At 37.3% G+C, this 288358-nt stretch overlaps 11 protein-coding genes across 38 annotated transcripts in view; 7 read left to right on the forward strand and 4 right to left on the reverse strand.

Annotated features, from left to right (window-relative positions):
• LOC141394955 (uncharacterized) overlaps nt 1-3226 on the forward strand; it is a 135962-nt gene extending 132736 nt beyond the window's left edge. For all 15 annotated transcript variants that reach the window (XM_073970151.1, XM_073970137.1, XM_073970140.1 and 12 more), the window contains one exon: nt 2641-3226. The gene's annotated coding sequence lies outside the window, so the exon portion shown is untranslated. The remainder of the gene's footprint in view (nt 1-2640) is intronic.
• Nucleotides 3227-15995: 12769 nt separating this feature from the next.
• On the reverse strand, nt 15996-20455 carry LOC141394958 (ciliary microtubule associated protein 1A-like). Its single transcript, XM_073970155.1, has 4 exons — nt 20381-20455; nt 19824-20325; nt 19512-19768; nt 15996-16240 (listed from the first exon to the last, which is right to left on the reverse strand). The coding sequence occupies exons 1-4, from the start codon at nt 20381-20383 to the stop codon at nt 16112-16114; spliced, it is 891 nt and encodes a 296-aa protein (XP_073826256.1). The 5' UTR covers nt 20384-20455; the 3' UTR covers nt 15996-16111.
• Nucleotides 20456-35833: 15378 nt separating this feature from the next.
• LeuRS (Leucyl-tRNA synthetase) lies at nt 35834-40406 on the forward strand. The gene is made up of 5 exons (XM_073970154.1): nt 35834-36369; nt 36541-37131; nt 37200-37441; nt 37501-40007; nt 40066-40406. The coding sequence occupies exons 1-5, from the start codon at nt 36367-36369 to the stop codon at nt 40275-40277; spliced, it is 3555 nt and encodes a 1184-aa protein (XP_073826255.1). The 5' UTR covers nt 35834-36366; the 3' UTR covers nt 40278-40406.
• A 559-nt stretch (nt 40407-40965) lies between these two features.
• On the forward strand, nt 40966-42702 carry LOC141392458 (trypsin-1-like). Its single transcript, XM_073965397.1, has 3 exons — nt 40966-41119; nt 41905-42070; nt 42132-42702. The coding sequence occupies exons 1-3, from the start codon at nt 40966-40968 to the stop codon at nt 42685-42687; spliced, it is 876 nt and encodes a 291-aa protein (XP_073821498.1). The 3' UTR covers nt 42688-42702.
• Nucleotides 42703-48354: 5652 nt separating this feature from the next.
• LOC141392459 (trypsin-1-like) lies at nt 48355-49218 on the reverse strand. Its single transcript, XM_073965398.1, has 2 exons — nt 48983-49218; nt 48355-48916 (listed from the first exon to the last, which is right to left on the reverse strand). Exons 1-2 carry the CDS (start codon nt 49216-49218, stop codon nt 48355-48357), a joined length of 798 nt encoding a protein of 265 aa, XP_073821499.1.
• Nucleotides 49219-55650: 6432 nt separating this feature from the next.
• Nucleotides 55651-56464, forward strand: LOC141392460 (trypsin-1-like). Its single transcript, XM_073965399.1, has 2 exons — nt 55651-55844; nt 55909-56464. The coding sequence occupies exons 1-2, from the start codon at nt 55651-55653 to the stop codon at nt 56462-56464; spliced, it is 750 nt and encodes a 249-aa protein (XP_073821500.1).
• Nucleotides 56465-58940: 2476 nt separating this feature from the next.
• On the reverse strand, nt 58941-59790 carry LOC141392461 (trypsin-1-like). Its single transcript, XM_073965400.1, has 2 exons — nt 59558-59790; nt 58941-59496 (listed from the first exon to the last, which is right to left on the reverse strand). The coding sequence occupies exons 1-2, from the start codon at nt 59788-59790 to the stop codon at nt 58941-58943; spliced, it is 789 nt and encodes a 262-aa protein (XP_073821501.1).
• A 5445-nt stretch (nt 59791-65235) lies between these two features.
• LOC141393228 (trypsin-1-like) lies at nt 65236-66179 on the reverse strand. The gene is made up of 2 exons (XM_073966194.1): nt 65867-66179; nt 65236-65802 (listed from the first exon to the last, which is right to left on the reverse strand). Exons 1-2 carry the CDS (start codon nt 66157-66159, stop codon nt 65247-65249), a joined length of 849 nt encoding a protein of 282 aa, XP_073822295.1. The 5' UTR covers nt 66160-66179; the 3' UTR covers nt 65236-65246.
• Nucleotides 66180-77866: 11687 nt separating this feature from the next.
• LOC141393229 (trypsin-1-like) lies at nt 77867-78816 on the forward strand. The gene is made up of 2 exons (XM_073966196.1): nt 77867-78201; nt 78261-78816. Exons 1-2 carry the CDS (start codon nt 77939-77941, stop codon nt 78814-78816), a joined length of 819 nt encoding a protein of 272 aa, XP_073822297.1. The 5' UTR covers nt 77867-77938.
• An 18039-nt stretch (nt 78817-96855) lies between these two features.
• On the forward strand, nt 96856-213976 carry tim (timeless). Of its 14 annotated transcripts, none has more exons than XM_073970156.1 (17): nt 96856-97079; nt 97734-97952; nt 144405-144609; nt 144686-145465; nt 145529-146369; nt 150285-150426; nt 150508-151016; nt 151080-151278; nt 151346-151473; nt 157928-158081; nt 158245-158400; nt 158464-158632; nt 165357-165557; nt 165901-166165; nt 166229-166375; nt 203927-204694; nt 213232-213976. In XM_073970156.1, the coding sequence occupies exons 3-17, from the start codon at nt 144513-144515 to the stop codon at nt 213299-213301; spliced, it is 4626 nt and encodes a 1541-aa protein (XP_073826257.1). In that variant the 5' UTR covers nt 96856-97079; nt 97734-97952; nt 144405-144512; the 3' UTR covers nt 213302-213976. The 14 variants fall into 14 exon arrangements, with proteins under 14 accessions (XP_073826257.1, XP_073826267.1, XP_073826258.1 ...); XM_073970166.1 differs by lacking the exon at nt 213232-213976 and adding an exon at nt 208290-208460; XM_073970157.1 differs by having other exon boundaries at nt 97029-97104.
• A 69991-nt stretch (nt 213977-283967) lies between these two features.
• Nucleotides 283968-288358, forward strand: part of LOC141393230 (uncharacterized) — a 15858-nt gene continuing 11467 nt past the window's right edge. Inside the window, exons 1-2 of the mRNA XM_073966197.1 lie at nt 283968-284224; nt 284298-284592. Coding sequence (XP_073822298.1) covers nt 284001-284224; nt 284298-284592 — 519 coding nt within the window. The 5' untranslated portion in view covers nt 283968-284000. The remainder of the gene's footprint in view (nt 284225-284297; nt 284593-288358) is intronic.

A 288358-nucleotide genomic window follows, 5' to 3' on the forward strand; every position in this document is an offset into this window, starting at 1 on the left:
ATGTCACCCGTCTTAGGGAACTCCCTGTTGCACTCTATGGGTCTTGGACTTCTTATTTCTGAACCCCACAAAACGACTGGCGCGCACACATATAGTAACTGTCCTCTAACAGCTTGGCCTTCTAAAGGTCAAAGAGGCCGCCATAATTCTTCGGTCGTCCAGCCTGTTCTGGTTCAGTCCTCAACTGATATGTGTGGATATGGAGTATTATGCTGTTGTGGTACTGTGCATATTCCGCAATCCATGCTTATGTTTGGCAACTGGGAAACTGCTGCCCATCATGGGGAGTAGTAATGTCTAGAATCTTCGCTACTGGCGACAAGAGGGAGATCGGCCTCTATGACTCGCCTCTTCTGACATCTTAGTCTGGCTTCAGTAGAGGGATAACCCTGTCAACTGTGCAGACTTCTGGTTCATCCCATCGCTAAAGCATTACCATTAACATACCGGGTGGGCCGAACGCTTTGGATGATTTCGCGGGTGATCTGTTGACGGAAACATGATCGGAAGATGTTCTAAGCCAAGGGAAATAAAGGGTTGCCTGGACTCGTTATTTGTTACAACAGGTCCTACAATGGTGATATCTGGTGAGCTGTGGCAATCTCCTATTATCCTCGCAGCAGCTGCTTCGTGCAAAATGTGGAGCTGTTAATTTTCTCGGCCAGCGCTGTCATTGCCTTGAACTGAATGCCAAAGTTGCAAACTACAGGTGACTCTGAGCTTTGTTTTCCTCCGAGTCATAAAGTGCATAACTTCGCTGACTTTCTTGCGGAGATCTTTGCAATTGAATTGCAGGAAAGATGCATTTTCGGGGCGTTGAACAACAAAATTCTGCGTTTCTTGTTTTTTGGATAACTGCGGAGTGTCATGTAATACGACGAAATTGGAGACACGCTGATCTGGCGCACCAAGCAGCAACATAATTCCTATCGCAGTAGTCCTGGAAGCGACTAAGACCAAAGCAGCTCGAAAGTGCGTTCATTCTTTACAACCATTATATCTTACCGCAGCGGGTTCTATCGTACCGGATTGACCCGAAAACATAGTGTTTTGGCCTGTGGCTGCCAACCCAGCATCTAACGTATGCTTCTTCGTAGGATTCTGTGCTGATACAACAACAACCGATGTGGTGGATGTGGACCTGACAAACAGAACCGATCCAGGAGTTCGTCTCTATCCAGACCTCTGACCAAAAAAGTGCGGAGAAGACATTCCGGGATATATTGCCGCTCCCATGGTGAAAAAATATACGAACACAAACATATAATCGTTGAGGTGACAGCACCAGGTCGAAGATTCCTCCGAGTCAATCCGGTGCATAGAATTGACCGCCGTGGGAGTTATAAGTTATTTTACTTGATGTCGGAAGGGATTTTTTGTACCGTCGACCTCGACTACAACCTGCCGCAAAATAACGTTTACGAAAATGTTTTAACATTTGTGTGGGAGATACCTGAAGTAGTGGATCGGTATTGTACATATTCGAACTTTTTATATATATCTGTACGAAATATTGCAATGTGCAAAATTAAGACCAAATCTGTTTTCTCCTTCATTAGTTATCGTGCGTGCCATTTTAGCGAAAAAAATGTTTCAGGGAAGCACTTGAAGGAGCGGATTAATATGACGACCTTAAACTAATTTTGAAGATCCAAAAGTTTTGATCGATTAAACTAAACTAAAATTACGCACCAACAAGCCAGACGAACGGACAAGTGCTAAATCCACCCGAAATTATCTAAAACGGATTTCGTTCAAACATACTTGGGATCTGTTAAGTTTATTTAACCTTCATAGAGAATATCCTGCATTTTTATCTTTACTGGATCTCTCGTAGTTTGATATTTTAGAAGTCTATGTCGAATCAGAAGATCAGACGCATTTTGCACCGTCTGGATGTGAAACATATCTCAGTTGGCTTGACAACCGGTCTCCAGTGAATGTCCGTTAACTGCAGGAAGGAGCTCTTTTTTTCTGCGACTCAGTGTAGGCGCAGTAAATTTCGGTGGTTAAATGGAAAATCTTTGATGACGAATATTTTTGACTCCTCCGGTTAGGCCGCACTGTTAGATCCTTAAAATAGTTAATGTCATGGCTTGTTTGGAGGAGAAACGGTGAAAACATTTGATCTTGTAGTGTACTGATATAAAAAGCTTCCCGGTCATTGTTTTCTCATTAGCTAGCAATAGAAAACATGAGTCAGCAATCCTGATCTCAGATTTCCTAGGAGAGGAAAAAAAGTTCGGCGTATTGAGATTGCCGAAAGATTGATTCACTTTTCTTCCTTGTAGGTATCTGACAGTAGAATTTCTTGGGTTTAACGATTACATTTTAATGCTGTGACTTTAGAAATCCTCCATCATCAGAAGACAGGCAACTTGATTCTTTTTTTCAATACAAGGAATTAAAAGAACTGATTAGGTCTAGTGGCGAAGACCGAACGTAAATAAATTTTAACTTCATCCCACTTAAACAAATGTTGTTTTTAAATTTGAAAACAACAAAATTGAGATTTTGCTGGCTTACTTCACACGTAATAAGTAAAACACATCTCAACAAAACTGCCAAAGTGAATCTAAAACGTTAATTTATTCCTTACTAGTTATTAATATTTTTTCTTGTCCTTCTCTCTATTTCCAGATAAATCTTTCCAATGTTCCAGCCTATAGTTTTGGCATAAAACATTCACCCTATTTGGGTTATATACGTGAACATCATGATTATGGTTTTTCCGGTATTTGTTAAACATTCCCTACCCTAGTTATTTCCATCTGATTTCTTCGCTTCATTACCATTATTTGCTTTTTTTGCTGATGCCTTGTATTGTATGTCGTCCTAAGTTATTTTATATTTTTTGATATTAAAAACGTGATTTTATTTTTGTTACTTTTCTTAAAACAGAAAAAAAACTTTCTCGAATACTAAACTCTAATTATTAAACTAATTAATGTTATTATTTTTTTATGCAACGACTTTTGTTTAAATGCATTAAATTTTTTAATTTTTATATTAACACTTTTAATTTTAAAAAATGTAAATTTTGTATTATACTAATATACAGTTTGTGTCTTCTATAACCGAATAATACTAAAGCGAAAAGAAAAAATCTTGTGGCTATTTTTAAATTTAAGAAAAAAAAAACACTTTCAAATAATAACGAATAAAAAACTCAATTACTGTAATAAAAGTTAACATTTTCAATAAAAAAATAAAAAAACCCTAAAAATATTGATGTTTTAATTTTGGAGAAAAAAAATCAAATGAAACCAGATATAATATCGTTCAAATTGTTTACCTCTGATTGATGGATACAAGGTAACTTGTCCTATATTGGGATTAATTAAACATCATTGATCCCCGAATTGAACACGTAAATAGCATGGCATTATTAGGTAAACGAAGAAAAACACATAAGAAAAACTCCATCTAGGGCATCAAAATCTGTAAAATATAGAAAATTTTACATAATTGCTGAAATTCTGGTTAGTATCGGCTAAACTATTGGGAGTTGAACCAAGTAACCTTTTGCAAAAATATTCCAAATAAAGTTCTCAACAATTCTTTAGAACATTCTGAAAATCTCAAATGCTTACTTCATGTTGTTTCAGCGGTATTTTGCATCATATCTTTTACAAGACGTATTTCAAACACAGTTCACACCAACAGTTTATTCTCGCATTTCGGATTTCACTACATTATTGACATTTTTATTAAATCGTCGTTGAAAAATGTACTGAAAACGACATTTTACAACAATGGCATGTTCTGAACAGTTGTGTATTACATTTCAGGGAATATTTTTCCAAAAGAAAATATTCAGAAAAAATTAACGGTTTTGGAGATACGGAGCGAAATGTATAAAAATTGTGGAATTTTTGCATATATTTTGAAATTTGAGGCCATAAATGTAGTTTTTTGAGTCCATTATTTCTCCAAATATTTTATTTTTGTCCTTATCTACAAATTTGCTTCAGAGATCAGAAGAAGATTCGCATTGGTTTCAGAGATATAGCCCCGAATTTTTTTTAAAAAACTCAATATTTAACCATGTTTAGATGGGGCCATAAAATCCGAGCTGGATCTGACACAACAAAACCCAACTAGGGTTTCTTGTCGTTGGGGTCTGTACTTTCAAAAAATCCTCAGTTCGAATTGTTTGCACAAGATCACCTTAAAAATGTTGCACAGTGTTTATACGCCTTTTTAGCGGGTTCATCTTCGCCCATTCTTATGATATGACCTAGCCAACGCAATCGCTGCATCTGATACGTTTAACTATATTGATGTCGTTGTATAGCAGATACAGCTCGTGGTTCATGCGACGTCGATATTCACCATCAACGCAGATTGGTCCGTAGATCTTTCGAGGAAATTTTCTCTCAAACACACCTAGCACTGCCTTGTCTGCTTGCGCAAGTAGCCAGGCTTCGGAGCCATACATCAGCACGGGTAGTATCAGCGTTTTGTAGAGCGTTATTTTTGTTTGACAAGATGTGGCTTTGTTTTTAAACTGCTTACTTAAACCAAAGTAGCATCTGTTGGCCAATACAATTCTTCTTTTTATTTCACAACTGATGTCGTTTCTTGTGTTTACGGAGGTGCCGAGGTAGACGAAGTCTTTTACTACCTCAAAATTATAGGAACCAACTTCCACAGTTGGTCCGAGCTCAATGGACGCATTGCACGTCGACACAATTAACTTTGTCTGCTCACCGTTTACCGCCAGACCCCCCTTAGCAGATTTTCCTTCGACCTTCATAAAGGTATCAGTTACTTCTTTTACTGATCGTCCCTTGATGTCTATATCATCAGCATAAGCAAGTAGCATGTGGCTACGAGAGCGGTTCTTCTTAGCCTATCAATGAAAGAGAATAGTTAGTTTTTGAAAAATATTTTTATTTTTCAATATAATCTCCTGAAACTTCAATACACTCAGTCCAACGCTTTTCTAGCAATTCGATCCCTTGATTAAAATAGTTTTCCCCAAGGTCTTCAAAATAGTGGTTTACAACTGTAATTGCATTTGAGGTAAAACGCTTGCCAGCAAGGATTTTTTTAGATTTGGGAACAAGTAAAAGTCACTGGGAGCTAAATCAGGAGAAAAAGGTGGGTGGTCAAGCAACTCGTACTTTAATTCGTTGATTTTAGCCATTGTTAAAACACTCTTGTGTGCTGGTGCGTTGTCTTGATGAAAACTTATTTTTTTGTGTTGTAAGCCAGGACGTTTTTCTCGAATTTGTACATTTAATTGATCCAAAAGGTTGCAATAGTACTCTGAATTTATTGTTTTACCCTTTTGCAGATAGTCAGTCAATAAAATACCTTTAAAGTCCCAAAAACCGTTGCCATAACCTTACCAGCCGATTGAATTGTTTTTGCCTTCTTTGGGGCACTTCCTCCAGCTTCAGTCCATTGTTTGGATTGTTCTTTTGTCTCTGGAGTATAGTGGTGGATCCGTGTCTCATCAACAGTTATGCAGCGACGCTTAAAATCCATTTTATTTCGCTTAAAACGATCCAAACAAGCTAGAGAAATGTTCATTCTTATGCGTTTTTGATCGACTGTTAACAAATGCGGCACCCATCTTGCAGAAAGCTTTTTCATCTGTAGTTCTTCATGCAAAATTAAATGGACTCGATCATTTGAGATGCCCATGATATTAGCAATTTCACGCACTTTTATTCGTCGATTATTTAATACCATATCGCACTTTGGCTACAATTTCTGTTGTTGTTGTTGTCATCTTCAATGCTTGTACGACCACGTTTAAATTCAGCAACCCAATTTTTTACTGTTGCATATGAAGGAGCACTTTCACCTAACACATTCACCATATCATTATGAATTTCTTGTCACGATAAACCTTTTTTATGTAAATATTTAATGACAGCACGCATTTCTAATTTTTCCATTGTAAAACCAGTAAGGAAAGGATCAAATTCGGGCGGGTCCGACTATATGATACCCTACACCACTGTGAATATGTAAAATATAAATCGGAGCTATATCCAGATCTTAACCGATTTCGATATAATTTGGCACATTTATTTCCAGACCGAATTCAGTCACACATTCCAAATATCATTGAAATCGGACTTATATAGCGTGTTTGGTGCAGCAAATACGCGAAATCGGCCGAAAATATATATGGCAGCTATATCCAAATCTGAACCGATTTCGATATAATTTGGCACATTTATTTCTAGACCGAATTCAGTCACACATTCCAAATATCATTGAAATCGGACTTATATAGCGTGTTTGGTGCAGCAAATACGCGAAATCGGCCGAAAATATATATGGGAGCTATATCCAAATCTGAACCGATTTCGATATAATTTGGCACATTTATTTCTAGACCGAATTCAGTCACACATTCCAAATTTCATCGAAATCGGAAATATATAGCGTGTTTGGTACAGAAAATACGTGAAATCGGCCGAAAATATATATGGGAGCTATATCCAAATCTAAACCGATTTCGATATAATTTGGCACACTTATTTGTAGACCGAATTCAGTCACACACTCAACATTTCATCAAAATTGGACGTATATAGCGTGTTTGGTGCAGCAAAAACGTGAAATCGAGCGAAAATATATATGGGAGCTATATCCAAATCTGAACCGATTTTCACCAAAAGCAATAGCGTTCTTTACGTTGCGAACAAAAATGCATGGACAGACGGACGGACATGCATGAATCGACTCAGAAAGTGAATATATCTATATCCCCAAAAGGAACTATGGGTCTATTTTGTTTCCTTTTGTATGTTACATACAAATGCACAAAGACATAAAACCCCCTACCACAGTATTGGTGTAGGGTATAAAAATTGCGGATGCGTCTTTTTTGAACACCTGTTTCTATATGAAGGAGTTGCCAGATCGAGATGGAAGTTTCCAAAACACTTAACTTTTTTCTGCTTATACCGTGCTTTTTGTGCTAGGCTAAGAAGTTTCCGAACTGCCCTCGTATTGGTGTAAATTGTGCCATTTCTTTTGACATTTGCATCTCGTATTACCTTTTCCAGCAAAATGTTGAATAGGTCACACGAAAGGCTGTCTCCTTGTTTGAAACCTCTTTTGGTACAAAATTCTTCGGAGAGGTTCTTTCCAATTTTAACTGAGGACCTAGTATCAGCTAAAGTCATCTTACAAAGCCGGATGAGCTTTGTGGGGATACCAAATTCAGACATTGCATGGAACACCTTTGATCGGAGGGGACTTTCAAATGCTGCTTTATAATCGACAAAAAGGTGATATGTGTCGATCTGCATCTCTTGGGTCTTCTCTAGGATTTGCCGCAGGGTAAATATCTGGTCAATGGTGGACTTGCCAGGTCTAAAGCCACATTGGTATGGTCCAATTATTTTGTTGACCATTGGCTTTAGTCATTCGCACAGTATCCCTGACACTATCTTATAGGCAATAGGGAGCAGACTTATGCCCCTATAGTTAGAGCATACAGTCAGTATATCCTTTCTTGTGGACGGGGCAAAGGATACTCAGGTTCCAATCGTCGGGAACTCGTTCTTCCTGCCAGATGGTGCTAACTAGCTGAGGAATACACCTTATCAGCCTGTCGCCTTCGGTTTCGAACAGCTCGGCTGGTAAGCCATCGGCTCCTGCTGCCTTATTATTCTTCAGCCGATTTATTGCTGTCTTTACCTCACCTTGGCTGGGCGGTATACATTCAATACCATCTTCTGGGATTGGGTCTATGGTGTCTTCGTCGTCTTCGCTGCTATATTAACAGTTTTGAAAAATGTTCTTTCCATATCCTGAGTACACTATCTGTGTCAGTTACAAAATTACCTTGCTGGTCTCTACAAAGCCATCAGTTTGATGCTTAATTCTTTGGTAGAATTTTCGGACTTCATTCTGGCTCCTGTACATCTCGATTTTTTCACACTCCCGCTTTTCCATTTCTCTCTTTTTCTTGCGGAAAAGACGTTTCTCTTCTCTCCTTTTCTCCCGATATCTCTCTCGCGCGCTACGCGTTGCTACTGATTGCAAAGCAGCTCTATATGCCGCATTTTTCTCTTCGGTAGCAGCGCGACACTCCTGGTCATACCATGAATTCCTTTGTGGAGGTCTCTGGAATCCAAGCATGGATTTTGCGGCTGTTTGCATGGAGTGGGCAATATGTTGCCATTGTGTTGTTATGTTATCAGGACAAGGAGTGCTCGCGTTAAGCAATTGGGCTAGTTGAGTGGAATATGCTGTGGCTATCTGTTGTGTATGCAGCCTATCGATGTCCAACTTCCGCGTTGTGTCTGTTCGTGCTTTATTTGCAACGTTTAGACGGGTACGTACCTTTGCTGCAACAAGGTAGTGGTCCGAATCAATGTTTGCGCCTCGGAAAGATCGTACATCCAACAAACTGGATGAATGTCTTCCATCTATTACAACATGATCAATTTGATTACTTGTTCTTTGATCTGGAGACAACTAGGTGCCCTTATGAATATCGAGATGATTAAATCTGGTACTGCTAACTACAATTTTGTTTGCAGCTGCAAAGTCTATCAGCCTCATACCATTGTCAGATGTTTCACTGTGGAGACTGAATTTCCCGACTGTTGGGCCAAAGATATTCTCCTTGCCAATTTTGGCATTAAAATCGCCTAGAATGATTTTAATGTCATGGTCAGGGCAACGGTCATATGTTTCTTCTAAGCGCTCGTAAAATATATCTTTGGTCTGTTCGTCCTTTTCTTCAGTGGGAGCATGAGTGCAAATAAAGCTGATGTTGAAGAATTTAGCTTTTATTCGAATTGCAGCAAGTCTTTCATTCACTGGGGTGAAGCTGGATACCAGATGTTTTAGTCTCCGACTAACTACGAATCCGCAACCAAACTCATGCTTTACGTCATGGCAGCTATAATACAGTGCGTCGCCTTTAGGTGTTGTTGTGACGCCTTTCCCAATCCATCGTATTTCCTGTATGGCAGTAATATCGGCCTTGTACTTTTCAAGTACGTCTGCCAATGCGAAGACTGCACCTTCTCTATAAAGAGTGCGAACATTCCAGGTGCAGATTCGCAGATCATGGTCCTTAAAACGTTTGCGGGGTTCGTCAACTTTAGAGGGGTTTGTTTTTCTTTTCTTTCGTTTTTTCATAGTAGGCTGTTTTTTTCTAGGGGAGGGTTACTAACCCGACGCCCAAACCCAAGTTTTTAACGTTCTTATGGGTGAACGCGCGGCACATGTTAGCTCACTACCTTTAACGGGTGTTCAAGGCAGTTCCCCAGGTGACACCACGGGGAGGTCAGTGTCCACTTGAGATGAAAGAGGGACCAAGATAAATCCTGGGCTTTGCCATGTTAAAGCCGGTCAAGACCGTTGCTTGGTATCATTCATCCCCTACGTCAGATACCTTTAAACTTGAAAATATTTTGTGTAAAATGGCACAACTCCAATATAGTTCAATTGAACGATCTATGAAAAAACTGCGTATACGTAATATCACACGGTTGTTTGAATGACGTTATTCAAACGTTTTTGAATTATTACAGTAAACTAAGAACTTGTCTAATTTAAGGTTGTAAAGGGTAACGATAACAAAGTACATTTTGATTCCGGCACGATAATTTGAGGTTCTCAACGCAAGAAGGAGAATCCAGACTTGATAAAATGTAAATTTAATTTCTTTGGTACACAATCGTATATTTGTGAGGGCTTTTACTATTCTTAGAGCACACTTTCTGACTTATGTTTGCTGTCTCCACTTTAAGGTTGAATGTTAAATAACAAGGATATTATCATATAATTATATAATAACGAATTAGTTATACTTAATTTACCCCTTGCTGCACATTTTTAATCAAATATTTATCAATTATGAGCAATTTTGTACCTGTTTTACAAAACCGGTTTAAACCGGTTTTGAAATTTTTTGAAAACCGAAAACCGGTTTTTGAAAAAACTGAAAATTTCGGTTAACCGAAAACCGTTTTGTTTGGAAAAACCGGTTTTTTGGAGACCCTACATATGACATATGCAAAATTATGCAAAATGCATAAATTTTTGCATATGCAAAAGTCAATAGAGAAATGTATAATCACAGCCTCAACCTTCAAAATACCGAAAAAGTTTTATACCCCCAAGGAAGACTTAATACCAAATATCAGCCATTTCGGAGGGATATTAAGGCCACAACCTTTAAAATACCGGAAATCGGAAGGAACCGTATATGAAGACGTGGAACTATACCGACAAATTTTAGGTGGAAAGTTTTATACCCCCAACGAAGACTTAATACAAAATTTCAGCGATTTCGGAGGAATATTGAGGCCACAACCTTCAAAATACCGGAAATCGGGAGGTACCGTACTATGGGGGATATATGAAGACGTGGACCTATACCGACAAATTTCAGGTGGGAAGTTGTATACCCCCAAGGAAGACTTAATACAAAATTTCAACTATTTCCGAGGGATATTGAGGCCACAACCTTCAAAATATCAGAAATCCGAAGGTACCGTTGTATGGGGGCTATATGAAGACGTGGACCCATATCGAGAAATTTCATGTGGAAAGTTTTCAACCCCCAAGGAAGACTTAATACCAAATTTCTGCCGTTTTGGAGGGATATTGAGGCCACAACCTTCAAAATACCGGAAATCGGAAGGAACCGTACTACGGGGGCTATATGAAGACGTGCACCTATACCGACAAATTTTAGGTGGAAAGTTTTATACCTCCAAAGAAGACTTAATACATAATTTCAGCCATTTCGGACGGATATTGAGGCCACAACCATCAAAATAGCGGTAATATGAAGGAACCGTACTACGGGGGCTATATGAAGACGTGGACCTATACCGACAAATTTTAGGTATAAAGTTTTATACCCTCAACGAAGACTTAATACCAAATTTCAGCCATTTCGGAGGGATATTGAGGCCACAACCTTCAAAATACCGGAAATCGGAAGGAACCGTACTACGGGGGCTATATGAAGACGTGGACCTTTACCGACAAATTTTAGTTGGAAAGTTTTATACCCCCAACGAAGACTTAATACAAAATTTCAGCCATTTCGGAGGGATATTCAGGCCACAACCTTCAAAATACCGGAAATCGGGAGGTACCGTACTATGCGGGCTATATGAAGACGTGGACCTATACCGACAAATTTATGGTGGGAAGTTTTATACCCCCAAGGAAGACTTAATACCAAATTTCAACCATTTCGGAGGGATATTGAGGCCACAACTTTCAAAATACCAGAAATCCGGAGGTACCCAAGGAAGACTTAATACCAAATTTCAGCCATTTTGGAGGGATATTGAGGCCACAACCTTCAAAATACCGGAAATCGGACGGAACCGTACTACGGGGGCTATATGAAGACGGGGACCTATACCGACAAATTTTAGGTGGAAAGTTTTATACCCCCAACGAAGACATAATACAAAATTTCAGCCATTTCGGAGGGATATTGAGGCCACAACCTTCAAAATACCGGAAATCGGGAGGTACCGTACTATGGGGGCTATATGAAGACGTGGACTTATACCGACAAATTTCAGGTGGGAAGTTTTATACCCCCAAGGTAGACTTAATACCAAATTTCAGCCATTTCGGAGGGATATTGAGGGCACTACCTTCAAAATACCAGAGAATCGGAGGTACCGTTATATGGGTGCTATATGAAGACGTGGACCTATGCCGACAAATTTCAGGTGGAAAGTTGTATACCCCCAACGAAGGCTTAATACCAAATTTCAACCATTTCGGAGGGATATTGATGCCACAACTTTCAAAATACCAGAAATCGGGAGGTACCGTACTATGGGGGCTATATGAAGACGTGGACCTATACCGAGAAATTTCAGGTGGGAAGTTTTATAGCCCAAGGAAGACTTAATACCAAATTTCAACCATTTCGGAGGGATATTGAGACCACAACCTTCAAAATACCAGAAATTCGGAGGTACCGTTCTATGGAAGCTATATGAAGACGTGGACCTATACCGACAAATTTCAGGTGGGAAGTTTTATACCTCCAAGGAAGACTTAATACCAAATTTCAACCATTTCGGAGAGATATTGAGGCAACAACTTTTAAAATATCAGAAATCCGGAGGTACCCTTCTATGGGGGTTATATGAAGACGTGGGCCCATGCGGACAAATTTGAGGTGTAAAGTTTCATACCCCTAAAGAAGACTTAATACCACATTTCAGCCATTTCGGAGGGATATTGAGGGTACAACTTTCAAAATATCGAAAATCGGGAGGTACCGTTCTATGGGAGCTATATGAAGACGTGGACCTATACCGACAAATTTCAGGTGGGAAGTTTTATACCCCCAACGAAGGCTTAATACCAAAATTCAGCCATTTCGGACGGATATTGAGGGCACTACCTTCAAAATACCAGAGAATCGGAGGTACCGTTATATGGGTGCTATATGAAGACGTGGACCTATGCCGACAAATTTCAGGTGGAAAGTTGTATACCCCCAACGAAGTCTTAATACCAAATTTCAACCATTTCGGAGGGATATTGAGGCCACAACTTTCAAAATACCAGTAATCGGGAGGTACCGTACTATGGGGGCTATATGAAGACGTGGACCTATACCGAGAAATTTCAGGTGGGAAGTTTTATAGCCCAAGGAAGACTTAATACCAAATTTCAACCATTTCGGAGGGATATTGAGACCACAACCTTCAAAATACCAGAAATCCGGAGGTACCGTTCTATGGGGGCTATATGAAGATGTGAACCTAAACCTAGAAATTTCAGGTGGAAAGTTTTATACCCCCAACGAAGATTAAATACCAAATTTCAGTCATTTCGGTGAGATATTGAGGCTACAATTTTCAAAATATCGAAAATCGGGAGGTACCGTTCTATGGGTGCTATATGAAGACGTGGACCTATACCGACAAATTTTAGGTGGAAAGTTTTATACCCCCAACAAAGACTTAATACAAAATTTCAGCCATTTCGGAGGGATATTAAGGCCACAACCTTCAAAATACCAGCAATCCGGAGGTACCGTTCTATGGGAACTACAGTCTGTCGCAAATGTTAGTATACACCGTTGAAACCAAAATGTATTAGGGATAAATATCACTATAACTTATTGAAAACAACAAACCATTAGTTTTATTTGATAGACAAGAAGGTTGTCGTGAGTAATAACAATTAAAAGTGCGCAATATTTGCATACATTAGCAAATGTACGGTTCGAATCCCAAAAAGACCAAAATTTATGTCGAAAATGTTAGTATACAACGGAGAATCCTCGTGGAACTGTGTAAACAATTCTTGATATTTTTAAACAAAGTGAAACTAAATCTGTACTTATGATCATAAAGTGTATATTAATTGGTTTTAATGGCAGTTATAGTACTTATAGTGACAAGTCCAACGTACACTGGAGCGTAAAATCCACAAAAATTGGTCATCTACAAATACAACAACTGTAGCGACAAAATTCCGGGTGTTATGTCCTGTTTATGAATTCTAAAGCCATGAAAATGCTAAAAGGCCGGTAGGACAGTATAACTGTAGAGCTTACAACGGACCTTAAGGTTCTCCTACTATTTATTTTTGGTGGGAATGTGAAAAGGGACATCATTTGTGAGAAAATTAACTGAAAACGAAAGTCCTTATGTGTAAGGATTAATGATTATTACATGTTTCAAAAGGACAACGGCCTCAATAGTATGGGTTTCCTTTAAGAAATTCCCGTTTCTTCAAAAAGGACAAGTCGAAACTCGATCAAGATCACCCCATATTGAAACTTTAGAGCTTTTCTGAGCATTTCATGGCTTTAGAATTCATAAACTGGAATTTTGTCGCTACAGTTGTTATATTTGTAGATGACCAATTTTTGTGGATTTTACGATCCAGTGTACGTTAGACTTGTCACTATAAGTACTATAACTGCCATTAAAACCAATTAATATACTCTTTATGATCTTAAGTACAGATTTAGTTTCACACTGTTCAAAAATATCAAGAATTTTTTACACAGTTCCACGAGGATTCTTCGTTGTATACTAACTTTTGCGACATAAATGTTGGTCTTTTTGGGATTCGAACCGTACATTTGCTAATGTATGAAAATATTGCGGACTTTTAATTGTTATTACGGAAGACAACCCTCTTGTCTATCAAATAAAGCTAATGGCAAATTTCAGGTGGAAAGTTTTATACTCCCAACGAAGATTTAATACAAAATGTCAGTCATTTACGTGTGATTTTGAGGCCACGACCTTCAAAGTCTTGGAAATCGGGAGGTACCGTTCTATGGGGGCTATATGAAGACGTGGACCCATGCGGACAAATTGCAGGTGTAAAGTTTCATACCCCTAATGAAGACTTAATACCACATTTCAGCCATTTCGATGGGATTTTTAGACCTTAAATCCTTGTATATATTTTTGCATATGGTTTTGCATATGCTCATTTTATTCAAATATGTCAAAATATGCACGATATGCAAAATATGCAAAAATTTCTGGGCCTCATTCGTTTTATTTTGTGATTAAACGAGTTTCTGTCTAATCAGATTTTCTCTACGACCATCCTAACCATATATGCATTTGCATAGGATTCCGCTGTCTAATATTGACCTTCGTCATAATAAAACAACAATAAATAATAAAAAATATTTAAAAAATTAAGTTGCAGTGTTTTATTTATAAATGCACTTAAAACTAGAAATTATAATTTTCCATTATGGAATCTCTCAAATAAAAAGTTTGCCGTTTAATATTGTCACAAATTTTAATTCAAATGCAAGCATTTTATTTGAGAGATTCCATCCTGAAAAATTATTTTCTAGTTTTAAGTGCATTTATAAATAAAACACTGTAAATTAATTTTAATTTTTTTTTATTTTTATCTTTTCAGTAATTAATTTTTTTTTTTTTTTTTGAAATTTTGCCTGTTAGGGCGAAGATCATTTTTAATGATTTTTAGTAATTTTCTCGTTTAGAGTTAAGCTTGATGATCGGAAATTTTTTTGCAAGTGAAAAAGTAAAGCCAAGGTCTCGAATCCACACAGTCACCAAATTACGTTACCTGTAGTGCGATTCTCTAACACATTTTTTGAGTTACCGACAAAAATCGGTAAAAATAAAATTCTTATAATTTCGGTAAATAACTATAATATTCGGTAAGTTAGCGACCAATAAAAAGTAGTCGTACAATTCTACCGACAGTAACAATGTTGTCAAAAATAATTTATACTTTTCATTCATAATTTTGAGTTTTGATTTTACCGACATTTGTCGTTAACTCAAAAAATGAGTTAGAGAATCGCACTACTGGTTTCGCTGTTGGTTAAGCAGCCCTTCAGATGAATCGACTGTCGAATGGCTTCTCTGTCCTAGAACTTTTCGTTTTTCAAATGCAAATGTGTTTTTTTACCACTGAGATCCTCATAACAAAATTATACCCAATTTAGGCCGAAAATATAGATAAAAACTTTAAAGTGCCTGAAATCGTGTGGAACCGTTATATAAGGGATATACCAAAACCTGGATTTATGTCCATAATTTTTGGTGGGGAAGTTGTTGTACCATTGAGAACTCCAAATGCCAAGTTTCAGCCAATTCGGATGTAAAATTAAGATAAAATCCTTAAAATACCCGAAATTGATTGGGTGGTACCGCTATATGGAGGCTATACCAAAACCTTGACCTATGTCCAACATTTTCGGTGAGGATGTTTCTGTACCATTGGGAACCCCAAATGCCAAATTGCAGCTAATTCGGCCAGGAAACGAAGATAGAATCCTTTAAAATACTTCAAATCGGGTAGTACCGCTATATAGAGGCTATAGGAAAAAATGAACCAATGTTGGTTTTGGTTTCATATTCATGTATTGTCATCCAAATCTGAAAAGTGTGCAAAGTTTCAGTTCGATTGGTCATCTGCAACTGTGTTAAAAATGAGTTACTAGATTTGAAGTAAATGGACACCAAAGCAAGTTAAATAAAACACTGTAAAAATGACAATGATTTTCTTTTAATAAATTTTAAATTTTATTTTAAAAATCTAATTTCAAAAAATATATTATTTCGGATCAAGATTTTGCTTGAGATTTTGAATAGAAAGTATTATATTTTGAGCCATTTCATAGAACCCATTCAGGTTTTGAAGGTAACGTATTCTTTTCAGGTATCAAATAGATTTTCTTCTCGCCCAAATGTGGTGTGTGACGTATGGAAAATGAAGGAGCCGGTACGGATTTATGTTTATTATACTGCAATAAAATTTAATTCCCGTTAAATAGTTGTTGGGTTACTTTTAAATGAAAGTTAAAAATAAGAAAAACTAAAAAAACGAAAATATATATATAAACAATAGGTCGATGGAATGGACCAACATCGACCATTTTGAAAGTTGATCTCATTCTGTAGTGCGATTCTCTAACACATTTTTTGAGTTACCGACAAAAATCGGTCAAATAAAAACGCCAAATTGTGAATGAAAAGTTCAAGAAAAGTTGACAACACTCTTGCTATCGGTAGAACTTTACGTCTACTTTTTGTTTGTCGTTAACTTACCGAAAAATATCGGTAATTACCGAAATTATAAGCATTCTGATTTTACCGACAATTGTCGGTAACTCAAAAAATGAGTTAGAGAATCGCACTACTGGTAGTCATTGCTTTCTATTGATATAGCTCCCAACAGTCATTTCATTTGGTGACCTAATAATTTAGAGCTTTTGGACCATTATGTCTGGAAACATGGACCTGCCCACGAAAAAAACATAATATCGCTGTAAATTTCCGAAGGATCCTCGAACTGCTCTTAAACAAAAATGGTGAACTTTTGTGAGCGAGGAGTGGGCCGATATGGCCCATTTTCGCACGAATAAGTGGACCGATAAACGCCATCTTCGAACTTTATCCAAGATTCGTGTAAATATTACGATATGCAAAGTTTGGACCAATGCAGTATCCTGGTCATAAGTTGTCGTGCGCAACAGCCGCTAAACATTGTTGTCGTGCCACTTTCTCAGAAATTATGGACCTGCCACTAAAAAAAACTTGTACCGTCATAAAGGGCAACCCGAGAACAACGTATTGCAAAAATACAAAACCCATCCACTGCAGGTCTTACACCGAAATTTTGTGTGGGATGTACCCGAAGCGACATGGACCGATAAGCACTATCTTAGAACTTTATCTAAGATTCGCAGAAATATTACGATATGCAAAGTTTGGACCAACTCAATATCCTGTTCGTAAGTTATCGTGAGCACCAATCACTACTCATGGTGTCCATAGTTGTTGTTGTTGTAACAGTGTTTGTTATTATGTTTGTATGTTCGTTCTTCTGTTCCATCTGGCTCTGGGTCTATCTCCAGTTCCAGGAAAGTGGCTACTTCGATGGGTTGTAACCACAGATCCACTGGGGTTAGATGAGTAGGTTTGACTGGGCAGTTGAAAAGGTGTTTCGTGTCGTGTTAATGCTATTCAAAACTGCTTGATATGCTTGTTGATCTAGGGGTTCTCTCCTGTATCGTTGGACCTCTCCCTCTAGAGCATGGATATCCTTCCTGATCTGCCTGAATGTGTCGGGCCTACCCACAAGATGGTGATTGGGATGGCTCACACGGTAACATCCAAGCAGGTACTGCAACGAAAGCATCTCATTGTTTTACTTAACTGGAAGAATGTAGATGCTCCACTGAAGATTTGAGGAGGCACCCTGTTGCTGTTCTCAGGGCGGTATTCTGGCAAGTTTGAATCTTTTTCCAATTTGTATCACATAATCTCGGGGACCAGACTGGCGCCGCATAGCTTACCACAGACCGACCTATCGCGTTATATGTGGTCAACAAGGGTTCTTTATCTGCACCCCAAGTGCTCCCGGCTAGTGACTTGAGGACCTTGTTCCTACTTTTCAGTTTGTCGCACATAGCTGTGGCGCAGATAGCACGACGTGAAAGTAGTGTCGAATGTGACCCCTAAGATTTTGGGGCAGTTTGTGGTCGGAATTCTGCTACCGTCGACCACGACATTCAATTCTCTTCCAAACTGCGCTGTCCATGTGGTGAACAGAGTGGCTGTTGATTTTGTGGCGGAATTCTGCATATTCCTCGAATGGAAAAAGGTGGTAAGATCGGTTAAATAGTTGTTCAGTCTCTCCCAGATGTCATCAGGATAGGTACCCGACGCCAGGATCGTGCAATAATCCGCATAGGTTACGATCTCGATGCCGTCTGGAGGGGCGGAATACAGGAGAGGTAGAGGTTAAACAGTTCGGGGATATTACCCCACCTTGGGGAACTCCCTGTTTCACTCTACGGGGTTTGGACTTCTTGTTTTTGAATTCCACGTACGACTAGCGTCCACACATATAGTTGACTATCCAACGTTTCAAGCTTGGTCGGAGGGTTGTCTGCTCAATGTCCTCAAACAGCGCGGAGTGTCTGACTGTATCAAAGGCTTTTGATAAGTCAAGCGCCACCATCACTGTTCTAACGCAAGGCCGTCTCTGGTTAAGTCCTTGACAAATATGCGTGGTAATGGCGTGCAGCGCTCGGATAGCGGAAAGCACTGGAGGAAAGGAGTGGATTGAAAAATATTACTATGTACAATGTTTGGACCAAATCAATTAATCCAATTTAGAGTTATCGTGTGACCTAATCCGCCAGACGGACATGTTTAGATTGAGTCCAAATTGTCTGAAACATATGTGTGGTCTAAAACCATTGTTTCAATCCACTACATATCTGATCGTGACAAAGTGAATATACATTCTGTAGCCATAAGGCTTAGAATATGAAAAAGATATGTTTAAAATAATATTTGAAATTAAGAGCACTTTCTTTATCCTCTCAGGAATTTCATGGTAAAAAGGTTTTTTTTTTTTTTTGCTTGGACTTTGGCTATTTTGATACATAGTGGAAATGTAATTCGCGCCCCTATCAAATGTTGTTCAAATTTAATTTAACAGAGTTCACATAGGGCAAAGGTAGGAATGTTTAACTTGCAACATATGATGCTGTCATCACCTTATTGATAAACAACACTGCCCAGTTTGGAGATCCTTAATTAGCGTCATCTAGTATAAGTTATTGCATATCTTGTAGAATTACGTTCTACAGGGGGTCTCCATATGTATAGTGTGGACTATATGTAACAGGAAGCATGGTTGCTGTCAGTGTAGCATCATAAAGTATTTATCTTTCGGAAGCTAAAGTTAAAAAACCGTCATCCCAACCACCGAACACTATACAGTTGTAGCACGTATCGTACATGGCAAAAATTGAAATGTTGCAGTTTATCCTGTACCCATATACAACTCCATGCTCACAAATAATTAAAATTTGTTCAATTTCCTTTTTTCATTTACGAAACAGCTTTCTTAAACGATATTTCAGTCGCTATATCTGATTTATATGATTTTTACCTCTGTCATATCTCAAACATTATATTCAGAAACATGTGTCCCATAACAATGTTAAACTATGGCACAACTTAAAGTATTCATTGAAATAAAATGAAATGTTGACTTACCTTTTCCGGACAATAAGCACCAGGACCTGGTTTCAAGTGTTCATCACTGATGACTTTGTGTTTTATGTGCATGCTGAATTTCGGTGGATTTTTTCGGAAATGTTTACTATTATCTTCATATTGGCCAGGACCGGGTAAAATAAAGGCGGGAATCTGGCGTGGCTTTTCTCGGCCTAATAAAGAGAAAGCTGGGGCTGCCTTTATTTGGCTTTCTTTCGCCGTACCCAAAGTGGTGGGTAAATTGTAGACATTGGGTGCTGAATAAAAATACTTTATTTAATATTATTTAAAAGAAATTTTGTCTGTACTTACCCGGTGTTGGCAAAGTTTTAATAATAACTGGTCTCTTGCCAAACGAATAAGATGGTGTAGTTTTAGAGGTGACCGCCTCGGCTGATTGAATATTATAACGCCCCGGTTCTGGTGGTGACCATTTCTTTAGATCATTGAGACGAAATTTCAATGAAAATGCCGGTGGCTTATGAACACCTTTATTATAAACACCAGCTACATTATATTTTGCTGGACCATCTTCTATGTGTAAATGTCGTCTGGTTATTTTACGACTAATGGAATAAGCTGGTGCCGATTTCTTTTTCGAATCTACAATGTGTGGACCCAATAAAGGTGGTACCAATTTATAAGCCGGTTTTCCGACTAATTGCTGGTTAGTACTCTTTCCTTTGCGCAACGTTGGCTTCCAAGGTTTTTGTTCGATATTTGTTCCAGCATTGAGAAGACGTTTCTTTTCTTGGCGTTCTTTTTGACAAGGACTTTTAAAACGCGTTTGAAGACGTTTTGATGGTTTATAAACCTGGGGAAATAATAAAACAGTGGAAAATAAATAAAAATTAAATAAAATTACACACCATTTTCAAGTTTATTTTTCAATAATATTTTCCAAAAATGAAATGAAAATGCAAAGCTACTATAACGGAAATAATATACCTGAGTAATTACTATAACGTAAATATGACGTAAAGTTCAAATCAGAGATGCCAACGCAAAATGTCACCAAAAGCGCCAACATTTAAAAATATTGCGAAAAACTTCAGTAGCAACATGGTACCATGGTATAATAAGAAAGGTATGACAGAGCTCACAGCTGATTATAATTTTTTTCTTTTGGTGACCAACTTGTGTCAACGTCATTTTGTTACGTTTTGTTTTGAATATTCCAATTTTGACAAATTCCAAAAAATACATACACACATTACTGAATATTAATTAAAAAAAAAGAATTGTAGTCGTACTAAACACAGAAACAATAACAGTGAGAAGATGCGACGTATCAAAAACTGATTTGGAGCTCAAATGGTCATTTTTTTAAATTCCTGGGGACTATAACCGTAGCTCTGAGGGGTCTGCTGGATGTGATATTAAATTTAAATTCAATGGCTCCAAATGTGAAGTCCAGTGTTGACAAGGACACACAATAAAGCGAAATAAAGTAACAATCAGATTGAACATTGCAGATACTATGGAACATGAACAAAGTAAACAAAGTTATGTCACGATATTAACTTCTATTTAACAATGTAACTTCTTATTGAATATAAAATAAAGAAAAAAGGTGAATCTTTCGCTAAATTCCCAATATATTTTTGATCGGATTTATTATTACAATGTGATCTTAACCTCCAATAAGAAGAATTTCACTTTCTCCATTTTCTGGCGCACGTTTGAGAATTTAAGTAGTCCTTGCAGCCGTAAAATGGTAAGCACGCCTGCAGGCTACACTTCTGGGGGTCGCTAGACAGCCATTAAGACTCGTCGTAAAAAACATGCGAGAGAAGTCTCCTTGTCACTTCCGGAGTTTCTGTGGTAAATATACATACATACATGTGCGCATGTGTAGGTTGTGGAAATATGAAAGCTGCTTTTCTTGACATTTTTCTTGCTAATGTTCTGTATTCTTACAAGGACTCGAATTTACAGATTGATAATTAACAGAATCCAATCTTTCACTTCATAAAACGAAGACTTCTCCTGACTTTATTGATACTTTTTCTTTTCTTCGTATTAGCCAACAGTTACGATCTTTAGCAGCGACATTTCTAGTAGATCCACATAAAAGTTATTGTCTTGTCCTGTAAATAAACCTTTATGAAATTTTAAAGGCAATTTCGAAGACTGAATATATCGTATTATTCATTTTTTAACACATTTCATTAATTTTAAAAATTTAATAAAATATGAAACAAAACAAACATTAACAAAAACAAAACTTGACGTTTGTCACCATAGACAATTTTGAAAGGAAGCGGGCATACGTGTAGGGTTGATTTTCCATAGTTTTTTCGAACCTGTTCTACCTTCCTTATTGTACCATGCATGGTACAATAATAATTGGTCTGTTCCTTTACTTTTGAAAGTGGTAAAACCGGCAAAAGTATGAAGTAAAGGAACGCTTTTCGAGTAAAAAGTGGTAAAACTTGAAGATTCTTGTACGTAAAGGAACAGAGCTAATATTATCAAGCCAGCTGATGGTAACATAATAGCTCATTTAGACTAGCCATAAATCCTCGACTGGATTTAATAAATCCTGTACAAATCTCATTGCATTTAGATATACATTTTGGAGGATTTAAATGACACTCAGCTGATTTTTGTTCATAGCACAATTACCAAGGTAGATGCATCAGCCCATCTGAACGAATGTGAAACGTCAAAATATTTTTTTGTAAATTGAATTCCTCTCAAAAAACATACGTCAAATTACAAATGCATTGTTTAATACTGAAAATGTTAGCACATTTTGCTACTAATGCTAACTAAAGAGCAAATAAAGAATTATTTTATCGCAGATTGCCCATCTAAAATAAATAAACGAATTATTTTATCGTTTAGGCATCATAAATATTAGTCTTGGTTGATTAAAATCCACTTTGTACATCAAAACAAATTTAATTTTTCCGCCCTGTTTACAAATTTTTACATTTTAAATTATTTTTAGTGTAGCAATTCACCGATGCATCTACCTTGTTTCTTGTGCCAACTTGCAACTTTTTGTATTTTCTAGCAACATGTTGCAAAAAACAGAGTTGTATAGGAGGATTTATGCCAGATTTAAAACAAATCTACTCAATAGGAGGATTTATTTTTGTATGGGAAATCTGGTAGATTTTGGCTGGATTTAGCAAATAAAACCTGATAATGCGCTAAATCCGGCTAATGGTGTCATATCTAAATGGCATATAATGTGTCAATTGCATTGTATTGATGTCAAATTTTGTCATCTTATGTTACCAACAATTGCCGATGCGGCTACCTGTATATTTGTACCATGAGTAGCATGGTACAATAATACAGGTAGCATTATCATGCCAGCTGATGGTAACATAATGTGTCAATTGCATTCAATTGATGTCAAATTTTGACATCTTATGTTACCAACAATTGCCGATGCGGCTACCTGTGTATTTGTACCATGATGAGTAGCAAGGCACAATTACCCTGCGTTTACAAATGCCAGTATTGACAAAACAATAGCAAAAATACAAACCCTTTTCACAAATACATTTATAAATTTTTAAATATGTATAGAGAAAAGTGGGAATGTATTGGTGAAAATGGTTTGTAGCTTTGTTATTGTCTTGCCAATAATGTCTGTGTGCAAACGCCTAGTAAGTTCGGATCGGCATGAAATTTTTTCACTGGTAGATCTCGTCACCGTGAACACAAATATATAAAGCCCTCGACACATAAGAAGCATGGCATTCTTGCTGAAGTCATATCTGATAAAATACTAAAGGCTATGTTCGACCTAATAAAAATATTTCAGAATCACATTTGAATTAAGGCCTCGACACATAATGCCATGTTCCTATCAGCATTTGAATCGAGTTGCTCGCTCTCATAATTATGTACACGAATTAACCTGTTCATACGACATGGTACACAATTCATTTCAACATGATTCATACTTTCATACTTTTTATTTTCTCAGTTTAAAGAAAGTTTCAGCCAAATTGAACAATGTACAAAAATCGTTGTTCGTTCTCAAAATTTTGTATGGGAAATGAAGTAATTATGTCGTAATTTGGGGTCGAACAACGAACAGAGAGCGAATTACCGTCAGTCTGAACAAGGCATAAGAAGCATGGCAATCGTGCTGAAGTCAGATCTGAAAAAAAGACTAAAGGGCTGTTTACACAATCTATCAATGTCATATGAGCTGTCATTTCTTTCACCCATTCGACATTATCTATGTTTATCAAAATTGACGTCATCCATACAACTTTCAATTTGTGCGTTCATACCTACAAGTGTTATTTTCGTATGACATAACCTATAAATATAAAAACAGCTGTTTTTGTCATTATTTACTTTTATTGTTGAGTTACAAATATGCGCAAATTTTTAATTTTGGTTGAAGGAAAATGAATATCTAGCATGTTTGCTGTGGTAGAATAGGTTTTTAGGGCTATAGAGGCATTCATGTTTTGCCACAAAGCAATAATTTCCAACACTGCTCCTTTCGACCAATCGATCTGAAAATAACATTATAAACACCCTTTATTTACTTTTCGAAATACTTAAATATACATAACTTTCCATTTTCTTTTTTAAAAGATTTTGTTTTTCAGTTTTTTTTTTTTTTTTGAGAATGCCAGAAACCAGCTGATAAATTTATGTTTACATACGAGAATGCCGTATCAAATAGAGCGCTCCCTAAATGAAAAATTTACATATGAGTTGCCAAATCATTTTGGTAGATGAAAATTTTCATAGTGGTCACACTGTGTGTACAACATTCGCAGGTAGAAAATTTGACATCTCATACGACATTGATAGATGGTGTAAACAACCCTTAATGGGTACTTTACACGATATGTTTTTTACATATGAGTTGTCACTTCTCCCATACAAAATGTATATGCAAAGTGACAACTCATATTAAAAAACATATCGTGTAAAGTACCCATAAAGACCAAGTTGGACCTAATAAAAGGATTTCAGAAACACATTTGAATTAGGTCGAACTTGGTCTTCAGTCATTTAGTCCCGGTCCACACTAGAGTGATTTCATTGCATGAAATTATGTGTCTCTAGATCGACTTCCATAGTAGAGTAAAATCATAAAATTGCTGTAGTGGGGAATTCGATTTAAGAACGCCTAGTTTCATGAAATTTTAGCTTTGTTCCTTTACTTTTTTAATGGTAAGAGTGGTAAAAGAGAAAAGTGTCAAAATTGTTCAAAATTGCTCTCTCATGAACATTTTTACCAGAAAAGTAAAGGAACGGTAAAATGGTAGATCCGGCAGCAATGTCAGAAAAAAACATAAAAAAATCAATTTTCGTCTTTTATTTCACAGTTTTTAATTTAGTGTTGTCAGTGTTCGACTTTTTCTCCGTTTTTTCGTCCATTTTGTGAAATAATCGTCAAAGAAAAGTCGAAAAATCAGTTCTGCCATTTTATACCTGCAGAAATTTTGCTGGTAGCCTGTGGTAGAAGAGAAAGCCATTTTAGCACTCTCTCCCCTCTCACTCTCTTAAAAATTGCTTCCAGTTTTGCTACTTTTCGGGGTTAAGAAACGCATTGCAGGCTAAAAATGGTAACAAATGGTTAAAATGGTAACCTCAGGTAAGTAAAGGAACACATTTTTTTCATGAAATTCCCGCTAGTGTGGAGTGGGACTTACCAGTAGTGCGATTCTGTAACTCCTTAACGACAGAATTAACGACGAATGTCGGTAGTTAACTATAATTTTCGGTAAGTGCTATTCTGTAACAAATTTTAACGATTTTTGTCGGTAAATTTTGTCGTTAATTACCGAAAATTATTGTTAAGTTAACAACCAAAAAAAGTAGTCGTTAAGTCTTAACGACAGTACATGATTGCAATATTTAGCCGATTTCTCCTAAAAAGGCGTTTTTATTTGAACATATGTTATGTTAATAAGAAGGGTATAAAAGATAAATTCCGCCTTATTGAGAAAAAATCTTCTTAAGTCATTAGCATAACGGTTAACTATAGCTCTGTTCCTTTACGTGCAAGAATCTTCAAGTTTTGCCACTTTTTACTCGAAAAGCGTTCCTCTACTTCGGACACCATACTATTCATATGGGAGCAGTTTACAACTTCTACTACTTTTGCCGGTTTTACCATTTTCAAAAATAAAGGAACAGACCATATGTAGGATACATGGGGCAGCTCCGCCACTGTTGCTCTTTCGCCAGCGCCGATTTTATTAAAGATACATAAAGATCGTCAAAGGGAATTTTTTAGATCTTCGATAAACTCCTAACTTTCCCTTGGACGGTCTTTATGTAGAATCAATCAAATCGGTACTGCCGAAGCCCATTTTACAATACATATCAAGGCTACGCTAATATTTGCCTTTATTTTTAAAGTGGGGAAACGATAAAGTTTTAAAGGAACTCAAGTGCGGCACTTTTAACACAATCTTTTTAGGAGGCTTTCGTTGGCTTCAATGCCGTATTGAGGCCAAAACGTGTATAGTGTTCCTATAACATACTTTGTTCTGTGGTAATCTGATAGATTTAAACTCAGCATCACTAGCAATAAGAATGCTAAAATGGCGTATAATTTTATATAATTTATAATTCTGTTTAATGTGGGCGTGAGATGAAGATGTGAATATATAAACTCAAATGACGGTAATTTCGATCCACGAACATCATTGAAGGCGCAGGCTTAAGTCATGTCATATTTCAGAATTTCCATTCAAAGTGCCACAATCTAAAATATGACCCTACCTTTGTAATTAGAAAAAAATAAAAGAGCGCTTTAAAATTTAAAGTTTAAATACATATAGGATTCTACATTTATATTTTTATATCACACACACATGACCTTTTGACCATCGATTCTGATTACATACATCTATTAAACATATACATATAATGCATCTTCTTTCACTACAACACAGACGGTGTATACTTCCTGAGACTGCAGGCAAATTTGTTGGTTCACAAGACAAGTTCCTGTCCACATAAAACACATAAATCGGAGATATTCTGTATTTTGCATTGTGGTCCCTTTACGTGGAGATTAATGAAAAATATTCTGGAAAAAACACCAAAATCTATGAGATGTATGTATTGTTCATTTATTTCCTAGAAGTACTTACATACAAAATTGACGTTGAAGTTACCCTTGGGAAACGCATTGTTGGGATACTTGCAAACACTCATTGTAGGCACAAACCTTCAAAAAAATGATATGTTTTGTTCTTTACGCGTTTTGTCTTCTGTAGTTGCGAAGAAATAGCATTTTCAACTTAAAAATACAATAATAAATATTAAAATATAATTTTGACAATTTGTCTTTTTATCGATATTCGTCGGTATGTGGTACCAATTTATACAATCGGTAACATAAAGTTTCAGAATAGCACATTCGTTAACTCAATCGAATATTTTCGTTAACTACCGATGTCGGTTCGTTATTAAAAAAAGTTACAGAATCGCACTACAGATATGACTTAAGCTGAAAACAGATACAACGTTTGATTAAAGTTTTGTGTCGTTTTGGCCGTTTTTACACTGTTGGGCATGATGCCGAAAAATTCAAATTCATTTGAAATATATGCCGACAAACAGATAAACGCTGGACTTTGGTATCGTCGTCGCCCTGTTGTTGTTTTTTTTTCTCGACGCCCAACGCAAAACTTTAATCAAACGTTGTATCTGTTTTCAGCTTTAATCAAGAATGACATGCTGCTTATGTCCCAATTTACATTAGGCGAGTTTACTTGCGGCAATTGTCAGTTTGTTGGAAAGAGAGGTGAGGTATATGGTAACCCTTTGCCTCTCAACACCCTCTCTCACCCACAAACTGACAATTGCCGCAAGTAAACTCGCCTAATGTAAATTGGGACTTTGTTTCGAGCATGGTACAAATACACAGGTAGCCGCATCGGCAATTGTTGGCAACATAAGATGTCAAAATTTGACATCAATTCAATGCAATTGACACATTATGTTACCATCAGCTGGCATGATAATGCTACCTGTATTATGCCAAGTTTACACTTGCGCTCCAAAATCCACTGGATTTCACGAAATCCTGAAATACACCCCGATGTTTACATTTATTTTTTGTTGATTTCAAACATATCACAATGATCAAGGTAGATGCATATGCGCAGCTTATCGCACACGAAATTTCAAAACAAGATGTTGTAAATTGAATTAATCACCAAAAATATACGACAATATAGAACTTTACAACTTTATTTGGAAACTTAAGCTGTAAACAGATACAACGTTTGGGTAAAGTTTTGTGTCGTTTTGGCCGTTTTTACACTGTTGGGCATGATGCCGAAAAATTCAAATTCATTTGAAATATATGCCGGCAAACAGATAAACGCTGGACTTTGGTATCGTCGTCGCCCTGTTGTTGTTTTTTTCTCGACGACCAACGCAAAACTTTAATCAAACGTTGTATCTGTTTTCAGCTTTATCGTAAAATTATCTATATATCGTATTAATTGTGTATAGTACTAACAAATGAAAAAAAAAAAAATGATTTTATTGTTGAGACATCGTTATAATAAATTTTGATAGGTAAAAGTTGTGATCAGAACCTGCACAATATTAGTACTTGCAGTAGTTTTCCCGTTTAGTCCCAATTTACATTAGGCGAGTTTACTTGCGGCAATTGTCAGTTTGATGGAGAGAGAGGTGAGGTATATGGTAACCCTTTGCCTCTCAACACCCTCTCTCACCCACAAACTGACAATTGCCGCAAGTAAACTCTAATGACGAAGTACTAAGAAGGATGAATGTAAGCCGGCAGTTAATAACAACAATAAAAAGTCACAAAATAGCATATCTTGGACACGTATTAAGGAACAACAAATACAACATTTTACAAGCAATTTTAAAAGGAAAAATTGATGGAAGGCGTGCTAGAGGAAGAAAAGAAACATCTTGGCTCAAAAACATCATGGACTGGACAGGTTATACCGACGAAACTGATCTGCTGAATGCTGCAAGACACAGAGAGCTGACAACCACTATACTATAACATAAATATAATGCGATAAATATTAAAAAACAAAATGAATTGTACGATCACTTATATCCGGATAACGGATGAGTAAATAAAGAAGAAGAAACTCGCCTAATGTAAATTGGGACTTAGTGCTAAAAAATGCGTTCCCGTACTCCGAAATCTAGCAAGACTTGCACTTATCTTTAAACAAAAATAGCGCCGAATAACACCCTCTTCTCCTGTTTTCGCCATACAATTTTGGCCTAGTAGAAACTAGCAGCAAGCATGTTCATTGGCATCTAATATGATAGCTGATACGTTGATTTTGACGTTTATGATGGAGTTTTTGCAATTTCCGTCATTTTTTCGTTCCCGTATTTTTTAAGAAATTTGTATTGGGAAGCAATTTTTGACAATTCGCTCTTTTTCTAACATTACCATTAAAAAAGAACGGGAACACAATGAAAAATAGCATTGTAACAAAGTAATTTAATATTTTTTTCACATTGTTTGCAAATTTTGACACTAAAATTTTTTGTTGCAGCAATTGACCATCTACCTTGTTTATTGTGATACGTGAAAAGTGTTGCAACTTTTGGTACTTTTTTAGGCAAAAGCAGGGTTGTATATCATGTGTACTGTGATTTCGATGTTGATTTCGCTGAAATCACGAAAGGAGATGATTTAATTTTTGTATGGGAAATCATGAAAAATTTTGCTTGATTCCGCGCGAAATCACGAAACGCCTTCGAAATCACGAAACGACGCCAAATGTAAACTAAGCATTATTGTACCATGGTGTCGAGGCCTTTAGGTCGAACTTGGTCTTTACCCTGCGTTTACAAATGACAGGACAGTTGATTTAATGTATTGATTGTCAAAATCCCACAACTGGCCTGTGTGACGTAGGCGTACCGACAACTGCAGAAATAGTTGTAAAATTTTGAATGAAAATCGTCGATTTCTTTTTGTTTTCCGTTCACATATTTTGTTTGTTTTCAACACATTTCAATTATTAAGTGTGTCTGCGTACTCGATAATTTGTAATAATTATTACAAATTATTACTGAATGTTGTTTTTTACACAAATGTTCAGTAAATGAGAATGAATTGAGAGACTTGTTTTGACATTTTTATTACTGAGAACTTATAATTTTTACTGAAGCAATTTGGTACAGTAACATTTTGTAGCTTTAGCAGTTGTCAAAAGTTTAAAATTTTCAAATATCATAATCGTCAATATTAATCAAATTAAAAATTTGTACTGAATGTTGTCTTTTTACTTTTTTAATTTTTTCCTTTGAAAGAGTATAAAATGCTTCACTCTCTACAAAGAAGTTACTGAGTAATATTTACTAAGAAAGTACAAGGGCAAACCTATTATCTCACTTACTTTTACAAAAAAGCCAAAAATTTCTCATAATAATAATAAGTCCCGGTCCACACTAGAATGATTTTATTGAACAAATTGCATGAAATTATGCGTGTTTTTGTAAAAATGCTTGCCTGTCACACGAACCGTTTGTACTAAAACGTATACGTTCAAAATTGGGTTCTTGTAAAATTTTACGAACCATTCGTTTTTATCTAAAAGCTTTCGTCTATTTCAGAAAAGCTTTTATATTTCAGGGTTTCCATGATACTTATTTTGTGAATTTTGCATAAGCATCTGTACGTAATATGTGTTACAACCCCGATAAACAGATGACAAAGAAAAAAATAAGAAAAAAATGTAAACAAATTTGTCCAAAAATAATTGTGATAATATGAAGAAACGGATGTACATATACGCGTGTGCTTCTATTGAAATAAATAAAATTGCATTCCCTTACAGTTTTCGTGTGTTTTGTGCCATTTATTACTCAAATTATTTAATTTTCATTCAAAACGATGGGTCATTTCCATTCGTTTATTTTTGACGTATTCGTTCGTCTGATTTTGTTACGAAAACCAAAAAAAAAATACGAAAATAAAAAGCTTTCATTTGTTTGTCACACGAATACAAACGTCAATCGCTATGAAAACCAAATTGTGTCTTCGTTCATGAAATTGACGAACGAATGGGCAAACACTTTTTACAAAAACACGCTGTTAGACCGACTTCCATAGCCCTGCTACTACGTTAGAAAAAAATCACATACGCTATGTTATGCTATGTTTACATTTACGAAATCCACTCGATTTCATCTGTCAAATCCATAGGTTAAACGTCAAATGAAATCCAATGGATTTCAGATGAGATTTCATTTGACGTTTAAGATATGGAATTGACAGATGAAATCGAGTGGATTTCGTAAATGTAAACTTAGCATTAGGGTCATTTGATGACCCATTTATTGAAAAAATTATATAGTATACATTTTTAAAAGGTTTTTAAGGCTTGGGATAATAGCTTGAAGTGTTTATTAGAGAAATTTTTTGCCTGATCACTAATTAATTCAGTAAAGAACTAAAAATTTACATAAATTCGATGTCAATATTATCGGCAAAAAATCTGTCACTGAACTAAAAGCATTATGCTAAGTTTACATTTACGAAATCCACTCGATTTCAACTGTCAATTCCATATCTCAAACGTCAAATGAAATCTCATCTGGATTTCATTTGACGTTTAACCTATGGATTTGACAGTTGAAATCGAGTGGATTTCGTAAATGTAAATCAAGCATTAGGATTCGTTGTTATTGAATGTAAAAATTACAACAATAAATTCCATTTTTTTTGTATTCTTTATTTATTTTTTGTTTTGTTGTCATCTAAAACAAGAAAAATGTGTAAGGAAAATGCAAAAAAAATAAAAACAAATTTTAACATGCCACATTATATCGACACCTCCAAATAATAGTATGCTAAGTCTAAAAAGTAAGTTTTGCAGGAGAAGCTCTCAAAGTGTGGAAATTTTTTTGAACTTCAGTACTATGCTAAGTCAATATTTGGTAATAACTTCTGTTCGGATTGACCGATCATTACCAAAATTTGACAGAATTTCAGTTAAAGGACGTTCGACACCTCCAGATAATAGTTTGCTAAATCTGAACAGTGAGTTTTGCAGGGCAAGCTCTAAAAGTTTGGAAATTTCCTTGACCTTCAGTACTATGCTAAGTAAATATTTGTTTATAACTTCTGTACGGATTGTCCGATTATTACCAAAATTTGACAGAATCTAAGTTAAAGGACGTTAAATATAAAAATGTAAAGAACATGAAAACATTTGGGTCATCAAATGACCCCAACGTAATAGCGGGATAGTAGAGTAAAATCATAAAATTGCTGTAGTGGGGAATTCGATTTAAGAACGCCTAATATCATGAAATTTTTTAATGAAATTCAGGCTAGTGTGGACCGGGACTAATAATACAATATTGTTACGAATGTAACTGATAGGTTTATGTTAGTTTGGTTTTATTTCCGTTAATTTAAAAATTTGAATTATAACGTAAAGTTTGTATTACGCAGTTACTTTATTTAAGCAACAACAACTACCATGTAGAACTCTCTTCATCATTCTAGTCGTTACATTACCTTTTGTTAATGTTCTTTTGTTTGTTTTGCCATAATAATGTAATTATCGTTTAGTTTCTACTTCTTGTATTTCGTGTAGTTGTTTGTTGTTGTAATTACGTCATTACTGTGCTTGTCTACTTGTATGTATGTGAGTATGGTTGTTCGCTTAGTGCGAATGTGCGTCTGTGTGTTCGCTGCACAGATTCGAGAGGTTGCCATATGTTCTAGATATTTCTAGACCAAGGAGATTTTGGGTATAAATAGAGTTACGAATGGCAACATTGAGTAGTTGTGTTTTAAGCGTTGAACTGAACAGGTTAAAGAATAGCTGCGTGCTAACTAGAGACTTGCTGTGTGCTTAGTAATTAAAGTCGGTTCTGAATAAGTGTAATAAAGTAAATAAAGCATTGTAGAAACGTAATCTAAAACGAACCCTGTTTTATTTGGTACAAATCGTATCGGGGAATAAAACAACGTCTACACGGACATTAGTTAAATCTAATTCCGTAACAATTGGTGTCAGAAGTGGGATTACGATCATCCTACAATGAAGTTTAAGGATCTACGAGTGGAAGACTTGAAGAAGGAGCTAAGTAAGTTGGAGTTGTGTTCTACTGGCAACAAGGCCGAACTACAAAAACGCTTGTTGGAAGAGTTCGAGCGCCGTGGAATGAACATCGATGAATATGAGTTCGACGGTAAGGAGGAAGTCGAGTTATCGGCAAAGGGCGAATCCAGCGTTGAGGAAGTTTCGTCGGTAGCTGCCAGGGGTGACGATTTGAATTCAATGCTGGCTATGATGATGCTGGAAATTAAGAAAATAGAAGGTAGCTCCATGGAAATGAATAGGAAAAATGAAGAAACTTCCAGACTTATGGCGGAAATGAAATCTGACAACTGTAAGATGTTGGAAGAGATGTCCAGAAAGAGTGAAGAAAATTCCAGGAAATTAGAGGAAAAATTAGAAGAGAACTCTAGAAAAATCACTAAGGGCATGGAAGAGAAATTAGAGGCAAATTCTAGAACTATTAACGAGAAACTCGAGAACATCACGATGGTGATTGAAAAGAGAGTAGAAAACGTGGAGGTACAAATTAAAGAGTTGGATAAAAAGATTTTGTCTGTTGACGAGAAATTTTTGGCCCATGATGAGAAATTTGTGAACCTTGAGAAGAAAATGTCGGAACTGGAAATCAAAGGCGGCCCAGTGAGAGCTATCCATAACACGTTAAAAATTAAGCCTCCAGTGTTCGACGGCTCTACCTCTTTCAATGTGTTCAAATTACAGTTCGAGACAGTGGCTGCTAGAGATTCTTGGAACGACAACGACAAGGCGGTATCACTCCTGATGGCATTGAAAGGTGATGCTGCTGACGTATTACAGAGTATTCCCGCCGCTTCTAGGAACAACTATGGAGATATAATGGCTGCTCTTGAACGTAAGTACGGTAGTGAACACAAGCAAGAGATCTACCGAATGGAACTGAGGGGAAGAGTCCAGAAGCCAAATGAGACCTTACAAGACTTTGCGGCTGATATAGAGCGGTTGGCGCAGTTGGCATATCCAGGAGAGACACATCCATTGGTGGACCGCATAAAGATTGAGACATTTGCAAGTGGTATTCGTGATCCAGAGATAAAATTTGCGGTGTATGCGGCACCGATAGGAACATTTGCAGAAACCGTGTCATTTGCCCTGGCCCAAGAAACCGCGAGGATGCTGGTGAAACCTAAAGCTTACAACGTGAGGAGGCTGCAAGTTGAGGACAACAATTCTCAGACCGTTGTCGATCCGCTAAAGGATGCACTAATGCGTGTGAAACGAGGGGCTGGTAAAACGAGAAAGACTTGCTACAACTGTCGTAAAGCTGGACACATTGCACGAGAATGCATATTGGAACGACCAAGGCCCAGATCCACCTCACCGCCTTCAAAAAGCGACGACCAACCGGTGGCCAAGAATCTGGAAAGAGAGACATCAGGTGAATCAAATAAAATTAATTCCGTCAATCACGAGGCGCCGCTGGCAGGGGATGAAAACGATGGTCCCACAATTTCTATAGCCATAGTCCAGCAGGAGAATCACAACCTAACGGTTAAAGGCTTCGTCAATGGTGTATTGCGTACCTTGACATTGGACACCGGTGCAACAAAGTCCATTATTAGACCGGATTTGGTAAAAGGGAAGGTATTGCCGTTAAATGGAGTCAAATTGCGGACGGCCACAGGCGAGACTACAACGGTGCATGGAAAGGCCTACCAAAGGCTGAGCATGGGTAGAAAATCGGTAAATTTCGATTTTGTAGTGGCCGATATTATGGACGAAGTTATACTTGGTGTAGACTTCATGATTGCCTTCGATATAAACCTGGACATAAAGCACCGTGTGATGACTTGGTCCAATGTGGAAATACCGATTAATGTGGGCTACAAAGAGAAGAAAAGCATGTGTCGCCCTAGCGCAGAATCTGACGAAATCGCTGTAGATGTCCGTACGATGAAGGTGGAAGCCGTCGAAAAGCGGCCGTACAACAAGGAGGGATAAGTCCGATGAAGACCAGGTGGCACTTATAGTACGGTTACACTACAGTTTTTTGCAGGGTTAACCCACTTCATGAGGATTTATTGCTTAATCTGGTCAAATCTGACCAGATTTGCCATACAAAAATTAAATCCTCTCACGACTGAGTTTATTTTAAATCCGGCACAAATCCACCAAAAATACATTGTTGTATTCGGTATTTGTGCAAAAAAATCCAACTCTACTCAAAAAGTACCAAAAGTTGCAACTGTTTTTGCAACAGAGTTTGTCGTGTTTTACACGTTTACTATTGGTCGCATGGGATTTTATGGATTTAATAAAACTAAAGTTTTTTGAAAATCATAAAATTATTTATTTTTTTACATTAGACACTTTTTTAACAAAAAGTACGCTTGATACCACGATACAAAAATGCATCCCTGTGTGTAAAATATACTAATATGAGCAAAGAGGGGACGATATCTCATACGAGAAATTGTAAAAGTGTAAAACACGACTTTTTTAGTTATTTTGTATGTATACGTAAACAAACATCAGCTGACAGTTTATATCCTCGAAAAGCTAAGTGTAACCAGCAAAGATTAACCCACTGGATCTATTAAACCCAGTGGGTTAACCTTCAATAGTGTAACCGGGGTATTAGGAAGGTGACCACAAAGAAAGAAGGTATAACGTCAAGATTCCTGGAGAGAAAGCAACGTCCAGAAGAGCAGAAGTCCAAAGCTGACGCAGTAGAGGGTACATCTAAATCGGTTGCCACCACTACGGATCGAGAACTGCGTCTAGTCAAGAGGAACAGGCTTAAGCGGGAGGCAGTGTTACCAATGCCCATACCACCGAGAGGGAACTGTGCCTATTCGGGACGAACAGGCTTAAGCGGGAGGCAATGTTACGAATGTAACTGATAGGTTTATGTTAGTTTAGTTTTATTTCCGTTAATTTAAAAATTTGAATTATAACGTAAAGTTTGTATTACGCAGTTACTTTATTTAAGCAACAACAACTACCATGTAGAACTCTCTTCATCATTCTAGTCGTTACATTACCTTTTGTTAATGTTCTTTTGTTTGTTTTGCCATAATAATGTAATTATCGTTTAGTTTCTACTTCTTGTATTTCGTGTAGTTGTTTGTTGTTGTAATTACGTCATTACTGTGCTTGTCTTCTTGTATGTATGTGAGTATGGTTGTTCGCTTAGTGCGAATGTGCGTCTGTGTGTTCGCTGCACAGATTCGAGAAGTTGCCATATGTTCTAGATATTTCTAGACCAAGGAGATTTTGGGTATAAATAGAGTTACGAATGGCAACATTGAGTAGTTGTGTTTTAAGCGTTGAACTGAACAGATCGGTTAAAGAATAGCTGCGTGCTAACTAGAGACTTGCTGTGTGCTTAGTAATTAAAGTCGGTTCTGAATAAGTGTAATAAAGTAAATAAAGCATTGTAGAAACGTAATCTAAAACGAACCCTGTTTTATTTGGTACAAATCGTATCGGGGAATAAAACAACGTCTACACGGACATTAGTTAAATCTAATTCCGTAACAATATTTAAAATAATACGTTTGCCATTAAAAAAGTCCATTGAAATTCAACTTTTAATTCTAAATGATTGGTGTAAATGCAGCATAACAGCAGTTTTCGCTGTTGTTGTGTTCATTGTTGCTGTTGAGATTTGTAAAACTTGACGCCGCCAACAAGAGTTTGCACGGCTTTATACTCCGCCTGTCAATCATCTGTTGTTACTCGACAACACGTTGCACTTTTTATTTCGGCAGCGTTTTTGATTTTGTTAAATATAAATTAAAGTAGGCAACAAATATTTGTTTATAACATCAATCACAAAAATGGTGAGTACGTACAATGTCAGGGATAATGTGGACAGAAATTGAATCATATATAACGTGAGTTGATCGTACTGGAATGTGACCCGGCAATCGCATCGGATGTTCTTATTTCCATTGAAACTGACGCAATAAAGTCTAGAATTATGAATAATAATTGTGGCTTTTTCTATTCAGGCTGCTGTCGAACGTAAAGGTACCTTTAAGGTAGAATATTTACAAAAAATCGAAGAAGAAGTGCAACAGCGATGGGAGAAAGAACATTTGCACGAAACAGATGCGCCCACAGAACCCAGAAAGTCATTGGATGAAAAGTTTATGGTCACCTTTCCATTCCCTTATATGAATGGACGTCTTCATTTGGGTCACACCTTTTCGTTGTCGAAAGCTGAATATGCCATACGTTATCACCGCTTGAAGGGAAAACGTGTACTATGGCCATTTGGTTTCCATTGTACCGGTATGCCAATTAAGGCGTGCGCCGATAAATTGAAACGTGAAATGGAAGATTATGGATATCCACCACAATTCCCTGCGGTCAAGGAAGAGGCTGTAGTGGAGGTTGCCCAGGCTGAAGTACCCAAGGATAAATCAAAGGGCAAAAAGAGTAAGGCTGTGGCCAAAACAGGTTCGGCTAAATACCAATGGCAAATTATGCAAAGTTTGGGTTTAAAAGATGAGGAAATCAAGGAATTTGCTCATGCTGAACATTGGCTGAATTATTTCCCACCATTGGCTGTGAAGGATCTGAAGAGAATTGGTGTGCATGTAAGTGAAGAATGTGTACTACTTTTATGTAAAGATGTTTTCAAATGTTTTTGTTTTTTTTTCTACAGATTGATTGGCGCCGTACCTTCATTACCACGGACGTAAATCCCTTCTTTGACTCCTTTGTACGTTGGCAATTTGTCCACTTGAAAAACCGTGGCAAGGTTATGTACGGCAAACGTTATACAATCTACTCACCCAAGGATGGTCAACCCTGCATGGACCATGATCGTTCAACCGGTGAAGGTGTGGGTCCCCAGGAATATACCTTAATCAAAATGAAGGTATTGGAAAACAAAGGAAAATTGAGGTAGGTGTTATTTGTATCTTTTTTTGAAACACATATAACAATAATGTTATTCTATGTAGCTCCATTAAGGCTCCCGTTTATATGGTCGCTGCCACCTTGAGGCCTGAAACAATGTATGGCCAAACTAATTGTTGGCTGCACCCCGATATTAAATATATTGCCTGGAAGACTACACGTAATGATGAAGTTTGGATAAGCACCAGACGTGCTGCCCGTAACATGTCCTACCAAGGCTTTACTGCCGTTGAGGGCCAAGTGGAAGAAGTCCTTGAATTGACAGGCCAAGATCTATTGGGCACACCTTTGTCTTCCCCCCTCACAAGTCACAAAGTTATTTATACTTTACCCATGTTATCAATTAAAGAAGACAAAGGAACTGGTGTTGTCACCTCTGTGCCCTCTGACTCTCCTGATGATTATGCTGCCTTGTTGGATTTGCAAAAGAAAGAAGCTTTCCGTCAAAAATATGGTCTTACCGATGAAATGGTGCTTCCCTATGAACCCACGCCCATTATTGAGGTGCCAACCCTGGGTAATTTGTGTGCCAAATTTGCCTATGAGAAATTTAAGATTCAATCACAAAACGATAAGGACAAATTGTTGGAGGCCAAGGAATTGTGTTACCTTAAGGGATTCTATGATGGTATAATGCTGGTCGGCGAGTTCAAGGGTAAAAAAGTACAAGATGTGAAAAAGGACTTGCAAAAACAATTGGTCAATTCCAAAGAGGCTGATATCTATTATGAACCGGAGAAAACAATCATTTCACGTTCGGGAGATCAATGTGTTGTGGCCTTGTGTAACCAATGGTATTTGAATTATGGTGAAACTGAATGGCAAGAACAAGCCAAGAAGATTTTATCGCAAATGGAAACATTCCACGAAGAGGCTAGAAATAATTTCGAACATTGTCTGGGATGGTTGCATGAATATGCCTGCTCCCGCACCTACGGTCTTGGCACTAAATTGCCTTGGGATGAGCAGTGGTTGATTGAATCTTTGTCTGACTCAACCATTTACATGGCCTTCTATACTGTGGTCCATTTACTGCAAGGTGGATCTTTCCGTGGTGAAAAACCCAGTCCTTTGGGTATTAAGGCCGAGGAAATGACTTCCGCAGTGTGGGATTACATTTTCTTCAAGGAGACTCCCTATCCTCAAAACTGTGGCATTCGAAAGGAAAAGTTGGATATTTTGAGACGTGAATTTGAATATTGGTACCCCATGGATTTAAGAGTATCTGGCAAGGATTTGATCCAAAACCATTTAACTTTCATGCTCTACAATCATGCAGCCATGTGGCCCACGGATGAGACCAAATGGCCTAAGGGCGTACGTGTTAATGGTCATTTACTTTTGAATTCGGCTAAGATGTCCAAATCTGATGGTAACTTCTTGACGCTACATGAGGCTGTGGACAAGTTCTCGGCCGATGGCATGCGTCTGTGTTTGGCTGATGCCGGTGACAGTGTTGAAGATGCCAACTTTGTGGAAGCTACAGCCGATGCTGGTATTTTGCGTCTTTACACATTTATCGAATGGGTCAAGGAAATGATTGCAGCCCGTCCTGCCATGCGTAAGGATGCGCATCACACCTTCAACGATAAGGTGTTCATTAGTGAAATGAACTTGAAGACCCAACAAACGGATGAGTTCTACAAGAAAATGTTATTCAAGGAAGCGCTGCGTTCAGGTTTCTATGAATTGCAATTGACCCGTGACAAGTATCGTGAATTGTGTGGTGCCCAGGGTATGCATGCTGATTTGGTCTTTGAATTTATACGCCGTCAAGCTTTACTTATGGCCCCTATTTGTCCCCATGTGGCTGAACATGTTTGGGGTCTGTTGGGCAACAAACAATCCATTTTGTTGGCCACCTGGCCCGAAGTTGGTCCCATCAATGAAACTGACATTATGTGCTCCGAATATCTCATGGAAGCTGCCCATGCATTCCGTTTGAATTTGAAAAATCTCTTACAAGTCAAAGGCAAGGGTGGCAAGGAAAAAGCTGTTGATCCAACATCAGCCAAGCCCAACCGTGCTGTAGCCTGGGTTGCCAAAACCTATCCACCATGGCAATCGTGTGTTTTGAACACCATGAGTGAGCTTTACACAGCCAACAATAACTGTTTACCCGACAATAAGGTTATTTCCACTGCTCTGGGCCAGAAGGAGATCTTGAAAAAATACATGAAACGTGTTATGCCATTTGCCCAAATGATACGCGAAAAGGTGGAAAGTGGTAAGGGCTTAGCCGCCATGGCGGTGTCCCTGGAATTCGATGAAAGACAGGTGCTTCTTGACAATTTGGATTATTTGAAAAACACCTTAGATATTGAGGCTCTTGAGATTAAATATACCGATGATCCTGCCGCTCCCGAAAAGACACGCGAGGAAGTAAGGCCGGGTAATCCATTCATTACATTTACCGTAGCACCCCATGTGCCGGTGGTGTTTACCAATCCCGTTGAACGATCAGGACTTTTCCAAGTGAACGCCGTTGTCAGTGAGGGTGAAACGACAAGGAGTCTAAAAGAAAAGCTGGCCAAAATCTTAGGCTTTAAGGGTAAGTAGTGATTTTTAGGTTTTTTATATTAAAGCTAACTTGTTCTCCTATCTTTTAGCTGATCTATCAACATTGAAAATATGGCGTTATGATGATCCCGTCCTGGGTCCCCGTCAAATGCCCGAATTCCAAGATTATAAAAAGGGTAAATCCCTATTGACTGAGGGCTCCTTGGTGGTGGATGTTGAGAAGCAAAGTATTACTTTGATTGAAGATGGTAGTGGTGCCTCCACTTCTGTGGGTCGCCACTTTATCTATGTTGTAGACTAAAATATCGACTTAATTTTCTAATTTATATAACAAATTCATTACACACGTTCTTTTGTATTTATGAAGAATAAAATCAGGAACTTATGCAAAGCATAATTGGTGAAATAAGAAAACGAATTAAACCGTGAATGATGGTCATGTGTTTTTTGTCAATTTCAAGATATGTTTTAGGACCTATGTACCAGGGTTATGGATTAGGGGTGCTGTGTTGTGATATACGATTGTGTTACTGATTATGGAAGTGTTGACATGATTGACATATCTACCTTAATGTTGGGTAAAAATCACGCGAAACGAATTTCAAGACTACCATTGAACTGGAAATTTCTAATAAAACCAATTATAGGCTTTTGGGTTTACGGCATTTGATTGGCGATTTTCCATTGAATTAAATAACTGTTTTTTATAATTGTGTCAGGTTCGTGAAGGGCTTATATTGCAACGCTTCGCCTGCTATACAAACTGAAAGTGTGTAAATGCAGGTGGTTAACCGGAACTAGTTGTGGCAATGAAAGTTGATGGTTTTTATTATCTACATACGCACATATGTATGTATGTATGGTGTACAGCGAGAATAATTAAATATGTATTCGAAGTCTTTTGTATAAAGTTCTATAGCAATTTGATTAGTGACAATAGTTCCAATTAACATTACGTGGAGAAAAGACGTGCCAAATAGTACAGCAACATGCATTTGAGTTTAATACCACTTGCCACCTTATTGTTAATGGTTGCCCAGGCTAGATTTCTGGAGGAGCAAGATACCGATATAATACCACGTTTGGATGGTCGTATTGTGGGTGGCCATAAAATCAATCCCCCTTATTACGGTTGGCGTAGTCGTATGCGTTCAAATGTCGTAGGCGTAGTCGTAGTTTGCATTTTTTATATGATGAAAAATTATATACTACGAACATTTTTTTTTATTTTATAGTATCATAGATCCATAAAATATCGAAAGAAATACATTCATCATTCCCTAGACGGATTTCTTGGGTTTTAAATAACATTTATTTTTTTGATACGACATATCGGTATCCCGTATGGCGTTGAAATACGAGGAAAGAGTCGTGACCAATTTTTTTAACGACTGCATATAAAAATAAAAACAAATCAATTTTAAAAGAATTTTTTGGCAATGATCAGTGAAATATATTGCAAAATGACTAAAATAAATAAAAAGTTTACTAAATTTTTTCATTTTCGTATGACAAATTTCGTGTTTTTATCAGATGACAACATTTCTATTGAAAATCTTTTAGCGTCCTACTATAACGATTCAAGCAACGCAAATTTCTTAGTTCTTGCTCAAAAGGTGATTTCCAGGGAATTATTTTACAATTAAAAACATATATATTTTTTTAATTTTGTATTAGAAAAAATTGTCGTTGTCGTAAATTTTTCGTGATACCATAAAATAACCCTACGACAACGACACGCCAATGACTACAAAAACGTCTACGGCAAACAATTATTCTGATTGTAAGAACTGTAGGGTTGGTTTTTCTTCTGGATTAAAAGCTTAAACATGATCTACTAACAATTCTATTAAATTTTTTACCAAAAGAACTCTTTAAAATTTGATATTTTAGCTTTTAAGGACGAATATATTCATAATACCAATCAGTCGTTTCGACACGTCAACTTGCAATTTTGGATACGACTACGCCAACCGTAATAAGGCTGAATATTTCCGATGCACCACATCAAATATCTTTGCAAACATCATCACACATTTGTGGAGGTTCCATAATTTCCAAACAATGGATTTTAACGGCGGCCCACTGTACCTAGTAAGATTGAACTAAAGCTATTTCGAAAAATTTAAATAATCTATTTAATTTCTCTTTCCAGTGGCCAAACGGCTGATCGCCTAAGGGTTCGTTTGGGTACCTCGGTATATTTATGGGGTGGCGAGCTAATAAATGTGGCTGAAATTGTCCAGCACAAACAATTCAATATCTCCAATGTCGATTATGATTTTTCTCTGCTAAAATTGGCTCGAGAAATTGAATTTGATGAAAGAAAACAACCTGCCAAATTACCGGAAAGCACAGACGAAGTTAAGGATGGTGATAAATGTTATGTTACCGGTTGGGGTAGAACTCAGAGTGCAATGGAATCACGTGTGTGGTTGCGTCAAGTTGAAGTGCCCATATTCAATCACCAAGAATGTTCGGAAAAATATAAGCGATTTGGTGGGGTAACAGAGCGTATGATTTGTGCTGGATACATTGAAGGCGGTAAGGATGCTTGTCAAGGTGATTCAGGAGGACCATTGGTCAACGGAGATGGTGTATTGGTTGGTGTTGTTTCATGGGGTTATGGCTGTGCTCGTCCTGAGTATCCTGGTATTTATTCAAGAGTGGCTTATGTTCGTGATTGGATTCGCGAGAATAGTGGAGTGTAAATGGAACAAATTGTTTGGGCGTAAATGTAAATATTAAAACAATTAAGAAGAAAATTTGGAATTTGATTTTTTTTCAACAAAGTATGGTTTGGGTTAAAAACGATCATGAATACCATAGAAGACGTGATGGTCTTCCTATAGAAAGCCAGATAACCTTCCCATAGAGGATCTGTTGGTGTTCATATAGAAGACCAGGTGGTCTTCCTATAGGAAGCCAGATGACCTTCCTATAGAGGATCTGTTGGTGTTCATATAGAAGACCAGGTGGTCTTCTTATAGAAGAACTGATGCCATCTCATGAAAGACGTGATGGTGTTTTTATGGAAGACACAACATAGATTGTCCTATAGAAGACGTAATGGTCCTCCTAAAGGTCTTTCTATATAGGACCTGATGGTCAGCTTATAGAAGATCTTATTCATAGCAATCATGAATACTCACGTAGGGAGCTTCTCACGAGTGAGTTGCAGCTCACTTCTCACGTCTCGACCTATCACAAATGACAAGGGAGGAGCGAAAAAAGTGAAGAGGGGTTCACAAGTTTGAAAATTGAAAATAGTGCCGCATTTTGTGAACCCTTGAAAATATAATTTGCGTTGCCATATCGTTTTTTTATTTACAAATAATTTTGCAATAACTAAATTCGTAATTTTTTTTATAAAACATTACTTTATTTTAAATTAAATTAATATTTCTAAAACGAAAAATAATTTTTATCAACAATCCACTTTAAAAATACTTGGTAATTGATAAAAATATTAAATGTTTGATATGTGGCAACATCTGTAACAGCTGTTTTTGTTTTGTTTTGACAGATACATACATATGTAAAAATTTTTTATTTACGCCCGAAGAATTTCTGCAATTTGCAAAAAAGTGAACAAAAACCGTTTAAAGGTCATTAAATGGCAAAAAGAAAAGAAAATGTTTAATATTGCATTTTGAATGATGTGCGAAACGACAAACGCTGAGGAATACAAAGAAAACCAAGCAAAATTTTGTGGAAGTCGTTCCATGCGATGCCAATATCTCACTGGATCTTTTGTATTAGTTCAAATGAAGTTGTGAAATATCCCATTTTCAGCATTTGGAAGGAATTTCAAGAATTGTAAATAAATACAATACGTGAAACATCCGATCTCTTCTCCAGCAATAGGACCAATCATATGAATGCTAAGTACAATTCGTGAAATTCGGATCCTATGCTTGGTTTACATTTACGAAATCCACTCGATTTCAACTGTCAAATCCATAGGTTAAACGTCAAATGAAATCCAGATGAGATTTCATTTGACGTTTGAGCTATGGAATTGACAGTTGAAATCGAGTGGATTTCGTAAATGTAAACTTAGCACTATTCAACATTTGAACCAATTTCATGGATTTTAAATACAATTTCTCAATTTTCAAGGAGGTTAACCCTACAAAAGGCTATATAATATAAACATGCCCTTTTTTATGAATTTAATCCTTCCTATTGTGGCTTGTTCGTGGAATATGCCATGCCAAGGTGGTTGTTAAGATACCATTCCACTGGGTTATTGAAGATGCCATCCAAAATGATTTGGATCTTTTAGGGGTCACAGTCTTGTAAAAAGAATGGGCGAAGGTGGTAAAAAGGTGACATATAACTTGCACTCATGCTTGAATAGAATCTTTGGCATCGAATATTTTTCTGGGAACCTTAGCGAACAAAGAACAATACAAAGGCACTTAAGATATGTCACTTATCATCTTGAGTGGCCGCAAAGTTTGGAAGTACCTACAAAAAAAATTTTAGAAAGGTGTTGCTCCTGATAGGATCCTCTTCCATTCCTGTTTTCATCATATCGAAGGTGGTAAAAAGGTGACATATAACTTGCACTCATGCTTGAATAGAATCTTTGGCATCGAATATTTTTCTGGGAACCTTAGCGAACAAAGAACAATACAAAGGCACTTAAGATATGTCACTTATCATCTTGAGTGGCCGCAAAGTTTGGAAGTACCTACAAAAAAAATTTTAGAAAGGTGTTGCTCCTGATAGGATCCTCTTCCATTCCTGTTTTCATCATATGATTCTGAACCGCTTCCCAATCTGAAAAATTTTGGCCAACTTCAACTCCACCTCCAAATTACGCCAAACTCGATTGAGGTCTTCCTTGCTTCATTGATACACGGATGAACATGTATAGTTGCCAAAAGAATTTCTAATTGTTTTTTATTTGTCACCTTTAACGCAAAATACAAATAAATACAATTGATTATCATTGCAAAAGATTCGTTTCTTGTCGATTTTTTCTATAAAAAATGTCCATAGTTACATTTTTTTGTTCAACTCACCTTGATTTCTGTGGTGAGAGAAAATTGCCTCACATTCTCACTTTTTTGACATTTATGATAGCTACTTCTCTCACGAACGTGAGTTTTGTTCTCCCTTATGATGTTTATAATAAGGGAGGAGGCGAGAGTGAGAAAACTCACGGTGAGATGATGTTCATGATTGGGCTGATTGTCATCTTATAGAAGACCGAAGGATCATCTCGTAGAAGATGTTAAAATCTTCTTATTTAAGACGTGATGACCTTTCTATAGATGATCTGTTGGTTGTCATATAGAAGTCCTCTAGGTATTCTTATAGAAGACAGTTTGGTCTTCTTATAGAAGACCTGTTGGTATTCTTATATAAGACCTGATTTTAATCTCACAAAATATATAATGGTCTTCTTATAGAAGAACTGATGACCATCTCATAGAAGGCCCTGAGGATCTTCTTGTAAAATGACCTAATGGTCATCTCATAGAAGACCTAATGGTCTTCCTATATAGGACCTGATGGTCAGCTTAAACAAGATCTGATTGTCATCTTATAGAAGACCGAAGGATCATCTCATAGAAGACGTGATAGTCTTCTTATTTAAGACCTGACGCCCTTGCTATAAAGGGCCTGTTGGTGTTCATATAGAAGTCCTCTAGGTATTCTCATAGAAGACATGTTGGTCTTCTTATAGAAGACCTGTTGGTATTATTTTTGAAGACCTGATTGTCATCTCATAAAAGACCTCTCATATAGGGTCATATCATATAATACCTGACGGTCTTCCTGCAGAAGACTTAGAGGTCGATTATGGATGGCAACCCAACTTCAGTTGCGTTGCCGACAGCAAATTTAATAATAGAAAATTCTATTTCCGCATTGAAATTCATACCTTTCTACAATGAAATTAATAGCTACAGGTTCAAAACACTGATATTGAATGAATTTGATACAAATTTCTGTCGTTTCACTTATTTTAATTGTATGATTTTCTCTTCTGGCAACGCAACTACAGTTGAGTTGCTATCCATAATCGACCCCTTAATGGCGTTCCTGTAGAAGCCCTGTTAGAAGTTCACTAGGTCTCTTGTAAAATATATATTGGTCGTCTTATAGAAGACCAGTTGGTCTTCTTATAGGGATGATGGTATTTCTATAGAACATCTGATTGACTTCCTATAGAGGACCTTAGGATACTCTTGTAGAAGACCTGTTGATCATTCTACAGAAGAACTGCTGGTCCTCCTATTGAAGACCTGATAGTCTTTCTATAAAGGAACTCTTGGTGATCATATAGAAGTCCTCTAGGCCCGCTGGTCTTTCTATAGAATACCTAAAGGTCTTTCTATAGAAAACCTGATGGTTTTCTTATAGATGACCTGATGCTCTTCTTATAGAAGAACCGATAATCTTCTTACAGAAGACTTGCTGGTGGTTGTCTCCTCAACAAAGATCTGATGGTCATCTCATTCAAAAGATCCGAGGCTCTTCTTATGGAAAAACCAATGGACTTCTTATAGAAGTGGGGATGCTATTCTCAATGTAGACCAACAGAAGTTATCATTTAACACCAGGATATTTTCTGAAAGAACGTTGGAAATCATTCTCAAAGCAAACCAAAAGAACTTCTCGCATATGACCTGAGGGCAGCGTTGCCGACAGTTTTTGATCGTAAATCGTCAAAAAAATCGTCAAATCGTCAACAAAATTTGGAAAATCGTCAAAAAATCGTCAGCATGGTCCAAAACTCGGTTTGGCTACCGTTTAATGCTGATATTTTTGTGAATGAGACAGACAACATAAAATATACAACACTCAGCAATAAATCTTACCCAATATCACTTAAATACCGCTAAAAGAACAGCTCTCAGAAGATGATGGTGTTCCTATGGTTATCGAGTTTGCAGTAATGCAGCATGGTAAAGCTGGGTACACATGGTCATTTTGAATGACAGCTTAGCTTAAATATCGCTTTATTGTGGCCGTCAATGTTTGTCGGTACATATACATTTTAGTTGTTTCGCAGTCGTAAATCGATAAAAAAATTCATTCAAAACTGGCTGACAGCTTAGAGAGGGCATTAGTAGGAAGTTAATAAAGCTGGATTCATATTTTTTACAACAAAATATATAATAAATATTTTATCTCGAAAACTTTTTAAGGAAGATTTTCATCCATTAACCAGACTAAACGAAAATCTTTAGCTGATGGAATTTGAATGTGGGGCAAAAACTATGAAAATACCTGTATTCCAGCCTACAGCTCAAAAATCGACTTTGGAACATGGTTTTCCTTAAAGTCTTTCGTAAAATTTGTGTCAAAATGTAGCTATCGTCTTTTAGTTCATGCATTTCTGGCTTACTGAAAAATCGTCATTTTGGACCATAAAATCGTCAAATCGTCATTTTTCAATTTTGGTCCAAAAAATCGTCAAAATGACGATAAATCGTCAAATTCGGCAACACTGCCTGAGGGTCATCTGAGCGAAAACTACAATAACCTACTGTAGAAGACCTGAGAATCTTCTCATATAGGACTAGAAGGTATTCTCGTAGAATATCAGAAGGTCTTCACCTAGAAACCAGAGAGCTTTTCGCATAAATGACCGGAAGAACTTCCCATAGAATAACGAGAACACTTTCGAATTGAAATTCTTCATATTGAAGTTCAAAATGCCATCGGCCTTCTATTAACAGACCAAATGAATTACTTGCAAAATACCAGAAGTCGTCGTGTAGCAGACCGGAAGAGAAGAAGTTTCTCATGGACGACTAGCAGGTTTTCTCGTCAAATATCAGCAGATTTGCTCGTAAGAGATGGCAAGGTATTCTCAAAGAATACCATAAGGCTTTCTTAAGGCAGACCCCATAGTCGGAGACCTACAGCAGACCAGAAGAACTTCTCATAAGAGGAAGGAGTATGACTTTTCATGTGAGATCAGGAGGTTATATCTTCTAATAGAAGACCTTTGGAAACGAAAGGTGTGTCTTTGAAGTTCAGTGAGTAAACTTGTAGGAGTCCAAATGGTCTTCTGGTGAAAGACTAGGACGCCTTCTCATCAAAAGGTTACCTCTTGCTTAATAGACGACCAGAGGGGTTTCTCACTTATAAAAGCTCTGGAAGGCCTTTTCATAAAAAATTAGCGGATGTGGCCTCAAAGTCTTTCCATAGGAAAACAAAATTTCTTTTTTAATAGAGGTCCGACAATTTTTTCACAGAAGACCTTAAACTCTTCTCATGGAAATGAATTTTCGAGTGCTTCATATCGGTCCAACGACATTGTATGATGACAACATCTTTAAACATCCTATTCAAATTTTAATTTTCTTTATTCAAATTTTCTATTTTATAACAACAAAAATGTCTCTTTTTTAAACACCACTATTCTCACGAATCCAATCACGAACATAAGAAACTTTAGAATAAATACCGGGATACTCAGGGCGGGCACAGCCATAACCCCAAGAAACGACACCAACCAATACACCATCTCCATTGACCATTGGTCCACCTGAATCACCTTGACAAGCATCTTTACCACCTTGAATATATCCCGCACAAATCATACGCTCCGTTACCCCACCAAAACGTTTATATTTTTCCGAACATTCCTCATGATTGAAAATGGGAACTTCAACTTGACGCAGCCAAGTACGGCGTTCAAATATATTTTGTGTTCTTCCCCAACCGGTAACATAACAACTATCACCATCTTTGATGGTATCATCATCCTTAGTTTCTGGTAGGTTGGCAGGTTGTTTGGTTTCATCAAATTCAATTTCTCGCGACAATTTCAACAGAGAATAATCATAATCCACATTGGAGGTATTGAATTGTGAATGTTGAACAATTTCAGCAACATCTATGAGCTCACCACCCCTGGAGTATTCAGAGCTGCCCAAACGTACCTTGAGGCGATCAGGAGTTTTGCCACTAGAACGAAAGTAAAAGAGAATTTTAATATGTCGAGGGTTTGAAATTAAAAAAAAGTAGTCTTACTGTGTACAGTGGGCCGCCGTTAAAATCCATTGCTTGGAAATTATGGAACCTCCGCAAATGTGTGATGATGTTTGCAAAGATATTTGATGTGGTGCATCGGATATCTTGATTTTATGGCCACCTACTATGCGCCCATCCAAACGTGGTGTTGTTTCCGTAACTTGTTCTTCCACAAGAAATCTAGCCTGGACACTTATAAGGCACAAAGCTGCTAGGGTAATAAAACGTAACTTCATTGTATCCAAGTATTTGGTTTCCTCTCTTCAGTTGTTGTTAATTGGATCTGTTGAAGCAAATGAAATTTGAGGAGGATTTTATATAAAAGTTGAATGGTTGTTTTTCACTGCGTATCACCGTGGCTGCACAGTAGAGTTGTGCCAAAGGAACTATATGGAACTATCTCGTTCACTTCGCAGTTCCAATGGCCCACCTTTTTTCTTTGAACAAACTGCGTATACTTACTATCACACGTTATATTTAATAATGTTACTCATACGTTTTGGAACTAGTACCAGGAACTAGGAACTAGATGACCCAACTCTACTGCACAGCATAAAGATAACAAAAAAACCACAGTATTTCATTGTCACAATAAGTTCCGGTAACCGCCTGCATCTACTTTCGATTTCATATCACGTGTTGCCGTTGCAGTTTTAAAGGCTGTAAAGCATAAAATTGTTATATCGCTGCTTCACAGGGGGTGATAAAACAATTAATTACTGTATGGGACCATTGCAGAGCGGTTAGTTCCAAAATCTATAATTATCAATTTCAGTAGCCGATAGCTTTAGTTGCTAGTGCTATTTTTACATAATTTTATTGTAATTTTTATTATAATAAATATTTGAAATAAATGAAAAGAAGTAAGAAAGTATCAGTCAGTGACGTAAGAAAGTATCATGTGCAGACGGAGATATACCCTCAGCCACTGACCAAACCAAACACAATAATTATGCCGTATACAAAATATATTGATTTAGTATCACGAGTTTGCTTTAAAATCTGTAGGTACCGTAATGTGGGGCTCTACCAAATCATTGACATTTTTAGTAACCAAACTTCTTCATAAAGGACTCGAAATATTAAATTACGTTAAACTACGTTTGAGGGTGACGTAGGGCATGTAAGATATCAAGGAACGGTCCTGACCGGTTTTAACATGGCAAAGCCCAGGATTTATCTTGGTCCCTCTTTCATCTCAAGTGGACACTGACCTCACGGTGGTGTCACCTGGGGAACTGCATTTAACACCCGTTAAAGGTAGTGAGCTAACATGTGCCGCGCGTTCACCCATAAGAACGTGGGTTTGGGCGTCGGGTTAGTAACCCTCCCCTAGAAAAAACAGCCTACTATGAAAAAACGAAAGAAAAGAAAAACAAACCCCTCTAAAGTTGAGGAACCCCGCAAACGTTTTAAGGACTATGATCTCCGAATCTGCACCCGGAATGTTCGCACTCTTTATAGAGAAGGTGCAGTCTTCGCATTGGCAGACGTACTTGAAAAGTGCAAGGCCGATATTACTGCCATACAGGAAATACGATGGATTGGGAAAGGCGTCACAACAACACCTAAAGGTGACGCACTGTATTATAGCTGCCATGACGTAAACCATGAGTTTGGTTGAGTCGGAGACTAAAACATCTGGTATCCAGCTTCACCCCAGTGAATGAAAGACTGGCTGCAATTCGAATAAAAGCTAAATTCTTCAACATCAGCTTTATTTGCGCTCATGCTCCCACTGAAGAGAAGGACGAACAGACCAATGATATATTTTACGAGCGCTTAGAAGAAACATATGACCGTTGCCCTGTCTCACAGTGAAACATCTGACAATGGTATGAGGCTGATAGACTTTGCAGCTGCAAAAAACATGGTAGTTAGCAGTACCAGATTTAATCATCTCCATACTCATAAGGGCACTTGGCTGTCTCCAGATCAAAGAACAAGTAATCAAATTGATCATGTTGTGATAGATGGAAGACATTGATCGAGCGTGTTGGATGTACAATCGTTCCGAGGCGCAAACATTGATTCGGACCACTACCTTGTTGCAGCAAAGGTACGTACCCGTCTAAACGTTGCAAATAAAGCACGAACAGAACAGACGCGGAAGTTGGACATCGATAGGCTGCAAACACAACATATAGCCACAGCATATTCCACTCAACTAGCCCAATTGCTTAACGCGAGCACTCCTCATCCCGATAGCATATCAGCGCAATGGCAAAGTATTGCCCACTCCATGTAAACAGCCACAAAATCCATATTTGGATACCAGAGACGTCCACCAATGAATCCAAGGTATGACTAGGAGTGTTGTGCAGCCATCGAAGAGAAAAATGCGGCATACAGGGCTACTTTACAATCAGTAGCAACGCGTAGCGCACGAGAGAGATATCGGGAGAAAAGGAGAGAAGAGAAACGCCTTTTCCGCAAGAAAAAGAGAGAAATGGAAAAGCGGGAGTGCGAAAAAATCGAGATGTTCAGGAGCCAGAATGAAGTCCGAAAATTCTACCAGAGAGTCAAGCATCAAACTGATGGCTTTGGTGCAGGCACATCCTCCTGTGGAGACCAATAAGGTAATTTGGTAACTGATACAGATAGTGTGCTCAGGATATGGAAGGAACATTTCTCCAATCTGCTGTTATCCAATAGTAGCGAAGACGATGATACCACAGACCCAATCCCAGAAGATGGTATTGAATGTATACCGCCCAGCCAAGGTGAGCTGAAAACAGCAATCAACTGGCTAAAGAATAATATAGCAGCAGGAGCCGATGTCTTACCAGCCGAGCTGTTCAAAACCGGAGGCGACACGCTGATAAGGTGTATTCATCAGCTAGTTAGCACCATATGGCAGGAAGAACGCGTACCCGACGATTGGAACCTGAGCATCCTATGTCCCGTCCACAAGAAAGGAGATAAGACTTTATGCTCCAACTATAGGGACATAAGTCTTCTCCCTATTGCCAATAAAATAGTGTCAGGGATATTGTGCGAACGACTAAAGCCAATGGTCAACAAAATAATTGGACCATACCAATGTGGCTTTAGACCTGGCAAGTCCGCCATTGACCAGATATTTACCCTGCGGCAAATCCTAGGGAAGACCCAAGAGATGCAGATCGACACATATCACCTTTTTATCGATAATAAAGCAGCATTCGACAGTCCCCTCCGATCAAAGGTATTCCATGCAATGTCTGAATTTGGTATCCCCGCAAAGCTCATCCGGCTTTGTAAGATGCCTTTAACTGATACTAGGTCCTCAGTTAAAATTGGAAAGAACCTCTCCGAAGAATTCTGTACCAAAAGAGGTTTCAGACAAGGAGACAGCCTTTTGTGTGACCTATTCAACATTTTGCTGGAAAAGGTAATACGAGATGCAAATGTCAAAAGAAATGGCACAATTTACACCAATAGCCACATCATGGGACGATCAGTAAAGGAAGTAACTGATACCTTTAGGAAGGTCGAAGCAGAATCTGCGAAAGTGGGTTCTGGCGGTAAACGGCGAAAAGACCAAATTGATGGTGTCGACGCACAAAGCGTCCATAGAGCTCGGACCAACTGTGGAAGCTGGTACCTACAATTTTGAGGTAGTTTAAGACTTCGTCTAACTCGGCACCGCCGTAAACACAACAAACGACATCAATTGTGAAATAAAAAGAAGAATTGTATTGGCAAACAGATGCTACTTTGGCTTAAGTAAGCACTTTAAAAACAAAGCCACAACTCGTCAAACAAAAATAACGCTTTACAAAACACTGATACTACCCGTGCTGATGTATGGTTCCGAAGCCTGGGTACTTGCGCAAGCAGATAAGGCAGTGCTTGACGTGTTTGAGAGAAAAATTCTCCGAAAGATCTACGGACCGATCTGCGTTGACGGTGAATATCGACGTCGTATGAACCACGAGCTGTATCTGTTATACAACGACATCAATATAGTTAAACGTATCGAGATGCAACGATTGCGTTGGCTAGGCCATATCAAAAGAATGAGCGATGATGAACCCGCTAAAAATGGCGTATGAATATATGCCACATGGCGGTGCACGCAGAATCGGCAGGCCTAAGCTTCGATGGAGCATACAAGTGGATGAAGAAATGAAAAGGCGCGGTATTCCAAAAAAGCGAAGCGAAAAAGAGAGTGGAATGGAGATATTTTCTTAGTTCGGTCTATAGAACAAATGTTCTGTAATTGGTCAGCTAAGTAAGTAAGTAAACTAAGTTTGAAAGAAAGTTTTGAAAAAGTCCTAGAGTTATCTTGCTCAACAGCCATTTTGGTAGGTGCCTGGAGGGTTTTGGAGCTTGGACCATTATCTCAGGAAGTATTGACTTACTCCGGGAAAAGATTGTACCGTTGTAAATGAGGCCGCTAGAACAACCTACTGGAAAAAGAATCAAAACGATGCGAGAGGAGCTCTTAAACTTCACTTTTTTCGAATTTTGTGTGGGAGGTACCCGAAGAAGTGGACCGATATAACGCATATTCCAACTTCATACATGACTGGATGAAATAATATGATGTGCAAAGTCTGCATCAATCAGAAACTCCCTGTGAGAATTATCTTGTGGATTTGCAATTTTGGTTGGTGCCGTCAGGGGTTTTTTTGGAACATTTAGGCCAATATCTCAGGAAGTATGGACTTACGCAAGAAAAAAATTGTACCGTCGTAAAGGGAGCGGCAAGGACAAACTGCTGAAAAAAAATCAAGACGATCCGAGAGGACCTCTTTAACTTCACTTTGTCCGAATATTGTGTGGGACGTACCCGAAGTAGTGGACCTACATATATAGTCCATATTCTAAGTTGTTACATGACTGGATGAAATAATATGATGTGCAAAGTCTGCATCAATCAGAAACTCCCTGCGAGAATTATCATGCCGATTTGCCATTTTGGTTGATGCCCTCAGGGTTTCTTGGAGCTTTTAGGCCAATGTCTTAAGAAGTATGGACGTGCGCAAGAAAAAGATTGCAACTTCGTGAAGAAGAAAATTTCAAAACGATCCTAGAGGCCGCTCTTAAACTTCACTTTTTCCGAATTTTGTGTGGGTGGTACCCGAAGAAGTGGACCGATATAGTCCATATTCGAACCCGATCTATATCTAGAAGGAATAATACGATGTGCAAAGTTTGGACCAAATCGATTGCTCCCTTCGAGAGTTATCGTTCACACCAGTTTACAGAAAAAATTTGAACTTTTGTGGGAGAGGTACCCGAAAGAGTAGACCGATATGGTCCATCTTCGAACTTAAACTAAGTTTTGACAAAATATTACGATACCCAAATTTTGATTCGAATCGGTTGATCGAGAGTTATCGTGCGCACCAGCCAGCCAGAGAGACAGATACACAGACAGACAGACGGACGGACATGGCTAATTCGACTCCAAATTGTCTGAAACGAATTTCATCCAAACGTACTTGGGGTCTAAAACCGTTATTTCTATGAGGCACATTTTTGGTCGTATCAAGGTGTATACACTCTTACTAACCTAAAGTCTGAGGGTATAATGATATCAGTGGTCACCATAACAATGGCTAAACATCCTAGACAAGTCCCCTAAATTAAAAGGTACAAAGGTACAAGTGTTTTTCTACGGTAGTGATTCGGGGAGAATATTACAAATTATAACAGAGTTTAGGCATTTCAAATTTGATAATAACCCACAGAATTAATTTCGGATAACTGGATTAAGTTCAAAAAATGTAACGTTGAGGTTTGTTCCATGAAAAACTGAAAGTATGTTAATGCGACCAGATGGTCTTCTTTTAGAAGAATATTCGAAGACCTGATCATATCCGACCAGAAGCTCTTCTCATAGAGGACCACCTATTGGTCGTATGGCCAGAACACGTACAAAAGGCCAGAAAATATTTTTAAAACATGAGAATGTCTTCTTATTAAAGGCCTTCATTTCTCCAATGTAAACATTTGATGGTTGCACTACTATCACAGCAGGAGCAGTTATAGATGATGAATAAGTTTCAGAATATACAGCTTAATAATCAATTTTTGCCATCATGTTTAATACTCTTACTAAGGGAAATACCAAGACATCAACGTCAATAGATATTCTCGAATTTAACTTTAGGAGAGTGTGATCCCATAATTGCAATGTTCGGTGCATTACGAGTAACATTTAAGACCAAGGAATATTAAAACCTACCAAACCAATGTCTAAACATCCAGCATAATCCCTCTAAATTAAAATAATTGCAACGTAAAAGTGTCGTTTTCCTCAAGGTTGATTCGAATCAAATTTTTAAAATAGTTGCAGATTTCAGTTCTCGGCAACTTTGATAATAACCCACTGAACTGATTTCGTATAATTGGGTTAAGTTCTAAAACTGTAACGTTAAGGTTCGTTCCGTGTAAAACTGAAAGTATGTTAATGCGGGTAGCTACAGGAACTAAGCAATTGTGACTATGAAAATTGCGGCCTTTTAGTCTTATCTTTAGGTTGGGCGCCACAGGCGACAGATAAGCTCTCTTGCATATATTTAAGCATTAATATATGTTCAAAATATCTTCTTCTATAAATTCCAATTGTATTCGAGGTAGTATCATCAGTTCCAATTCACACCAACTCAAGACAAGAAGACAAAACACGTTTCAGCATGAAGTTATTTATTATTACGCTAGTAGTCTGCTCACTTATGGGTGTGCAAGGTAGATTTCTGGAAGAGCAGGATGTTGAAGTGACACCTCGTTTGGATGGCCGCATTGTGGGTGGTCATAAAATCAATATTACCGATGCACCACATCAAATTTCTCTGCAAACTTCGGCTCACATTTGTGGAGGTTCCATCATCTCCAAACAATGGATTTTAACGGCGGCCCATTGTACTTAGTAAGTTTTAAGATCTTCTCTTATAACTGAAAAATAATTATTTCAAATTTATTTCTCGTTTTAGTGGCAAAACTGCTGACCGCTTAAAGGTTCGCTTGGGTACCTCAGAATCCTCCAAGGGCGGCGAACTGCTCGATGTCATTGAAATTGTTCAACACAAACAATTCAATTACTCGAATGTGGACTATGATTATTCGCTGTTGAAATTGTCACGAGAAATTGAATTCGATGAAACCAAACAACCTGTGAAATTACCGGAAACCAAAGAAGATACCAAGGATGGTGATAGCTGCTTTGTAACCGGTTGGGGTAATACACAAAATATTTTAGAACCACGTACATGGTTGCGTCAAGCTGAAGTTCCCATTTTCAATCAAGAGGAGTGCTCACATAAATATAAGAAATTTGGTGGTGTTACCGAACGTATGATCTGTGCTGGCTACATTCAAGGTGGTAAGGATGCTTGCCAAGGTGATTCAGGCGGCCCATTGGTAACCGAAGATGGTGTATTAGTTGGTGTTGTTTCCTGGGGTTATGGCTGTGCACGTCCCGATTATCCTGGTATTTATTCTAGAGTTTCTTATGTTCGTGATTGGATTCGCGAGAATAGTGGTGTTTAAATGGCGGAGGAGTATTCGGAGTGGATTTGGAAATAAAATTGGGAATAAATTAAATGTTTGTCTGTGTTTAATTTTATGTGATGTAAAGGGTTGCTTAATTTAAGAAGAACTTATTCTTAACTCTTAATTTGCGGAGGAAGAAAAGCTTAGGTTCACCCTCTGTGCTACATTGTGCTCACAATGGAGGTCTGAAGACCTTCTAATAAAAAAATATTTTTTATCAGAAGGTATTTTTATAGAAGATTAGAAGGTATCCTCATAAGAGACTTGGATGTCTCCACATAAACGATCTGGATGTCTTCAGAAAGTCTTTTCATAGAAGACCGAAATGTATTCTCATAGAAGACCAGAAAGTCTTCTTATAAAAGACCAAAAAGCCTTATCGTAGAAGACCAGAAGGTCTTCTCATAGAAGACCAGAAGGTCTTCTCATAAAAGACCAGAAGGTCTTCTCATAGCAGACCAGAAGGTATTCTCATAGCTGACCAGAATGTATTCTTATAGAAGACCAGAAGGTATTCTCATAGCAGACCAGAAGGTCTTCTTATAGAAGACCAGAATGTATTCGTATAGAAGACCAGAAGGTCTTCTCATAGAAAACCAGAAGGTCCTCTCATGAAAGACCAGAAGGTCTTCTCTTAGCTGATCAGAAGGTCTTCTCATAGAAGACCAGAATGTATTCTTATAGAAGACCAGAAGGTCTTCTCATAGAAGACCAGAAGGTCCTCTCATAGAAGACCAGAAGGTCTTCTCATAGAAGACCAAAATGTATTCTTATAGAAGACCAGAAGGTCTTCTCATAGCAGACCAGAAGTTCTTCTCATAGAAGACCAGAATGTATTTTTATAGAAGACCAGAAGGTCTTTTCATAGAAGACCAGAATATCCTCTCATAAAAGACCAGAAGGTCTTCTCATAGCTGATCAGAAGGTCTTCTCATAGAAGACCAGAATGTATTCTTATAGAAGACCAGAAAATCTTCTCATAAAATACCCAAAGGTCTTCTCATAGCAGACCAGAAGGTCTTCTCATAGCAGACCAGAAGGTCTTCTCATAGAAGACAACAATATATTCTTATAGAAGACGAGTAGGTCTTCTCATAGAAGAACAGAAGGTCCTCTCATAGAAGTCTAGAAGGCCTTCTCATAGAAGACCTGAAGGTCTTTACCTAAAGATCTCTTCATAGAAGACCAGAGGCCCGTTAGAGAAGACCAGAAGGTCTTTTCATAGAAAAGTTGAAGGTCTTCTCATAGAAGAGCTAAAATTCTTCTCATAGAAGAGCTGAAGATCTTCTCGTAGAAGAGCTGAAGGTCTTCTACTAGAAGATATTGAGGCCTTCTTTAGAAGATCAGAAGGTCTTTTCGTTGAAGACCAGAATGTCTTACCATAAAAGATCAGAAGGTCTTCTCATACCTGGATCCTCCACATAAAAGACCGAGAAATCGTTTGTACAAAAGTTAGGAAGTCTTCTCGTAAAAGACCTGAAGGTCTTTTTATAGCGGACCTGGAGGTCTTTTCATCGGTATTCTTATAGAAGATCAGAAAGTTTTCTCAAAGAAGACCGTAAAGTCTTCTTATAGAAGACCGTAAAGTCTTCTTATAGGAGACCAGTAGGTCTTCTCATAAAAACCAGAAGGTATCTTCATAAAAGACCAGAAGGTCTCTCCACATAAATGACCAAAAGTAATCGCATAGAAAACCCGAAGGTCTTTACCTAAACGTCTCCATACAGATGTATCCACATAAAAGACCAGAAGGTCTCCTTTTAGAAGACCAGAGGACCGTTAGGGAAGACCAGAAGCACTTCTCTTAGAAGACCAGATGAACTTCTTATAAAAGAGAAGATCTTCTCATAGAAGATTCGAAGATTAGATGGTCTTCTTATAAAAGACCAGAAAGTATCCTCAAAGAAGACCGGGGAGCACCTAATAGAAGATCTGAACCAGAACATATTCTTTAAATAATATAAGACATAAAGACCAGAAGGTCTTCTTATAGAAGACTAGGAGACCAGAAGGATTGAACTAGGGGTTTTCTTATAGAAGACTGATAGGCCTTTTTATAGAAGGCCTTCTTATAGAAAGTTGGAGGTCTTCTTGAAGAAGATTTGCAGATCTACTTATCGAAGGCTAGGAGGTTTCCTCATAGAAGACCTTATCTTATCTTAACATAAATGACCAGAAAGTCTTATCATTGAAGACTTGGAAGTCGCCTCATAAGAGGCGTGGAGGTCATCTCATAAAGTCTAGAAGGCCAACTCATAGAAGACTAGGAGGTCTCCGCATAGAACACTTGGATGTCTCCACATAAAAGATCAGAAAGTCTTGACAACAACATTTAAAAAGCTTTTTAGATCTTCTAATAGACAACTAGGAGGTTTTATAATAGAAGACCTGAATTATTCCTTCTTAAATTAAAACACAGATAAACTTTTTTTCCAAATTTTATTTTCACATGTACTTCGAATTATGCTTCCCCTTAGACACCACTATTGGTACGAATCCAATCACGAACATAAGAAACTCTAGAATAAATACCAGGATAATCGGGACGAGCACAACCATAACCCCAAGATACAACACCAACCAAAACACCGTCCTCCGTTACCAATGGACCGCCTGAATCACCTTGACAAGCATCCTTACCGCCTTCAATGTATCCAGCACAGATCATGCGTTCGGTAACACCACCAAATCGCTTATATTTCTCCGAACATTCCTCTTGATTGAAAATTGGAACTTCCGCTAGACGCAACCATGTACGTGATTCTGTGGCATTTTGTGTATTACCCCAACCGGTAACAAAACACTGATCCCCATCCTTGGCATCTTCTTTAGTTTCAGGCAACTTCACAGGTTGTTTAGTCTCATCGAATTCAATTTCTCGTGACAATTTCAGCAGCGAATAATCATAGTCCACATTGGAATAATTGAATTGTTTGTGTTGAACAATTTCAATGACATCGAGCAGTTCGCCGCCCTTAGCGGATTCTGAGGTCCCCAAGCGAACCTTTAGGCGATCAGCAGTTTTGCCACTGGTACAAGAAATTAATTTGAAATTAATATTCACTTCTGAGAGAAGAGTTTAAAACTTACTAAGTACAATGGGCCGCCGTTAAAATCCATTGCTTGGAGATGATGGAACCTCCACAAATGTGTGCTGATGTTTGCAGGGAAATTTGATGCGGTGCATCGGTAATATTGATTTTATGACCACCCACAATACGGCCATCCAAACGAGGTGTCACTTCAACATCCTGCTCTTCCAGAAATCTACCTTGCACAGCCACAAGAGAGAATGCTGTTAGTGTTATAATAAACAACTTCATTGTAAAAATTATTTGCGCTTCTTTTCCTGAGTTGGTGTTAATAGGAACTGATGATACTACCTCAATTTAACTTGGAATTTATACAAGAAGGTATTTTGAATAAATATTTATGCCTTTATGTTGACAAGATAACTTATCCGTCACCCGTGGCGCCCAACATAAAGATAAGGCGAAAAAATCACCAACTTTCATTGCCACAGTTGCTTAGTTCCGGTAGGTGCCCGCATTAACATACTTTCTGTTTACATGAAACAAACCATAACCTTACAGGGTCAGAACTTAACAAAATTGTCGAAAATTGGTTCAGTGGGTTAATAACAAAGGTCGTGAGAAACAATTATTTTTTAAAAGATTAGGTTCGAATCAACCCTAACGGTAAGACACTTCTACATTGTAATTATTTTAATTTAGAGGGTTCATGTTGGATGTTTTAGCATTCCTTTGTTGTTGATGTAGCAACGCAAATGTTTCAGTCATCAGGGATACATAAAAAAATATTCTTAAAAAATCCACGCCTTTTGGGGAAACATAAAAAAAATTCTTAAAAAATCCACGCCTTTTGGGGAAACATAAAAAATATTCTTAAAAAATCCACGCCTTTTGGGGAAACATAAAAAATATTCTTAAAAAATCCACGCCTTTTGGGGAAACATAAAAAATATTCTTAAAAAATCCACGCCTTTTGGGGAAACATAAAAAAAATATTCTTAAAAAAATCCACGCCTTTTGGGGAAACATAAAAAAATATTCTTAAAAAAATCCACGCCTTTTGGGGAAACATAAAAAAATATTCTTAAAAAAATCCACGCCTTTTGGGGAAACATAAAAAATATTCTTAAAAAAAAATTCACGCCTTTTGGGGAAACATCAAAAAATATTCTTAAAAAAATCCACGCCTTTTGGGGAAACATAAAAAAAATATTCTTAAAAAAATCCACGACTTTTGGGGAAACATAAAAATATTCTTAAAAAATCCACGCCTCTTGAGGAAACAAAAAAACATTATTCTTAAAAATATCCACGCTTCTAGGGGAAACATAAAAAATATTCTTAAAAAAATTCTCCTCCTCTTGGGGAAACATACAAAATATTCTTAAAAAAATCCACGCCTCTTGGGGAAACATAGAAAAATATTCTTAAAAAAATCCAAGCCTCTTGGGGAAACATAAAAAATATTCTTAAAAAATCCAAGCCTCTTGGGGAAACATACAAAAATATTCTTAAAAAATCCACGCCTCTTGGGGATATATGAAAAAATATTCTTAAAAAATCCACGCCTCTTGGGGATATATGAAAAAATATTCTTTAAAAATACACACCTCTTGGGGATACATGAAAAGCTATTATTAAAAATCCACGCCTCTTGGTCTCTCATGAGACAGTTGAAAATGAAACAAATGCTGGTCCCAATACACATGTGTGGGGTATCGTGGTATTAAGACGAATTAAGACGGCTGCATCTTCGAGATCTAAATTGGGTTAAAACCGTGTCATGCTGGCCTTTGCAGCTGGTGTCCTTCTGCTGCGATAGATGGGAGGTGGCCCCCGAGTCCGCCATTCACACTGTATCTCTGTACTGCCTGTGCGACTGCATCATGAAGACGTTCCACTGGTGTCATGAGGAGGCACATTGTTTTAGTCCTTAAGGTGGCATTCTGGCAGGTTTAAATATTCTTTCACTGTGTCGCGATAACATTTGCATATCACGCTGGTGCTGCATAGCTTACCACAGGCCGGGGTATTGCTTTGTAAGAGTTCAACAAGGTTTTTTGTCAGCACCCCAAGTGCTGCCGGCAAGTGACTTAAGGACCTTGTTCCTACTTCCGATTTTATCGTAAATAGCTGTGACTTGCGCGGACGATTTGAACATGCTGTCGAACGTTGCACCCAGTATCTTGGGCTAGTTTGTCGTCGGAATCAGGACACCATCGATCAATATGTTCAGTGGAAGCCTTATTTCAGCCGCCCAAGTGGTGAACGGTGTGGCAGTGGATTTAGCGATGGATATTTTAATATACCTCAGATGGAAGAACTGTCAGCTATGTAGACATTTAGCCTATTTAGCCCATATGTTACCGACGATAGTACCCGACGCCAAGATCGTACAATCATCCGCATACGTTATGATCGCTATGCAGTCTGGAGGATGTGGAATTTCAGAGGGGTAGAGGTTAAACAGTTCCGAAGATATCACCCCTCCTTGGGGAACTTCCTGTTTCACTCTACGGGTTTTGCACTTCTTTTTTTCTGAATTCCACAAACGACTGGCGTCCGCACATATAGTTAATTATCCAACGCTTTAAACACAGCTGGAGAGTGGTATTCTCTATATCCTCGAACAGCTTGACATGGTTGACGCTATGACTGTTTGGTGGCACGGCCTGTTCTGGTTCAATCCTATACTGATATGTGTGTGGATATGGCGTGTAATTCTAGTGTAGTACCATGCATTTTCCGAAATCCATGTTGATGTTGGGCAACTGGAAAACTGTTTCTCATCGTGGAGAGGAGTAGTGCCTCTAGAATCTATGTTACTGGCGACAGAAGGGGAATCGGCTAGTTCGATTCACCTCTGCTGACATCCTCGCCAGGTTTCGGTGGCGTTTCCAACCTGACAAGTGAAGGTTGAGGACACTTGTTAAATACTCTTTTCCGGGTTCATCCAGTTGCTTAAGCATTACCATTGATATTCCGTGTGGCCCTAACGCTTTGGATGATTTCGCTTTTCGGATAACGTCTGCAACATCGCCCATCGTACATTGTGGTGGTACTTCCTCGGCTGGAAGGGCTCTTCTTATACGGCTTAGCACACTCCCCTTTGCCCTATCACTCTCGGGGTGCTCTATAAATTGCCGGTACAAATAACTTCATTGGGTCAGTTGCTGTCACGCCGTTAAAAGTAACAACCATTCTATCTTCCTTCTTTCTCAGATTCCTGGTTGGTTTACCCTTTGTTCACAGTTTACCTAATAATTTACCAATGTTGCATTGCTTCAAGTGGTCTATCCACTTTTCCCGCTTATGTTCTCCTACTATCCTGTTGACTTTAAGAGTAAGCTCTCTAACTCTTGGGTCTTCAGGGTTCGTACGACGAAGCTCATTTGCTAGCCCCGTCGCCTCTGCTGCAAAATTTGGTCTGATTTCGGGTATTCGACCAGCAGATTTGTAGCAAGCGGTTGCTGCAGTGATGATGTCCCGGAAAATTCTCTCAGTTAACCGAGGATCTAAGGGAAGGGGTAGCTCTTTGAAGCGATGATTAGTAAATTCTCTGAACCCTTGTCAGTTAGGTTCCCCATGGTTCAGAAAAGTACGGCATTCAAAGGTTATGAAGTCGGGAAATTACGGATTGCCAGTATACGTTAGTTACCAGACCTGGTGCCACAATGATGATACCTGGCGAGCTATGCAATCGTAGAAGCATCTCATTCACCGTGCAAAACGTGGGGCTACCAATTTACTCAGTCAGCGCTATACCCCTCTGATCATTACCTAGGAGGGAATACCAAAACTCATGATGGGTATTGAAGTCCCCTAGCACCAGATGGTAATTGCTCCCTAAAACCGAACTAATAAAGGACATATAACGCAGGGCACTGCTATTCATCGGCTGTATATATACATTAAGCAGCTCTACCTCGGCAGTACCACACTTTACTTCTACCCCCATACATTCCACGTATGGGTCACTTGAGTCAAGCTCAAGGGGGATTGGTCTGTACTGGAAATACCGGTGTATTAGGACGGCAAATAGGTATTTATGTTCGCATTGCGTTCTTGTGGTCTTCTATGAAAAGATCTTCTGGTGGTCACCTATGAGAAGGCCATTTGGTAATCTTCTAATAAAAGATCGTCTGGTCTACTATGAGAAGACCTTCTGGTGGTCTTCTATGAGAGGACTTTCTGGCGGGCTCCCATAAGAACATCTGGTGGCCTTCTTGAGAAGAACTTCTGGTTGTTTTCCATAAAAAGACCTGCTGGTTGTCTTCTATGAGGAAATCTTCAGCTGGGCTTCTATGAGAGGACTTTCTGGTGGCCTACTATGAGAAGATCTTCTTTTGCCTTCTATAGGAAGACCTCCGGGTTTACTATGAGAGGACCTTCTGGTGGTCTTCTAGGAGAAAACCTTATGGTGATATTCTATGAGAAGACCTTCTGGTCTACTCTGAGAAGACCTTCTAGTCTACTATGAGAAGGATTTCTGGTGGTCTACAATGGAAAGAACTTCTGGTGGTCTGCTATGAAAAGACCTTCTGGTGGTCTTCTAGGAGAAAGCCTTATGGTGGTCTTCTAGTAGAAGACCTTCTGATCTACTATGAGAAGGATTTCTGGTGGTCTTCTATGCGAAGACCTTCTGGTGGCTTACTATGAGAAGAACTTATCGTGGTTTCCTATGAAAAGACCTTCTAGTGGTCTACTATGAGAAGATCTTCTGGTGGTCTTCTATGGGAAGACCCTTTGGTGGTCTCCCAGGAGAAAACCTTATGGTGATCTTCTATGAAAAGGCATTCTGGTCTACTATGAGAAGAACTTCTGGTGGGCTTCTATGAGAGGACTTTCTGGTGGGCTTCTATGAGAGGACTTTCTGGTGATCTACCGTGAGAAGACCTTCTGGGAGAAGACCTTATGGTGGTCTTCTAGGAAAATACCGTCTGATGGTCTTCTATGAGAAGAACGTTTGGTAGTCTACTATGAAAAGACCTTTTGGTGGTCTTCTATGATGTTGATCTTCTACGAGAAGACCTTCTGGTGGTATTCTATGAGAAGACCTTCTGGTGGTCTTTTATGAGAAGACCATCTGGTCTTGTAAAGGAGGGTCTTCCCGTCTTTTGTGAGAAGACTTTCTGGTCTTCTATAAGAGGACCGTTTGGTATTTTATAAGAAAACCTTCTGGTCCTCTATAAGAAGACCTTCTGGTCTTCTAAAAGAATACCTTTTTATCTTCTATAAGAAGACTTTCCTGTCTTCTAAAATAAAAGGTTCTCTTCTTTTATAAGGAGACAGTCTTTTTTTTTGAATTAGAAAACCGCCTTGTCGTCAATAAGTTGAACTTCTGGTCTTCTGCTTTTCTAAAAGAAGACATTCCGTCTAATACCTCTTACCTTCTATGGAACGATTATCTGGTTTCCTACTGTAAAAAGTACTTGCTATAAGTCTTCAAGCAGAAGAGCTTATCTTCTGTCATGGGAAGACTTTCTGGTCATCTATGAGGAAACGTTCTGCGATTAAACCTGCATTTCTTCTGTATCAGAAGTGTACATATATTCTTCCAGGAGAAATTGCCAGAAAAATCTGAAATTCTTTGAGAGGGTATGTTGGGAAAACCCCTTGACCACTAGGTTCATTTATAAGAACTCCTTGTGGTCTTCTCTAAATGGGCTATAATTATAAAAAAACAACAAATATTTGTATGTATTTTATTTTATTCCCAGATCAAAAACACTCCGTTCAAAATTCCACTAAACCCCAGTATTGGTACGAATCCAATCACGAACATATGAAACTCTAGAATAGATACCAGGAAAATCGGGACGTGCACAGCCATAACCCCATGAAACGACACCAACCAGAACACCATCTTCGGTAACCAAAGGACCGCCGGAATCACCCTGACAGGCATCTTTACCACCTTCAATGTAGCCGGCACAAATCATGCGATCGGTAACACCACCAAATTTCTTATATTTATCCGAACATTGTTCCTGATTGAAAATGGGTACTTCAGCTAGGCGTAACCAATCCCGTGATTCTGTGGCATTTTGTGTATTACCCCAACCGGTGACAAAACACATAGTTCCATCCATAACAACTTCCTTCAATTCGGGTAATTTAATGGCCTGTTTGGTGTCATCGAATTCAATTTCTTTAGCCAACTTCAGTAGCGAATAGTCATAATCGACATTGGAGTAATTGAATTTTTCATGTTGGACAATTTCGGCAACTTGTATCAGTTCACCACCTTTGGAATATTCCGAACTGCCAATGCGTACTTTGAAGCGATCAGCGGTACGGCCACTGAAAGTGTAAAAAATAAGGTTTAAAATTACTTGGCTTATAAGGGTATCTTGTGTTCTCTTACTCTGTGCAATGGGCAGCTGTTAAAATCCATTGTTTGGAAATTATGGAACCACCACAAATGTGTGAAGATGTCTGCAAGGAAATTTGATGTGGGGCATCGGTAATGTTGACTTTGTGACCGCCAACAATGCGACCATCCAGGCGTGGTGTTGGGGTTATATCTTCATTCTCCAACTCTTGAATTGAGCGTTCATTTCTCGTTGTTTTGGGTATTAAACAACCCCTGCCCTGTGATTCCCTAATCAATGCACCAAACAGGCAAAGTGTCAAAGTCACCACAAATATTTTGACCATTTTGTTTTACTCTTCTGCCTTTGTCGTTGTCTTTGCTGTAGAATAAATTGAATGGAACTGTTGTTGCAACTCTAATTTCATTTAGTTTTTATAGTTAAACGTATTAGAAAAACTTATCCACTTGCCACACTTATCTTCAACCGCCTATTGCGACGTTGTAACACTACCTCGCTCCAAAGACGAACACCCGTGGTGTCTGCTAAGGTTTCTTTGCTGATTATCACCAACTTTTTCCGTCTTCTATTGACTTTAAACTTTAATTGGAACACAATTATTTTATGGGCCAAACATACTGGGCCCTGAGGTACTTGACACACATACCGCAAATATTTCTGATCCGGCAACATTAAAAACTCGTGTAAGGCAGATAAATACTTCTTTGATATTTAATTGAATTGTTAAGACCAAAGACAATAACTAAATAAATATTGACAATAGTTATTATTATTATGATCGCATGCCAATGAGTGGGCATATAATAACAATTGTCGTCAGAGTTGGAGTGCCTTCCAAAGATCACTTCTGTCTTTACATTTGAAGATTTGCTAATCCTGTATGAGGAATAGAGAAGCATTTGAAAACTCGTACATAGATACAACCCAGCAAAATAAATTGGAATTACTCCAATGGAGACCAGTTCATTCACGGCATGTTTTGATGCAGTTCAAACGGAGTCTTGAACAAGGTACTCCATTCCCTACATTTTAACGGTATGCGGATGCGATTCAAGGAATGACATCCTTTTGTCACAGCATCTGGATGAAGTTCAATCGGAGTCGTGAAAAGGCACTTCATTTCTCACATTTTTATTGCATCAGGATGCAGTTCAATGAAGTCGTGGAAAAGGCACTCCGTTTGATACATTTTTCAAGCAGTTTCTTAGAGATCCATACAAGCAGCGACATCATTCCTTCAAAGACAAAAAAGAGTGCATCAATTTCTAAAATTTTGATATAAAATAAACAAGTGAGCAACGGCTATACGCCTGCGCAGAAGCTCTTCTCTCGTAAACATTTCTTTAAGGGAGATACTAAAGTTTTCACCTACCTGGCTTTTATACCAAAGGACTTATGGCGAACTGAATCAAAATAATTCATATTTAATTGTATATTTAACTACTGTCGACATCTACTTGGTACTGATTGAAAGCTTCCTGATTAGCATTTATCATGTATTTAATACACCAAATAGAATCAGAAGCATAAAATTCCATAAATTATAAATTCGGATATCCCAGCATCTTTTTCAACATCACAAGCATTTCACCAATTTTGGTAACGCAATTGGGAACATTTTAAAGGTGAGAAACGCATCTAACCAAAGCTGAGATACTCGTCAGTGCAATGCAAAAAAAAAAAAAAAAAACAAGTAAAAAGTGTCAGTCGGCTTTGCCGACAGCCAATGTGAAGCGAAACTTTCACCTCCGGACAGATCGAATGTATTTAAGGTCTCTTCAGAATTGTGTGGCCCTTTTTGGACATTTGAATTTGCCGACAAAAATGTGGATTAGGAATTAACTGCACTAAGACAAAAATATTGAACTTTTGTAGGGCAGGTACCCTTAGGGAGGACCGATATGGGCCATTTTAGAAGTAAAACTAAATTTTGATAAAATATTAGAAGATCCAAAGTTTGGACCAAATTGGTTGCCCCATTCAAGTGATATCGTCCTACCATTTTAGTGACATTTTTTAAATATTGGGAGATGTACCGAAAGTTGTGGACCTGTGGACCTGTATTGCCCATGAAACTAAGTTTGGATATAAAATGACGAAGACCAAATGTTGGACCAAATCGGTTGAACAGTTCGAGAGTTATCGCACTCTCCGACCGCCACATATGGTGACATAGGGGTATTTTACACCTGTCGGGCTTTTTTCCCAAGAAATATGGACTTGCCCCTGAAAAAACTTTTACCGCCGTAATGGAGGTAGCGAATGCAAATTGCTTCAACAAAAATCAAACTGATTCGAGAGCAGGTCTTTAAGTGAACTTATCAGAAATTTTGTGTGAGAGGTACCAGAAGGAGTAGACAAATATAGTCCATATTCGAACGTGATCTATATCTGGTAGATATATTAGGAGTATAGATTACATCGGTCACTCCCTTCAAGAGTTAACGTGCGCAAAATTTTTCCGAACATTTTTAAAGTTTTGTGGGGGAAGTACCTGAAGGAGAGGACGGATATAGTCCGTCTTCGAATTTAAACTATGTTTTGATAAAATATTACGAAGGCCAAATTTTGGAGAGAATCGACAGATCCGTTCGAGAGTTATCTTGCGCTCCAACCACTACACAAGGTGTGATAAGGGCTTTTTGCACCTTTACGGTCATTTTCTCAGGAAGTATGGACTTGCCCCTGATGAAACTTGTACCGTCGTATAGGGGACAGTGAATACAAGATGTTACAATAAAAACCAAGGCGATTCGAGAGCAGGTCCTAAACTGAACTTTTCCGAAATTTTGTGTGGGAGGTACTCGAAGGAGTTTACCGATTGAGTCCATATTGGAACCTCATCTAAGTCTGGTAGAAATTTCATAATGTGCAAAGTATGGACCAAATCGGTTACTCCCTTCAAGATTTATCTTACGCACAAATTTTCCGAACATTTTTGAACTTTTGTGGGGGACGTACCGGAAGGAGTGGACCGATATAATCCATCTTTGAACTTGAACTAAGTTTGGACATAATATTACGAAAGCCAAATTTTGGAACGAATCGGCAGATCCGTTCTAGAGTTATCTTGCGCTCCAACCACTACATACGGTGTCATAGGTTTTTTTTTTGTAACTTTCAGGCTATTTTCTCAGGAAGTGTGGACTTGCCCCTAATGAAACTTACAGCGTCGTAAAGAGGACAGCGAATACAACTTGCGTAAACAAAAATCAAAGCGATTCGAGACCAGGTCCTAAACTGAACTTTTCCGTAATTTTGTGTGGGAGGTACCCGAAGGTGTGGACCGATTGAGTCCATATTGGAACCTCATCTAAGTTTGGTATAAATTACACGATGAGTTTGGTAGAAATTACATGAGAGTATGGACCAAATCGGTTATTTCCTACAAGAGTTATTGAGCGCACAAGTTTTGCGAAAATTTTTGAACATTTGTGGGGGAGGTACCTGAAGGAGTGGACCTATATGTCCCATCTTCGAACTTAAATCGAATCTGGACAAAATATTTCGATACCCAAAATTTGAACCGAATCGATTGATCCGTTCGAGAGTTATCGTGCGCACCAGCCAGCCAGATAGACGGACAGACAGACGGACGGACATTGCTAGATCTACTCAAAATTGTCTGAAACGAATATCGTACAAACATACTTGGGGTCTAAAACCATTATTTCGATGAGGCACATTTTTGGTCGTATCAAAGCGTAAATACCCTCTTTAGCCTAAAGGCTGAGGGTATAAAAATGGGTAAAAATGGGTTGAAGCCAAAGTGACATTTTTTGCTTTCTCTCGATTTGTGATTAAACCACATTTTTCCCGATTTTCCTGTCAAAGTGAAAGTAGAAGGCAACTTAATAAGGATTATCCCACCAATGTATAACTTTTCAAAATTTGATCTGTGTCTACGATTAAATGATGCTGACATTTTGAAGCCAGATTTTAAGTGTTTTTTGAAATTTTCTTATAATTTCGTTCCGCAAACAGGTTTTTCAGAAAATCATATGTAGGAATGAAGAACTCACGATTCTGAGAAATCTGTATCCAAATACGAAAATTTTGTGCGAACAAATTTCTAAAAATCATATATTTCGGGTCTAATTTGTACAATTGACATTCGATTTACTCGTGCATGATTGCAAATTTTGGATTTCTACGTTGCGGATTTAATAAATCATTACTCGTTAAAATCCATCTACTAAAACGCGAAATAGGGAAAATTCCAAGGTAGGAAAATCACCTAATATTGTTTTTGAAAATATCGCGCATTTTATCGCGTATTCTGTCGGCCGCTTGCACTGCTATGAAAAAACTAGTGCAGCATCTTCCTTTTTGCGGAAACAGAGATTTAAAAACTTTATGATAGGGAAACTACATTAATTTTATCCCAAAAATAGTGTGTGATGCTACATCCACGGTTCTTGACTGATTGCCTTGAAATAGGTATATATCGATGCAGATTTTCATGGTGACACTAAAACCGGTTGCGGAACGAAATTGTATGAACTTTGCGCAAATTAGCGATGTTTTATAGGTTTTTAATGCTAAGATGCAGCCGATGCTACATCTTAGCGTCCAAATTATATTTCGAACAAGTAAAAAAGCATTAAGTTCGGCCGGGCCGAACTTTTCATACCCTTACTTACTTACTTAGCTGGCCCATTACAGAACATTTGTTCTATAGGCCGAACTAAGAAGAGATCTCCATTCCTCTCTATTTGTTGCTTTGCACACTGGAATACCGCGCCTTGTCATCTCATCATCCACTTGTTTGCGCCATCTATTCCTTGGCCTGCCAATTCTGCGTGCACCGCCATGTGGCATGTATTCATACGCCTTTTTAGCGGGTTCATCATCGCTCATTCTTAAGATATGTTTAACAATATTGATGTCGTTGTATAGCAGATACAGCTCGTGGTTCATGCGACGTCGATATTCACCGTCAACGCAGATTGGTCCGTAGATCTTTCGAAGAATTTTTCTCTCAAACACACCAAGCACTGCCATGTCTGCTTGCGCAAGTACCCAGGCTTCGGAGCCATACATCAGCACGGGTAGTATCAGTGTTTTGTAGAGCGTTATTTTTGTTTGACGAGATGTGGCTTTGTTTTTAAACTGCTTACTTAATCCAAAGTAGCATCTGTTGGCCAATACAATTCTTCTTTTTATTTCACAACTGATGTCGTTTGTTGTGTTGACGGAGGTGCCGAGGTAGACGAAGTCTTTTACTACCTCAATATTATAGGAACCAACTTCCACAGTCGGTCCGAGCTCAATGGACGCATTGCGCGTCGACACCATTAACTTGGTCTTCTCACCGTTCAGCGCCAGACCCACTTCAGCAGATTCTCCTTCGACCTTTATAAAGGTATCAGTTACTTCTTTTACTGATCGACCCATGATGTCTATATCATCAGCATAAGCAAGTAACATGTGACTGTTGGTGTAGATTGTGCCACTTCTTTTGACGTTTGCCTCTCGTATAACCTTTTCTAGCAGGATGTTGAAGAGGTCACACGAAAGGCTGTCTCCTTGTCTGAAACCTCTTTTGGTACCAAACTCTTCGGAGAGGTTCTTTCCTATTTTAACTGAGGACCTCGTGTCAGTTAAAGTCATTTTACAAAGCCGGATGAGCTTTGCGGGAATACCAAATTCAGACATGGCTTGGAATACTTTTGAGCGCAGCGGACTGTCGAAGGCTGCTTTATAATCGACAAAAAGGTGGTAGGTGTCGATCTGCATCTCTTGGGTCTTCTCCAGGATTTGCCGCAGGGTAAATATCTGGTCAATGGTGGACTTGCCAGGTCTAAAGCCGCATTGGTATGGTCCAATAATCTCGTTGACCATTGGCTTTAGTCGTTCGCACAATATCCCTGACACGATCTTGTAGGCAATAGGGAGTAGACTTATGCCCCTATAGTTAGAGCATACAGTCTTATCTCCCTTCTTGTGGACGGGGCACAGGATACTCAGGTTCCAATCGTCGGGTACTCGTTCTTCCTGCCAGATGGTGCTAACTAGCTGATGAATACACCTTATCAGCGTGTCGCCTCCGGTTTTGAACAGCTCGGCTGGTAAGCCATCGGCCCCTGCTGCCTTATTATTCTTCAGCCGATTTATTGCTGTCTTTACCTCATCTTGGCTGGGCGGTATACATTCAATACCATCTTCTGGGATTGGGACTGTGGTATCTTCGTCGTCTTCGCTGCTATTGGATACCAACAGATTTGAAAAATGTTCTTTCCATATCCTGAGTACACTATCTGTATCAGTTACCAAATTACCTTGCTGGTCTCTACAGGAGGATGTGCCTGTACCAAAGCCATCAGTTTGATGCTTGACTCTTTGGTAGAATTTTCGGACTTCATTCTGGCTCCTGTACATCTCGATTTTTTCACACTCCCGCTTTTCCATCTCTCTCTTTTTCCTGCGGAAAAGACGTTTCTCCTCTCTCCTTTTCTCCCTGTATCTCTCTCGTGCGCTACGCGTTGCTACGGATTGTAAAGTAGCCTTATATGCCGCATTTTTCTCTTCGGTGGCAGCACGACACTCCTCATCATACCATGGATTCCTTGGTGGAGGTCTCTGGTATCCAAGTATGGATTTTGCGGCTGTTTGCATGGAGTGGGCAATGCTTTGCCATTGCGCTGATATGTTATCGGGATGAGGAGGGCTTTGATTAAGCAATTGGGCTAGTTGAGTGGAATATGCTGTGGCTATCTGTTGTGATTGCAGCTTACCGATGTCTAACTTTCGTGTTGTGTCTGTTCGTACTTTGTTTGCTACGTTTAAGCGGGTGCGTACCTTTGCTGCAACAAGGTAGTGGTCCGAATCAATGTTTGCGCCTCGGAACGATCGTACATCCAACACGCTCGATGAATGTCTTCCATCTATCACAACATGATCAATTTGGTTTCTTGTTTTCTGATCTGGAGACAGCCAGGTGCCCTTATGAATATCGAGATGATTAAATCTGGTACTGCTAACTACCATGTTTTTTGCAGCTGCAAAGTCTATCAGTCTCATACCATTGTCAGATGTTTCACTGTGGAGACTGAATTTCCCGACTGTTGGGCCAAAGATATTCTCCTTTCCAATTTTGGCATTAAAATCGCCTAGAATGATTTTAATGTCATGGGCAGGGCAACGGTCATATGTTTCTTCTAAGCGCTCGTAAAATATATCTTTGGTCTGTTGATCCTTTTCTTCAGTGGGAGCATGAGCACAGATAAAGCTGATGTTGAAGAATTTAGCTTTTATTCGAATTGCAGCAAGTCTTTCATTCACTGGAGTGAAGCTGGATACAAGATGTTTTAGTCTCCGACTAACTACGAATCCACAACCAAACTCATGCTTTACGTCATGGCAGCTATAATACAGTGCGTCACCTTTAGGTGTTGTTGTGACGCCTTTCCCAATCCATCGTATTTCCTGTATGGCAGTAATATCGGTCTTGTACTTTTCAAGTACGTCTGCCAATGCGAAGACTGCACCTTCTCTATAAAGAGTGCGAACATTCCAGGTGCAGATTCGCAGATCATGGTCCTTAAAACGTTTGCGGGATTCGTCAACTTTAGAGGGGTTTGTTTTTCTTTTCTTTCGTTTTTTCATAGTAGGCTGTTTTTTCTAGGGGAGGGTTACTAACCCGACGCCCAAACCCAAGTTTTTAACGTTCTTATGGGTGAACGCGCGGCACATGTTAGCTCACTACCTTTAACGGGCGTTAAAGGCAGTTCCCCAGGTGACACCACGGGGAGGTCAGTGTCCACTTGGGATGAAAGAGGGACCAAGATAAATCCTGGGCTTTGCCATGTTAAAACCGGTCAGGACCGTTCCTTGGTATCTTCCATCCCCTACGTCACCCTTTTCATACCCTACACCATAAAATATTCTGAACTAAAATGGAATAATTACTTTTCATTCCTATCCCCAACTTTAAGTGGGTACGTTAAAATGTCAGATAATGTTTATGTACATTTATGCTTCATTCTGGAGGCCCTTTTTTATGGTGCCTATATCTAACTATGTATGTTGACAATTTTTGGTGGGCGAGAAATTGGGAGGTACCGTTATATAGGGGTTATAATAAAACATGGACCTATGTTGACAGTTTTTGATGGGAGCCTTTAATGTCAAATAACTCCTAATTCGGTTAAAAAATTTAGCTAGAATCTTCAAAATATCGAAAATCGGTACATAACGTGGGAACTTCAAATGTCATTAACAGCTAGTTCGGGCTATACGAAAATATGAACTTAAATGAACCGTTATATGGGGGCTATACCAAAACGTGGACCTATGTCCACAAGTTTTGTCATATAAGTTTATTGACATTTAAGAACTTTAAATGTCAAATTATAGCTACATCGGTCTGAAAATGTAGCTAAAACTGTCAAAATACCATAAATCGGGGGGTACCGTTATATGGGGGCTATACCGAAACGTGGACCTATGTCCACAACTTTTGTTATATAAGTTTATTGACATTTAAGAACCCCAAAATGTAAAATTATAGCTACATCGGTCTGAAAATGTAGCTAAAAATGTCAAAATACCGCAAATCGGAGGGTACTGTTATATGGGGGCTATACCAAAACGTGGACCTATGTCCAGAACTTTTGTTATATAAGTTTATTGACACTTAATAACCCTAAGTGTCAAAATATAGCTAAATCGGTCTGAAAATGTAGCCGAAAACGTCAAAATACCGTAAATCGGGGGGTTCCGTTATATGGGGGCTATACCAAAACGTGGACCGATATATCCCATCTTCGAACTTGATCTTCCGACGGCTAAAAAAATGGTATTCCCCAATTTTCAGCGAAATCGGTCAACAGATGCGACCTGTATGTTGCGAACGGACGGACGGACGGACGGACATGAATAAATCGACTCAGAAAGTGATTCTATGTATATCCCTAGAAGAAACTATGGGTCTATCTCGCTTCCTTTTGTATGTTACATACAAATGCACTAACACATAATACCCCTTACCACATAGTGGTGTAGGGTATAAAAATATATACAAATTAAAAGATATGGTCTTGCTGTACATGGAAAACACATGCGGACAAAACGATTTGACAATTACGCGATTTACACATACATATTTTAATAATGCATATAAGTTAAAGCGGTTTATTTGAACTCTATTTCCGTTTAAGAAGTCAAATGATTTATTTCAACAACCCGATAACTTTCCTCAATGGGAAACCTTCTATGTGAATGTAGATAAAGCAAAATCCGCCCATTTTCTTGGGAGTTTCAAGAAAAATAAAAGAAGTACTCCTATGGAATTTTTCCAATATTTTCAACTATAGAATACATGTGAAAACTATTATTCCAAACCAACATTTGTTTTTTGTACTGTTATTTTTTTTGTAATTTTTGATGGGTAAACGGACCTATATTTTCAAAAAATTCGGATTACATTTAAAATTTTTCCAATTTTTTGTAAATTCCTCGAATGCTGAGTAACATTTTACAAATATTATGCAATCTACTTAATGACGCCACTTCGTGATAACTCTTTAGTGACAATTGTGCTGAATAAAATAATTAGCGTTTTTATAATAATTTTTTCTTAAAAGCAGAAGTAAAACCGCGATAACATTTGTCCGCAACTACCAAAGCATCCACAACAATGGAGATAGGACGCTGATTTTTTTTTTTTGGGAAGATGCGTATTTTTTTGCAGGTAGGTCAAGTCCGATTTCATGTATTTTGATCACATTTTCAAACCGAATTAGCTATAATTTGACATTTAGGGTTCTTAGTGATCAACAAACTTATATTCCAAAAATTATGGACATAGCTCTATGGGTTGGTATAGCCCCCATATAACGGTACCTCCCGATTTTCGGTATTTTGACGCTTTTAGCTACATTTTCAGACCGATGTAGCTATAATTTGACATTTAGGGTTCTTATGTGTCAATAAACGTATATAACAAAAGTTATGGACATAGGTCCACGTTTTGGTATAGCTCCCATATAACGGTACCCCCGATTTACGGTATTTTGACGTTTTTAGCTACCATTTTCAGACCGATTTAGCTATAAATTGACACTTAGGGCTCTTAAGCATCACTTAACTTATATAACAAAAGTTGTGGACATAGGTCCACGTTTTGGTATAGCCCCCATATAACGGTGCCACCCCCCCCCCCCCCCCCCCCCCCCGATTTACGGTATTTTTACGTTTTTAACTACATTTTCAGGTCGATTAAGCTATAATTTGACATTTAGGGTTCTTAAGTGTAAATAAACTTATATAACAAAAGTTGTGGACATAGGTCCACGTTTTGGTATAGCCCCCATATAACGGTACCCCCGATTTACGGTATTTTGACGTTTATAGCTACATTTTCAGACCGATGTAGCTATAATTTGACAGGGTTCTTAAATGTCAAAAAAATTATATAACTAGTGGACGTAGGTCCATGTTTTGGAATAGCCCCCATCCCATTTAAGTCACATTTCTAGACCGAATTAGCTATAATTTGATATTTAGGGTTCTTAGTGACCAAAAAACTTATTTTCGAAATAATTATGAACGTAGGTCCATGTTTTGGTATAGCCCCATATAACGGTACCTCGGTATAACGGATTTCGGTATCCCCATATAACGGATTTTCGGTATTTTGAGAACTTTACCTACAAGTTTTAACCGAATTATCTGTAATTTGAACATTTGACATTTGAAATTCTGAGTGGTCACCACACCTCTCCACCAAATATTGTCAAGAAAGGTCGATGTATTGATAAAACTCCCATATAAAAGTACCTCCCGATTTTCAGTAATTTGATGATTTTAACTACAATATTAAACCGAACTAGCAGTAATTTGACATTTGAAGTTCTTAGTGGTCACAACACCTCTCCATATAAAATTGTCAACATAGGTCCAGGTTCGGATATAGCTCCCATATAACGGTACCTCCCAATTTTCAGTAATTGGCAATTTTGACAAATTTGACATTTGAAGGTTGTAGTGGTCACCACACATCTGCATCAACAATTTCCAACATAGCCCCAATATAACGATACATTCCGATTTTCGGTACTTTGAGGATTTTGCTTAAAATGTTTAAACGAAGGTAGGTCCATGTTTTGGTATAGCCCCAAAACAAACCTCCCGATTTTCCGTACCTTAGCTTTATTTTTTGGACGAACTTTCTGTAATTTGAAATTTAAAAGCCAACAAAAATTGTTCATTTAAGTTCATATTTTCGTATAGCTCACATACCTCCGAACTAGCTGTTAATGACATTTGAAGTTCCAACGTTATGTACCGATTTTCGGTATTTTGAGGATTCTAGTTACAATTTTTAACCGAATTAGGAGTTATTGGATATTCAAGGCTCCCATCAAAAACTGTCAACATAGGTCCATGTTTTATTATAACCCCCATATTACGGTACCTCCCAATTTCTAGCCCACCAAAAATTGTCAACATATGTACATAGTTAGATATAGGCACCATAAAAAAGGGCCTACCGAATCAAACATTTTATGTACATTATCTGACATTTTAACGTACGCACTTAAAGTTGTCTTGATATATTTTTTTCGATGCATTTTTACATACTTGCGAATACTCTCAATATTTCTTCTGGGCCTCTTCATCGATTCGAATATATATTATGGTCGCCAATATATGTAATATTTCATACATCGTAGACCTCAATATCATTCTTCTGAATTTCAAAATCTGAGTTCCACATAGCGCATCTTAGGTACTTCGGTAAAATAACGAACTTTATTTAGTTGAATTTCTTTGCGTTTCTACATCTATCCAAACTCCATAAAGCTGTCCACCAATGTTTCTTCCAATCATTATTATTCCACACATTCCGAGTTGCCAACAACAAGTGAGACCGGCATAAAAGGTCCGTATAAATGATTGTGATTATAATTTGCAATAATAGCATATTATTGTAGGCATAGATCACACTTATTCACATTGCAGTGGCCTAATTTTTCGATTTCAATTGAAGTAAAACATTTTCCGATCTATGTCATGATCAAACATTGACTATAAAAACTGTAGACAAGTGGCTTTTAAAACACACTTCGATCGATAGTTGTTCGTGGAAAGGCTACAAAATGTTTAGGGTATTGAGCGCTATACTGTTGCTGACTGCACTGGTGGTGGATGCTAGATCGCTTGATTCATCCGGAGAACTAATTACCTTAAAGGATGGAGAATTTCCCATGAAACCCAGACCAGATGGACGCATTGTTGGTGGTCAACGAATAAATATTACCGAGGCGCCATATCAGATATCACTGCAGACGAGGTCAATGCATATTTGTGGTGGTTCCATTATATCCAAGGAGTGGATATTAACTGCGGCACATTGCACATAGTAAGTGGAAGAATTTTGGCATTAAAACTAATTTTAGTTATATGCAACCATTATTTTAGCGGCAGAGAGGCCTCGGAGCTTAAAGTTCGTTTGGGTAGCACGGATACTGATAAAGACGGTGATTTGATTGATGTTGCCAAACTGGTGCAACATGAAAAATTCAATATACGCAATGTTGACTATGATTATTCTCTCATCAAGTTATCTAAGGAAATTGAGCTGGACGAAACGAAGAAAATTGTGGATTTGCCCAAGCTTAAAGAAGACTATATGGATGGTACTGTGTGTCTAGTTACCGGTTGGGGTAACACCAAAAATCGTACAGATTGGGAACAGCTGTTGCGTCAAACTAAAGTTCCAATATTCAATCAAAAAGAATGTTCTCGAAGATATGGCCTCTTTGGTGGTGTTACGGAGCGTATGCTGTGTGCCGGCTATGCTGAGGGTGGTAAGGATGCATGTCAGGGAGATTCGGGAGGACCCTTGGTTACCGAAGATGGTGTTCTTGTTGGTGTTGTTTCATGGGGTTATGGGTGTGCTAGACCGAATTATCCTGGTATCTATTCTAGAGTTGCTTATGTGCGAGATTGGATTATGGAACATGCTGGAGTGTAGTGGTGTGGGGGAGAGGGTAGCAAAGGATTTTTATGTTTGGTAACAAATAAATAATTGTCAAAATAAATTGCAATAGTTGTCATGGAATTTTTGATATTTATGGGGATCTAAACGTTTTTCTCTTACAAAATTGTAAAATTTGTCCACATGTGCACTGACTGGTGTTTGCGCGCCTTCATTGCAAAACCTTGTGTATCTTATCCGGTTTCCTAACCCTAATCACATGTTTTATTATAAACGTGCAATTTATGTTATATAAATTATAAACAAACACATTTCTTTCGATTGGTCATGTGACTTGCTGGAATTGTAGTTGGGTGGTGAGAGGCTCAGTGAAAAAAAACCATATCAATGTGAAACGCCAACATAAATACATATGTTTAAAATATCAGGTGTAATAAACTAAAACTAAGTTACAGCAGGTACCAATATTCAGCACCATGTGGGATCTATAGAGTAGGACTTCCCTAGGAATTGACATGACAAACTTTATATTAAAATCAATAGACCGTCTAATATGAAAGTCGATGCCGATTGGAGCATAGCGTTTGTGGAAAACTTAAAAGAGAAAACACACTCGTTCAAACGACACCGTTGTTACATCAACTCCACACAATGTGACCCGGAAAAAAGGGGGAAACACATTTATCATCTTCAAAGGATTCCTTAACATACCTAGAGGTGTCAACTAATGACGTCGATATGAATTTCTGTTCTGACAATTACATACACAAAGGCATAATGAAATGTTGCAATTTTGAACTTTTGTTTCGTATTGTTCTTTGGAAATTGCGCACAATTTGCAAGGACACATTGCAATGGTCAAAGTCAAGAGCAAAGTTTTATGAGAAAACTTTTTTCTTTTGAAAAAGAAAAAGTGATAAAATAATGATATATGTATGTACATATGTATATATATAGTTTGGATTTACCGAACAGATTTATAGCGTTCCGGTTAACTTAAATTTAAAAGTGATGATTGAATTTCAAGGAGGAACTTCTTGGCGTTAACTTTCAATGTAAAAATGTATATTTTTAATGTCTCTAAATTGGTTTATTTTGCGTTTCATCAGATAGTAAAATAACACATATAATAATGGCCCTAAGATCGCTAGAAGACCTTCTAACAAAAAAGATCATGAGAAGAAAGGAAAATCTGCACATAGACTACCATCGGAAAGTCTTCTTACATAAAATACCATCAGAAGATTTTCTTACATTGAAGACCATCAGAAGGACTTCTAACATAGAAGACAATCAGAAACAATCCCACGGCGCACAGTGGTTCCGCTCGTGGACAAAAATCGAAAAATTTATGGCGACAAAAATTCGATTGAACATATCAAATTTTTAACATCCAGCATTATTTTTGTAAATTTACAGCGCTTATATGCCAAGTTAAGTCGAAGATGTTGTGATTTGTATGTGAGGCCTTAAAAACGAAAAATACATCCGCAAAGTATTCGTAGGTTATGAGTAAAATTATAAAAAATTGGAGAGGTAAATGTGCAATTTTCAAAATGAAACTTATAGGTGATGGCATTGACAATGTTTTAACGAAAAAAACAAATTCAAAAAACAAATTCGGTTGGAAAATTTCGCTAAAATTGTCAAAATACGAAAAATCTGAGGGTACATTTATATGGGGGATATACCTCAACGTGGAGCTATATATAACATCCAAATCGGTTGGTAAATTTGGCCTAAATCGTCAAAATACCAAAAATCGGGAGGTACCTTTCTATGGGAGCTATTCCCAAATATGGACCTAGATCCTCTAAAAATGGTTTTCTATCATTTTGGATTGTTATAAACCTACGTTTATAATTTGGAGGCGGTAGCTTAGATTAGATTTTTAGCACTCTTTTCCAAACAAATGGTACCACTGTGCGGCGGAGCGTTCTTCGATACCGGATTGACCCGGAACTACACAACACCCGTGTTCCCGTCAGCGGCTGTCACCATAGAGCTGGCAAGCTATCGATATTCCCAACATTAGATATTTTCAATATATCATTTTAAAAAATCGATTGTTATCGATATTGTCTTTAATTTGGAAATGAAAATAGCGGAAATGTCTATGCTTTTGGTGACATTTTGCACAAGTAGTTCACAATTATATAAGGTAAAGTATAGCTGCATTTTTACTTTTTTGCAAATTTGGTTTTCAAAATGTAATAACGTCTACTCATGAAATTTGAAACTTCGAAATTTGCTACCAAAAATACTTCTTTTCATCCAAAACGTGTAATAAAAATGACGAAAGTTCTAAATGCTTTTACATTTACATTTTGATTAAAATTTGTTCTATTTTAGGGGATTTTAAAAATGTGTTTTTCCTGAGAAAAATTTCAGAACGACCTTATCTATATAAATAAAAATCAAATGTCGTTCGTTGGTAATGGCATCAGTTGAAAATGGTTGAACCTATTTCGACAATTAATTTTTTGAAATATTCGTCATAACCCGACTTAGGTTTTCATGCAAAGAAAATTTGACCACGCCTAATTTTCGCCCACTTCTTTTCAATTTTTATCTTTTCTACAAAAACTACTGAACTGATTTTCCTGAAATTGTCAGGGAATGTACAGGGATGGCGCCCGGTTAAATTGTGCTACAAATTTTGTTGAATTCCGGAGGGGGTGGGGTACTTCCCCTAAAACCTATTTCTTTAAAAATGCTTATAAATAAAAATCAAATGTCGTTCGTTGGAAATGGCATCAGTTGAAAACGGCTGGACCGATTTGGAAATTTTTTAAAAATATTCGTCATAACCCGACTTAGATTTCTATGCAAAGAAAATTTGACCACGCCCAATTTTCGCTCACTTTTACGCCCACTTTTTTCAATTTTCAATTTTAATATTTTCTACAAAAACTACTGAACTGATTTTTCTGAAATTGCCATTGTACAGGGATGGCCCCAGGTGAAAATAGGCTACATAATTGAAAAATGTGGTCTGGAAATTAATTTGCGAGACAATTTTGGTTGTGTCTCCGACTTAACCTACTTATTTGGGACCCAAAAACTTGACCACACCCACTTTTCAAAATATGTTACATCTGCTAAACTACTGAACCGATTTTCTTGAAATTGTCAGGTAAAGTACAGGGGTGGACCCCGAAACAGACTACATATTTCAATGAATTTCAGAGGCGGCGAGATGCTTCTCCTATGCGATATTAAAAAAATTTTATATTTGCATATATTACGAATGTATCGGTTTTTAAAATATACGAATTAATCTAAAATCCTGGTACTTCTTTGTGGCCAAAGACCCGACCACGCCTGCTTCTACTTCTAATATTGAAGACCATAAGAAGGCCTTCTGAACAACTCAATGTTTTTGGGCATAGAGGGCCAACAGAATGTCCTTTGACATCGAAGGCCACAGAATGTCTTTTGGAAAGAAGGTCATCAGAAGGTCTTCTAACATACCATAAGAAGGTCTTCTGATATAGCAGACAATCAGAACATATTCATAGAAAATCTGAAGGTTCTCCGACATAGAAGGCCATAAAAAGGTCTTTTATACCCTCAGCATTTATGTTAACGAGGATATATACACTTTCATGCGGGCAAAATGTACCTCATAGAAATAATGGTTTTAGACCCCGAGTATGTTTGGACGAAACGTGTTTCAGACAATTTGGAGTTTATTTAGCCATGTCCGTCCATTTGTCTGGCTGGCTGGAGCGCACAATAACTCTCGAACGGGTCAACCGTTTCGCTCCAAAATCTGGCTTTCATAATATTTTGTCCAAAATTTAGTTTAAGCTCGAAGATGGGTTATATCGGTCCACTCCTTCCCGTAACTCCCCCACAAAAGTTCGAAAATGTTTGGGAAATTTGTGCGCACCATAACTCTTGAAGGGAGTAACCAATGTGGCCCATACTTTGTACATCGTGAAATGTCTACCAGACTTAAATGACCATCTAATATGGACTCAATCGGTAAACTCCTTCGGGTACCTACCATACAAAATTTCGGAAAAGTTTAGTTTAGGACCTGCTCTCGAATCGCTTTGATGTTTGTGGTAACAACTTCTATTCATTGCCCCCATACAACAGTACAAGTTTCGTTTGGGGCAAGTCCATAATTCCTGAGAAAATAGTCTGAAAGGCGCAAAAATACCCTATGACATAGTGTGTAGTGCTTGGAACGCAATATAACTCTCGAACGGATCTGCTGATTCGGTCCAAAATTTGACTTTCGTAATATTTTGTCCAAACAGAATTTAAGTTCGAAGATAAGCCATATCGGTCCTATCCTTCAGGTACTTCCCCCACAAAAGTTAAAAAATGTTCGGAAAAAATGTTCCAAAATGTTGCCTTCGTAATATTTTGTCCAAAATTTGTTTCAGTTCAAAGATGGACAATACCGGTCCATAACTTCCGGTCTCTCCTAATATCTCTCCTAATATTTTGTCCAAATTTAGTTTAACTTCTAAAATGGTTCATAACGGTCCTCATTTTAGGGTACCTCCCACACAAAAGTTCAACATTTGTGTCCAAGTGCTGTTTAGGGTTTGTTCGACGATCCTTTGGAAATGTATACCGATGCTGTTCGTTGTGGTCCTGTTTATAGCAACATTATTTTTTCCATGGACAAGACCATACCTCCTGGCAAACTGGTCTAAAAATTATACGATGACCAACTGAAAAGACTAGTGGGTGCGATATCTGTCGAAAATGTGTCGGTGCATTAATTTAAGTACCTCCTCCGCAACACTTTTGAACTTTAATTCTAATCCTCATTTTTGTGTGGAAGTTCAAATGTGCACAAAATTCAGAAAAGACCCTATACACATTCGATCTGTTCGTAGATGAAAGTTTTGATTCACATAGGGTGAGGGCATATCTCTGTCGGCAAAGCCGACTGATACTTTTTACACCCTCCACCATAATATGGAGGGTATAATCAAATTTTTTTATTCCCTTTTTAACACATCGAAATATTCATCGGAGACCCTATAAAGTATACATTCTTGAAGGGGGTAAAATTCTAGGTCGATATAATCATGTACATCTGTCTGTCCATCCGTCTGTTGAAATCAAGATACAGCTCACAATTTTCAAGATAGAGCTTTGTAATTTGGTACAGAAGTATCTATATATATCGGTCCACGTTTTTATATAGCCCCCATAGAACGGTACCACCCGATTTTCTGCATTTTGAAGGTTTTAGCCTCACCATTACACCGAAATGACTGAAATTTGGTACTTAGTCATCGTTGGGGGTATACAACTTTCCCCCAGAAATTTGTCGGTATAGATCCCCGTCTTCATATAGCCCCCATAGAACAGCACCTCTCCATATTCGGAATTTTGAAGGTTGTGGCCTCAATATTCCACCGAAATGGATGAAATTTGGTATTTGGTCTTTATTTGGGGTACTAAACTTTCCATATATATATAATTTGTTGTTATAGGTCCAAGCCTTCATATAGGTCCCATAGAATAGTACCACCCGATTTACGGTATTTTGAAGGTTTTAGCCTCATTATCACACCGAAAAGGCTGAAATTTGGTACATAGTCTCCGTTGGGGTAAAAAACTCGCAGAAATTTGTCGGTATAGGTCTGTAGAACGGTACCTCCCGAAGGTTTTGAAGGTTAGCCACATTGTTTTACCGAACTTGCTGAAATTGGGTATTTAGTCTTCTTCATAAACGAAAGGAAACTACATAATTGTTCCATTTTAATTCAATACAACTCGTGGTGGAGGGTATAACAAGTTCGGCCTGGCCGAACTTAACGATGTTCTTATTGTTAATTGTTTTGACATAGAAGGAAGGCCAACAGAAGATCCTCATACATTGAATACCATCAGAAGGTCTTCCACACAAAAGAGAATCAAAAGGTATTTTTACACGGAATACCATCACAATGCCTTCCTAATCAAGTCTGGAGAAATTCTGGGCATTTCATATTCGTTTTGTTCCTTTCTCCAATGGAAATGTGAATTCTAATAACCCAAAATAAAAAACAATTGGAATAAAAAAATTTAATTTTCATTCAGACTTGCAGCGGTTTGTCTATGAATAAATCCGTTTATTGGATCGAACAATGAATGCACTCAAAATTGACATTGTTTCGTTTTTGAGTAATACACAAAAATGTCATTTGCATGCTCGTGTGTATCGATGTGCAGCGTTTAAGTGCATTCAATGCACTGCACCGAGCTGGAAAATTTGCCATGTTGTATGGATTGCTGACGTGAACAGTAGAAAGATAGAATAAAATAACAAAATAAGTAGATAAAATGAATAACATCAATGACGTAGTACTTGTTGGGGTAAAACGCAAAATAATTGGAAAATGTTTTTGTTGTCGATTAACCATTCATTTATGGTGGGAGACAACATTCGACAAATCAAGCCTAATTTTCCCTTAAAAACTAATAAAACAGTATAGTAATATTGCAACCTACAAGTGTTTATCGTAAAACGAGACCACAACTTGTTTTTCCTAACTTATTATGCGACCTGATAAACAAACTTAATTATACAACATCACCACCGCAGGCAAGAGAACAAATACCAACCGTGAAAAGTGAAATGACAATAGCACTCACGAAAAGCTAGAACAAGAAAAAAACAAATCAAAAATATTTTGCTTTGATTCATTCAGTCTCTCTCAAAACACAACAAACTTGTCTGAAGAGAGTCTGATGCACGTTACTGTGCCACGTGAGTCAAGTACGGTAAAATAGCTTAGCCAAAAGCTTTTAAACCACTTGAGGAATGCGAAACATTAACTGGCAATTGTGACATTTTGGTTGCCCTATATGTGTTAACCGAGATTCGCTTTTATAGTATCCGATTGGGAGTTACTACGAAAGGTGAAGGGCAGGAAATCCGGAGTGTTTTCAGTAGAGCGCACAGTGCGAAATATGGGAACTTTAGTGGAACTTTATTCAAAAATTAAAGTACATAGAACTAATAATATTCTTAATTAATTCTCTTTCCAGTTGAGCTGTTAGACCTACGAGATACATTGACAAACTAGGAGTGGTTAAGTCGGGTGGTTAAGTCGATCTTCAGGCGTATTAACATGTTTTTGTGGCAGACGAAGGCAAAGCTTGGTAACTAGTATATATATCGCACTAACAGCTCAACTCGAAAGAGAATTTATTAAATATCACTATAAATGACCTTAGCCTTAATAAGGCAAAAATTAAAAATAATAATATTCTTGTTGAATTCCATTGCTAAGTATCCCATGGCAAATGCCGCATATTTAGTTTTGCGATTTACCCCGCGATACAACTAGAAATGCACTGAAAAGTTGCACTTTTGTTTTACCATATTTATTTTCCTTAAAAATTGATTCTAGCTTTGCTTAAGTAATAGAGTGATACAAACAAATTGTACGTTAGTTGACTACAGTTTTTTGTCGCTGTTATAATTCTTGACAATTTTTTGATTATTTGGCGTTTATAGATTTGTAATATCTAATTTAGTTTGGTTGCTATTCATTCCCCAAAAAATTACTTTTTTAAAAGTCTACTAAATATTATTTTTATATAATCTTTGAAGGTTTGTTTAAAAGATTTTTGGTGATTTTCAGAAAAAAATCGCACATTTTCTGAGAGGTGGGATATTTTTCTTAGGGATAACCCAACAAAATAGCTGCAGGTTCGCGCAGGATTGAGAGATATGCGACTTTTTCAGAAAGTCATTGGAATATTCATTTATCTATATTTTTGAAAATTTGATAGAAGAACCGGCATTAGACGTCATTGTTGGTTTCGTTTATGCCAAAATGTGTTCACCAATACTAAGAAATGTAGCTTTTTATAGATTGAAGACTATTCTTGCTAATTTCATTCATTTTATATAGAAAAAGTGGTCAAATTGGAGTAGTTTTCGCAGGACATCGTAGTTACACCAGATGCTTTTAGGCGATAGACAGCACAAACAGCTTGCAAAATTTACTGATCGCTACCAATATCAGTACGTTTTGTACACATTACTCTCTGTAAAGAAAGTAATGATGAAGTTAAGCCAATGGGGAAATACTCCACACTTAAGCAATCATATGTTTGAATCTTCAACAAAAACAAAACAAACTGAAAACAGCGAAGGCACGCGCAAAGGGGAATTTTTGAATAAATTCCAACAACATACTCACAGTTAACAGTGTTGATGTTATTTTCAACTTACAGAAATCGATGATTTCTTAGTTGAATCTTGCTGTCAGCTTGCAAATATTTTGTACTGGTGTTTTTTTTTTTTTTGAGAAAGCCGAAAAGTGAGCATCATTCTCATTAACATGAGAATACTCGATGCTTAAAGAGTTCGGGGTTTCACTAGAAAAAATCATCATTTGAAAAACCGGAAAGCCAATTGATAATTCCCTTCGCCGGGATGAAATCATCACTAAATTTTTCAAGCTGTCAAAGGGGAATACTCCAGACTTAAGCAATCTTCAGCAAAAACAAAACAAACAAAAAAAATCTCAAAAATATTTTTTTATTGTTTTGCCTTATTAAGGCGAAGGTCATTTTTAGAGTGATATTTGAATTAATTCTCTTTCGAGTTGAGCTATTTAGACCTAATAGGTACATTGAAAAATTAGGAATCCACCGAAGTCCCACACATTCAACCACTATGCTACGTTTCACGGGTGGTTAGACCGATCATCAGGCATATTGAATGGTGTTTTTTTTTTTTAGTGGGTGGACGAAGGCTAAGCTTGGAGACTAGCATTTATATCACAAATCATTCGAAATTTGTATATTCGAATTATTTATTTTTTAATGTTAGTCATTTAATTCCAAACCTTTCCTATAGTCCGACTTGGCTGGTAACCCTATTTTTCAATGCTTTATTACAAATACTAAGGCAGCTTTTTTCCACCTTTATTTTATTTGTTCTTCTTATCAGAAGATTTTGATCATCAATATTTGTCATCGGAATCTTTGACAAGTTGATGGTGGCTTAGAACGCTAAGACGCCTGCAACCGTGTCACTTGGTTGTTGGGGTCCCAGGTTCGAATCCCAGCCTGGCTCATGCTGAAATCATTTTTTTGTTTTGCCTTATTAAGGCGAAGGTCATTTTTAGAGTGATATTTGAATTAATTCTCTTTCGAGTTGAGCTATTTAGACCTAATAGGTACATTGAAAAATTAGGAATCCACCGAAGTCCCACACATTCAACCACTATGCTACGTTTCACGGGTGGTTAGACCGATCATCAGGCATATTGAATGGTGTTTTTTTTTTTTTAGTGGGTGGACGAAGGCTAAGCTTGGAGACTAGCATTTATATCACAAATCATTCGAAATTTGTATATTCGAATTATTTATTTTTTAATGTTAGTCATTTAATTCCAAACCTTTCCTATAGTCCGACTTGGCTGGTAACCCTATTTTTCAATGCTTTATTACAAATACTAAGGCAGCTTTTTTCCACCTTTATTTTATTTGTTCTTCTTATCAGAAGATTTTGATCATCAATATTTGTCATCGGAATCTTTGACAAGTTGATGGTGGCTTAGAACGCTAAGACGCCTGCAACCGTGTCACTTGGTTGTTTGGGTCCCAGGTTCGAATACATTTGTTTTTTCATTTGTTAATGTTTGGGGGGAAGGGCGGTTAGGGTCAAAGCAAAGATCTATGTTGAAAATTGTTTGTAATTCCCTAACACCTTCAAAATATATCAAATGGGGGACCCCTCATATTGGAGCTACAGGAAAACGATAACCAACGCACACTGGTCCCAACCTGCGACAAAAATCGAAAAATCGATTTCAGCAAATCTCTGCGACATTTCAGCAAATTGTCTCTAAACATATCATATTTTAATATACCAGCACTATTTTTGTAATTTATAACGGTATTTAACAAAACAAAAGAGAAGAAGTTGACATTTAAAAACTTTAAAAACATCAGTAAGGGTGTGACTCCTTACAAGGCAAATAACTCAAAATCAAAAGGATAAAATTATTTTTTTTTCGAAATGGAAGTTTTAGTACAAGGTTTTCTTATTACTTTTACATAAAAATGTGTACACAATATTCGTAAAAATGTGCTGGAAATCACATTTTTTTATAATACTTTTTTTGTGGATTTTTTTCCAAGTCCTAAAAATTGAAGTTGAGTTTTACTAACTTCGCCATCCTTCGCCACTCTCCAAATTTTTTGAAGAATGTTCGAAATAGTGTCAAGTTTTTAAGAAATTTGGTTCCAGCTGCATATATTTGCATTTCAGTTTGTGACATTAAAAGTACTGACGATGCCTCTGGTCGTTTCAGTAAATATGTCGTATTACTGTATTCTCAGTTTCTTCTTTGTTTTGTGTTTTAATTGTTTGTTGTGGTTTTTTCTTTAAAAATTTAGACATTTTTGTTTTGGGATCTACTTATGAGTGTATTTTTACATTTGTATATTTCTGATATATGTATAATGCTACATAAAATATGAAAAACAAGTAAAAATGTAAAGTTTGGTAGCACTGAACTTTATTATATGCCCTACCATGAAATATTCTGACCTCAAATGGAATAAGTTGTTTCCTTTCCTGTGCACGATACCAGTCGGAGACCTTTTTTGACCACTAGGAACTCCAAATAGCAAATTACAACCAAGTTGAACCGAAAATGTATATAAAAACCTCAGAATAACTGAAATAGGGAAGTACCGTAATATGAGGGCTATACCGAAACCTGGAGCTAAGACCACAATTTTCGGCGGAGAAGGTTTTTGATCATTGAGAACTCCATATGGCAAATTACAACCAATTCGGGCCGAAAATGTTGATAAAATCTTGAAAATACCTGAAATCGGGAGGTACCGTAATATGAGGGCTATACCGAAACCTGGAGTTAAGACCACAATTTTCGGTGCAGAAGGTTTTTGATCATTGAGAACTCCAAATGGCAAATTACAACCAATTCGGGCCGAAAATGTAGATAAGAGCTTCAAAATAACTGAAATCGGGTGTTACCGCTACATGGGGCCTATAGGAAAAACTGGACCCAATTTGATGATTTTTTGGCTAAAGTATTTTTTACATATTTTTAGCATATACTGAAAAAATCAGATTGATCCGACAATTATAAATATTTTTGTCGCACCTTCTCATACAAGTGGGACCACTGTGCAGCGTTGGTAATATTTCGCAAAGCGGTTTTCTACCTATGAAGAACAAAAAAAATTCAAAATACCAATAAATAGGTGGGTAACTGTGCCTGGAACCTTTAAAACATGTCATATCGGCCGGTATCGCTCAATGGGGACTATACCTAAACCCGAACAGATATAGTTAAAATTTTGTACAGATGTTCTCCATCCACTGAAACCACAATATCCCAATTTGAAGCAAAATCGGTTGAAAAGTGAACCTAATACGTAGAAACGATCGCCACCGATACGTGGGGACTATAGGAAACCGCGGGTCTTTGTGGCCCATATTTATCCACATACGACCCACAAATATAAGAAACATTTTTGGAAAATTTTAGTAAACTACGTCCTTTACATTAAAAGTCAAGTCGCACTGTGGAGCGACGACAAAATCTGGGCAAAATTTCAGTTTTCGCCCACTAAATATTTTTTCGTGAGTGGATGAGAAGCTTCAAACAGAACAGATAGCACAAGCCTACTTAGCTTCGATAGAGATTAGAGATTAGACCGACCCCAAAAAAAAACAACCATTTTTTTGATTGGAACTCCTACCCTCTAAATTTGTTCCATTTGACTCAAAAACCTTATATATGAAATTTTATGACGATCGTGCCCGTGCCAACCGGGCGACAGGGACGTACGCAAGGGGGGGGCACAGGGGGCCCGGGCCCCCCCCGAAATGGTTTGGTCGAACAAAATTTGTTAAGCTACTGTAAAAAATTATTACATATTTTCTTACACTCAATTAAAGTGCATGAAAAAATGTCTATGGGACAAAATGTATGAAGGGTTTTCCGTGGACAATATCTTAAAAGCCAAATAGAAATTTGTCTCATAGGCTTGACCAAAATTTTGTTATGCTATTTTTGACAAATTGTTTGCCAGAAGTAAGGGACGTAAAATTAATTTGTTTGTGTCAAAAGCAGCTAAAATCTGCTATATTTAGCAAATCCACTTGAATTTTTTCCCGATCCTCAAATAACTCTGTCCAACATTTTTAAGGTAGCCGTGTGCAAACAACTTCTACCGAGGATTTTATGAAAGTACAGACCCAAACGACAAAAACACTATTTGGGTATTGTTTTGTCAGATCTAGCTAAGATTTTATGTTTTCATCTTAAAATGGCTAAATATTGAATTTCTCAAACAAATCGGGGCTATATCTCCGAAACCAATTCGAAATTTGTTTCGACCTTTTTAGCAAACTTATAGATAAGGGAACAAAGAAAATATTTTTACAAAAAATCGACTCGAAAAACTGCATTAGCGTTATAAGATGTATGCAATATCTAAATGTACCACAGTTTTGATATAGTTTGCACCATATCTCCCAAACTTTCAAATTTGTCGTAATGATATCTTTGAAAAAAATATTCACTTCAATGTGATACACAATTCATCTAAACATGCCTTTGTTGTCTAATGTCTTTATCACGGTGTATCTTGAATATTTTTCCACGATCATGTAATAAATATATTAATAATTTACCACGAATTGCCAAATATGAGAATAATCTATGCGTGTCAACGGTGTTTGATATACATGACGTAAAAAGAGTGACATAAAATACTGCTGAAACAACATGAAGGAAGCATTTTACATCTTCAGAATGTTCCAAGGAATTGTTAAGCGCACTTTTTGGAAGATTTTCTGTAAAGGTTCAACTCCCAATGGTTTAGCAGCTATTGACTAGAATTTCAGAAATTATGTAAAATTTTCTATATTTAATCGATTTTTATTACAGTGTTTTTTACAGTGTTTTATTTAACTTTCTTTGGTGTGTGTTTAGTTCAAATCTGGTAACTCATTTTTAACACGTTTGCAGTTGACCAATCGAATTAAAACTTTGCACACTTTTCAGATTTGGATGACAATACACGAATATGAATAATCTCAAGTATATACAAATAAAATTTAAAATCTCAAAAATGTATTTACAAAAAAATTAAAAATAATTATAAAATTAATAAGTTTCCGCGTTCTATTTTTAAATGCACTAAAAACTAGAAAATAAGTTTATAATTAAAAAAATTATATAACAGTGTTTTATTTATAAATGCACTTAAAAGTAGAAAATAATTTTTCATGATGTAATCTCTCAAATAAAACGCTTGCATTTGAATTAAATATTGTGACAATATTGAACGGCAAGTGTTTTATATGAGAGATTCCATCATGAAAAATTATTTTCTACTTTTAAGTGCATTTATAAATAAAACACTGTTACTTAATTTTTTTTTTAATTATAAACGTATTTGTATGACATATAAGTTCTGCTGTCTGAGGGCGGGCTACGATATTGCTAAAGACTGGAAAACAAATAATGCAAAAAGGGTCGTTTTAAAGGTTCAACATAAATGCAGTTTAAAAACTATTCGAGGATACTTTGGACATTTTTCTTGTTGACTCTTGTAGTCTTGTTTACTGCGATATCCTACTTTTCGTGGGCAAGTCCAAGCTTCCTGACAAAGCTCAAAATACTATTGAAAGGATAAGATCAATTTCCAAAATTGACTATGTCGCTCTATTTCTACAGGTACTTTCTCCGCAAAATTTTAACACTTCTGCGCTTTGATCTAAATTACTTTTTTTTAGCAAAACGTATGCATGTATTCCGAACGTCCACAATCGTTAAGATAAATATCCCAAAAGTTTCGATATTTTTATTAGCAATTTTTTTCGTCCATATAGGCCATAACATTGTAAAAGCTCCTGAATAAATATTTGTTGAGGAAAAATATTTGAAATTGTGTATTCACACAGGATGAGATTACAAGTTATGATAAATATAAAACACTTTTGGACAAGAGTGATCCTTCTTCATTAATTGCTTAACATTAGCGAATAATTATGTGGGGTTCTTTAAGGATCGATTGTTATTTGTCAAAACTATATAACATTTGAAACAATACATTTAATTTAAGAAATATTTTAATTCTAGGTCCAATAAGTTGCAAGAACTGAGTCCAGCAAAGTGTTTAATGTCATCGAGTCCAAAAAGTCCTCTCGTAAAATTAAAAAATAGTGCTTCTTCTGTAACAGCGGGAACAACAATCATGGAATTGTTGTCACTTAAAGTGTTTTGCCACGATTTAGCTAAGAGTTTGCCCAATGATTTGACATAGACCAAACATGACTTTTGTAGTCTCAAACAGTACTGCGAGAAGGATTCGGAGTCTATGAGTCGTAGTCGGTATCGTCCGATTTTAAATTTCTGAAGTTTTTAATTGTCTTATACAGACTCTGTCACTTCTAGTAAAGAAGCAAATTTGGCGTTTTTATGACAAAAATAATATTTTATTCTTAGGTTATCGACACAATACCTAGATATAGAAGTCCAAGCTGCATTTGCGGATTCGAGTTATTCTTCTTTTTCGAGATATACCTTCCAACACAGTTAACCCGTGTATAAATTAATTTCTACTACTCGCAAATAGAGTTATATAGGGTTCGGATTAAAAGAATTCCCAAAACCTAATCTAAGATCTTCGAAATACTGAAAATCTAGCGATATCAAAAACAATTGAAATTCTCTGCGGTTGTGGTTTCTTTCAATTCTATATATCCTAGAACTTATATTTTATACTCTGTAAAAAAATAAAACACTGTAATAAAATTGTACCCTAAATACTACTGAATTTATGCACTATGTGTCAATATATCGTATAAAATCAACTTACAAACCCTTTAAAATAGCTTTACGTAACGTTACATAACATTTCAAATTTTCATGATTTTTGGTCAAGTTGGGCCCCCCCCGAAATGAAATCCTGCGTACGTCCCTGCCGGGCGATATTTGTTTCTATAGAAATTTGTTGACTACAACACTATATCCTTATCTACACCCCAAGTGCTGCCAGGACTTGAGGACTTTCTTCCTACATTTCAGATTGGCGCAGATGGCAGTTGAATGCGCGGACGACGAACATTCTGTCGAATGTAACCTTTAGAATTTTGGGATTCTGCTACCAACGACCATGACATTCAACTCAGTACTCACTTCTCCAGTCCATGTGGTGAACAGAGGGGTCGTAGATATAGTGACGGATATTTGCAAATACCTCGCATGGAAAATGGTAGTATGATCAGTCAAATAGGTGGTCTCACTCCGGGTATCCGACCAGCAGGTATGTTGTGAGTGATCAGTGAGCTCTCTGAAACTAGGCCAATTAGCTTTCCCACAGTTGATGATTGAATGAAAGTGAGACGTTCAGAGGTGAGTAAATCGGGGCTGTCAGCTGATTTAGGCAATTATAGGGAGATAGTCGACCCAAGAGGAACGACGATGACGTCATCTATCTGACCTGGTGACACCATGGTAGAGGTGTCCTCATTGACCGTGCAGAACATAGATCTATCAATCTGCTCAGCCCGCACTATATTTATCTGGTCATTTCCGAGGACCGAATGCCACAACTCATTAAAGTCTCCCAAGACCAGGCGGTTATGACCTTCGAAAAGCGGGCTAATATTGGGCCTATAATCGGGAGTACCACTATTTATCGGCGGGATGCATACCTTCAGCAACTATACCTCGGCTGTTCCACACCTGAGTGCTACCCCCATACATTCAATGTATGGGTCATTAGAGCCAGGCTCAAGCGAGATAGTTCAGTATTGAAGAGACTGGTGCAATAGGAAAGCTAATCCCTCACCACCACTTCTGGTGCGATCCTTCCTCAGTACCTTGTAACAATCAGAACGCTGTAATCTGCAGTTGTTGTTGTCGTAGCCCATACACGTTTGGTATGTAACATACAGTGGGAGAGAAAAGAGCAAGAAAAGGAAATAGAAGAGAGAAAACAATAAGTTAAAGGACATTTAAGCTTCCTCATTCAGTCCAAAGAAGCGTACTGCCTCGCGAAGAAGCATACATCTGAAATGTCAGGGTTTAAGAGTGATAGATAGCTGTTTAGGTACCTGGAGATCATCGGACCAATAAACGTGGATTTTTTAAAGAATATTTTTTCTTCCATCATCGCACCAATTATAGGGAGATCATCTGACCTAAGAGAACCGACGGATTATCAGGTGATGTCATTTGTCAGACCTGGTGACACCATGGTTATATCTGTCGAAGAAGCGTACTGCCTCGCGAAGTAGTGTCTCGTGATATGTGCTGTCTGTCCACATTTAGGGCATACATCTGAAATGTCCGGATTTAAGAGTGATAGAGAGAACGGAGTTGTGATAGTACCGATCTGGTGTCTCCGGGTAATGTCTTTCTATCAAAGCTAATTGGTGGGGGCAACTACAATGCTGCTCGCATATGTTGATCTCTGACCTCTTTCATTGCCTGTCATATTGCCTTAGGTGCAGTGTCAGGGGGTATGTGGGGGATATTGAAATCTAGCTTTAGGGGCGTGATTCTTTCGCTTGATGTTTTTTTTGCAATTCAGGTGGTTTGGGTGGTTTGTTTGCTGACACTTTATCCCATGCTGCCTCGTGAGTAAAGTGAAGTGTTCCTTAACAGGTGGTGGAGATGTTCCTGTGGTACCTTTGAGTTGCAACCAGTGACTACTCTCATGGCATTATTTTCAATAGTTTGAAGATTCCTCCATTGTGCGTCGCTAATATCAGGGGTCCGCATGTTCCATTAGCGGAGCCCAATGGCTTTATAAGTAGTGAGGAACAAAAGCTGCAGTTGTTATTGAGTTTGGTTTCCTGCACCTCAGCGACCATCATATTCCTCCGTCTCATAAAATACACTATTTTTTCGATCTTACCTCGGAGTCCATTCCTATTAAATTGCAAAAAGGATGCATTTTCAGGGCTGGTGCGGTTGCGGCTGATGACAACGACTCACTCAACATAGTGCCTGTGGTAGTCCCTCACATGGACATGTCCAGAGAAACCCCTGAGATGAACCCACTGCCGGCATATATTGCATCTCATCGAAGTTTGAGTGTGGTGGATGCAGATGTCACACGGACCAAAAGATTCCGGAGCAGGCATTTTAGGATACGCTCCTCCCAACACAGACAAATGATACAAATACAAACATATATATGTACACATGGGTGTTGTGTGATTCCGGGTCGATTCCGTATCGAAGAACGAGGGATTGCTTTTACTCCACAGAGATTACTCCACATTTTGGTCGTCAAGTTCAAACGTCCAAAAAGGGCCACAAAATTCTAAAAAGACCCTAATAAATACATTCGATCTATCCGTAGATGAAAGATTCAATTCACATAGGCTGAGAGTATATCTCTGTCGGCAAAGCCGACTGATACATATTTACTTGTTTTTTCCTTCTTCCATCTTTGCTTTTTTGTCCGCTGGAAACATGAGGTTTCCAAAGGTTGGGAATGTTCCCTCGTTAAGGACAGAGTAGTATGGCCATACACCTCCCTCTTTTCACAGGTGGGGATGCGGCCGGTAGGAGAAATGACAAACACCCTAGGGCAAATGAGACTAATATTAATACGAAATTGTTTAAAGTGGCGCGTCGTGTTAAATGGTGGCTATAAAAACACTTTTGGTAGAAAGGTGGACCTATAAAAACCATTTTTGGTAGAAAGGTTTTTAGCCTCTGGAAACACAGAATCCCTAAGTACAACCAATTCGGAAGGCAAATAGGACTACACCTTAAAAATTCAGAATTCTTTGTAGCGATTTTGCCAACAACCTGGCAAAACATATGGAGACATTTCCAGTGTTTGCTGGATTGGCCCTTATAGGCATCTTATGTACTCACTTAATACCACATTTCGCATCTTAGCCCATGAATCTAATCGCCTATGTTTGAATATTGTAGGGTATTGAACTATGAAAACGTTTGCCATAACGTGTCTTTCGTCATCATTTTCCAACCGTAGAACACACATTCAATGAGAAGAAAAGCTTTTTCGTGCCTTATACAAAACAGAGCAAAGCTTACCATTGAATTCCATAAGAAATATTCTGAGCCGGTATGTCTCGTGTTGAAGGATTGATGGCTACAATGGGGGACTTGAGGGAGGTTGGTTTGCATGAAATTAAACATGTAATTGAGATATAACTATGGTTACCCCATGGAGGGGTGGTTGAGTGAGGGGGTAAAAGAAACTCTTGTCTCGTTGCAACGAGACTAATGCTCACAGCAATATATTGAGATTGTGAGCGCTAATATCATTTACAGTTGATACGCGTAAGTAAACGGATGCACCTTCTAGGTAGTCTCTGTCGGTTATTGTGTAAATCTAATGGAATATTCCTATAAAAAAAGAATTGAAATAAATAAGAATCAAATAAAATATTGTGATGAAATTCATTCATTAAAAAAATCAAATATTTTGTGAACATATTTTTTATATTTGTGGATAAAATAATAATAATAAAAAATGGAAAATAACAAATAAATTTAATAAAATATGGAAATTATATAAAAAAACGTTTTCAAAAACGTGACTTGTTGAATAACTCAAAACAATAATTGTATAGAAAGAACCATAAAATTACAGTACAAATTTTATATTCACTGAGTGATAAGAGTATTATGAAGACAAAAGGGAAAGATAATGAAATAAAAATTTAAAAGAAATTTCCCAAGCAAACCAAGAAAATCAAATTACAATAAAAGTACAATTGAAATATTGATTTTCATTTTACGTTTGTTGTTATTGTGTGTTTTCTTTTATAACAAAAAAAAAAAAAAATGAACAGCAATTAACATATTAAAATGCAAAAAAAACAAAAATAACAACTTGTATTTGTTCTGCAACTGAAACCCCAATCTCATTCATATTGAATATCCCGTTCAATTGTTGAGCTTTATTTTAATTTTCTTTATTCATTTGCGCAGCCTACAATTGTTTGATTTTTTAAAAAGAAGAAAGCTTTTATCGATATTTACCTTCAATACTTCCGGTTGGAATAAATTTGAATTATTTCTACAATAAATCAAAACAGTTAAAATAAAACACTTACAACATAAATTTGTTCAAAGTTTCGAAGACAAATAAACCAACAAAACACTTCAAATACCTACCTGGAGATTTTGCAACATAATCTCTTATAGTTGGTAAGTAATGAAATTTCATAAATTCAAATATATTTTATTTCTTCTTTAAAACCCTACATTACTACAGTGGGCCACGAAACAACAAATATTTAACGTTTGTTAGATTTTTTGTTTAATTTCTAAAGAGATAATACAAGGGCTATTCGAAAAGTTTTTTTTGCCTAGGAAACACTACGTGACATTTCCCTTGGATAGTTTTATATATTTCAGCATAAACGTATTCAGTAAAGTTTGACGTACGACTATGTGCTGCGTTGTTTACAGTGACTACAAAAAATTAATTTGCCAAAAAAATGCAATTTACTTGGGGGTATTTTCGTCCGATAAGATTTCACAACTTTCGACGTGGATTACCAGCACAAGAGTGCATCAGTGAAATAAAATTGTTGTACTCGTATGGAGACGAAGCAGCATCCTATAGCACTGTGAAAAACTGGTTTAATTAATTCAATCGTAGCCGACGCACGGTGGTCGAAAGCACTGATCTAGCGGCGCGAAATTAATAACTTTCAAACGAATACGTCACTGAAATTTTGCACAAACTCAGCTTGTACCTGTGTGTAACTGAGTGAATATTTACAAAAACAAAAATGAAAAAACAAAATCTTTGTCTGCAAAGTGTCTGTATCGATACAATGGAAAATATTTCGTAATTTTATAGTTCGATTTTTTGACTTTCGCGCGGATAGATCAGTGGTTTCGACCAGTGGGCGACGTTCGCTCAAAAACGAAGGTCGTCCAAAAATGGCCGTTGTGCCAGAAAACATGGATGCCATTCGTGACATACCGTGAGATACAGGCATCCATGGACATTTCGTATGTATACGATATTGCATGAAAACCTGTCCGTAACAAGTAAAAAAAGTATCAGTCGGCTTTGTCGTCGGAGATATACCCTCAGCCTATGTGAATTGAAAATTTAATTTACGGACAGATCGAATGTATTTAGGGCTTTTTCAGAATTTTGTGACCCTTTTTGGACATTTTTTGGACTTGTGACAAAACTGTGGATTAGGATTAAATATTAAAAGTGTCCATTATGTAAGTGGATCTTATTTTGAGAGTGATATCTTTTCGATATATATTGAGCTCACTAGTCATTTCAGTGGGTCATCCTATAACACGGTGCGTCTTAACTAAATTTAAATGAAAGGTGCTTATACCTGGAAAGTTTTTGCGGTTTCTGAAACTACAATGTTCATAGATGAGAAAAATGAAAAAAAAAAATGTCCGGAGGGATTTTCAAATAAATCGGGATTTTGCTTGGAAACCGCAAGCCATATCGAAATGGGATTAAAGAAAGTGTTGTAGTCCAGGAAGCATGGACTTGTCCACGGGAAACATTTATCGATGTAAATAGGAACACAACGAACAGCATCGGTATACATTTCCAAAGGATCTTCGAACAGACCTTAAACTGCACTTAGGCACAAATGTTGAACTTTTGCGGGGGAGGTACCCTAAGGAGAACATCAATATCGGCCATTTTAGAAATTAAACTAAATTTAGAGAAAATATTAGGAGATACAGAGTATGGACCAAATTCCCCGTTCAAGAGATATCGTGCACACCATTTTAGTATAATTTTTTAAATATTGGGGGGAAGTAACGAAAGATGTTGCCCATCTTCGAACGGAAAATAAGTTTGGACAAAATATGACGAAGACAAATCTTGGACCAAATCGATTGATAATTTCCAGATTTTTCGTGCTCTCCAGCGACTCTATATGGTGCCATAGGGGTTTTTACACCTTTTGGTCTGTTTTCTCAAGAAATATGGACTTGCCGCTGAAAAAAAAAAACGTTTACCGTCGTAATGGCGGCAGCGAATGCAAGTTGCTTCAACAGAAATCAAAGTGATTCGAGAGCAGGTCTTAAAGTGAACTTATCTGAAATTTTGTGTGGGAGGTAATCGAAGGAGTGGACAAATATATCCCATATTCAAACCTGATCTATGTATATCTGTGTAGATATATTAGGATGTGTAAAGTTTGGACCAAAACGGTCACTCTCTTCAAGAGTTATCGTGCTCACATTTTCCCAACATTTTTGAATATTTGGGGGGGAGGTACCTGTAGGAGTGGATTATGTTCGAAATTAAACTAAGCTTGGACAAAATATAACGAAGGTCAAATTTTGAACCGAATCGGCCGATCCGTTCGAGAGTTATCATTTTTGTTTTTTTTACACCTTTCAGGCTTTTTTCTCAGGAAATATGGATGGACCTGCCCATGATGAAACTTACACCGTTGTATAAGGGACAGTGGATACAAGTTGCTACAGCAAAAATCGAAGCGATTCGAGAGCAGGTCCTAAACCGAACTTTTCCGAAATTTTGTGTGGGAGGTACGCGAAAGAGTGGACCGATTGAGTCCATATTAGAACCTAATCTAAGTCTGGTAGAAGTTTTACGATATGCAAAGTATGGACCAAATTGGTTACTTCCTCCATGAGTTATCGCGCTCCCAAATTTTCTGAACATTTTCGAACTATTGTGGAGTGGACCGATATAACCCATCTTCGAACTTAATCTAAGTTTGGACAAAATATTGTGAAAGTCAAATTTTGGACCAAATCGGTTCATCCGTTCGAGAGTTATCATGCGCACCAGCCAGCCAGACAGACGGACGGACGGGCATGGATAAACCAACTCCAAATTGTCTGAAAGGGATTTCGTCCAAACATACTTGGGGTCTAAAACCATTATTTCGATAAGGCACATTTTGCTCGTATGAAAGTGTATATACCGTCGTTAGCATAAATGCTGAGGGCATAAAAAGGGTTTGTTCTTGTTGGATCCAGCACAATTTGGCAATCCCTCAAAATAAGGATCTTGTCGATTGCAATCGACCATTTGGGTCTTCGAAGGCAAGCCAAATTCAACGAAAGTTGCTGAAGTAACTAGGCGTTTACACACCGACAGTATTGGCAAGACAATGGCAAAGTTACAAACCATTTTCACCAATACATTCATACTTTTCTCAATACATATTTAAAAATTTATAAATATATTTGTGAAAACGCATGGTAAGAAAAACTTCGAAGCAAATGGTCGCCTCTTTCTTCGGCAAAACTACAGGAGGAGACGAATCATTGTGCACCATGAAAATGCGAGCTATCACACATCGATTTAAACCAGCCGCTACAGCGGCTTTTTGACCGGACAAAACGTGGAACTGATGGGTCATTCGCCGTACAGCCGTGACGGCACCCAGTCACTTAATTTTGTTCCCACACATCAAAAATTTTCGACTCCAGAAGATGCTGTTCAAAAACCATGTTGTGGAGGTGTCTCAATCGGATTGGAAAAAGTGCTTCGACAATGGGTTTGGACGCATGTAAAGGTGTATAAGTCATGCTGGAGAATACTTTAAATTACAATAAAACTATTTTTATACCCTACACCACTATGTGGGGAGGGTATTATAAGTTGGTTTTGGCCAAAAAGTTTGTAACGCATCGAAATAATGGTCGTAGACCCATACTTATATATACTAAAACAAGTAAAAAAGTATCAGTCGGCTTTCCCGACAGAGATATACTCTCAGCCTTTGTATATTAAAACATACGTATTTTGGGGGGTTTAAAAATTTTGGGCGTTTGAACCGACAAAAATTTTGGTTTGGATTAAATATCGAAAGTTTTGCGGAGGAGATACTAAAAGGAATGGATCGACATTGACCGTTATGGAAGTGGATCTCCAGCCACAACATATTGTGCCATAGGGAGTTTTTACACTCTTCGGGCTGTTTTTTCAAGAAGTATGTACTTGCCCCTAAAAAACTTTTACCATCGTAATTGAGGCAGCGAATGCAAGTTGCTTCAACAAAAATCAAAGTGATTCGATATCAGGTCTTAAAGTGAACTTATCCGAAATTGTGTGTGGGAGGCATCGGATGGAGCGGACAAATATAGTCCGTATTTGAACCCGATCTATATGTGGTAGATATATTAGGATGTGTAAAGTATAGACCTATCATAGGCGGTATCATAGGGGTTTTTTGCAACTTTCAGGTTATTCTCTCAGGAAGTATGGACTTGCCCCTGATAAAACTTGTAGCGTCGTATGAAGGGCAGTGAATGCAAGTTGTTACAACAAAAATCAAAGTGATTCGAGAGATGGCCCTAAACTGAACTTTTCCGAAATTTTGTGTTGGAGGTATCCGAAGTAGTGGACCGATTGAGTCCATATTAAAACCTTATCTAAGCCTGGTACACATTTAACGATGGGAAAAGTATGGACTAATTCGGTTACTCCCTTCAAAAGTTATCCTGCGCACAAATTTTCCGAACATTTTCGACACTTCGAAGCAAATGGTCGCCTGTTTCTTCGGCAAAACCACAGGAGGAGACGAATCATTGTACACCATGAAAATGCGGGCTCTAGCACATCGATTTAAACCAGCCGATGCAGCGGCTTTTTGACCGGAACGGGTCCAGCTCTTGGTTCATTCTACGCCGATATTCACCATCACCTCATCTGCTGTCTCAAGTACCCTCATATTCCTGCAACATGTTTTGTTGAGTTTTTATCTAAGATTCGCTAAAATCTTACATTTAACCACAGACAAAAAGATTTTAATTATTTTTCGCAATTTTAGTGGTATCTGCGTATCGGCTGCAGTCAGGCCTCGTGGATGCGTCCAACTACAAAAATCAAAAAATTCTTGTCATCATTTTAAGAATTAATGCCCGTAATGTCTAGCCCTAGGTAACCGGGTAGGTAGCTACCTATTAGTTATCTTTACCTACGCGTTTGGTAATTTCTACGTACCATTTACCGAGGCGTGTAAATTTTGAAAACATGTGGTAACATTGGTGATTTTCATTCATGATTTCGTAAAAACATTGCCACATATAAGTGTTTTACAATTTTTAACACATTGGCAACGATCAACCAGGCAAAATCCTTGGTGTAAGTAACACGGCCGTTTTCGACCCGGTAACGTTACCTATGGATTGAAATTATTAAATTTTGCTTACATGGGGGATATCTATGAACTCATAGATAACTACGCGTAGAAATTACGGGCATCGTTTTTAATCATTCCAAATTTTTCGAAACCCCACATTTTTTTTGCCATTTTTTGCTGCTCTTAACGAGAAAAAGCCTTAGAGATATGACCAATATTGAAGAGAACAATTTGTGATCTAAGACCACAGTTTTGGAAAGTTAGGCGGAGAAAGCTTCTAGTAAATGATATGACTTTGTTTGGGGTTTCGACAGTTTTGCCGACCATTTTCTATATAGATCTACCTTTTTGATATAGTCTGTGAAACACTGAACCGACCGCCACATTATCCAATCGAAATGACTGAAATGGTGGTTTTTAGAGTTGGGTAATATAATTCTTAGTTCACTATACTAGTTCCAAAACGTATGAGTAACGTCATAAAAGCTAACGGGTGATATTACGTATACACAGTTGTTCATACAAATGATGTGGGCCACTGTAGTCCATTTGGCACATCTCTAATGGTTATACCTATCCTAAAATTTGGCTTTGCAATTCGTACATATTTTCCCATTTTTTGCATCTAAACGAGTATACGATGCATTGTTTTGGTTTTAAGATTTAACAACAACAAAAACAATGTATTTCTATACACATGATATTATGAAACATTTACAGTGGTAAAGTATCCCACGGTGTCCAAGGGTGGGTTCTTTAAAACGACTTGAAACGTTGCCTAACAACGTGTTTAAATGGTGGAAATCTGTCAAAAACAGAAATTGATTATATAAGTACATATGTACTACATATACATATAAGTCCATTTGTATGCAGACATGAATGAAGAGGCATAAGTACCTACAAATAAGAAATATGTATGAGTCATTACTTCAAGTTACCTTACGATTTTCAATGCCAAATTAAAAAATTAAAGAAATAAATTTAATAATCACTCTCGACTTTAAGATAACACTGTGCAACATGGGTTTTGGTGGGTGGATAATTCATTTTGCGGATGGAAGTCCTTAGTGTGTAACCTTACATTTTATAGACCTATGCCCAAAGAAAACCTCAAAGGATACTCCATGGGCAACCTGATACTAATAAATGATTTTTCGATATATCCACCTAAAATTGATGCTAACGGAATTTCGGGGTTTTTTGAATTTTTTAATAACTCATAATAGGATAACAAAACTCATAATAGGATTATAGAACTCGTTATTTTAATATACTCGTGATTTTTTAATGTATATCTCATGCATCCTAGTAACTGGACTCTAAGCGCGTACCATTTTAGTGACATTTTTTAAACTTTTGTGGGGTAGGTACTCGAAGGAGTGGACCGATATGGCTCACATTATTACATAAACTAAGTTTGGACAAAATAAAAATAAAGAGGCGAACTTTGGACCGAATCGGCTGATCCGTTCAAAAGTGACCATGCGCTCCAGCCACTACACATTGTGCAGTACATGTTTTAGATCGGGCCATTTCCTTAGGAACTGTGGACTTGCCCCTGAAAAACTTGTACCGTCGTAACGGGGGCAGCGAATACAAACTGCTACAACAAAAATCAAAGGGATTCGAGAGCAGCTCTTAAACTGCACTTTTCAGTAATTTTGTGTGGGAGGTACTTAAAGGAGTTAACATATATAGTCCATATTCGAACCTAATCTATGTCTCGTAGAAATATTACTATGTTCACAGTATGGGTTACTGCCTCCGAAAGTTATCGTGCACACCATTTTTGCGTAAAGTTTGGAACTTTTGTGAGGGGGTACCAGAAGGAGTGGATCGATATGGCTCATCTTCGAACTTAAACTAAGTATGGATGATATATTACGAATGCCAAATTTTGGACCGAATCGGTCGTTGCAAAATATACATACTTCCTGAGAAAAAAGCCTGAAAGGTGCAAAACAACCTCTATGACACCATGTGTAGTGGTTGGCGAGCAAGATATCTCTCGAATGGATCTGCCGATTCGATCCAAAATTTGGCCTTCGTAATATTTTGTCCAAACTTAGTTTAGTTTATTTCGAACATAAGGCATATCGGTCGACTCCTTCAGGTACCTCCCCCACAGAAGTTCAAAAATGTTCGGAAAAATTATGCGCAAAATAACTATTGAAGGGATTGACCGATTTTGTTCATGCTTTACATATCCTAATTTATCTACCAGATATAGATCAGGTTCGAATATGGACTATATTTTCCCACTCCTTGTGTGTATCTCCCACACAAAATTTCGGATAATTTCACTTTAAGACCTCCTCTCGAATCACTTTGATGTTTTGTTGAAGCAGCTTGTATGCGCTGACTCAATTACGACGGTAATTTTTTTTTCAGGGGCAAGTCCATACTTTTCGAGTAAACAGCCCAAAGGAGTAGAAACTCCCTATGGCACCATATGTCGTCGCTGGAGAGCACGATAACTCTCGAACTTTTCAAACGATTTGGTTCAAAATTTGGCCTTCTTCATATTTTGTCCTAAAAAATTATCAGTTCGAAGATGGGCAATACCGGTCCACAACTACCGGTACTACACCCCCCCCCCCCAATATTTAAAACATGTCACTAAAATGCTATGCACGATTGAACGGGACAACCAATTTGGTCCAAAGTTTGGATCTCCTAATATCTTGTTCACATTAAGTTGTACTTCTAAAATGGTCTCCTTAGGATACCTCCCCCACACAAGTTCAACATTTGTGTCTAAGTGCAGTTTAGGGTCTGTTCGTAGACCCTTTGGAAATGTATACCGATGCACAGTGGACAATTTTATGAAAAACCTGACTAAAACTCTAAAAATGTATGAATTTAGACCTTACCTTGAGTTCTTATGTTTTCCGGGTTGCTGGTTTCATTTTTCATATTTTTTAATCCTCAGACGGTCATTAAAGGGGTCTTTTTGGTCCCTTATCCTATAAAATGTGATCGTATCAGATCAAAATATTCTACAAATTTGTTCGCCTACAATTTTTACTATAAGTCCTACAATACACCAAAACTCTATATCTTACCTAAACTCCAGAAATATGCAATATTATAAGCCCATTTTAGGGTTAAGGGCGTACTTCATGTGGGTTTTGGCAAAATTGTCATACAAAGCATCATTTTAGAAGAACGGCGTCAAAGACAAAAATGTTCTAAATTTCACTTTAAGTCACCAAAGCAATGAAATCTCTATTTGCGTTACATACCAAGGAAATATCGATATCAGTTTTGCCAGAAAACCAAGAAATTAAAATAGGATTGCAAGCTTCCACCATTTCTACAGTTTTTGAAATATTTGAGTTAAGATCACTTGGAATCCTCGCACTTTAGGTGTATAATGTCTTTGGCAACTTTACTGATAAGAATTCGCGGAGTATGTTTCTTAAAAAAATAACCCTAGTGCGAGTCATAAAAGGGGTCTGTTTGGTCCCTTATTATAATATTTTAATAAAGAACTTATATATAGAGAAAAAACATTTTTTCTAAACAGGGTCACTTGACCTGCTTTTATACCAACTTTGCATGTTTATAACTACACGCATAGACAATATTTGACGCTATTTGGCCAGGTTTTTCGGAGATTTGGCCACTGTGCGATGCTCTTCTTTGTGGTCTTGTTTACAGCGATATTATGTTTTCCGTGGACAAGTCCATGCTTCCTGGCATACTGGTCCAATAGTTAGACTATGACCCATTAACATTACTAGTGGGCGCGATATCCCGAAATAAGATCCACTTCTTTCAAGTACCTCCTTCGCAACACTTTTGAAATTTTATCCTAACCCATATTTTTGTCGGCAGGTTCAAAAGTCCATTCATTTCTGTCGGCAAAGCCGACTGATACTTTTTTAATTGTTTTGTAAAATATTTCGTCCTTCTAACTCAATGCCTTCGATGCCAGATTCATCCTTTCTTTTCTTGAACCGTAGTTGATTATGAGATATTTTTTATCATCCAAATATTCTACAAAATATTGCTCAGAAGATTTTAGATACGGGTTTCAAACACAATGTATCGATACTGTCACGTGTGCATCCTTTTATCGTTATACATATATTGGCAGTATTCCCCCATAATGCGAATTGCAACTTCTTCAATTTTCCGTTTTAACTTTTCGTCTAATTTCCAAACTTTATATAAAATATATTTTTGTTTCCTAATAGCTGTGTCTTTTTAAGTGATAATTAGTAATAATTATTACTAATGTTGCAGGTTTTGACAGTTGTACAAAAGGAAAAGTTGCTGAAAAAAATGTTTCAGCAACATTTAGTAAGTTAAAAGACACACCTAATATTGACAACACTAGTACTCGTATAACAAAATGACAGCGTAAATAAAATTTCGACACTACGATCAGCTATTGTTTTTCTTTTCTTTGTTATTAGAAACTCTTCCAAAACGTCCAAATAATTGTAATTTCAAATTGAGTTCAAAATTCAAAAACAAACTGTGAATGGGAACGAAGTGCCCGTTTCATTTCGTTCACCGAATGCCACGTTAAATAATCCGTAAAAAAGACGTAGACAAATAAAATATTTTAGATATTCTCCGCATTAGAAAGACTTCAGTTTAATACAATATTCGCAAACTTTGCTTATTATAAATTAAAATTTTGTGATCAGTGGTTTTGGCGGAAATCGTCCGAGAATGGCTACACTTGGATTGTAGTGAGTTTTCTTCAATTATTCATTCAAGATATGTCGGAGCTGTGAATATTGCCTTTTTGTTATTATGAATGAAATATAACGAAACTTTATAGTATAAACTTTAATAACTACAAATTAGGGTACGCATTAATTTTTAACCTCAGCTGACTAAGGAGGTTTACACTTTGATTCGAAAAAATGCCTTTCTTTATAATAATGGTTTTAGACCATCCGTCTGTCGGGCTGCCAGGAGAGCACGACAATTCTCGAATCGAGCAACTAACTGGGTCCAAAATTTGCGCCGCCTAATATTTTGTACAAATTTAGATTAAGTTCGAAGATGACCTATATCGATTCCATCCTTCCGTTACCTCCCCCCATATTTTGCATATCGTGCATATTTTGACATATTTTTACATATTTGCATAAAATGAGCATATGCGAAACCATATGCTAAAATATATCCAAAGATTTGTGGTCTAAATATCCCACCGAAATGACTGAAATTTGGTATTAAGTCTTCGTTAGGGGTATGCAACTTTACAACTAAAATCTGTCCGCATAGGTCCACGTCTTCATATAGCCCCCATAGAACGGTACCTACCGATATTCGGTATTTTGAAAGTTGTAGCCTCAATATCCCACCGAAATGACTGAAATTTGGTATTTAGTTTTCGTTGGGGGGTATACAACTTCCCATCTGAAATTTCTCGGTATAGGTTCACGTCTTCATATAGCCCCCATAGAACGGTACCTCCGGATTTCTGGTATTTTTTAGGTTGTGGCCTCAATATCCCTCCGAAATGGCTGAAATTTGGTATTAAGTCTTCCTTGCGGGTATACAACTTTCCACCTGAAATTTCTCGGTATTGGTCCACGTCTTCATATAGCCCCCATAAAATGGTACCTCCCTATTTTCGGTATTTTGAAGGTTGTGGCCTCAATATCCCACCGTAATGACTGAAATTTGGCATTTTGTCTTCGCTCTGGGGGTAAAACTTTCCACCTGAAATTTGTCGGTATAGATCCACGTCTTCATATAGCCCCCATAGAACGGTACCTCCGGATTTCTGGTATTTTGAAGGTTGTGGCCTCAATATCCCTCGGAAATGGCTGAAATATGGTACTAAGTCTTCGTTGGGGGTATGAAACATTACACCTGAAATTTGTCCACATAGGTCCACGTCTTCATATAGCCTCCATAGAACGATACCTCCCGATTTTCGGTATTTTGAAGGTTGTGGCTGTGGTTGTACATTTCTCTGTTTTATTGAATTGTCTGAAGAGAATTTTGAACATGAAAATAGTACACACAAACACTTTTGTGCCTATTATTGAAATAGTTGTTGCATAAGAAAATATGTAAAATGCATATGTCATATGCTTCGATTGCAATTTAATCAGAGGCCAAAAATATACCCTGTCCCAAAATTTGACATGGATTGGACCAAAAATAGGGGTTGCATAAAATTCCGCTGTCTAGTAATTAAGCTATCATACCTAAGGAGTTGTATTAGAAAATGATATCTACACACAAGACCCACACTATCGCTTTCCTGGTGGTTATTGCCTTTTATGTATAAAATTATTATTCAAACTATTCTTTATTTATTAATTAAAATATTATTTAACAAAAAGCATAAGCAAGCTCAATAATAACTCAACAAATAATTAAAACTTGTAATTAACAAGTAAAAAAGTATCAGTCGGCTTTGTCGACAGAAATATACCCTCAGCCTGTATATATTGAAACTATTTTTTCCCCAAAAAACGTATGTATTTAGGTTTTTTTTTTAAAATGTTGGGAATTTGAACCGACAAAAATTTTCATTAGGATTAGAGATCAAATGTTTTGTGGAGGAGATACTAAAAGGAATGGATCTACGTTGACCATTATGGCAGTGTATCTCCAGCCACTACATATGGTGCCATAGGGGGTTTTTACACCCTTCGAGATGTTTGCTCAAGAAGTATGGACTTGCCGCTGAAAAACGTTTACTATCGTAATTAAGGCAGCGATAGCAAGTTGCTTCAACAAAAATCAAAGTGATTCGATAGCAGGTCTTAAAGTAAACTTATCCAAAATGTTGTGTGGGAGGTCCGAATGGAGTGGACAAATATAGTCCATATTTGAACCTGATCTATATCTGGTAGATGTATTAGGATGTGAAAAGTGTAGACCAATTCGGCCACTCCCTTCAAGAGTTACTTATCTTCAAACTTAAACTATGTTTGGACAAAATATTACTAAGGCCATATTTTGGACCGAATCGGCAGATCCGTTCGAGAGTTATCTTGCGCTCCAACCACCTCACACGGTGTCATAGGGGTTTTTTGCAACTTTCATGCTATTTTCTCAGGAAGTATGGACTTGCCCCTGATGAAACTTGTACCGTCGTATGGAGGGCAGTGAATACAAGTTGCTAAGACAAAAATCAAAGCGATACGAGAAATGGCCCTAAACTGAACTTTTCTGAAATTTTGTGTGGGAGGTACCCGAAGGAGTGGACGTATTGAGACCATATTGGAACCTCACATTACTCTGGTAGAAAGTTTACGCTATACAAAGTTTAGACCAAATCGTTTACTCCCTTCAAGAGTTATCGTGCGCACAAACTTTCCGAACATTTTCGAACTGTTGTGGGGGAGGTACCGGAAGGAGTGGACCGATGTAGCTCATCTTCGAACTTAAACTAAGTTTGGGCAAAATATTACGAAACCCAAAATTTGAACCGAATCGGTTCATCCGTTCGAGAGTTATCGTGCGCTCCAGCCAGCCAGACAGACGGACGGACATTGCTCAATCGACTCCAAATTGTCTGAAACACATTTCGTCCAAACATACTTGGGGTCTAAAACCATTATTTCGATGAAGCACATTTTCATCGTATCAAAGTGTATATACCCTCCTTAGCCTAAAGGCTGAGGGTATAAAAAAAGTAAGCATAGGCTATAGACAGACTGGGCCTATCATACCTCTACCCTTGGAATTAGCTTTCATCGGATCAATATTGTTTATTGCAAAAAATAACTTAGTTGATACCCCACCTTAGAACATCAAGCTTAAATAATGGTTTTTTGATACAAGAGTAATGCCCCTTTTCACCCGCTAAATAATATCAGATCATCACCCAAAAATTTAGGCATCTTCTTCGACCAAAGGCTTAGTTCGACCTAGGTCCTAAGCCATTACGTGCAATTGACTTCTAGAGTGGTTTTGATTACATTACAAACAAATAACTGAATACATTGGGCTGCAGCACTGACAATGTACATCAATATAATTGCCATCGATAGAAAGGCCACGAAATCATTTCCATATGTAGCTTACTTACCCGGAATGTGTCTTCTACGAATAAGGATAAACGATGTACATATGTCAATTTTTTTATAATTTTTACACAAAATTTTTGTTCCGTTCAAATTGCTAAATATCATCTGATTAGCCCATTCGGTAGCACTTGCACACATTCTGATCACGTATTACGTGTGGGTCAGTCACAGTTGTATTCAGCGACCTAAGCATTTTATAGCGCAAATGCATATATAGGAGATATATATATAAATTATTATTACTAGATAAAATTCCGTCACACATTCCAAATTTCATCAAAATTTCGTGCAGCAAATACGTGAAAATGGCGAAAATATATATGGGAGCTATATCCAAATCTGAACCGATTTCGATATAATTTGGCACACTTATTTCTAGATCGAGTTCAGCTGCACAATCCAAATTTCATCAAAATCGGACGTATATAGCGTGTTTGGTGCAGCAATTACGGCAAATCGGGCGAAAATATATATGGGAGCTATATCCAAATCTGAACCGATTTCGATGTTATTTGGCAAATTTATTTTAAGTCCGAATTTAGCGGTTTTGGCAGTTATGGGCAAATGTTTAACACCCTTTTTAGTTGCTGAATTTACATTTTTTGGAATATTTTTAAGTAATTTTATTATCCTTTCTTAAATTTAGAGAACCAAAAATACATTATTACAAGTAATTCTGCAGACAAATGTGGTTAAATTTTATAAAGTACCAAGAAAAGGATGGTAACCCTATATGGAGGCTGTGGTCAAAAGTGGACCGATATGACATTTCTTTATAAGATGGTGTTCTGAAGTCTGAAATCATTATAAGAACATAGTCGCTTAGAATATTTGGTTGACATCTGCCCAAATAAATCGATATATAAATCATATGGGGAGTAAACCAAATCATGGACCTATACTGACAATTTTTCGTGCGAATGCTTACAATCCAATGATAATCCTGATATCGGATTACAGCAAATTTGGTTGAACAATGTCTTGGTAACAGTAAAATACTTAAATTCAAGATGATTCGTTTCATGGGAACCACGCGAAATTTTGGACCGAGGACCCTAATATTTTACGTAGAGCGTTTTTAGGCCACTATAACCCATTGATAACAATTTCAGTTCCATATAGCATTTAGAAGTATTTTTGTCACACCTTCCCATGTAAGTGCCACCACTGTGCAGAGTGGTGTAAGGTATAAAAATCAAGAAAAGCGAAGAGTACCAATATAAAGGAAGTTATGAGTATTTCTCTTTAACTTAACAGTTACTTTATTTAAGCAACAACAACTACCATGTAGAATTTTCTTAATCATACCAGTTTTAACTTTACATGCTATTGAAGTGCTTTTGTTTCCATTTGTTGTACTTTTCTTATGTTAGTTTTTGTAATTACGTCGTTAGTGTGCCTGTCCACTTGTATTGATCTTCGCCTATGTATGTGAGTGTGGCAGTTCGCTTAGTGCGAGTGTGCGTCTGTGTGTTCGTTGCACAGATTCTGAGAGTTACCAGATGTTTTCTGGATAATTCCGGAACACGGAGATTTTAAATACAGGTGGGATCAAACAACTGCGAGTTAGATGTGCTTTAGTCGTCAAACAGAACCGTTCGTTAAAGAAGCTGCGAGCTAACTAGAGACAAGCTGTGTGCTTAGTAATTAAAGTCGTTTCCGAATATGTGTAATAAAGTAAATAAAGCATTGTAGATCGGAAACGAACACTGTTTTATTTTCTTCAAATCGTACTGGGGAATAAAACATCGTCTACACGGAGATCAGTCAAATCTAATTCCGTTACAATATGTGTACTCGTATATGTGATGTGAATCAGTGTTGTGATTTTCAGTATGAATATATCCTTCATTGGTGAACCGTTGTATGAATGATTAATTTTAATACTTTCAATGTTTAATTGACACACTTAGATCGTATTCCTTTGTTCGATTTAATCATTTAGTGACTTGTGTTGGACTATAGGTAATGGTAACTTTTTTATCCTATTTGTCTTACTTTGTAATAAGAAAATTACAAAAATGCGATTAGTTAGCAATATGCCGACCCTGATGTTATATCAGTGCCTTAATGGATACAGATAAAAAGGGGTATTCATTAGGACACTATTATAATATCAGGTTCGGCATTTTGCTAAATAATCGTATTTTTGTAATTTTCTTATAAACAAGTAAAAAATTTTCTTATAAAAGTAAAAACGCATGTATTTAGGGAGTTTTAAAAATTTTAGGCGTTTGAACTGACAAAAATGTTGATTAGGATTTAATATCAAAAGTTTTGCGGAGGAGATACTAAAAAGAATGGATCTCCAGCCACTATATATGGTACCATAGGGGTTTTTTAGAACTTCAGGGATGTTTGCTCAAGAAGTATGAACTTGCCCCTGAAACAACTTTTACCATCGCAATTGAGGCAGCAATGCAAGTTGCTTCAACAAAATTCAAAGTGATTCGAAAGCAGGTCTTAAAGTGAACATGTATCTGAAATTTTGAGTGGGAGGTACCGGATGGAGTGGACAAATATAGACCATATTTGAACCTGATTTATATCTGGTAGATATATTAGGATGTGTAAAGTATGGACCAATTCGGCCACTCTCTTCAAGAGTTATCGTATGCACAATTTTTCCGAACATTTTTGAACTTTTGTGGGGGAGGTACCTGAAGGAGTGGACCGATATGGCTTATCTTCGAACTTAAACTATGTTTGGACAAAATATTACTAAGGCCAAACTTTGGACCGAATCGGCAGACCTGTTCGAGAGTTATTTTGCCCTCCAACCTCCTCACACGGTGTCATAGGGTTTTTTTGCAACTTTCAGGCTATTTTCTCAAGAAGTATGGACTTGCCCCTGATGAAACTTATACCGTCGTATGGAGGGCAGTGAATACAAGTTGCTAAAGCAAAAATCAAAGCGATTCGAGAGATGTTCCTAAACTGAACTTTTCCAAAATTTTGTGTGGGAGGTACCCGACGGAGTGGACCGATTGAGTCCATATTAAAACCTGATCTAAGTCTGGTATACGCTCCACGATGGGCAAAGTATGGACCAAATCGGTTACACCCTTCAAGAGTTATCGTGCGTACAAATTTTCCGAACATTTTCGAACTTTTGTGGGGGAGGCACCGGAAGGAGTGGACCGATATAGCTCATCTTCGAACTTAAACTAAGTTTGAACAAAATATTACGAAAGCCAAAATTTGAACCGAATCGGTTCATCCCTTCGAGAGTTATCGTGCGCTCCAGCCAGACAGACAGACAGACGGACGGACATTGCTCAATCGACTCCAAATTGTCTGAAACACATTTCGTCCAAACATACTTGGGGTCTAAAACCATTATTTCGATGAGGCACATTTTGCCCGTATGAAAGTGTATATACCCTTCATAGCCTAAAGGCTGAGGGTATAATAATTACTACAAAACACTATAACCGGGGGTCATGGTATAATAAGGAATGCAGAACAGCTATTGAATTACAATCCCACAGCTATGAGCGCTTACTTTCAAAATTGATTCTTGGCACACGCAACAATTTGTTTGTGGTTGTTTTTGGCATTATAAGGAAGTAATAAGAAACGCGAAACATGAATGAAACAAAAGTCAAGTATTTTTTTTTTCATACTTTTATGTAAGCACTACGGAAATACTATTTCAATTGTAACTTAAATTAATATATTCTAGAACGGCTCTAGACCCGCAAGAAGAACTATTTGGAAACATTTTCGAAACGATCCGAGATGAGCTGTAAAACAATTTTTTTATACTTTATATGTTGGCAAATGTATGTATGTATATTTGAATGCGTTACAAACGGAAAAACAAACTTAATATAACCTCTATACTAAGGTGGAGGGTATAAAAAACAAAACAAAGCTTTCCACGTTAGCGGCAGAAATAAAAAAAACTTGCCTTTCTTATTTCCTATTTCCTTATTAGGGCGAATTGATTTATTTTATTAAGCCATCATGACCTAAGGAGTTGTACTGCAAAATAATATCTAGCAAAATCCCACACATCCAATCGATATATTACTATCGTTTTGCTGGTGATGGTTATTGCCTTTTATTTATAAAACAAATATTATTCAGAGTTATTCAAAAGTTATTTAATTGAAATATTATTTATTAAAAAGCGTCTACGGGCTCAATACAACAAAATATAATTATAACTTATAATTAATAATTACAAAAAAATACCATAACAACAATAATATCGAGTTCCAGTTTTTAATAGTTTTCCAATATCAATAACCAAATTTTCCATTACATGATGTGAATAACCAACGAAAAAAAACTAATTAAGCTAACATGCCAGAATAACTTATTTATTTAGTGTGGAGTTGTAACTGAGGTTTCATAATTGCTTATTTCTTTTGCATTGGATCATTATGTCTGAATACATGGACTTGCCCTTCCGTTTTTAACGCATTGAACTAATTATTTGCGGCATATGAGGCGCTCAACGCCAAAACAGCCACATGCCCAAAAAAACTCAAACTGACTATAAAGATCTAACCGGAACCCTTTGAAATAAATACTGAAAACAACTCCATTTTGCATTATTTTAGAAGGTAGTATAACCTAGTGTTATACAACGCAAAATGGAAATTTTTTCAGTATTTATTTCAAATGTTTCCTGTTAGATCATGATACAAAATATTTTGTTTTTGGTGTTTTTTGGGAAAGCCGAAAAGTGAGTGTGATTCTCATTCATACTAGACACTAAAAAAGCTAGGTTTTCGCTAAAAAGGCATAATTTCAAAAACAGAAAAGCCAATTGATTATTCCCTTAGCCGGGATGATCATGATTTCATTTGGTAGCAATCAGTAAAATTTTGCAACACTGTCAGTTCGTTTTGAAAAACATTACTGATGTAGTTAATCAAATCAATCAAATAAAGGGAAAATTATATTGACAAATTTTCAAAAATTAAGACAGGATTTAATAACGGTACCTCCCGATTTTCGGTATTTTGAGGATTTTAGCTACATCGTTTGACGAAACTATCCATTTGACATTTGAGATTCCCAGTGGTTTCAAAAGGTTTTTACTAATTTTTTTTTTTAATAAACCCATCTATGCATACCTCCCGATATACTGTATTTTGAGAATTATAGCTGTATTCCATGACCCAACTTTGACATTTGACACCTTTTGGTAACAACACTTATACACCAAAAGTTGTAATAGAGGTCCATGTTTTGGTATAGCAACATATAACGGTACCTACCGATTTTCGGTCTTTTAAAAGTTGTGTCCTCAATATCCGACCGAAATGACTAAAATTTGGTAGTTAGTCTTCGTTAGGGTGTAAAACTTGTCGGTATAGATTTCGTCTTCATATAGACACCATAGATGGTACCTCCCGATTTTCGGTATTTTTAAGGTTGTGGCCTCAATATCACACAGAAATGGTTAAAATTTCGGTATTTAGTTTTCGTTGGGGTGCACCTGAAATTTGTCGCTATAGGTCTACGTCTTCATATAGTCCTCATGGAACGGTACCTTTCCGATTTTCGGTATTGCCCTCAATATTCTACCGAAATGACTGAAATTTGGTAATTAGTCTTAGTTGGATGTATAAAACTTTCAATTTAATGTTTCTCGGTATAGGTCCACGTCTCCGTAGAACGGTACCTCCCGATTTTCTGTATTTTAAAGGTTGTGGCCTCAATGTTCTTCCGAAATGGCTGAAATTTAGTATTTAGTCTTCGTTCGGGGTACAAAACATTAAACCTGATATTTATCGGCATAGGTCCACCCACGCCTTCATATAGCACCATAGAACGGTAACTCCCGATTTTCGGTATTTTGAAGGTTGTACCTTCAATATACTACTGAAATGGCTGAAATTGTTTATTTAGTCTTCGTTGGAGGTATAAAACTTTCAATCTACTGTTTCTCGGTATAGGTCGTTCCCCCATAGAAGGGTACCTCCCGATTTTCGGTGTTTTGAAGGATGTGTCCTAAATATTCTACCGAAATGGCTGAAATTCGGTATTTAGTCTTCGTTCGAGGTACAAAACTTTCCACCTGAAATTTGTCCGCATAGGTCCACGTCTTCATAAAGCCCCCATAGAACGGTACCTCCCTATTTTCGGTATTTTTAAGTTTTCAGCCTCATTTTCTCAAGTTTCTCGGTATAGGTCCCGATTTTCGATGTTTTAAAGGTTGCGACCTCAATATCCCCCTGAATTGGTTAAAATTTGGTATTCAGTCTTTGATGGAGGTACAAAAGTCTCCACCTAAAGTTTGTCGGTGTAGGTCTACGACTTCATATAGTCCCCACAGAAGGGAACCTTCCAAATTTCGGTATTTTGAAGGTTGTGGCCTCAATAACCGAGATGGCTAAAATTGGGTATTTAGTCTTCGTTGGTATACAAGTTTCATGCTAAAGTTTGTTTTTATAGGTTCACGACTTCATATAGTCCCCATAGAACGCTACCTCCCGATTTTCGGTATTTTGAAAGTTGTGTCCTCAATATCCCACTGAAATGTCTGATATTTTGAATTTAGGCTTCGTTGGGGGTATACAATATTCCGTGTGAAATTTGTCGGAGTAGGTCCACGACTTCATATAGTCCCCATAGAACGGCACCTCCCGATTTTCGGTATTTTGAAGGTTGCGTCCTCAATATCCCACGGAAATGGCTGAAATTTGGTATTCAGTCCTCGTTGAGGGTATAAAACTTTCCACCTGAAATTTGTTGGCATAGGTTCACGTGTTAATGTTGCCCCCACAGAAAGGTACCTCCCGATTTTCGGTATTTTGAAGGTTTTAGCCTTCATATTCCACCGAAATTGTCGAAATTTAATATATAGTCTTCGTTGGAGGTGTAAAACGTTCAACCTAAAGTTTTTCAGTATAGGTCCACGTCTTCATATAGCCCTCATAGAACGGTACCTCGGTATTTTGAAGGTTGTGTCCTCAACATCCCACCGAAACGGCTGAAATTTGGTATTTAGTCTTCGATAGGGGAGCAAAACATTTACAAACTTACAAAACATCCCTTGCAAAAAATCAGATCGTATAGGTCCACGAATTGGTATTGAGATTTTAGGCAAATATTTGCTCCAGCGACTTGCATTCGCTGCCACAAAACGGCAAAAAGTTTTTTTTAGGGGCAAGCCCGTACTTCTTGAGAAAAAAGTTCGAAAGGTGTAAAAACCACTGTGGCACCATATGTAGTGCATGGAGAGCACGATATCTTTCGAACTGATCAGACGATTTGCTCCAAAATTTTGTCCAAACTTAGTTTCGGTTCGAAAATGGGCAATACCGGTCCACAACTTCCGGTACTTCCCCCCATTATTAAAAAAGGCAGTCAAATGTTATGCACCATATTCCTTGAACGGGGCTACCGAAATAAGATTCACTTCCATAATGGACTATGTAGGTCCATTCCTTCAAGTAGCTCCACCGCGGAAGTCACCCTGAAGTGACATCAGTTGTGAAGAAATGAACCACGCCCGCTCCACTTCTTGGGAGTCACCTCGGCGACGCTTCTAGAAGATCATTTCCGCGGTAGTTCTTGGAATTAATAAAAAAATTTAAAAAAAAATAAAAAAAAAGAGAAAAAATAAATAAAACATATAAAAAAAAATATTTTTATTTATTTTTCATTTTTTTATTATTTTTTCTATTCTATTAAATTTCTATTTTTTTCTACTTATTTTTTTGTTCAAAGAACGCTTTTAGAGAATAAGGAATTTCTGCCTATTGTAATTTTGTCATTCTAAAAATGCGATTTTGTTTTGTTGTCTGGCTTGGGAATCGAACCCGTACCTTCGTGTCTCAGGTGTCACTTAGAAGTGTCTACACACGCCATAATAGATAACCATAATAATGATATAGACATTGTTTGTGTTATTCACCAACGATCGTATTTTATCTTCCTTGGCGTGTCTCCGGAGTGACGTGTTAGGCGAGGGAGTGAGAAGCGCACTTCTAAATGCTGGCAGGGTAGATCTCTGTCGGGAAGTTATACTTTCTTACTTATTTTATTTTTATTTTACTTCTATCAAAAGTGTTCCAAAACTGATTGGGCCTGTCAGTGGAATTATTAGGGCGACTATTTATGATACCTACAATACAAAAACGTCCAAACTGGGAACTTCAAAAACTTTGTTTGTCACCTGCGAAATGCTAGATAGAAGAGATCTGTACATATGTATTTTTGTATAGTAATAGGCTGAGACACCGACGTAGCAAGGGGGGGGGCCCGGGGGCCCGGGCCCCCCCGAAATGATTTTAGTTCCCATAGGATATTAGCTTATGTTACACATTTTTAAATTTTTGAGTAAAATTTTAAACTGTTTTAAATTGTTCAAGAAATATATAAATTAGTTGGAAGTATTACAGATAGTTATTTAACTACATTGGTATACATATTATCCAACATATTTGAAAATAGAAAAATAATGAAAAAGTTAGGCTTTTTGATTAATTTTATGCATAGGTCTTGTTAAGCTTTAAGGTGTTGTTTAAGCATTCAATCGGAATTTTAGGCTGACTGTAAGTGTTACTGAGTTCAGAACAAAACGTTTATTTGTATTTATATAACGTTTGTAACATATTACGTCCAATACTTTGGCTTATGAACAACATCCACAAAAAACATTTTTGCGATATTTTGTTTTTGAAATTTTTTATAAGAGCAATTCAACAGTGTTTGTATATTTTCTCTAACACGTTTTTATAATGAACTATTACAAATTGTTTATTATGTTTGAAATTTGCAATAGAAAAACCATATCAACCATTTTTAAATGGTTTTATTTAGCTCACCCCGTTTGTTTTATTTATTCTTGGGTCAAATTTACTAATTCAAATTTTACCCTCTTCCTGTCAACCGATTAATCTGAAATTTTGTATACACTTTGGATTTTGGTGACAATACAATTATATTTATTCATTATCATTATAAATTCAAGATGGGGGCTCTACAAAATGGCGGATAACGTAGGTTTTATCAATCCCATCAATATGGGTATCAAATGAAAGGGCTCAACAAGCAGAATACAATATACTATAAAAAATTGAAATCCAAGATGGCGGAGGCTACAAAATGGCGGATAACGTAGGTTTTATCAATCCCATCAATATGGGTATCAAATGAAAGGGCTCAACAAGCAGAATACAATATACTATAAAAAATTGAAATCCAAGATGACGGCCGCTACAAAATGGCGGATAACGTAGGTTTTATCAATCCCATCAATATAAGATTAACTTAAAAAGTTTTTTTACCTATTTTTATTTATGATATAATTTCTGTTCCACCGCAGTGTCGTAAATGTCTATTGGACAAAAAGATTTTTCTGTCGAATTTTGTTTTGTTCGACCTTTCGAATGTTAACAAAATCAAAATTATTGAGCTTGAGGTCAATGTTTATATTTTAGTAGCTGAACCCGGTGCGCTTCGCTACCCCGAATAAGGTAAAATATATTTTGACAAATTTATTTGTAGGCCAATTTTCGTCACTCATTCCAACTTTCATTAAAATCGGGTATATAAAGCGTGTTTGCTGCATCAAATACATGAAATCGAACGAAAATATATATGGGCGCTATATCCAAATCTGAACCGATTTCAATATAATTTGGCAAATTGATTCTAGACAAAATTCCTGCACACGTCCAAAATTTGGAGACATTATCTGTTACCATTCTATAGATATTTGCATAAAAAATCTAAATTTTTGGAGGTACCTCCGATTATGATGCTATTTGTCCGGATCAACGCGGAATTTCAGAAAATGTTATAGCCTATGTTACTTTCAGGCCATGTAATGATATACTCTGAAAATTTCAGTAAGATCAGTTCAGCGGTTTTTGAGTCCATAAACTTCAAACAAACAAACAAACGTACAAACATTTTTCTACTTTATATATATTGATTTATTACATATTATTTCCAATATTTCAAAATTACATTGAATTTCAATGATTTTTCTGTCGATTACGCTTTGAATAAAACCAGAAGAAAATGTCATAGAAACCCACAGCAATTGTATATTGGGTAGTACCTTCAACTTTGCGGACAGGAATATACCCAGAGTCTGTGTGAATTGAAACTTTCATCTATAGAAAGATCGAATAGCAGCTCACAGCCAAAATACTTAAACCCAAAAACTATGTATTAGGAGATTTCCAGAAATTTGTAGCCATTTTGGACGTATGAACTTGCAAACAAAATATGCGGAGGAGATATGCAGAAATGTACTGGACCGACATAGTTAATTTTGGGAGTAGATCTTATTTTGGGAGTCATTCATTTTAAAAGATATTGCGCTCACCAGTCATTTCAGTTCGCCACAGTATAATTTTCATCTTTCGACCCTTATGTCAGGAAATATGGACTTGCCCACGAAAAACATAATACCGCTCTAAACACAAGGAATACCTTCAGTAAAAATTTCTAATGATCCTCAAATAGACATTTAAACAACTATTTTTAAGGTTTGTGAGGGAGGTACCCCAGTACGGCCCATTTTCGAGCAAAAACTAAGTTTGGAATATATATTACTAAATCCAAAGTTTGGACCAAATCTGTTGCTTCTTTCAAGAAAACTCGCACCATCTTCGAATTTTGTATATATAAGGCTCGCTGAAATATTCCCATAAACAATGTTTGGACCAACGCAGTATCCGGATTGAAAGTTGTCGTGCGCACTAGCCACTACACATTATTGCCTTAGGTGTTCTTTACAGCTTTGAGCCATTTTCTCTAGAAGTATAGATTTGCTCTGAAAAACTTTACAGTAGTAATAGGGGCCCCGAGAACACTTGTTGCAAAAAAGCAAATCGTTTCCAGAGAGTTCTTTTTATTTATTAATTTATTTATTTCATTTTTTTTAACTTATAACTATTATTAGCATAAAGGAAGTGAAGCCATGACCATTGAGGTCTTAAGCTTACACAGCTTATCCAGGGAGGTCTTAAACTGCACTTCGCTGAAAATTTTTGAAATACTTTGCGGAAGTTTGCCGACCCATCTTCGAAGTTGATCAGAATATCACGAAGGCCAAATTTTGGACCGAATCGGTTGATATGTTTGAGAATTATCGTGATCTCCAGGCAGCTACCCAGACGAACGGACATAGATAAGTCGACTCAAAGTTTTCTGAAACAGATTTCTTCCAAACACACTTTAGCCCTAAAGCCATTATTTCGATGAGGCATAAAGTATAAAGTCTGAGAGTATAAAAAATGCAGATTTTGAAAAATTGTGTTTATGGATTTTTGCTAAAAGAATGTAGACAGGTATATACCTTGGATTTAACGACATAATTTCATTTTAAAAGAATTTAAGACTGGATTCCAGAGTTTCCCTTGTTCCTGATCAATTTATGAGAAGATCCAGGATAGGAAACCAGAATTTCTATAAGTGAAGTCCGACGATTGGACGCCAAAATTAGTCTATTGAAATATGCATTATTTGGCGACAGAATTTGTCATTTACATAACCGCGATTAGGTGCTAGAATTTCTTGATAGATAGACTAACTAATGCTCAGCATTGGTTCTCGGTCTTCAGAAATTCTTTGTGATAAGTAGACATCGGTTTTTTGCATATATTTGAAAATTATAATGTTAAGATATTTGAAATGTTATGATATTTCTAAGGGTTTCCGATTGTATTCGCTTTCTTTTGGTCTTACCGAACTGATATCACTGAATTTCATAACATTCATTGTAGTTGTGAATTATTTGATAATTGATACGCCCAAAAATATATGGTATTATTAATAATTATATTCATTGTTTTGACCATATATTAACTGTGACATATTGTCAAAAAAGTTCTAAAAACAATATAAAATGGGCCAAGAAGTCTTATGCCATTTGAATTAAAACAAAAGTAATGAAAATTATTTCTTCAGAAAAATAAGGTTTACATCTTTGCTAAATAAGACATTTTCGCTAACATGAACTTTCAAAATTTTGATAAGGTGGGCCCCCCCGAAATGAAATCCTGGCTACGTCCCTGGGCTGAGAGTATTATTTAACTGTCGGCAAAGTCGCTTTATTTCAAATACTTTTGTATTCATTTCATGATAAACGAATCTCTTCTGGGTCTTCACTTCATACCGTGATCTTACATTTAACGTTCCCACTCTTCAGCATAAATGTTATTTGCAACAAACAACCTCTTATGTGTTTTTTTTTGTAGTAAAGTTATCTATAAATAAAATAAAGTACAATTTATATACTTATACTCGTATATAATTTATTATCCCTTGTATGTAAAAATTGAACAATCGCCATTTTTACAGTTTTTGTAACATATTCGAAAGAAAATAGTAATAAAAATAGAATTCATGAACACCCTAACCGAAAACTATGGAAACCTTATTAAATATTCACACACACACCGCACCACATCATACACATATTGCCCAAGTACAACAACGATTAAGGATTGATTTCATTGTGACAAATTTCATCGAACTAACACTGATTGGTTTCTTCTCACCTACTATCACCAGCAGAGGAGGAGGATTTTACGCAACCTGACTTAGTTTAGTTTACTTGTGATAGTTGTTGCTGTTGCTGACACCAGTCAAATTGTCACATGGCTGAATGCCAACGGCTATGGTGGTGGTGGGTGTGTGCGTGTGCGAGAGCTGTGCGCATTTTGGGACACGTACTGCCAACGTTGGTCACAACACATCTGTTAGATAACGTGATGTCTCCTAACAACCTGTTGTTGGTAAGCGGAGAAAAGTAAACTGGGTATAAAAAAGGGGAGAAAGGATTTCCAGAAGAGTAAAAGTTTGGCCCCAAGCCAACGTGCGGAAATATCTTATAACTGATGCCAGTTATTTTCCATGCCAGAATTTGTTGGGGAAAAGCTTATTTGGCTTTATGAAAAGCTTTTTCTTTCTTTTTCAATGTTCATTGTGTCGGTAGTATTATTATTGTAAAGAACAGTTTGATTTGCTTCGTAAAAGTGCATCCATGGATGCGGCATAGTACGATTATGCACCATCTGCAGCAGCAGCAGCACACATAAGTCTTTCTCCAATGCAGTTTATAAATAAATGTGACTAAATAAAAATGTTACACACAGGATTTACATTCGAAACGTGAGTACATTTTTAGGGACAGGATAAAAAAGTGAATTCAAACAACTGCACCGTGTTCAGCTCATGACATGTGTTTATTATGGAATTCTAACATTAAGATAAGCATGTAGCAGTTTCGTTTTGTCAGATGTTGGAATCACGTTGACCTTTTGCATATGAAATTGATAGATGTGTGAATTGACACATGTAATAATGGAGTTGTCTGTTCGGATAATGATGACGATGATGTGGTTTCTAATTACATTTTTTACATTCATAGTGTCCATTTCGAAATTGAAAACATAATGGTGTTATTAAATTTGCTAGATATACCTCACAGCAAACCAAAAGGTTTGACAGCGAAAAGAAATGCTTCAGAATTTCTGAAGCCTTTTCCGGATTCGTAACCAAAATTGGACCAAATACATAACAAAAGCTATGTGGAATAGTTGACACAATTTCAGGATGAAATGAAGAGGAGAAATCTCAGAAACATTGACCTATGTTTACAATTTTTAGTCAAGAAGTTTTGTGACCGATAGGAATCTCAAATGTCAAATTACAGGTAGTTTAATCAAAAATATTGCTGGAATCTTAAAAAAACCTAAAATCGGTAGGCACCGGCTATACCAAAGACTGGACTTATAATGACAATTTTTGGTGGAGAAGTTTTGTGACCACCAAATGTTAAACTATAGGTAGTACGGTCAACAAATTTATCTAAAATCCTCAAAATACCGAAAATCGAGAGGTACCTTTATGCGGGGGTTATACTTAACTGAGTCGCAAATGATTATTCCATTGCGTTACAAGCTGGAAAACAAACTTAATATACCGTCCATACTATGGTAGAGGGTATATAAATAAGAAAATTATATAATTCAAACAACGAAAGAAAATAATTATATTTAAATCCGATATTCGTCCTAACAACACAAAGAACTTTTGTGATCATCCAAATAGAAGTTACGCAAGTAGAATGAGTCTTAAGGCAGAGCAATGGCTATTACGAGTATTATGTAAGTTATGTACATGATATTCTGGACTGTGGAAACTGCCATGAATCTTTTACTTGATGTACACTGAATTTAAATGCCGCCTAATTCATTCAGTACACGCAGAGAGGAGATATTGTAGGAGCAGTCATATTCTAAGAACAAAATAGTGTATTTTAAAAATCTGAAAATATATATTATTGTTTCAACCATATATTTTTTATCAGGAAACATAAAGACACAACATATATTATTGCACCAACAATACGTATTTTCAGAATTTTAAAATACACTATTTTGTTTTTAGAATATGATTGCTCCTACAATATCTCTTCTCTGCGTATATATTTCATTATTTCATGTATGATCGCTAATATCCCAATACGGATTTGCAAACAAAGAAGAAGAAGGTATTTCATTAGTCGGCTTCAATTGCATTAGTCGAAGTCAATAAGTTCGCTTTTCAGTAGTTTTGGGGTTGCAGAAGTTGGACCTCGCACAGTGGTTCGGAATCGTTTTTCCTGGTCAAAACGGATAGAGATATTTTCATAACTATTTTTTTGTTCGACAGATAACACTTTCAGCTTTCCGAAACATCACCAATTCGGTCTATCGGTTGCAGAGGAATTCAAGGTCAAAGATAAAATGTTGAGTTTTTTGTCAAAATTTGCATCAAAATATGTGTTTTTGAGTTTTTTTTTATATCTTCTAACTATTTAAAAAGGTCAAACGCCATTAAATAAACCATAAATATACAAAAAATATTTTTTTTTCAAAAAATTTAAAATTTTTTCCAAAATTTAAAAAAATACTCTTTGGGTTTTCAAAAAACTCTTATAATAACTCTTATAACAACTCATATATTTAAAAATATCCATTTTATATGAAAAAGCTATAATTTATATGGGAAATGGCATAAAACAAGTAAATAAATATAGGTAAAAAAAACTTTTTAAGTTAAACGGTTTTATGTTGAACATACATTGCAATGTTTAAGATAAATGTACTAAAAACCAAAAAATAATAAAATAGATACAGTCGTGGGAATTATAAACATATGCATGGACTAGACTAAAATAAAACCGTGGGGCACGTCAATTGTCTACAAATTATCGACTTAATGTGCGATAGAAGAATCGTTTAATTCGTTGTTAGGCAGTTGGCCCGCAGACGGTGAGGAAATTACTTACTATTTTCTTGCTCAAGGAAATTTCAATAGTTATACACTCCATGTAAATAAAAGAGATGTTTCAACTAGTTTATCGTTGGACATTCACACTGCTGGCTGGCGAGGAATCGTTTCACTGCTCGTAGTTTGTCTTTAATCGACAAAGTACTACTCGCTCACCACTATGAAACCCTAAAACTCGCTTATAATCGAGCTTGCTAGCTTGTTTGCACATTCTAGCCCTACTTATCACACGTCCATCGCTGTCGGTTGAACAATTGCCTAATTATAGTGTAACATTACAAAACGAACATTTTAATCAACGATAGTAGACAATTGACGTGCCCCACGGTTTTATTTTAGTCTAGTCTATGCATATGTTTATAATTCCCACGACTGTATCTATTTTATTATTTTTTGGTTTTTAGTACATTTATCTTAAACAGTGCAATGTATGTTTAACATAAAACCGTTTAACTTAAACAGTTTTTTTTTACCTATTTTTATTTTCTAGTTTTTAGTTTTTATTTCGCATTCTGTTTAATTCATTTAGTGCTTCATTATTGCAAGGTTTCTTGCCAGTTAGTTTATTGCAGTCCAACTCCTCTATATGTAGTCCCTGCAAAGATCTTACTCTACTAAGAGCCACGTAGGCTTGACCTTCTTCAAACAGTTTCGCACCTAAGTATACGACTGCGTGATCCACAGTGCTGCCCTGCATTTTATGTATTGTAGAGCCCATGATAGTATTAAAGGCAACATTCTTCTTTCAGCCATCCCGTAATTGTACTTAGCTAGACACTGTATGGCTTTCGGGTGTATAAAATGTACTGTATAGTGCACTGTATTCTTCTTGTCAAGCCCTTTTATTTGATACCCATATTGAAGGGATTGATAAAAAATTGTTGTCAGCCATTTAGATTTCAATCTTAGATTTCAATTTTGCATAGTAAATTGTATTCTACTTGTTGAGACCTTTCATTTGATACCCATGTTGATGGGATTGATAAAACCAAAGTTATCCGCCATTTTGTAGAGGCCGCCATCTTGGATTTTAATTTTATATAGTACATTGTATTCTACTGGTTGAGCACTTTCATTTGATACCCATATTGATTGGATTGGTAAAACCTACGTTATCCGCCATTTTGTAGCGGCCGCCATCTTGGATTTCAATTTTTTATAGTATATTGTATTCTGCTTGTTGAGCCCTTTCATTTGATACCCATTGTATAAGTTAGATACTTTGTCCCACAACTTCCCCTGCTCGATCAATCACGGATGCTGATTGGCGCACTGGCATCTCCTCTACAATTCCCTCTGCGGACACCGTAGTGTGCGGATCGCTGCTGGGCATCGGTTGTTGTCGGTTTGCTCACTTTGGTACACTTTGCTCTCACTGGAATAACTTGTAAATGTATTAGTATATGACATGAGATCCTCTGCGATCACTCAGAACCTCTGCGTTCACTTGTCATTAGTCATTTGTCGAAGAATAACGTCTACGCGTTATAACAAAAAGGCCTCTGTCGCCACTATCACTGATTACAAAAGGTAATCTACTTTGTTGTTTGAAAAGAGTCACAAATAAACTTCAATTATATTTATATTAAGAATAAATACTGGTTGTTTTTATTTCTCATATTCTTTTCTCCCTCCACTGCTCATCATATACGGTAACTGAGAAACATACCTATGGATCACCCCTCCCTCACCTTAACATTTTATCCAATCGAACTGGAGATTTTGTTGTTGCCCAACTAAACATTGGTCGCATCGAGCCGGATAGAAGCCAGCCTTTTTGTTGTCGCTGCTCCAGTTGCCTATTCCCTCCCTCTTGTATTGTGATACAACGAGATTTGAAGCATTTGTTGTTGTCTTAGAACGGACAAATATTGAAGAAAATTGCATCTCCTCTAAACAACAACAAATTACCATACTAACACCAGGTACGTAAACTCAGATTTCTATCAAAAGTGAGCTACCGCGAGTGTTAATATTTTTCGTTTGAGCAGTAAATAAATAAATCATTGGTCGAATTTCAATTATCCTACGCGAGTGAATTAAGTTCGTTGCCTTATTTCGCCTATTATACAGTCCACACAAAACTTGTTGAAATCGTTGTTGTACTGATCACCCCCAATCGCGTTGATCATACAAATCATTATTCGTGTTGTTGTTATTTTTGTTAGATTTGCTCCAAATCATTTGGTCTCACCATAACAACACACTCATAAAACCAATTGCCTTTTCTCATTGCAATTCCTAATTGTAGCTAAAAATCACTCTGGTCGACTATTAACATCACTACGTGTGTTAATTATTTCGTTCCTCCATTTGAAACCCTAGTTGTTGCTAGTTTTATTTTGTTGTACTGATCACCCTACGTCGCGTTGATCATACCTACAAAACGTCTTCGTTTTTCTGCATAGTATCACACAATTCGTTTAGTTGTTGATCTCATTTGAAAGGCCGATACCTTTAGTGAGAATTCGCTGTGATATATACAAAAACAAAACCCATCAAATTTCCAATCGGATTTGCATCGGTTATTACACTCTCCCTTTGGTAAATAATAACTCTCATTGCACCGATTGTTGTTGTTATTCCCCAGGGTTTTTTCTATCGAAGCCCTTCTGTTGAGAATTTGCATTGGCAAATTTACACTAACAACATAACATACATTGTTACACTTCATATACATATTGTTGTTTGGTTTATTGTGTTGTTGCGATCCTCGCCAAGCAAAAAATATTTGGCGTTGTTTTCCCCCTCGGTTTACTTAAAACCCTTTGACAATTTGCACTGCCAAATTTACAATAACAACGCACCATCCAAATTCTCTGCATTTGATTTCGTTGTTGTATAGATCGTCCATCACCAACCAAACACATTCGTTTTTCTATTCTCTTACCTTTGTCGGTCAGGTATTTATTCTAAGTTGAGAAATTACATTGTAATTATACCAACAACTTTCCCGCCCTTTTAAGCGTCCCTTAAAAACCTCTGCTGATCCTCAGCACTCACTTGCTTGGTCGTTTGCAACGACTGTTGTTCAGTGGGAGCTTCACTGTTCACACATAACCATTTCTCTGCTAGCGCCACTTGTGTTGTCGAGTCCTCTTTGTGCTATATTCGTTGATGTCCCAGCACAGTGGGGTAAGATAGTACAAATAGTACAGTGGGGCAAAAGTACAAAAAGTTTTTTTTAATAATTAATTTTGAAAATTATTTTTCGATAATTTTTGAAATTTAATTAATTGGCAGTAGGGTTTTTGGAATTTTTGGACAAATTCACCCTACACTCGGCATTTATTGCACATTTATCCAGCAGAGAACATTCGTGAAAAATAATTGTTTTTCGACATTTTAATATTGTTTTTGGCAATATTTGTTATATATTTTTTTTGAAAATTCGTTGAGACTCCGTAGGGGTTTCGGTATTTTTGGACAAATACACCCTACTTGTGGCATATTTTGCACCAACGTGTCAACCAAATAAGATATATTTCTGACAAATTATTTTATCTGCGCTGATTTCTTGGGCAAACATTACTATTTCAGACAAATAGGTTATTTGTCGTTGGATTTTGGACAAATACACCCTACCAGTAGTATATCTCACCTTGGCATACACCCTACACTTGGTAGCACCATATACATTTTTTGTATATTTGAGACTTTTTTGCAATTTCACCAAATTAAAGTAGTTCTTGTTCGCCCTGAGGAAGTTTCTTTAAATTTTCTCCTATTTCGCCCTACTTTAATTTCAATTAGCTTTACACCTTGCAATTGGAGGTTTTTGTGGAAATTTCTTATTTCCTTTGAGCTATAGCAATTTGTGCTTCAACTGAATTTCATCTTTTCACCATTCCTCATAGTTTGTTGCAAATTCAATTGTAGATTTTCACTGATTTTTCTGAATTTAAACTTCGAGATGTCAGTCACCCCACACACTCGTTTTGTTAGAGCTTCTGACATCTTTTTGAAACGTGTAGCATCGTTTGAACGAAGTAGTGAATCCAATAATAATGTTTATTATCTCGAAATTCGCCGTTCAGAATTTCAAAAACTGTGGCACAAAGTCAAGTGCGCTTATGACGAGTGCAAAAACTACCTCACGACATCCGAGACTGCACAGGCCGGTGTTATTGATGTCGTTGAGGAAAAATATGGTACATCCTACATGTCCTATATCCGGTGTTTGTCTACCATTAACAGGGAACTTGAACTTCTTAAATCTTCAGACACAAACTCCCTATCACCTGCTATAGCTTCTTCCATCTCACCACCTCAACCAACTGAATTGTTGAACGTTTCTAAAGAAACACATTCTGCAGCTTTGCTTTCGGGTAAATCTTTAGCTTCGGTTTCTGTGCCGTCTACTCCTCTCAACGTGGTTGCTCAAACAGAAACTTCCTCCACCACAACTTGTCGTAGTGGCTCTCTTGAAAATGATCGCCTCAAATCTCTCTCACCTGCTATAGTTCCTCCAATCTCACCATCTCCCACAAATTCGTTGACTCTTCCTGAAGTAGCAACTCCATCCAATTTGTCATTAGACGAACCTGTCTCGGTTCCTGTGCAGTCAATTTCTCCCTCTGTACCTGCTCCACCTGAAACTTTTTCCCCCATTCCAACTTGCTCTAGTGACCCTGTTGCTAACTCCACATCACCTGTCGATACCCACAGCTTACCATTGCCACCAATCGACATTGATGTTTTTGCTGGCGATTTTACGTCTTGGCCATCTTTTCGTGATCTATTCACCGCTTTGTACATCAAAAATGCGCGCCTTTCTGACATTGAACGTTTGTGGTACTTAGTACAGAAAACCTCCGGTGAGGCTCGCGAAATCGTTTCGAGATTTCCACTCACCAATTGTAGTTTCCCTTTAGCGTGGAAAGCTTTGTCGGATGCCTATGATAACAAACGCATCCTGGTGGATAGTCACATAAAACAATTGTTTGCTCTCCCAGCTCTAGAAAAAGAAACAGTTTCAGGTTTGAAAACTATCCAGCGTGGAATTAATAGTTGTCTAGCTGCAATGACCGTCTATGACGTCATCACGGATCATTGGGATCCGATAATTGTGTACATTTGTTTGCAGCGTTTGCCTAAAGTGACTTTGACTCTGTGGGAGCAAAGTATCAAAAACAAGTCGTCTTTGCCTTCTTGGAAAGACTTAGATGCTTTCCTCACAGAGAGGATACAAACACTGATGTGTATCCAAAGCGTGTATGGAAATCAGGTCGCAAAATCATCACCCACGAATGTGGTTTCATCCAACTCCTCCAATAAATTGTTGTCGGTACAAAAATCACAAAATGTATCACCCCTTCCATCCACTAATTTGTCGAACACTTATTGCCCAATTTGTCGTAACCAGAGCCATGTTCTGCGTCTCTGCCCTCAATTTGCCAAACTGTCATTTGAGGACAAATTCTCGTTGGTAAAAAAGTATAAGTGCTGCCTTAATTGCTTAACTCGTGGCCATGTAATTAAATCTTGCCAGAGCAAACATAGTTGCAACTTGTGCAACCAACGGCATCATAGCCTTCTCCACCGGTCACATGTTAGAAGAGGTTCGGCCACATCAGAACTGTCTCCGTCTTTTACTGATGTCAAAAGTCGAGATCGCAGTTGTGTTTTGTCGCAGCCCCGACATTCTGCAGGCATTTCTACATTGCCCTGCACTTCTCCGGCTTTTACAAATGTCAAAAGTCGAGAGTCTAAGTGTACTATGTCGACCCGCTCTCCTAACAGACGCCAAAGCAATCATACAGACACTGATACTTTGAGCAATAGTAAAGTTCTTGCTTCGCCATCTGTGAATTCCCCTCCGGCTTTTACATATGTCAAAAGTCGAGTATTAGCTTCAACTCTGACGAAATCATCTCCGGCTTTTACGAAGGTCAAAAGTCGAGTGTTTAGCCCTTCTTTGTCGCGCTCAAATACCTCTCCGGCTTTTACCAAGGTCAAAAGTCGAATATTCAGTCCTTCCTTGTCGCGTCCAACCTCCTCTCCGGCATTTACTGATGTCAAAAGTCGAGAACTTCGTTTGTTGGATCGGTCTTCGGACAACACCATTAGATAATTGTATACTTTTGTTAACAGCCAAACATAGTTTTGAATTCGTTGCGTGCCCAAAAATCTATTTCGGGTACCTTCTTACTGGATCGGTTCCTGCCACCTTTTGTTCCTAATCTCGCATTTTAAATTGAAATCGACCACGGAGTAATGCTAACAAATAATAGAAACAAATCACTAGTAATATTATATCTTAAATGGAATTGTTCTGTGACTCGTCTCCATATTCTTGAATCGAGCGAATATCGGAGTCGATCATTTCTTAATTACTCGTTTATAGAAATCGATAATTTGAATTATAGCTCACTTAGGAATCTGAATTTACGTTCAGTAATCCTAATTTGAAGAATTGTATTTATCTTTATACTAATAAGTAATTATTCCTAGCTTTAATTTGTTGATCCACGCTTACGTGTATCAAGGTGGGCGGCAATGTATAAGTTAGATACTTTGTCCCACAACTTCCCCTGCTCGATCAATCACGGATGCTGATTGGCGCACTGGCATCTCCTCTACAATTCCCTCTGCGGACACCGTAGTGTGCGGATCGCTGCTGGGCATCGGTTGTTGTCGGTTTGCTCACTTTGGTACACTTTGCTCTCACTGGAATAACTTGTAAATGTATTAGTATATGACATGAGATCCTCTGCGATCACTCAGAACCTCTGCGTTCACTTGTCATTAGTCATTTGTCGAAGAATAACGTATACGCGTTATTACTAAAAGGCCTCTGTCGCCACTACCACCGATTACAAAAGGTAATCTTTGTTGTAAGAAAAGAAATCATCTACAAATAAACAGCAATCATATTTATATTAAGAATTGATACTGGTTGTTTTTATTTCTTTTATTCTTTTCTCCCTCCACTGCTCAACATACGGTAATCCTGAGCTATCATTGAGTTATTGAAGAAACCTATGGATTTCCCCTCCCTCAACTAAACACCCATATTGATGGGATTGATAAAACCTACGTTATCCGCCATTTTGTAGCGGCCGCCATCTTGGATTTCAATTTTTTATAGTATATTGTATTCTGCTTGTTGAGCCCTTTCATTTGATACCCATATTGATGGGATTGATAAAACCTACGTTATCCGCCATTTTGTAGCGGCCGCCATCTTGGATTTCAATTTTTTATAGTATATTGTATTCTGCTTGTTGAGCCCTTTCATTTGATACCCATATTGATGGGATTGATAAAACCTACGTTATCCGCCATTTTTTAGCGGCCGCCATCTTGAATTTATAATGATAATGAATAAACATAATTGTATTGTCACCAAAATCCAAAGTGTATACAAAATTTCAGATAAATCGGTTGACAGGAAGAGGGTGAAATTTGAATTACTAAATTTGACCCAAGTATAAATAAAACAAACGGGGTGAGCTAAATAAAACCTTTTAAAAAGTATCAGTCAGCTTTGCCGAATGAATTGGAACTTTCATCTACGGACAGATTGGATGTATTTAGGGTATTTTCGGAATTTTGTGGCACTTTTTAGACATTTGAACTTGCCGACAAAAATGTGGATTAGGATTAAAGTTCAAAAGTTTTGCTGAGGGAATGGACCGACATAGTCCATTACGGAAGTGGAACTTATTTAGAGATTCATATCTTTTCGATAGATATCGAGCCCACTAGTCATTTCAGTTCGTTATCGTACACCTGTTGGCTTAGTATGCTGGGAAGCATGGACTTGTCCACGGAAAACATAATATGGCTGTAAACAGGACCACAAAGAACATTATCGGTTTAAACTTCCAAAGGATCTCCGAACAGACCCTAAACTGCACTTGGACACAAATGTTGAACTTTTGTGGGGGAGGTATCCTAAGGAGAGAACCGATATGGGCCATTTTAGAAGTAAAACTAAGTTTGGACAAAATATGACGAAGGTAAAATATTGGACCAAATCGGTTTATCAGTTCGAGAGTTATTGTGCTTCCAGCAACTACATATGGTGTCATGGGGTTTTTACAACTTTCGGACTGTTTTCCCAAGAAGTATGGACTTGCAAGTTGCTTTAACAGAAATTAAAGTTAGTCAAGAGCAGGTCTTAATGTGAACTTATCCAAAATTTTGTGTGGGAGGTACCCCAAGAAATGGGCAAATATAGTCCATATTCCATATTCAAACCTGATCTATATCTGGTAGATATATTGGGATGCGCAAAGTATGGACCAAATCGGTCCTTCCCTTCAAAACTTATCGTGCGCATAATTTTTCCGAAAAATTTTGAACTGTTGTGGGGGAGGACCTGAAGGAGTGAACCGATATGGATTATCTTCGAATTTAAGTTTGGACAAAATATTACGAAGGCCAAATCTTGGACCGAATCAGCGTATCCGTTCGAGAGTTATATTGCGCTCCAACCACTGCACACGGTGTCATAGGGGTTTTTTGAACCTTTCAGGCTATTTTCTCAGGAAGTATAGTTTTGCCCCTGATGAAACTTGTACCGCCGTATGTGGGGCCGTGAACACATGTTGTTACAACAAAAATCAAACCGATTCGAAAACAGGTCCTAAACTAAACTTTTCCGAAATTTTGTGTGGGAGGTACCCGAAGGAGTTGACCGACTGAGTCCATACTAGAACCTCATATAAGTCTGATAGAATTTTCACGATGTGCAAAGTATGGACCAAATCGGTTACTTCCTTCAAGAGTTATCGTGCGCACAAGTTTTCCGAAAATTTCCGAACTTTTGTGGGGGAGGTACCGGAAGGAGTTGACCGATATAACCCATCTTCGAACTTGAACTAAGTTTGGACAAAATATTACGAAAGCCAAATTTTGGACCAAATCGGTTCATCCGTTCGTGAGTTATCGTACGCACCAGCCAGCCATTCAGACAGACAGACAGACAGACGGACGGACATTGCTAAATCGACTCCAATTTGTCTGAAACGGATTTCGTCCGAACATACTTGGGGTCTAAAACCATTATTTCGATGAGGCACATTTTGTCCGTATGAAAGTGTATATACCGTCGTTAGCATAAATGCTGAGGGTATAATAAAGGCGGGTCCTTTGTAGGCTATGCGGTCCCAGTGTCCTATGTAAACGATATCGCTACTCCGTGGAAGAATATTCAATGTGGCATGCACGTCAGGAGAGATCTTTATGATCTAGAATGAGAGAGGGAGGCGCAAAGATACAACAGAGAACTTCTAGACCCTGGTAGGCTCTGGCAGGCTTGGATTGTATTCTCTCTGATGCAGTTACAACGGCAGTTTTAAGATACAGTGTGAACGCCACACTCGGAAACCATAGCCTATCCAACGTAATCGTTGTATCTCGATACGTTTAACTAAAGGTATGTTCACATTAGGCAAATATTTGTTCCACCGAAATTTATGCTCACTTGCCTCAGTAAGCGCACATTGCCGTTTGCTGGAGCAAATATTTGCCCAATGTGAGCTAACCTTAAGCCGATACACCTTGTGGTTCCTACCATATCGATATTCACCGTTACCGCATATTGGTCCATAGATCTTTCGAAAAAATTTTCTCCTTCTTTTTGTATTACCCTCAGCATTTTGTATACAATCAGCATTTCATACGGGAAAAATGTTCCTCATCGAAATAATGATTTTAGATCCCAAGTATGTTTGGACGAAATCCGTTTCAGACAATTTGGAGTTGATTTAGCCATGTCCGTCCGTCAGTCTGTCTGGCTGGAGCGCACGATAACTCTCGAACGGATCAACCGATTCGGTCCAAAATTTCGCTTTCGTAATATTTTGTCCAAACTTAGTTTAAGTTCGAAGATGGGTCTGCTCCTTCCGGTACCTCCCCCACAAAAGTTCGAAAATGTTCGTACAATTTGTGCGCACAATAAATCTTGAAGGGAGTAACCGATCTGGTCCATACTTTACACATTGTGAAATTTTTATCAGACCTAGACTAAGTTCCAATGTGGACTCAATCGGTCCACTCCCTCGGGTACCCCCCACACAAGATTTCAGAAAAGTTCAGTTTAGGACCTGCTCTCGAATCGTTTTGATTTTTATTGTAACAACTTGTTTTCACTGCCCCCCCCCATACGACGGTACAAGTTTCATCAGGGGCAAGTCCATACTTCCTGAGAAAATAGTGTGAAAGATGCAAAAAACCTCTATGACGCCGTGTGTAGTGGTTGGAGCGCAAGATAACTCTCGAACGGGAGCACGAACTGATCAACGGATTTGGTCCAAAATTTGGACATCGTCATATTTTCAGTCATATTTTTAGTTCGAAGATAGGTTATACCGGTCCCCAACTTCTGGTACTTCTCCCGAATATTTAAAAAAATGTCACTTAAATGGTATGCACGATATATTTTGAGCAAATCTGGTCTAAACTTTGGATTTCCTCTCGAACTGATCAACCGATTTGGTCCAAAATTTGGCCTTTGTCATATTTTGTCCACACTTAGTTTCAGTTCGAAGATGGCAATACCCCGGTCCACAACTTCCGATACTTCCCCCAATGTTTAAAAAAATTATGCACGATATCACTTGAACGGGGCAACCAATTTGATCCAAATTTGGATCTCCTAATATTTTGTACAAACATATTTATGTCGGTCGGTATATCGCTCCTCTCTTAGGGTGCAGTTTAGGGTCTGTTCGAAGATCCTTTGGAAATGTATACCGATGCTGTTCGTTGTGAATCTGTTTACAACGATATTATGTTTTTTCGTGAACAAGTCCATGCTTCCCGGCATACTGTTCCAAAAGTTATACAATAACCTACTGAAATCACTAGTGGGCGCGATATCTATCGAAAAGATGTGACTCCTAAAATAAGATTCACTTTCATAATGGACTATGTTGGTCCATTACTTTAAGTACCTCCTCCGCAACACTTTTGAACTTTAATCCTACTCCACTTTTTTCTCAGCAAGTTTAAATGTCCAAAAAGGGCCACAAAGTTCTGAAAAGACCCTAAATACATAGGCTGAGGGTGTATCTTTGTCGACCGATACTTTCTTACTTGTCAAGTTCGAAAATGGGTACGTCCTCCCCACAAATGTTCAAAAAATTTCCCCAAAATGGTTCACACTTTGCACATCGTAATATTTCTTACAGACATCGAACAGGTTCAAATATGATCCACTCCTACGGGTAACTCCCAAAGGAAGTTCCAAGTTCTTTTTAGCAAAAGTGCAGTTTAATGTCATGTATCCGATCGTTGTACCCGCCGCTCTATTATATATGTTCCCATACACATCTCTGAAGGGACACCGGAAGCCTTCCCTCATATCAATGAGTGCACTTCGATTTGCCTGGCGGTGGCCCAACCTCTTACGGCGGTACAACTTTTTCTTGGGCGTGGGGAGGTTATCAAAATTCCCCATTTTGTATTGTACTTTGGAAATATGTACGCATGTAGGTACTTGCCAGTCATGAATATTTCCACAGGCTCACCCATCATTCAAATGTATCTGACATTTCTCTACAGTATGGACTAGTACTGCACGGTATTTCAACACGTGTACACTTCTCACTATAGGTCTGTATTGTCTTGTATTTTGGTAATCAATAATCCTTTTCAGGTGATTAGATAGGAAAAACTAATCAACAACCTCCTAAATCATTATCATCTCTTTTAATTGACCTTATACTGTATTGATTTAATCACATGTGTATACAAATGTCGGCACGGCAAACGTGTGCATGTGCATATACCATCACTGTATAATCCTGCACGATGTTTGGCATTAGGTCTGTCTCATGTTTTGCGTGCCGTTTACATGTGTGCCCATGCGCTAGACGTGCCGGGGATGCTTTGTTCTGTTGTCCCGGCATCCTTGCATCGTCAGTTTGTAAACAATCACTGAAACAAATAAAGGCTTCTTTGTTGCTTTCCTTATGTCTAAATTGGAAATAAAAACAACAACGACAGAGAGTTACTTGGTTATTGAGAGAGAAATTCGGGTAGTGTTATAAGGGGTAATAAGCTTTAACTTTGAAACGATTCCTTTTATTGTATTGTGAATGTTTGTAAGAGAAGGTAATGGATAATGGTCAACCCGCAGATTGTGAAATGTGTTTTTTTAACAAGTGATAATAAATATAATATGATATACTATTAAATAATAAGCGACTATATTTTGGTCCTGAGGTTCGAATAACAGGAAAATAAATTAAATAGGAGGAAAATAAATTAAATCTCATTAATTTCTTAAAAAAAACTTAAGAAACTAAGGCTTTAGTCAATTTACCATACAACATTCAACAAAAATAACCTCCACAATAACGATAACTTAAACGAGTGAAATTCAGCAGTAATCAGGTAAAAGAATTGGTAACAAGTGCAGCGTTTAAATATACAACATTTACAAATACTATACTAAATATTCGTTCATGAAGTGATTTCATTGAAAATGCGAAGTAACACATTTCAAACATGTATGTATAGTAGGGCAGCCCAAAAACGCCCATCCTCTTATTTGTTTCCATTTTTGGTCCACCCTAATGTACCTAGATTAAGTGGACCTTATAGCTGAACACTTTAGTGGAGGACCTTCTAACTATAGAATTATAGAAGATGCAATTGGAGGCGGGACGAGTACTCCAACTGCACTTTTGCCAAATGATGTGTGGAAATTACCTGAAGGACTGAAACGATATAGTCCATATTCAAACCTGAAACATAACCTAATGAAATAATACGATGTGCAATATTTGGACAAATCGGAAACTCCATGCAAGAGTTATCTTGCGAATTTGCCGCCCGGGTTTGTTGGAGTTTTTAGGCTTTTATTTAAGGAAGTGTAGACTTGCCACCAAAAAATTTTTACCGCCGGAAAGTGGGACACAAGCACAACCTGCTGAAAACAATTTCCAAACAATCTCATTTTTGTGTGCAGTATCCGAACGAGTGGACCGAAAGGGACTTTAGAAACATCCCTTTTCCAGGAAAGGGTGTTTTGAAGCATCCTTTTCCCAGGAAAGGGTGTTTTGAAGCATCCTTTTCCCAGGAAAGGGTGTTTTGAAGCAACCTTTTCCCAGGAAAGGGTGTTTTGAAGCATCCTTTTCCCAGGAAAGGATATTTAGAAGCACCCTTTTCCCAGGAAAGGGTCTTTAAAAGCACCCTTTCTCCAGAAAAATGTCTTTAGAAGCAAACATCCTCTAACCATGAAAGGATCTTTAGAAGCACCCTTTCCGCAGAAAAGGGTCATTAGGAGCACTATTTTCCAGTAAAGGGTCTTTAGAAGCACCCTTTCCGCAGAAAAGGGTCATTAGGAGCACTTTTTTCCAGTAAAGGGTCTTTAAAAGCACCCTTTCCCCAGAAAACGGTATTAAGAAGCACTCTTTCTCCAGGAAAGGGTCTTTAGAAGCACCCTTTCCCAAGGAAATGGTCTTTACAAGCACCCTTTCCCCAGGAAAGGTTCTTTAAAAGCACAATTTCCCCAGAAAAGGGTCGTTTGAAGCACCCTTTCCGCAGAAAAGGGTAATTAGAAGCACTCTTTCCCCAGGAAAGTGTCTTTAAAACCACCCTTTCCCCAGGAAAGTGTCTTTAAAACCACCCTTTCCCCAGGAAAGTGTCTTTAAAACCACCCTTTCCCCAGGAAAGTGTCTTTAGAAGCACCGTTTCCCCAGAAAAGGTTTTTAAGAAACACCCATTACCCAGGAAAGGGTCTTTAGAAGCACCCTTTCTCAAGGAAAGGGTCTTTAGAAGCACCCTTTCTCAAGGAAAGGGTCTTTAGAAGCACCCTTTCTCAAGGAAAGGGTCTTTAGAAGCACCCTTTCTCAAGGAAAGGGTCTTTAGAAGCACCCTTTCTCAAGGAAAGGGTCTTTAGAAGCACCCTTTCTCAAGGAAAGGGTCTTTAGAAGCACCCTTTCTCAAGGAAAGGTTCTTTAGAAGCACCCTTTCTCAAGGAAAGGTTCTTTAGAAGCACCCTTTCTCAAGGAAAGGGTCTTTAGAAGCACCCTTTCTCCAGGAAAGGGTCTTTAGAAGCACCCTTTCTCAAGGAAAGGTTCTTTAGAAGCACCCTTTCTCAAGGAAAGGGTCTTTAGAAGCACCCTTTCTCAAGGAAAGGGTCTTTAGAAGCACCCTTTCTCAAGGAAAGGGTCTTTAGAAGCACCCTTTCTCAAGGAAAGGGTCTTTAGAAGCACCCTTTCTCAAGGAAAGGGTCTTTAGAAGCACCCTTTCTCAAGGAAAGGGTCTTTAGAAGCACCCTTTCTCAAGGAAAGGGTCTTAACAAGCACCATTTCCCCAGGAAATGGCCTTTAGAATCACCCTTTCTCCAGGAAAGGGTCTTCAGAAGCACCCTAGACCCAGGCAAGGGCCTTTAGAAGCACCCCTTCCCAAGGAAAGGGTCTTCAGAAGCACCCTAGACCCAGGCAAGGGCCTTTAGAAGCACCCCTTCCCAAGGAAAGGGTCTTTAGAAGCACCCCTTTCCAAGGAAAGGGTCTTTAGAAGCACCCATTACCCAGGAAAGGGCCTTTAGAAGCACGCTTTCCCAGGGAAGGTTCTCTCGAAGCACCCTTTTTCCAGGAAAGGATCTTTAGAAGCACCCTTTCCTTGGGAAAGGTTCTTTAGAAACACCCTTTCCCAGGAAAAGATCTTAAGAAGCACTCTTTCCCCAGAAAAGGTCATTAGAAGCACCCATTACCCAGGGAATTGGCTTAGAAGCACGCTTTCCCAAGGAAGGGTTTCTAGAAGCACCCTTTTTCCAGGAAAGGATCTTTAGAAGCACCTTTTCCTAGGCAATGTCCTTAGTAGCACCACATCACCAGGAAAGGGTCTTTAGAATCACTCTTTCACCAGGAAAGGGTCATTAGTAGCAGGAAAGGAAAGTGTCTTTAGAAGCACCGTTTCCCCAGAAAAGGGTTTTAAGAAACACCCATTACCCAGGAAAGGGTCTTTAGAAGCACCCTTTCTCAAAGAAAGGGTCTTTAGAAGCACCCTTTCTCAAGGAAAGGGTCTTTAGAAGCACCCTTTCTCAAGGAAAGGGTCTTTAGAAGCACCCTTTCTCAAGGAAAGGGTCTTTAGAAGCACCCTTTCTCAAGGAAAGGGTCTTTAGAAGCACCCTTTCTCAAGGAAAGGGTCTTTAGAAGCACCCTTTCGCAAGGAAAGGGTCTTTAGAAGCACCCTTTCTCAAGGAAAGGGTCTTTAGAAGCACCCTTTCTCAAGGAAAGGGTCTTTAGAAGCACCCTTTCTCAAGGAAAGGGTCTTTAGAAGCACCCTTTCTCAAGGAAAGGGTCTTTAGAAGCACCCTTTCTCAAGGAAAGGGTCTTTAGAAGCACCCTTTCTCAAGGAAAGGGTCTTTAGAAGCACCCTTTCTCAAGGAAAGGGTCTTTAGAAGCACCCTTTCTCAAGGAAAGGGTCTTTAGAAGCACCCTTTCTCAAGGAAAGGGTCTTTAGAAGCACCCTTTCTCAAGGAAAGGGTCTTTAGAAGCACCCTTTCTCAAGGAAAGGGTCTTTAGAAGCACCCTTTCTCAAGGAAAGGGTCTTTAGAAGCACCCTTTCTCAAGGAAAGGGTCTTTAGAAGCACCCTTTCTCAAGGAAAGGGTCTTTAGAAGCACCCTTTCTCAAGGAAAGGGTCTTTAGAAGCACCCTTTCTCAAGGAAAGGGTCTTTAGAAGCACCCTTTCTCAAGGAAAGGGTCTTTAGAAGCACCCTTTCTCAAGGAAAGGGTCTTTAGAAGCACCCTTTCTCAAGGAAAGGGTCTTTAGAAGCACCCTTTCTCAAGGAAAGGGTCTTTAGAAGCACCCTTTCTCAAGGAAAGGGTCTTTAGAAGCACCCTTTCTCAAGGAAAGGGTCTTTAGAAGCACCCTTTCTCAAGGAAAGGGTCTTTAGAAGCACCCTTTCTCAAGGAAAGGGTCTTTAGAAGCACCCTTTCTCAAGGAAAGGGTCTTTAGAAGCACCCTTTCTCAAGGAAAGGGTCTTTAGAAGCACCCTTTCTCAAGAAAAGGGTCTTTAGAAGCACCCTTTCTCAAGGAAAGGGTCTTTAGAAGCACCCTTTCTCAAGGAAAGGGTCTTTAGAAGCACCCTTTCTCAAGGAAAGGGTCTTTAGAAGCACCCTTTCTCAAGGAAAGGGTCGTTAGAAGCACCCTTCCTCAAGGAAAGGGTCGTTAGAAGCACCCTTTCTCAAGGAAAGGGTCGCTAGAAGCACCCTTTCTCAAGGAAAGGGTCGCTAGAAGCACCCTTTCTCAAGGAAAGGGTTTTTAGAAGCACCCTTTCTCAAGGAAAGGGTTTTTAGAAGCACCCTTTCTCAAGGAAAGGGTTTTTAGAAGCACCCTTTCTCAAGGAAAGGGTTTTTAGAAGCACCCTTTCTCAAGGAAAGGGTTTTTAGAAGCACCCTTTCTCAAGGAAAGGGTTTTTAGAAGCACCCTTTCTCAAGGAAAGGGTTTTTAGAAGCACCCTTTCTCAAGGAAAGGGTTTTTAGAAGCACCCTTTCTCAAGGAAAGGGTTTTTAGAAGCACCCTTTCTCAAGGAAAGGGTTTTTAGAAGCACCCTTTCTCAAGGAAAGGGTTTTTAGAAGCACCCTTTCTCAAGGAAAGGGTCTTTAGAAGCACCCTTTCTCAAGGAAAGGGTCTTTAGAAGCACCCTTTCTCAAGGAAGGGTCTTTAGAAGCACCCTTTCTCAAGGAAAGGGTCTCTAGAAGCACCCTTTCTCAAGGAAGGGTCTTTAGAAGCACCCTTTCTCAAGGAAAGGGTCTTTAGAAGCACCCTTTCTCAAGGAAAGGGTCTTTAGAAGCACTCTTTCTCAAGGAAAGGGTCTTTAGAAGCACCCTTTCTCAAGGAAAGGGTCTTTAGGAGCACCCTTTCTCAAGGAAAGGGTCTTTAGGAGCACCCTTTCTCAAGGAAAGGGTCTTTAGAAGCACCCTTTCTTAAGGAAATGGCCTTTAGAATCACCCTTTCTCCAGAAAAGGGTCTTCAGAAGCACCCTAGACCCAGGCAAGGGTCTTCAGAAGCACCCTAGACCCAGGCAAGGACCTTTAGAAGCACCCCTTCCCAAGGAAAGGGCCGTTAGAAGCAAGGAAGGGTCTCTCGAAGCACCCTTTTTCCAGGAAAGGATCTTTAGAAGCACCATTTCCTTGGGAAAGGTTCTTTAGAAACATCCTTTCCCCAGGAAAAGATCTTAAGAAGCACCCTTTCCCCAGGAAGGTGTCTTTAGAGGCACGCTTTCCCTGGGAATGGTTTCTAGAACCACACTTTCAACAGGACAGACACTTTAGAAGCACTCTTTCCCTAGAAAAGGTCTTTAGAAGGACCCATTACCCAGGGAATTGCCTTTAGAAGCACGCTTTCCCAAGGAAGGGTTTCTAGAAGGGTCTTTATAGGCACCTTTCCCCAGAAAAGGATCTTTAGGATCACCCTTTTCCCAAGGAAAGGGTCTTTAGAAGCACTCTTTCCCCAGGGAATGGTCTTTCCCAGAAAAGGGACTTTAGAAGCAACCTTTTCCAAGGAAATAGTCTTTAGAACCTCCCTTCCCCCGTAAAGGGTCTTTAGAAGCACCCTTTCCCCAGAGGAAGGTCTTTAGAAGCACCCATTCGCCAGAGGAAGGTCTTTAGAAGCACCCTTTCCCCAGAGGAAGGTCTTTAGAAGCACCCTTTCCCCAGAGGAAGGTCTTTAGAAGCACCCTTTCCCCAGAGGAAGGTCTTTAGAAGCACCCTTTCCTCAGGTCAGGGTCTTTAGAAGCACCCATTCCCCAGGAAAGGGCCTTTAGAAGCACCCGTTCCCCAGGGAAGGGTCTGTAGAAGCACCCTTTCCCCAGGATAGGGTCTTCCCCAGAAAATGGTCTTTAAATTTCTTAAGAGGATTGTATAACCTTACAATGCCTTGTAGAATCGAATTTATACTTCGACTTGCGGAAGAAATGCTAAGGAGATATGGACAGATATGGAATCTCTCTAGGAGCTGGGATTATGCAGATAGTATGGGTCTTGCTAGCATGTGGGAATCTGTGAGACGCAGGGAGTTTGTTAAGACCTGAGAGTGTGTATACTGCGTAGAGGTACAATTGAGCTTTGAATTGGGAAAGTGTAACGCGCAGGGATATAGTAATTTTGAAAAATTCACTCATAACTTTGCGTATAAGCTGTAAATATTACTACCGAAACTGTTATATGGTATCCAATTTTCAAATTTAATTTTTTTCAGTGTGCCGTTTATATCATTAAATAATATCTTACCTTTTGAATGCTTAATTTTGAAATTATTAACACAACACTTTATTCTTCTTCCATTGCAGCATTTGAAAGCCCGGCCGACGGATATTGTTATAACCATTCCAAATGAATGCCACAGACGAAGATCTTAAACTAAACACTTAATTCGTCTTCGTTAATTTTTTCTTGTAATGGACTGGCTCTTAGAAACGCCTCAGCTATATAGTGCTTTCTCCTCATTGGGCTCCCTAATGGGAGACAACTATATCGTAAGTGATAAAGTTTTAGGTAAGTCCAAGCGTCCAAACGAATCGGAATAATCAAAACACACACCCAACTCAACTAATAACGATGCCATTTGCAGAAACTTTGGAAGAAATTGATTTTAAATTAACCTACGAGGATCAGACGCTACGAACATTTCGCCGAGCTGTTGGTTTTGGTAAAAATGTTAAATCAGATCTCTTGCCGTTACTGGAAAATGCTAAAGATGAAGAGGTCTTTGATTCAGTCATAAGAATTCTGGTGAATTTAACAGCACCCGTGGAATGTCTCTTTTCGGTCGATGTTATGTATCGGACCGAAGTGGGTCGTTATACCATATTTGAGCTGAACAATTTATTGCACACGAGTAAGGATGCTTTTACCGATCCGAAGAGTACAAAATGTGTGGTGGAATATATGACACGCATCTTGGAATCCGATTCCAAGTTATCGGCCAAGAAATGTGAACAAATCAACAATTGCCTGTTGCTGTTGCGTAATATTTTGCATATACCGGAGCCCAGGGGCAATTATATCATGTCCACCCAATCGCATAATCAGTCGGGTGGGACGCATCCGGTATCCATGCAAAATACCATATTATGGAATTTATTTATTCAGAGCATAGATAAGTTGTTGCTCTATCTTATGACATGTCCGCAAAGGGCTGTGTGGGGTGTTACCCTGGTACAGTTGATTGCCCTTATGTATAAGGACCAGCATGTGAGTACTTTGCAGAAGCTATTGAACATGTGGTTTGAGGCATCACTGTCGGAGAGTTCGGAGGATAATGAGAGTAACACCTCACCACCAAAACAGGGTAGCTGTGACTCAAGTCCCATGTTGACCTCAGACCCCACATCTGATTCATCGGATAATGGTAAGAATTAATTGCCCAAACTTTAAGGGTTATAATTAAAATGTCCATCTTTTTTACTTACAGGCAGTGGTGGCACCAAGAAAATTGTCAGCTCCGAGGATCGTCGTCAAGCTTTGCGCGAAGAAACCGAAGCCACATTACAAGAGGTAAGTCGTAAGGGCCAAGAATATCAAAACTACATGCTAAGAGTACCGGCTGACAATATCGATGGAACGGAAATGGCACAAGATCTCAGCATGAAAACAACCAAGGAGACCGGCGTACACAATGTTCAGCAGTGGCCACAAAAGGAGACCGCGGAAAGCAAACACACTTCCAATCTTACAAAACCTACAAAAACAAATGAGGAACAAAAGAATGGCGATCAAAAGCTATGCGACGAAAATAAAACTACCAAAATGGAGATAGTTAAAGCAACCATGCAAAAACAACAATACCAAGAACAACCAGCTGAATCAGTTTCAAGCACTTCCAATATGTCGGATAACGACAATTTCATGGCTCCTCCAGCCTTACCTATAAAGCCACCACAAACGGCATGCACACCATTACCGCTGTTAAATAATGATCCCGAACTCTTGGAACCATGTGCCAAACAATGCCAATTGACGAAGACACCACATTCTGCCCATATCAAATTGACCATGGGCAAATGTGGTCCCCAGAAACGACAATGCCCCTCCTCTCAGTCAGAACTTTCCGATTGCGGCTATGGTACTCAAGTTGAAAATCAGGAGTCCATATCAACCTCTAGTAATGATGATGATGGTCCTCAGAGCAAGCCACAACATCAAAAGCCCCCCTGTAGTTCGAAATCACGTAAGGGCCAGCGTAACATCTTAACGGCCATCGACAAGAAGGAGTTGAGACGTAAGAAGTTGGTGAAACGCAGCAAGAGCAGTTTGTAAGTATAAAGAAACTTTTATAATTTTTTATTAATTTTTTTTTGATATAAGCGTCTAACATTTTGGTCGGAGTCATGATAAAAGAGTTTGGATTTTAGTGCCCAAAAATTCAATTAGGGACTACTGTTAAGCTTAGGTTAAGAGTGGTTAGGTGAGGTTAAGTTAAATGAATGAGCGAGTAATTGAAAGGTTTTTGTTGAAAAACAAGAAACAAGGGAACTGATGAAGATCTGTGGCGAGATCTGAAACTGTAGTCTTCCCTGCCTTACCAATTTTTTCGCACTAATAAATTAAAGTTGCTTCAATGAAATATCAAGCCTATTTTGAAAAGCAAAATAGAAGTCGTCCCAAATAAAAAACGCCAACCCTCTTAGACGCGTAGCTATTGTAATTGAAAGCTACTTCTCTCGGAGACCATTGTGTTTATCCTAAAGATTGCTAGAAAAGTAGTTATAGAAAAACAGATATTGTGTACAGAGAGAAGACGTTGCAGTCATTTCAGAGCCTTGTCAAGGAGAAGCAGAATGTTTGGGTCGGTCAGAGATTGGAACGTACGTTCATCCATGATTCGCAGCCTGTTGGACAGCGACATAATATGTTTTTGATTGTCTCCGTTTCTTCTTCGCATAGCCTTCAGTAGTCGGTGATTTGATCTCTTTCCCAATTGATCTAATCCTGCAGTGTTCAGTGATTATTCCTTCTGCTAGTTTCAGGTCGGATTTTTTTAATGGAATCTAGGGAGGCTGTTCTTCGTGTTGAGAGGATTGTTGTTGTACTTACTTAGCTGACTTTTTACAGAACATTAGTTCTATAAGTCGAACTAAGGAAATATCTTTAATTCTCTCGGTTTGCTGCTGTATTTTCCCAATCTGCGTTTTCTGATATCTCATTTCACAGATCTCCATGCGGCCCGTATTTATACGCCTTTTTAGCGTGTTCGTCATCGATCATTCTTATGACATGGCTAACTTACGCAATCGTTGTATACGCAGATTGGTCTGTAGATCTTTCGAAGAATTTTTCTCTCAAACACACCAAGCACTGCCTTATCTGCTTACGCAAGTACCCATTATGACGACGTATTTTCACTTTGAAGCTGGGATAAGTTGTTATAGGGCATTAGAGAGATGAAAGGTACACAGTTGATTTTTCTTCAAAACGTTATAAATGTTGAATGTTGATGGTAGAATAATTGGTGACGGCTTTGGCACAGCAGAGGACAAAGAACGTTGACGTGGCACCACCGTTGTGTATATGTCTCAAGCCAAGGACAGCGCAATCCCCCACTCGACTCCAAACACACACTACACAAATATGTCTACAGCCAAGGGCACGGCAATCCCCTACTTGACTCTAAACACACACTCCAACAAATATGTCTAAAGCTAGGGACATGGCAATCCCCCTCCTGACTATAAACACACAACATAAACTAATTTCTGCTTCGCAACTCAACAGACTAATGCTACACTAATTCCATGGCTTGGAATACTTTTGAACGCAGCGGGCTGTCGAAGGCTGCTCTATAATCGACAAAAAGGTGGTAGGTGTCGATCTACATCTCTTGGGTCTTCTCCAGGATTTGCCGCAGGGTAAATATCTGGTCAATGGTGGACTTGCCAGGTCCAAAGCCGCATTGGTATGGTCCAATTATCTCGTTGACCATAGGCTTTAGTCGTTCGCACAATATCCCTGACACGATCTTGTAGGCAATAGGGAGTAGACTTATGCCCCTATCGTTAGAGCATACAGTCTTATCTCCCTTGTTGTAGACGGGGCACAGGATACTCAGGTTTCAATCGTCGGGTACTCGTTCTTCCTGCCAGATGGTGCTAACTAGCTGATGAATACACCTTATCAGCGCGTCGCCTCCGGTTTTAAACAGCTCGGCTGGTAAGCCATCGGCTCCTGCTGCTTTATTATTCTTTAGCCGGTTGATTGCTGTTTTTACCTCATCTTGGTCGGGCGGTATACATTCTATACTATCTTCTGGGATTGGATCTGTGGTATCATCGTCTTCGCTACTATTGGATACCAACAGATTTGAAAAATGTTCTTTCCATATCCTGAGTACACTATCTGTATCAGTTACCAAATTACCTTGCTGGTCTCTACAGGAGGAGGTGCCTGTACCAAAGCCATCAGTTTGATGTTTTACTCTTTGGTAGAATTTTCGGACTTCATTCTGGCTCCTGTATCAAAGCCATCACACTCCCACTTTTCCATTTCCTTCTTTTTCCAGCGGAAAAGACGTTTCTCCTCTCTTCTTTTCTCCCGATACCTATCTCGAGAGCTACGCATTGCTACTGATTGAAGAGTAGCCCTAAATGCCGCATTTTTCTCTTCGGTAGCAGAATGACACTCAATGTCATACCATGGGTTCCTTGGTGGAGGTCTTTGGTATCCAAGTATGGATTTTGCGGCTGTTTGCATTTAGTGGGTAATATTTTGGCGTTGTGCTGATATGTTATCGGGACGAGGAGTGCTTTGAATAAGCAATTGGGACAGTTGAGTGTAATATGCTGTGGCCATCTGTTGTGTTTGCAGCTTACCGATGTCCAACCTCCGTGTTGTGCCTGTTCGTGTTTTATTTGCAATGTTTAGACGGGTATGTACCTTTGCTGCAACAAGATAGTCGTCCGAGTCTGTGTTTGCTCCTCGAAACGATCGTACATCCAACACGCTCGATGAATGTGTTCCATCTATCACAACGTGATCAATTTGGTTTCTTGTCCTTTGATCTGGAGACAGCCAGGTGCCCTTATGATTATCGAGGTACTTAAATCTGGTACTGCTAACTACCATGTTTTTTGCCGCTGCGAAGTATATCAGCCTCATTCGATTGTCAGATGTCTCACTATGGAGACTGAATTTCCCGACTGTTGTGTCGAATATATTCTCCTTTCCAAGTTTGGCATTAAAATCGCCTAGAACAATTTAAATGTCATGGCCAGGACAGCGGTCATATGTTTCTCGTAGGCGCTCATAGAATATATCTTTGGTCTGTTCGTCCTTGTCTTCGGTTGGAGCATGAGCGCAGATAAAGCTAATGTTGAAGAATTTTGCTTTCATCCGTATTGTAGCAAGTATTTCATTCATTGGGGTGAAGCTGCAGACCAGATGTTTTATGCTCCGACCAACTACAAATCCGCAACCAAACTCATACCTTGTGTCATGGCTGCTATAATACGGGGTGTTACCTTTAGGTGTTGTTGTGACGCGTTTCCCAATCCATCGAATTTCCTGTATGGCAGTAATATCGGCCTTGTACTTTTCAAGTACGTCTGCCAATGCGAAGACTGCACCTTCTCTATAAAGAGTGCGAACATTCCAGGTGCAGATTCGCAGATCATGGTCCTTAAAACGTTTGCGGGGTTCGTCAACTTTAGAGGGGTTTGTTTTTCTTTTCTTTCGTTTTTTCATAGTAGGCTTTTTCTAGGGGAGGGTTACTAACCCGACGCCCAAACCCAAGTTTGTTACATTCTTATGTGTGAACGCGCGGCACATTTTAGCTCACTACTTTTAACGGGTGTTAACGGGTGATATGGCCGTAGATGAAAGTTGCCATTCACATAGGCTGATTGTATATTTCTGTCGACAAGGCCGACTGATACTTTTGTACATGTTTTATTCTCAAAAAGGTTTTTCGGTGAACCATATCAGCCTTAGTTATAAATATATTAAGAAACCCCAGGGTCCAATACAAAATCGGGTAGACAACCCAAATGACTGATAATTTGGTTGTCAGCGTACATTATTACGAGTTGAATGTAATGGGAATCGAAACAATGTCCAATCAAATACCACTATAACATTCTATTTTACTTACTGTGTGGACCATTCCCGTTTTGCAAGAGTTTTCTGATTGTCAAACTCATTTTCATAATGATATCAATTTTTTCTTTTCCCCATAGAATCAACATGAAAGGCTTGGTCCAACACATACCCACAGATGAGGATATAGCCAATCTCTTGAAAGAATTCACTGTGGACTTTCTACTAAAGGGCTATAGTTATTTGGTGGAAGATTTACATTCACAGCTCTTGTCAAATTTGGTAAGTTTAGACTTAAATATTCTCTCTTCTTTAAAGTATTCTCAATTAATTTCTCGTATTATACCTTCTTTCCTCTGGCAGAACATTCCCATTGACACATCGCATTTCTTTTGGTTGGTAACATATTTCTTGAAATTTGCCGCCCAGCTGGAACTTGACATGGAACACGTCAATAATATATTGACATTTGAGGTTATAAGCTATCTTACCTATGAGGGTGTAATGTTGTGCGAACAATTGGAGTTGAATTCACGACAAGAAGGCAGTGATCCAAATCCATATCTGCGTCGTATGCATTTGGTTGTAACGGCAATACGAGAATTCCTTCAGGCTATTGAAACCTATAAGAAAGTTACCCATCTAAGTGAAGAGGATCGTGAACGATTGCGATTGTTACAGTTGCAGATAAGTAGTTCGGAAGATTTGAGGAATTTATTTGTTTTGCTTTTGAGGCGTTTCAATCCCAGTCTCCATCCAAAACAATATTTACAAGATTTGGTGGTGACCAATCATATGTTGCTCTTGATTTTGGATAGTGTCACCAAGTCGGAAGATAATGTTCACATAAAAATGATTGATCATGTTTCACAGTAAGTGTAGGTCTAATATTCCCAGAAATCCTAATTAAATGTCCATATTTTTCTCCATTTCAGATTTGCCACAATGGAAATAATGCACTTCTATGGCATGCTGTTGGACGATTTCAATAGCAATGGTGAATTTGTCAACGATTGCATATTCACCATGATGCATCACATTGGTGGTGATTTGGAACAAAGCACTGCTCTATTTCAGCCAGTGATTTTGAAGACATTTTCACGTATTTGGGAAGCAGATTATGAGCTGTGTGATGTAAGTTTAGAAATTAGAAATTTGTATTATTTCTTTTTTTTTTAAATGCATAATTCTTTGTTTTTAGGATTGGTCCGATTTAATTGAATATGTTATCCATAAATTCATAAACACACCACAAAAAAGTCCTTTGGCTGCATCATCAGCATCCCTAACGGAGCTAACCAAGGAGCATAATATGGAAACGGCTGTGAGGTAAGAACCCTTGTTATCCAAAAATAAGTTAGAAACGCTTCACACCACTGTAATATATTTGACAACAAATATTTAACATTATTGATGGCATAAACAATTATTTTTATTTTTTGTAATTTTTAGTAACTCTTACTAATTGATTTTTAGCATAAATATTTATTTTTTTTTCGTGTGGAGTTGTTGCCTTTTTCGAGGTTATCAAATTCCGCTTTTTTTTCTCCACACACATCTTTTTTGTTCTTCTGTTTAGAGCATTGACGAATGAAACATTCTGCATGGATTTTTAAAGAACAATTTTTAAAATTATGCGATTTTACATTTATCCTCCTCTTTGTGGCCTTTCGGGAATATAACCGTCGTATTGTTCTTTTCAGATCCATGTCTAATATCTCAATCTAATTGTTTTTAAATCTTTGTTTTTCAACAGCAAATTGATTTTACAGAATTTCTTTATGATTCGGTTTCGGTTCAGTCTTAGTGTAGTGATGGCTAGCTAGGTGATGAGAAGGAGGTGCAGTGCATGCATGTCAGTCAGTGATTGAGTGTGGGATGCATGGTGCGTGTACGTCTTTAGAAGCAGGCCAACACATGTGAAGCGAAAGAAGTACCCGGAGTACAAACGGACGGATCGCCTGTTGTAGCTGATAGTGGGTGTGTCCGATCTTAAAATACTTTTGCTGTGCAATCGATTGGATTCGAAGTGTATATACATGTTTGTTAGTTTTGGGAGAGCGCGAATATTTTTATAGAAATTATAGACAAACTCATTGTGTATGGAAGGAAGTGTTTAGAATATTTCTAAAAAAGATTCTGTTTATTGTAAGAAGGAAATCACTGGAATTGCTGTAATCAAGGCGTAGTGATTTGTTTCTTGATAAAAAAAAGTAAAATGCCCTTCACCACAGAATGAATGAAAAAATATTGGCTGAGAAAGTTCAGTAAAAAATGCCAAAAAATTTTAACAAGAAATGGCCATTTTGAACCCTAAATTCCAATTTTCATGCAATTTTGGCAGAAAACTTTGATAAACATTTTCGAAATACCTGAAATCAGGCGGTACCGCATGCGAGCTTTTTAAAAACTTTGCGCTATTCCAAAACGTGGACAATAACCACAGTGTTTTGACCACAAAAACTCTTAATGCCAAATTTTTGTTAATTCGGTCATAAAATGCAGCTAAAAACTTAAAAATTACGGAAACCGCTCAGTGTGATTAAATGGGAGCTATTCCAAAATATGGAACTTTCTCTCTAATTTTTAGTGGAGACGTTTGATTAACATTTTAAACTTAAGTGCATTGAAAAAAAAATATATATATATCTGGAGGAGCAACATGAACCAACGTTTTTCGCGCCCACTAGTCAGTTCAGTTGGTCATCGTATAACTTTTGGACCATTAAACAGGACCACGACGAACAGCATCGGTATACATTTCTAAAGGATCTTCGAACAGACCCTAATCTGCATTTAGACACAAATGTATATTTTGTGGAGGAGATAACCTAATGAGGGACTAAGTTAGGGACACATGTTAGGAGATCCAAAGTTTGGACCAAATTGGTTGCCCCGCTCAAGAGATATCGTGCATACCATTTTAGTAACATTTTTTTAATATTGGGGGGAAGTAAGTTTTGGACCGGTATTGCCCATTTTAGAACTGAAACTAAATTTGGACCGAGTTTCCGACAAATTAAAACGCAAAATTGTGAATGAAAAGTATCAATAAAAGTTGGCAACACCTTTGCTATCGGTTACACTTGACGACATCTTTATTTTGGTTGTTACGTTTGGCTTAGCGCCAAAACTGCCTAACCCACATGTTCAAAAAAATCAAACTGACTATAAAGATTTAGCCGGAACCTTTAGAAATAAATACCAATACTTTATAACGAGTGGTTTTATCGAAGGCTGAGGTTAGCTCAGTCGTTGCCAGGGCCGACTCAAGGGCTCACAAATCTTAAGTAAAATATACGATGTAATTGCGCTTGAATGCTATATTTAGGTATATGGTTGGGGATAAGCTGATGCTTGTAGGGTGAGTTGGTTATATTGGGTTCGTATCGTTCGTATAGTTGGTTCGTATCGAGTAGGTGTTGGTCGGCTTGTACCGTATGGAGTTGGTCGTTGATAGTTGTTGTTGTAACAGTGTTTTATTATTATGTTTGTATGTTCGTTCTCCTGTTCAATCTGGCTCTGGGTCTATCTCCAGTTCCAGGAAGTTGGCTACTTCGATGGGATGTAACCACAGATCCACTGGAGTCAGCTGAGTAGGCTTGGCGGGGCAGTTGAATAGGTGCTTAGTATCGTGCGGGCCCATGTCGCATACTGGGCAGATGTCTTGCACGGAATCGGAATTTAGGCGACTGCAATATCCCCAGCGTAATTGAGCCAAAACTACTCTGGTTTGTCGTGGCAGCTTACGCTCTTCAGCTGCGAGAGATGGGGGATGTGCTCCGATGACTGCATTCACACAATAGTTGCTTATGGTCTTAGCAAACGGTGTCCGTGTGAATGCTGTTCAAACCTGCCTGATATGCCTGTTGATCTAGAGGTTCTCTCCTATATTGTTGGACCGTAGTCTATAGAGCATGAATATTCTTCTTGATATGCCTGGGTGTATCGGTGGCCAGCAGATGGTGATTGGGATGGCTCTCACGGTAACACCCGAGCAAGTACTGCAACGATAGTATCTCATTATGTTGTCGTACTGGAAGAATCTTTGCCTCCTCATGTAGATGGTCCACTGTAGATTTGAGGAGGCACCCTGTTGCTGTTCTCAGGACGGTGCTCTGACAAATTTGAATCTTATCCCACTGCGTGTCACATAAATTCGGGGACCAAACTGGCGCCGCATAGCTTACCACAGACAGACCTATCGCTTTATACGTGGTCAACAATGTTTCTTTATCTGCACCCCAAGTGCTGCCGGCTAGGGACTAGAGGACTTTGTTCCTACATTTCAGTTTATCACAGATAGCTGTGGCATGCGCGGACGACGTGAAAGTGGTGTCGAATGTGACCCCATATAATTTTAAGGCAGTTTCTGGTTGGAATTCTGCTGCCATCGACCCTGATATTCAACTCTCTTTTATACTGCGCAGTCCATGTGGTGAACAGAGTGGCCGTCGAATTAGTGGCGGTTATCTGCATATTCCTCGCGTGGAAAAAGTTGGTAAGATGGATTAAATAGGAGTTCAGTCTTTCACAGATGTCATCAGGGTAGGTACCTGACGCCAGAATCGTACAATAATCCGCACATGTTACGATCTCAATGCCGGCTGGAGGGGGCGGAATACAGGTAGGGTAGAGGTTAAACAGTTCCGGAGATATCACCCCTCCTTGGGGAACTCCCTGTTTCACTCTACGAGGCTTGGATTTCTTGTTCCTGAATTCCACATACGACTAGCGACCACACATATAGTTGATTATCCAACGTTTTAGACTTGGCCGGAGGGTTGTCTGCTCGATGTCCTCGAACAGCGTGGAGTGCTTGACAGTATCAAAGGCTTTTGATAAGTCAACCGCCACCATCGCTGTTCTATCACACGGCCGCTCCTGGTTGAGTCCTCGACAAATATGTGTGGAGATGGCGTGCAGCGCTGTTGTCGCGCTGTGCTGCTTACGGAATCAATGCTGATGATCGGCAACTTGATAGCTATTTCTAATGCTGGGGAGGACTAAGGCCTCAAGGGTCTTCGATACAGGTGACAAAAGCGAAGTCGGCATGTACGATTCACCTTTGCTGGTATACTTGCCTGCAGTACCGTGACCACCCTGCCCATTTTCCAGACTACGGGAACAATAAGGTTGGCTAGCGACAGGTTGAGAACTTTAGTGAGATACTCCACTCCCGGCTCATCCAGCTGTTTCAGCATTATCATGGAAATTCCGCCAGGGCCCAACGCTTTGGATGATTTAGCGTTCCTGATGGCATTCGCAACATCATCCACTGTAAACTGTGGTGGTTCATCCTCGGCAGAAAGAGATCTGATGCGACGTAATACTCTTCTCTTCGCCCTGTCACTCTCGGGGTGCTCGACAAACTGTCGATTGAAATAACTTGAGCACCTCTTTGGGTCAGTCAACGTAACGTCGCCAAACGTGACTCAGGTCCTATCTTCCCTTCTTCCAGGGTTCGAGAAAGACTTAACCGTTGCCCACAATTCACCTATACCGGCTCCAATATTGCAACTCTTCAGATGATTTAATCACTTGTTGCGCTTATGTTCGCCGGCCAGCCTGTTAACTTCCAGTGTCAGCTCCCTGACTCTGGGGTCGTCGGGGTTGGTTCGACGAAGCTCATCACGCTCATTTGCCAATCCCGTCGCCTCTGCTGGGAAATTTGGTCTTACTTCGGGTATTCGACCAGCAGGTATATGGCGAGCGACTGCAGCATTGATGTTGTCTCAGAACGTCCTTTCCGCTACCCGAACATCCGAAGGATTGGGCAATTCTCTGAAGCGGTGATTGGTGAACTCTAATCTGTTTTCCCATGATTGACGAATATGCGGCGTTCACAGGTGATGAAATCGGGTGGTCCGCTGATGGAGACAATTATGGGGAGAAGGTCTGATCCAAGGGAAATGACGGGTTGCCAGGTGACGTCATTTGTCAGACCAGGTGACACGATGGTTATGTCTGGCGTACTGTGACACGCTCCTCTAATTTTGGTAGGGGCGTCCTCATTGGCCGAGCAAAACGTAGGGCTATCAATCTGCTCAGCCAGCGCTATACCTCTCTGGTCGTTTCCGAGGGCCGAATGCCACATCTCATGATGCGCATTAAAATCCTCCAGGACCAGACGATTATGACCTTCCAAAAGCGGGCTAATGTCAGGCTTATAATCTGAGATACAGCTATTTCTCGTTGATAGTCGGTCGGCAACACTAGGCTCAGATGGCCGATACTCGCATCGGCAGTCCTCGCTCTGCAATACTCGATTCGATCGGTAATATTCGAAGGATAGCGAACTCAGCAGTACTCAGACCGGCAATGCTCGTATCGATAGTCCTGGCTCGGCGATTCTCGGCTTCACTGTACTCGGAATGGCGAACTCGACTCGGCAATAATCGGCTTCATAGTACTCGGAATGGCGAACTCGACTCGGCAGTACTCGCTCGGCAATACTCGGTTCCGGAATAACCGAGCGAATCGTAAAGAGCGAACGTGCCGCAGGAAGCGAACGAATCGCTAGGAGCGAACTAATCACAGGGAGCGAACAAATCGCCAGGAGCGACCATATTGCCAGGAGCGAACAAATCGCCAGGAGCGAACGAATCGATAGGGAGCGAACGAATCGCAGTGAGCGAGCGAATCGACAGTGAGCGACTGAAAGCGAACGAATCGCAGGGCCGGCGGCTGTTATTTGTTAGATTTGGTTCAAGTGACTGCGGTCAATGCCACACGTCTTCTTCTGTACTTCGTTTAACGCCAGCACTTGACAAATTCTGAGACGAAACCCCAACAACTTATCCATCTGGGTTTACGAGTGAATGAGAATTATTTGTAAGGCGAGTCAACAGGAAATACACTGAAGTTAACATTCCTCTTAGTGATGATGGTAGTGTATGTGTATGGTGTTGTTGGCTCTACTGCAGTAATAAGACATTAGGGTGGTAGTATTTATGGTTGGTAGGGCCATAATGTAGCGGTCACGTTACGTTTTAGCAGTAGTATATATTCGAGTTTTATATAATGCAATAGGGAGTTTTTTAGTATTTATTTCCAAAACGTTCCGAATAGATCTTTGTAGCTTGTTTAATTTTTTTGAGCATGTGGATTAGGCCTTTTTGGTTCTGAGCGCCTCAATTATACCAATTTCGTCTTATTACAATGAAGGTCCTTTATTTGTGAAAGATTTATTTAATTGAATTAATTGAGCTATCATGACCAATTTTTGCTGATAACTCGAAAAATGAGTTACAGTTTAAAATTATAAATATTTTCCTAAGACATTTACGTTCACCGCACCTTCTTAATGTTTTTTGTCCAGTCGTAGACTGAGGGTAAATAGTTGTTCAACTTTGACCTTTTAATTTCATTTGCAACCACTGCAACTAAATTGATCGAATTTTAATTGAAAAAATGTTTAAAATGTTACCTATCAGAGACAACTTGCAGAATTTGTACCGAGAAACGTTTGTTCATGTTTTAACCTCAAAAAAAAATAATGTTTTGATGGTGTGGTGAAGGGTATCAAAGATTCGGTCATTGCCGATCTATAATCAACTACTTAACACATTGTAAATAAACTTGTAATATAATTTAAACTCATGTTTTAAACCTCTTTTTAGCTTTGATTATTGTTTATCACTTTTGTATGCTTTGCTCTTGAAAACATTTTAAGATCCCAACGCCTCCTTATGTGACATACAACAATTAATAAAATTTCTTCTCTTTTTCGTATAATAAATACATCTTCTTCGTTTTGTGCAAATATAATTAATATAAACAGCACATGGACTCAAGAGGAAATGGATACCCTGTATTGGTATTATGTTCAGAGCAAGAAAAATAATGATGTTGTTGGGAAAATTGTTAAATTGTTTGGCAACAATGGTAATAAGCAGAAATCAAGGATTTCCATAATTCAACAACTATTGCAGCAGGTGAGAAGACAGTTTTGAATTGTTTTTTGTAACTAAAACTAAGTGATTAAAATTATTAAAATCATAATTTTATAAATTAAAATAATATAATTCAATTTCTCATATTTTCTTTTCAATCCACCATAATTCCCTTGTTAATATTTTCCCTTTTCACTCTTTTTAGGACATTATTACCCTGGTGGAATATGATGATTTAATGAAATATGAAGATGCCCAATATCAGCGCACTTTGTTAACCACGCCTACTTCAGGTACCACAGAATCTGGTATTGAAATGAAAGATACAGCCGCAGCTGGTAAACCTTCAGATGATATTCAGGTAAATATAATATTAATTGGAATATAATTTTTAAAACGTTAATTCTAAATTCCTTACTTGCAGATTTTACGCGATCTTATTATCAAGGAGAAGAAAAAACAACATTTGGAATGGCTACAGAAGCTCTTATTGGAATGCTGTTATGTGAAGCTTATTCTTAGAAAAAATCCTCTAAGAGAAGATCATCAAAACTTATCGATTATTATGGAACCTGTTGCTTATCATTCGATATGTAAGTAGAAATAAAGAATAGTAGAAATAAGTAGAAGTAGAATACTAGCGGCAGCGGGTTCTTGGTACCGGATTGACCCGGAACTACACAGCATCATTGTTCCGGCCAGCGGCTGTCACCTCAGTGTACATATGTTTGTATTTGTTTCGTTTTTCTGTGTTGGGAGCAGCATATCCCGGAATGCCTGTTCCGAATCCTTTTGGTTCGTGCCGGGATGGAGGAAAACCCAGGACCAATATATTTGTGCTCGGTTTTTCACATTTGCATCTTCACCCATAAGCAGCCTTCGGTGAGGTGCAATAGATGTCAGGAGTGGGTGCATCTAAGGGGTTGCTCTGAACTTGTCCACGTGAGGGACTATGTTGCTGCATGCTGTGTGAATACAGTCCCCAGGGAATCGTCATCGGATTACGAAACTCCCTCGTCGTCTGATTATGAGACTCCCCCGCAGTCCCCTCGACTAGAACCGGACATGCGGCCTTTAACACCAGCCGTTGTTGTCCCAATCCCGGAAAATGCATCCTTTTTGCAATTAAATTGCAATGGACTGCGAGGTAAGATCGAGGAAATAGTAGATTTCATGAGTCGGAGGAATATCAAGGTCGCTGCGGTACAAGAAACCAAGCTCAACAACAACTGTAGCTTACAACGTTGCGATGGTTACAACGTGCTAAGGAAGGATCGCAGCAGAAGTGGAGGTGGGGGATTAGCTTTCCTATTGCACCAGTCTGTCCAATACAGACCTATCTCGCTTGAGCCTGTCTGTAATGACCCATACATTGAATGTATGGGGTAGCAGTCAGGTGTGGAACTGCTGAACTTGCTGAACGTATACATCCCGCCGAGAAATAGTTGTATCTCAGATTACATGCCTAACATTAGCCCGCTTTTGGAAGGTCATAATCGTCTGGTCTTGGGGGACTTTAATGCGCATCATGAGATTTGGCATTCGGCTCTCGGAAACGACCAGAGAGGTACAGCGCTGGCTGAGCAGATTGACAGCTCTACGTTTTGCACGGTCAATGAGGACGCCCCTACCAGAATTAGAGGAGAGTGTCACAGCTCGCCAGACATAACCATCGTGTCACCTGGTCTGACAAATGACGTTACCTGGCAACCCGTCATTTCACATGGATCAGACCATCTCCTCATAATTGTCTCCATTAGCAGATCACCCGATTACATTACCTATGAACGCCGCACATTCGTCAATCATAAGAAAGCTGATTGGCTGGGTTTCAGAGAGTTCACCAATCACTGCTTCAGAGAACTGCCCAATCCTTCTGATGTTCGGGTAGCGGAAAGGACGTTCAGAGACATCATCACTGCTGCAGCCGCTCGCCATATCCCTGCTGGTCGAATACCCGAAGTAAGACCAAACTTCTTAGCAGAAGCGACGGGATTAGCAAATGAGCGTGATGAGCTTCGCCGAACCAACCCCAATGACCCCAGAGTCAGGGAGCTGACACTGGAAGTTAACAGGCTGGTCAGCGAGCATAAGCGGAACAAGTGGTTAAATCATTGTGGGTGAATTGTGGGCAACGGTTAAGTCACTCTCGAACCCTGGAAGAAGGGAAGATGAGACCTCAGTCACGTTTGGCGACGTTACGTTGACTGACCCGAAGAGGTGCGCAAGTTATTTCATTCGACAGTTTGTCGAGCACCCCGAGAGTGACAGGGGGAAGAGAAGAGTATTACGTCGCATCAGATCTCTTCCTGCCGAGGAGGAACCACCACAGTTTACAATGGATGATGTTGCCAATGCCATCAGGAACGCTAAATCATCCAAAGCGTTGGGCCCTAATGGAATCTCCATGGTAATGCTGAAGCAGCTGGATGAGCCGGGAGTGGAGTATCTCACTAAAGTTTTCAACTTGTCGCTAGCCACCCTCATTGTTCCCGAAGTTTGGAAAACGGACAGGGTGGTCCCGCTACGGAAAGCAGGCGAGGATGCCAGCAAAAGTGAATCGTACAGGCCGATTTCTCTTTTGTCGCCCGTAGCAAAGACCCTTGAGGCTTTAGTCCTCCCCAGTATCAGGAATGGCAATCAAGTTTCCGATCATCAGCATGGATTCCGTAAGAAGCACAACACGACAACCGCGCTGTACTTCACAATTTGTCAAGGACTCAACCAGAGACCGCCGTGTGATAGAACTGTGATGGTGGCGCTTGACTTAACAAAAGCCTTTGATACAGTCAGGCACTCCACGTTGTTTGAGGACATTGATCAGACAACCAACCCCCCCGCTTGAAACGTTGGATAGTCAACTATGTATATGTGTGGACACCAGTCATACGTGGAATTCAGGAACAAGAAGTCCGAACCCCGCAGAGTGAAACAGGTAGTTGTCCAAGGTGGGGTGATATCTCCGGAACTGTATAACCTCTACCTCTACCCTGTATTCCGCCCCCTTCATACAGCATAGAGATCGTAACGTATGCGGATGATTGCAAGATCCTGGCGTAAGGTACCTTCCCTGATGACATCTGTTAGAGACTGAACTCCTATTTAATCGATCTTACCACCTTTTTTCACGCGAGGAATATGCAGATTTCGGTCACAAAATCTACGGCCACTCTGTTCACCACATGGACTGCGCAGTTTGGAAAAGAATTTAATGTCGTGGTCGACGGTAGCAGAATTTCGACCACAAACTGCTCCCAACATTTTAGGGACATTCGACACTACCTTCAAGTCGTGCGCGCACGTCACAGCTATCTGCGTCCCTAGCCGGCAGCACTTGGGGTGCAGATAAAGAAACATTGTTGACCACATATAACGCGATAGGTCGGTCTGTGGTAAGCTATGCGGCGCCAGTTTGGTCCCCGGGATTATGTGATACGAATTGGAAAAGATGCAAACCTGTCAGAATGCCGCCCTGAGAACAGAAAACAGGCTGCCTCCTTAAGTCTTCAGTGGACCATCTGCATGAGGAGGCAAAGATCCGGTATAGCAACACAATGAGATGCTTTCGTTGCAGTACTTGCTTGGGTGTTACCGTAAGAACCATTCCAATCACCATCTGCTGGCTAGGACCTACACATTCAGGCATATCAGTAAGGATATTCATGCTCTAGAGAGTGAGGTCCAACAATATAGGAGAGAACCCCTACATCAATAGGCATATCAAGCAGGTTTAAATGGTTTTCACACGGATGCCGTTGCTAAGGCCATAAGCAAATATAGCGTGAATAAAGTCCTCGGAGTACATCCCCCATCTAGCGCAGCTGAGGAGCGTCAGCTGCCACGACAAACCAGAGTAGTTTTGGCCGAACTACGCTCGGGATATTGCAGTCGCCTAAATTCCCTATTGGGTGGATATCGCCGTGCAAGTCATCTGCCCAGTATGAAGCATGGGCCCGCACGACACAAAACACCTTTCTAACTGCCCCGCCAAACCTACTCATCTAACTCCAGTGGATCTGTGGTTACATCACATCGAAACAGCCACTTTCCTTAAACTGGAGATAGACCCAGAGCCAGATTGAACAGAAGAACGAACATACGAACATATTAATAAACACTGTTACAACAACAACAACTGGTTTCTTCGTTGTGTAGATTACAATTAGCGTCCTTGCAATCGCTAATAGATATAAAGTCTCAAGAGCAGAGTTCAACCATTACTTTGCTTAATGCTCCCAATAGCTTTGGGATCCTTTGATATCAGTTTTCGAAATCGTGCCGCTGCGTTGCCTCGTTGAGTCTTTCCCAATGATCACTTTTTTGCTTACCTGACCTCATTTAATGAAATAGTCCCAATCCTTATTAAGTTTAGTCCCACTAGCCTCGTTAAACACCCGCCAACTAACCATTCTGAGGTAAGCTAGTTTTAAATTCCACCAGACTGAAAGGGCTATCCGAACAGGATAATTTAATGGACAAGCAAATCCCGAAGAACATTAATGAGGCCTTCACTTGTTTGTCAACCTCCCTTGCTATGCGAAGATCTCGAAAATCGCTCAGTCGTGAGGAAGCTAAAGAGTAGAATTTCTCCCAATTGCTCATTCAATAGTCCCTATGAGGCGGTTGGCTTTTACCTCTATACGATCCGAGACCCAAAAAACACTTCTCCCATACTCTCCAGTCTATTATAGATATATCCTCCTTTTTTTGCAGTAGCTAGGTAGACTCCTCCTCTTCTGACCTATTCTGAAAAGTAAACGGATTCCCCTAATTAAATGATCGTAGATTATCAGTTTATATAAAATCAAATACGGACTCAACTCTGGCTTTAGTGTTAGCTGTCTTAACGAAAGTGATTAGCATTTCCACCTGGTTTATGCATTTCGCACCAAATGGTTTGGTTGGTCAGGTTCTTCATGCGCCATGTAGACCGAGGGTAGAACCCAGAGCTCCGAATACTCGCTCGAATTCGCTCGAATTCCACTCGCGAGTGAAACTCTTCTCGAATTCGAGCAAGTTGAGGGTGGAAACTTGACCCCTCCCCAACACCAAACAAAAACTTATCCCACCACCGAATAAACTTGCCCCACAACCACCAAAAATATTGCACCCAAAAAAAAAAAAAAATACAACCTCCCCCCAAATTTTCACTAACGAGTGAATCGGAGCTCTGGTAGAACCACGGTTTCTCCAGTGACTCACTACGTCACTGTAATTGTATGGTCAAGATCGCAGGGACAACCATTACATCTCACTGATGTTGACATATGGTGAATGCGGAACTGGCAAACGGAACAGATCTTTGGCCCGTGGTACTTCTCTATTCCGGCAAGGATCAATAGAGCTCGAAACAGCCATTCCGGGGTATATTGTTGACGTAACGGCCCCGGGTAGAAGATTTCTCCGAGTCAATCCGGTGCATAGAACCTGCCGGGGTTGTTGGTCAGCGTAGTTTTTTATAGCTTTTGGAAGCATAGATTTGCCAAAAGTACTTAACAGTCTTTAAACTGCAATTAAACGAATATTTAGAATTTTTGTGAGGGAGGTTATGCTTTACAGATGTTTATAGAACTTAATGTACGCGTTGGAAGATTTTTTTGAGGGAGCTACACGAATAAAGAAGCTGATGTATGTTTGAAAATATTACGATCTGTTGAGTATAGGTTACTGCCTTCGAGGTTAGGTTATCGGTTACTCCCTTCGAGTGGTATCATATGACAGGAAGAAATTTTGAATTTTTGTGGGAAGGTACCCGAAGGAATGCCACGACCTGATCCATCTTCGAACTTGTTCTATGTTTGAACGTAGTGCAAAATTTGGACCATTTAAAAGCTATCTTGCCCACCAATAATAGTCCGGTCAAAATAGACATTGAAATAGCAAAAATTGCCACAAAGCTGAATTTTGGTGGAGAGCTAGGGTTTGCCATTAGAAGCAACGTCCTAAAAGTCCCCATCGATCTCATGTGTGCAAAAAAAATTATTCGGGGTCAAAGGTCAAAATTTAAGGGTTTTTAGGTTTTCGGATTTATTTTTTGAAAACGGTTGATCTAATCAAAAAGTGTCTAAAGTAAATATTGTAGACAGAAAAATTATCTACAAGTTTGACCCTTACAATTTTTTCTTAGAAGGAACCATTCTTGAGATATAGCTGTTCTAAAAAACACATGATTTTTATGCACTTATAAGGGAAATATGCACATATTCAGACGAACCGGCTAAAATAAGCGAAGTAATCGGGTCTGTCCCCCCAAAAAATATATATTTTCTTGAAGAGCGAAAATATAGCTATCTTCTAAAACAAATTCCAACAAAATCGGAGTGTGTTTAGTAGAGTTATTCAATGTTAGAGTCATTTTATGCAAAAATAGCCCATTTAACCCACATGTATAATCGAAAGCCCAACGGGAACGACCCCAACGAAAACTCTCCGATTTTTTTCAAGTTTTGTCCGAAGGTAGGGTTTGTTGCACTGATTACGGAAATGTATAATTTTCAACGGTTGCGGATCCGGTTCGCCGGTTATTAGACCCGAAAGGCCAAATTTAAAAACCGGGTTAGACCCGGTTCTACTTAACCGATTACTGCAAAGTGAATATCGTTTGAAAGCTTACGGAAGTATCTAACACATAGTGTCGTTACTTTAACCGATTCGCCTCATAATGTACTTACGCGGCTAATTTTTTATTTGACCTTTAGATCGAGATATCTCGAAAATGGTAAGTCTTTTTTAAGAATCGTAAGGAGCAATCTTGTAGACAATTATTGAATCTACAACTTTTACTTTAGCGGGCTTTTGCTAAGTATTACCGTTTTTGAGAAAAATTAAAAAAACTGAATAATGCCTCCAAAAATGACCTTTGACCCCGAATAACTTGTTTTGCACACATGGGATCGATGGGGACTTTTAGGACGTTGCTTCTAATGGCCAACCCTAGCTCTCCACCAAAATTCAGCTTTGTGGGAATTTTTGCTATTTCCCCCTTATACGCATGTCTATTTTGACCGGACTATAATACCATTTGGGTTTTTGCATGAGATTTTTGGCCATTATTTCAGAAAGTGTGCATTTGCCCACGAAAAAAGATGATATCTTGTTGCAGAATATTTTGGATTTATAGAACATCTGAAATAGGCGTGGATTAAAATTATAGTAATATTGTTAAATCCTCGGAAAGAGACGTCGAATATTTTTTTTTTTCATTTTTAACGGTTTCAATGTTAGCAACAAGATTGAGGGTATAGTTACCAATAGTTCCTATTGCAGAGTCTGTCTTTAATAAAAATGTGAATTTCTCTTTTTTTACCTCCTTTCCAGTCAAAAACAAATCCATACCTGTTGTCCAATGGAACACGGATCAGGCCAACACAATGATGTATCAACCATTTGTACTGCTGTTGCACAAGCTTGGCTTCCAGCTGCCCGCCGATGCTGGTTCAGTTTATGCCCGAATTCCTGAATTCTGGACTCCGGAAATGATGTTTGGTTTAGCAAAGAAATTGGGACCATTGGAAAAATGTGAGTTACAAACCAAAAGAGATGATCACTGACAACAGCCTAGCCTAGACTATTTTTTGGGGTGTTAAAAATCATGTCGGAGTTCAAGAAGATACACCCATACATATTTGTTTTAACATCTTTCTCAATGGTTTATGTTTTTGTTTGTTCTTTGAGTTCATGTTATTTTTATTGACTTAAAGTCGATCTATTATGCCTTCCGCCGCAAGACCGTAAATTGGCACATTGATCGCAACAGTTTAGTTATTTTTATATGTTTGTGTTATTCGTTGTTTGCTACCTTCTCGCACCTTGTTTCTTCGTTTTTCTCTCTTCTCCTTTCTTTTTATTGCATCTCTTTTAGTGGTTATCAAATTTGATGTGACACAATTCGACGCTACTGGAAGTGGAGAAAAAACCGCAGAGTCGAAAAGTGGCAACATGGAAGTTCCAACCATATCCAATGTGTCTCGTAATTCTTTGAGTTCTATATCCAGCATAGATGTTGAACTAAATGATAATGATGACCTATCAACCATACCAGAAATGGATGATTCTTTTGAGAAATCTTCCCAGACATGTGAAATATTTGCTGTGCCCAAGGCTAAGCATAGCAATTCGATTATACGGTAGATATTCACATATTTAATTTCTAAGAAAATAAAGATTAATTGTTATCTTATTTTCCGTAGATATACACCTGATCCAACTTCGTTGCCATCGGTTCCCAACTGGTTACAATTGGTCATACATAGCAAATGTAAACAAAGTACATCAGTAGCAGATTCGGCAGCAGCAGCGGCTGCAGCCAGTTTGGCTAATCTGGCCACTAATGCCTGGTAAGTAAATTTTATTGTTGTTGCTGTCAATTACTATGGCCATTAATTCTATAAATGGGGTAGCCGTCGAGGCAACATTCGTACTTGTCTGTGAATGTGTATTTTGGCTATAGGCGGAATATTGTGTGTCCGTCCGACATCGCTGTCATCACATTAGTTACAACTACCGAAGTTAACATGAACCTCAACTCTATGTGTCTTTGGATGCTTGGGTGATTGCATGTAACAACAATATCGTTCGAAGCGTTTTTATGTTTGCTGCATGATATTAAGGGTATATATGGCTTTGGCGGTTTTGAAGGCAGTGTTATTGGTGGAACAATCACTTTCTAATTTAGGGGTCTTATGCATAGAGGCGTGCAATTTTTAAATATTTTTTCAAGCCTCTGAATTAGCCGTGCATTTTTTAAGAATATTTTTTTAAGCCTCTGGAATAGGCGTGGATTTTTTAAGAATACTTTTTCAAGACTCTCAAATAGGCGTGGATTTTTGAAAAATACTTTTTCAAGACTCTTAAATAGGCGTGGATTTTTTAAGAATACTTTTTCAAGACTCTCAAACAGGCGTGGATTTTTGAAAAATACTTTTTCAAGACTCTTAAATAGGCGTGGATTTTTTAAGAATACTTTTTCAAGACTCTCAAATAGGCTTGGATTTTTTAAGAATATTTTTGAAGCCTGGGAAATAGGCTTGGATTTTTTTTACGAATATTTTTGAAGCATGGGAAATAGGCTTGAATTTTTTACGAATATTTGTAAAGCCTCTGAAATAGGCGTAGATTTTTTAAGAATATTTTTGAAATATTTGAAATAGGCGTGGATTTTTTTAAGAATATTTTTGAAGCATATGAAATGGGCGAAGATTTTTTAAGAATATTTTTCAAGCCTTGCAAATAGGCGTGGATTTTTTTAAGAATATTTTTCAAGCCTTGCAAATAGGCGTGGATTTTTTAAGAATATTTTTCAAGCCTTGCAAATAGGCGTGGATTTTTTAAGAATATTTTTCAAGCCTTGCAAATAGGCGTGGATTTTTTAAGAATATTTTTCAAGCCTTGCAAATAGGCGTGGATTTTTTAAGAATATTTGTCAAGCCTTGCAAATAGGCGTGGATTTTTTAAGAATATTTTTCAAGCCTTGCAAATAGGCGTGGATTTTTTAAGAATATTTTTCAAGCCTTGCAAATAGGCGTGGATTTTTTAAGAATATTTTTCAAGCCTTGCAAATAGGCGTGGCTTTTTTAAGAATATTTTTCAAGCCTTGCAAATAGGCGTGGCTTTTTTAAGAATATTTTTCAAGCCTTGCAAATAGGCGTGGATTTTTTAAGAATATTTTTCAAGCCTTGCAAATAGGCGTGGATTTTTTAAGAATATTTTTCAAGTCTTGCAAATAGGCGTGGATTTTTTTATGAACATTTTTCAAGCCTTGCAAATAGGCGTGGATTTTTTAAGAATATTTTTCAAGCCTTGCAAATAGGCGTGGATTTTTTAAGAATATTTTTCAAGTCTTGCAAATAGGCGTGGATTTTTTTAAGAACATTTTTCAAGCCTTGCAAATAGGCATGGATTTTTTAAGAATATTTTTCAAGCCTTGCAAATAGGCGTGGATTTTTTAAGAATATTTTTCAAGCCTTGCAAATAGGCGTGGATTTTTTAAGAATATTTTTCAAGCTTTGCAAATAGGCGTGGATTTTTTAAGAATATTTTTCAAGCCTTGCAAATAGGCGTGGATTTTTTAAGAATATTTTTCAAGCCTTGCAAATAGGCGTGGATTTTTTAAGAATATTTTTCAAGCCTTGCAAATAGGCGTGGATTTTTTAAGAATATTTTTCAAGCCTTGCAAATAGGCGTGGATTTTTTAAGAATATTTTTCAAGCCTTGCAAATAGGCGTGGATTTTTTAAGAATATTTTTCAAACCTTGCAAATAGGCGTGGATTTTTTAAGAATATTTTTCAAGTCTTGCAAATAGGCGTGGATTTTTTTAAGAACATTTTTCAAGCCTTGCAAATAGGCGTGGATTTTTTAAGAATATTTTTCAAGTCTTGCAAATAGGCGTGGATTTTTTTAAGAACATTTTTCAAGTCTTGCAAATAGGCGTGGATTTTTTAAGAACATTTTTCAAGTCTTGCAAATAGGCGTGGATTTTTTAAGAATATTTTTCAAGCCATGCAAATAGGCGTGGATTTTTTAAGAATATTTTTCAAGCCTTGCAAATAGGCGTGGATTTTTTAAGAATATTTTTCAAGCCTTGCAAATAGGCGTGGATTTTTTAAGAATATTTTTCAAGCCTTGCAAATAGGCGTGGATTTTTTAAGAATATTTTTCAAGCCTTGCAAATAGGCGTGGATTTTTTAAGAATATTTTTCAAGCCTTGCAAATAGGCGTGGATTTTTTAAGAATATTTTTCAAGCCTTGCAAATAGGCGTGGATTTTTTAAGAATATTTTTCAAGCCTTGCAAATAGGCGTGGATTTTTTAAGAATATTTTTCAAGCCTTGCAAATAGGCGTGGATTTTTTAAGAATATTTTTCAAGCCTTGCAAATAGGCGTGGATTTTTTAAGAACATTTTTCAAGTCTTGCAAATAGGCGTGGATTTTTTAAGAATATTTTTCAAGCCATGCAAATAGGCGTGGATTTTTTAAGAATATTTTTCAAGCCTTGCAAATAGGCGTGGATTTTTTAAGAATATTTTTCAAGCCTTGCAAATAGGCGTGGATTTTTTAAGAATATTTTTCAAGCCTTGCAAATAGGCGTGGATTTTTTAAGAATATTTTTCAAGCCTTGCAAATAGGCGTGGATTTTTTAAGAATATTTTTCAAGCCTTGCAAATAGGCGTGGATTTTTTAAGAATATTTTTCAAGCCTTGCAAATAGGCGTGGATTTTTTAAGAATATTTTTCAAGCCTTGCAAATAGGCGTGGATTTTTTAAGAATATTTTTCAAGCCTTGCAAATAGGCGTGGATTTTTTAAGAATATTTTTCAAGCCTTGCAAATAGGCGTGGATTTTTTAAGAATATTTTTCAAGCCTTGCAAATAGGCGTGGATTTTTTAAGAATATTTTTCAAGCCTTGCAAATAGGCGTGGATTTTTTAAGAATATTTTTCAAGCCTTGCAAATAGGCGTGGATTTTTTAAGAATATTTTTCAAGCCTTGCAAATAGGCGTGGATTTTTTAAGAATATTTTTCAAGCCTTGCAAATAGGCGTGGATTTTTTAAGAATATTTTTCAAGCCTTGCAAATAGGCGTGGATTTTTTAAGAATATTTTTCAAGCCTTGCAAATAGGCGTGGATTTTTTAAGAATATTTTTCAAGCCTTGCAAATAGGCGTGGATTTTTTAAGAATATTTTTCAAGCCTTGCAAATAGGCGTGGATTTTTTAAGAATATTTTTCAAGCCTTGCAAATAGGCGTGGATTTTTTAAGAATATTTTTCAAGCCTTGCAAATAGGCGTGGATTTTTTAAGAAAGTTTTTTCAAGCCTTGCAAATAGGCGTGGATTTTTTAAGAATATTTTTCAAGCCTTGCAAATAGGCGTGGATTTTTTAAGAATATTTTTCAAGCCTTGCAAATAGGCGTGGATTTTTTAAGAATATTTTTCAAGCCTTGCAAATAGGCGTGGATTTTTTAAGAATATTTTTCAAGCCTTGCAAATAGGCGTGGATTTTTTAAGAATATTTTTCAAGCCTTGCAAATAGGCGTGGATTTTTTAAGAATATTTTTCAAGCCTTGCAAATAGGCGTGGATTTTTTAAGAATATTTTTCAAGCCTTGCAAATAGGCGTGGATTTTTTAAGAATATTTTTCAAGCCTTGCAAATAGGCGTGGATTTTTTAAGAATATTTTTCAAGCCTTGCAAATAGGCGTGGATTTTTTAAGAATATTTTTCAAGCCTTGCAAATAGGCGTGGATTTTTTTAAGAATATTTTTCAAGCCTTGCAAATAGGCGTGGATTTTTTAAGAATATTTTTCAAGCCTTGCAAATAGGCGTGGATTTTTTAAGAATATTTTTCAAGCCTTGCAAATAGGCGTGGATTTTTTAAGAATATTTTTCAAGCCTTGCAAATAGGCGTGGATTTTTTAAGAATATTTTTCAAGCCTTGCAAATAGGCGTGGATTTTTTAAGAATATTTTTCAAGCCTTGCAAATAGGCGTGGATTTTTTAAGAATATTTTTCAAGCCTTGCAAATAGGCGTGGATTTTTTAAGAATATTTTTCAAGCCTTGCAAATAGGCGTGGATTTTTTAAGAATATTTTTCAAGCCTTGCAAATAGGCGTGGATTTTTTAAGAATATTTTTCAAGCCTTGCAAATAGGCGTGGATTTTTTAAGAATATTTTTCAAGCCTTGCAAATAGGCGTGGATTTTTTAAGAATATTTTTCAAGCCTTGCAAATAGGCGTGGATTTTTTAAGAATATTTTTCAAGCCTTGCAAATAGGCGTGGATTTTTTAAGAATATTTTTCAAGCCTTGCAAATAGGCGTGGATTTTTTAAGAATATTTTTCAAGCCTTGCAAATAGGCGTGGATTTTTTAAGAATATTTTTCAAGCCTTGCAAATAGGCGTGGATTTTTTAAGAATATTTTTCAAGCCTTGCAAATAGGCGTGGATTTTTTAAGAATATTTTTCAAGCCTTGCAAATAGGCGTGGATTTTTTAAGAATATTTTTCAAGCCTTGCAAATAGGCGTGGATTTTTTAAGAATATTTTTCAAGCCTTGCAAATAGGCGTGGATTTTTTAAGAATATTTTTCAAGCCTTGCAAATAGGCGTGGATTTTTTAAGAATATTTTGCAAACCTTGCAAATAGGCGTGGATTTTTTAAGAATATTTTGCAAACCTTGCAAATAGGCGTGGATTTTTTAAGAATATTTTGCAAACCTTGCAAATAGGCGTGGATTTTTTAAGAATATTTTTCAAACCTTGCAAATAGGCGTGGATTTTTTAAGAATATTTTTCAAGCCTTGCAAATAGGCGTGGATTTTTTAAGAATATTTTTCAAGCCTTGCAAATAGGCGTGGATTTTTTAAGAATATTTTTCAAGCCTTGCAAATAGGCGTGGATTTTTTAAGAATATTTTTCAAGCCTTGCAAATAGGCGTGGATTTTTTAAGAATATTTTTCAAGCCTTGCAAATAGGCGTGGATTTTTTAAGAATATTTTTCAAGCCTTGCAAATAGGCGTGGATTTTTTAAGAATATTTTTCAAGCCTTGCAAATAGGCGTGGATTTTTTAAGAATATTTTTCAAGCCTTGCAAATAGGCGTGGATTTTTTAAGAATATTTTTCAAGCCTTGCAAATAGGCGTGGATTTTTTAAGAATATTTTTCAAGCCTTGCAAATAGGCGTGGATTTTTTAAGAATATTTTTCAAGCCTTGCAAATAGGCGTGGATTTTTTAAGAATATTTTTCAAGCCTTGCAAATAGGCGTGGATTTTTTAAGAATATTTTTCAAGCCTTGCAAATAGGCGTGGATTTTTTAAGAATATTTTTCAAGCCTTGCAAATAGGCGTGGATTTTTTAAGAATATTTTTCAAGCCTTGCAAATCGGCGTGGATTTTTTAAGAATATTTTTCAAGCCTTGCAAATAGGCGTGGATTTTTTAAGAATATTTTTCAAGCCTTGCAAATAGGCGTGGATTTTTTAAGAATATTTTTCAAGCCTTGCAAATAGGCGTGGATTTTTTAAGAATATTTTTCAAGCCTTGCAAATAGGCGTGGATTTTTTAAGAATATTTTTCAAGCCTTGCAAATAGGCGTGGATTTTTTAAGAATATTTTTCAAGCCTTGCAAATAGGCGTGGATTTTTTAAGAATATTTTTCAAGCCTTGCAAATAGGCGTGGATTTTTTAAGAATATTTTCAAGCCTTGCAAATAGGCGTGGATTTTTTAAGAATATTTTTCAAGCCTTGCAAATAGGCGTGGATTTTTTAAGAATATTTTTCAAGCCTTGCAAATAGGCGTGGATTTTTTAAGAATATTTTTCAAGCCTTGCAAATAGGCGTGGATTTTTTAAGAATATTTTTCAAGCCTTGCAAATAGGCGTGGATTTTTTAAGAATATTTTTCAAGCCTTGCAAATAGGCGTGGATTTTTTAAGAATATTTTTCAAGCCTTGCAAATAGGCGTGGATTTTTTAAGAATATTTTTCAATCCTTGCAAATAGGCTTGGATTTTTTAAGAATATTTTTCAAGCCTTGCAAATAGGCGTGGATTTTTTAAGAATATTTTTCAATCCTTGCAAATAGGCTTGGATTTTTTAAGAATATTTTTCAAGCCTTGCAAATAGGCGTGGATTTTTTAAGAATATTTTTCAATCCTTGCAAATAGGCTTGGATTTTTTAAGAATATTTTTCAAGCCTTGCAAATAGGCGTGGATTTTTTAAGAATATTTTTCAAGCCTTGCAAATAGGCGTGGATTTTTTAAAATATTTTTGAAGCCTCTGAAATAGGCGTGGATTTTTTAAGAATATTTTTGAAGCCTCTGAAATAGGCGTGGATTTTTTAAGAATATTTTTGAAGCCTCTGAAATAGGCGTGGATTTTTTAAGAATATTTTTGAAGCCTCTGAAATAGGCGTGGATTTTTTAGAATATTTTTGAAGCCTCTGAAATAAGCGTGGATTTTTTAAGAATATTTTTGAAGCCTCTGAAATAGGCGTGGATTTTTTAAGAATATTTTTGAAGCCTCTGAAATAGGCGTGGATTTTTTAAGAATATTTTTGAAGCCTCTGAAATAGGCGTGGATTTTTTAAGAATATTTTTGAAGCCTCTGAAATAGGCGTGGATTTTTTAAGAATATTTTTGAAGCCTCTGAAATAGGCGTGGATTTTTTAAGAATATTTTTGAAGCCTCTGAAATAGGCGTGGATTTTTTAAGAATATTTTTGAAGCCTCTGAAATAGGCGTGGATTTTTTAAGAATATTTTTGAAGCCTCTGAAATAGGCGTGGATTTTTTAAGAATATTTTTCAAGCCTTGCAAATAGGCGTGGATTTTTTAAGAATATCTTTCAAGACTTAGAAATAGACGTGGATTTTTTAAGAATATCTTTCAAGACTTAGAAATAGACGTGGATTTTTTTAAACAATTTTTTTTCAAGCATCTGAAATAGGCTTGGATTTTTTAAAGAATATTTTTTCAAGCCTCTAAAATAGGCGTGGATTTTTTAAGAATATCTTTCAAGCCTTATAATTAGACGTGGATTTTTTAAGAATATCTTTCAAGCCTTATAATTAGACGTGGATTTTTTAAGAAACATTTTACAAGCATCTGAAATAGGCGTGGATTTTTTAAAGAAAATTTTTTAAGCCTCTAAAATAGGTGTGAATTTTTTAAGAATATCTTTAAAGCCTTAGAAATAGACGTGGATTTTTTAAGAATATCTTTCAAGCCTTAGAAATAAGCGTGGATTTTTTAAGAAAATCTTTCAAGCCTTAGAAATAGACGTGGATTTTTTAAGAATTTTTTTTTCAAGTCTATAAAACTGGAGTGGATTTTATAAAAATATTTTTCAAGCCTCTGAAGTAGGCGCGGTTTTTTGAGAATATTTTTCAAGTCTACAAAATTGGCGTGGTTTTTTAAAGAATATTTTTTCAAGCCTCTGAAGTAGGAGTGGTTTTTTAAGAAAATTTTTTCAAGCCTCTGAAATAGGCATGGATATTTTAAAGAATATTTTTTCAAGCATCTGGAATAGGATTGGATGTTTAAAAGAATATTTGTTCAAGCCTTGGAAATAGGTGTGGATTTTTAAGATTTTTTAAGAATATTTTAAAAGTATTTTTCAAGCCTTGGAAATAGGTGTGGATTTTTAAGATTTTTTAAGAATTTTTTAAAAATATTTTTCAAGCCTTGCAAATAGGCGTGGATTTTTAAGCATATTTTTGAAGCCCCTAAAAAAGGCTTGGATTCTTTTAAAAATATATTCGAAGTCTCTGAAATAGGCGTGGATTTTTTTAAGAAAAATTTTCAAGCCTTTAAAATTGTTGTGGATTTTTTAAGAATATTTTTGCCAGCCTCGGAAATAAAAAATTATTTTTCACTTTTAGAAAATTAACTTCATTCACCCATATTAAGATAATACCACCGATCGATGTATGTTTCCCCGTTTTTAATATTCCAGTCAGTTTTCCATTATTTGTCTTGTTAAAAATTCCCCTTTATTACCCAACTCTTCATTGTTATGACAACTTTGAACAAATTTGTCTTTTTTGTTGTCATTCTTGTTAACATAAGAAACATACCTTCCACCTTGTCTTCCTTCAATCATCAACCTTTTCCATTATAAACACCTACACTTCAATCCGACCAAGTTACACGAAACTCCGAACATGTGATGTCTAAAGAAAACATTTGCCATATATGTAAGACGAGACTACATTTTTTTCTGTTGCTTGTATACGTATCATCGAAATATGATCGGAACCGTATTGGGTTCACAAAAAAATCCAAAACAAACCTTCTCATCCATCCAAACAGTGGATGTGATGATCGGTGGGTGGGAGGTACATACAAACTTGAGTAACTTTAGCAAATAAAAATTGAAAGAAGCAAAAAAAAAAACAGATCGCCAAGAATGCCACAGAATAAATAAAAAACAGAAGCTATAAATGTTTTGATCACGTTATGGTTGTCGGCCATACGAGTGAATGTATGTTATGACTGTTGTCACCATACAAGGTGGTGTAGCTTTTGTGGCACAAACAAAAAATAAATAAAAATAATAAAACAAAAACCATAAACAATGATAAGGTTTATACGAGAGTCGTGACCAAAGTGATTTGCGAAGTCTTCCTAAATAAGTGTGTTAGGGTCTTCTTGTATAGTACACCGCGAGGCCTCCTGACAGAAAAGATCGTAAGGATTTTCTTACATAAAAGATTATACCTCCTAATCTTAGTAAGAAAACCAGGATGTATTCTTATGTGCAACATCTAGATGTCTCTTAAAAACCTGATATCTTCATTTAGAGCTATCTTCCAAAGATGACAATGAGGTTATCTGCTAAGGAACACCCTTAATTCTTCTTCTTTTAGAGGAGTGCATGGGGCCTTATTCCAAAGAAGCCTATGAGGTCTTCTTCTAAAGAAGACAATGAGGTTTTTACAAAGACGAACATGAGGTTATTGTCAACAGATGACAATGATATACTAAATTAGACCATGGGGTCTCCTTACATAGTAACCGGAGAGGACTGTGAAGGCATTTGAACATTTCGAACACCTGTTGCATTGGCCTTCGTTCCATTCTCAAAATGTTGACAATTTCATGTATCGAATTTATGTTTATGGCGACATGATCTTGATATGAAAACTACCCACCGTCGGTGGTGGTGGTGGACCACCAACTACAGTAAAACAAACAAAAAAAAAAACTTAAAAAAATACATAATTTTTGTTTTGTTTTTCGTATTTTTTATTTTTGTCATGATTACCTCCTTTTTGTATGTTTTTCTTAGCTTTTGAATTGGTTTAGATGTTGTTAGAGTGGTGTTTGCCTTTTTTCGGTGTCATAATGATTTAAATTTGTTGGTGTATACTATTTTTCAAATAAAGAACTAGAGATCTAGTTAGACACTATCTGGAGACACGAAAATACAAAACGCTTTAATAATTTTCTGCTCATGAGCTATTAGATTACATTTTTGATAACATCTTATGAATTTTCCAGAGTAAATAATGATAGTTCTTGGCTCAAAACGGCAAACGTGTTAAATTTATGGCAGCTAAATGTCATTTAAGATTTGTTGAGTTGTTTAGCAAATAATTTCCTGAAACCATTAAGAGGTAAAAAGTAAGCAAAAAAATGTTTGACCATAACCTTCAATTTGACTGACTACCATCAATTAATCAGAATAAACTGCCAACGCCTGTCGCCTGTGAGAATGACATTTTTATAGGATTTTTAGATATTTTTCATGGAATTTTGTTCACAATATAAGCATATCTCTGAGTATATCTATCTTTCAATTTCTTCTTCTGAACGTTCATTTTGATAATAATTTCGAATCTCCAATGTTATGATGACTTTAATGTCATTAGTTTGGCCAGTTTTATTATCCAAACAAATAGTAAATTTTTCCATGTTGCTTTCAGTAGAACGAGCGAGCGGACATTGAATGTTCAGCTGTTTTGTTATACGATTTCTATGATATGAAATTGAATATACTTTCATTTCAAACTTTAGAGTTTAATAAATAAATAAATAAAAAGTGAATAAATAAGATCGGGTAGAGAAAAATATTGTAGTCACCAGAGTCGACTCGCATTGACTGCTACAAAAATTAATATGTATATACATTAGGGCAACCCAAAAAAAAAAAAATATTTTTTCTTGGAATGGGTAAAGTTAATGTGCCACCTAAACGATCCTTGTATCCACAGTAATTTGTATAAGGTCAAGGGTGCATTTTCAAGAAAATTCTCTAAAGGTCAAATCGAAGAAAACACTTTACCAGTTAATTATTGGGCCTAAGAGAGAATCCTTCATTATGTACATTATTTAATACCATAGATATCGAACAAGAATACATTGACATTTCTGGAGAGGTCAAAACTTCGAGACCCTTAACTCCACACTATGCAATGTAATAACTTTAAATTTCCATTGTGTTGGAGTGTTTTTTTTTTTTGTTATGCCAATTTTGTATTATTCATTGCTGTAGAACGGGGATCAGATTGAAAAGTTCAGTGAATAAATGATTAGCTAGAAAGCATGCGAGTTGATCTTTCGGGACTCTTTCCAAAAAAGGGTGCTTATAATATCCTTTCCGTGGGGAAGAGTGTTTCTTAAGACCCTTTGCACAGGGAAGGGTGTTTCTTAAGACCCTCTCCATATTGAAGGGTGCTTCTTAAGACCCTCTCCATATTGAAGGGTGCTTCTTAAGACCCTCTCCATATTGAAGGGTGCTTCTTAAGACCCTTTCCATAGGAAAGGGTGCTTCTTAAGACCCTTTCCATAGGAAGACCCTTTCCATAGGAAATGGTGCTTCTTAAGACCCTTTCCATAGGAAAGGGTGCTTCTTAAGAAACATTCCATAGGAAAGGGTGCTTCTTAAGAAACTTTCCATAGGAAGGGGTGCTTCTTAAGAAACTTTCCATAGGAAAGGGTGCTTCTTAAGAAACTTTCCATAGGAATGGGTGCTTCTTAAGAAACTTTCCATAGGAAAGGGTGCTTCTTAAGAAACTTTCCATAAGAAAGGGTGCTTCTTAAGAAACTTTCCATAGGAAAGGGTGCTTCTTAAGAAACTTTCCATAGGAAAGGGTGCTTCTTAAGAAACTTTCCATAGGAAAGGGTGCTTCTTAAGAAACTTTAGATAGGAAAGGGTGCTTCTTAAGAAACTTTCCATAGGAAAGGGTGCTTGTTAAGAAACTTTCCATAGGAAAGGGTGCTTCTTAAGAAACTTTCCATAGGAAAGGGTGCTTCTTAAGAAACTTTCCATAGGAAAGGGTGCTTCTTAAGAAACTTTCCATAGGAAAGGGTGCTTCTTAAGAAACTTTCCATAGGAAAGGGTGCTTCTTAAGAAACTTTCCATAGGAAAGGGTGCTTCTTAAGAAACTTTCCATAGGAAAGGGTGCTTCTTAAGAAACTTTCCATAGGAAAGGGTGCTTCTTAAGAAACTTTCCATAGGAAAGGGTGCTTCTTAAGAAACTTTCCATAGGAAAGGGTGCTTCTTAAGAAACTTTCCATAGGAAAGGGTGCTTCTTAAGAAACTTTCCATAGGAAAGGGTGCTTCTTAAGAAACTTTCCAGAGGAAACATGCTTCTTAAGAAACTTTCCATAGGAAAGAGTGCTTCTTTGCATGGGAAAGGGTGCTTCTTAAGACCCATTCCATAGGAAAGGGTGCTTCTTAAGACCCATTCCATAGGAAAGGGTGCTTCTTAAAACCCTTTCCATAGGAAAGGGTGCTTCTTAAGACCCATTCCATAGAAAAGGGTGCTTCTTAAGACCCATTCCATAGAAAAGGGTGCTTCTCAAGACCCATTCCATAGGAAAGGGTGCTTCTTAAGACCCATTCCATAGGAAAGGGTGCTTCTTAAAGCCCTTTCCATAGAAAAGGGTGCTTCTTAAGACCCATTCCATAGAAAAGGGTGCTTCTTAAGACCCATTCCATAAGAAAGGGTGCTTCTTAAGACCCTTTCCCTAGGAAAGGGTGCATCCTAATACCCTTTCCATAGCAAAGGATGCTTCTTAAGACCCTTTCCATAGCAAAGGGTGCTTCTTAAGACCCTTTCCATTGCAAAGGTAGCTTCTTAATACCCTTTACATAGCAAAGGGTGCTTCTTAAGACCCTTTCCATAGGAAAGGTTGCTTCTTAAGACCATTTCTATGGGAAAGGGTGCTTCTTAAGACCATTTCCATAGGAAAGGGTGCTTCTGAAGACCATTTCCATAGCAAAGGGTGCTTCTGAAGACCATTTCCATAGCAAAGGGTGCTTCTTAATACCCTTTCCATAGCAAAGGGTGCTTCTTAAGACCCTTTCCATAGGAAAGGTTGCTTCTTAAGACCATTTCTATGGGAAAGGGTGCTTCTTAAGACCATTTCCATAGGAAAGGGTGCTTCTTAAGACCATTTCCATAGGAAAGGGTGCTTCTAAAGACCATTTCTATGGGAAAGGGTGCTTCTAAAGACCCATTCCATAGAAAAGGGTGCTTCTTAAGACCCATTCCATAGGAAAGGGTGCTTCTTAAGACCCATTCCATAGGAAAGGGTGCTTCTTAAAACCCTTTCCATAGGAAAGGGTGCTTCTTAAGACCCATTCCATAGAAAAGGGTGCTTCTTAAGACCCATTCCATAGAAAAGGGTGCTTCTCAAGACCCATTCCATAGAAAAGGGTGCTTCTCAAGACCCATTCCATAGGAAAGGGTGCTTCTTAAGACCCATTCCATAGGAAAGGGTGCTTCTTAAAACCCTTTCCATAGGAAAGGGTGCTTCTTAAGACCCATTCCATAGAAAAGGGTGCTTCTTAAGACCCATTCCATAGCAAAGGGTGCTTCTTAATACCCTTTCCATAGCAAAGGGTGCTTCTTAAGACCCTTTCCATAGCAAAGGGTGCTTCTTAAGACCCTTTCCATAGCAAAGGGTGCTTCTTAAGACCCTTTCCATAGCAAAGGGTGCTTCTTAATACCCTTTCCATAGCAAAGGGTGCTTCTTAAGACCCTTTCCATAGGAAAGGTTGCTTCTTAAGACCATTTCTATGGGAAAGGGTGCTTCTTAAGACCATTTCCATAGGAAAGGGTGCTACTTAAGACCATTTCCATAGGAAAGGGTGCTTCTAAAGACCATTTCTATGGGAAAGGGTGCTTCTTAAGACCCTTTCCATAGGAAAGGGTGCTTCTTAAGACCTTTCCATAGGTAAGGGTGCTTCTTAAGACCCTTTCCATAGGAAAGGGTGCTTCTTAAGACCTTTTTCATAGGAAAGGGTACTTCTTAAGAACCTTTCCATAGCAAAGGGTGCTTCTTAAGACCCTTTCCATAGGAAAGGGTGCTTCTTAAGACCCTTTCCATAGGAAAGGGTGCTTCTTAAGACCCTTTCCATAGCAAAGGGTGCTTTTTAACACCCTTTCCATACCATAGGGTGCTTCTTAAGACCCTTTCCATAGCAAAGGGTGCTTTTTAACACCCTTTCCATAGCAAAGGGTGCTTCTTAACACCATTTCCATAGGAAAGAGTGCTTTTTAAGTTCCTTTCCATAGGAAAGGGTGCTTTTTAAGACCATTTCCGTAGGAAAGGATGCTTCGTAAGACCATTTCCATAGCAAGGGATGCTTCTTAGGACCCTTTCCATAGGAAAGGGTGCTTCTTAAGACCCTTTCCATAGGAAAGGGTGCTTCGTAAGACCCTTTTCATAGGAAAGGGTGCTTCTTAAGACCCTTTTCATAGGAAAGGGTGCTTCTTAAGACACTTTCCATAGGAAAGGGTGCTTCTTAAGACACTTTCCATAGGAAAGGGTGCTTTTTAAGACCCTTTCCATAGAAAAGGGTGCTTCTTAAGACCATTTCCATAGAAAAGGGTGCTTCTTAAGACCCTTTTCATAGGAAAGGGTCCTTCTTAAGACCCTTTCCATAGCAAAGGGTGCTTCTTAAGACTCTTTTCATAGGAAAGGGTGCTTCTTAAGACCCTTTCCATAGGAAAGGGTGCTTCTTGTGAGGAACTGTCAAAAAATGTTGTAACAGATAGCAGATACCATACAAATTTATGCAAATTGTTAAAATTTTTTTGGGTATTCAGACATACCTATTATCATGTAACTGTTTTCAAAGTTTGTAGACACAGTCTCATAACGATTATTGGCTCCAAAATAAAATAAATTCCCTCATAGGAGATTGTAGGGTATACAAATGGGAAATTGAAATCTGAGATTTATAAACTTTAAACAATAACAATTGAACGGCAAGTGGCCACTTTTGTTAAACAAACGAAAGTAAATTTTCTAAATCAGTTTCAGTTGAATAATCGGCCATAGAGAACGCACACAAAAAGTCTGTTAAAAAAATTCAAACAATTACAACAGGGAAAAAGGGCCAAAGAAATTTGTTTTTAAAGCTACCTAATTGTACCCAGCGAGAACTAAAGTGGCTAAACACAAACGCTGTGTACATAGCGTAGTTTTTAAAACATTTGGCAAAATCACAGAGAAGTGCCAAATACTAAAGTTATATTCAAAGATTAGGAAGTGATTTGTGGTGGCTGTGAAGTGCAAGGATATTAGTGTTATATATAATATAATATTGAGTGATTCTATGAATAAAAAGGATTAAAAACTGTTAGAAATCCTTTGAAAGCAACTGTTGATTTTGAATTACAGAATTATATTGAACTACCACACGTAAAATATTGTATGATGTTCCTAATAGAAAGTCAAAATCAATTGCCGCTTTCTGGGATTTTAACATTACAACATCCAAAATTCTCTTAACAAACAGGAAAAATTGAATTAGTTATTTATACATGATTTTATTGTCGTACTTGTGTCAGTTTTAAAGGGAGTGATGAAAAGCTATTACTTAAAACAATTTCAAAATCTGAAATTATTTTAAATTCGACACAATGCTTGCTTGGTAAATCTCAAAGAATATCGTGTGTAAACACGTAACTACAACCATTGTGTCCAGTTGGAAATAATTTTCAATAATATCATAACATATCATATTTGGACATTTTTCGAATTCAATTTTCTGTTTTCCTCGAATGAAACAATCGTTTTCAGCGTTGGCCTTGCAAATTTCCAATAAATATACAGCTGAAGTACGATGATTCATTCCTGGAACTTGGAGAAATGATGAGCCAACCAATATATAATTAATGTGTGACTAAAAGTGTTCCTATAAATGTGGTATGGAAAAATGTCCATGGGAAAATTCTGAAATAAGAGTTGTGCATCCAAGGTTAAGAATAAATATTCTATAACATGTATACCAGCACGTCTGCTCATTAAATATGTGTGTTTTAAATCTATAAAAAGTAGTAATTGGCATCCACAGCTGGTAAACGAAATAGACTCATATCACATACAAAATTCCTACCTTTTTTAATTAATTTAAAATACATAACATTGTGTGTGTGTAACTTTAAACCTTTCAATCTATAAATAATAAACAATTATGTCAAATAGTTGTTATAAATGTTGGAATAGTTCTTAGGTCTTTAACAAAGGCTTACACAGCATTGTCTTTGAAATTTTGGAGATTATCAGATCACCCTCTATTGTCATTAAAAAAGTAATTTCAATTTAATGTTCGTCAAGCGAGTCTTTACAATCAATCAATTGTCATTTCTGACCAATAGCCAATCATTCTTCAAACTATTTATGGAATGGAAATCGAGCGGTCTATCAAAAAGTTGCATTGATTTGAAGGCAATAAAAAATAATAGACATTTTTACATTTCAAGTATGATAAGTTGTATAGAAATCGGAAACACATCTAACAATTGTGCATTTTTTTTATTTCTATAAAATGTGTGCATTCAAAATGTGGGTTGAACTTTTAAGGTTATGTCATTATAAAGAGAACAAATAAAACGATATTTTAAAATAATGATTCTTTCATTCGGTGCCACCGTAGTGCAATGGTGGAGTCGATTTTGCTATGTCTGTCTGTCTGCTGGCTGGAGAGCACCATAACTCTCCAACGGTCAAAAATTTGACCGTCGTAATATTGGTCCAAACTTAAATCAAATTAGTTGGTAGATGGGACATCTACTACAAAATATCTATTCACTACCTTGGGTATCTAAAACATAAAATATCTATTTTTCGCCAAAATTGTACGCATGATAAGTCTCGGATGAATTAACTAATTTGTTTCAAACATTCCAAATCGCGTTATTTCTTCCAGTTATAAATAAGTTTCGAATATGAATTATTTCGGTCCTCGGAAAGGAGTTGACCTCCAACACATAATTTCAAAAATTTTCGAAAAAAATGTTCGTTTTCCGGTTCGTTTCATTGCAAGTACGTTTATTTGTATGTGAGCACATGTATGTCAAAGTTCGGACTTTGGAATTCTGTCCAAAAGTCGGAAGAAACATCTGATTTCGGAACGAGCTCTGACCGAAAGTTATACGAGGGCTGAACGATAAATATCTGGAAAACGCGAATATTTAAAAACGATTGTATTGTAGTCTCCAGCATGATTTATACACTTTTTAGTGCGCTCAAACCTATTGGCGAAGCACGTTTTCCACTTCGATTGAGATACCTCCAAAACATGGTTTTTGAACGCTTTTACAGCATCTTCAGACAACAAAAATCGTTGACCATGCCTTTTTTCTTGCTGTGCTGAAATCAAATAAAGTCACTGAATCCGCAGTCAGGGCTGTTTTGTCCGGTTCCACGTTTTGGCCGGTCAAACACAGGCGCTGGTTTGAATCGATGTGTGAGAGCCCACATTGTCATGATGCAGAATGATTTGTCTTCGCATGTTCGTTTTTCGAACTTCTCAGGAGGCTTCAGACCACTCAGAATTAACCATCCTATATTTCTCGAGCCGTATAGTCGCCACACGGTCGGTTTTTCTGAAGAAACAGGCAAACTTTTGCTTCCAAGTGCTTCTTGCATGAACAACATTCGTTTGATTTGGTTCGCTTTCGAAGACCCAAACTGCCGATTCCTACTTTGTTTCCGGCTCCTAAGCATAGATCCTAGATTCGTCGTCTGTGACGATCTTATAAACGTCGTTTGAAGTACCGCTATCGATTTTATGCTCAATTTCTTTGAACCAATTCACAGGAGCCTTTTTTGAGCGATTGTCCAATTTTGCTGGATCTAACGAGAAAAATCCATTTTTGAGGTCAGGTGTTTATGCAATATCAAATGTTAGTTTGTGGAAGAAATGAACAAGGATGCCTCTATCTCACGGTATTTAACGTGGCGATCTCGCATTATCCTTTCATGCACGGCATATTTTTATTCTGGCACAACGACCGATTTTGGGCAACACTTACGACCTTCGTTTTATGGCGAGTGCCGACCACGGTTGAATTCATTGAACCAGTTTTTCATAGTCCTATCGGCGACAAACTGTCCTGAGTAAGTCTAGGCTAAAAACTATCAAACTATCCAAAAAAGTATTGCGCCTGGCAATACGCGGTGTTGCCTAGACCAGGTGATTTTGCAGCCCTCGTATCAGTAGTGCGATTCTCCAGCTCATTTTTTGATAAAATGCTTATAATTTCTGATGTGCTTCGATAAGTTAGCGATGAATAAAAACCAGTAAGGAAAGGATCAAAGTCGGGCGGGGCCGACTATATGATACCCTACACCACTGTGAATATGTAAAATATAAATCGGAGCTATATCCAGATCTTAACAGATTTCGATATAATTTGGCACATTTATTTCCAGACCGAATTCAGTCAGACATTCCTAATTTCATCGAAATCGGAACTATATAGCGTGTTTGGTACAGAAAATACGTGAAATCGGCCGAAAATATATATGGAAGCTATATTCAAATCTGAACCGATTTCGATATTATTTGGGACACTTATTTCTATACCGAATTCAGTCAAACATTCCAAATTTCATCAAAATCGCACTTATATAGCGTGTTTGGTGCAGCAAATACGTGAAATCGGGCGAAAATATATATGGGAGCTATATCCAAATCAGAACCGATTTCGATATAAGTTGGCACATTTATTTCTAGACCGAATTCAGTCACACATTCCAAATTTCATCGAAATCGGACATATATAGCGTATGTGGTACAAAAGATACGTGAAATCGGCCGAAAACATATATGGGAGCTATATCCAAATCTGAACCGATTTTGATATAATTTGGCACATTTATTTGTAGACCGAATTCAGTCACACAAGCAAAATTTTATCAAAATTGGACGTATATAGCATGTTTAGTGCATCAACTACGCCAAATCGGGCGAAAATATATATGAGAGCTATATCCAAATCTGAACTGATTTTCACCAAAAGCAATAGCGTTCTTCCTATTTCTAAAAAAATTGTAGTCCCTAATTTTCAGCTGAATCGGACAAAAAATGCGACCTCTAGGACGGACAGACGGACGGACATGCATAAATCGACTCAGAAAGTGATTCTATGTATGTCCCTCAAAGGAACTATATGTCTATATCGCTTCCTTTTGCACGTTACATACAAATGCACAAAGACATAATACCCCTTACCACATACAAAAACGTAGAGAAGTAAAGACTAGAAGAAATTCATTTTCCAAAAACATATGCTAATAGTTCCACATTTTGGTTACAGATGGATACACAACTCACTGGAATTGATAACAGCAATGCCAATCGTTTTTGATTCCCATTAGAAAAAATTAACGTTGTGTTTTGTGGCTGCAATTTATTTCTTTTCTTTTTTTATTGTTCATTCAATGAAAAAATCAAAAGCGAATGCCGTCAAACTTGAGTTTTAATGTTTTTCTTGTCAATATTCCAATGAGTAACAGTTTTCGTTTAACAGAATGCTGCTATGACATCGTAGCAACAGAGGTTAACTCCCTCTACAGTTAATTTTTCACAATTGACTTTTCCTATCTTATAATATTGACATCTTTGCCACATAGTGGTGTAGGGTATAAACAGTCGTAAAGTTCTACCGATAGCAAGAGTGTTGTCAATTTGTATACCCTCAGCCTTTATGCTAGAAAGGGTTTCAAACAATTTGGAGTCGATTTAGCCATGTCCGTCTGTCTGCCTGTCTGTCGGTCCGTCTGGCTGGCTGGTGCTCTCGAACTCTCTCGAACGGATCAACCGATTCGAACCAATTTTCGACTATCGTAATATTTTCTCCAAACTTAGTTTAAGTTCGAAGATGGGCCATATCGGTCCACTCCTTCGGGTACCTCCCACACAAAATTCGGATAAAGTGAAGATTAAGAGCTCCTCTCGGATAGTTTTGAAATTTGTTTCAGTAAGTTGTCCTTGCAGCTCCCTTTACGACGGTACAATTTTCTTGCGCAAGTCCATACTTCCTGAGATATTGGCCTAAAAGTTCGAAGAAACTCTGACGGCACCAACCAAAATGGCAAATCCGCAAGATAATTCTCGCAGGGAGTTTCTGATTTGTGCAGACTTTTCACATCCTATTATTTCATCCAGTTATGTATCAGGATGGAATATGCTCTATATAGGTCCACTCCTTCGGGTACCTCCTACACAAAATTCGGATAAAGTTAAGTTTAAGAGCTCCGCTCCGAACCTTCCTGATTTTTTTTCAGCAGTTTCTCCTTGCGGCTCCCTTTGCAACGGTACAATTTTTTGCTTGCGCAAGTCCATACTTCCTGAGATATCTGCCTAAATATTCCAAGAAACCCTCAAGGTACCAACCAAAATGGCAAATCCGCAAGATAAATTTCGTAGGGAGTTTCTGATTGGTGCAGACTTTGCACATCATATTATTTCATCCAGTCATCTATCAGGTTAGAATATGGACTATATCGGTCCACTCCTTCGGTTATCTCCCACACAAAATTAGGAAAAAGTGAACTTTAGGAGCTCCTCTCCCATCGTTTTGATTCTTTTATCAGTAGGTTGTTCTAGCGGGCTCATTTACAATGGTAAATTTTTTTCGGAGTAAGTCAATACTTCCTCTGATAATGGCTCAAAAGCCCCAAAACCCTGTCGGCACATACTGAAATGTCTATTGTGCAAGATAACTCTAAAACTTTTTCAACAATTTCTTCCAAACTTAGTTTAACGTAATTTAATATTTCGAGTTCTTTATGAAGAAGTTCGGTTACTAAAAATGTTTGGTATATATCAATGTTTTGGTATAGCCCCACATTACAGTACCTACAGATTTTAAAGCAAACTCTTGATACAAAATCAATATAGAAGCATAATTATTGTGTTTGGTTTGGTTTTGTTGTTTTTTTGTCAGTGGCTGTGGGTATATCTCCGTCAGCACAGCTGACTTATGCTTTCTTACTTGTTAGAATACACGGCAATGCATTATATGTAAGGCACATCAAAATATGTAAGAAATAAAGGAATAATGAAAAACATATTAAAAGTTTTAATATCAGTTTTCAAGTTTTAACAAATTCATCAACAGGATCTGTGAAATATGTAAAATAATTGTTATTAATATATGAAGAAGACATGTCTTCACACGCAAAAGTTGACTTACATAAAAGTATTAAGAGACTTAACTTTGGCAAGGAATAGTGTTGAAGTTTGACGAAGAAAATCTTTACTTTTATTAACTTCATAAAAATAAACAAATATGTGTACAACGGTTCACTACGAATGGTCCCAGCAAATCAATCGTACCGACATCGTAACGAAATCGGAACAAAATTTGGACGACACGTCCGATTTCGGATCGGAATTCGTAACAATATCTTAACAAAAATTGTATGAATATTGGGAAATTCGGAATGCGAATTTTTTCCTCCGAAATTTCTGAACGATTTCGGAATAATATCGTATGAAAATCTGAGGTACCTTCCAAATCTTCGTAAAGATTTCTGAACGATTTTGGAATAATGTCGTAAGAATATCGAAGGAAAATTTTTTTTCTGACGCCTCTTTTTTATTGTTCAATTCAAATTCAAACGTATCTAATAATTTTCACTGTTCTCATTTTGTAAACCTTGTGTACGACTATGTTGTGTCTATCGGCACTAGGTTGGATTATTATACAGTAGAACCTCCATAATTCGTAGTTCAAGGGACCGGCAAATTTAAACGAATTATCGAGGATTTCGAAGCGAGATTTTAGCGAGGTTAAAATGCGAAAGAAATGGCTTTAAGGGACCGACAGCTTATACGAATTATCGAAGATAACGAATTATCGCGTCCCTACTGTATGTTGCATTTATATTTAAAATATTTAAAAATTGTATATGCGAATTTTATAATCAATAATTTTGTTTTTTGACAACAAACTAAAATGTTACTTGTATATACAAAAGGTGGTTGTTGTGCGAAGGGAAATTTGTTTCAGACATATCGATCCGAAATCGTAAGAAAAACATTAGTATATTCGAAGGGAAATTTACGTCCGACATTTTCTCCGAAATTGGAACGAAATCTGAAAGAATTCGCCTACGAAAAATCGTTTCGAAATCGGAACGAAATCTGAACGATTTTGCTTCCGAAATTGTTCCGATGTGTCGGACATCAGACATTTGTTTTGCTGGGATCTTTAAACTCTATCATGAATCAATACGCATACAAAAATAAACCAAAATGGTTCTCCGATACAGAAATTAAAACCCGAGCACTCATTTTTTCGTTCGTACTTCATCAACGTCGGCACACCAACAATTACACTTTTACAATTTGTTCAGAATGTGCGAGCACAACATGTACAATTCTTCAGAGAGCGAAAGAGAGAGAGAGGGGTGGAAAAAAGTTCGTCAGACTAACCGGACAGAGCTCGGACTGAAGTCGGTCAGACTCGTCGGAAAAAACTTCTGAATTTGAGCAGACGCGTCGGACGTCCGACATTGTGCTTGCTGAACCAACGTACAGTTACATTGAATACATGAAAAGTTTCATTAAATAAAAATAATGAGTTTCTTCATTATTCCAAAGAAATTTTCTCAATTATGCAATGATACTTCTTAATTAATTCCTCGGAAATAATTTTCCAGGGTAGGTCATCGGTTTAAGATTGTTCAGTATTAAAATCAGCTGCCATCTAGAGGCAGACTATAAACGGCGGGTCGCTGACTAAAGCTGCCCATGAATAGGGTTTCTATGGATATATTAGCGTATAACTCTGTTATCTGACCACGTACATTAACATAATTGGCATCAGTGGCAAGATGAAGAAATGTTCTTCCAAATTTGTCTTACGTTGGCGGTACGTGCCCTCCAGGAATAACGCTATAAGATCTATATTACAAATTTTACGAATTTTCAGACAAAAATGTACATTTTTAATCCGCTAAATTGGTTGGATTTTATGTTGTTTTGGAGTTTGTTTTATTTCCCCAAGCCTATTTTTGCAGCATAAGATAATCGGGACCTTTGTTCATGTCATTTTGTATTAACAGCATAAAACAATGCTCGCAGTATACCCCCTCCAGAGGGAAAACGGGGGAGGATATTACGCTCGTTGTTTCTTAAAACACTCTTCGCAGCAGCACATTGGCTTGATTTTTACACTCTAAATTTTTGGCCACTTTCTCCATACAAGTGAATCCACTGTGCGTTGGTTCGAAATCAATGACAAATTTCATAGATACAACGTAATTTTCTTACTGTGTATATACATAAATACACAACTCAAATATGAGTCAACAGATTTTCCATTGAATGATTAATATTAGGCTTAGTCGGTAAGCTTTTACAATCAATCAAATGTCAATTATTACCAATAATCCAATCATAGGCAAAATTTCAATACATCATGAATGGTAATGCACTTCGATTTTGTTAGGCTGCAATAAAATAAAAAAAAAATAGTTACACATTTCAAATAGGAAAAACTAGAATTCGGAAAAAAATATCAAACAGTTGTTATTCTTTCTTTTGCAACAAAACAATTGTATTCACAAAAACAAAATGTGGGTTGATATTTTAAGGCAACGACGTTATTACCACCAAAACAAACAAATCGTTATTGAAGCCGAAAATGTTGGCATAAAAGAAACAAAAATCTCATCATTTGCAACCTTAAACTTTGATGGATGATTGAATTTGTTTTTAAACCATTATTGAACTTAAATGAATTGGGTTGTTAATAACCTTACATAAGGAGGCGTAATTCTTAGCAATGGCAAAATAATGGTAAAGATTAGATGCCAGTTGTAAAAAAAATATGTATGTCCATGTTTATTCAGCATGGAATAATATTATCGTTTATTATTTTAAATGTTGTCTCAACTGGGCCCCCTCTGCCAACGTCGGTGCTGTGATCCCATTATTTTGTAGACCATATGCTCAAATTTGAGCGCACAGTCTAACCTTCTTTTTATTTATATGTACGACTGAAACAATATTTGAAAAATCCACGTTTATTTGTGTGACCAAAAATATCTTTTAAAATCCATTTTTGTTATGTGTTTTAAAAAAATCAATTATATTTGTTTAAAAAAATCAACATTTACTTATGTGGCCAAAAATTACTTTAACAAGTAAAAGAGTATCAGTCGGCTTTGTCGACAGAGATATACACCTCAGCCTGTGTGAATTAAAATACATTTTTCTCGAAAAAACGTATGTATTTAAGGGGGTTTCAAAATTTTGAGCGTATGAACTTCCCTACAAAAATATGGACTAGGATAAAAGCTCAAAGCTTCGAGAGTTGTCATGTGCTCCAGCCACTACATATGGTGCCATAGCGATTTTTTACACTTTTCGGGCTGTTTTCGCAAAAAGTATGGTAAAGATTTTACCGCCGTAATGGAGACAGCGAATGCAAGTTGCTTCAACAAAAATCAAAGTGATTCGAGAGCAGGTATTAAACTGAATTTATCCGAAATTTTGTGTGGGAGGTACCCGAAGGAGTGGTCAAGTACAGTTCATATTCGGACATGATCTATATCTGGTAGATATATTACGATGTCTAAAGTATGGACCAAATCGGAGGTACCTGAAGGAGTGGACCGACATGGCTTATCTTTGAACTTAAACTATATTTTCACAAAATATTACGAAGGCCAAATTATGGACCGAATCGGCAGATCCTTTCGAGTGTTATCTTGAGCTTCAACAAGTACACACGGCGTCATAGGGGTTTTTCGTACCTTTCAGGCTATTTTCTCAGGAAGTATGGACCTGCCCCTGATGAAACTTGTACCGTCATATGGGGGGAAGTGAATACAAGTTGCTACAACAAAAAACGAAGGTATTCAAAAAAAGGTCCTAAACTAAACTTCTTTGAAATTTTGTGAAGGAGTGAACCGATTGAGTCCATATTGGAACCTCGTCTAAGTCTAGTAGAAATTTCACGATGTGCAAAGTATGGACCAAATCGGTTACTGACTTCAAGAGTAATCGGGCGCACAAATTTTTCGAACATTTTCAAACTTTTGTGGGGGAGGTACCGGAAAGAGTGGACCGATATAACCCATCTTCGAACTTTAACTAGGTTTGGACGAAATATTGCGAAAGCCAAATTTTGGGCTGAAACCATTATTTCGATAAAGTACATTTTGCCCGTATGAAAGTATATATACCCTCGTTAGCATAAATGCTGAGGGTATGAAAATTCAAAGTTTATTGTTCTGGCGGTCATCGAAAAAATACTCTTTAAAAAATCCACGATTATTGGTCTAATTTTGTATGCTCCCTTCTCCTACTTCGACACCACTTTTAGGGAAGCATTTCATGGCTGGAAATACTCAGGAAATGTAAACCAACTTTTAAATCCAATTTTATTAAAAAAATTGTTTTAATAAATTCCACGTTTATAAAAAAAATATTTTTACTAAATTCCACGTTTATAAAAAAATATTTTTCAAAGTCCACGTTTATTGAAAAAGTATTTTTTATAATTCAAAGTTTTTTTAAAAAATATCTTTTCTCAAATTCCACGTTATCGAAAAAACATTTTGTTTATTTATTGGAAAAAATATATATTTTTTCAAACTCCACATTTATTGAAAAATATCAAACTCCATGTTTAATGAACAATTTTTTTTTTTTAAATTCTTCGTTTATTGAAAATATACATTTCTTTTCAAATTCCACGTTTATAAAAAAATATTTTTTTAAATTCCTCGTTTATTCAAAAATATATTCTTTTTTAAATTCCACGTTGATTGAAAAATATTTTTTTTATAAATTCCATGGTTGTTGAAAAAATATTTTTTAATTAAAAATTTATTGTAATGTTTTTATTATTTACTATTCTTTTTTCAGATTCCACGTTTATTGGAGAAGTACTTTTTCTAATTCCACGTTTATTAGAAATGTATTGTTTTCTCATTCCACATTTATTGAAAAATATTTTATTTATAAATTCCACATTGAAAAAATATATTTTTTTTAAATTTCAATTTTATTAAAAAAAAATTAAATTCCACGATTATTGAAAAAATATTTTATTTATAAATTCCACATTGAAAAAATATATTTTTTTTAAATTTCAATTTTATTAAAAAAAATTAAATTCCACGATTGTTGAAAAAATATTTTTTTCAGATTTTACGTTTATTGAAAAAAGATCTTTTCAAATTCCACGTTTATTGGAAGAGTACTTTTTCTAATTCCACGTTTATTGAAAAATATTTTATTTAAAATTACACATTTTTTGAAAAAAATATTTTTTTTAAATTCCACGTTTATTAAAAAAAAAATATTTTTTAAAAATTTCAAGTTTGTTGAAAAAATATTTTTTTTTCAAATTCCACGTTTTTTTAAAAATATTTTTTCAGATTCCGCGTTTATTGAAAAAATATCTACTCAAATTCCTCGTTTATTGGAAAAGTACTTTTTTAATTCCACGTTTATTAGAAATGTACTTTTTTTCTCATTCCACGCTTATAAAAATATATTTTATTTATAAATTACACATTTATTGAAAAAATATTTTTTTTTTTTAAATTCCACGTTTATTGAAAAAATATTTTTTTTTAAATCCAAATTTATTTAATTTTTTTTTATTCCACGTTTATTGAAAAAATATTTTTTCAGATTCCATGTTTATTGAAAAAATATTTTTTTCTAATTCCACGTTTATATAATAATTTTAAATTCCACATTGTTTGAACAAATATTTTTTTCATATTTATTTTCTTAAGTCCACGTTTATTAAATTTTCTTTTAATTACACGTTTATTGAAAAAAAATTACAGATTTCAAGTTTTTGAAAAAATATTTTTTTTTGTTTATTGAAAAAAAATATTTTTTTTTTCAAATTCACGTTTATTACATTTTTCTCTTTTAAATTCCACGTTTGTTGAAAAAAATTTTCAAATTCACGTTTATTAGTATTTTCTTTTTTAAATTCCACGTATATTGAAAAATATTTTTTCAAATTCTACGTTTATTGAAAAAATATGTTTTTTTTCAAATTCTATGTTTATTGAAAACTTATTCAAATTCCACGTTTTTAAAAAATATTTTTGCAAACTCCACGTTTATTAAAAAAATATTTTTTTCAAATTCTACATTTATTGAAGAAATATTTTTTTAAATTAGACGTTTATAGAAAAAATATTTTTTTTTTAAATTCCACATTTATTGAAGAAATATGTTTTTTCAAATTCTATGTTGAAAACTTATACCTTTTTCAAATTCCACGTTTTTAAAAAAATATTTTTTCAAACTCCATGTTTTTAAAAATATCACGTTTATTAGTATTTTCTTTTTTAAATTCCACCTATATTGAAAAATATTTTTTCAAATTCCACGTTTATTGAAAAATATGGTTTTTTTCAAATTCTATGTTTATAGAAAACTTATTCAAATTCCACGTTTTTAAAAAAATATTTTTTCAAACTCCATGTTTTTTAAAAAAAATATTTTTTTTCAAATTCCCCTTTTTTGAAGAACTATTTTTTAAATTCGACATTTATAGAAAAAATATTTTTTTTTTCAAATCACGTTTAGTGAAGAAATATTTTTTTTTTTTAAATTCAACGTTTAAAAAATGTTTATTCAAATTCCAAGTTTTCGCTGGCCTTCGTGGGGATTCAAGACATTATTTCACCCTTGGGCAGACTTATAGCCGGCAACGCGTTCAAAATATTTGTTAAAAAAGGCTCTCAATACCCAGTGAGCTTTATGACCAATCAAGTGGTAAGATTAATTTTGGGCCTTATGTCCGTTGTATACCAATACCACCTCGATCTTGTGGTATCTTCATTACAAAAAGTGATCTTCCACAACCTAAACACAATTTTTAGCAACTAATTATTTAACTACTTATTTTAGTGTCATAAAATTTCCACTTTTTTTCTCGCGACACGTCATTGTTACAGAAAGTGTTAATAAGGTGTTTTGTAAGGTGTATTTTTTCGGGGTATCTGTTGTAACTAAAGCTTTTCCCATGTCCAACTTCCGCCACCAAAATATGTTTTATGAGTTATTATTTGTAATATTTTGTCCCACCGTACCTACCACGACGATCAGCACCCATTAACGTAGGCGTTTGATGTTGCAGTTATTCATTCAAACCAATTCAAATTGATTTATGCTACCAGTGATAGACACTTCTTAAGGTGTTACTACCGATACCTCAAGCTATGACATGATAACCCAACAAAGAAAAGAAAACGAAAGTGTAGCCAAATTCAAAGAAGCCACGAATTTCTGTTGTTCAAAACAATGGTAATATTTCCCACTGCAAAAAAAAGAAAAGGTCACTGTGAGACAATGTTATGTTGAACTTTTCCAAAATAATGAATTTGCAATAACTGAAAAAAAATATGTAACATCCATTGTATGGCAGACTGCACAAGTATGCTGGGTCTAATGTTGTGTGTATTCATTTCGGGTTATACACCAAACCTTTGCAATTATTTTTTGCTGTTGTTATTCATTTATTCATTCATAATATGACCATGATGGAGCTATTCGAAAAGATCAACATGAAATAATGGTCGCTGCCGCCACAGAGGCAAATAGTAAATGTTCAAATATTTATTTCAATACTTCATAAAGAAAATTGTTTATTGTTGGCAAGTATTTGCTGTTATTGTTGTGTAGCTGTTTTTGGTATTTTCCTACTGCTCTTATGTTTTTCGTTTTCTTCTACATGCAACATTTTCCCCACAGTGAACTTTTGCCTAAAAAATGGCTATGGCCCATAAAGATTTTTCTGCTTCTTCGTTTATTATTTAATGGTTTTGGAGGCTGGCTGCTACCAAACCCATCTCAGCCGTCCACAAATCGAAATTGTAGGTTTTCAGACTTATTTTAAGAAGGTCATATGTGTTCCATACTTATGTATATTTATGTTTGTATGTCTATACATATTGTAGTTATTTTTTTATAAATGACTTTTTGGCTACCGTTGCCATTTATTAACTTAAATTATTTCAACATTGTTAAAGTAATTTTCTACTTTTTGTTGTTGTTCTTCTTCAGCGTATTTTTCTAAGTTGAAATTGAGCTAGTGAACGTTTCTTGAGAATTTTATAAAACTTAAAATTTTAACTACATTTTATAACATTACGAATAAGATTAATTAATAATCGTTTTATTTCCGCTACGTCTTTCGTTAGTTGATACAGGTGAAATATGGTTATAACAAACTATACCCAAATGTACTATATTAGGGTGATGGCTTTTTGACAACATCATATAGAATCATATATCATCAATCATATAGATTTTTAAGAATATTTTTTCAACGGCCATCAGACCAAATAGGCGTGGATTTTAAGAATTTTTTTTCAACGGCCATCAGACTAAATTGGCATGGATTTTTAAGAATATTTTTTCATCGGCTATCAGACCAAACAAGCGTAGATTTTTAATATATTTTTTCAACCCTTAACAGACCAAACAGTCGTGGATTTTTAAGAATATTTTTTTCAACGGCTATCAGATCAAAGGCGCGGATGTTTAAGAATATTTTTTCAACCCTTAACAGACCAAACAGGCGTGGATTTTTAAGAGTATTTTTCAGCTGCTATCAGACCAAATAGGCGTGGATTTCTAAGAATATATTTTCAACGGCTATCAGACCAAATAGGCGTGGATTTCTAAGAATATTTTTTCAACCGTTAACAGACCAAACAGGCGAGGATTTTTGAGAATATTTTTTCAACCCTTAACAAACAGTCGTGGATTTTTAAGAATATTTTTTCAACCCTTAACAGACCAAACAGGCGTGGATTTTTAAGAATATTTTTTCAACCTTTAACAGGCGTGGATTTTTAAGAATATTTTTTCAACCTTTAACAGACCAAATAGGCGTGGATTTTTAAGAATATTTTTTCAACCTTTAACAGACCAAATAGGCGTGGATTTTTAAGAATATTTTTTCAACCTTTAACAGACCAAATAGGCGTGGATTTTTAAGAATATTTTTTCAACCGTTAACAGACCAAATAGGCGTGGATTTTTAAGAATATTTTTTCAACGGCCATCAGACCAAATAGGCGTGGATTTTTAAGAATATTTTTTCAACGGCCATCAGACCAAACAGGCGTGGATTTTTATGAATATTTTTCAACGGCTATCAGACCAAATACGCGTGGATTTTTATGAATATTTTTCAACGGCTATCAGACCAAATACGCGTGGATTTTTAAGAATATTTTTTCAACGGCCATCAGACCAAATACGCGTGGATTTTTAAGAATATTTTTTCAACGGCCATCAGACCAAATACGCGTGGATTTTTAAGAATATTTTTTCAAAGGCCATCAGACCAAATAGGCGTGGATTTTTAAGAATATTTTTTTATCCGCTATTAGACCAAACAGGCCATCAGACCAAATAGTCGTGGATTTTTAAGAATATTTTTTTATCCGCTATTAGACCAAACAGGCGTGGATTTTTAAGAATACTTTTTTCAACGGCCATCAGACCAAATAGTCGTAGATTTTTAGGAATATTTATTCTACAAGTATCAAACCTCTCTCACTCTTGTGAGAGTTGTTTTACAGCATAGGCTATTCAGGGTATTATTATTGATTCTAGTGTATTTATTGCATGAAGTATAAAATTATCAGAACAATGACCTGTTTCACAATAATAATTCGAATTCAAATTCGTGCAATTTTAAGATTGTCTGCGGGATCATACTTATCAAATAAACCAAGCGAAATGATCACTAATAATATTACGTTTGCATTACTAAATAAAAATCTGTGTGTTAATTGCATTGCCATGAAATGGCAAAATTTAATTAGTTTCATGTTACCCTCCAAATAGGAAGATGAAAACCAAAAAAGTGTTGGAAATGACGTAGCGTTTATTTATTTAGATAGTTTATGGGTAAAACACCCTGCTAATATATTATGTACGCTGAAAGGCGATATCATAAAAAATAAAATACCACTGGAATTAATATGTCGGACATTATATTTGATATCATCATGTCCATCTTTTCATGAATGTCATCCGAAACAAGAGCTGGAATGTATGTTTTTGAATAATGCAATAACATACGTGTTTATTTACATATCGACACCTCCAAATAATAGTATGCTAAGTCTAAAAAGTGAGTTTTGCAGGAGACGCTATCAAAATTGGAAAATTTTTTGAACTTCAGTACTATGCTAAGTCAATATTTGTTTATAACTTCTGTTCGGATTGACCGATCATTACCAAAATTAGACAGAATTTAAGTTAAAGAACGCTCGACACCTCCAAATAATAGTTTGCTAATTCTGAAAAGCGAGTTTTGCAGGACAAGCTCGAAAAGTTTGGAAATTTCTTTGACCTTCAGTACTATGCTTACTAAATATTTGTTTATATCTTCTGTTCGGATTGTCCGATCATAACCAAAATTTGACAGAACTTAAGTTAAAGGACGTTAAGTATAAAAATGTAAAGAACTTGAAAACGTGCTAAGTCGACTTAGCATACTATTGTTTGGAGACGTCGATATAACATTTCATTTACTGACTCATGTTTTTGTGATATTTTTTTAATGTTTTTAGCAAAAAAAAAAAAAAAAAAAAAAAAAAAAACTCAAAAATGTTGGGCTCGTCCAATATTTGATAGTAGAAACATTTAAATTGCAATAACATATGGTGATGTTTTTTCGATACTCAAATTTATGAATGACTTAATTTTTTTTTTACATCTTTGAAATGTGATAATCATATTTATGTTTGTATATCTTTACTTTAATAAAGTTGGGTATGTAGCTAAAAAGCTATTAATCTTATTCATATTATTCTTGAACATATTTTAGATACATATTGAACTTAATGGAAAATAATAAAAAAACAAGTAAGCAAAGGCTATAGTCGGACGGGGCCGACCATTTGATACCCTACACCACTACCCCTGGGAATTAGCTTTCAGCAAATCAAAATCCCTTTATGGAACAAATAAACTTATTGTAAGAAATAAGTTTGTGGATTTTGCCATCTTATCACATCAAGCTTAAATAGTAATATGTATAATAATTGTTCCACAAACATCCCATAAGGATTCACCAAAATTAATGTTTAAAAAAATTAACGGTAGCGACACCGAGTTCATTTTGAGAAAAAGGTGGCGAAGCGACCCAATGCTGCAATATATCGCACATGTTCAACAAAAAGGTAGTAACTCAAAATGTTATATTTTTCAGTAAAGACAAAAGCTCTTGATACATAACTAGTTACTCTGAAGACATGAAAAGTGAAATACCGGTATTTTTTGACGAAAAAGTAAACAAAGTAATGTTAGTTTTTTACAGTGGGTAGGGTTAATCAATTTCAAATTAAAAATTTAAAATTTTTAGTTACTACCCCTTTGTTGAACAGGTGCGATATGTTTAAAAAATCCAATTGGACAATTAATACACTTGGGCCCCACGTAATTTGCAACAATGCCAAACTGGGAATTTCTCTGACATGATAGAGACAATTTATAGCATGGTAGAAAATGTGGTTCTCCACAGAAAACCCATTTTATATTACATAGTAGCTCCGTTATCTACCAAACTCATTATTGCAATTTGTATCAGTGGGAAAGGCCAGTCGTTCTGTTTTCATATGTTGGCTACTTTGGGGGTATATGGCCTCCAGGAATCAAAATATGGACCAAATATAAAATGTTTATATTTTTCATAAAAAAAGTAATGGTCCATTTCACCCGCTAAATAATATCAGATCATCATCCAAAATTGTAGGAATCTCCTTCGACCTAAAGTCTTACCTCGTGTAAAATTTCGTGACGATTGATTTATAATTGCGACATCTAGCGTGTTTATTATTACACAACAAACAAACAATTGGATATATGAGGCTGTAACTCTGTTATCTTACCATGTACACCAACACAATTGATATAAATAGAAAGATCAAGCGTTCCTCTTTTAAGTATAGCTTACTTGCCTGGAATGTCTCTTCCAGGAATAAAGATATAAGCTGTATATTAAAATTTTTCACAATTTCCACACAAAAGTTGTGGTCCATTTTACCATCTAAATATTATCTGATCGCCATCTCAAATTGCAAGCTTCTTCTTCGTCATATTCTCTTACCTACTTTAAAATTTCGAGGCGATCGGACTATTATTGCGACCTACAGAGCAGCTACAAAATCGGACAAAAATTATGTTTTTGGTCCATTTCACCCGCTTAATATTTCACTATCATCACCAATTTAAATAGCGATCTATTGTGATGTGAAACCGATCTCCATACCAAATTTCGTGACGATCGGTCCATAATTGCGGCCTGGAGTTTGATTACAATTTATAATGGACAGACGGACACACGGACGGACGGACGGACGGACGGACACACATCTCAAAATCGCTTTATCTCGCCGAGATATGAAGATTGGTATACCACATTGGGGGTCTCCGACGAATATTTCGCGGTGTTACATGAATTTTCACCAAAACAAACTTATAATACACATAGTGGTGTAGGGTATAAAAAACGATTATATGTACACATTATTCATTTAAAAAAAAAAAACACATAAAAAACATCTTTAAGTTCGGTAGGGCCGGGAACTTTTTATACCCTCCGCCATGTACCCCGATTAATGTTAAGCTCAATGATATGGGACCTACTGTTTATCGCCGAGTCCGAACGGCGTGTCTTACGACACTACTTGTAGAGAAGTTTTACACGACACGAAAACTCAGAAAATGTCGCCAACATTACTGAGCGGTATTTTGCCACCGTTGAAAATTGTATGTGCCTGGCCTGGGAATCGAACCCCAGACCTTCGGACTGCAATAATAGGCAGGTACCGTTACATAAGGGAAGTACCAAAACTTGGACCTATGTTGAAGATTATTGGTGGATACGTTTTGTGACCACTGAGAACCTTAAATGGCAAATTACAGCTAGTTCGGTTAAAATTTTTAGCTAAAAGCCCCAAAAACAACGAAAATCGGGAGGTACCATTATTTGGGGGCTGTAACGAGACATGGACCCATAGTTGATAATTTTTTGTAGAGATATTTTTTGATATCTAGGAACCTTAAACGGCAAATTACACGTAGATTGGTCAAAAAATTTGGTATAACCCCCAAAGTACCGAGAATCGGGAGGTACCATTATATGGAGGCTATACCATGGACCTATGTTGGCAATTTTTGGTGGAGATATTCTGTGACCTCAAACGTCAAATTACAGGTAGTTCTGTCTAAAAAGGTAGCTAAAACACTCAAAATATTGAAAATCGGGATGCACCGTTATATGGGGGCTATTCTAAAACATGGACCTATGTTGTCAAATTTTGGTAGAGATATTTTGTGACCTCTGGGAACCTTAAACATAAAATTACAGTTAATTCGGTCAAAAAACGTTGCTGAAACTCTCAAAATACCGAAAATCTGAAGGTATCGTTATAGTATGTGGGCTATACCGAAACCTGAACCAATATTGTAAATTTTCGGTAGAGTAGTTTTGTGACAATTGGGATCCTCAAAAGTCATATTGCAGGTACTTCTATCTACAAAGGTAGCTTAAATCCTCAAAATGTCGAAAACCGGGGGAACCATTATATGGGGACTATACCAAAACATGGATTTATGTTATCGGTTTTTGGTGGTTCAGTCAAAATATATAGCTAAAATCCTCAATATACGAAAATCGGGAGGTACCGTTATATGGGGGCTATACCGAGACATGGACCTATGTTAACGATTGTTGGTGGATATGTTTTGTGACCACTGGGAACCTTAAATGTTAAATTACAGCCAGCTCGGCCAAAAAATGGTTTTAGACCCCAAGTATGTTTGGACGAAATCGGTTTCAGACAATTTGGGGTCGATTTCACAATGTCCGTCCGTCTGTCTGTCTGGCTGGTGCGCACGAACGAATAAACGATTTGGTCCCAAAATTTGGCTTTCGTAATATTTTGTCCAAACTTAGCTTAAGTTCGAAGATGGGTTATATCGGTTCACGATAACTCTTGAAGGGAGAAACCGATTTGGTCCATACTTTGCACATCGTGAAATTTCTATTAGATTTAGATGAGGTTCTATTATGGCTCAAACGATCCACTACTTCGTATACCTCCCACACAAAGTTTCGGAAAAGTTTAGTTTAGGATCAGCTCTCGAATCACTTTGATTTTGTTGTAGCAACTTGTATTCGCCCATACGACGGTACAAGTTTCATTAGGGGCAAGTCCATACTTCCTGAGAAAACAGCCTAAAAAGGTGCAAAAAAACCCTATGACACCGTGCGTATTGGTTTGATGAACCGATTTGCTCCATGATATGGCCTTCATAATATTTTGTCCAAAAAGACTTTATGTTCGAAGATAAGCCATATCGGTCCACTCCTTCAGGTAAATCCCCTATAAAAGTTCAAAATGGTTCGAAAAAAAATGTTCGCACGATAACTCTTGAACGGAGTGACCGATTTGGTCCATACTTTACACATACTAATATATCTACCAGATATAAATCAACTGATTTGGTCCAAAATTTGGGCTTTGTCATATTTTTTTGTCATAATTTTGGTTCCGGTCCACAACTTCGGGTACTTCCCCCGAATATTAAAAAAAGACACTTAAATTGTATGCACGATATACGTGAACAAATTTGATCCAAACTTTTGATCACCTAATATTTTGTCCAAATTTAGTTTAACTTCTAAAATGGAGTTACCTTAGGTTACCTCCCCCACAAAATTTCAACATTTATGTCTAAGTGCAGCTTAAGGTCTGTTCGAAGATCCTTTCGAAATATTCGTTGTGGTCGTGTTTAAAGCGATATTATATTTTCGGTGAACAAGTCCATGCTTCCTGGCATACTGCTCCGAAAGTTATACGATGACCCACTGAAATAACTAGAGGGCGCGATACCTATCGAAAAGATTTGACTTCCAATATAAGATCCACCTCCATAATGGACTATGTCGGTCCATTCCTTAAAGTACTTCCTCTGCAATATTTTTGAACTTTAATCCTAATCCACAAGTTTTTTGGCAAGTTCAAATATCCAAAAAAGGTCACAAAATACTAAAAATACGCCTAATGCATTCGATCTGGCCGTGGATCTGTCGGCAAAGCCAACTGATATTTTTATACCCTCAGCATTTATGCTTACGCGGGTATATACACTTTCATACGGGTAAAATGTGCCTCATCGAAATAATGGTTTTAGACCCCAAGTATGTTTGGACGAAATGTGTTTCAGACAATTTGGAGTCGATTGAGCAATGTCCGTCCGTCTGTATGTCTGTCTGGCTGGCTGGAGCGCACGATAACTGTCGAACGGATGCACCAATTCGGTTCAAATTTTGGCTTTCGTAATATTTTGCCCAAACTTAGTTTAATTTCGAAGATGGGCTATATCTGTCCACTCCTTCCGGTACCTCCCCCACAAAATGGCGAAAATGTTCGGAAAACTTGTGCGCACGATAATTCTTGAAGGGAGTAACCGATTTGGTCCATACTTTGCCCATCGTAAAGTGTGTAGCAGACTTAGATAAGGTTTCAATATGGACTCAATCGGTCCACTCCATCCGGTACCTCTCACACAAAATTTCGGATAAGTTCACTTTAAGACCAGTTATCGAATCACTTTGACTTTTGTTGAAGCAACTTGCATTTGCTGCCTTAATTATGATCGTAAAATTTTTTTCAGGGGCAAGTCCATACTACTTAAGCGAACAGTCCGAAGGGTGTAAAAACCCCCTATGGCATACGTACTGGTTGGAGATCCACTTCCGTAATGGTCAATGTAGATCCTTTTAATATCTCCTCCTCAAAACGTTTGATCTTTAATCCTAATCAACTTTTTTTTTTTGGTTCAAACGCCCAAAAATTTTAAAACCCCCTAAATACATACGTTTTTTGGGAAAAAAATTGTTTCAATTTATACAGGCTGAGGGTATATCTCTGTCAGCAAAGCCGACTGCTACTTTTTTACTTGTTTTTATTATTTTTTTGGTCTATCAAAAAAATCAACCACAAATTAAATGGTGTTGAATTATTAAAATTATATTCCACTTAATTAAATTACAACCAACCACCACTACTGACAAAAGGAAACCAAATCTCATTCATTTGATATGATCTGCAATTGCAGGTGCCACATGCCACCTCAGTATCGAAAGTTAACACCATTAATCTTTTAATATAATACGCCAGACGGTACGACGACCACCATGTTCGTTCGATTAGATTGAGGCAAATAAAGTTAACAAAATAATTTGGTGGTATTAAATGTTTTAATAATTTGTTGTAATTGTGGTGCACAGCAGCAGCATTATCCCGCCAATGAACAAAACGAATCTCTAACAAGGCAAACGTTTATTATTCTGCTGCCAGATAATAGGCAATAACATTTGTTAGATTACTTGTTGCAATTAATTGTTATTACACAATGATAAATAGAATTGATAATCGACGATAATCGTGAGGACGATTGAATGAGATATCGAAGTGAAAATCTTAAAAAAAAATAATCTGTATTAATAAAAGAGTAAAGTGATTGGCTGACTTACTAACAGACTGACTGATTGATTTATGAACGCCAAGACGAAATGGCTGAAACTAAAAACTGGATATAACGTATAAGGGTTACCTTTGGTTCGAAGATGTCAGATAAGGCTGAGTTTTTGGAAATTCGTACTAGAATGGTACGAAAAGTAACGTAATTTGGTACCTTTGCTATTGTGTAAAAAGGACAGAACTGTAGACTGGGGGAGTGGTCGCAAATTAGTACTTTTGTGTGCGGAAAGTACTAAATGGCACTAAATTTGCTATTGGTTAAAGGTATAGCTCTGGAATTTTAAAATTTGGCATTAAAGCCATTGCACAGTGGTGGCACTTACATGGTAAGGTGTGACAAAAATACTTCTAGATTATATATCGAACTGATTTTTTTTTCAATGTGTCCTAGTGTCCTAAAACACTCTAACAAAATTAGAGCTTTTTGGCCATTACAGCAGGAAGCACGCAAATCATAATATCGCTGTAAACAGGACAAATAGATCTCAGCAACAAATCTACAACAGTGCATCTTGTCGTCGTTTTACAAATATTAAATTTCTAAAGTATAGTTCTAATTCAAAAAACTTCCGTTTTTTATTTCATTTTAGCATTGAATCGGATATCTGGATGTCAAGCACTAATGACGTGGTCCAAGCCACTCAAATAACAACCAACTGTGGTGGTGGAGGTCTTGCTGTATCTCAACCGTCCTCATCATTATTATTGGCAGCTGCAATACCTCCATCAGCAGCAGCAGTAGCAAGTGCCGGCAGACAGCATCAAACAGCTTCAACACTTCTGTCATGTCCATCAATCATCGATGTAATTGTTGGCCAACAACATGAAACGATCATCAACAACACCACCAGCAACAGTGATTGTAAAAAATTGTTGGCCACAACAATAACATCAACATCATCAGCAACAACAACTAAAACAACAAACACAGCTGCAGCTGAAACAATGGCAAGGATTGGTGGCAACAACAGACAACAAGATATCGTACTAGCTGCTACGACATTAATAAGCCTTAATTCTACTTCAACTCTAACAACAACTCCGACAGCAGCGATTGCAGCCGTGGAATTAACAACATCACCTACAACCAATGACCTGATATCATCAACACCGGTACCAATTGTCCACATACCCAGCCAGCATCAATCACCGCAACAACATCATAAACAATTGGAACAATTGCTACAAGAACAACAATTTACGCAACTACCGTACAGCGATGATGATGATTCGGCAATGAAATCATTGGAGCGCAACGACTCGGTATCCAGTGGATTTTGTACTCGCAGTGGTAGCGGCACCTTGGAATTCGAATTGTCAGCAATGGTGGCCTCTATTTACGATCAAGAAATCACCAAGTAAGTATATACTAGGGACAATGGAAAGTATTTACAAAGTTGTTTGCAAAGTTTAGAACAGTGGAAAATTGAAATAGGATAAGAACTTAAATGGTTGATTAAGATACGGGGGTGAGGAAGTAATGCTTCGATATGCAGTATGATTCGGCCGGGCCGAACTTGTTATACCCTCCACCATGAGTTGTATTGAAGTAAAATGGAATAACTGGTCTCCTTTCGTTTCTGAAGAAGACTAAATGCCAAATGTTCAGCAATTTCGGTAAAACAATGTGGCTAACCTTCAAAATACCGAAATTCGGGAGGTACCGGGGCTATATTAAAACCTCGATCTATACCGACAAATTTCGGAAAGTTTTTAGACTCAAAGAAGACTGAATACCATATTTCGGTAAGATAATATGGCTAAACCAAAAAATACCGAAAATCAAGAGGCACGTTTCTATGGGGGATATGGGAAAACGTGAACCTATAATGTATAATACTCTTCTGGAATATTTTATAACCCAATGGAAGACTTAATAACAAATTTCAGTAATTTCGGTGGGATATTGACGTCACAAGCTTCAGAATTGCGAAAAGCGGGAGGTACCATTTAATGGAGGCTATATCGAAACGTGGACCTATGTATATTGACGAAAGGTTTTTACTTCCAACATAGACTAAATACCAAATTTCAGCCATTTCGGTGGGTTGTTGTAGCCACAACCTTCAAAATACCTTAAATCGGGAGGTACCGTTCTATAGGGGCTATATGAAGGCATGGACATATACCAACACATTCAGAGGAGAAAGTTGAAAACCCCCAACGAAGACTAAATCCCAAATTTCAGCCATTTCGATGGATTATTGTGGCCATAACCTTCAAAATACCCTAAATCGGGAGGTACCGTTCTATGGGGGCTATATTAAGGCGTGGACCTGTACCGACAAATTTCTGGGGGGAAGTTTTATACCCCCAACGAAGACTGAATATCAAATTTCAGCCATTTCGGAGGCCACAGCATTCAAAATACCGAAAATCGGAAGGGTGCTATATGAAATCATGGACCTATACCAAAAAATTTCATATGGAATGTGAAGACTAAGTACCAAATGAAGACTAAATTCCAAATTTCTGCCATTCGGTGGAATATTGAAGCCACAACCTCCAAAATACCGGAAATTGCGATGTACCGTTCTATGAGGGCTATAGGAAGGCATGGACATATACCGACACATTAAGAGGAGAAAGTTGAAACCCCCTATCGAAGACTAAATACCAAATTTCAGTCATATCGATGGATTATTGTGGCCACAACCTTCAAAATACCGAAAATCGGAAGGTACCGTTCCACGGGGATTATATGAATACGTGGACCTATACCGGCAAATTTTAGGTGGAAGTTTTTATACCCCTAACGAAGCTTAAATACCAAATTTCAGTCATATCGATGGGTTATTGTGGCTATAATCTTCAAAATACCGAAAATCGGGAGGTACCGTTCTATGAGGGCTATATAAAGGCGTGGACCTATACCCTCAAAATTCTGAGGGAAAGTTTTCAACCCCCTAGCGAAGACTTAGTACCAAATTTCAGCCATTTCAGGGTGATAATGAAGCTAAAACCTTCAAAATAGCGAAAATCTGATGGTGCCGTTAAGGCACGTAGCCAGATATGCATCTAGATCCATGTCGGGATGTTTTGTTAGTAAACTATACAAAAAAATGTCTAAAAAGTAACCATAGTGTCCCGGGCCTCACCCCTGTCTAGGTCGGTGGTACCATTATATGGGGGCTATATCAAAACTTTGCCCTATGCCAACAATTCTCTGCAAGAGTGTCTCATACCACAAATGGAGACTAAATACTAAATTTTAGATATTGAGAATGCGGCTAAAGCCTTGAAAATACAGAAAATCGGACGTTGATCTGTACTGGCAAATTTCCGAGAAAAAGTTTTGTGACCAAACGGAAGACTTCGTTCCAATTTTCAGCCATAATGTTCCATAATGAGGCTGAAACCCTTTAAATACTGAAAATCGGGAAGTAACGTTCCACGGGGCTACATCAAAACCTGCAAATATACTAACACATTTCTGGCAAAAAAGTTTTGTGGTCCCAAAGAAGAACCTGAAAAACCGAAAATCGTGGCGTACCTTTCTATGGCGGCTATATCGAAGCGTGGAGCTGCACAGACAAATTTCTGGGAGTAAGATTTTCAGCCCAAAGGAAAACTAAACACAAAATTTTAAGAGCTGTTTAAGAGCTGCTCGAGGACCGGATTGACATTTTTACCGAAGGAATTCCTAGTGATCCTATTTACAGAAATATATTGTGAACAAGTCCATGCTTCCTGACACAATGGTCCAAAAACTCTAAAAAATTCACCGCTGACCAACTAATATGGCGAGAAGACACGATAACTATAGTAGACACCATCTAATGTCGTACTGCACAGGTTCGAAGATGGAATATATCGGTCAATTCCTTCCGGTACATAACTCACAAACGTTAACCATTTTCGCTTAAGTTCAGTTTAAGGGCTGTTAGAGAATTGCTTTTTGAAATTTAATCGAAGATAGTCATTGTGATTCTAATTAGAAGAGGTTTTTTTCTCCAAGGACTAACTGACCACAATCGTGGTTTTCCAAAAAAGTTTAAACGTACACAATTGACCAGTTGACGTGGACCTATATTAGGGAATGTTTTTTCGAGGCCCAACTTATATAAGTTTGATTATTTAAAGAATATTTTTTTAAGGCCCAACTGACCTATAACCCTGAACTTTCAAAGAATATTTTTCGAAGCCCAATTGAAATATAATGTTGATTTGTTAAAGAATATTTATTCAAGGTCCATCTGACCTTTAATTGTAATTTTTTAAAGAATACTTTTCAAGGTCCGACTGATCTATAAATTTGAATTTTTCAGGATAATAGTGGATTTTTAAAGATTACTTTTTTAATTTCCAATTGACATATAAATATGCATTTTTGAGAATATTTTTTTAGGGTCCAACTTACCTCTAGTCTGTTGAGATTATTTGTTACGTCCTTCTGACCTTTAATTGTAAATTTTTGTGCAGTATTTTTTCAAGGGCCAACTGATCTATAGTTATAAATTTCCAACGAATAATTGTGAATTTTTAAATAATATTTGTGAAGGCTCAACTGTCCTGTAATCCTGATCTTTTAATGAATACCTTTTTAAGGCTGAACTGACCTATAATTGTGAAATTTTAATGAATACTGTAGTGCGATTCGCTAACACATTTTTTGAGTTACCGACAACTGTCGGTAAAATTAAAATGCTTATAATTTCGGTAATTACCAAAAGCAACAGTGTTGTCAACTTTTATTTGAATTTTTCATTCATAATTTTGCGTTTTAATTTTACCGACATTTGTCGGTAACTCAAAAAATGAGTTAGAGAATCGCTCTACTGATTTTAAAATTTTATATAATATTTTTCAACGCCCAACTAACCAATAATCTTGAATTTTTAGAGATAATTTTGGCAGGCTCCAACTTAGGTAGAATACAGAATTTTTAATGAATATTTTCAATGCCCAACTGACCTATAATAATTGCGAATTTTTAAATAAAATTTTTTTCAGGTCCAAATGATCTAAATGACAAGGAAATGATGAAAGTACATTTCATTACTTTGGTAACCTATACTGAAATCTGACGAAGAATATTTTTGTCTTTGGTGTCATCTCTCTAAATTTATGTTTTGTGGGACAGTTTTGAAGAATCTCAAATAAAGTCAGACTTTAACCCTAAAACGTGTTTTTCATTTTTAGAGATTCCTGGCGTTTATATAAGACTTGCAGATTTGGTTTGTCCTGAGACCTATAGTAAAATTTTATGACGAATAATTTTGTAGAGTATTTGATATGATCACATTTTAAAGGAGTTTATGAACGATTTTCGAAAAAAAGACCAAATAGACCCTTTTGATGAACCGCATGAGGTTTAAAAATTTTAACAGAAATATTCCCCATATCCTCCTCAGTAAAGTTGCCAAAGACACTATATACCTAAAGTGCGAGGATTCCAAGATATCTTAACTCGAATATTTCGGAAAAAATAGAAATGGGCGGAACTTGCCCGCCTACTTTGCTTACTTTCCGACGTAAACTTTAAAAACGCCGATACATGTGTCTCATATTTTTAGCTTTTCCCATAATTTTGAAAAAAATTGAATTTTGTTGCACAGTGTAATCGTGAATTATAGACAATTATTTTTCAAGTCTCAACTGTTTTTTGTATAAATAATATTTTTAAGACCCAAGTAGCCTATTGTGAATTTTTAAGGAATATTTTTAAGTCAACCTATAAGTGTGATTTTGAAAGAGGCATTTGTTCGAGGCCTATAATTACGGTGACGAACCGTACTCTGTTATGCGGTACAGTACTCTATTGTAGGTGCCCGTGCTCTATTTTTTAACGTACTCTATTTGTCCCATATTTTCATTAGGCGTAGAGTACGCCCTGTATTTTTTGTGTTTTTATATTTTGTGTTTTTATATTCGGGTGCCACCGTGGTGCAATGGTATGCACGCCCGCCTTGCACGCAGAAGGTCGGGGGTTCGATTCCCCGGCCAAGCAACATCAAACATTTTTCAACGGTGGCAAAATACCCCTCAGTAATGTTGGCTACATTTCCTGAGTATTTCAGCCTTGAAAAACTTCTCCACAAGTGGTGTCTTAAGACACGCCGTTCGGACTCGGCGATAAACAGTAGGTCCCACATCATTGAGCTAAATATGAATCGGGGTGCACTCATTGATATGAGAGAAGTCTCCCTTGTCCCGTATGGGATGTTGTGGAACAATGTTTTGTTTTTTTATATTTTGGTAAAATAACTAATGTTTCACATTTATACCCAGCAAAAATTGGGATCCAACCCTTTACAAAGTAATGTAAACAAGCTGCTTTTCGCATTACGAGTAATTTGAAAAGTAATGGATTACTTCTTAAAAAATTTACAAGGTAAACCTACTTATTTTACTCCTCACTAAGTAATCAGTACGGCACAGTGGCACAGTATGTGTGTGTCCGACTATAAATCCTAGGGTTGTGTGTTCAACTCTCACCGTCGGCACGCAAGTTTTTGCCAAAAACAAAAACTTTTTGTTAATTAAAAATAACAGTTCGTGGTGCACATGTGCACTGCGCATTTAAGTTCTTAAGCCATCCTTAATGTTCGTGTGCGTGTCACAGTATGTAGTGTGTTTGGCTAGAAATCAGAGGGTTCGTGTGTTCAACTCGGGCAGGGAGCGAAATGAAATAAAGTAAAATAAAAGTAAGAAGTGTGTTGAAATTAAAAACAAATTCTCCGCATCCACTGTTCTAAAAATATACTTTTTTTCACCTTACTTTTCAACTTCCATTGGCCACAGAATAACTAGTTATTCTAGTGGTCATAAAATAACTAGAAACTGAGTGGGACATGCCCTTGCAAAAATAATGGGGAAGAAAGGGGGTTTGAGAGTAGTTACGGCTGCCAAAATTTCCTTACGAAACCCATGATTTTGGGAGGACTTTTTTGCTGGGTATATATAGGAAAAAATCTATTGGCAAATTTTAAAACAATTTAGAAAAATAGTATTTATTCGAATCCCACTACCAAGTTGGTCTTAATTTTTTTTTTAATTCGTCGAAGTTTTATACAAAAAATGAAAGAAAATCGAAGAGTACAATCATTGATAAAAATTTATTTAAAATATTAAAACTAAAAAAAATATTTTTCAATTTGGACCAATGTTGAATAATTTATGGGTATTTCTTTGCATATTTATGCACATTATGAAATTTGTACCAGACTTAGATGAGGTTCCAATATGGTCTCAATGGGTCCACTCCTGCGGGTACCTCCCACACAAAATTTCCGAAAAGTTCAGTTTAGGACCTGCTCTCGAATCGCTTTGACTTTTGTTGTAACAACTTGTATTCACTGTCCGCCATACGACGGTACAAGTTTCATCAGGGGCAAGTCCATACTTCCTGAGCAAATAGCCTGAAAGGTGCAAAAAACCCCTATGACACTGTGTATAGTGGTTGGAGCGCAAGATAAATCTCGAGCGGATCTGCCAATTCGGTCCAAAATTTGGCCTTTGTAATATTTTGTCCAAACATAGTTGAAGTTCGAAGATAAACCATATAGGTCCACTCCTTCAGGTACATCACTCACAAAAGTTCAAGAATGTACGCACGATAACTCTTGAAGGAAGTGACCGATGTAATCCATACTCTGCACATCCTATTATATCTACCAGACATAGATCAGGTTTAAATATGGACTATATTTGTCTACTCCTTCTGGTACCTCCCACACAGAATTTCGGATAAGTTGACTTTAAGACCTGCTCTGATTTTTGTTGAAACTAATATTAATCGCTACCTCCATTACGACGGTAAAAGTTATTTCAGGAACAAGTCCATATTTCTTGGGAAAACAGCTAGAAAGGTGTTAAAAAACCTATGCCACGATAACTCTCGTACTTTTCAACCGATTTGGTCCAACATTTGGCCTTGTCATATTTTATCCAAACTTAGTTTCATGGGGCAATACCGGACCACAACTTCCGGTACTTCTCCCCCAATAAAATGTCACTAAAATGCTAGGACTATATCACTTTAATTGGTCAACCAATTTGGTCCAAACTTTGGTTCTTCTAATATTTTGTCAAAATTTAGTTTAACTTGTAAAATTGCCCATATCGGTCCTCCCTATCAAATACAAGAAATTTTGCTTCATTTGAGAAAAATTTTTGGTAAAAAACAAGTAAGAAAGTATCAGTCAGCTGAGCCGACAGAGATATACCCTCAGCCTGTGCAAATTAAAACACTTTTTTCACAAAAAAACTTATGTATTTAGGGGGTTTCAAAATTTTGGTCGTATGAACCGACAAAAATGTTGATTAGGACTAAAGTTCAAAAATTTTGAGGAAAAGATACTTAAAGGAATGGACCGACATAGACCATGGGGGTGCCATAGGGAGTTTTTACACCCTACGGGCTGTTTTCTCAAGAAGTATGGACTTGCCCCTGAAACAACTTTTATCATCGTGATTGGGCTTATGGACTTGCCCCTGATAAAGAGTTTACCGCCGTAATGGAGACAGCGAATGCAAGTTGCTTCAACAAAAATCAAAGTGATTCGAGAGCAGGTATTAAAGTGAATTTATCCGAAATTTTGTGTGGGAGGTACTCGACAGAGTGAACGGATTGAGTCCATACTGGAACCCCATCTAAGTCTGGTAGAAATTTCACGATGTGCAAAGTCAATACAGTCCATATTCGGACATGATCTATATCTGGTAGATATATTACGATATATAAAGTATGGACCAAATCGGGCACTCCCTTCAAGAGTGCTCACAATTTGTCCGAAAATTTTTGAACTACACACGGCGTCACAGGGGTTTTTTGTACCTTTTAGGCTATTTTCTCAGGATGTATGGACCTGCCCCTGATGAAACTGGTACCGTCGTATGGGGGGCAGTGAATACCAGTTGTTACAACAAAAATCAAAGGGATTCGAGAGCAGGCGCTAAACTGAATTTTGTGTGGGAGGTACCCGAAGGAGTGGAACGATTGAGTCCATATTGGAACTTTATCTAAGTCTTGTAGACATTTCACGATTTGCAAAGTATGGACCAAATCGGTTACTCCCTTCAAGAGTTATCGTACGCACAAATTTTCCGAACATTTTCGAACTTTTGTGGGGGAGTTACGGGAAGGAGTGGACCGATATAACCTATCTTCAAACTTAAACTAAGTTTGGACATGGACAACATTACGAAAGCCAATTTTTGGAACAAATCGGCTCATCCGTTCGAGAGTTATAATGCGCACCAGCCAGCCAGACAGACGGACGGACATAGCTAAATCGACTCCAAATTGTCTGAAACACATTTCGTCCAAACATACTTGGGGTCTAAAACAGACATGACCAAAAAGAGAACGGAGAAAATTCAAAATATTGGCAACTTATAACAGTGTGTTAGTAAGTTTGTATTCACGCAAGCTATAAAACAATAACAAATCAAAACATTTGTTCTCTTTTGTACGCTCTTTCTGTGCATTCGGGTCGTGTGTGTGTAAATTGCCGAAAATCATCGGCACCGCCGTGTCAAAGAAGAACACATTTGGTCTAAAACCGTTATTTCGATGAGGCACATTTTGTCCGTATGAGAGTATAAATATTGGTCACCGAACCTAGAATTGACCTGAATTTTTAAAGAATATTTTTTCATAGCCCGACTGAGTTTTTTTTCAAAGACCGAATAGTTTTTAAAACCTGGCTGATTTATAACCCCTAATACACCGGTTACTGCTAACCGGATTAACCCAGTGGGTTTAGGTTTCAAATGTCAATTCCATAGCGCAAACGTCAAATAAGTCCTCATGAAGTGGGTTAACCCGGCAAAAAACTCTAGTGTAACCGTACTATATCTTATCTATTATCGTGGATTTAAGGAGCACATTTTTCGTACATCTATTGTCTTATAATCTTATTTAATTTCTCCCTTTTTTCTCTCTTTGCAGCAGTGACAGTGCATCAGTGGCTTCGGATTTAACACGCATGTACGTTAGCGGTGAAGATGACGATCATTAAGGATCAAATGAAACACATTGCTACAACCCAACACAATATGCATACATACATTTTTACGAGTAATTTAATGTTAACATTGTATAAAACTATAGCAGGAAAATGCGAAACAAAAAAAAAAAAACGAAAAAAAATTATAATACTATTAAAATTGATAAACAAGAACACAAACTGTTAACGATTGGCCTTGTTTTTTGAAATGGTTTATATACGAAATGATGAATAAATAAATTAAATTTTTGAAAAAACTAAGGAAATTTATTATATTTCTTTTACATAAACTTAATGTTAAATTATGTGTATATCATTTTGATGAAATCTTTATGTGTATATTTATGATATAAGCAGACCGGGAACATATATTTCGAGATAATAAAATACTGAAATTTAAGTTACACATGAAAAATATGTTACTAAGCTAGACAGCATTCAGCATATATAAAAAAACTCATGAAAAATGTGTAGAAAATGTCAGCTTTATTTGCTTTCTTTTTGCGTCTCTTTGTCATTTGTTTTCATTGTATTACAGGTAGTGGTATAGATTATCTAAAAATTCGAAATATCCTTAATTTTAAGGCTGGAATTATTTCAATAAAAAAATATTTGTTAATTAATTTATGGCGTATTATAATTGAATGTAATAAAGAAGCTGCATTAGAAATAACTATTTTTAAAGTATTTCATTGGTTTTAATAAAATCTTTTAATAGTGAGGTCATCTACAAATGGTGAATACGCTGCTAAGATTTCTGTACTCTAAACTTATTTCTTTTCATATCGAAAGTTATTTTTGATTAGCCTCCCAGGTAAAAAAATTATTATATACATGTTTTCTCTGTAATGTTTTTTAATAGGTAATAATAATGGTAATAATAATTCAATGGTAATACAATGTTGAGTGTTTAGGATGTAGTTTGTTTTTGGAGTCAATAAATAAGGAAAAGTTTTATAAAGATAACTTTTGCTCTCCATTTCCGCATTTAGCATTTAAAAAAATAAATTGGATTAATTATATGTTTGCCGTTTTTGACAATGTGCTTTATGTGGTCAATAATAAATTATTTACACATGTATGTACGTAAGCAGACAACGCACCTCATAATGAATACAAAAAAAGAAACAAAATATTATAGAAAATATATTTACATATTTAAGTTTACAATGTTAAAAAAATAGAATACAAATTCTATTACATATTTACACACTCTATATCTATTCTATGTAGAGAATAAAATATAACAAATAGTACAATTTATGTATAAAAAAAAGTTGTTTTATTAACCATTAGGACGGAAGAATTTTGTATATACATAAATATATATTTTTTTAATATTTTTCAAGGACCAACTAATCTACTTATAATCGGGGATTTAAAAAATTCAAGGACCAACTGAAATCTAATCGTGAATTTTTTGAAAGAGTATTTTTCAAGGACGAATCTCAAGAATCTATCTCTACAGAATATTTTTCAAACAGGAACTGACATCTAATCGTCGATTTTTAAAAAATATTTTTTAAGCAGTAACTGGCCTGTAATCGTGAATCTTTAAGGTATATTTTTTAAAAACCGACTGAATTCTAATCGTAGATCTTTAAAGAATATTTTTTGATGGTCAAACTGACCTCTTATCCTGTATTTAAAAAAATATGTATTGCAAGGGCCAACTGGCATCAAATCGTTGATTTTTTAATAACTGACCTCTAATTGTCGATTTTTTAAAGAATATTTTTCAAGCAGTAACTGAACTACAGTCGCTGATCTTTAAAAAATATTTTTCAAGAACCAACTGAACTCTAATCGTGGATCTTTAAAGAATATTTTTAAAGGACTAACTTACCGCTTATCCTGTATTTTCAAGGACCGACTGACATATAATCATTGTTTTTTTTAAATTATTTTTCAATAACCTACTGGCCTCTAATCCAAGATTAACGGATATCTAATTGTGAATTTAACATATATATTTTTAAATTATTAACTGACCTCTAATCGTCGATTTTTTTAAGAATATTTTTCAAGCAGTAACTTGCCTATAATCGTGGATCTTTAAAAATATTTTTCAAAAACCAACTGAACTCTAATCGTGGATCTTTAAAGAATATTTATCAAAATCCAACTGAACTCTAATCGCGGATCTTTAAAACATATTTTTTTCAAGGACAGGCTGGCATTTAATCGTCAATTTTTTAAAAATATTTTTCAATAACCTACTGCCCTCTAATTGTGTTTTTATACCGCAACATTTATGCTAACGTGGGTATATCAGGAAAAATTTCTAAAATTGTCTTTTCCATTTCAAAAAAATCAAAAAAATGTTGATACTTTTTTTGGTACATCGATTAAGAAAAAAATCAGCATTCCAAATCGGTTTTCGTTACTAACAAAAGATATGACCGTGGTAATTATGATAATTAGAAAAAAATCTAAAAAAATCGCGGTTTAATATAGTAAGCTTTTATATCCTATTATCGTTAACTGAATTCGAACCCTTTGCGATGATGCAAAAAATAATCGCAAAGTCTCAATGGATTCGCGAAAAATCAAATTTGTTAAATAATTTCACGTATTTACAAACATATTTTTGAAACAATAGCGCTCATACTTACGAAAAATATATAAAAAAAATTATAACAACATCCAGACATTTTGAGGAATAAAATGAAACCTAAGTTGTGAAGGTTGGAGCTATAGTATTCATGTTATTTGCAAAAATACGAAGAAAATATTACGAAAAAAATTAAAAACATATTATTCAAATTTTATTTTTTATGGTTTTATAGGAAAAGTTGGAGAAAAATGTTTGAGTTCTTCGGTATTTTCGTCAAAATTTCACGCAATAATGATGATATTCCGTTGTAACAAATTTTTCGCTTATAGTTTTCCTATTGGATAATATTATTAGAACCTTATATTAAATCACAAGGAATTCCAATTGTGGCATAACGTTAAAATAATGTTATATTGAATATTACAACATTTGAGACACATATAAACCGCGTAATTAAGAAAATGACATGATGCGCATCCGATTTTCCAACACAGCGAATTAATCCCTTTTATTTGATGTACAGTTTGTCAAATTCTATTTGGCGGCCACGATGTAGCATCTGCTGCATTTAAGGGTGCAAAATACAGTAAAATGGTCATAATTTCCGCGAAGTTCATATACATTTTATGCGCATCCGATTTCAATAATCACCATTAAAAAATACATCATTCTATGCCGATTCAATGCGATCCATCAAGAACCGTGGATGTAGCATCGCACTCAATTTTTAGAAAAAAAATCTATTATATCTCTGGATTTACGAGAGTTTTTAAATATCTGTTTTCGCGCAGTTTAAATACGCGTATCGATCTATTTAGTTAAGTAGAACTCACACATCTAAAACGCGTTTTAATATGCGATATTTTCAAAATAATTTTTTTTTTTGCAAATTTTCGAAATTTGAGGGGTATCATATCCGCCGATCTAGTGGGTGGATTTTTACGCGTCGTGGCTTGTCAGATTCAGAACGTAAAAAAACTAAATTTACGCGGGTTTCCACGGAAATCGAGTGACGTTTGTAAATTCTAAACCAAAAAATAGGTTTTTGAAAAAAATTTACGCACAAAAATTTCGCGTTTGGGCGCAGATTACTGTGATCCTGTGAGGGCTACACCCTCATGTTATACATTAAAAAATGCGAGAACGCGAGTACTACAATCAAATAATAAGCCTTTAGGGAAAACAAGCTGCGCGTCCCGATTAGAGCAAAAATTCAAAAAAACCCAATTTTTCAGTATTTAAAATGTCAGCATCCGTTTGAGGTAGGTACAGTGGATATATTAAAAAATCATACATTAGAAACTTCAACTCTGAAGTGTACTCTTCAACATCTGCTTTGAGCATTAAGCTTTATATTGTGTTGTAAAACCACTAATTGCAAAATAACATAATGAAACTCGTTTCCTTCAACGATTTTTTCCGATTTTTTTACATTAGTACGGCCACAGCTTCCGCTCAAATTATTATTTTAAGAAACTCCTCGGTGAAGCGGGCTAAAACAGTTTATTTTACCGAAATGCGGTCAAAAGTTATGGTATAGTAAAACTGATCGCGAGTTACAATACCCCATACCTCAGTTTCAACTTAAGTTAATTTTCTACAAAAAGCTTGATATACACTTTCATACGGGCAAAATGTGCCTCATCGAAATAATGGTTTTAGACCCCAAGTATGTTTGGACGAAATGTGTTTCAGACAATTTGGGACCGATTGAGCAATGTCCGTCCGTCTGTCTATCTGGTTGGCTGGAGCGCAAGATAACTCTCGAAGGGATGAACCGATTCGGTTCAAATTTTGACTTTCGTAATATTTTGCCCAAACTAAGTTTAAGTTCGAAGATGGGCTATATCGGTCCACTCCTTCCGGTACCTCCCACACAAAAGTTCGAAAATGTTCGGAAAATCTGTACGCACGATAACTCTTGAAGGGTGTAACCGATTTGGTCCATACTTTGCCCATCGTGGAGCGTGTACCAGACTTAGATCAGGGTTTAATATGGACTCAATCGGTCCACTCCGTCGGGTACCTCCCACACAAAATTTCGGATAAGTTCACTTACGACTTGATATCGAATCTCTTTGATTTTTGTTGGAGCAACTTGCATTTGCTGCCTCAATTACGATGGTAAACGTTTTTTTTTTTCAGGGGCAAATCCATACTTCTTGAGCAAACAGCCCGAAGGGTATAAAAACCCCCTATGGCACCATATGTAGTGGCTGGAGATACACTTCCATAATGGTCAATGTCGATCCATTCCATTTAGTATCTCCTCAGCAAAACTTTTGAACTTTAATCCTAATCAACATTTTTATCGGTTCAAACGCCCAAAATTGTTAAAACCCTCTAAATACATTAGTTTTTTGGGAAAATTTTTTCAATATACACAGGCTGAGGGTATATCTCTGTCGGCAAAGCCGATTGATACTTTTTTACTTGTTTTAATATTTTTTCAATGATTAGTTGACCTCTAATTGTCGATTTTTGAAAGAATATTTTTCAAGCAACAACTGGCCTATAATCGTGTATCTTTACAGAATATTTTTCAAAACCAACTGAAATCTAATCTTAGAACTATAAAGAATATTTTTCAAACACAAACTGAACTCCAATCCTGTTAAAAAAAAATAATTTTCAAGCACCGACATATCTCTAATCGTTGATTTATTTAGAATATTTTTTAAGGCTTTTTTAATAAATAGTTTTCTAAGATTAACTGACCTCTAATAGGGAATTTTTTCGATAATATTTTCCAAGGATCAACTGACCTGTATTCAAATATTAATTGTGGATTTAAAAAAATCAATGATTACCTGACCTCTAATCGTGGGTTTTTAAAGAGAGTTAGTTAAGCAGCAACTTACCTATAATCGTTGATTTTTTAAAGAATATTTTTCAAGCAGGAACTTACCTATACTCGTGAATTTTCGAAGAATATTTTTCAAGCAGGAACTTTCCTATAATAGTGGGTTTTTGGAGAATATTTTTAATCAGCAAATTATGACAGGTAAATTAAAACAAATAAAAAGCATAAGTTCGGCCGGGCCGAACTTTTTATACCCTCAACTATAAAATACATATTAGCTATATGGGAGCTATATCAAAATTTGGGTCTATGCTTTTTAGTGGAGAAGTTTTGTGACAACTGGGAACCTCAAATGTCAAACTACAGATATTTCGGTCAATAAATGTAGCTTAACTCCTCGAAACACCTAAAATTTGTGATATATCGTCATATGGTCATATCATATACCAAAAAGTGGACCTATGTTGAAAATTTTGCTAGGGAAGTTGTGTGACCACGAGGAACATTAAATGTTAAATTACCGATGATACGGTTAAAATGCCGAAAATCGGAAGGTACCGTTATATGGGGGCTATACCAAAACATGAACCTACATATGTTGTCAATTTTTTATGAAGAAGTTTGTGACCATTGGGATCCTCATATATCAAATTACAGGTAGTTCGTTCAAAATGTAGTCCACATTCTCAAAATATCTATAATAAGGAGGTACGGATATATGGGGGCAATACCAAAACATGGACCTAGATCGGTTAAAAAGTAGTTAAAATTCTGAAAATACCTAAAATCGGAGGGGGCAATTACCAAAGCATGAACCTATGTTGACATTTTTTTTACAATTCTGTGACCTCTTGGAACCGCAAACGTCAAATTAAAGGTAGTTTGGTCAAAAACTTTAGCTAAAATCTTCAAAATACAGAAAATCGGGAGGTACTGTTATATAGGGGTTATACCAAAACGTGACCGATGTATTCGAACTTGATCTGCGCATGTAAAAAAAGACACTTGGGTGCAAACAGATAGCGTTCTAGCTCAATTATTGCGGACACTAAAGTGATTAGAACAGACGGACATGGCTATATCGATTCGGAATATTATCCTGATCAAGAATATATATGAGGGTGATGACTTTTCGACATTTTTTGATTGACTTTCTGTAGCACGGTTTAATAAACTTTTGTCTATTTATCACGTTAATTTCATTGAAATATAAAAAATCACGCACAAATCGATCTTAAAAAATATTTTTTTCTCAAAAAATTTATGAAATAAAAAAATCTCAAAAATTATTTCCTATTGCACGAATGATTAAAGGTAAGCCTACAAATAACTATAATGACGTCTGTTCCATTCAAATATTGAAAAAGAGTATGCACAAACCACTTTGAAAAAATTTTGATTTTTTATACCTACACCACTATGTGGAAAGGGTATTATAAGTTTGTTTTGGTAAAAATTCATGTAACACCGCGAAATACTCGTCGGAGACCCCCAATGTGGTATACCAATCTTCATATCTCGGCGACATAAAGCGATTTTGAGATGTGTGTCCGTCCTCTTAAACTTCACTTTATCCGAATTTTGTGTGGGAGGTACCCGAAGGAGTGGACCGATATAGTGTATATTCCAACCTGATCCATCACTGGATGAAATAGCACGATGTGCGAAGTCTGCACCAATCAGAAACTCCTTGCGAGAATTTGGAGCTTTTAGGCCAATGCACGATGGGGCCAATGGCAGGTTTTTGAGGCAAAAAGTCATTTTTTCAAGTCAGCGATTGAAATCAAATAATAACGGAATTATATTCTTAACACTTTCACACCTCCAAAACCAAAAAATTACAATCTGGCAACGACTCACGGCGACATGCCAAGCTGTCAAAGATGTCATAATTATGATTCCGTTTATTTCTGACATTCAGTCGTAATTAAACAATTTAAATATTTTGGCGCCAAAACCTGATCTGTTGATATTATCTATTTTTTAAAAATTGAAAATACGAGAAATGGTGTGTAAATTAAGATTATTATTAAAAGTGTAAATGTAATATTAGATGTGGTCAATAATTTGTTGTGTCAGTAAGTGATGGTTTTTGATGTAGTCTGTGGTATCGTCCATATGTTCTTTGGAGTAGAACTTTCGGCTTCAGGGTGCTTTGTCGTAAAAATATGTATCCGGTGAAAGGTAACAATGTCGGCTAACAGATTTTGAAAATAATTTTTGCGTATACTTGCGAATAAAAAAATTATCAACTTCCAGATTTCGTAATACTTAAAAATTTGGATATTTTTAATTTTTGGTTGGAAAATCAGCGAACACCTAAACACCTTATAGAATGGATTTCTGCAAAATTTAATCGAGGTGTCAAAGACAACTTCATGACCGAAGTTAAAAAGCAAATTTATAATATTTGTGCACGCCTTAACCAAAAATGGATAAAAAATTGGAGGTCAAAAAGTCGTGTATTACAATTTGAAAGCTTATGGTTAGCTAGCGACACAGTATTTACGCTAGAACAAGGTAATGATAAAAAGAAGAGAGGGCGCCCTAATGTGGATTATAGTGAAGGAAGAAAACTTGCTTCGGAAGTCTGCTATGAACACGGCAACAATACTAAACCCTTGATTCATGCCGCCTCTGTTTCGGCCAATTTGTCAAAAGAAAAATATTTAAACTATGTTCTCAAGGAAGTTCGGTATCAACCAACTAAATTGAGAAAACAATTAACTTCGACAGAGAAAATTTATGAACGATATATCCAAATCTAAACCGATTTCAATATGATGTCTCACTAATGTTTTCTAGACCAAATTCCGTCACACACTTTAAATTTCATCACAATTGGACATACATAGCGTGATTGCTGCACGAAATACCTAAAATCGGGTGAAAATATATATGGGAGCTATATCCAAATATGAACCGATTTCGATATAATTTGGCATACTTTTTTTCTAGACGTATTTTCGACACAAATTTTAAATTTCATCGAAATTGGACAGAATTTGCGTGTTTGTTGCACCAAATACCTAAAATCGGGTGAAAATATATATGGGTGCTATATCCAAATCTGAACCGATTTCAATATAATTTAGCAAACATATTTCTAGACCAAATCCTGTCACACGTTTCAATTTTTTTCGAAATTGGACAGAAATTGCGTGTTTGTTGCACGAAATACCTCAAATCGGGCGAAAATATATAAGGAAGCTATATCCAAATCTGAACCGATTTCAAAATAACTTGGCAAACTTATTTCCAGTCCGAATTCCGGCACATATTCCAAATATCATCATAATTGGACAGAATATTCGTGTTTGGTCCATCAATTACTCGAAATCGGGCGAACATATATATGAGAGCTATATCTATATATGAACCGATATTAACCAAATTTGGCAGATTAGCTTCTAAGCCGATTATAAACTTCTCCACGAAATTTTGAAGGTCTAGCTTGCCCCTGTGATTTTTTGCCTCAAAAACATATCATCGGCCCCATCGTGCAATGTATCAGGAAATATGGACTTGCGCAAGAAAAAAATTGTACCGTCGTAAAGGGAGCCGCAAGAAAAACTTATTGGAAAAAATTCAAAGCGATCCGAGAGGGGCTCTTAAACTTCACATTCTCCGACTTTTGTGTGAGAGGTACCCAAAACAGTGGACCATTACAATCCATATTCTAACCTGATACATGACTGGATGAAATAATATGATGTGTACAGTCTGCACCAATCAGAAATTCCCTGCGAGAATTATCTTGCGGATTTGCCATTTTGGTTGGTGCCGTCAGGGTTTCTTGGAGCTTTTAGGTCAATAACTCAGGAAGTATGGACTTGCGCAAGAACAAAATTGTAACGTCGTAAAGGGATACGCAAGGACAACTTACTGAAAAAAATCAAAACGATCCAAAAGGAGCTCTTAAACTTCACTTTATCCGAATTGTGTGTGGGAGGTACCCGAAGGAGTGGACCGATATAGACCATATTCGAACCCGATATATATCTGGAAGGAATAATACGATGTGAAAAGTTTGGACCAAATCGATTGCTTCCTTTGAGAGTTATCGTTCACACCATTCTACAGAACAGTTTTGAACTTTTGTTGGAGAGGTACCCTAAGGAGTGGACCGGTATGGCCCATCTTCGAACTTAATCTAAGTTTGGACAAAATATTAAGATACCCAAAATTTGGTTCGAATCGGTTGATCCGTTCGAGAGACAGATCGGACAGACAGACGAACGGACATGGCTAAATCGACTCCAAATTGTCTGAAACGAATTTCGTCCAAACATACTTGGGGTCTAAAACCGTTATTTCGATGAGGCACGTTTTTGGTCGTATCAAAGTGTGTATATCCTTTCAAGCCTAAAGGCTGAGGGTATAAAAAGCTCGCAACAATTTAGTTAAGTACTGAAAAAATAGGTTAATTCTGATACCTCAATGGTTGTTGTTCCAGCTTATTTTTATCTTAATTGTACGACTGATGTTTATGGACTCGATGACATTAAAAACTTTCCTAAGACCAATCACTTCTGTCGGCACAGCGGAGGCAAACTTATAAAAATTCATAACTTTTGTTTTCTGGAAAACATGTAAAAAATTAACAGTCGGGTTTGCCGACATTTATATACAGACGGATTGACTACGGGCAACATAGCCACATTTTTTTTTCTAAACTGTATAGCCAGAAAGTTTCAGAATTTCGTGTCCTTTTCTGGACAATAATATCGAAACATTTGGGATATACAAATTCACGACTGTTAGCGTTGCTAATAAATGGTTATGTTGTGCTCAAAAATTTTACTTCGATGAAAGCGCAAAAATTTTGCGCTTTTGTACAGAAGATATCTGAAAGAATCGACTGACTGAAAGTGGACCTACTTTTGGAAGTCATTGCGTTTGATAGTTATAGTGTCAAGCCGTCAATTTAGTTGGTCGCCGTAAGATTTAGAGTTTTTGGCCAGTCCTGACATAACCAAGGACTTACCCACGAAAAATACAATATCGCTGTAAACAAGACCATTTGTCAAAATGTGAAATGGCTCCTCGAACAGCCCTTAAATTACACTTAAGTTGAACTTTTGTGAGGGTTGTATCCGAAGATGTTGTCCCAAATAGACCCTCTTGGTACTTGATATATTATGTACGTTTGGAAGTAATTTTAGGATGTTCACAGTTTCGGTCAAATCGGATAATTGAAATTTTGTGTTGGAGGTACCTGAGAATCGATATTATCCATATTCGAACCTAATCTATGTCTCGAGAAACTCGATTTGGACTTTCGAGAGTTATTGTGCTCAAAATTTTAGAGAAATATTTTGAAGTCTTGCAGGGGAAGTGTCCAAACGAGTAACCGATATTACTAATGCCCTGTTTCACTAAGACGTTTCGAATACAAATTCGTTCGAACTACTACTACCAAACTTCTATTTTTTAAAAAAACATATTTAAATTGTTTTTATTTTCAACCAATAAAACATTTCCGACAACAACAACAGTTTAGTAGTAATTCGAACGAATTTGAATTCGAATCGTCTTAGAGAAACAGACAATTAAAGTTTGGACAAAATATTGCGAGATCCAAAATTTGGACCCAATCTGTTGATCTGTTTGAGAGTTAAAATGAGCTAGGACGAACTGGGATAAATCGACTCCAAAATTTTTTAAGCGGGTTTTGTCAGAACTTAAGTTTAGTATAACAAGTAAAAAGTATCAGTCGGCTTTGCCGACAGAGGTATACCCTCAGCATGTGTATATTGAAACAATTTTTCCCAAAATACATATGTATTTAGTGAGTTTTAAAAATGTTGGGCGTTTGAACAGACAAATTTTGTTGATTAGGATTAAAGATCAAAAGTTTTGCGGAGGAGATACTAAATGGAATGGATCGACTTTGACCGTTATGGAAGTGGATCTCCAGCCACAACATATGGTGCCATAGGGGGTTTCTACACCCTTCGGGCTGTTTGCTCAAGAAGTATGGACTTGCCCCTGAAAAAAACTTTTAATATCGTAATTGAGGCAGCGAATGCAAGTTGCTTCAAAAAAATCAAAGTTAGTCGATATTAGATCTTAAAGTGAACTTATCCGGAATTTTGTGTGGGAGGTACCGGATGGAGTGGACAAGCATAGTCCATATTTGAACCTGATCTATATCTGGTAGATATATTAGGATGTGTAAAGTATAGACCAATTCGGCCACTCCCTTCAAGAGTTACCGTACGAAAAATTTTTCCGAACATTTTTGAACTTTTGTGGGGGAGGTACCTGAAGGAGTGGACCGATATTGCTTATCTTCAAACCTAAACTATGTTTGAACAAAATATTACTAAGGCCATATTTTGGACCGAATCGGCAGATCCGTTCGATAGTTATCTTGCGCTCCAACCACCTCACAGGGTGTCATAGGGGTTTTTTGCAACTTTAATGCTATTTTCTCAGGAAGTATGGATTTGCCCCTGACGAAACTTACAGCGTCGTATAGAGGACAGCGAATACAACCTGCGTAAACAAAAATAAAAGCGATTCGAGACCAGGTCCTAAACTGAACTTTTCCGAAATTTTGTGTGGGAGGTACCGGAAGGAGTGGACCGATTGAGTCCATATTGGAACCTCATCTAAGTTTGGTAGTAATTACACAATGTGCAAAGTATGGACCAAATCGGTTATTCCCTACAAGAGTTATCGTGCGCACAAGTTTTGCGACAATTTTTGAACATTTGTGGGGGAGGTACCTGAAGGAGTGGACCTATATGGCCCATATTCGAACTTAAATCGAATCCGCACAAAATATTTCGATACCCAAAATTTGAACCGAATCGATTGATCCGTTCGAGAGTTATCGTGCGCACCAGCCTGCCAGACAGACAGACAGACGGACGGACATTGCTAGATCTACTCAAAATTGTCTGAAACGGATATCGTACAAACATACTTGGAGTCTAAAACCATTATTTCGATGAGGCACATTTTTGGTCGTATCAAAGTGTAAATGCCCTCTTTAGCCTAAAGGCTGAGGGTATAATAAGAATACAACAATTTGATTAAGGCACAACAACAATTAAGGCACAAAAACAATTTTTAATTGGTTTTCGAGATATACTACACGGAGAACCCTTGATACGTCGTACATATTGTCCAATAGACATTTAATTTCATGTACTTATAATCCGCACAATACTGAATTGGTAATTGTTTTGAATACATAATGAGTTTAAAGCCTTAAGACCTTTATATTTATTAAAGAATTCCAAAACACTGACATGGCATAAAGAAGGAATTCGGTTTAACTGGAAGTTTCTCTCAAAAAAAGTATTTAAACAAAAATTTTTATTTTTTTTTTTTTATTTTAGACAACTTGTTAATAAAGTACATTTTCAGTGCAGAACCTTCAGTACAATATATGTTTTCATTTGAAATGTCAAAAACAAAAATTATTTTATAGAAAAAAAAACTTAATAATTTGTTAAAGTAGCTCAAAAAATTTTGTCGGACAAAACCATTTTCCCAAACCAAACCCCCCTGCGTACGTCCCTGGACACGTTCATACAAAATTTCTATAGGAAATTACATGAGCTGTCTACAATTTGTCAGTAGTACTGTTGACAATGTCAGTAGTAAGTCGTTATAGATTCACTATTGTCATTTCCTACAGGGTACCTACTTCTATGAACCATCAGTGTGTCCGTATTTTATAACTGGGTTTTTGAGTTGTTTGTACAAAATTCTTCTACCTGAAATATAATATTTACTTGTTAATTCTCACTAGCCAATTTAAGGGTCAGCAGTACCTGAACGGATAATTAATTCACAACGTTTTTTGTTTATGTTTACATTTCTCGCTATCAAAACATATCCTTTCTACTAATACGTATTATGGTTAACTCATACATATGATTCACATAAGCATGTCTTGTATAATTTCGAATTGTTTCGATGATGGGTGTTCAGTTTCTTTCAGGACTTCAATCCATGAAGAGTGTTCTTGACCAATAACGTTTTTTTTTTTAGTTTTCAATTGTATAAACAGCTAAAATGACAAGTTGTGAGTGTAGGTTTTGTGGTAAAACATTCAGCAATGTCATTTTATTAAAGACACATTTAGCCGTTCATAAAATATGTAGCATATGCAAAGTAACATTTTTGAATAAAGCAGCATTAAAAATTCATTACACAACATGTCATCCAGGTCAGGAATTTCCACCGCATCCCCAAACGCTTTTTAGTGTATTAAAAAAGCAACGGATGCTGCATTTGCAAAATATGTTGCAACATCATCAACAAAAGCAACTTTATGAAAAACAACAGTGTAGACGACCAGAAGTTGCATATGTACATCAACAACGACAGCAGCAACAACAACATTTGTATTATCAACAACGGCAACAACAGTATCAGTCCATGCAAATTCTTCGGACAGACGGATCTATAAACCACAACTACCAGAATCCAACACATCCAAGTGTCGGAACTGTTGGTCAATCTGTAACAACATTAGGGCAGCAGCAGCAACAACAACACCAAGTGCAACAACATCAACTACAATTCGAAAACATGCAGAAACAACAATATGTGCAACACTGCCTATCACAATTGAATTATCTGGAATCATTTTTGTTATTTCCTAATGGACTTAGTTAGATCGTCATTCTCCTGCTTTGAGTGATGATAGCGAGTGATGCCATTAAAAGTAAACGAACCAAATTTCGGGTACAATGTGGAAGTCATTCTGATGTGGTGAAAATTATTTTATTCTACCAGTGGCTAAGGCAAGTGTTTCTTCTTATAGAAAACAAACGTCAATGTGCTACTTCAAACCTTGACTTCGACACATACATACATAGATGATCGTGATAGTACTCGTAATTATGGTGGATGAATTCTCCAGATTGTGTATATTCGTTCTAAGTTTTTTTTTTTATGTTCATAAATAAATTTGTATTGAATATAAAAAAATTTGCGTTTTTTTATACGAGGTGCCAAAACGGCCAACCCTTACTTACTTAGTTGGCCCATTACAGAACATTTGTTCCATAGACCGAACTAAGAAAAGATCTCCAATTCTCTCTAGTTGTTGCTTCGCACTCTGGAATACCGCGCCTTGTCATCTCATCATCCACTTGTTTGCGCCATCTATTCTTTGGCCTGCCAATTCTGCGTGCACCGCCATGTGGCTCGAATTTATACGCCTTTTTAGCGGGTTCATCATCGCTCATTCTTATTATATGGCCTAGCCAACGCAATCGCTGCATCTCGATACGTTTAACTATATTGATGTCCTTGTATAGCAGATACAGCTCGTGGTTCATACGACGTCGATATTCACCGTCAACGCAGATCGGTCCGTAGATCTTTCGAAGAATTTTTCTCTCAAACACGCCAAGCACTGCCTTATCTGCTTGCGCAAGTACCCAGGCTTCGGAACGATACATTAGCACGGGTAGTATCAGTGTTTTGTAAAGCGTTATTTTTGTTTGACGAGTTGTGGCTTTGTTTTTAAATCGCTTACTTAAGCCATAGTAGCATCTGTTGGCCAATACAATTCTTCTTTTTATTTCACAATTGATGTCGTTTGTTGTGTTTATGGCGGTGCCGAGGTATACAAAGTCTTTTACTACCTCAAAATTATAGGAACAAACTCCAACAGTTGGTCCGATCTCAACGGACGCATTGCGCGTCGACACCATCAGCTTGGTCTTCTCGTCGTTTACCGCCAGACCCACTTTAGCAGATTCTTCTTCGACCTTCATAAAGGTATCGGTTACTTCTTTTACTGATCGTCCCATGATGTCTATATCATCAGCATAAGCAAGTAACATGTGGCTATTGGTGTAGATTGTGCCACTTCTTTTGACGTTTGCCTCTCGTATAACCTTTTCTAGCAGGATGTTGAAAAGGTCACAGGAAAGGCTGTCTCCTTGCCTGAAACCTCTTTTGGTACAAAACTCCTCGGAGAGGTTCTTTCTTATTTTAACTGAAGATCTTGTGTCAGTTAGAGTCATTTTACAAAGCCGAATGAGCTTTGCTGGGATACCAAATTCAGACAATGCTTGGAATACCTTTGAACGTAGCGGGCTGTCGAAGGCTGCTTTATAGTCGACAAAAAGGTGGTAGGTGTCGATCTGCATCTCTTGGGTCTTCTCCAGGATTTGGCGCAGGGTAAATATCTGGTCAATGGTGGACTTGCCAGGTCTAAAGCCGCATTGGTATGGTCCAATTATTTTGTTGACCATGGGCTTTAGTCGTTCGCACAATATCCCTGACACTATCTTGTATGCGATAGGGAGAAGACTTATGCACCTGTAGTTGGAGCATAAAGTCTTATCTCCTTTCTTATGGACGGGACACAGGATGCTCAGGTTCCAATCATCGGGTACGCGCTCTTCCTGCCAGATGGAGCTAACTAGCTGATGCATACCCCTTATCAGCGTGTTGCCTCCGGTTTTAAACAGCTCGGCTGGTAGGCCATCAGCTCCTGCTGCCTTATTATTCTTCAGCCGGTTTATTGCTGTCTTTACCTCATCTTGGCCGGGTGGTATACATTCAATACCGTCTTCTTGGATTGGATCTGTGGTATCTTCGTCGACTCCGCTACTATTGGATACCAACAGTTTGGAAAAATGCTCTTTCCAAATCCTTAGCACACTATCTGTATCAGTTACCAGATTACTTTGCTGGTCTCTACAGGAGTATGTGCCAGTTCCAAAGCCATCAGTTTGATGTTTCACTCTTTGGTAGAATTTTCGGACTTCATTCTGTCTCCTGTACATCTCGATTTGTTCACACTCCCGCTTTTCCATCTCTCTCTTTTTCCTGCGGAAAAGACGTTTCTCCTCTCTCCTTTTCTCCCGATACCTCTCTCGTGCGCTACGCGTTGCTACTGATTGTAAAGTAGCCCTATATGCCGCATTTTTCTCTTCGGAAGCAGCACGATACTCCTGGTCATACCATGGATTCCTTGGTGAAGGTCTCTGGTATCCAAGTACTGATTTTGCGGCTGTTTGCGTGGAGTGGGCAATGTTTTGCGATTGTCCTGATATGTTATCGGGACGAGGAGTGCTTTGATTTTGCACTTTGTTTGCTACGTTTAATCTGGTACGTACCTTTGCCGCAACAAGGTAGTGGTCCGAGTCTATGTTTGCACCTCGGAACGATCGTACATCCAACACACTTGATGCATGTCTTCCATCTATCACAACGTGATCAATTTGATTTCTTGTTCTTTGATCTGGCGACAGCCAGGTGCACTTATGAATATCGAGATGCTTAAATCTGGTACTGTTAACTACCATGTTTCTTGCAGCTGCAAAGTCTATCAGCCTCATACCATTGTCAGATGTTTCACTGTGGAGACTGAATTTCCCGACTGTTGGGCCAAAGATATTCTTAAAGGAAGTAACCGATTTGGCCCATACTTTGCACATCGTGAAATTTTAGATGAGGTTCCAATATGGACTCAATCGGTCTACGCCTTCGGGTACCTCTCACACAACATTTCGGAAAAGTTCAGTTTGGGACCAGCTCTCGCATCGTTTTGACTTTTGTTGTAACAACTTGTATTCACGGCCCCCAATGCGACGGTATAAGTTTCATCCATACTTCCTGAGAAAATAGTCTGAAAGGTACAAAAAACCCATATGACACCGTGAGTACCCAGCGAAAAGTTTGCCTCCAAAGATGCAGTTAAATGATATGTACAAGTGATTTGGAAGTGCATCAAATTATGCATTTTCACTCATGATTTTTACAAGGGAGTGACCCTGGAATGAGGCTCTCCATTGCACCGCATTTTAACTGACCCTTTGGCATTGCATTTTAACTGAACCTTTGGCACTGCATTTTAACTGACCCTCTGGCATTGCATTTTAACTGACCCTTTGGGGTAGAATAGGAGGTAGTCCAGAGCACGTGTTTTGAATAACAAAATAAAATGCATTTATTATTTGTGTAAAACAAAAATATTAATAACTTTATTAAATTAACACAAATTATGAAAATTCTCTATTGAATTCAATCGCAAATATGTGTGTTTCCTCCGCTCTTCATTTAATCCAAGCTTAAGTGCTTTTGCTTCATCTGCTAAATGGGTTTCATATTGTCTTCCCATCACCATTTAAGATTTCGACATGTACTCCAACAGCACTCCATTGGGAAATTTTCTTCCCGTGAGTTACCGGAAAAATGTTCACAAATTAAATATTATTTAGTTTGTATTAACAAATGTTTGGAAATGCTAACACGATTATCTCTTTTTGGAAATGTATTCCACTGCCTGTAGAGATGTACAAACTGATTTATGTACATGTAGGGATCTCTACCAACTGCTAATAAAATGTAGTGAACGGAGTGCCTTTTTCACGACTCCGTTTGCACTGCATCCGGATGCTGTTAAATTGTGAGGAATTGGAGTGCCTTTTTCACGACTCCGTTGAACTGCCTCCGGATGTTGTTAAAATGTGACAAATGGATGTGATTCTTTGATTTGCATCCAAATGCGGCTAACATGTAAGGAATGGAGTGCCTTTTTCACGACTCCGTTTGAACTGCATAAAAGCATGCCGTGAAAGAACTAGTCTACATTGCACTACTTCGAATTTATTTTGCTGGGTAGTGGTTGGAGCGCAAGACAACTCTCGAACGGATCTGATGATTCGGTGCAAAATGTGGACTTCGTAATATTTTGTGCAAATTTAGTTTAAGTTAGAAGATAAGCCATATTGGTCCACTCCTTCGGTACCTCCCCCACAAAGGTTCAGAAATGTTCGGAAGGGAGTGACCGATGTGGTCCATACTTTACACATCCAAATATATCTACCTGATATAGATGAGGTTCGAATATGGACTATATTGGTCCACTCCTTCGGGTAACTCCCACACAAAATTTCGGATAAGTTTACTTTAAGACCTGCTCTCGGATCCCTTTGATTTTTGTTGAAGCAACTTGCATTCGCTGCTTCAAATGCGACGGTAAAAGTTTTTTTTAGGGGCAAGTCCATACTCTTTGAGAAAACAGCCCATAAGGTGTTGATACCCCATATGTCATCATATGTAGTGGCTGGAGAGCACAAAAACTCTCGAACTGATAAACGGATTAGGTCCAAAAATTTGGCCTTGGTCATATTGTGTCCAAACGTAGTTTCAGTTCGAAGATGGGTAATGGGCGCCTTCCGCTTGTAGATATTTTGAGGATTATAGCCACATTTTTAACAGAACTACCTCTTATTTGACGTTTGAGGTTCCCATTGGTCACAGAATATATCCACCAAAAATTGTCAACATAGGTCTATATTTCGGTATGGCCCCCATATAACGGTACCTTCCGATTTTCGATATATTGAGGGTTTTGGCAACAGTTTTTGACCGAACTACTTGTAATTAAACGTTTGATGTTCTCAAAGGTCACAAAATATCTCCAGTAACAATTGTCAACATAGGTCCATCTTTAGTTATAGCCCCAATATTACGGTGCCTCCCGATTTTCGGTATTTTGAGGGTTTTGTCAAATATTGTGACCAAACTACCTGTAATTTGACGTTTGAGGTTCCCAGATGTCACAAAACTACTCTACCAAAAATGTTCACGTTTCGGCATAGCCCCATATAACGGTACCTCCCGATGTTCGGTATTTTGAGTGTTTTAGCCACATTTTTTGGCAGAACTACCTGTAATTTGACGTTTGAGGTTCCCAGTGGACACAAAATATCTCCACCAAAAGTTGTGAACATAGTTCCATGTCTCGGTATAGCACAAATATAACTGTACCTCGCGATTTTCGAGGGGTTTGGCAACAGTTTTTGACCGAACTTCTTGTAGTTAAACGTTTGAGGTTCCCAAAGGTCACAAAATATCTTCAGCAAACATTTTCAACATAGGTCCATGTTTAGTTACAGCCCCCATATAACGGTGCCTCCTGATTTTCGGTGCTTTGCAAGCTAAATTTTTTGACGGAAATGCCTGTAATTTGATGTTTGAGGTTCCCAGTTGTCACAAAACATCTCCATCAATATTTGTTTAACATGGGTCCATGTTTTTGTATAGCCCCCATATAACGGTATCTGCTGATTTTCGGTATTTTACTCGTAAGGATTTGAACCAAACTTGCCGTAATTTGCCATTTGAGGTTCCTAGCGGTCACAACACCTCTCCACTGAAAATTTTCAATATAGGTCCATGTTTTGGTATAGCCCCCATGTAACGGTACGTCCCGATTTTATGTACTTTAAGAATGTTAACTAATTTTTGACCGCACTACCTGTTATTTGACGTTCAAAGTGGTCACAAAACTTCTCATAACAACAATTGTCAGCAGAGCACCGAATACTCGCTCGAATTCCACTCGCGAGTGAAACTATTCTCGAATTTGAGCAAGTTGAGGGGGGCAACTAGCCCCTCCCTAGTGCCAAACAAAAACTTACCCCACCCTCAAATAAAGTTGTCCCAAGTCAACCAACAATTTTCACTCTCGAGTAAATCGGAGCTCTGATTGTCTGGAGTTTATCTACATGTGTTGACCGAACAAACGGCAATTTAAGATTTGCGGTTGCCAGTTGCCACAAACACTTTGTTATAGCTCCCATATAAAAGTTGTAACGTGACAATATGATCGCGTACATAACACAACAACTACTATCAAGAAACCAATTACAGTCATGGGTAAACAGTACTTTGACAACACTACACCATACATTGTTTCTACCTGACACTAGTGGCATAACAGGCCACACACTGGTAAATAATTCGCATTCACTTCATGCCTCGAGTCACTCATATGTATATTTCAAAGTTGGTTGCTGATGGCGAACTGGCTACTACAGGGAGTTAGCTACACGGGTTGAAACTAAAGACTGTTCTAAATCCGCCAACGTACGCCTCACAGTGTCACGGCCGTGGCCAAAAATGGTAAAAACTAAATACTTCGTTGAACAAATTTATTGATGGGGAGTGATAGAAAACATATTAATTAAGATGAATCTGAAGTTTGGTACTGATACGTGAATTAGTTTTTGCTATAGGAGGATTAAAATCCGACAATTTTAGTTAATACGTATTTTTGTGTTTTTTTTAGAATTATGCGTTAATATTTAAAATTTAAAAGTGACGGTCGCTGCCAGAATGGTTCCTAAGTTCTCTTCGGATGTAATAAACTTGGCTACACTTTTGTTTGTATGTAAATATTAATCATATGGTGTTTACATTTACCCAAACATGTATTACTAAGTTTATTAATTTTCTGAAACAAATTTTAAATTGAGTGGAGTGGGAAAAAATGGTATAAAAGTGTATGTCGATAGTTTTGGCTGTATGAGTAGTAAAAAGTGAGTACTTCAAATATATAAAGGTACCAGCTGCAGAGGTTTGCAGACGAATGTGTCATCTCGCTTTTTCAGCGACCACCTCACTGAGAGGATACCCCATTTTTTAACAAATCGTTTTGGGGTGTTGGCTATAGCGAAAAATCGAAAGCGAAAATCAAAATTAGATTTTTTACAAAAAACTGACGTTTTTGACCACTAATCGGTCAAAAAAAATTTTTAAAGGAAATTTCTCATATATAAAGACAAGAGTTTGATATATTCAATATGCTCACAAGCAATATGAAGACTAAACACCAAATTTTAGTCATATCGGGTGTATATCGAGGCCACAACACTCAAAATATAATGGGGGCTATAGGAAGACGAAGACCTATACCGACATATTTCTGGTGGAAGGTTATAAGTCGCCCAACGGAGACTAAATACCAATTTTCATCCATTTCGGTGTGATAATCAGGCTAAAATCTCCAAAATACCGAAAATCGGGAGGTACCGTCCTATGGGGGCTATATGAAGGCGTGGACCTATGCAGACAAATTTCAAGGTGAAGGTATAATGCCCCCTACGAAGACTAACTACCAAATTTCAGCAATTTCGGTGTAATAATGAGGCTAAAATCTTCAAAATACATATAATCGGGAGGTACCATTGTATGGGGGCTATAACAAAACATGGACCTAAGCCCACAATTCTCTGTTGGAATGTTTGATACCTCTGCCGGAGACTAACCACAAAATTTGAATACTTTCGGTTGGTCATTGTGTCTAAAACATTCAAAATACCGAAAATCGAGAGGTACGGTTCTATGGGGGCTATATCAAAACGTGGACCGACCAACCCAATTTTTTGTCCTGAAGATTGTAAGTCAATAATTGGTACGTGTAGCAAAATTGATGCACCTACGACAACTCCTTCTATTTTTGGCCACAGTTAATATGAAGTCGCGACATTGTGCGCCTTGGTGTTACCGAGTTGGGAATACTTTTGGAAGCTACCCACTTAATTGTGGTGGCTAATAAATTGCACTGGACCTTCGGGTCATCTGTTCCGTTCGGCACTGGACCTTCGCGGTTTTCAGTTCAACAGGGCCTTCGAGTCACCTGTTTCATTCGGCACTGGACCTTCGGGGTTTTTAGTTCTACAGGGTCTTCGGGTCATCTGTTCCATTCGGCACTGGAACTTCGGGTTTTTCAGTTCTACAGGGCCTTCGGGTCATCTGTTCCACTGTTTAAGTAATAGTAGTATACTGTAGAAACTAGACCGTAGTCCTAGATTAACACCCGAGCGACGATTTTATCGCGTCAATATCCAAACGCCGTACATATCGTCTTCCCGAACAACCATACCCGAGCATTAACACCCGAAGCCGTGTTTTCGAACATCAGCAGCCGAACGCCGAACCCATCGTGTTCCCGAACATCAACAGCCGAACATTTCTTCTTCCTGATCATTTGCAGCCGAACATCGCATAGATCGTCTTCCCGATCATCTACAGCCGAACACCAAATACATCGTCTTCCCGATCATCTGCAGCGGAACATTGAATTAATCGTCTTCCCGATCAGCTGCAGCCGAAGACCGAATTCATCGACTTCCCGATCATCTGCAGCCGAACACTTAACACATCGTGTTCCCGATCATTCACTCCCGAACACAAACAATACCGTTTCCCCCGAAGAATAACCCGCTAATTCAACACGAGCTTCTCAGCTGCCGAGCCCAAGCGAGTCTGCTAATACTTACGCCAAATACTAATCCAAATATGTACCCATTGGATTCATTCTTATCGCATTTAAACACAAGTGGATTGTAACTTAGTATTTAATCAATAAATCCCCGATTTAGCCCCCAGGAAGGGGATAATACTAGTCTTTTCATTTCGTAAGGTTTAGTGGGTCCTTATGGAGACCCTAGACGGGAATGAAGTTACCCCAGCCGACGAGAAAACCACTTTACAAGGTGGCGCCCGATTGAAGAAATTTTTCGATGCAGTATCTGACCTTATAAAGGCATCTGGGTTTCCGTGGTAAAAAAATATCTCTATTTAAAATTGTGGACAGGAATTTAAATTACCTAATATGTTTCATGGTGTAGGATGTAAAAAGTTCGGCCAGGCCGAGCTTAACACTTTTTTACTTGTTGTTAATTGGAATTTTGTGGTCCCAAAAGATAGAAAGCTTACCCTTAGCCTAGCTCCAGGAACCGGTATTGCCAAATTTGTTTGTCAAATTTTTGAACCGAAATTTCTGTAATTTTGTATTGCGTGTAGTCAGAGGATACAAGGGCTCAAATTTGAACATTGTAAATATTGGTCCATTTTATGGAAAGAACAACGATGTGAAATCATTTAAAGTCTTTTGCCAAATTTTTCTTCTTGGTATTTTGGAATCTTAAGGGTTTCTACCCACCCTCCACGTAGAAAATTATCAAATACGAACTCGTTGACGCTACACAACGAAAATACTGAAAATGTCAATGGAAAGAAGCACTAAAGACCTACAGTCGCTGAAGTGCTCGGAAATGTATTCTGCGTTATTTTATAACGAGCGACCTTTTACAGGAAATTTTCAATTCGTTCGTAAAACACGCACCGTGAAAACAGTTTTGTTCTCGACAATGAAAATTGAATTGTAGCTTGTGGTGCACCCAGTTGTTTTCTTATTTGCCATTAAAACACCACTCGTATAACAGAATCCTTAATGTGTCCGGATTCATATGCATGTTTATTCTATATTAGTATGTATTTGTGTGTCGATATCTGCTACTGCCTGTGTGCAACAAAAAATAGTGTAAAGATCGCTTGCACAGCGAATACCACTTCATAGGAATTTCTTTTTATGGCACTTGAGAGTTTAATGCTTGAATTGCCTGCTGAGAGTCTCAACAAGGCCAGCCAGCATGTGTTGTTTATGTTTCGGTATCTTGGTGTCAAAATTGACACCAAATATTAAAAAGGTCCTTTAATAAATATTTAACAAATCTCAAAAATGTTTAGTTTTGTTCGAACCTTTCAACGATAAAGAGTGTGGTGTACCACAAAAAATATCGATTTACTTTTCTTTGGAAGTATCGTAAAAATGTCCAAATTCTTAATAACGCCACCTTTTGTGTGTAAATTCTGTTCTAAAATTTTAAGCACTCCCAGTAACTTTAAGAAACATTTAGAAACTCATAAAATATGTCAAATATGCAAGCAAATATTTTTGCATAGCATGGCATTAAAGCATCATTACAAATTTGATCATCCAGAACATGAATTTTCCGAAAATCAAATTGAACAAACACTTTATGCTGAACTGGAAAAACGGGGACTAGAAGCCGATTATTGGGGACAACAACATATGAATCGTTATGAAGAACAACAACAATCGTATTGGCATCATCAACAGCAGCAACAACAAGCACAACAGAATAATCAACGGCAGTTCATGCAAATTCCGTCAACAATTCCATTAACAGTCCCATCTACAAATCCCATTCCTACACTTCCAATGACAGTTAATTCAGGCCAACCTGTAATGACATTAGGCCAGCCACAACAGCAAGTACAATATCAACAACAACCCGGAGGAGATCGTAACAGTTATTTACAACGCTGCTTCGCACAATTGAAATATCTGGAATATCTTTATACAGTACCCTAATAATAAAAGGGGGAGGCTACACATTAAACCACAGTCTACAACGTCGGATACTAAGCCCATCTGATAGTTATGTTTGTTGCGAAAAACATTATTGAAATTTAAAATACATAGAAATAATAATGTAAAATCTATTATATTTTTTGTCACATATATTCTGAATGGCCGATCTTCTGTAGGCCTTGCATTAAACTATAGGATAACCTAAAAAACATTTCTGCTTAAAATAAATGTTTATCTGTGCAATAAATTATGAATTAGTGTGACTTATTTGTCATTAAAAATAAGAATCGAGTGACCTTTATTTAAATTTTATCTTCTATAATCTTCTCTGGAAAGATGTTGAAAAGATCCCACGAAAGATGTTCTCCTCATCTGAATAGCCGCACAGTGTCGCCGCTTCCATACAAAAGTGGACAAAAATAGAAGGCGTTGAACTAGGTTGATGAATTTTTGCACAAGTACTTGTGAGGGCACAGGAATGAGCCAAGGCTATAGTCGGGTCGGGGCCGTGATACCCTACACCACTACCACTGTGCATAAGCTTTTGACTGGTAAAATCCAAAATATTAAAATTCGGATAGCTTAGCGCCTTTGCTCTGAATGTCTTCATTAATACAGGCCAATTTTGTTGATACGCATTTAAGTACATCGTCAGTACAACTCAAATAAAAAATGGAAAAGTGGGATGTACGCCAACCATTCTTCTTTCTCTGTGAGATCCCCATCAACCCCCAAAATTTCGTGAGGATCCGATCAAAAATTCCGACCTGTAGTGTGAAAAATGGAAAAATGGATGCGTTACCGACTATTGCGATATCTCCGATGTTTGACCACCTATGACAAAACGGGTGCCACCGTGGTGCAATGGTATGCACACCCGCCTTGCACGCTAAAGGTCGTGGATTCAGTGATGTTGGCGACATTTCCTGAGTATTTCAGTCTAGTAAAACTTCTCTATAAGTGGTATCTTACGACACGCCGTTCGTACTCGGCAATAAACAGTAGGTCCCATATCATTGAGCTAATATAAATCGGGGTGCACTCATTGGTATGAGAGAAGTCTCCCTTGCCCCATCTGGGATGTTTGTGGAACAATTATTATTATTATAATAATTTAATAATAATAATTGTTCCACAAACATCCCAGATGGGACAAGGGAGACTTCTCTCATACCAATGAGTGCACCCCGATTCATATTAGCTCAATGATATGGGACCTACTGTTTATTGCCGAGTACGAACGAGTACGAATTATTATAATAATTTAATAATAATAATTGTTCCACAAACATCCCAGATGGGACAAGGGAGACTTCTCTCATACCAATGGGTGCACCCCGATTCATATTAGCTCAATGATATGGGACCTACTGTTTATTGCCGAGTACGAACGGCGTGTCGTAAGATACCACTTATAGAGAAGTTTTACTAGACTGAAATACTCAGGAAATGTCGCCAACCTTCTTCACATTGTTGTAAAGATGATATTTTCTACTTCACCTGCCAGGTTTTGGTTTCGACATACCTCTTACAGAAGAGAGATATTCGCTTTGAAATAAAACGTTTTCTCCAAATAAGATTTTTTCAAATTCCGATCCCTGAATAATATTCGACCATCGCAAAAATCAATAGGCTTCTTCCTCTGTAGGACCCCCATTAACGTCCAAAATTTCGTAACGATCCGATCAAAATTGCGACATGTAGCGTGATTACTCAAAAATGGAAAAATGGGATGTATTACCGACTATTGCGATATCTCCGTTATTTGGCCACCTACGCCAACCTACTTTGCATCATTGTAAAGATGGGATTTTCTGCTTTCATAGTCAGATTTTGTTTTTGGAAGGTCCCCAACCAAATCTGTGATGTCCGTCATTATTATTAAAATCGCAAAAATGAAAAGTTGGGTTCTATTAGCGGCTATTGCGATATCTTCCTTGTTTGACCACCTACGTTACATCGTTGCAAAGGTGATATCTTATACTTTCTTTAGCAGGTTTTGCTTTTGATATACCCCACACAGAAGCGGAGATATTCGCTTTGAAATAAAATGTTGACTTTTTCTCCAAATAAGTTTTTTGCCCATTCCGACCCCTGAATATTATCCGACCATCACCAAAATCAATAGGCTTCTTCCCCTCCGGGACCTTCATCAACACTCAAAAATTGATGACGATCGACCTGTAGCGTGATTACAAGGTTTAGATGGACAGACGGACGGACACCCATAGCCATAGCCTCAGCTCGTCGAGACCATCATTTTGGTATATATAAGTATGGGTCTACGACCATTATTTTGATGCGTTACAAACTTTTTGGCCAAAACCAACTTATAATACCCTCCCCACATAGTGGTGTAGGGTATAAAAATATTAACTTTGGTCCATATGGGTTCAGATTTGGATATAGCCCCCATATATATCTTTTCCCGATTTTGCTGTAACTCGTTCAATTTTGATCGAATAGCTTTTAAACGAAAAGTTCTGCCTACAGGAAAATAAAAAGTAAAAAAAACGAAAAGGCGAAAATATTTTGTAAACAAATCGCGACATTAAAAGGTTTTTGTAAAAATATTCAAATACTTTCTGAAAAACGAAATAAATGCACCACAGGCAAAAATATTTAAGAAGATAACAAGTTTTTGTAAAAATATTCGCAATTTTTTACAAAAATATTTTCACAATTTAAGAAAATAAAAAGTTTTTGTAAAAATATTCAAATAAATTCTGAAAAAACGAAAGCGCCGCAGGCGAAAATATGTCTGAAGATTTTTACAAAAATATTTTCACAATTTAAGAAGATAAAAAGTCGAAAATGTTTTTGAAAAAAAAAACCATTAAGAAAGTATCAGTCAGCTGAGCCGACAGAGATATACCCTCAGCCACGTACCCGAAGAAAAAAAGTTAACACAATAGTTCTGTAGGTTTTTTAGCTGTTGGGAAAATTTTCCAGGATGGAAAGGGCCGCAAAAAACTACATGTTGCAACAAAATTCAGAATGATCCAAGACGAGTGCATTTTTTTCCAAACTTTGGGTAGGGTGTACCCATAGGATCCGATGTAGTACATATTCGGACCTAATACAAATCTGTAGGAAATATTTTTTTTCTTTATTAGTCTATGGATATTTTCCTTACAGACTATATAATTAAATATGTTGTACTTAATTTTCTGAATTTAAATATATTACAATTTTACTTTTCAATTTACAAAGTTTGAGCTAAATCGATTTCTCTCTTAAAGTATTATTTTACACATTAGCCAGTTTAGGTGGTGCCGGTAGGATTTTCTGGACCTTTTTGGGTTATTATCTCAGGAAGTATGGACTTTCCCACGAAAAGAAATACAACGTCGTAACAGGGGCCGCAAGTGCATCTGCTGCGTCACAAATTAATAAGATCGGATAGGAGTTGTTAAACTATACTTTTTCCAAATTTTGTGTGGGAGGTACTCAAATGAGTGGACCGATATAGTCCATATTAGAACTCGATCTATGCCTGAAAGTAATATTACCAATAGCAAAGTTTGGCTCAATTCGGTTATTCCCTCCTAGAGTTATCATGCCCACAATCTTGGCGAAAAATTTTGAACCTTTGTGGGGGAGGTACCGGAAGGAGTGGACCGATATGGTCTATCTTCGAATTTAAACTAAGTTTGGACAAAATATTGAAAGAATAAAAATTTTAACCAAATATGTTGATCCGTTCGAGAGTTATCGTGCACTCCAACTACGACACATGGTATTATATGGGTTGTTTGCAGTTTTCGTGCTGATATCTTCAGGACTTGCTCCTGAAAAAAATTATATCGTCGTAATGGGGGTAGTGAATACAAGTGGCTGCAACAAAAATCAAAGCGATTCGAGAGCAGGCCTTAAACTGCACTTAAGCAAAATTTTGTGTGGGAGGTACCCGAAAGAGCGAACCAATAGGGTCCATATTGGAACCTCATCTATGTCTGGTAGAAATGTCACGATGTGCAAAGTATGGACTAATTCGGTTACTCCCTTCAAGAGTTATCGTGCGGACAATGTTTCCGAACATTTTTGAACTTTTGGGGGGGAGGTACCTGAAGGAGTGGACCGATATGGCCCATCTTCGAACTTAAATCAAATCTTGACAAAATATTTCGATACCCAAAATTTGAACCGAATCGAATGATCCGTTCGAGAGTTATCGTGCGCACCAGCCAGCCAGACAGACAGACGGACAGGCAGACAGACAGACGGACGGACATTGCTAGATCGACCCAAAATTGTCTAAAACGGATATCGTACAAACATACTTGGGGTCTAAAACCATTATTTCGATGAGGCACATTTTTGGCCGTATCAAAGTGTAAATACCCTCTTTAGCCTAAAGGCTGAGGGTATAAAGAATCGCGCGACTTTTTCAAAAAATTAAGAAGATAAAAAGTTTTTGTAAAAGTATTCGTGATTTTTTACAAAAATATTTTCACAATTTAAGAAGATTTTTTTAAAAATATTTTCACAATTTAAGAAGATAAATTTTTTTTGTAAAAATATTCGTGATTTTTTGCAAAAATATTTTCACAATTTAAAAAGATAAAAGTGTTTGTAAAAGTATTCAAATACTTCCTGAAAGGCGAAAATATTTTTGAAAAAAATCGCGCGATTTTCTTAACAAATATTTTTACAATATATGTATAACTTCTCCTAACTGCTACTTACATAATTTCGGGCATAATTTCTTTTTTATATAATTTTATGAAATCAGGAGGATTTTGTGGTTACTTCGGCATTGGTTGGCACTTATCCCTTCTCAAATATATAATTCCGCTTATATTCTAACTTCTACTCTAAAATTTAAAAAAAAAATTATAACTATAAATTTCAAAATTAAGCTAAGAAGTCTATATTAATAAAAGAGTGAAGTGATTGACTCACTGACTCACTGACTGACTGATTGATTCATCAACGCCCAGACGAAACGGCTGAAGCTAGATTACTGAAATTTTGGGTGTGGATCACTCTTGGTCCGAAGGGGTCAGTTAAGGCTGGGTTTTTGGAAATTCGAACTATAAGTGTACGAAAAGTACTAAAGTGTACTAAATTTGGTACCAATTCGTATTTTGTGAACGAATAAAGATTAAAGATTGAAATTTTGAATTAAGGCTGCCGTTAGAGAGTAGAATGGAAGCAGTTTTGAAAATTCGTACTTATGGGTACAACAAGTACTAAATGGTACTAAATTTTGTACAATTTGGATTTAGTTTGAGCGGATAGAGCTGGAATCCTGAAATTTTTGAATTAAGGCTGCAGTTGGAGCATGCTATGGAAGCAGATTTGAAAATTCGTACTTTTGGGTACGAATAGTACTAAATAGTACAAAATTTGGTACAATTACGATTTGGGCGAACGGATAGAGCTGGAATCCTGAAATTTTGTACTAAGGCTACTGTTGGAGAGAAGAATGGAAGTAGTTATGAAAATTCGTACTTATGGGTACGAAATGTACTAAATGATACTAAATTTGGTACAATTATGACTTAGGCGAACGGATAGAGCTGGAATCCTGAAATTTTGAATTAAGGCTACTGTTAGAGAGTAGACTAGAAGTAGTTTTCAAAATTCGTACATATGGATACGACAAGTACTATATGGTACTAAATTTTGTACAATTTGGATTTAGGTTGAACGGATAGACCTGGAATCCTGAAATTTTAAATTAAAATTGATGTTGTAGTATGGGATGGAGATAATTTGGAAATTCGTACTTATGGGTTACGAAGAGTAATAAATTTGGTACAATTAAGATTGGGGTCATCGGATAGAGCTGAATTTCTGAAATTGGGAATAAAACTTGCTGCTGGATTATAAGAATGGCTTCTGTTGGATTGTAGAATGGAGTTGTTTTGAAAATTCGTACTTAAGGTTACGAAAAGTACTAAGTGGTACTAAATTAGGTACAATTTGAATTTAGGGTGAACGGATAGAGCTGTAGCCTTAAAATTTCGAATTACAGTTGATGTTAGAGTATGGGATTGAGATAATTGGGAAATTAGTACTTCGTAGGCTACATTTGGAGTGTAAAATGGAGGTAGTTTTGAAAATTCGTACAAAAAGTACCAAATTTGGATTTGGGTGAACGAACAGAGATGGAATAATGAAATTTAGAATTAAACTTGCTGTTGGGGTGTAAGATGGAGTTAGTTTTGCAAATTCTTACTAACGGGTAAAAAAATACTAAATTTGGTACAGTTTGGATTTGGGTGAACGAATAGAGCTGGAAACCTTAAATTCGTAATTGAGATTAATGTTGAAGTGCAGAATTGAGGTAGTTTTGGAAATTCGTACTTATGAATACGAAAATCACTAAATTTGGTATAATTTGGGTCAACGGATAGACCTAGAATCCTGAAATGTGGAATTGAGATTTCTGTTGGAGTGTAGGATTGTGGTAGTTTTGGAAATTCGTACTTATGGGAACGAAAAGAAATAAATTTGGTACAATTGGGATTTGGAATCTGGAATCCTGAAATTTGGAATTGAGATTATAGTTGAAGTTTAGGATTGAGGTAGTTTTGGAAATTCGTACTTATGGGTACGGAAAGTACTAAATGTTACTAAATTTGGTACAAATTGGATTTGAGTGAACGAATACACCTGGAATCCTTAAATTTGGAATTGAGATTACTGTTGGAGTATAGGATTAAGGTAGTTTTGAAAATTCGTACTTATGGATACGAAAAGTACTAAATGGTACTAAATTTGATACAGTAGGTATTTGGGGGAACGGATAGAGCTGGAATCCTGAAATTTGGTAAGACTACGGTTGGAGTGTAAGATTGAGACATGCAGGTAGTTTTTGAAGTTCGTACTTATGGGCACGAAATACACCAAATGGTACAACTTGAATTTGAGTGCACTGATAGCGCTGGAATCCTGTTCTTTGAAATTAAGTTTACTGGTGAAGTGAAGGATTAAGGTCGTTTTGGAAAATCGTTCTTATGGGTACGAAGAGTACTTAATGGCACTCAATTTGTTGTTGGGTGTAGGGACAGTTCTGGAATCTGTTTTTTTTTTTTTTTTTGGATTTAGTCACTAAATTTTAGTGTGAGTATTGGTGTGCAATGTTGGTCTCGCTGTTAACATGTAAGGGTGAGATATGGCTGATCTTTTTGAAAATTGAACTAAAGCGGTACGAACAGTACTAAAATATTAAATAATAAATATTGATTAAAATTGGAATAAGTACAATCAAATTTTCAGTGTTCGCCATTTCCACTATATTATTGTTTATTTGTTTTTTATATCTTTTCCGCATACGAAGTAGCGGGCACTTTGCTAGTAATTTATAAATTAAGAAAAAATCGTTGGGAGTTATGTCCGCGATTTTTTTGGGTGTTATGTCCGCTTTGCTTCACGGACATAACTCCCAACGAATTTTTGGAGTTATGTCAGCAAAGCGCAGCGGACATAACGTCCAAAATCATTTTGGGAGTTATGTCCGGGCACCGTGTGGGAGGTACCCGAAGGAGTGGACCGATTAAGTCCATAATGGAACCTCTTGTAAGTCTGGTAGAAATTTCACGATGTCTAAAACGGATTTCGTCCAAACATGATTGGGGTCTAAAACCATTATTTCGATGAGGCACATTTTGCCCGTATGAAAGTGTATATACCCTCGTTAGCATAAATGCTGAGGGTATAGAAACACATTTTTTCAGTCTTCAAAATGTCAGCTGAGGTAGATACAGTGGATATATGTATTAAAAATCATACATTAGAAACCTTACCTTTGAAGTGTTTTCCTCAACTTCTTCTTTGAGCATTGAGCTCTACATTGTGCTGTAATGCCACTAATTGAAAATTAATTTAAAAAAAACTCGTTTTGGTCTACTGTAAAAACCTTTTGGTTTTCTGTAAAAATACTTGTTGGTCTTCTGAAGGAAACATTTTGGTATCCAAAAGAAGATCTTGTGGTCTTATTTTAGAATACCTTATGTGCTTGTAAAAGAATTCCTTTTGGTCTTCTAAAGAAGCCCGCTTTGTATCTATAAGAAGAATATTTTGACTTCTTGAAGAAAACATGTTGATCTCCTTTAAGAAGACCTTTCGATCTTCTCAATAAGACATTTCGGCCTTTAATAAGAATACCTTTTGATCTCCTTTAATAATACTTTCAGATCTTCTATAAGAAGGCTTTAGGGTCTTTTTTAAGAAGAATTTTGTTTTCAATAAAAGTGCTTTATGGTCGTCTATAGGAAAACTTTTTGATCTTCTATAAGAAAACCTCTTGATCTTCTAAGAAGACTTTTGATCTTTTGAAAAAGACCCTTTGGTGTCTATAAAATACCTTTTTGTCGTTAAAAAGAAGACCTTTAGGTCTTCTATAAAAATACTTCATGACCTTCTAAAGAAGACATTTTTGCCTTTATGCTTCTTGGTCTTCCACGAATACCTTTTGATAGCTATAAGAAGACCTTTGGTCTTCTAGACGAAAAACTTTTGGCCTTCTATAAGAAGAACTTTTAGATGTTGTTTTTCCTAAAGGACTTTTTTGGCCTGTAAGAAGACATTTTGGTCTTCTAAAGAAGACCTTTTGATTTTCTAAAGAAGACTTTTTGGTCTCTATAAGAACCCAGCAAAATTTGACGGAAGGGGTTCTTTGCGATGACGTGATTTCATGTCATCTTTTGCATTGGTTCAAAGGAAGTCGTGAAAGATCCGATCTGTTCATCAGCATTTGTACCCATTCCATCGATCCAATAGAGATGATGTTTGTGTTTTTATTTACGCACCTGTTTATTTTCATTTTGGTATGTTCCAGTACTGCAAAAATCTACTAATTTTTACTATTTTTTCCGATAACATAAAGGAAACATTGTTATCGTAGTAAAAATAAGTAGATTCTTGCAGTTTCTGGAACAGACCAAAGTTGTTAGAACTGTCGTCGTGATGTTGTCTCACATTTCCTGCATATCAAACAACTAAAACTTCTAAACAATTGGTATTATATGAAGTCCCAACCATCGAGCTAAAAATAGAATCGGACTGCACACATTGCTATCTTAAAAGTTCCCTTGTCTGTTTTAAATCTGACATAGAATGAAATCAATCAAATCTCGCTTCTTGGAATTTGAAAAAAAGTCCGAAACGAAAAGGAACAAGAATCTGAAAATAAAGAAGAAACTACTTTTGGAAAGAAACAATTAAAAATAAATTAATTAAACATAAATGGTATTTTCCATAAAAAGTCTCTCCTCCCCGTTCGTTACATTTTGTTCTTAGAGATCCCTAAAGCAAGCCGGGTTGTAGATCCCTACATATTTCCGTCACTAAACAAAAGAGTATAAATTACCAAAATGTTGTTATAAAATAACAAAATTATAAAATAAAAGTAATTTACGAAATAAAAATACTTAAAGGAGTGCATTTGGAGTCCATGTTGAAATCTGAACTGGTGATGGGAAGATAATTGAAAAAACCTTTTGTGAGATGAAAGAATATCAGTTGCGGAGAACGGAGGAAGTAATCTTTTGCGTTGCATCGGTGGTGATTACATTGCAATTTTGGATGTAAACTTTTGAAAAACTAAACTGATAAATTAATTGTAGCTATTTCATGAATTCGTTTGAATTAATAAAGAGTTTTGTTTTTCATGAAAACCATATTTCAATACAGCATTTCCATTTTCCAAACAAGACATGAAAATTTCATGCCAAGGGGTTGGTGAAAATGACATGCCAAAGCATTGGTTAAAATGACATGTCAAAGCATGGGTGAAAATTACGTGTCAAAGCATTGGTGAAAATGACATGTCAAATCATTGGTGGAAATGACATGCCAAAGCATTGGTGAAAATGACATGTCAACGCATTGGTTAAAATGACATGCTTAGGATCCAGGAAAGAACGTCATCTTTTGGGGTCCACGCTCATATAAAATTCATCGATGAAGATGCTAAAAAGATGACATGCTAGATCACTTGCACCCATGATTGAATGTCATCTTTGGCATCGAACATTTTGCTGGGAAGGCCCTTGTGTCTCTATAAAATACCTTTTAGTCTTCTAAAGAAATTTTTTGGTCGTTGTAAGAAGATCTTCTCAAGAAGAACTGTTGGTCATTTTTAAGAACATCTTTTGACATTTTATAAGAAGACCTATTGTGTCTTCTATAAAAAATTATTTAATGTTCTGTAAGAAGACCTTTTGGTCTCCATAAGAAGCTCGTTTGATATTTTATACAAAGGCTTCTAGATAACTTTCTGGCCTAGACAACGCTGCGTGATGCCACGCGCCATTTGACACATTTTTGGAAAGTTTCGATTGGTGTAAAGAAATCATGAATAAATACGATCGAGGTGCTTCAAACTACGTTTATAAGATCGTCGCAGATGACGAATGAGCCTGAAACAAAACAGCAATCGACCGTGTGGGTCTTCGAAGGCGTGCCAAATGGAAGAAGCACTTCGAAGCCAATGGTTGCCTGTATGTTTGGCAAAACTGGCCATGGGGAATGGCTTGGGGAACGTAGGACGGTTAATTCTGAGTGATACATCTAGGGCAGAGCTATGGGTGCCTTAATTATTACGAATATAGACGAACGAACAAAAATTAGATACAAAAACTGAGGGCAACTCCGACATATTTTTTCTACAATTTCTTCAACTAACTTACAGAATAAATTAGATTTATATAAAAAATTTTTTCTTACAAACATTTTCTCTAAAAAAAATTGCAAACCGCTAAACAGATTTGTATAGTTTTGGTTTTATTTGAATCTTTAGATGCATAAACAGCTTGAATTTTATTACAACATGATGCAATCTTTCAATTTTTTTTAATTCTTCCTTATTTTCCGCCTAAATTTATATATGTTTGACTAAAGTTATGGGACCTCAGTAATCATATAATATGTAGGAAGCCATTAATTTACAATGTTTCTCAATATAATGAGTAGCGCTTTTTTAAGATTTGTTCTTATTATCAGAATTGAAACCGCTATAACTTTTACGCGCAATAACCGAAATTAGTATCTCGAACAGATTTGAGAATGGGAATTTTTCTCAATCCATGTACCAAAAATCTTTCGTGTAGCTTAAAAAAAATTTTAAATTTTATTTCGATGGAAAACTAAAAATTTTGTGTTTTCCTCATATACCCTCGTTAGCATAAATGCTGAGGGTATGAAAAGGAATTTACTTGTGAACATGTTCGTCCGATAATTTTTCACGAATTTCGGCGTAGATAATCAGGACAAAAGTGCATCGATCAAATTAAATCTTATATCGTCCAAAAACATCCGTTGTGCCAAAAAAAATTAAGCCGTGCATGAACGGAGAGGCATCCTTGGGTATTTCTTCCACCAACTAATATTTAATATTACATGAATATTAGAAGGATTTTTTTTTAAATTTCGGATACTCATATGGCGCCTCAACCATGGTTTTCCATTATTCATTACATTTAACGAATCTAAAAACCACAACCACCCATTCATTTGAGACGAAACGGAGACCGAAATTAATCCTGCTCTTTTTCATGTCTAAGCCAATCAATACTGCTGCTTACGACTAACCTCAAGTTTTTATAATGGTGGCTTAACACAAAAAAAAAAAAAAAAACAATAAATGCAAGTCTCTGTAATGTACGCAAATTATCGCATAATGTTAATTGTACCAGAATCTATGTTCATTTTTAGAAAAAAAAAATACCTAGCAATTGTCTTGTCCAATAACATTTATACAATGCGAATAATAAGTTCATGACTTGATTCTAGTATGTGCGAACCAAAGCAAACAATGGCAACTTAACGCAGTTAATAAATGAGGTTAAATTGAAAAGTTGTAATTTTTGTTTTGCTTTTTTTAACTATTTTTAACCATAAACATTTATGGTCAACAAAATAAAAATTATCATCGATAAAAAGCGATCTTGAACATAAACAAAAGTCAAACTGAATTTGTACCAAAACAAAAAAAGAATAGCAAATAAACTCTGAATGAGAATCGATCTGATCAAATTAGAGTGGCCAATTTTCCGAAAAACCTGGCCAAAAATCGAAAAAATTGTATCAATTTACACAAAATAGTGTAAAATATTGCTTAAAGGATCCCACTGCGTGTAGTTATGATATATGCGTTTCTTGTTTACTAGTGTTCATAAAAGCAGGTCAAAGTGACCCTATTTGAATTTTTTTTTGTCTCAAAATTTAAGTTGTTTTTTTTTTTTTTGTAATTGTAATGAAAGTTATGTGAAACATATATAAAATGTTCAGTGTCGCCAATGAAGTGCTCGTTTTTTAATAATTGACGTCCGTACTTGTTGATTTTTTTCAAAGTCAATTTTCACAATAATTTATGAAAATAGTTGTGAGTAAGATCGAGTTAAACTGTGTATTCTAACATTTCATAAAAAAGGGAAGAGTTTTTTGCCAATTTCTATCGAAACATACTGCACAAATTTGTATTTTTATGTGGCATTTTGTCTTGCAGATATTTGGTAAAAACCAATAACGTTTTACAATCGATTAATCTGCTAACATATTCTATATATTATGACTGAAATTCTTTAAAATGAAGGATTTTAGGATGGATCCCATAATGTTGACTATTAAACTAATATTCGTGGAAGCTGTGTTGGCATCAATGTAGAAAAATTGGTTAAAATGGGTTGAAGCCAACAAGTTTTTTTAAGTTCCCTTCCGATTTCTGGCTTAACCTTACATTCTATAGACTTATGCCCAAAGAAGGAAGTACAGAATACTCCATGGCCAACATGATACTATTGTATGATTTTTCGATAAATCCACTGCATCCAACTAAAATTGATGCTGACATTTTGAAGCCGGAATTTCTATGTTTTTTTTGAATTTTTTTAATAATCCGGACGCGCAACAAGATTATATGCAAAACTCATAATAGGATTATAGAACTCGTGATATACGCCGTTTAATGTATATATCATGAGTGTGCTCCTTACAGTATCCTGGTAATTGGAGTCTAAAGGCCAAAACTTTATGCGTGAATTTTCTTAATAATTTCTTTTTTTCGTTTAAAATTTACAAGTGTCATTCAATTTCTTTTGAACCCCGAGTGAATTTATTTTTTTTATCTAATGAGCCCTTCACTCAGGCAATGTTGACGGAATCCACAGAAAGGGCGTTGCTATATTAGTTAAACGTAACATTGCACCCAGTGTGACAGGATGCTTCCCGATTTCGGATAGGGTGATGATGATCAAAATATCCGGAAAACCGGTTAACTTGAACGTAATACAAGTGTATGCACCCACATGTGATGGCGACAATCTCGAGGTAGATCAAATTTACAGTGATGTGGAAAAAGTGTTGATAATGACGAAACCCCATGATATCACAATTATACAGGGGGATTTTAATGCGAAAGTTGGAAAGGAAGAAACAACTGATGTTACAGGTAAATTTGGGTTGCGCCAACGTAACGAAAGAGGAGAAAGGCTAATTTAATTTTGCCAAGAACACAATTTTAAAATTAGTAACACTATGTTCAATCTCCATCCGAGACGATTATATACTTCGAAGTCGCCACAAGACAGCAATAATAATATAGTCAGAAACCAAATCGACTACATAATTATAAATAAGCGATATTCTTCCTGCGTGAGTAGATGCTCCACATATCCCGGTGCTGACGTTCCATCAGATCACACCCTCCTACTTTGTAAAATTGGTATAAAATTGGCTACCACCCGCAGGAGAAATCCCCGGCAGCAAATAGATTTCGAAAAGCTTAGCGACCCCTTTACGAAACAAACAATGAAAGATCAAATAAACGCCAAACTATCCTTCGTTGGGGACAACAATGAACAGCAATGGAACAGTTTAAAAGAATCCATCAACAACGTGTCGAAAGATGTATTAGGTACAACTACAACTAGACGGAAGAAGAACAACTGGATAACAGAAGAAATACGTGCATTTCGAGAAGAACGGAGCAAATACAGAAATAATAACTATGAAAAATATTGGGAATTGAATCAAGAAAATAAAACCGCAATTCGTGCCGCAAAAAATGCACAAATAAACAAAGAATGCCAGGAAATTGAAAGATTACAACTTCTCCATGACGATTTTAATCTCCACAAAAAAATGAAAGAGGCATCCGGTATATATGCAAAAAGAACGTCCGCGTTTATTTGTGACGATCATAATGTAGCTCACTACGAACGTGAGGATAAGAGTAAAGAGTAAACTACACACCAAATCGGTATTCCAGGAAGACTAATCAATGAGGAAGAATTGGAATCGACAATAAAATCAATGAAAGACAAAAAGGCACCGGGGTCAGATGATATACCTGTCGAAGTACTCAAATTAATAGAAGGAGACAATAAACAACTATTATTGGGGTTGTTTAACCAAATTTATATTACCGGGGAATATCCGCAAGATTGGCTCCAATCAACATTTATACCTATACCCAAGAAAAATAATGCGAATACGTGTGGTGACTTCAGGTTAATTAGTTTAATGAGCCATGCCCTGAAAATATTTCTAAAAATAATACACAGAAGAATATACCCACTATGTGAGGCACACATGGGCAGATGCAATTTGGATTCAATGAAGGTATGGGAACGCGAGAAGCACTACTTGGACTTAACGTATTAATACAAAAATGTCGAGAAGTTCAAAAAGACGTATTTATTTGCTTCGTGGATTATGAGAAAGCATTTGATAGGGTGAAACATGATAAACTGATGAATATCTTGACTTCTATTGGGCTAGACGAATGGGATATAAGATGCATTAAAAATTTATACTGGAATCAAGTAGCAAATATTAATGTAGATGGTGAATTAACAGACAATGTTCAAATTTCAAAGGGTGTAAGACAAGGATGTGTTTTGTCTCCCCTTCTATTCAACATATTCGTAGAATCCATTGCTAGAAAGAACATTGGTATTGCTATAAACAATACGCTAATTAATAACATCCGTTACGCCGACGATACTACGTTACTGGCAAGCAGTTTTGCGGGGCTACAACGATTATTAGATTTACTTGTGAAAACAAGCGAAATATATGGTGTATAAGTTCGATACATTGGTTACGCCAATGTATATGTTCGATACTTTGTTTCCCCTTTCGAGCATTCCAATTACCCACGCTAATTGGCCGCTCTTATGAGCCCTATGGGGATATCTTCTCTGCACTTCTTCCAGGAGCCGTATTCGCCTAGTTCGGATTGTAGAAGAGAATTTGCTCTTTTCTACTCACTCTCCTGAAATCCGTATTCGCTTAGTTCGGGTGCAGAGGGGCGCTTTCCAATGCTGCGGTCGTAGTTGATGTCACGGCCTTGTGAACGTTATTCTGCCCACCTGCAACTACACTTGCTATTTAACTTTCGAAGGAGTCACACTCCTATTGCTTTCGTTCGTAGCTTCACATACCAAAGGTTACTGTTTCTTGTACCAAGAAACTCACTTTTACCACCAATAAACCGAAAATATATTTGAAACTTATACACTCGTGTTTGTCTTTTATTTCTTCTCTTTTCATCTCTGAGCTATCGACGGTCAGTGGTATCACGCCAACATATGGATTACGTATTAACATAAAAAAGACCAAATATATGATTGTCAGCCGAAAGTCTGTGGAAACAACTACACCTATGTTAATAAGCAATACCGAAATAGAAAGAGTTAAAACGTTTAAATACCTGGGAGTCCAGATTAATGATCAGTGGGATATGTCGAAAGAAATCAAGTGCAGAATTGAAATGGCACGAAATTCATTTTTATACCCTATACCACAATGTGGAAAAGGGTATAATAAGTTTGTTTTCCCAAAAATTCATGTAACGCCGCGAAATATTCGTCGTAGACCCCTCATGTGGTATACCAAACTTCATATCTCGACGAGATAAAGCGATTTAGCGATGTGTGTCCGTCCGTCCGTCCGTCCGTCTGTCCGTCCATTAAAAATTGTAATCAAGCTAGAGGCCGCAATTATGGACCGATTGTCACGAAATTTAGTATGGAGGTCGGGTTTGGACCAGAATAGAACTGATTAGTTTTTGGCGATGATCGTGAAATGTTAAAGGGATGAAATGGACCAAAAACAAAATTTTTGCTCGATTTTGTAGCCGCTCTGTAGGTCGCAATAATAGTCCGATCGGCGCGAAATTTTAAACGTAGTTTTGGTTTGAGATGAAGAAGTAGCGTGCAAGTCAACGGTATGATCGGATAATATTTAGCGGGTTAAATTGATCAAAACTTTTGTGTGAAAATTGGTAAAATTTCTAATGCACATCTTATAACAGCTAGCCCGGAAAGCTAGTGCACAGGGATAGTGGTATAGGGTATCACATGGTCGGCCCCGTCCGACTATAGTCTGTTCTTACTTGTTTAAATATAAACAAGTAAGAACAGACTATAGTCGGACGGGGCCGACCATGTGATACCCTATACCACTATCCCTGTGCACTAGCTTTCCGGGCTAGCTGTTATAAGATGTGCATTAGAAATTTTACCAATTTTCACACAAAAGTTTTGATCAATTTAACCCGCTAAATATTATCCGATCATACCGTTGACTTGCACGCTACTTCTTCATCTCAAACCAAAACTACGTTTAAAATTTCGCGCCGATCGGACTATTATTGCGACCTACAGAGCGGCTACAAAATCGAGCAAAAATTTTGTTTTTGGTCCATTTCATCCCTTTAACATTTCACGATCATCGCCAAAAACTAATCAGTTCTATTCTGGTCCAAACCCGACCTCCATACTAAATTTCGTGACAATCGGTCCATAATTGCGGCCTCTAGCTTGATTACAATTTTTAATGGACGGACAGACGGACGGACGGACGGACGGACACACATCGCTAAATCGCTTTATCTCGTCGAGATATGAAGTTTGGTATACCACATGAGGGGTCTACGACGAATATTTCGCGGCGTTACATGAATTTTTGGGAAAACAAACTTATTATACCCTTTTCCACATTGTGGTATAGGGTATAAAAACGCTTAACAGTCATGATATAAGCCTAACAACAAAAACGCGCTTTGTTAAATGTTACATATAAATAAATAAAAATAAATAAATAAAAAGATTAAATTCGTTTGAAATGTGGATATATCGCCGCATTTTAAAAATTCGTTGGACTGAACGTATCTCAAATGAAGAAGTGCTTAGACGCATGAATACCGAACTTCAAATTACGAGTATGATAAAAACCAGAAACACTGCCTATTTGGGCAATTTAATGAGGAATGAAAAATATAAGCTGCTCCAAGCCATTATACAGACCAATATCGAAGGAAAAAGACCCAGAGGAAGAAAAGAAACAACATGGATAAGTAACATTAAAGAATGGACGAGTGTGCAAAACGAACGAATTCTTTTAAATGCCGCCAGAAACCGAAGTCTTTCGATAATTGAATAGAACATATTTAATTGTACTATAATATTAACAATTAGTTAAGTTAAGTTATGTAACACTGCATTATAATTGTATGATCGCTAACATCCGAACACGGATTGGCAAATAAAGAAGAAGAAGAAGAATGAGCCCTTCCGCGTTCGAATTCATTCACTAAACCCGCGAATATAGATACCATGGAAATAGGAAAATCGGCAAAAATATATTTTGACAAATCCGCGTAGTAAACCGCGGTTTTCTTTAAAAAAATTACATATATGGAATCCTTTATACGCGATTATAATATTTGCGAAAACGCGTGTCATAAATTATAGAGATACGCGAGTAATATGGGTCTTTTACTCAAAATAGAATGTGGAGGCACATCCGCGGTTCTTGAAGAATCAATTTGAAATAGGTGTATATTGTATTTTTAGAGTTTTTAGGTTATCACAGGTTTTCTTGGAAACCGCAAGACCTATCGTGATCAGACAAAAGAAAGTGTTGTAGCAATGAAAATTCTCTACAAGATTAGCCTTAATAGTATTTTCGTAAGTTTTACCATTTTTGCAAAAACTTCCCAGTTGTAAGCGGTTTTCATTCAAAGTTAGTTAAGGGGCACCGTACTTGATATTGTTTTATAAGGAGGCGATATCGTCAGTGCATTGTCCCAATTTAAACTTCTATATCTCAAAAATGGTAAGACCTACGAAAATACCGTTAATGTTAATGTTGTAGAGAATTTTAACTGCTACAACACCTGTGAAAACAAAAAACCCTAAAAATGTGAACTTTGACCACGATTTATTTGAAAATCCCTCCGGCGAATTTTTTGTTTTTTGGTTTTTCTCATCTATACACATCTATACACATTGTAGTTTCAAAATCCGCAAAAACTCCCACGGTGTAAGGCGCACCGTGACAAATAAACAAACATACATACCTTTTAAATTGTCAGAGCAAAGTATTGCTTATTGTGGGGAATCACCCAATTCATATTTCTTGTAGTATTTAGCCTGTCAATCAATCACTGAGTTTGCACATAAAGAATTTATTGTGTGTTTTGCTGGGGGCGATAAAAGCCATTCATTGGATTTATGAGCATATCATCGTATGCCGGACGGACAAAAAATATATAAGATTAGCAATGTAGTCGATTGTGTGACATCCGATTTTTGTTCACATTTTTCAGGGGCAATCAGCACTCTACTCAATTAGAAACAATAATTAAAAAAGCGATAAGTTCGGCCGGGCCGAACTTGTTATACCCTCCACCATAAATTACATATTAGTTAGTTTTCTTTCCTGTCCACAATTTTAAGTGGAAATATTTTGTGACCACGGAAACACATGCGTCTAAATAAAGTCAGAAAATGTATAAAAAAAAGTTCTTTAATCTTGCGCCACCTATATACATATGGGCGCTATATCAAAGTGTGGATCTATGTTGACAATTTTTGGTGGAGACGTTTTGTGACCACTGGGAACATTAAATGTCAAATTACAGATAGTTCGGTGAACACATGTAGGAAAACTCCTGACATTTGGCAATTTTTGGTGGAGAAGATTTGTGACCACTGTGAACCTCAAATGTCAAATAATAGGTGTTTGGTCAAATAGTAGTTAAAATTTTCAAAATACCTAAAATCAGGAGGTACCGTGTTATGGGGGCTATACCAAAACATGGACCTATATTGACAAATATCAGTGGAGAGGTGTTGTGACTGTAAGGAATATCAAATGGCAAATTACGGCATGTTATTTAAAATCCTCAAAATAACGAACATCGTTATAGTGGAAACTTTAACTGTCAAATAACAGGTGGTTTGGCCAAAATGTAGTTAATAGGGAGGCACCGTTATATGGTGGCTATGCCAAAACGTTGTCCTACATATGTTGACCATGTTTGGTGGATAAGTTTTGTGACCGCTGCACTGTGGTCGAAATCACTGATCTAGCGGCGCGAAATTAATAACTTGAAAACGAATGGAGATATCTTTCTGAAATTTTGCACAAACTCAGTCTGTGTCCGTGGGTAATAATAGACTAAATATAAACAACATCGGCTAATATTTTGGTATAGCACTCATATAACGGTATCTCTTTATATTCGGTATTTTGAGGATTTAAGCCACCCTTTCCTTCCAAATTAGTTGTAATTTGGTACTTAGGGTTTCTAGTGACCACTAACTCTTTCCACCAAAAATTGTGGACATAGATCCACGATTGTGTATAGACCCCTTTTAAGGTACCTCCCGATTTTCAGTATTTTGGGGGTTTAAAGCTACATTTTCCGGCCAAATTAGGTGTAATTTAGTATTTGGGTCCCGGTGGATACAAACATTCAACCAAAAATTGTGGACATAGGTTTTGATATTGTACCCATATAACGGTACCTCCCAATATTCGGTATTGTTAGGGTTTTGTCTACATTTTCAGACCAACTAAGCTGAATTTTGGCATAGGAGGTTCTCGTTGCTTATACATATTTTCCAGCAAAAATTGTGAACATAGGTCTACATTTTGATATAGCCCCCATATAACTGTACCGACAGATTTTGGGTATTTTGAGGAAAAACTAACTTTATATACCCTCCATACTATGGTAGAGGGTATAAAAAAGGCTTAAATCGGATGGTGCCCTTTGGACTATACCCACATCGAAGACTAAATACCAAATTTCACCCATTTCGGTTTGATAATAACGCTGAATCCTTCAAAATACCGCAAAAAGGGAGGGACCGTTTTAAGGGGCCTATATGAAGAGATGGACCTATACCGACAAATTTTACGTGGACTAATACTTTCAAAATACAGAAAATAGACGTAGACCTACATCGAAAATTTTCTGGTGGAAAGTGTTTTTACCTCCAACAAAGACTAAATACCATATTTCGTCCATTTCAATGCGATTGAGAAGCCGCAACATTTAAAATACCGAAAATCGGGGAATACCTTTCTGTGGTGGGTGGGGGGCTATATGAAGAGGTGGTCCTTTACTCATAATTATCTTCTGGAATGTTTTATACCCACATCGAATACTAAATAAAACAAGTAAAAAAGTGTCAGTCGGCTTTGCCGACAGATATATACCCTCAGCCAATGTGAAGTGAAACTTTCAGCTTCGGACAGATCGAATGTATTTAAGGTCTCTTCAGAATTTTGTGGCCCTTTTTGGACATTTGCCGAAAAAATGTGGATTAAGAATTAACTGCACTAAAACACAAATGTTGAACTTTTGTGGGGGAGGTACCATAAGGGAGGACCGATATGGGCCATTTTAGAAGTTAAACTAAATTTTAACAAAATAATAAGAGATCTAAAGTTTGCACCAAATTGGTTGCCCCATTCAAGTGATATCGTCCTAGCATTTTAGTGTCATTTTTAAATATTGGGGAGAAGTACAGGAAGTTGTGGACCGGTATTGCCCCATGAATCTATGTTTGGATATAATATGACGAAGACCAAATCGGTTGAACAGTTCGAGGTTATCGTGCTCTCCGACCGCCACATATGGTGCCATAGGGGTTTTTTTACACATTTTGGGCTCTTTTCCCAAGAAATATGGACTTGCCCCTGAAAAAAGTTTTACCATCGTAGTGGAGGTAGCGAATGCAAATCGCTTCAACAAAAATCAAAGTGATTCGAGAGCAGGACTTAAAAAGAACTTAACCGACATTTTGTGTGGAAGGTACCCGAAGGAGTGGACAAATATAGTCCATATTCGAACCTAATCTATATCTGGTAGATATATTAGGATGTGCAAAGTATGGATTACATCGGTCACTTCCTTCAAGAGTTATCGTCCGCACAATTTTTACGAACATTTTTGAACTTTTGTGGGGGAGGTACCTGAAGGAACTTAAACTATGTTTGGACAAAATATTACCAAGGCCAAATTTTGGACCGAATCGGCAGATTCGTTCGAGAGTTATCTTGTGCTCCAATCACTACACACGGTGTCATAGGGACTTTTTGCATCTTTCAGGTTATTTTCTCAGGAAGCATTGACTTGCCCCTGATGAAACTTGTACCGTCGTATTGGGGGCAGTGAATGCAAGTTGCTGCGATAAAAATCAAAGCGATTCGAGAGCAGATCCTAATCTGAACGTATCCGAAATTTTATGTGGGAGGTACCCGAAGGAGTGGACTGATTGAGTCCATATTGGAACCTCATCTAAGTCTGATAGAAATTGCACGATGTGCAAAGTATGGACCAAATGAATTATTTCCTTGAAGAGTTATCGTGCGCACAAATTTTTCGAACATTTTCGAACCTTTGTGGGGGAGGTACCGGAAGGAGTGGACCGATATAGCCCATCTTCGAACTTAAACTAAGTTTGGGCAAAATACGAAAGCCAAATTTTGGACCGAATCGGTTGATCCATTCAAGAGTTATCGTGCGCACCAGCCAGACAGACAGACGGACGGACATTGCTCAATCGACTCCAAATTGTCTAAAACACATTTCGTCCAAACATACTTGGGGTTAAAAACCATTATTTCGATGAGGCACATTTTGCCCGTATGAAAGTGTATACACACTCGTTAGCATAAATGCTGAGGGTATAAAAATTCAACCATTTAGGTTTGATAATGACGCTGAAACCTTAAAAATACCGCAAATTGGGAGGGTCCGTTTTATGGGGGCTACACGAAGAGATGGACCTATACCGACAAATTTCACGTGAACGCTTTGTACTCCCAACGGAGACTGAATGTTCATTTTCGGCCGTTTCGATGCGGTATTAAGGCCACATCCTTCAAAATATCAAAAATCGTTAGATACTTTCTATGGGGGCTATATGAATACATGAACCTATACTCATAATTCTCTTCTGGAATATGTTATACCCACATCGAATGCTAAATACAAAATTTCACTCTTTGGTTTAATTATGACGCTAAAATTATCAAAATACCGAAAATCGTGAGACACCCTTCTAAGGAACTGAGGCAACAATCATATTCGAACTTGACCTGCCTATGGGAAAAACGACACTCGGATGCAAAAATATATTGTTCTTCCTCAATTATTGACGACATTAGAGTGATTACAACAACGGACAGACGGACATGGGAATATCGACTCAGAATTTTATTCTCATCAAAAATATATATTCTTTATATGGTCGCAAATAATTATTTCAATGCGTTACAAACGGAAAAACAAACTTAATATACCCTCTACACTATGTTGGATTGTATAAAAATGGCGTTTAGTTCGACCGGGCCGAACTTCTTATGCCTTCCATCACGTGTTATATATATTTGTTAATGAAAGTACAAAGCTCTTCCACAAAGTCAAGTCTTATTCCTTGTAATAATTGTTCCACAAACATCCCTGAAAGGACAAGGGAGGCTTCTCTCATATGAATGAGTGCACCCCGATTCATAATAGCTCAATGATATGGGACCTACTGTTTATCGCCGAGTCCGAACGTCGTGTCTTAAGACACCACTTTGTAGAGAAGTTTTACATTGCTGAAATACTCAGGAAATCTCGCCAACATTACTGAAGGGATTTTGCCACCACTGAAGAATGTTTGATGTTGCCTGGTCGGGGAATCGAACCAACGACCTTCAGCGTGCAAGGCGGGCGTGCATACCATTGTACCACGGCGGCACCCTAGTAGAAGTGGAATATGCTAACTCCTGTAAACAAGGTTTAATACCAATGTGACATCGATGTTTTTTACACATCCAGAATCCGAAATACCACGTTATAGACCATTCCCTATGGACGTGAACCCCTTCCTATTGGGTGTATACCAAATTTTAAACCTATATTGATTATTTTCTACGTGGTGGTTTTCTACCGATTGAGAATCCGAAATATTAAGTTGCAGCCACTAAAGTAGACAAATATTCAACTATTATTGTGTGCAAAATTAGCTAAAATCATGACTTCAACAGACAGGCGGACGGACATAGTGTAATCGACTTAGAATTGTAATTGCTGGCCAAGTATTTAGTGGCGTTGCAATGAACGGAGTAACAAATTTTATATACCTCACAACTTAAGTTGAAGAGTATAAAAATGAATAATGTGGCTAAAAGCTTCAAACTGGCGAAAATGGGGCGCACCGCTTGTATGGGGGATACATTAAAGCGTGCATATATACCCACGATTCTATGGAAGCATCTTTTACATCCATATCGTCGAATGGTTCAAAAATTCAGTTATCTTTGTAAGATATATGGCTAAGATCATCAGAATACCGAAAATCGGAAAGTATGTTCTATGGGGCTATATAACAAAGTGGATCTGCATTGACCATTCTCAGATGGTCGACGAAGACTAAATACCACATTTTAGCCATACCAGTTTGATAATGTTGTCCAAAACCTTTAAAATACCAAAAAATCGGGTGGTACCTTCTATAGGTGCTACATCAAAACGTGGACCTATAGCAACAATTCTCTGCCGGAATGTTGTATATCCCCAAAAAATACTAAATTCTATTTCGGTTATATATCAATACGTGGACATATAATCACAATCCCCTGCAGAAATATTTTATATTCCCATAGAAGAATATTTACCGAAATTTTACCAAATCCAAAACCTTGAAAATATCGAAAATTTTGAGGTATCGTTCTATGGGGACTATATCAAAAAATGAACATTTCTGGGAGAATGTTTTGTTTTGTCCCAAATTTCAGCAATTTCGATGTGAAAATGAGGCTAAAATCTTTGGAATACTGAATATGGGGAGGTACTGTTCTATGAAGTCTATACCAAAATGTGGACTTGTACTTCTGGGTAAAGTTTAGTATCCACATGGAAGAATAAATAGAAAATGAGTCTAAAACCTTCAAAATACCAAAAATCGGTAAGCACAGTTCTGTGGGATCTATTTTAATAAAATCGACATAGATTTTCCCTTTGAGTTAAAACCACCTTAATACATATAATATTTTAAAATTTCAATGCAAAATATTTTTTTATTGTGGGGAATCACCCAATTCATATTTCTTGTGTTATATTTTTAAGCGCGATTTTTTAGGAGCGATAACAGAATTCACTGGTCTTATCAACACAACATTGTATGTCCGGCAAACATAAAATAATTAATATAATAATAAAAAATACAAAAGAGATTGAAATTATATTCAATGAATGTAGTCGACTGCACCGACACTTGTTCAAAGTATAAATATACTTAACTGTGTGTATGGGGGATTAATAACTCACACTTATATAATATTCCCGAAATGTTTAAGACAGCCATCAATACGGAGAGAGCGTTTGTATGTTCCCAGCAAACCAAATGTCTGATGTCCAACAAGTCTGAACAATTTCGGAAGCAAAGACGTTCAGATTTCGTTCCGATTTCTAAACGATTTTTAGGAGAGGAAATAGTTCAGATTTTGTACCGATTTCGTTTCGATTTCGGAACGAATGTCGGAAAGAAATTTCCTTTCCGAATTTCCCAAGGATTTTCTTCAGATTTCGTTACGAAATCGGACCGAAATCGATCCGATGTCGCTCCGACATTTCGTTCCGAAATTATGTCAACCACTTCATACAACTTTCGTTAAGATATCGTTACGATTTCGGATCAGATATCGGACGTATCGTCCGAATTTTGTTCCGATTTCGTTACGATGTCGGTACGATTGGTTTGCTGGGTTGAGTTGAAATGTGAATTAAAGGCACTCGCTCACCGTGTTCGTCTGTGATTTAAGACAGCGTCTGGCACCACACTTTTCTATTGCATACTTTACGGGGTGTCATTGTGTGAGTGCATGCTTTTTCAATGGGTTGAATTGTGTGTGTGGAGAGAGCAACGTTAAATGAGCGCACACGGGCGCCTAATCGCCTGGCGCTGATTTATGACCAGAGGCGGCACGTTGAGAAACTGCTAGATAGCTTAGCAAGATTAACGCAAATCCTATAACCGAAAACTAAAATTAGGGTGTTCCAAAAAAGGAAATATTTACAAATATATATTTCATTTGATTCCAAATTCATTTGAATCCAAACTTCATAACCGCTCATGAACTAAGTATTTTCAACGAAACCTACATATATCAAGTACGGAGATGGGCTATATAATTAAACTCTTCGGAAAGGGAAAATAACAAAAGTTTGAAAACAATTTTAAAAGTGCAGTTTAATGGTTCTTTTGTGATAGGTTTGGAGTTTTTGCCGCAGGTAGTTTTTGTGCTCATGATTCCAATTACATAATAATTCCATACTTCATTATGTGATGAAAAAAGATCTAAAAAGCACTGCCAACACCAAAAGAGACTTATTAAAGTTCAGATTTTCCGCTTCAGTGCAGCTAAAGGCCTGTTTGAGCATCCTTTTAAAATGTTCAACTAAGGGTTCAATTCGATAATTCTTGACATAATGACCAACTGACAAGAAAAAAGCGTTAAATTCGGCCGGACCTAACATTTTACACCCTTCATCGGGAAATGTTCTGAACATATCAATTAATTTTCTTCCTATTACCAAAGTACCAATGCACACAATGTTAGGTGGAGATGTTTTTTGACAACTGGGAACCCCGAAATGCCTAGTTTTAGCTAATTCGATCACCTAACAACATAAAAATAACTGAAATAGGGTGGTACAGTTTTATGGGGCCTTATCAAAACCTGGACCTATATATGTTGACAATTTTTATTGGAGAAGTTTTGTGGCCCATGCATTTAGCTGTAGACGTGTCGTTTTTAAGGGCTTGACGTTATCTAGACTCACTGTATGTTGCTGCCTGGCTTGTTTTGCCAAGGACCCCTAAAACCTGTATGCCCTTGTACCCATATAATGTTTTCCGTACCATGTTGGGAGTAGTTGTTTATATATATTATGCATTCCAAGACAGATTTAAATTTCACTGTATTGATCGTTAAAGTTTTAATGGCTGCTTTGCTGTCCGTAAGGAAACTTCAAATGCCAAAATGCGTAAAATCCCGACAAATTTGGACGCAATAAAGTACACTTCCACTTCCATAAAGTACATATATACCCTAGTGTCTTTTTTCATAGACGGTCCATGTTTTGATGTAGTCATCTTATAATTGTACCTCCAGATTTTACGGACTTTCGTCAATCATGGGAATGGTAATTGGTCTAGTTTCAGAAAGTTCACTCATCACCGCTTCAGTGATCTGCCCCACCCTACTGATGTCCGGGTAGCAGAAAGGACGTTCCGCGACATCATCACTGCTGTAGCCGCATATACATACATGCTGGTCGAATAGCCGAAGTGAGACCAAACTTTCCAGCAGAGGCGAAGGGAATAGCAAATGAGCGCGATGAGGTCCGCCGCGCAAACCCCAGGGTCAGACAGCTGGCACTGGAAGTTAAGAGGTTGGTCGGTGAGTATAAGTGGAACAATATTGGAGCTGGAACAAGTGCATTGTGGGCAACAGTCAAGTCACTCTCAAACCCTGGAAAGATAAGACCTCAGTCACGTTTGGCGACGTTACGCTGACTGATCCGAAGAAGTGTACAAGTTATTTCAATCGACACTTTATCGTGCGCCCTGGGAGAGACACGGCGTAGTGAATTAGATCTCTTCGCGCCGAGGATGAACTACCACAATTTACAGTTTGGATGATGTTGCGAATGTCATCAGGAACGCTAAGTTATCCAAAGCTTTGGACCCTGATGGAATCTCCATGGTAATGCTGAAACCGCTGGATGTGCCGGGAGTAGAGTAGCACACTTAAGTTCTCAACATGTCGCTAGCCACACACATCGTTTCCGAATTCTAGAAAATGGGCAGGGTGATCCCGCTACTGAAGCCAGGCAAGGATGCCAGCAAAGGAGAATTGTACAGACAGATTTCGGTTTTGTCGTCCGTAGCAAAAACCCTTGAGGCTTTAGTCCTGCCCTGCGGCAGAAAAAGCTACCCAGTAGCTGATCATTAGTATGGGTTCCGTAAGCAGCATCGCACAACAACAGTGCAGCACCCCATATCCACCTATATAAGTCGAGGACTCAACCAGAGCAAGCCGTGCGCTAGAACAGTCATGGTGGCACTTGACTTATCAAAAGCCGTTGATATTATCCACATTGTTTGAGGATATTGAACAGACAACCCTCCGGCCATGTTTGTAACGTTGAATAATCAATTATATGTGTGGAGGCCAGCCAGCCGTATGTGGAATTCAGGAACAACAAGTCCAAGACCCGTAGAGTGGGACAGGAAGTTCCCCAATGTGGGTGATATCTTCGGAACTGTCGGAACCTCTACCTCTGCTATATTCCGCCCCTCCAGACGGCACTGATATAGTAACGTATGTGGATGATTGTACGATCTTGGCGTCAGGCACCTTCCAGATGTCATTAATGACAGGCTGAACTATTATTTGACTGATCTTACCATAATTTTCTACGCGAGGAATATGCAAATATATCACAGATGAGAACAGAGTTGAATGTCACGATCGATGGTAGCAGAATTCCGTTCACAAACTACCCCAAAATTCTAGGTGCACATTCGATAGCATGTTCTTGTTGTCCGCACATGACACATTGATCTGCAATTAGCTCAGATGTAAGAACATGGTCCTCAAGTCCGCAGCCGGCCGCACTTAGGGTGCAGAAAAAACTTTGTTGACCACATATAACGCCATAGGTCGGTCTGCGGAAAGCTATGCGGCGCCAGTATGCTTTGCGAATATACATGAAACGCGATGGAAAGATATTCAAATCTGTTAAAATGCCGCCCTGAGAACTGCAACAGGTGAGGAGATGACGATTCTTTCAGTACAGCAAAACAATCACGTGCTTTCGTTGCAGTACCCGCCCGGGTGTTATCGTCAGATCCATCCCAATCACCATATGGTGACCCCGCTTATTCAAGGGGTCCAGCGTTACAAGAGATAACCTCTAGATCAACAAGCATATCAAGCGGGTTTGAAAAGCATTCATACGGTCGTAGTTGCAGATGCTATAAGCAGCTATAGTTAGGAGTATACCCCCCCATCTATCGCAGCTGAGGACAAACCACAGTAGTTTTGGCTACGCTCGGGAAAGTGCAGCCGTGTAAATACCTATTGGGTAAGGATCGATGGCACTGGGCAAAACATCTGCCCTGCATGTGGCACAGGCCGAATAACACACGGCACCTTTTAACTGCCACGGCAAACCTACTCAACCTAGGCCACGTTTACATTAGAGCTTTTTTCAATGGACATTTGAAATCCAGTGAATTTGTTAAATCCGGTTTTATATAAACGCACTATAACTCCAGTGGATCTGTGGTTACATCCCATCGAAGCAGCCACGTTCCAAGAACGAATATAATAACATATAATACAAAAAACTGTTACAACAACATATAGGAAGTCAAAAACTACTTTTCTCCGAAGTGTCAGATTTTACACCGAATTAATTTCCAACATAACAAGTAAAAAAGTATCTGTCGCCTTTGCCGACAGAGATATACCCTCAACCTATGTGAATTGAAACATTCATTCATGGACAGATAGAAAGTATTTAGTAGATAGAAAGTATTTAGATTAAGTATTCGAACTTAATCAATTTTTTGGACCCAATCCGTTCGAGAGTTATCGTGCGCTCCAGCGAGCCAGCCATCTTCTTCCAGACATACTTGGGGTCTAAAACCGTTATTTCGATGAGGCACATTTTGCCCGTATGAAAGTGTATATCGGCCTTTTTGTAGAAAATTTACTTATGTTGAAACTGGGGTATGGGGTATTGTAACTCGCGAATTGTTGTAATATACCATAACTTTTGAACGCATTTAGGTAAAAGAAACTGTTTTAGCACGATTCACCGATGGATTTCTTAAAATTACAATTTGAGCGGAAGCTGTGGTCATATTAATGTAAAAAAAAATAAGAGAAAATCGTTGAAGGAAACGAGTTTTTTTAAGTCAATTTTCAATTAGTGGCTTTACAATACAATGTAGAGTATAATGTGCAAAGAAGAAATTAAAGAATACTCTTCAGAGATAAAGTTTCTAATGTATGATTTTTTAATATAACCACTGCATCAATCTCAAACGGATGCTGACATTTTGAAGACTGAAAAATTGGTTTTTTTGAATTTTTGCTCTAATCGGGACGCGCAACTGTACTCGTTTAAAAACTGATTATGAGATTGTAGTACTCGCGATTATGCATTTTTTGATGTATAACTCGGGCGTGTAGCCTTCAAAGGTTCACAACAATCTCAGCTTAAAGTAGAAATTTTTGTGCGTAAATTTTTATAAAAAACCTGTTTTTATACCCTCAGCCTTTAGGCTAAAGAGGGTATTTACACTTTGATACGACCAAAAATGTGCCTCATCGAAATAATGGTTTTAGACCCCAAGTATGTTTGTACGATATCCGTTTCAGACAATTTTGAGTAGATGTAGCAATGTCCGTCCGCCTGTCTGTCTGTCTGGCAGGCTGGTGCGCACGATAACTCTCGAACGGATTAATCGATTCGGTTCAAATTTTGGGTATCGAAATATTTTGTCCAGATTCGATTTAAATTCGAAGATGGGCCATATAGGTCCACTCCTTCAGGTACCTCCCCCACAAATGTTCAAAAATTGTCGCAAAACTTTTGCGCACGATAACTCTCGAAGGGAATAACCGATTTGGTCCATACTTTGCACATCGTGTAATTTCTACCAAACTTAGATGAGGTTCCAATATGGACTCAATCGGTGTACTCCTTCGGGTACCTCCCACACAAAATTTCGGAAAAGTTCAGTTTAGGACCTGCTCTCGAATCGCCTTGGTTTTTATTGTAACATCTTGTATTCACTGTCCCCTATACGAAGGTACAAGTTTCCTCAGGGGCAAGTCCATACTTCCTGAGAAAATAGCCTGAAAGTCACAAAAAACCCTATGACACCGTGTGTAGTGGTTGGAGCGCAAGATAACTCTCGACCGAATCTGCCGATTCAGTCCAAAATGTGACCTTCGTAATATTTTGTGCAAACTTAGTTTAAGTTTGAAAATAAGCCATACCGGTCCACTCCTTCAGGCACCTCCCCCACAAAAGTTCAAAAATGTTCGGAAACATTTTTCGCACTATAACTCTTGATGGGAGTGACCGATTTGGTCTATACTTTACGTATTCTCATAATATCTACCAAATATAGATCAGGTTCGAATATGGACTATATTTGTCCAATCCATCCCGTACCTCCCACACAAAATTTTGGATAAGTTCACTTTAAGATCTGCTATTGAATGACTTTGATTTTTGTTGAAGCAACTTACATTCGCTGCCTTAATTACGATGGTAAAGGTTGTTTTAGGGGCAAGTCCATACTTCTTGAGAAAACAGCCCGAAGGGTGTAAAAACCCCCTATGGCACCCCCATGGTATATGTCGGTCCATTCCTTTAAGTACCTTTTCCGCAAAATTTTTGAACTTTAATCCTAATCAACATTTTTGTCGGTTCATACGACCAAAATTTTGAAACCCTCTAAATACATAAGATTTTTGTGAAAAAAAAGTGTTTCAATTTGCACAGGCTGAGGGTATATCTCTGTCGGCAAAGCCGACTAATACTTTTTTACTTGTTTTATTCAAAATTTGCAACTGTCATTAAATTGTCGGTGAAACCCGCGTGGACTAAGTTTTTTTACGTTCTGAATCTAGTAAGCCATGTCGCGTCCAAATCCGTCCACTAGATCGGCGGATATGATACCCCTCAAATTTCGAAAATCTGCGTTTTGGAAGTGTAATTTTTACTGAAATAAATAGAGCTATATGCCTGTTTAAAATGTGCGAAAACATATATTTCAAAACTATCGCTAATCCGGAGATACAATTGATTTTTTCTAAAAATTAAGTGCGATGCTACATCCACGGTTGATGGATCGCAATAAAACGACATCAAATGATGTATTTTTTAAAGGTTATCATCGAAATCGGATAAGCATAAAATTTAAATGAACTTCGTAGAAATTATGACCATCCAACTGTATTTTGCGCCCTTATATGCAACAGACGCTAAATAGAATTTCACAAACTTTACACCAAATAAAAGGGATTGATTCGCTGTGTTGGAAAATCGGATGCGCATCATGTCATTTTCACTATTACGCGGTTTATATGCGTTTCAAATGTTGTAATATTCAATATAACATTATTTTAATGTTATGCCACAATTGGAATTCCTTGTGATTTAATATAATGTTCTAAAAATATTCGCCAATAGGAAAACTATAAGCGAAAAATTTGTTGCAACGAAATATCTTCATTATTGCGTGAAATTTGGACGAAAATGACGAAGAACTCAAACATTTTCTCTTCAACCTTTCCTATAAAACCATAAAAAAATAAAACTAGAATAACATGATTTTTAATTTTTTCGTCATATTTTTTTGTATTTTTGCAAATAACATGAATACTATAGCTCCAAACTTCACGACTTAGGTTTCATTTTATTCCTCACAATGTCTGGATGCTGCTATAATTATACCCTCCACCATATGGAGGGTATAATTAAATTTGTCATTCCGTTTGTAACACATCGAAATATTCGTCGGAGACCCTATAAAGTATATATATTATTGATCAGCATAAAATTTTATGTCGATTTGACCATGTCCGTCTGTCCGTCCGTCCGTCCGTCCGTCTGTCTGTCTGTTGAAATCAAGATACAGCTCGCATTTTTAAAGATAGAAAGTCCAAATTTGGTACAGAAGTTTTTATTACTTGCAGGATGGTTGGTATTGAAAATGGGATATATCGGTCCACGTTTTGATATAGCCCCCATAGAACGGTACCTCCCGATTTTCGGTATTTTTAAGGTTTTAGCTTCATTATCCTACCAAAATGGCTGCAATTCGGTACGTAGTCTTCTTTAGGGGTATAATACTTTTCCCTCGAATTTCGTCGTTATCGGTCCACACCTTCATATAGCCCCCATAGAACGGTACCTCCCGATTTTCGGTATTTTTAAGGTTTTAGTTTCATTATCCTACCAAAATGGCTGAAATTTGGTACGTAGTCTTCTTTAGGGGTATAAAACTTTTCCCTCGAATTTCGTCGTTATCGGTCCACACCTTCATATAGCCCCCATAGAACGGTACCTCCCGATTTTCGGTATTTTTAAGGTTTTAGCTTCATTATCCTACCAAAATGGCTGCAATTCGGTACGTAGTCTTCTTTAGGGGTATAAAACTTTTCCCTCGAATTTCGTCGTTATCGGTCCACACCTTCATATAGCCCCCATAGAACGGTACCTCCCGATTTTCGGTATTTTTAAGGTTTTAGCTTCATTATCCTACCAAAATGGCTGCAATTCGGTACGTAGTCTTCTTTAGGGGTATAAAACTTTTCCCTCGAATTTCGTCGTTATCGGTCCACACCTTCATATAGCCCCCATAGAACGGTACCTCCCGATTTTCGGTATTTTTAAGGTTTTAGCTTCATTATCCTACCAAAATGGCTGCAATTCGGTACGTAGCCTTCTTTAGGGGTATAAAACTTTTCCCTCGAATTTCGTCGTTATCGGTCTACACCTTCATATAGCCCCCATAGAACGGTACCTCCCGATTTTCGGTATTTTGAAGGTTTTAGCTTCATTATCACACCGAAATGGCTGAAATTTGGTACTTAGTCAACGTTGGTGGTATAAAACTTTCTCCCAGAACTTTGTCGGTATCGGTCCATGCCTTCATATAGCCCCCATAGAACGGAACCTCCCGATTTTCGGTATTTTGAACGTTGTGGCCTCAATATTCCACCGAAATGGCTGAAATTTGGTATTTAGACTTCGTTGGGGGTACTCAAGCTTCCCCTTTAAATTTGTCGGTATAGGTCCACGCCTTCATATAGCCCCCATGGAAAGGTACCTCCCAATTTTTCGTATTTTGAAGGTTGTGTCTTCAATATTCCACCAAAATGGCTGAAATTTGGTATTTAGTCTTCAATGTGATATAAAACTGTTCGCCAGAAATATGTCTGTACAGGTCCACGCTTTCATATTGCCCCATTTCTGACTAAAATTCGTCGGTATAGGTCCACGTTTCGATATAGCCCCCATAGAACGGTACCTCCCGATTTTCGTAATACTGAAGATTGTGACGTCAATATCCAACCGAAATGGCTGAAATTCGTTATTTCGTCTTCCAAGAGTTATAAAATATTCCAGAAGAGTATTATCAGTATAGGTCCACGTCTTCCTATATCCGCATAGAAGCTAACTTCTTGATTTTCGGTATTTTTTAAGTTTTAGCCACATTCTCTTACCGTAATATAGGAAATTTGGTACTTAGTCTTCTTTGAGCCTTAAAACTTTCCGTCAGAAATTTGTCGGTATTGATCGACGTTTTGAAATAGCCCCCATAGAATGGTGCCTCACATTGTTTTACCGAAATTGCTGAAATTTAGTATTAAGTATTCTTCATACACGAAAGAAAACTAATTATTCCATTTTATTTCAATACAACTTGTGGTGGAGGGTATAACAAGTTCGGCCCCGCCGAACTTAACGCCGTTCTTACTTGTTTTTTTATATATTTGTTTGTAAGTGTAAGCGCTATTGTTTGAAAAACATGTTTGTAAATACATGATTTTTTTTTTAACAAATTTAATTTTTCGCTAATCCATTGAAACTTTTCGATTTTTTTTGCATCATCGCAAAGGTTGCGAATTCAGTTAACGATAATAGGATATAATAGCTAACTATATTAAGCCGCGATTTTTTTTAGAATTTTTTCTAATTAGCATAATTAAAACGGTCATATCTTTTGCGCGCAACGATCAAAGTTGGTAACGAAAACAGATTTGCAATGACGATTTTTTTCTTAATCTATGTACCAAAAATCATAGATGTAGTACCAATGTTTTTTTTTTTTGATTTTTTTGAAATGGAAAAGACGATTTTAGAAATTTTTGCTGATATGTATACCCTCATTAGCATAAATGCTGGGGGTATAAACAATTTAATAATCTCAGTGCAAAATATTTTTTTATTGAGGGGAATCACCCATTTCATATTTCTTGTATTATGCCAATCTAAAAGTGTGTACATAAAGAATTTATATTTATTATGTGATTTGTTTGGGGGCGATAATAGCAATCACTGCCCTTATGAGCACATCATTGTATGCCGGACAAACACAAAATAATAATAAAAAATAAATACAAAAAAGATTAAGCTTATATGTATACAATGAATGTAGTCGACTGTGTGATACCTGACACTTGTTCAAAATACCAAACAGATGTATGTATAATGGGCGGTTAATAATCCAGCCAGGAAAATTAAAGAAGCTAGTTCACCATGTTCGTCTGTGGATAGCTTAGCAAGAGAAACACAAATCCTATAGCTGGAAACTAAAATTAGGATGTTCAAAAAAAAATAAATTTTTCTACGAATAGGTTTATTCATCAAATTTCCATTTGATTCCAAAACCGCTTGATTCCAAACTTCAATACGAATATTTTAAAACGTTGGTAAATAAAGTAGTATTTCCAACGAAACTTATATCAAGTACGGAGATGTGCAACATAACTAACTCTTCGGTAATGGAAGATAACAAAAGTTTGAAAATTTGTTAAAAGTGCAGTTTAAGGGCTTTTCAACGATCAGTTTGAAATTTTTACCGCGGGTAGTTTTTGTGATCATGATTCCAATTAGATAGTAACTCCATACTTCATTCTACCATGAAAAAAATCTAAAAATAATTGCGGTCAATACTAAAAGAGACTTATGAAATTTCAGATTTTCCGCTTCAGTGCAGCTTATGGCCTGTTTGAGCATCGTTAAAACAATTTCGGCTAAGGGTTCAATTCCATATTTCCTGACATAATGACCAACTGACAACAAACAAGTAAAAAAGTGCTATGTACGTTCGGCCGGGCCGAAAAAATTATACCCTCTACTATAAAATATTCCGAATTAAAAGGGAATAATTATTTTCTGTTATTATTCTGTGACCACTTATACCTAAAAGGTAAAAAATCATAAAAAATTTAGCTCAAATATAAAAAACGGAAAATCGTGAGATACCGTTATATGGGGGCTTCACCAACACATGTATCTATGTGGACAGTTTTTCGAATTACAGATAGTTGGGTCAAAAATGCCGAAAATGGGGAGGCATCGTTATTTGGCGGATATACCAAACATGGATCTACGTTGACAATTTATATAGGGGAGCTATATAAAAACATGGACCTATGCTGTCAGTTTTTGGTGGAGATGTTGTGTGACCACTAGGAACCTCAAATGTCGACTTACAAATAGTTCGGTAGAAATTTGTAGCTAAAATCTTTAAAATATCGAAAATCTGGAGGTACTGTTACATGGGGGCTATACCAAAACATGGACCTATTTTGACAGTTATTGGTTGAGATGTTTTGTGACCACTGGGAATCTCAAATGTCGACTTACAAATAGTTCGGCCGAAATTTGTAGCTAAAATCTTCAAAATTCCGAAAATCGGGAGGTACCGTTACATGATGGCTATACCAAAACATGGACCTATATTGACAGTTTTTGGTTGAGATATTTTGTGACCACTGGGAACCTCCAACGTCAAATGACAGGTAGTTCGGTGAAAAATTTTAGCTAAAATCTTCAAAATACCAAAAATCGGGAGGTACCATTATATGGGGGCTATAACAAAACATGGACCTAATTTGATAGTTGTAGGTGGAGATGTTTTGTGAATGCTAGGAACCTCAACTGTGAAATTACAGGTAGTTCGGTCAAAAATTGTAGCCAAAATCCTCAAAATACCGAAAATCGGAAGGTACCGTTATATGGGGGCTATACCAAAACATGGACCTATATATAATTGTTCCACAAACATCCCATAAGGGACAAGGGAGACATATGTTGACGGTTTTTAGTGGCGATATTTTGTGACCACTGGGAACCCCAAACGTGAAATTACAGGTAGTTCGGTCAAAAATTTTAGCCAAAATCCGCAAAATACCGAATATCGGGAGGCACCGTTATATGGGGGCTATACCAAAACATGGACCTATGCTGACGACTTTTAGTGGAGATATTTTGTGACCACTGGGAACCCCAAACGTGAAATTACAGGTAGTTCGGTCACAAAATGTAGCTAAAATCCCCAAAATACCGAAAATCGGGAGGTACCGTTATATGGGGGCTATACCAAAAAGTGGTCCGATTTAGCCCATCTTCGAACTTGACCTGTCTATGGAAAAAAGACACTCGGGTGCCAAAAATAGCTCGATTATTGCAAACGCAAGAGTGATTACAACAGACGGACATGACTAGATCGTCTTAGAATTTTATACTGATCAAGAATATATATACTTTATATGGTCGCAAATGATTAGTTCGATATGTTGCAAACAGAAAAACAAACTTAAATAACCTTCATACTATGGTTGAGGGTATAAAAATCGTTAAACTCGACCAGGCCTATCTTGTTACACCCTCCATTGGGAAATATTCTGAACATGTATGGAAAAATTAATTTTCTGCATTGCACACAATGTTAGGTGGAGAAGTTTTTTAAATACTGCGAACCCCCAAATACCTAATTTTAGCTAATTCGATCACCTAACAACGTGAAAATACCTGAAATCGGATGGTACCGTTTTATGGGGCCTTACCAAAACGTGGATGTATGTTGAAAAATTTTATTGGAGAAATTCTGTGGCAACTTGAAACCTCAAATGTCGAATTGCGTAAAATCTGGAGGTACCCTTATAAGATGACTACTTCAAAACATGGACCGATATGTAGGTCATTATCAAACTTTCCTTTAGGTCAAGAGTATATATTTTTTGGGGTCGCAAATGATTATTTCGATGAGTTGGAAACAGAACAAGTGAAAAAAAATATCAGTCGGCTTTGCCGACAGAGATATACCCTCAGCCTATGTGAATTGAAACTTTCATCCACGGATAGATAGAATGTGTTTAGGGGCTTTTCAGAATTTTGTGGTCCCTTTTTGACATTTGAACTTGCCGACAAAAATGTAGATTAGGATTAAAGTTCATAAGTGTTGCAGAGGAGGTACTAAAAGGAATGGATTGACATAGTCTACTATGGAAGTGGATCTTATTTTGAGAGTCATATCTTTTCGATAGATATCGCGCCCACTAGCAATTTCAGTGGGTCAGTGCATAACATTTAGACCAGTATGTGAGGAAGCATGGACTTGTTTACGGAAAAGATAATAAAAAACAGGACCACAACTAACAGTATTCATTTTCGAAGGATCTTCGAACCGACTCTAAAGTGCACTTTTGAACTTTTGTCGAGGAGGTACCCTAAGGAGGGGACCGATATGAGCCATTTTAGAAGTGAAATTAAATTTTGACAAAATATTAGGAGCTCCAAAGTTTGGACCAAATTGGTTACCCCGTTCAAAAGATATCATACATACCATTTTAGTTGAATTTTGTTTTAAATATTGGGGGAAAGTACCAGAAGTTGTGGACCAGTATTGCCCATCTTCCAACTGAAACTATGTTTGGACAAAATATCACAAAGGCCCAATTTTGGACCAAATCCGTTGACCAGATCGAGAGTTATCGTGCTCTCCAGCCACTACATATGGTGAAATAGGGGTTTTTTACACCTGTCGGGTTGTCTTGTGAAGAAGTATATACTTGCCCCTGAAAAACCTTTAACAGTCGCAATTTAGGCAGCGAATGCAAGTTGCTTTAACAAAAATGAAAGTGATTCCAGAGCAGGCCTTAAATTGAACTTATCTGAAGTTTTGTGTGGGAGGTACCCGAAGGAGTGGACCAATTGAGTCCATATTGAAACCTCATCTAAGTCTGTTAGAAGTTTCTTACTTACTTAGCTGGCCCACAACAGAACATTTGTTCCATAGACCGATCAAAGGAAAGATCTCCAATTCTCTCTGTTTCGTGCTTCGCTTTTTGGAATACCGCGCCTTGTCATCTCATCATCCACTTGTTTGCGCCATATATTCTTTGGCCTGCCAATTCTGCGAATTTATACGCCTTTTTAGCGGGTTCATCATCGCATTCTTATTATATGGCCTAGCCAACGCAATCGCTGCATCCCGATACGTTTAACTATATTGATGTCCTTGTATAGCTGATACAGCTCGTGGTTCGTACGACGTCGATATTCACCGTCAACGCAGATAGGTCCGAAGATCTTTCGAAGAATTTTTCTCTTAAACACGCCAAGCATTGCCGTATCTGCTTGCGCAAGTACCCAGGCGTCGGAACCATACATCAGCACGGCTAGTATCAGTGTTTTGTAAAGCGTTATTTTTGTTTGACGAGTTGTGGCTTTGTTTTTAAAGTGCTTAATTAAGCCAAAGTAGCATCTGTTGGTCAATTCAATTCTGCCTTTTATTTCACAAGTGATGTCGTTTGTTGTGTTTACGGCGGTGCCGATGTATACAAAGTCTTTTACTAACTCAAAATTATAGGAATTAACTTCAACAGGTCCGATCTCAATGGACGCATTGCGCGTCGACACCATCAATTTGGTCTTTTCGGCGTTTACCGCCAGACCCACTTTCGCAGATTCTTCTTCGACCTTCCTAAATGTATCAGTTACTTCCTTTACTGATCGTCCCATGATGTCTATGTCATCAGCATAAGGAGGTAACATGCTGCTGTTGGTGTAAATTGTGCCATTTCTTTTGACATTTGCATCTCGTATTACCTTTTTCAGCAAAATGTTGAATAAGTCACACGAAAGGCTGTCTCCTTGTCTGAAACCTCTTTTGGTACAAAATTCTTCGAGAGGTTCTTTCCAATTTTAACTGAGTACCTAGTATCAGTTAAAGTCATCTTACAAAGCCAGATGAGCTTTGCGGGGATACCAAATTCAGACATTGCATGGAATACCTTTGATCGGAGTGGACTGTCGAATGCTGCTTTATAATCGACAAAAAGGTGCTGCAACAAAGTAGTGGTCCGAATCAATGTTTGCGCCAACACGCTGGATGAATGTCTTCCATCTATCACAACACGATCAATTTGATTACTTGTTCTTTGATCTGGAGACAGCCAGGTGCCCTTATGAATATCGAGACGATTAAGTCTGGTACTGATAACTACCATGTTTTTTGCAGCTGCAAAGTCTATCAGCCTCATACCGTTGTCAGATGTTTCACCGTGGAGACTGAATTTCCCGACTGTTGTGCCAAAGATATTCTCCTTTCCAATTTTGACATTACAATCGCCTAGAATGATTTTAATGTCATGGGCAGGGCAACGGTCATATGTTTCTTCTAAGCGCTCGTAAAATATATCTTTGCTCTGTTCGTCCTTTTCTTCAGTGGGAGCATGAGCGCAAATAAAGCTGATGTTGAAGAATTTAGCTTTTATTCGAATTGCAGCAAGTCTTTCATTCACTGGAGTGAAGCTGGATACCAGATGTTTTAGTCTCCGACTAACTACAAATCCGCAACCAAACTCATGCTTTACGTCATGGCAGCTATAATACAGTGCGTCACCTTTAGATGTTGTTGTGACGCCTTTCCCAATCCATCGTATTTCCTGTATGGCAGTAATATCGTACTTGTACTTGTACTTTTCAAGTACTTCAGCCAATGCGAAGACTGCACCTTCTCTATAAAGAGTGCGAACATTCCAGATGCAGATAAATCCTGGGCTTTGCCATGTTAAAGCCGGTCAGGACCGTTCCTTGGTATCTTCCATCCCCTACGTCACCCCTGTTAGAAGTTTCACGATGTGCAAATATGGACCAAATCGGTTACTCCTTCCATGTGTTATCGCGAGCAGAAATTTTCCGAACATTTTCGAACTTTTGTGGGGGAGATAACGGAAGGAGTGGACCGATATAACCCATCTTCGAACTTAAACTTAAGTTTGGACAAAATATTACAAGAGTCGAATTTTGGAACCAATCGGCTCATCCATTCGAGAGTTATCGTGCGGTCCAGCCGGACAGATAGACAGACGGACGGACATGGCTAAATCAACTCCAAATTGTCTGAAACGGATTTCGTCCAAACATATTTGGGGTGTAAATTTTGCGGGTATGAGAGTGTATATACCCTCGTTAGCATAAATGCTGAGGTTATAAAAACCAACTTAATTATCTTCCAACCTATGGTAGTGACTATATAAAGGTTAGTGGGCATGACAACTATCGAAACGAGTTGCTGTCATTGGAACCACTTTTTCACGTTCTATTCTGAAAAATCTTAATCATGTTACAAATTTTCGCTTAAGTGCAGTTTAAGGGCTGTTCGATATCTTCACCGAAGGTAGTACTTGTGCTACTGCTCACATACTAAACATTCGGGCATGATGACTAGAAGGTGCCTAATAATCCTACGGTGATCAAATAAAATGACTGTGACTGACAAACTAGGATCAAGAATCAAGATAGACTTCCTCTGTCCTTCCGTCAGGTACCTCCCACACAAAAGTTTAATATTTTTATGCCTAGTGATCCGTGTAATCACAATAACAATATCAGTATTTTTCTAGGAGAATCGAATACCTTCGGAGATATGGACCCTTCAAAATGTTTCAATATTTAGTATCTTTCCCGCGCCAAATTTTGTTTTTCTGTCTGTAACTCGTCGAAGTTATTTATCATTTGCGACCCAATGTATAGATTCTTCATCAAAGTAAAACGCTGAGTCGATATACCCATGTCCGTCCCTTGTAATCACTCTAGCTAGATCGCAGGCCAAAAATGGGCTATATCGGCCCACGATTTGTTATAGCCCACATATAACTTTACCTTTGGATTTTAGGTACTTCGAAGGTTTTTGATTTATTTATTTCTTTTTTTAGTGATCTACCTGTAATTTGATAGCTGTCTTTAACACCCGTTAAAGGTAGTGAGCTAAAATGTGCCGCGCGTTCACACATAAGAACGTTAAAAACATGGGTTTGGGCGCAGGGCTAGTAACCCTCCCCTAGAAAAAGCAGCCTAACAAATCCCTCTAAAGTCGACGACCCCCGCAAACGTTTTAAGGACCATGATCTGCGAATCTGCACCTGGAATGTTGGCACTCTTTATAGAGAAGGTGCAGTTTACGCAATGGCAGATGTATTTGAAAAGTACAAGGCCGACATTACTGCCATACAGGAAATACGATGGAATTGGAAAGTCGTCACAACAACACCTAAAGGTGACGCTCTGTATTATAGCTGCCATGACATAAAGCATGAGTTTGGTTGCGGATTTGTAGTTGGTCGGAGGTTAAAACACCTGGTCTCCAGCTTCACTCCAGTGAATGAAAGACTTGCTGCAATTCGAATAAAAGCTAAATTCTTCAACATCAGCTTTATTTGCGCTCATGCTCCCACTGAAGACAAGGACGAACTGACCAAAAATATATTTTATGAGCGCTTAGAGAAACATATGACCCTTGTCCTGCCCATGACATTGAAATTATTCTAGGCGATTTTAATGCCAAAATTGGAAAGGCAAATATCTTTGGCCCAACAGTTGGTAAATTCAGTCTCCACAGTGAAACATCTGACAATGGTATGAGGCTGATTGACCTCGAAGCGGCAAAAAACATGGTAGTTAGCAGCATCAGATTTCAACATCTCGACATCCATAAGGGCACCTGGCTGTCTCCAGATCAGAAAACAAGAAATCAAAATGATCACGTTGTGATAGATGGAAGACATTCATCAAGCATAGACTCGGACCACTACCTTGTTGCAACAAAGGTACGCACCCGGTTAAACGTAGCAAACATAGTACGCACAGACACAACACGGAAGTTAGACATCGGTAAACTGCAATCAGAACAGATAGCCACAGCATATTCCACTCAACTAGCCCAATTGCTTAATCAAAGCACTCCTCATCCAGATAACATATGGAATGGAAAAGTATTGCCCACTCCATGCAAACAGCTGCAAAATCCATACTTGGATACCAGAGACCTCCACCAAGGAATCCATAGTATGATCAGGAGTGTCATGCTGCTACCGAAGAGAAAAATGCGGCATATAGGGCTACTTTACAATCTGTAGCAACGCGTAGCGCACGAGAGAGATATCGGGAGAAAAGGAGAGAGCAGAAACGTCTTTTCCGCAGGAAAAAGAGAGAGATGGAAAAGCGGAAGTGTGAAAAAATCGACATGTACAGGAACCAGAATGAAGTCCGAAAATTCTACCAAAGAGTCAAGCATCAAACTGATGGCTTTGGTACAGGCACATCCTCCTGTAGAGACCAACAAGGTAATTTGGTAACTGATACAGATAGTGTGCTCAGGATATGGAAAGAACATTTTTCAAAACTGTTGGTATCCAATAGCAGCGAAGACGACGAAGATACCACAGACCCAATCCCAGAAGATGGTATTGAATGTATACCGCCCAGCCAAGATAAGGTAAAATAAGGTGTATTCATCAGCTAGTTAGCACCATCTGGCAGGAAGAGCGAATACCCGAAGATTAGAACCTGAGTATCCTGTGCCCCGTCCACAAGAAGGGAGATAAGACAGTATGCTCTAACTACAGGGGCATAAGTCTACTCCCTATTGCCTACAAGATCGTGTCAGGGATATTGTGCGAACGACTAAAGCCTATGGTCAACGAGATAATTGAACCATAGCAATGCGGCTTTAGACCTGGCAAGTCCACCATTGACCAGATATTTACCCTGCGGCAAATCCTGGAGAAGACCCAAGAGATGCAGATCGACACCTACCACATTTTTGTCGATTATAAAGCAGCCTTCGACAGCCCGCTGCGTTCAAAGGTATTCCAAGCCATGTCTGAATTTGGTATCTCCGCAAAGCTCATCCGGCTTTGTAAAATGACTTTAACTGACACGAGGTCCTCGGTTAAAATAGGAAAGAACCTCTCCGAAGAATTTTGCACCAAAATAGATTTCAGGCAAGGAGACAGCCTTTCGTGTGATCTTTTAAAAATTCTGCTAGAAAAGGTTATACGAGAGGCAAACGTCAAAAAAAATGACACAATCTACACCAATAGCCGCATGTTACTTGCTTATGCTGATGATATAGACATCATGGGCCGATCAGTAAAAGAAGTAACTGATACCTTTATGAAGGTCGAAGGAGAATCTGCTAAAGTGGGTCTGGCGGTAAACGGTGAGAAGACCAAGTTGATGGTGTCGACGCGCAATGCGTCCATTGAGCTTGGACCAACTGTGGAAGTTGGCTCCTATAATTTTGAGGTAGTAAAAGACTTTGTCTACCTCGTCACCTCCGTAAACACAACAAATGACATCAGTTATGAGATAAAAAGAAGAATTGTGTTGGCCAACAGATGCTACTTTGGTTCAAGTAAGCAGTTTAAAAACAAAGCCACATCTCGTCGAACAAAAATAACGCTCTACAAAACACTGATACTACCCGTGCTGATGTATGGTTCCGAAGCCTGGGTACTTGCACAAGCAGATAAGGCAGTGCTTGGCGTGTTTGAGAGAAAAATTCTTCGAAAAATCTACGGACCGATCTGCGTTTTCGGTGAATATCGACGTCGTATGAACCACGAGCTGTATCTGCTATACAACGACATCAATATACAGTGCTGCTCAAAACATTTGCAACTCGGATGCCTATATCACATTCAGTGTATTTATAGGGACATTTTGAGTTTTGAAATATGTTTGTTTTTGTTATTTGATTATTTATTGACCATATTTTCAAGATTTAAAAAGGATTATTCAGTTATAAACACTTATGTTTAAAAAATGTGTGAAATATCCGAGGAATACATGTTTTAGCCTGCTCAAAACATTTGCAACTCCGTGGTACGAATATCTATTAGTTAATTTTTTACGAGTTTTTTGTATTGATTGGCATCAAATTGTTTTTAATCAGAAGAAGGGGACAACAAGTTTTCATGAGGAGTAAATTTTATCGCACATATGTTGACTTTTGATAGACAAGTATGTCGAAAACAAGACATGTCTACATTTTTAAGAAAAACTTAAATTATGACCAGAAATTTTTATCAACGCTTTGCTAAAATGGTGATTTTTGAAAATGATGGATCCCACGAGGTCCAAAATGAAACATAGGAACATCACAATATCTTAAACAGAGCTGTATACCGTGTAAAAAGAACTAAAATCGCCATAAGATGGGAAGGAGATGCAAGGACAACAACATCTACTGCAGGGGATGATTAAATAATTATACGAATTATTAAGCAGATCCCTCAGAGGTCATCAAGAGATGTTAAAAAAAGGCTTGACACCGATAAATCGATACAAACACCTCCGATACATACCATGCACACCGGTATACCAAAATAGGCAAATGTTGGGAAAACAATAATTTCCAACAAAAGTGGAATTTTTCATAGAAATTATGCAAACAATGTGTGGTTATGTTTTTGGAGTACTAAAACCTAGTACTTCTCCTCGATATAAATCAATATTTAAGTTACATGACTTGAAAAAAGTTGATTGTTCACCAGAACGAAAGATAATAGAATTTGTCCCCTTACACGAAAAAGTTGACCCAAAATGTAGTAGGTGTTTTATATTGCACTGGAGGTATTTTGATGGACAGAAATGGTACAGGATACATGAGGTCAAGATATTTATCAGATCCAAGAACTATCCGGACAGGTAGCATGTCAAAATCTCACCATTTACACGCCAGAATTGTCGTATAACAGAATATTTTGGCATAATACCGCATTTAAACGCATATATAAACACGTAAAACTAGCAATTTTTTGAAAATATGCTTAAGTTCTTATCGAACCCAATCAGCTATAGTAATCTAAATTCATATAGGAGGTTCCAGGACTCAAATCTGGATCCTAGACTATTAAATATCGAATAAAACCTTGGTATTTTACAATTATCCTTAGAGCACAGGATTCCAAAGGATATATTAATTTATTTAGTTAACTGGCTTCCTTTACGATGTCTCCAGATAATAAATAAAATGTTTAATTCACAATATAATATCAAAACAAAAATAATTTCTTCAAATTTTGAATCAAATTTTCTCAGTTGCAAATGTTTTGAGCAGAACCAAAAGTGAGTTCGACCTTTGTTTTGAATATTTTTGTAAAATAAGTGAAATTTTTGCAAATTAATTTTTAAATCTTAAAAAGGATTCAATAAACAATCAATCTACAAAAATATTGGCATTTCAAATCCACAAACTACCTCAGAACTATATAAAATATGAACTAGTCATTCCAGTTGCAAATGTTTTGAGCAGCACTGTATGTAGTTAAACGTATCGAGATGCAGCGATTGCGTTGACTAGGCCGTATAATAAGAATGAAGGATGAAGAGATGAAAAGACGCGGTATTCCAGAGCGCGAAGCAACAAATAGAGAGAAATGGAGATCTTTTCTTAGTTCGGCCTATGGAACAAATGTTCTGTAATGGACCGGCTAAGTAATTTGATATTTGATATTTGGATAAAGCTCTCATATATATTTATGCCCGATTTCACGTATTTGCTGCACCAAACACGCTAAATATGTTTGATTTCAATGAAATATGGAGTGTGTCACTGAATTCGGTCTAAAAATTAATGGAATGTTTGACTGAATTCGGTCTAGAAATAAGTGTGCCAAACTATGTCGAAATCGCTTCAGATTTGGATATAGCTCCCATATATATTTTCCACCGATTTCACGTACTTGCTGCACCAAATACCCTATATCTGTTTAATTTTTATGAAATTTGGAATGTGAGACGGAATTTTGTCTAGTAATAAGGGTACCATATTATATAGACATCAGTTCAAGTTGATATACATATATCTCCTATATATGTTTTAAATATTCACAGTGGTGTAAGGTATCATATAGTCGGCCTCGCCCGACTATGATCCTTTCATTACTGGTTTTAAAATGATAATAATTTATTTATTAACTCTTGTCGAGCCACTGTTTTCTGGTTATGGCTGTATCCCAAACTATTTTATCTTTCTTATTGGACACAACACAACTTCTTTACTATCTTGTATTTTCATTACTTTTCCGCCTCATAATGGTATAATATAAATATTTACTTATTTATTTCATTCATGTATTTTTAATATGTTATCTTTTTTAAATTTGTCAATATATTTTGCTGTTGCACCTCAAAAGCCATTCAGTTCTTCATTTATTTTCGGGCTGACAAGTCACTTGGATTGGAGGTTAAATGGATTTTAAAATATTTTCGCTAATAACCGCCATCTGTTGCTCTTACACGATAGCTCAGGTCTCCGGTTATTGCTATATTACATTATCCCAAGATACAAGTGTGAGACCGAAATTGTATGAATATGTCGGTAGTCGCAAAGCCTTGATCCATACGGAAGGCAGTACATATAACTTTCAAGAAAAAGAAGTTCTAACTGCGGATTGTGAGACACGTATTCTAAGGTAGGTTCACAGAATGGACAATGTGTTTTTTTTCTACAACGCTAAACATAAAACATTTATTTCATTCTTTCAGTCCCAATCAAGGCAAAGGAAAGCGTAGCATCAATTTAAAATGCACTGGAAGTTACATTCAAGTAGATGGTTATAATCTAAACAATGGTCTACAGGTTATATGCGACACAGTCAAATGGAATCTGTATGAGTCATCAACACAATTCCGTTGGTGTCCAGCACCAATGGCCTCATACCTACTGGCAAGACCTTCGGATAATTCCTATGAGTACCTGGCTGGAGTTTGTTACAATTCTGAGGATCAACAAATTTTGTCACTGCATTATGCTGCCGCCTATCAATTGTCGAAATATAAGGTAAGTGTTGGAATTATTCGAATTAATAAAAAATCAACTAAAAAGTAAGTAGAGGGCTACTAAATACCAACTGTCTGACTGTAAAGAAAACGAATAACAAGAGCTACAGAAAAGACCCTAAATTTAACAAGTAAGAACGAAACAAAAACTTTCAAAATACAGAAAATCGGATGTACCGTTCTATGGAGGCTGTATCAAAACGTCTAGCTGTACCGAAAAATTTCTGGAGGAAAGTTTTGTAACTACAACGAAGATTAATTACAAAATTTAAAAAATACCAAATTACCGATAACCGTTCCGTTCTATAGGTCAATATTATGGTTATGACTTTTCGAAATTTTTTCTCAAAAATGATTTCCTGTAGAAAGGATGAGTGAACGATTTACTATTAATCACTAAAATAACGTTTTTTCCATTGAAATAAACGCACAAAAAGATTTAAAAAAAGGTTTTTGCTTGAAAAAAAATTTATGAAATGAAAACAAATATTTGTTCTTGATGTTTTTATAGTTGACCTTTGGACTGTTTACACTTATGGTTTTTGTTTGGCTTTAGGTCAGAATAATTAAAAACAAGTTTGGTTTTGTTTTTATACTTTCAGCATTTATGCTAACTTTCATACGGGCAAAATGTGCCTCATCGAAATAATGGTTTTAGACCCCAAGTATGTTTGGACGAAATGTGTTTCAGACAATGTAGAGTCGATTCATCAATGTCCGTCCGTCTGTCTGTCTGTCTGTCTGGCTGGCTGGAGCGCACGATAACTCTCGAAGGGATCAACCGATTCGATCCAAAATTTGGCTTTCGTAATATTTTGTCCAAACTTAGTTTAAGTTCGAAGATGGGTTATATCGGTCCACTCCTTCCGGTATCTCCCCACAAAAGTTCGAAAATGTTCGGAAATTGTGTACGTACGATAACTCTTGAAGGGAGTAATGGATTTGGTCATACTTTGCAAATCGTGAAATGTCTACCAGACTTAGATGAGGTTCCAATATGGACTCAGTCGGTCCACTCCTGCGGGTACCTCCCACACAAAATTTGGGATAAGTTCAGTTTAGGACCTGCTCACGAATCGCTTTGGTTTTTGTTTCAGCAACTTGTATTCACTGCCCCCCATACGACGGTACAAGTTTCATAAGGGGCAAGTCCGCACTTCCTGAGAAAATAGCCTGAAAGTTGAAAAAATCCCCATGACACCGTGTGAGGTGGTTGGAGCGCAAGATAACTCTCGAACGGATCTGCCGATTCGGTCCAAAATTTGGCCTTAGTAATATTTTGTCCAAACATAGTTTAAGTTTGAAGATTAGCCATATCGATACACTCCTTCAGGTACCTCACCCACAAAAGTTCAAAAATGTTCGGAACGATTTTTCGTACGGTAACTCCTGAAGGGAGTGGCCGAGTGTCCACTCCATCGGGTACCTTCCACACATAATTTGGGATAAGTTCACTTTAAGTCCTGATATGGAATCACTTTGATTTTTGTTGAAGCAACTTGCATTCTCTGCCTCAATTACGATGGTAAAAGTTTTTTTAGGGGCAAGTCCATACTTCTTCAGCAAACAGCCCGAAGAGTGTAAAAACCCCCTATGGCACCATATGTTGTGGCTGGAGATCCACTTCCATAACGGTCAATGTCGATCCATTCCTTTTAGTATCTCCTCCGCAATACTTTTGATCTTTAATCCTAATCAACATTTTGTCGGTTCAAGAGCCCAAAATTTTTAAAACCCCCTAAATGCATACCTATTTTGGCAAAAAAATTGTTTCAATATACACAGGATGAGGGTATATCTCTGTCGGCAAAGCCGACTGATACTTTTTTACTTGTTTGGTATAGCCCCCATATAACAGCACCTCCCGATTTTCGTTATTTTGAAGATTTTGGCTACAATTTTTTACCAAACTACTTGTAATTTGACAGTTGAGGTTCCTAGTAATCACAAAACATATCCACCTAAAAATGTCAACATAGGCCCATGTTTTGGTGTAGCCCCATATAACGGTACCTCTCGATTTTTGGTATTTTGAGGATTTTAGTTAAAAATGTTCACCGAACTACCTGTAATTCCACTTTTGGGGTTCCCAGTGGTCACAAAATATCTCCACTGAAAATTGTCAACATAGGTCCATGTTTTGGTATAGCCCCCATATAACGGTATCTGCCGATTTTTGGTATTTTGGGGATTTTAGTTATAATTTTTGACCGAACTACCTGTAGAGGTTCCTAGTGGTCACAAAATATCACCTTCAAAAATTGTAAACAGAGGTCCACGTTTTGGAACAGCCCTCATATAACGTTACCTCCCGATTTTCGGTATTTTGAGGATTGTAGCTACACTTTGCGACCGAACTACCTGTAATTTGACGTTTGAACATTGTCAATATAGGTCCATGTTTTTGTATAGCCCCTATTTAACGGTACCTCCCGATTTTCGGTATATTGAAGATTTTAGATACAAATTTCGACCAAACTATTTGTAAGTCGACATTTGAGGTCACACAACATCTTCACTAAAAACTGTCAACGTAGGTCCATGTTTTGGTGTAGCCCCCATATAACGGTGCCTCCCAATTTTCGGTATTTTTGACCCAACTATCTGTAATTCGAAAAACTGGCCACGTAGATACATAACGGTATCTCCCGCAATTCGGTTTTCTTGGATTTTAGCTACAATTTTTGATCCAAGCATCTGCAATTTGACATTTGAGTTTCCCAGTGATCACAAAACTTCTCCACCAAAAACATAGGTCCACACTTTGATTTAGCCCCATATAAGGTTCCCAACCGATTGAATACATTTTTTATGATTTTTTTTACCTTATTTAGGTATAAGTGGTCACAGAATATCTCTTCCTGAAATTGTGGACAAATTATTCCGTTTTGTTATTAATTTTCTCGTTTAGAGTTAAGCTTGATGATCGGAAATTTTTTGCAAGTGAAAAACGAAAGCCAAGGACTCGAACCCACACAGTCACCAAATTACTTTACCTGGTTTCGCTGTTGGTTCAGCAGCACTTCAGACGTATCGACTGTCGAATGGCTTCTCTGTCCTAGAACTTTTCGTTTTTTCAAATGCAAATGTGTTTTCCGTTTTACTTCAGACCGTAACACTTTTTTACTTGTTATTATTCCAATATTTCGACTTTCTTCTAAAGTCATCATCAGAGATTTTCACTTTAAAAAAGAAAAAAACAAATAAAATTTTTTTGTATAAATATATAAACAAAAACAAGTAAGCAAAGGCTATAGTCGGACAGGGCCGACCATACGATACCCTACACCACTACCCTGCGAGTTAGCTTTCAGCAAATCATCGTTGGAAATTTGATGTTTGCTGGCCGGGAATCGAACGCCCGACCTTCAACGTGCAAGGCGGGTGTGCAAAAAATTGTACTATGGTGGCACCAATAAGTAATTTTAGAACGGACATTTAGTCTGGACCTAATTTTTTGCATATTTTGACATATTTGCTAAACCAGACTTTGTGCCCTAAATATCCCATCGAATTGGCTGAAAGTTTGTATTAAGTATTCGTTCATCACAATTTTCGACCTGAAATTTATCGGAATAGGTCCAGGTCTTCATATAGCTACCATAGAACCGTACCTCCCGATACCCGGTATTTTGAAGGTTGTGGCCTCAATATCAAACTGAAGTGGCTGACATTTTGTATTCAGTCTTCGTTGGAGGTAAAAAAACTTTCCACTTGAAATTTGTCGTCTTCATATAACTCCCATAACCAGAACCTACCGATTTTCT

Source organism: Musca autumnalis, unplaced genomic scaffold (assembly GCF_047663935.1).
Source record: "Musca autumnalis isolate F117 unplaced genomic scaffold, ASM4766393v1 scaffold_2, whole genome shotgun sequence".
Taxonomy (NCBI): domain Eukaryota; kingdom Metazoa; phylum Arthropoda; class Insecta; order Diptera; family Muscidae; genus Musca; species Musca autumnalis.

What these genes read in the sequence shown, in the direction of transcription:
- LOC141394958 (XM_073970155.1), bottom strand. An exon ending in TAAAACTTTGCCAACACCGG is followed by an intron (nt 19,769 to 19,823) that starts GTAAGTACAGAC and finishes ATTTTTATTCAG; the next exon opens with CACCCAATGTCTACAATTTA. An exon ending in GTGCTTATTGTCCGGAAAAG is followed by an intron (nt 16,241 to 19,511) that starts GTAAGTCAACAT and finishes ATTTTATTGCAG; the next exon opens with TATAATAAACATAAATCCGT.
- LeuRS (XM_073970154.1), top strand. An exon ending in TGAAGAGAATTGGTGTGCAT is followed by an intron (nt 37,132 to 37,199) that starts GTAAGTGAAGAA and finishes TTTTTTCTACAG; the next exon opens with ATTGATTGGCGCCGTACCTT. An exon ending in CAAAATCTTAGGCTTTAAGG is followed by an intron (nt 40,008 to 40,065) that starts GTAAGTAGTGAT and finishes CCTATCTTTTAG; the next exon opens with CTGATCTATCAACATTGAAA.
- LOC141392458 (XM_073965397.1), top strand. Translation starts at nt 40,966, where the DNA reads ATGCATTTGAGTTTAATACCACTTGCCACCTTATTGTTAATGGTTGCC. An exon ending in TTATTACGGTTGGCGTAGTC is followed by an intron (nt 41,120 to 41,904) that starts GTATGCGTTCAA and finishes AATACCAATCAG; the next exon opens with TCGTTTCGACACGTCAACTT. An exon ending in ACGGCGGCCCACTGTACCTA is followed by an intron (nt 42,071 to 42,131) that starts GTAAGATTGAAC and finishes TTCTCTTTCCAG; the next exon opens with TGGCCAAACGGCTGATCGCC.
- LOC141392459 (XM_073965398.1), bottom strand. Translation starts at nt 49,218, where the DNA reads ATGAAGTTACGTTTTATTACCCTAGCAGCTTTGTGCCTTATAAGTGTC. An exon ending in ACGGCGGCCCACTGTACACA is followed by an intron (nt 48,917 to 48,982) that starts GTAAGACTACTT and finishes CTTTCGTTCTAG; the next exon opens with TGGCAAAACTCCTGATCGCC.
- LOC141392460 (XM_073965399.1), top strand. Translation starts at nt 55,651, where the DNA reads ATGGGTGTGCAAGGTAGATTTCTGGAAGAGCAGGATGTTGAAGTGACA. An exon ending in ACGGCGGCCCATTGTACTTA is followed by an intron (nt 55,845 to 55,908) that starts GTAAGTTTTAAG and finishes TTCTCGTTTTAG; the next exon opens with TGGCAAAACTGCTGACCGCT.
- LOC141392461 (XM_073965400.1), bottom strand. Translation starts at nt 59,790, where the DNA reads ATGAAGTTGTTTATTATAACACTAACAGCATTCTCTCTTGTGGCTGTG. An exon ending in ACGGCGGCCCATTGTACTTA is followed by an intron (nt 59,497 to 59,557) that starts GTAAGTTTTAAA and finishes TTCTTGTACCAG; the next exon opens with TGGCAAAACTGCTGATCGCC.
- LOC141393228 (XM_073966194.1), bottom strand. Translation starts at nt 66,159, where the DNA reads ATGGTCAAAATATTTGTGGTGACTTTGACACTTTGCCTGTTTGGTGCA. An exon ending in ACAGCTGCCCATTGCACAGA is followed by an intron (nt 65,803 to 65,866) that starts GTAAGAGAACAC and finishes TTACACTTTCAG; the next exon opens with TGGCCGTACCGCTGATCGCT.
- LOC141393229 (XM_073966196.1), top strand. Translation starts at nt 77,939, where the DNA reads ATGTTTAGGGTATTGAGCGCTATACTGTTGCTGACTGCACTGGTGGTG. An exon ending in ACTGCGGCACATTGCACATA is followed by an intron (nt 78,202 to 78,260) that starts GTAAGTGGAAGA and finishes CCATTATTTTAG; the next exon opens with CGGCAGAGAGGCCTCGGAGC.
- tim (XM_073970156.1), top strand. Translation starts at nt 144,513, where the DNA reads ATGGACTGGCTCTTAGAAACGCCTCAGCTATATAGTGCTTTCTCCTCA. An exon ending in ATGATTGATCATGTTTCACA is followed by an intron (nt 151,017 to 151,079) that starts GTAAGTGTAGGT and finishes TCTCCATTTCAG; the next exon opens with ATTTGCCACAATGGAAATAA. An exon ending in AATCTGGCCACTAATGCCTG is followed by an intron (nt 166,376 to 203,926) that starts GTAAGTAAATTT and finishes ATTTCATTTTAG; the next exon opens with CATTGAATCGGATATCTGGA.